Source organism: Trachypithecus francoisi, unplaced genomic scaffold (genome assembly GCF_009764315.1).
Source record: "Trachypithecus francoisi isolate TF-2019V2 unplaced genomic scaffold, Tfra_2.0 Lachesis_group5, whole genome shotgun sequence".
In the NCBI taxonomy this organism is placed as follows: Eukaryota; Metazoa; Chordata; class Mammalia; order Primates; family Cercopithecidae; genus Trachypithecus; species Trachypithecus francoisi.
Genome location: NW_022681470.1, coordinates 26,649,419 through 26,921,534, shown reverse-complemented (window position 1 = coordinate 26,921,534; position 272,116 = coordinate 26,649,419). Strand labels below are relative to the sequence as shown.

At 37.2% G+C, this 272,116-nt stretch overlaps 1 protein-coding gene and 1 pseudogene across 6 annotated transcripts; one reads left to right on the top strand and one right to left on the bottom strand.

The window, feature by feature from the left end:
* Positions 1–47,981: 47,981 nt before the first annotated feature.
* LOC117075308 lies at positions 47,982–50,338 on the bottom strand (annotated as a pseudogene). The gene is made up of 2 exons (XR_004433950.1): positions 49,100–50,338; positions 47,982–47,994 (listed from the first exon to the last, which is right to left on the bottom strand). The product of XR_004433950.1 is annotated as a 14-3-3 protein zeta/delta-like (transcript).
* Positions 50,339–81,586: 31,248 nt separating this feature from the next.
* On the top strand, positions 81,587–251,647 carry KIFAP3 (kinesin associated protein 3). Of its 5 annotated transcripts, none has more exons than XM_033195195.1 (21): positions 81,587–81,754; positions 112,575–112,706; positions 121,104–121,258; positions 128,682–128,737; positions 129,528–129,669; positions 132,455–132,554; positions 133,503–133,627; positions 136,010–136,108; positions 143,688–143,866; positions 151,582–151,744; positions 174,066–174,166; positions 181,183–181,291; positions 182,486–182,598; positions 183,008–183,173; positions 183,791–183,916; positions 194,275–194,373; positions 199,426–199,511; positions 210,986–211,175; positions 218,416–218,515; positions 247,138–247,206; positions 251,194–251,644. In XM_033195195.1, exons 1-20 carry the CDS (start codon positions 81,678–81,680, stop codon positions 247,181–247,183), a joined length of 2,364 nt encoding a protein of 787 aa, XP_033051086.1. In that variant the 5' UTR covers positions 81,587–81,677; the 3' UTR covers positions 247,184–247,206; positions 251,194–251,644. The 5 variants fall into 5 exon arrangements, with proteins under 5 accessions (XP_033051086.1, XP_033051084.1, XP_033051085.1 ...); XM_033195196.1 differs by lacking the exon at positions 81,587–81,754 and adding an exon at positions 94,594–94,852 and having other exon boundaries at positions 251,194–251,395; XM_033195193.1 differs by lacking the exon at positions 247,138–247,206 and having other exon boundaries at positions 251,194–251,647.
* The last annotated feature ends 20,469 nt before the right edge of the window (positions 251,648–272,116 follow it).

Here is a 272,116-nt window from a genome sequence, read left to right as displayed (position 1 = left end):
GCTTCTTTCATCTGTACAATTTCTCCCACAAAATTTCATAGAAATGTGTATGTGTTTCCTATTTTGAAGGATCTTCAAGAGATGCAATTATTTGAAAGCTTGTTTTGATGTTAAATATCTTTCTCTGTCAGCAAACTCTTCCATCTAGCTTGCTGTAAACAACAACTATTCATGTAAGCCTGTTTCTTCCTCTCTGCCTACTATGAATATGATTTTCCTCTTAAGTACATTTGTTTTCTGTACTGGGTATCTTTCTATTGTCCCTCCAAATGCACTCTCCACTCTTCACACATTACTATGTGTTCCCCAGGAGGTTGACCTACATCAGTGGACTCCTTTGACTTCTGGCTTCTAGTTGGCTTTAGCCAATGGATAGTGCCAGGAGGCGACTGGAGCAAAGTGAGGTCAAGGTATTTATTCCCTTGGCACCTTCTCTGTGGAAATGCCATGAGCTGACCATATCCTTTAACAAAGGTCATACATCTGACAGGGGTCTTCTCATACAAATATCCTTTACTAGTTCTGTTTATTTCTCCTTCACCTGACAGCTTGAGGCCCAGGGGGGATGATGCACCAGGTGACAAGCCCGATTCCTTGTAATTTTCCTATACTTGCCCACCTATTTGTAAATAGTCCTTTTATTAAACCAGTTCAAATTCTCAGTTTGTGAATTCCATCTGTTCCCTACAGAGACCACAACTACTGTTTTCCTCCCCTTATGTTCCTAACAGGAAAATGTATAAGATCTCAGTACACTATTGGCCCTATGCCATGTGCTCCCACAGACTCCCTGCCCATACATATACCCATGCTAATATACACAAAGGCATTACATTATGGTAGGCAGCTTCTAATGTGACCCCTGTCTTAGTTCAGACTGCTCTAACATACTACCACAGACTACGTGGCTTAAACAACAAACATTTATTTCTCACAGTTCTGGAAACTGTGAAGTCAAAGATCAAGGTGCTGGCAGATCCCATCTCTAGTGAGGGCTCTCTGTCTGGTTTGCAGATTGCCCTCTTCTCATTGTGTGCTCACATGGCAGAGAGTGAAATCAAGCTCTTGTGTCTTTCCTCATAAGGGCACTAATCCCCTTCATAAGGACTCCACCCTTATGACCTAATTATCTCCTGAAGGCCCCCATCTCCAAATCTCAGCACATTAGGGCTCAGAATTTCAACATAAAAATTGTGAGGGAACATAAACATTCAGTCCACAGCAGTCCATAAGAATACTCACCTTCCTTCTGCCTGGCATTCACCTCTTCCTGTAATCCTCTTTCTTTGAGTATAGGCTGGACTTAAGGACTCACCGCTAAAGAATAAAATATGGTGAAAGTGATGAGATGTCAATTCTAAGAAGAGGCTGTTAAAAGATTTTCTTAGGTGTCTTCTTTCTCTCGCTTGCTTGTTTGCCATGCCGGAAGACTACTGCCTGTTGTGAGTAGTCATGTGGAGAGGCCCGCATGTCAAGGATCTGAAGTCCTAGGTCAAACAACCCAGAAGACACTGAAATCCACTAACAACCGTGTGAGTGAGCTTGGAAGCAAATCCTTCCACAGTTAATGGTTTGGCTGCAACTTGATGAGAGACCCTAAATCAGTTATGTCATAGCCAGGTTACTAATCCACAGAAATGTGTTTATTATTTTAAGCAACTAAATTTGGGGATTATTACAATGCCATGAGATATAATGAAGTCATACATTGTCCATGAATTTTTTTTTTTTTTTTGAGACAGGGTCTCTCTCTGTCACCCAGACTGGAGTGCAGGGGTGTGATCATGGCTCACTGCAGCCACAGTCTCCCAAGGCTCAAGCAATCCTCCCATCTCATTCTCCAGAGTAGCTAGGACTATGGGCATGCATTAGCACATGTGGATTTTTTTCTTTTATTCTTTTTTTTTTTTTTGTAGAGACAGGGTCTTGTCATGTTGTCCAGGCTTGTCTCAAACCCCTAGCCTCAAGCAGTCTTCCCATCTCAGTCTTCCAAAGTGCTGGGATTACAGGCATGAGCCACTAAACCCAGCCAGAATTTTTTGAAGATACAGAAGTAGTCATAATCTTTTTTTAAGTCTTATTTGTGTGTCAATCTTTTACTGAGAGAGGAAGTAAGGATTCCATTTATTTGATTATGATTATTTTCCCTCATCTTCTTGTGCTTCTGTTTTGCCATTTTCTCCCTCCCCAGGTAAAGGGACAGCCATTCAATTTTAGTGGAATTGTCTCTATCCCTGGCTTCAGTAATTGCCCAGATTGCAGTTAAAGTATCCTTTCTGCCCCGTCACAGTTTGTGGTACACAGATGGGTACATCATCTATGCCTGAGCCAGTCAGCACATAATGTTACCCTGGTTCCAGTTTTCCTTTAGGAGTGGGCACATTATCTAAGTCTGTTATTGTTAATGCCAGCTTCGGTTGGGTTTTCTGTACTAGCAACATGCAGTTTTGTCTAATACAAATACCATCCTAAATCATTTTTACTCAATGAATTCTCATGAAGATAGAGTAGATGACATCAAACAGACCAAAGAAACTTCTAGTGAAATTATTTTGTGGTATTAAGAAGGAAGGGTCTTACCTGGAATTAAGCAGATATGACTGAGTTAGGAATTCATTGCCACCACTTATATATGGGGTTACCTCAACTAACTGATTTCTTAGTCTCTCTGAGCCTCACTTTCATCTTCTTTAATATAAAAATGATAATAGTATACGCCTTACTTGATTATTGTGAGGATGACATGAAATAACCCATGTAAAATACCATAGTGCCTAATACACAGTACATGTTCAGTTATTATCATCAGTTAGCTATCACCATCTTAATCCTTTGGAGTAAGCTAATGTAAGTTATAAGTCCTCAAAATATATGATGTCTATCTGATTCTTTTTGTGTTATATTCAAGCAATTCTAACACATGTCCAGATTATTTGTGCTTAATGCATTTAAGAATTGAAAAGAAATCCAAATGAAATGTGCTGTTAGAGTTCATTCATCTGTCCTTTGGAATTTTCTGTTGCTGTAGTAAAAGAAATTAAGTAAAAGAAGAAAAACATGAAGGGATTCTCTTTTGCTACTTATATTGTCAGTACGTTTAACGGGAGGTGGGTTCTTAACCCCATCTCAGTGATGTTTTGATGACCCCTCCTATGAGGAAAAGGTCAGGATGTTTGGTGCTGGGAGAGAGACTGGCAATCACTGGCTCAAGGCACTCAGCATTGCTTGTTTGGCAATTGATATTAGCAAGTTTCTCAGTTTTTACAGAACTGATTTTCTTCCACTATAAAATGAACATTAATTATTTATGTTTGAATGAAGATTATTAAGTGTTCTAAGATTCTGTATTTCATACGTATAATTCTTCAGTGGGGTGAAAGACTGATTGGTTTCTACAAAATGCCTTTGTCAAATTTTGTTTATCTCTGTGGGTCACATTGGATTTTGTGACTGTTTCTCATACTGGTTTAGCTTGAACCAGTTTCTGGCTCACTGCGTTTGTTTCCTTATGCCAATAATTTTTCTCTCACAGCTGCAATGCTCTATTTGCTACCACCTCACACCATTCTTGGCTATGTTCATACTGAGTAAATGAGGTTATGATATAGATCTCAAGTCTACCAGTCATCAATTCCCAGGCAGGAAAGAAAAACAATGAATGCAGAAGAAAGAAATATGACTTCGGCAAGGGAAGGTAGAAACTCTGAATTCATCCATTTTGGTTTTCCTTCTCACAGGGATCCCTTGGTGGGGACGGCGGGGGTAACTAGTGTTAAAAAGTAAGTTATCATGAAGAGAGAGTCAGATGTAAGGAAAACAAAGAAAGAAAAAAAGCCATGTAAAAAAATACTCATTCGGGCCGGGCGCGGTGGCTCAAGCCTGTAATCCCAGCACTTTGGGAGGCCGAGACGGGCGGATCACGAGGTCAGGAGATCGAGACCACCCTGGCGAACACTGTGAAACCCCGTCTCTACTAAAAAAAAATACAAAAAAAAAAAAAAAACTAGCCGGGCGAGGTGGCGGGCGTCTGTAGTCCCAGCTACTCGGGAGGCTGAGGCAGGAGAATGGCGTGAACCCGGGAGGCGGAGCTTGCAGTGAGCTGAGATCCGGCCACTGCACTCCAGCCCCGGCGGCAGAGCAAGACTCCGTCTCAAAAAAAAAAAAAAAAAAAAATACTCATTCAGTAGTACGATAAGCTAAATGTTTGGGAACATCCACTCAAATTAAAATGCCTATCAAATTAAAATATCATAATACTTTAAAGGGAAATTCAGCATAGAGAATGAAATGAGGATATTTTCAGACAAAGAGAGAATTTACCACTCATAGGTGCTAACTGGAAGCACAACTAAAAAAAAAATCTACTTCAGGAAGAAGGAATTAATACAGGGTGTTATTAGCACAGGAATAAGTAAAAAGATTAATAAAACAGAATACACATAGAGCCCCAAAGCAAATCTATTCATATATGGTAAGTTGACATAAGACAGAGATAGTATTGCAGTAGAGAAAGGATATTTTCAACAATGGTGCTGGTGTTGGCATAATTGGGTCCCCATCTCACGTCATGCATAAACCTAACCCAGGCAGATTGAAGACTTAAATGTGAAAAGCAAAACTCTAAAATTCTTTGAACATGTTGTGGGAAAACATCTTTATGATAACAGAGTAAAAGAAGGATAACTTTTTTAAGATGTAAAAGGCAAAAACTATAAAGAAAAAGTATAAATAATTTGACTACTTTGAAATTAGGATGGTGAATTTTTGTTTATCAAAAGAAACCATTGAACAAATGGTAAGAAATACTTGTAGCATCAATAATTAATCAGAAATTAGTATACTAAATATATGAACAGTTTCTATGAATCAATAAGAATAATACAAACAATTCTATAGAAAATTTGAGAAAAGACATTAACAGATAGTTCACAGAAAAGTAAATAAAAATACAAATGAAGCATTTTAAAAAAGGTTAACCCATTAATCACCTAGAATATACAAATTTTAATCAAAACAAGATGCAGAGTGAGATTTGCAAAAATTAAGGCCTGGTGAGGATGTGGAACGGAAGAAATCATTATAAACTGTATTTTAGTGAAAATGGACACAGACATTTTGCAAAACAATTTGACATTATCTTGTAGAGTTAATGATGTGCGTATCCTTGATCAAACAATTTCATTCTTAGGCACATACCCTAAAATAACTGTTACACATCTGCACCAGGAGATATGTTTAAGAATTTTTTTAGTAGTTTTCTTTACAATACCAAATAAAGAAAAACACTATAGCAACCCAGATGTTCAAAAACACCAAAATTGACAAATAACGTATATTTATACAGTAAGAAACCAAACACAGCAATGACTATTGGGGAATGTTCTGCTATTATGCACTGGCATCCTTGCAGGTATCCACATGTGCCACACAGGATTGAACCACAACTAATCTGAGTCTTGGCAGAATGCCTTGTGATCCTCCTGAAACACAAGATGATGAGTGGTTTGTGAAACCATCTCCCACTCACTTTCCTGTATTTCCTAAGAGACTTGCATGGCACAGTTTATTTTTCCTTTTTTTTTTTTTCTCTTTTTTTTTTTTTTTTTTTTTACTTTAAGTTCGGGGATACATGTGCAGAATGTGCAGGTTTATTACATAGGTATGCACATGCCATTGTGGTTTGCTGCACCCATCAACCCGTCACCTACATTAGGTATTTCTCCTAGCGCTATCCCATCCCTAGCCCCATACCCACTGACAGACCCCAGTATGTGATGTTCCCTTCCCTGTGTCCATGTGTTCTCATTGATTCAACTCCCACTTGTGAGTGAGAACATGCGGTGTTTGGTTTTCTGTTCCTGTGTTAGTTTGCTGAGAATGATGGTTTCCAGCTTCATCCATGTCCCTGCAAAGGACATGAACTCACCCCTTTTTATGGCTGCATAGTATTCCATGGTGTATATGCGCCACATTTTCTTTATCCAGTCTATCATTGATGGGCATTTGAGTTGGCTCCAAGTCTTTGCTATTGTGAACAGTGCTGCAATAAACATACGTGTGCATTTGTCTTGCATGGGACAGTTTCTTATCATTTCCCAGATACTGATGAGATATGAGGCTTTCTGCAAGTTATGGCATCAGGCTACAAAACCACTTAGCTCCAGTCTGGAATTGCATCTTAGTAATGGAGTATCCGGCAACTCCTATGGGCAATCATTCTGCCCCTTTTGTTTTAGTATCATAATTTTGGATGCATAAGACAGGGATGCATCTACTTGGCATCTTTGGCTACTCTTTATTTCACTCTCTATGAAAATAACAAACTGCCTGAGCCTGGAAATAACTCACTGTATCTTAACTGGCTGAATCAGACTTTAGCCTTGTCCTTACCTTGTGCTCTTGAAAATATCTGCTACTACTCTTCTCCATAAATATGAATGAATCCCAGAAACACAATGTTGTGTGAAAAGCAAATTGCAAAAATATATTTACTGTATATTTCTAGGCATATAAAGTTCAAACACATACTAAACTAAGCAGCATGATTTTAGGAGAAGAGTAAATACAATGATCAGTACAGGGAACAATCCTGAGAGATAAGGAGAGGATACATCTGGAATGGAATGCCAGGGAACTTTGATAGTATTGGCAATGTTTAAATCTTCAGCTAAGTTGTAGGTGCAAATATATTCACCTTATTAGCTTTTTGTACATTAAGATAGTTGTTTGTATGAAACAGTTATGCAAGCAAAGGCAAATGGCCAAATGTCATTTATACGAAACCTTCTAGAGCAGTGCTCATTAAATAAAATGCATAGAAACTGAGTCAGTAGCAGGCATAAAATTTCCCATTATCCATTCATCCTAGAGCAGGGCACAGCCACCTGTCAGAGCTGGATGTTCTATGCTGGGAGAGACACCCTGCCCCTTGGGTTGGGGATATCTTAAGCTGCATAATTAGGGAAGCAGCTGCTCATGTTCTGGCTTGATGAAGGACCAGGACAAAATGACTATATGACATTGCAAAACCTTGACTTCAGCTTAGTTTTTTGACTTGGGGGTAACGCCAGCTCTTCCTCTGTCATAATCTGAAAGCTGTGGTCTTAGTTAGGTAGTTGCAGCTGTGTGATGTAGTAAGCTTGCTGCAGGATTTGCCTGATCATAGTTCATAATTGGGAAGCCACAGCCTCATCCTGTGCATGCCTGAGGGCCGGAGTTCAAGCTTGTGGTTGGCTATAATTGACTGCCTTAAAAACTGGACCATAGTAGTGTACATGGAACTTTTAAAGAATTCAATTCCTTTTCTGGGGATCAGCCTTCAGAAGACACCTTAAGAAAGCTAACCTTTACATCTAGAAATAACTCACAATAACATAAAAATTAATATTCTGTAATCTGCAAACTATCATCTTGTTTTAATACCTATAAATCAGAAAGTTTTTACTCCCCTGTTTAAAACCCTTCAATGATTCCACATTGCATATCAAATATGTGACACAACAGTTTTCTCATCATTTTCTGGCCTTCCACCATCACAACCTATATACTAGGGTAACAATTATTACCCTAGTATAGAGAGCTTGTATTTGCAAAGATCTTGGAAAGGCAAAAAAGAAAGAAGAAGAAAGAAAGGAATGAAGAAGAAATAAAAGGAAAAACAAGAAAAGAAAGAGAAAGAAAGGAAGGAAGGAAGGAAAGAAGGAAAGAGAAGAAAAGAGGGAGAGAGGAAGGAAGGAAGGAAGGAGTGGAGGTTGAAGTCTTCCACTTCTCCAATTCACTTATTAAAGATTAGGCTCAGATAAAAATTGTGGCAGGAGTCATTCGAGACTGGAGGGTGAGATAAAGATTTCCAGGCAAGGCTATATTTATCTATAACTTGCATTATCCAAGCATTTTTTTCTTTCCTGAATAACACTTTTCTTTTAAGGAATTGTGGTGTGCCTGCTTTTTAACTCAGCAAATGATTGAGCCACTCTCATATATGGTAAAGTTCTGTTAGACTCAATGAAAAATAAAATGTTATTTTCTTGCTGAGACAATGACACTAACTTGCCAATTATCCCAGCATCATTTGTTGAAAAGGGTGTCCTTTCCCCATTTTATGCATTCTTTTGCTATGTCAAAGATCAGTTGGCTATAAGTATTTGGGTTTATTTCTGGGTTCTTTATTCTGTTCCCTTGGTCCATGTGCCTATTTTTATACCAGTACCGTGCTGTTTTGATGATTATGGCCTTGTGTGATGCCTTCAGATTTGTTATTTTTACTTAGTTTTGCTTTGGCTATGTGGACTCTTTTTTGGTTCTATTATATGGTTTATCCTGGAGAATAATGTTCCATGAGCTGATGAATAGAATGTATATTCTGCAGTTGTTGGGCATAGTTTAAATCCATTGTTTCTTTGTTGACTTTCTGTCTTGATGATCTGTCTAGTGCTGTCAGTGGAGTTTTCCTAGGATAAATTTTCCCCACCTGGAGTATCCCCTCTCCCATCTCTAGAGACAGAGATCACATTTTATTGGTAAAATTATACAAAAAAATGGAAAAGTAACACACATTAGTCAAAGACTATACTGCTTTTACCACCCTCAGTCATTAGGAACCATAGAAAAAGCCAACAGCATTCTTAAGACCAAACTGGCTAAACTATCTGAAAAATTGGACTTGCCATGGCCATAAGTGCTTCCCATTGCTCTTATGACTCTTACATCCTCACCTCCACATAAGGTATTCACTTTTGAAATTCTCATGGGAAGACCCATGAAGATGCCATGTGCATCTCAGCTAGTGTGGGGCTCTAACTTGACTTAACCCGGCATCTTTAGATACATCAAGGATCAATAAAAAATATATACTCAATCCTATAACCAACAATTCAAGGCTTCCCTCCCTTTATAACTTCCTGTTTGTCCCTTTATAAGTAAGCAATCTGGTTTTCTAAAAACACTACCATCAGAAAACTAATCTTGAGCCCAGAAAGAAGTGACCTTATACTGTTTTATTCATTGCTAACATTGCTATCAAATTACAGGGTGTTCAACATTGGGTTCATGTTTCACAACTAAAGAAATAAAAAAGCTATTTGGACTAGAAAAGTTTTCCAACTGGAGACCACAAACTGAGGTTCTACTGAGAGCCTCCAGAAGTGAATGTAGATTTTTGAGAGGATAAAAGAATGCCTTTTCTTTACTTGAACAAGAGGAAGGACTGACAAGACACCATCCCACTTGACCAAACTTTAATAGGCACCTCTGAATCTTCTACTCAATGATGTCCAAATTTTGGCTTCTCTCTCTGTCTCTGTAGGGTCCAGTTTCAGCAAAAATGTTATTACATTAGTATGGAGAGAATCCTTACCCTCAGTATCTGGTTGCCTTCAATATCTGACCAAATTTTGCATTCTCCACCTTCAGGATCTTATCACAGTGGCCTGTCTCCAGCAAGAATCCTATCAAGTCAGTTGAGCCAGAATCTCCTCTTACCCTTGATGCTTCCTTCAAAGTAATTTTCCATGCACTGCCTCACACCCTGCTTCTTAGCTATAAATTCCCACTTGCCCAGCTGTATTTGGAATTGAGCCGAGTTCTATACTCCAGTCTCTTTTTCCCTATTGCAATAGTCTTGAACCAAAATCTGATTTTACCACTTTAACTACTGTAGGCTCTGATTTTTCTTTGACAGTAATTTATCTCCAGGATCTTCAGGGATGAACTTCTGCCTTGGCTAAAACCTACTGACATTTTTATTAATGACCTTAAGAAGATATAGACCAAAGGTTTCTATAATTGGTAGCTAAAACAAGGCTAACAAAAGTAATATGTTGATAGTTGAATCAGGATGACCCCAACCTACTACCCAGAATGACAGATTTAGAAGGCTAAAATAATAGGCCAAACTTAGCAAAATTAAATTTATGATAAAATCATCAAAATACATTCCTGGACCGAGCGCGGTGGCTTGTGCCTACAATCCCAGCACTTTGGGAGGCTGAAGCGGGCGGATCACAAGGTCAGGAACTCGAGACCAGCCTGGCCAACATAGTGAAATCCCATCTCTACTAAAAATACAAAAATTAACTGGGCATTGTGGCAGGCACCTGTAGTCCCAGCACTCGGGTGGCTGAGTCAGGAGAATCGCTTGAACCCGGGAGGCAGAGGTTGCAGGGAGCCAAGATCGTGCCACTGCACTCCAGCCTAGGCAACAGAGAGAGACTTCATCTCAAAAAGAAAAACTAAAATAAAAATAAAATCAAAGTATATTCCCATGTGTAGGTTTTGGTAAAAAATCATTGTCAAGAATACAAATGGGTAATACTTGCTTAATAAACTTAATGTGCATTTGTGACAAAGTGGGCATTTAAGTAGATTTTCAGCTTAAAATGAAAGAGCAGTATGAAAAATAGTGCAAACAGAATTTACCAACAGGCTCACACAGACCACCGGGCCTCACTTCACCCTACACGGGTCCAACTACACAGAGAGTGTTTGCCGGTTTCTTTATCCTTTTTTTTTTTTTTTTAATTTCCAATACCTGTTATTCTGTCATTATTTATTGTATTCTAGAAAGCTGCCTGTAGAATGGAAAAAATGATTAAAAATCTGTAATACTACCCATAAAGTAGCAAGAAAGTCTTATTTTAGCTACAAAAAAAAAAGTTAGATTTTATATCTTAAATTATTTCCATGAGGCTCTTCTGTGGGAGTGGGAAAAAAAATACCTTTAATTGTGCAAGCTGCCCCAGGCATGGGAAACCAGACACGAAATGGTTGAGATGGCCAAAGGTTGTCACTGGGGACTAGGGATTAGAACCTGGTCAAAGCAGCAAATAAAAAAAATTTAAAAAGCTCTTAAAAGAACCTGACAAGGGAAGCTTAAATCTTATTTTAAAGGGTTGGGTTGTACTAGGCCTTGAAAAATTCAATCCTCTGGAGGACTATATCTCACTAAGAAAGCTCCACGTAAGTTTATCATGTATCCAACACCTAGACATTGGGCCTTGGAGACCACTAGGATAATATTTCCCCTGGATTAGCACTGAAGCTTGGAAGTGACATTTGTACGAGGCATACTTTAAACTCTAGGGCTTTTCCGATTATAAAATGATAATTCTGAGGGGAAAAAAGTGCTTACTGCAGAGGGAAGTTGCCATGATTTATGTCTTGGACAATCTTCTTTTTTCACACAGAACAACTTATCAGGCCAAGTATGTTTTGTGTTTCATTTTGTTCTTAACCACAATTGTCTTTTGATTGATATCAGGGTTGAGTATATTTGTTTTAGTGTGTTTTTATTTTTCCTGTTCAACCATGTCCAAATGAATGATTATGTAAACTTTTGTCACTAGTGACATCAGCAACTAAGTTGCACACATAGCACAGAAACATTACTAGGAAATGCCCACCTTAGGCAAGGGTAACCTCTGAAACTTCACTGATTCGTCCTTCTCTGCAGAGACCCAATGGGCCACTCAAGCTCTGGCTCTCAGCTCTGGCTCACTGATGAAAGCCAGACAATAATGTAGTGAGGCTGAAAAACTGTCCCTCATTTACTCTTGGTGCATCTATCAAGATCTCTGGATCGTTATGACATCTCCTATCATTCCAGTCATAAAGCGTGCTTCAAATGAATTAAATATCTAGTGACAGCCAAACTCATAAACTACTTGACTCCCTTGGGTCATTTTTTTCAGGCTGATTTTAATAGTACTTTGGCAGGCATGTATGTTTTGTGCAGTTGTGAACGTTGGCTGGTTTAGGGGACATAATTTAAAATAGCTCATCTCTATATTTGCATTTATACACATCTATTCAGGGTGTCTGGAGAATAAGCATGACAGACTTACATTTGAAGCCAAATGAAGCCTACTAACTTTTGTTCAACTTCATAACTATAGGCTGGATTACTAATTGACTCATGTCTTTTACAAATCCATGAAACCTGCCAGTAGCCGGACTGGGTAACAGATTGTGGCTGGATCACAGCAAATCCATCACCTCTGATAGCAAAGCAACTAAATTTACTGACTAGGCCAGCAGAATGATCATTATACAGAGAATTCATTCCTCTCAAAACTAAAATGGATCTTGAAACCAAGTGTCATAAGCCAAATATCAGAAGACAATAAATTTTTTTACACCTCTACATATGCTCTGGAATAAAGACAAGAAATCTAGTGTGAAAAAAAATTCCTGGCTTCATTTTGCTCATCCACTGTGGCCTCATCCTGCTTTTCATTTTGTCATCACTCATTTCTTATTCCCATCCTCATCTCGTGCACTTCTTTTACCTAGACCTTATAAGTTTTTATTGAGGCCTGAAAGTCATAGTCAGTTCTTGAGTTGTATGAAAGTTCTGCACACTCGGAGCAGTTTTATGAAATTTTACAAAAGTTTATATACATTTTTAGAATGTATATGGAATGTAAAAGGACACACACATTTTTAGAAATCAGTGAAAATTGCTGGTTCTTAGAGTTGTAAAAGTCTGAAACTACATTTCAAGTCATCATTAACCAATGTGACACCAGAATAATATAAGATTAATATTCTGCTTTGATGATTGAAATAAAAATTCCATATTTGAAGAACCACATAAGGCAGTTGTTAAGAACAAGAAGAAGACCAACAGAAGAGTGGGTATGTAAATCAGCTAGGACTTTATAGAATTTAATGCATAGCGTCTGAGGGAGAGAGTGTCAACCCTAAAGCTTAGTACACTAACGAGGGGAATTATGCAATTATGCTTGAATTAGATCTAATATATAATGAAAGTTGATGCCTAAACAGACTACTTTACACCTGTGAATTTATTTTAAAATAGTTTTTCTGTTATCACCCAGGATCCAGACACTGCACTAGACAACAGAGACCATATCGAGAAAAAAATCTAGTCTCATTCCCTTATCCTCATGAAGCATACAGTCTAGTGGGAGCATTAGAAATTAGCCAGGTAACACATACATGTGTAAGCATGTGTCTCTACAGTAAGTACTAAGGACGGAGGTGCATAATGCTGAGAGAGCCTATCAAAGGTGGATGGAATTTAGTTGAAGAAAACTGCCCTGAGAAATTGACCCTTGAGCTGAGATCTGAGAAATATGCAGGAATTAACTAGAAGCATAACTGAAGTGAAAAAGGCTACTCCTCCATTACATATGATAGTGTTGCTGTTTTGTAAAGAGGTAATTCATTGACTTAATGGCAGTTAATACTAAGATGAAAAGATGCTAGAGAAAGCAGTAAGAATGGACAATGCCTTTTTCTTTTCATCTTTGCTCCGCAAGAAATCAAAGGGCGTGGCTCAAGCCTCTTGCTGGACTCTATTTCCAGGCTCTCCCCCACTTGCATTCCCTCCCCTTTTAGAATGTGGCTTTGCTCCTGTAGTTAATGAAAAAAGAGAGAGAGAGAGAGAGAGAGAGAGAGAGCATTCCAAGAAGAGAGAATAGTTTATGCAAAAACTCTATGGCTCAGGCAAGAAGCAATCCACGCAGGGCTTTATAGGCCATATCAAAGAATTCTGTCTTAATCCTAAAAACATAGAAAGCCACTTGGGCTATCTTAAGCAGAGTGGAGGAGGGGTGGAGACGGGGCTGACATCACCAGGTTAACATCTTGGAAGTATTGTTCTATCTACGTTGTGGAAAACAGATGGAGGCAGTAAAATGATGAAAAGTTTGATTGTGCAGGTAACCTTTGCACTAGAAATATTACTAAAATAAAGTTTCTCTGTCATATTACATGGAAGAAGAATGTAATAATCACTTTTCAGTTTATTCATTCAAACATATATTGTGGACTGTGTTGTGCTTTTGGCACTAGGGCAATATTCATGACAAAATAGACAAAAATCTCTGCCCTTTTAGAGTTTAAATAACAGACAAGGTATAAACATAGACAATACAGTTAGTTAAAAGCTTAGTGCTATATAAAAAGAAAAAACAAATCAGGATAAGGGGAAATTGGAATGAGAAGAGAAGATGGCATGCCATTCTAAACAGGATAATCAAAATAGTCCTCTTGAGAAGGTACTTTTTTTTATTTTGGCATGACTAGTCTTTATTTAAAAAAAATTTTTTTACTATAGTTTATGTTCTCGGGTACATGTGCACAACATGCAGGTTTGTTACATATGTATATATGTGCCATGTTGGTGTGCTGCACCCATTAATTCATCATTTACATTAGATGTATCTCCTAAGGCTATCCCTCCTCCATCCCCCGACCCCATGACAGGCCCTGGTGTGTGATGTTCCCCTTCCTGTGTCCAAGTGTTCTCATTGTTCAATTCCCACCTATAAGTGAGAACGTGCGGTGTTTGGTTTTCTGTTCTTGCGATAGTTTGCTGAGAATGATGGTTTCCAGCTGCATCCGTGTCCCTACAAAGGACATGAACTCATCCCTTTTTATGGCTGCATAGTATTCCATGGTATATATGTGCCACATTTTCTTAATCTAGTCTGACATTGATGGACATTTGGGTTGGTTCCAAGTCTTTGCTATTGTGAATAGTGCCACAATAAACATACGTGTGCATGTGTCTTTATAGCAGCATGATTTATAATCCTTTGGGTATATATCCAGTAATGGGATGACTGGGTCAAATGGTATTTCTAGTTCTAGATCCTTGAGGAATCACCACACTGTCTTCCACAATGGTTGAACTAGTTTACAGTCCCACCAACAGTGTAAAAGTGTTCCTATTTCTCCACATCCTCTCCAGCACCTGTTGTTTCCTGACTTTTTAATGATTGCCATTCTAACTGGTGTGAGATGGTATCTCATTGTGGTTTTGATTTGCATTTCTCTGATGGCCAGTGATGATGAGCATTTTTTCATGTGTCTGTTGGCTACATAAATGTCTTCTTTTGAGAAGTGTCTGTTCATATCCTTTGCTCACTTTTTGATGGGGTTGTTTGTTTTTTTCTTGTAAATTTGTTTGAGTTCTTTGTAGGTTCTGGATATTAGCCCTTTGTCTGATAAGTAGATTGCAAAAATTTTCTCCCATTCTGTAGGTTGCCTGTTCACTCTCATGGTAGTTTCTTTTGCCATGCAGAAGCTCTTTAGTTTAATTAGATCCCATTTGTCAATTTTTGCTTTTGTTGCCATTGCTTTTGGTGTTTTAGACATGAAGTCCTTGCCCATGTCTATGTCCTGAATGGTATTGCCTTTTCTTCTAGGGTTTTTATGGTTTTAGGTCTAATATTTAAGTCTCTAATCCATATTGAATTAATTTTTGTATAAGGTGTAAGGAAGGGATCCAGTTTCAGCTTTCTGCATATGTCTAGCCAGTTTTCCCAGCACCATTTATTAAATAGGGGATCCTTTCCCCATTTGCTGTTTTTGTCAGGTTTGTCAAAGATCAGATGGCTGTAGATGTGTGGTATTATTTCTGAGGGCTCTGTTCTGTTACATTGGTGTATATATCTGTTTTGGTACCAGTACCATACTGTTTTGGTTACTGTAGCCTTGTAGTATAGTTTAAAGTCAGGTGGCATGATGCCTCCAGCTTTGTTCTTTTGGGTTAGGATTGTCTTGGCAATGTGGGCTCTTTTTTGGCAGAACTGAAGGAGATAGAGACACAAAAACAATCATTCAAAAAAAACACAATGAATTCAGCAGCTGGTTTTTTGAAACGTTCAACAAAACTGATAGACCACTAGCAAGATTAATAAAGAAGAAAAGAGAGAAGAATCAAATAGATGCATAAAAAAATGATAAAAGTGGTATCACCACTGATCCCACAGAAAAACAAACTACCACCAGGGAATACTGTAAACGCCTCTATGCAAATAAACTAGAAAATCTAGAAGAAATGGGTAAATTCCTGGACCCATACACTCTCCCGAGACTAAACCAGGAAGAAGGTGAATCCCTGAATAGACCAATAACAAGCTCTGAAATTGAGGCAATAATTAATAGCCAACCAACCAAAAAAAGTCCAGGACCAGAAAGATTCACAGTCAAATTCTACCAGAGGTAAAAAGAGGAGCTCCGACCATTCCTTCTGAAACTATTCCAATCAACAGAAAAAGAGGGAATCCTCCCTAACTCATTTTATGAGGCCAGCATCATCCTGATACCAAAACCTGTCAGAGATACAACAGAAAAAGAGAATTTTAGGCCAATATCCCTGATGAACATCGATGCAAAAATCCTCAATAAAATACTGGCGGCTGGTGCCAAGACGGCTGAATAGGAACAGCTCTAGCCTCCAGCTCCCAGCATGAGTGATACAGAAGACGGGTGATTTCTGCATTTCCAGCTGAGGTACCAGGTTCATCTCACTGGGGTGTGTCAGACAGTGCGTGCAGGGCAGTGGGTGCAGGATGGTGGATGCAGCCCAGTGAGTGAGAGCCGAAGCAGGGCGAGGCATCCCTCACCTGGGAAGCACAAGGGGGAAGAGAATTCCCTTTCCTAGCCAAGGGAATTCTACAACACCTGGAAAATCGGGTCACTCCCACCCTACTACTGCACTTTACCAAGGGTCTTAGCAAATACACACCAGGAGATTATATCCTATGCCTGGTTCAGAGGGTCCCACACCCACGGAGCCTCCCTTTTTGCTAGTACACCAGTCTGAGATCTAATTGCAAGGTGGCAGCGAGGCTGGGGGAGGGGTGCCTGCCATTGCTGAGGCTTGAGTAGGTAAACAAAGCTGCAGGGAAGCTCGAACTGGATGGAGCCCACTGCAGCTCAAGGAGGCCTGCCTGCCTCTGTAGACTCCACCTCTGCAGACAGGGCATAGCCAAACAAAAGGCAGCAGAAACCTCTGCAGATGTAAATGTCCCTGTCTGACAGCTTTGAAGAGAGTAGTGGTTCTCCCAGCACGGAGTTTGAGATCTGAGAACGGATACCCCCGAGTAGCCTAACTGGGAGACATCCCCCACTAGTAGCAGATCGACACCTCACACCTCACATGGCAGGGTACACCTCTGAGATGAAGCTTCCAGAGAAACAATCAGACAGCAACATTTGCTGTTCAGCAATATTCTATCTTCTGCAGCCTCTGCTGCTGATACCCAGGCAAACAGGGTCAGGAGTGGACCTCAAGCAAACTCCAACAGACCTGCAGCTGAGGGTCCTGACTGTTAGAAGGAAAACTAACTAACAGAAAGGACATCCACACCAAAACCCCATCTGTACGTCACCATCATCAAAGACCAAAGGTAGATAAAACCACAAAGATGGGGAAAAAGCAGTGCAGAAAAGCCGAAAATTCTAAAAATCAGAGCGCCTCTCCCCCTCCAAAGGAACGCAGCTCCTTGCCAGCAACAGAACAAAGCTGGACGGAGAATGATTTTGACAAGTTGAGAGAAGAAGGCTTCAGACCATCAAACTTCTCCGAGCTCAAGGAGGAACTACGAACCCAGCGCAAAGAAACTAAAAACCTTGAAAAAAGATTTGATGAATAGCTAACTAGAATAACCAATGTAGACAAGTCCTTAAATGACCTGATAGAGATGAAAACCATGACACGAGAACTACATGACAAATGCACAAGCTTCAATAACTGACTCGATCAACTGGAAGAAAGGGTATCAGTGATTGAAGATCAAATGAATGAAATGAAGCGAGAAGAGAAGTTTAGAGAAAAAAGAGTAAAAAGAAATGAATAAAGCCTGCAAGAAATATGGGACTATGTGAAAAGACTAAATCTACATCTGACTGGTGTACCTGAGAAGGTATGTTTTAAGCAAAGATTTGAAAGAAGTGAAGGTGTTCATCTTCGAGATGTCTGGGTGAGGAACCTTCTGACCGAGGAGCAGTCAGTGCCAACTGTCAAAGGTGTTGGCATATTGCACGTGTTCATGGAACAGCTGGGAGGCCAGTGTGCCTAGAGCAGAGTAAACATGGGGGAGGATCTAGAGATGATACCAGAGAAGTAACAGGGCTCACAGCATGTGAGGCCTTTAAGGCCATTGTAAGGGCATGAGAGGAACCATAATTGAGGAGGGGAGTCATTGCGAGGTTTGACATGATCTGATTTCTTTTTCAAAGAGTTCACCCTGGCCGGGCGCGGTGGCTCAAGCCTGTAATCCCAGCACTTTGGGAGGCCGAGGTGGGTGGATCACAAGGTCAGGAGATCGAGACCATCCTGGCTAACACGGTGAAATCCCGTCTCTACTAAAAATATAAAAACATTAGCCTGGCGTGGTGGCGGGCGCCTGTAGTCCCAGCTACTCAGGAGGCTGAGGCAGGAGAATGGCGTGAACCCGGGAGGCGGAGTTTTCAGTGAGCCGAGATCGCGCCACTGCACTCCAGCCTGGGCGACAGAGCAAGACTCTGCCTCAAAAAAAAAAAAAAAAAAAAAAGAGTTCACCCTGCTGCTGTGTTAAGAATGGCCGATAATAAGGCATGAGTGGCAGCAGGAAATTAGGAGGTTTCTGCAGTAATGCATGTGAGAATGACAATTCAGACCATTAGCACTTAAATGATAGCAGTGGCAGCTAGAAGACAATAGAGAAAATTTTTCAAAATTCTGAGAAAAAAATGATTTCACTACTAAAATGCTAACACTCAGCCAAACGATCAATTGTAGAGTATGAGAAAAATAATGGCATGTTTCAACATGAATGAGCAAGGCCTGAAAAATTACCTCCTGTGCACCATTTCAGAGGAAAATTCTGAAGAATATGCTACACAAAAAAGAGAGTGTAAACCAAGAGGAAGATTAATGAGAGTGTAAATTCCAAATAAGACAAAATACCTACAATTTTGTTTCAGTAAAGTACACAACAGGGTCATAGATTATTTTTCATTCATAATCCTTTTCTAGCTCAACAAACCAACCTCAGAAAAATACATCCATTTGAATTTTATTGTCAGTGCAACAAATTATTAAGACAACCAGTCTGATTTGCAAATTTTTGAAGTAACCTATTGTATTTTGTAGGTCATAGCAACAAATTCTAATGCTTAGGTGCCCAAAAGATTTCCTTGTACAAACAATGCTTCTAAGAACACTTTTAAGCAAAGAACATATTAGGTAAATATATCTTTACACAAATCTTAAGCCTGGACAGGAGAATACAACTGATACTCTTCTAAACTTTTTCAAATCACTTTTCAGAAAGTTTTATGATGCAGAAGACTATCTGCTTTATGCAACTGTAAGAAATGAGAAAATATTTTCCCTCTTCATTTTTCTCAGATTTCTTTCACCAGCTCTTAGGAAGGCCTGAAATGTTTAAGGCTGAGTATTGGAATTCCATTAGTCAGCACTGAGAAAGAAAAAAAAAAAAAATAGTAGACACTTGAATCCCAAAGCTTATACTATGAAAATTCAAGGGTGGAATGTGATTATTTTAAAATGGACTATGGCACATGTAGTATTTTGAATCTACAGGATCCAGGAAAATAGGGAATGCATCTTAAAAATATTTAAAATCCCCAGGATGTTAGTGAAAAGAAATCTCCATAATGGCAGCATGCAGCATTTCTAGAAAATCACCAATCCAGCAAAAGGATGGTGGTTTCTAAGAAGGGCCATATAGATAACCTGATATTTTGAATACAGTAGGGAGAGATTAGCAGAGTGGAGGAATGTATCTGTGATAGATAAATAGAAAATTAAGGAACCAAAAAGGAGATATTCATTGATTCTTGGAAAAACCAAAAGTTATAAAGAATAAAAAATGTTATTTTTATAACTACATGGCACAGCTATAAATAGTTCATATAACCAATATTACAAATATCAATATGAATTTAACAAAAATTGTGATATTACATCTTGAAAAAATGGGAGAAGTGATGTGGGGATAGCAGGCAGGGGTGTAAGAAACCTAAATCTTCATTATTCCTACCAAGATGTCAATAGAACCTAAAACTACATCTTGTCAACATCTGCTGACAAGAATATCAATAGAACTTAAAACCGAAAAATATCCAGAAATAGCCATAGAAACCTATTGTTTAGAAATAAGCAGGTAAATGCAGAAAAATAAAACAGGTAAAAGAGTTGCTTGTGGAGAGCAGGAATCAGAAATGGGATGGGTGGGATATGGCAGGGAACCAATGAACCTTTAATCACCATTTTCTCTACCATTAGAATCTGTCTGATCTCAGGGTGTAAGACAGTAGAAGCAAAATAAGGGCTGTACGGAGGCAACTATACACTTTGCCATTGTAACAAAAATAGGACTGGAAAGGAAATTAGTAGAGTAGTACAAGCAGGCACTTAAAGGCCCTACTTCTATTCCTTTTCCATGAAGCTTCGTGGAAATAGGCAGGTAAGGAGCAGGCAATGCTACTTTCAGGTGTAGCCAACTATTTTGGGCTCCAAGGCATTCTTAGTCTTACTGGTGACCTACGTCTTTGACTCTACACAGTCCTTGGCTGAAACCTGAATCAATAGACTTTTTCACTCTCCTTGATGTTGACCTATGGAGTTCCTGATCTCAGCTAAATAATTCACCTCAGTTGTCCTGTGTTCTGATTTTCTGTGGTCCTTTCCTTGCCTTAACAACTTGACTCTTATTTTTAATGTTCCTAACTTTGGCCTGGAAACTTGATCTGATTCTCTGCATTCTTGATTTTCTTCCAGTTTGCTGCATCTCTTACCTATATCGCAGGCCAGCCTGGTAACCTAACCTTGATCTTTGGTTGCCCCATTTGATGGAAGGTTTGGTTTAGCACTCATGATACTATTTCTGATTGATGCTGCCATATGGTCCAAACTTTTCTCCTGACGGCAGTGTTACTTTGCCAGTATTGGCAAGTTACTGCTTAAAAGTGGTAGTAGCCAAATTGTGTTTATGCAGCTAAACTATGAGACTGGACAAATTAGATCAGGCACTGGTGATAAAGCAATTAACATACGCTCTTGGCGTAAAAAAAATCACAATTGGATACCCTTAGACCCAAATAGAGCCCCTCCTCGATTCCTTACACCCCTACTCCACAGTCAATAAAGAGATTTTCAGAGAAGAAAAGGAGTCCAAAGCAAGGGTTGGAAAGGTCATATAGAGACTTCAACTTGCAGAGGAGTTTCCTGAGTTTGCCTTAGAGTTAGAAAGCATAACTCTCAGAACTCCCTCTGTGCCTGTAAACCTAACTTCATGTTGGAATTTTAGAAACAAAGAATATTCAGGCCTCCGGATAGTTTCACAGCCTCTGTATATATCAGCACCATCACAAAGTGGATGAAATCATTCTTGTCTGATCAAATTTCCAATAGATTAATATTGACATACTCATATTTTACTTTAAGGAAACTTTGGCCAGGCACAGTGGCTCATGCCTGTAATCCCAGCACTTTGGGAGGCCGAATGGGGCAGACACAAGGTCAGGAGATCGAGATCATCCTGGCTAACATGATGAAACTCCCTCTCCACTAAAAATACAAAAAAATTAGCCAGGAGTGGTGGCGGGCGCCTATAATCCCAGCTACTTGGGAGGCTGAGACAGGAGAATGGCCTGAACCTGGGAGGTTCAGTGAGCCGAGATCGCGCCACTGCACTCCAGCCTGGGCAACAGAGCGAGACTCCATCTCAAAAATAAAAAGGATCCTTTATTGGCTCCCTCTGCCCCATTTTGTTCAATAATCTTTAAATAAATGAGTTAAGAAAGATCAAGAAGAAAAGAAGTATGAAAAGAAGCATTTAATAATACACTGGATGCAGGGGAAGGAGACATGCATAATTGCCTGTTCCTCTTTAGACAACCCTTCCCCTTCCTTCTTGAGAAAACAACAAGGAAGGGACCAAAAAGAAGTAAACACAATAGTAACTACTTATTAAATATCCAGTAGGTCTTTGTACGTATTAATTCAATTCATTCATATACCAACCCAATGAGATGGATGGTATTATCTCCATTTGATGAGTGAGGAAAGTGAGATTCTGAGGGATTAAGCAATTTGTCCAAGGTCATCGGCTACTAGTTGAGAAGATGGGACACAAAACAAAGACTATGCAATGGCGGAGAACAAGGTCCTAACTTCAAAGACATGTAGCCTTCCCAGCAATACTGGAAATGGAAGGAGATGATAATTGTTTTACACTGTTAGTGGACACAAGATTTTAATTGTATCATTCACATCAAAAAAAGAAATTATCTCCCTCCCTTTATCCTTCAGCTGTGACCTCAAAATGCCTTCCAGGAAATAAAGTGAGAATTTCAATTCAATTCAACAAATATTTTCTTGAGTGCCTATTAATACCAGGCTCTGCATTAGGATTTAGGATATATAACAGTGAGTGGAGACAGGCATAATGTTTGTCTTCAAGAAAGCTGCAGACAGTTTAAAAGGAAAAGTATGATAACTTATAAACAGGAAAGGGAAGCAAAACGCCATGGAAGGCAAAAGCAAAAGCATCTTATGATCTAAAACACAGGGGAGCCCTTACCTAGGAAATAAAAGTTGAGGTAAAATTTAAATGGTAAGTATGAATTAACAAGGTAAGGGCTTAATGCTGATGTCACAAGGTAACTTAATGAGCTAATATTGAAGAGAGACAAGCTTCTCTCAAGAAACAGTACACATGACTGTTTTATCTTTGACAGGATAGCCAGAGAGAAAGCCAGCTACCCCAGTCATGGGAAAGGAGAAAAACAGCTGAAGTTTTAATAAATTTCTAAAGGCTACATGTAGAATGGCATGATAGTATCAGAATCCTGAGAGCCTTGGACACGGGGGAGTCTGCGGCATTCATCAGCTCTTTCGTGGTCCTTAAATAAGAGCTCATGAAAAAGACTGAAAGCAGGGCAAAACCACTGAGAGAGACATCTACTAAATCACAGGTATATGGGGCATGCCTAAGCCTCAGGACAGAGCAAGGAGATCAGAGAAACTCCTCTGTGCTCTAGACCCTGCAGTGACTAAGACAGCAGCTGTCTGTCACTGGGGGAGGAAGAGGATTGCTAAGAGCAATTCCGTCTGAGGTTTATGAAAGCAAGGGTTTCTTAAGTCTGAGGGCAAAGACAGGAAACACAGTGGAATTCCCCTCCCTCTTCTTTATCCCACATACATTCCATCAAGCATGAGGCAACAGCAGCCTGATACTGAGGAAAGTGAAGGAGCACTGAGAGAGGGACTACCTTACTAATTCTGGGTCCAGAGCAAGCAAACTGGGATATGTGTCTGGCACTCCAGGCCTTATGAGAAGTACAATACAGCAACAATGCACGACTGGAAATACATGAAGCCAGTCTATGGGAGCATGGACATCATTTAAGCCATCACAAAACCCAAACCCAGTTCAATCACAAACCAGTTTAATTTAATCACGTAACTAATGACTTCACAGAAGTTTTTTTTTTTTTTTTTAATTATACTTTAAGTTCTAGGGTACATGTGCATAACGTGCAGGTTTGTTACATATGTATATTTGTGCCATGTCGGTGTGCTGCACCCATCAACTCGTCAGCACCCATCAATTCATCATTTATATCATGTATAACTCCCCGATGCAATCCCTCCCCCCTCCCCCCTCCCCATGATATGCTCCAGTGTGTGATGTTCCCCTTCCCGAGTCCAAGTGATCTCATTGTTCAGTTCCCACCTATGAGTGAGAACATGCGGTGTTTGGTTTTCTCTTCTTGTGATAGTTTGCTAAGAATGATGGTTTCCAGCTGCATCCATGTCCCTACAAAGGATGCAAACTCATCCTTTTTTATGGCTGCATAGTATTCCATGGTGTATATGTGCCACATTTTCTTAATCCAGTCTGTCACAGATGGACATTTGGGTTGATTCCAAGTCTTTGCTATTGTGAATAGTGCTGCAATAAACATACGTGTGCATGTGTCTTTGTAGTAGAATAATTTATAATCCTTTGGGTATATACCAGTAGTGGGATGGCTGGGTCATATGGTACATCTAGTTCTAGATCCTTGAGGAATCACCATACTGTTTTCCATAATGGTTGAACTAGTTTACAATCCCACCAACAGTGTAAAAGTGTTCCTATTTCTCCACATCCTCTCCAGCACCTGTTGTTGCCTGACTTTTTAATGATTGCCATTCTAACTGGTGTGAGATGGTATCTCATTGTGGTTTTGATTTGCATTTCTCTGATGGCCAGTGATGAGCATTTTTTCATGTGTCTGTTGGCTGTATGAATGTCTTCTTTTGAGAAATGTCTGTTCATATCCTTTGCCCACTTTTTGATGGGGTTGTTTGTTTTTTTCTTGTATATTTGTTTGAGTTCTTTGTAGATTCTGGATATTAGCCCTTTGTCAGATGAGTAGGTTGCAAAAATGTTCTCCCATTCTGTAGGTTGCCTGTTCACTCTGATGGTAGTTTCTTTTGCTGTGCAGAAGGTCTTTAGTTTAATGAGATCCCATTTGTCAATTTTGGCTTTTGCTGCCGTTGCTTTTGGTGTTTTAGACATGAAGTCCTTGCCATGCCTATGTCCTGAATGGTACTACCTAGATTTTCTTCTAGGGTTTTTATGGTATTAGGTCTAACATTTAAGTCTCTAATCCATCTTGAATTAATCTTCGTATAAGGAGTAAGGAAAGGATCCAGTTTCAGCTTTCTACTTATGGCTAGCCAATTTTCCCTGCACCATTTATTAAATAGGGAATCCTTTCCCCATTTCTTGTTTCTCTCAGGTTTGTCAAAGATCAGATGGCTGTAGATGTGTGGTATTATTTGTGAGGACTCTGTTCTGTTCCATTGGTCTATATCTCTGTTTTGGTACCAGTACCATGCTGTTTTGGTTACTGTAACCTTGTAGTATAGTTTGAAGTCAGGTAGCGTGATGCCTCCAGCTTTGTCCTTTTGACTTAGGATTGTCTTGGCAATGCGGGCTCTTTTTTGGTTCCATATGAACTTTAAAGCAGTTTTTTCCAATTCTGTGAAGAAACTCATTGGTAGCTTGATGGGGATGGCATTTAATCTATAAATAACCTTGGGCAGTATGGCCATTTTCACAATATTGATTCTTCCTATCCATGAGCATGGTATGTTCTTCCATTTGTTAGTGTCCTCTTTTATTTTGCTGAGCAGTGGTTTGTAGTTCTCCTTGAAGAGGTCCTTTAGATCCCTTGTAAGTTGGATTCCTAGGTATTTTATTCTCTTTGAAGCAATTGTGAATGGAAGTTCATTCCTGATTTGGCTCTCTGCTTGTCTGTTACTGGTGTATAAGAATGCTTGTGATTTTTGCACATTAATTTTGTATCCTGAGACCTTGCTGAAGTTGCATATCAGCTTAAGGAGATTTTGGGCTGAGACGATGGGGTTTTCTAAATATACAATCATGTCATCTGCAAACAGGGACAATTTGACTTCTTCTTTTTCTAACTGAATACCCTTGATTTCTTTCTGTTGCCTGATTGCCCTAGCCAGAACTTCCAACACTAGGTTGAATAGGAGTGGTGAGAGAGGGCATCCCTGTCTTGTGCCAGTTTTCAAAGGGAATTTTTCCAGTTTTTGCCCATTCAGTATGATATTGGCTGTGGGTTTGTCATAAATAGCTCTTATTATTTTGAGGCACGTTCCATCAATACCGAATTTATTGAGCGTTTTTAGCATGAAGGGCTGTTGAATTTTGTCAAAAGCTTTTTCTGCATCTATTGAGATAATCATGTGGTTCTTGACTTTGGTTCTGTTTATATGCTGGATTACATTTATTGATTTGCGAATGTTGAACCAGCTTGCATCCCAGGGATGAAGCCCACTTGATCATGGTGGATAAGCTTTTGATGTGCTGCTGAATCCGGTTTGCCAGGATTTTATTGAGGATTTTTGCATCGATGTTCCTCAGGGATATTGGTCTAAAATTCTCTTTTTTTTGTTGTGTCTCTGCCAGGCTTGGTATCAGGATGATGTTGGCCTCATAAAATGAGTTAGGGAGGATTCCTCTTTTTCTATTGATTGGAATAGTTTCAGAAGGAATGGTACCAGCTACTCCTCGTACCTCTGGTAGAATTTAGCTGTGAATCCATCTGGTCCTGGACTTTTTTTGGTGGGTAGGCTATAATTGTTGCCTCAATTTCAGAGCCTGCTATTGGTCTATTCAGGGATTCAACTTCTTCCTGGTTTAGTCTTGGGAGAGTGTAAGTGTCCAGGAAATTATCCATTTCTTCTAGATTTTCTAGTTGATTTGCGTAGAGGTGTTTATAGTATTCTCTGATGGTAGTTTGTATTTCTGTGGGGTCGGTGGTGATATCCCTTTATCATTTTTTATTGCATCTATTTGATTCCTCTCTCTTTTCTTCTTTATTAGTCTTGCTAGCGGTCTGTCAATTTTGTTGATCTTTTCAAAAATCCAACTCCTGGATTCATTGATTTTTTGGAGGGTTTTTGTGTCTCCATCTCCTTCAGTTCTGCTCTGATCTTAGTTATTTCTTGCCTTCTGCTAGCTTTTGAATGTGTTTGCTCTTGCCTCTCTAGTTCTTTTAATTGTGATGTTAGAGTGTCAATTTTAGATCTTTCCTGCTTTCTCTTGTGGGCATTTAGTGCTATAAATTTCCCTTACACACTGCTTTAAATGTGTCCCAGAGATTCTGGTATGTTGTAACTTTGTTCTCATTGGTTTCAAAGAATATCTTTATTTCTGCTTTCATTTCGTTATGTACCCAGTAGTCATTCAGGAGCAGGTTGTTCAGTTTCCATGTAGTTAAGCGGTTTTGATTGAGTTTCTTGGTCCTGAGTTCTAGTTTGATTGCACTGTGGTCTGAGAGACAGTTTGTTATAATTTCTGTTCTTGTACATTTGCTGAGGAGTGTTTTACTTCCAATTATGTGGTCAATTTTGGAATAAGTGCGATGTGGTGCTGAGAAGAATGTATATTCTGTTGATTTGCGGTGGAGAGTTCTATAGATGTCTATTAGGTCCGCTTGGTGCAGAGATGAGTTCAATTCCTGGATATCCTTGTTCACTTTCTGTCTCGTTGATCTGTCTAATGTTGACAGTGGAGTGTTGAAGTCTCCCATTATTATTGTATGGGAGTCTAACTCTCTTTGTAAGTCTCTAAGGACTTGCTTTATGAATCTGGGTGCTCCTGTATTGGGTGCATATATATTTAGGATAGTTAGCTCTTTCTGTTGAATGAATCCCTTTACCATTATGTAATGGCCTTCTTTGTCTCTTTTGATCTTTGATGGTTTAAAGTCTGTTTTATCAGAGACTAGGATTGCAACCCCTGCTTTTTTTTGTTCTCCATTTGCTTGGTAGGTCTTCCTCCATCCCTTTATTTTGAGCCTATGTATGTCTCTGCATGTGAGATGGGTCTCCTGAATACAGCAGACTGATGGGTCTTGACTCTTTATCCAGTTTGCCAGTCTGTGTCTTTTAATTGGAGCATTTAGTCCATTTACATTTAAGGTTAATATTGTTATGTGTGAACTTGATCCTGCCATTATGATATTAAGTGGTTATTTTGCTCGTTATTTGATGCAGTTTCTTCCTAGCCTCGATGGTCTTTACATTTTGGCATGTTTTTGCAATGGCTGGTACCGGTTTTTCCTTTCCATGTTTAGGGCTTAGGGTTAGGGTTAGGGTTTGTGTTAGGGTTAGGGTTAGGGTTAGGCCCCACCCATCGCCCGGGGATGAGACACGCCCCCATCCCACCCCCAGCAGCCTCCGAGCCACGCCCTCCCGGCGGGTCGGGGCCGGTGGCCGGGAGATGAGTCATCACCCGTGAAGCGGGCTCCAGGCGGCCGCTAGGCCACACCCAACGCGATTTTTGCCCCCAGCGGCGGCCAGGACACGTCCCGCGGCGGGTTAGGTTTAGGGATAGGGTTAGGGTTAGTGTTAGGGTAAGGGTTAGGGTTCGGCCCCACCCATCGCCCAGGGATGAGACACACCCCCATCCCGCCCCGCGTAGCCTCCGAGCCACGCCCCCCGGAGGGTGGGGGACCCTGGTCGCCGGGAGACGAGTCATTTCCCGCGAAGCAGGCTCCCGGCTAGGCCACGCAGAGTCGATTTCCCTAACCCTAACACTACCACCCTAACCCTAACCCGCCGTGGCTCGGAGGCTGCTGGGGGCGGAATGGGGGCGTGTCTCATCCCCAGGCGATGTGTGGGGCCGAATCCTAACCCTAACCCTAACCCTAACACTAACGCTAACCCTAACCTTAAAACCCTGACCCTGAACCTAACCCTAACCCTAACCCAAACCCAAACCGTAAACCTAACCCTAACCCTAACCCTAACCCGATCAAACCCGATCACACCCGATCAAACCAAACCAGACCGGATCACACCGGATCAAACCAGACCAGATCGGATCAAACCGGACCAGGCCGGATCAAACTGGATCAAACCAGAACAGACCGGATCACACCGGATCAAACCCGATCACACCGGATCAAACCAGACCAGACCGGATCACACCGGATCAAACCAAACCAGACCGGATCAAACCAGTGCAGACCGGATCGAACCAGACCAAACCGGAACAAACCGGTTGAAACCGGATAAGACAAGATAAAACCGGATCAGACCGTATCAAACCGGAACAAACCGGTTGAAACCGGATCAGACCGGTTAAAAACGGATCACACCGGATCAAACCGGGTGAGACCGGATCAAACCGGTTGAAACCGGATCAGACCGGATCAAACTGGTTGAAACCGGATCAGAGCGGATCAAACCGGTTGAAACCGGAGCAGACTGGTTGAGACCGGATCAAAGCGGATCAGACCGGATCAAACCAGTTGAGACCGGATAAAACCGGATCAAACCAGTTGAGACCGGGTCAGACCGGTTAAAAGCAGATCAGACCGGATCAAACCGGATCCAACCGGTGGAGACCGGAACACACCGGATCAAACCGGTTAAAGGCGGATCAGGCCGGATCAAACCGGATCAGACCGGATTAAACCGGTTGAAACCGGATCATACCGGAACAAACCGGTTTAAACCGGTTGAGACCGGATCAAACTGAAACAAACCGGTTGAAACCGGATCAGACCTGATCAGACCGGTTGAGACCGGATCAGACCGGATTAAACCGGATCAGACCGGATCAGACAGGATCAAACCGTTTGAAACCGGATCAGACCTGATCTGACCGGATTAAACCGGTTGAGACCGGATCAAACTGGAACAAACCGGTTGAAACCGGATCAAACTGGAACAAACCGGTTGAAACCGGATCAGACCGGATTAGACCGGATCAGACCGGATCAGACCGGATCAAACCGTTTAAAACCGGATCAGACCTGATCAGACCGGATCACAATGGTTGAGACAGGAACCGGTTGAGACCGGATCAAACCGGTTGAAACCGGATACCTGATCATACCAGATCAGACCGGATCATACCGGATCAGACCGGTTCAAACCAGATCAGACCGGATCCCACCGGATCAGACCACATCAGACCGGTTCAAAGCGGATCAGACCGGTTCATACCGGATCAAACTGGATCAGACCGGATCAAACCGGTTGAGACCGGATCAAACCGGTTGAAACCGGATCAGACCGGATCAAACCGGATCAGACCGGATTAAACCGGTTGACACCGGATCAGACCGGAACAGACCGGTTGAAACCGTTTGAGACCGGATCAAACTGGAACAAACCTGTTGAAACCGGATCAGACCTGATCAGACCGGTTGAGACCGGATCAGACCGGATTAAACCGGATCAGACCTGATCAGACTGGATCAAACCGGTTGAGACCGGATCAAACCAGTTGAAACCGGATACCTGATCAGACCGGATCAAACCGGTTGATACCGGATCAGATCGGATCAGAGCGGTTGAGACCGGATCAGACCGGAGTAAACCGGATCAGACTGATCAGACTGGATCAAACCGGTTGACACGGATCAAACCAGTTGAAACCGGATACCTGATCAGACCGGATCAAAACGGTTGATACCGGATCAGATCGGATCAGACCGATTCAGCCCGGATCAGACGGTTCAAACCGGATCAGACAGATTCAAACCGGATCAGACCTGATCGTACCGGATCAAACCAGATCAGACCTGATCGGACCAGTTAAAACCGGAACAGACCAGATCAAACGGTTGAAATGGATCAGACCGGATCAACTGGATCAAACCGAATCAAACGATTCAAACCGGATCAAACCGGTTGAAACCGGATCAGACCGGATCAAACCGGATCAAACCATTTGAAACCGGATCAGACCGGATCAAACCGGAACAAACCGGATCAAACCGGATCAGACCGGATTGAACCGGTTGAAACCGGATCAGACCGGATTAAACCGGATCAGACCGGATCAGACCGGTCGAAAGCGGATCAGACCCGTTGAAACCGGATCAGACCGGAACAAACCGGTTGAAACCCGTTGAGACTGGATCACAACGGTTGAGGCCGGATCAAACCGGTTGAAACCGGATCAGACCGGATCAAACCAGATCAAATGGTTGAAAACGGATCAGACCGGATGAAACGGGAACAAACCGGTTGAGAACGGATCAAACCGTTTGAAACGGGATCAGACCGGATCAAATCGGATCAAACCGGTTCAGACCGGATCAAACCGGATCAGATCGGATCAGACGGGATCAAACCAATTGAGACCGCATCAGACCGGATCAGACCGGTCGAAATCGGATCAGACCCGATGAAACCAGTTGAGACAGGATCAAACCGGTTGAGACCGGATCAGACCGGATCAACCGGTTGAAACTGGATCACACCGCATCAAACCGGATCAAACCGGTAGAAACCGGTTGAGACCGGATCAAACCGGAACAAACCGGTTGAAACCGGATCAGACCTGACCAGACCAGTTGAGACCGGATCAGACCGGATTAAACCGGATCAGACCGGATCAAACCGGTTGAAACCGGATCAGACCGGACCAAACCGGTTGAAACCGGAGCAGACCGGATCAGACCGGATCAGAACGGATCAAACCGGTTGAAACCGGATGAGACCGGATCAGACCGGATCAAACCGGTTGAACCGGATCAGACCGGATCAGACCGGATCAAACCGGTTGAAACAGGATACCGGATCATACCGGATCAAACCGGTTGAAACAGGATCAGACCGGATCAAAGTGGATCAGACCGGATCAAACAGGAAGAAAACGGTTGAATCCGGATCAGACCAGATCAAACCGGATCAGACCATATCAAACCGGAACAAACCGGTTGAACCGGATCATACCGGTTGAACACGGATCAGACCGGATCATACCAGTTCAGACGGATCAGACCGGATTAAACCGGTTGAAACCGGATCAGACCGGCACAATCCCGTTGAAACCGGTTGAGACCGGATCAACCGGAACAAAACGGTTGAAACCGGATCAGACCGGACTAAACCGGATCAGACCGGATCAAACCGGTTGAAACCGGATCAGACCGGATCAGAGCGGATCAGAATGGATCAAACCCTTGAAACCTGATCAGACCTGTTCAGACCGGATCAAACCGGTTGAGACCGGATCAAACCGGTTGAAACAGGATACCTGATCAGAACGGACCAAACGGGTTAAAACCGGATCAGACCGGATCAAACCGGTTGAAACCGGATCAGACCGGATCAAACCCGATCACAGCAGATCAAACCGGAACAAAACGGTTGAAAACGGATCAGACGAGATCAAACCGGATCAGACCGGATCAAACAGGTTAAAACTGGATCAGACCGGATGAAACCGGTTGAAACCGGATCAGACCGGATCAAACCGAACAAACCGGTTGAAACCGGATCAGACCATATCAAACCGGAACAAACCGGTTGAAACCGGATCAGAACCGTTGAACCCGGATCAGACCGCTTCAGACCAGATTAAACCGGATACGACGGGATCAAACCGCTTCAGAACGGATCAGACCGGATCAAACCGGATCAGACTGGATCAAACCGGTTGAAACCGGATCAGACCGGAACAGACCGGTTGAAACCGTTTGAGACCGGATCAAACTGGAACAAACCTGTTGAAACCGGATCAGACCTGATCAGACCGGTTGAGACCGGATCAGACCGGATTAAACCGGATCAGACCTGATCAGACTGGATCAAACCGGTTGAGACCGGATCAAACCAGTTGAAACCGGATACCTGATCAGACCGGATCAAACCGGTTGATACCGGATCAGATCGGATCAGAGCGGTTGAGACCGGATCAGACCGGAGTAAACCGGATCAGACCTGATCAGACTGGATCAAACCGGTTGACACCGGATCAAACCAGTTGAAACCGGATACCTGATCAGACCGGATCAAACCGGTTGATACCGGATCAGATCGGATCAGACCGATTCAGCCCGGATCAGACGGTTCAAACCGGATCAGACAGATTCAACCGGATCAGACCTGATCGTACCGGATCAAACCAGATCAGACCTGATCGGACCAGTTAAAACCGGAACAGACCAGATCAAACCGGTTGAAACGGATCAGACCGGATCAAACTGGATCAAACCGAATCAAACCGATTCAAACCGGATCAAACCGGTTGAAACCGGATCAGACCGGATCAACCGGATCAAACCATTTGAAACCGGATCAGACCGGATCAAACCGGAACAAACCGGATCAAACCGGATCAGACCGGATTGAACCGGTTGAAACCGGATCAACCGGATCAAACCGGATCAGACCGGATCAGACCGGTCGAAAGCGGATCAGACCCGTTGAAACCGGATCAGACCGGAACAAACCGGTTGAAACCCGTTGAGACTGGATCACAACGGTTGAGGCCGGATCAAACCGGTTGAAACGGATCAGACCGGATCAAACCAGATCAAATGGTTGAAAACGGATCAGACCGGATGAAACGGGAACAAACGGTTGAGAACGGATCAAACCGTTTGAAACGGATCAGACCGGATCAAATCGGATCAAACCGGTTCAGACCGGATCAAACCGGATCAGATCGGATCAGACGGATCAAACCAATTGAGACCGCATCAGACCGGATCAGACCGGTCGAAATCGGATCAGACCCGATGAAACCAGTTGAGACAGGATCAAACCGTTGAGACCGGATCAGACCGGATCAAACGGTTGAAACTGGATCACACCGCATCAAACCGGATCAAACGGTAGAAACCGGTTGAGACCGGATCAAACCGGAACAAACCGGTTGAAACCGGATCAGACTGGATCAAACCGGTTGAAACCGGATCAGACCGAACAAACCGGTTGAAACCGTTTGAGACCGGATCAAACTGGAACAAACCTGTTGAAACCGGATCAGACCTGATCAGACCGGTTGAGACCGGATCAGACCGGATTAAACCGGATCAGACCTGATCAGACGGATCAAACCGTTTGAGACCGGATCAAACCAGTTGAAACCGGATACCTGATCAGACCGGATCAAACCGGTTGATACCGGATCAGATCGGATCAGAGCGGTTGAGACCGGATCAGACCGGAGTAAACCGGATCAGACCTGATCAGACTGGATCAAACCGGTTGACACCGGATCAAACCAGTTGAAACCGGATACCTGATCAGACCGGATCAAACCGGTTGATACCGGATCAGATCGGATCAGACCGATTCAGCCCGGATCAGACCGGTTCAAACCGGATCAGACAGATTCAAACCGGATCAGACCTGATCGTACCGGATCAAACCAGATCAGACCTGATCGGACCAGTTAAAACCGGAACAGACCAGATCAAACCGGTTGAAACTGGATCAGACCGGATCAAACTGGATCAAACCGAATCAAACCGATTCAAACCGGATCAAACCGGTTGAAACCGGATCAGACCGGATCAAACCGGATCAAACCATTTGAAACCGGATCAGACCGGATCAAACCGGAACAAACCGGATCAAACCGGATCAGACCGGATTGAACCGGTTGAAACCGGATCAGACCGGATTAAACCGGATCAGACCGGATCAGACCGGTCGAAAGCGGATCAGACCCGTTGAAACCGGATCAGACCGGAACAAACCGGTTGAAACCCGTTGAGACTGGATCACACGGTTGAGGCCGGATCAAACCGGTTGACACCGGATCAAACCAGATCAGACCTGATCGTACCGGATCAAACCAGATCAAATGGTTGAAAACGGATCAGACCGGATGAAACGGGAACAAACCGGTTGAGAACGGATCAAACCGTTTGAAACGGATCAGACCGGATCAAATCGGATCAAACCGGTTCAGACCGGATCAACCGGATCAGATCGGATCAGACGGATCAAACCAATTGAGACCGCATCAGACCGGATCAGACGGTCGAAATCGGATCAGACCCGATGAAACCAGTTGAGACAGGATCAAACCGTTGAGACCGGATCAGACCGGATCAACCGGTTGAAACTGGATCACACCGCATCAAACCGGATCAAACCGTAGAAACCGGTTGAGACCGGATCAAACCGGAACAACCGGTTGAAACCGGATCAGACCTGACCAGACCAGTTGAGACCGGATCAGACCGGATTAAACCGGATCAGACCGGATCAAACGGTTGAAACGGATCAGACCGGACCAAACCGGTTGAAACCGGAGCAGACCGGATCAGACCGGATCAGACGGATCAAACCGGTTGAAACCGGATGAGACCGGATCAGACCGGATCAAACCGGTGAAACCGGATGAGACAGGATCAGACCGGATCAAACCGGTTGAAACTGGATCAGACCGGATCAAACTGGATCAAACCGAATCAAACCGATTCAAACCGGATCAAACCGGTTGAAACCGGATCAGACCGGATCAAACCGGATCAAACCATTTGAAACCGGATCAGACCGGATCAAACCGGAACAAACCGGATCAAACCGGATCAGACCGGATTGAACCGGTTGAAACCGGATGAGACCGGATCAGACCGGATCAAACCGGTTGAAACCGGATGAGACAGGATCAGACCGGATCAAACCGGTTGAAACAGGATACCGGATCATACCGGATCAAACCGGTTGAAACAGGATCAGACCGGTCGAAATCGGATCAGACCCGATGAAACCAGTTGAGACAGGATCAAACCGGTTGAGACCGGATCAGACCGGATCAACCGGTTGAAACTGGATCACACCGCATCAAACCGGATCAAACCGGTAGAAACCGGTTGAGACCGGATCAAACCGGAACAAACCGGTTGAAACCGGATCAGACCTGACCAGACCAGTTGAGACCGGATCAGACCGGATTAAACCGGATCAGACCGGATCAAACCGGTTGAAACCGGATCAGACCGGACCAAACCGGTTGAAACCGGAGCAGACGGATCAGACCGGATCAGAACGGATCAAACCGGTTGAAACCGGATGAGACCGGATCAGACCGGATCAAACGGTTGAAACCGGATGAGACAGGATCAGACCGGATCAAACCGGTTGAAACAGGATACCGGATCATACCGGATCAAACCGGTTGAAACAGGATCAGACCGGATCAAAGTGGATCAGACCGGATCAAACAGGAAGAAACCGGTTGAATCCGGATCAGACCAGATCAAACCGGATCAGACCATATCAAACCGGAACAAACCGGTTGAAACCGGATCATACCGGTTGAACACGGATCAGACCGGATCATACCAGTTCAGACCGGATCAGACCGGATTAAACCGGTTGAAACCGGATCAGACCGGCACAATCCCGTTGAAACCGGTTGAGACCGGATCAAACCGGAACAAACCGGTTAAAACCGGATCAGACCGGACTAAACCGGATCAGACCGGATCAAACCGGTTGAAACCGGATCAGACCGGATCAGAGCGGATCAGAATGGATCAAACCCCTTGAAACCTGATCAGACCTGTTCAGACCGGATCAAACCGGTTGAGACCGGATCAAACCGGTTGAAACAGGATACCTGATCAGAACGGACCAAACGGGTTAAAACCGGATCAGACCGGATCAAACCGGTTGAAACCGGATCAGACCGGATCAAACCCGATCACAGCAGATCAAACCGGAACAAAACGGTTGAAAACGGATCAGACGAGATCAAACCGGATCAGACCGGATCAAACAGGTTAAAACTGGATCAGACCGGATGAAACCGGTTGAAACCGGATCAGACCGGATCAAACCGAACAAACCGGTTGAAACCGGATCAGACCATATCAAACCGGAACAAACCGGTTGAAACCGGATCAGAACCGTTGAACCCGGATCAGACCGCTTCAGACCAGATTAAACCGGATACGACGGGATCAAACCGCTTCAGAACGGATCAGACCGGATCAACCGGATCAGACCGGATTGACCGGTTGAAACCGGATGAGACCGGATCAGACCGGATCAAACCGTTTGAAACGGATGAGACAGGATCAGACCGGATCAAACCGGTTGAAACAGGATACCGGATCATACCGGATCAAACCGTTTGAAACAGGATCAGACCGGTCGAAATCGGATCAGACCCGATGAAACCAGTTGAGACAGGATCAAACCGGTTGAGACCGGATCAGACCGGATCAACGGTTGAAACTGGATCACACCGCATCAAACCGATCAAACCGGTTGAAACCGGTTGAGACCGGATCAAACCGGAACAAACCGGTTGAAACCGGATCAGACCTGACCAGACCAGTTGAGACCGGATCAGACCGGATTAAACCGGATCAGACCGGATCAAACCGGTTGAAACCGGATCAGACCGGACCAAACCGGTTGAAACCGGAGCAGACCGGATCAGACCGGATCAGAACGGATCAAACCGGTTGAAACCGGATGAGACCGGATCAGACCGGATCAAACCGGTTGAAACCGGATGAGACAGGATCAGACCGGATCAAACCGGTTGAAACAGGATACCGGATCATACCGGATCAAACCGGTTGAAACAGGATCAGACCGGATCAAAGTGGATCAGACCGGATCAAACAGGAAGAAACCGGTTGAATCCGGATCAGACCAGATCAAACCGGATCAGACCATATCAAACCGGAACAAACCGGTTGAAAACGGATCAGACCGGATTGAACCGGTTGAAAACGGATCAGACCGGATCATACCAGTTCAGACCGGATCAGACCGGATTAAACCGGTTGAAACCGGATCAGACCGGCACAATCCCGTTGAAACCGGTTGAGACCGGATCAAACCGGAACAAACCGGTTAAAACGGATCAGACCGGACTAAACCGGATCAGACCGGATCAAACCGGTTGAAACCGGATCAGACCGGATCAGAGCGGATCAGAATGGATCAAACCCCTTGAAACCTGATCAGACCTGTTCAGACCCGATCAGACCGGTTGAAACCGGATCAGACCGGATCAAACCGGTTTAAACTGGATCAGACCGGATCAAACAGGTTGAAACCGGATCAGACCGGATCAAACCGGTTGAAACCGGATCAGACCGGATCAAACCAGATCACAGCAGATCAAACCGGAACAAAACGGTTGAAAACGGATCAGACGAGATCAAACCGGATCAGACCGGATCAAACAGGTTAAAACTGGATCAGACCGGATGAAACCGGTTGAAACCGGATCAGACCGGATCAACCGGATCAAACGGTTGAAACCGGATCAGACCATATCAAACCGGACAAACCGGTTGAAACCGGATCAGAACCGTTGAACCCGGATCAGACCGCTTCAGACCAGATTAAACCGGATACGACGGGATCAAACCGCTTCAGAACGGATCAGACCGGATCAAACCGGATCAGACTGGATCAAACCGGTTGAAACCGGATCAGACCGGATGAAACCGGAACAAACCGGTTGAGACCGGATCAGACCGGTTGAAACCGGATCAGACCGGATCAAATCGAACCAAACCGGATCAGACCGGATCAAATCGGACCAAACCAGATCAGACCAGATCAAACCGGATCAAACCAGTTAGGACCAGATCAGACCGGTTAAAACCGGATCAAGCCGGATCAGACCGTATCAGACCGGATCAAACCAGTTGAAACCGGATCAGACCGGATCAAACCGGATCAAACCAGTTAGGACCAGATCAGACCGGATCAGACCGGATTAAGCCGGATCAAACCGGTTGAAACCGGATCAGACCGGATCAAACCATATCAGACCGGATCGGTTGAAACCCGATCAGACCGGATCAGACCGGATTAAACCGCATCAGACCGGAATAAACCGGATCAACCGGATCAAACCGGAATAAACCGGTTGAAACCGGTTGAAACCGGATCACAGCGGATCAGACCGGATCAAACCGGTTGAAACCGGATCAGACCGGATCAAACCGTATAAGACCGGATCGGATGAAACCGATCAGACCGGATTAAACCGGATTAAACCGCATCAGGTCGGATTAAACCGCCTCAGACCGGATTAAACCGGATCAAACCGGATCAGACCGGATCAAACCGGTTGAAACCGGATCACACCGGATCAAACCGGATCAGACCGGATCAAACCGTATCAGACCGGATCGGATCAGACCGGATCAAACCGGTTGAAACCGGATCACACCGGATCAAACCGGATCAGACCGGATCAAACCGGTTGAAAACGGATCACACCGGATCAAACCGGATCAAACGGGATCAAACCGTATAAGACCGGATCGGTTAAAACCCGATCAGACCGGATCAAACCGTTTGAGACCGCATCAGACCGGATTAAACCGCATCAGACCCGTATAAGACCGGACCCGATCAGACCGTATCAAACCGTTTGAGACCGCATCAGACCGGATTAAACCACATCAGACCGGATTAAACCGGATCAGACCGGATCAAACCGGAATAAACCGGTTGAAACCGGATCAGACCGGATGAAACCGTACAGACCGGATTAAACCACATCAGACTGGATTAAACCGGATCAGACCGGATCAAACCGGAATAAACCGGTTGAAACCGGATCAGACCGGATGAAACCGTACAGACCGGATCGGTTGAAACCCGATCAGACCGGATCAAACCGTTTGAGACCGCATCAGACCGGATTAAACCGCATCAGACCGGATGAAACCGGAATAAACCGGTTGAAACCGGTTGAAACCGGATCACAGCGGATCAAACCGGATCAGACCGGATCAAAACGGTTGAAACCGGATAACACCGGATCAAACCGGATCAGACCGGATCAAACCGTATAAGACCGGATCGGTTGAAAAACGATCAGACCGGATCAAACCGTTTGAGAACGCATCACACCGGATTAAACCGCATCAGACCGGATCAAACCGGATCAGACCGGATCAAACCGGATCAGACCGGATCGGATCAGACCGGATCAAATCGGTTGAAACCGGATCACACCGGATCAAACCGGATCAGACCGGATCAAACCGGATTAAACCGCATCAGATCGGATTAAACCGTATCAGACCCGTATAAGACCGGATCAGTTGAAACCCGATCAGACCGGATGAAACCGTTTGAGACCGCATCAGACCGGATTAAACCGCATCAGACCGGAATAAACCGGATCAGACCGGATCAAACCGGAAAAAACCGGTTGAAACCGGATCAGACCGGATGAAACCGGTTCAGACCGGATCAAACCGGATTAAGCCGGATCAAACCGGTTGAAACCTGATCAGATCAGACCGGATCAAACCGGATCAGACCGGTTGAAACCGGATCAGACCGGATCAGACCGGTTGAAACCGGATCGGACCGGATCAAACCGGATTAAGCCGGATCAAACCGGTTGAAACCTGATCAGACCGGGTCAAACCGGATCAGACCGGATCAGACCGGTTGAAACCGGATCGAACCGGATCAAACCGGTTCAGACCGGATCAGACCGGATCGGACCGGATCAAACCGGATCGGACCGGTTGAAACCTGATCAGAGCGGATCAAACCGGTTCAGACGGATCGGACCGGATCAAACCGGTTCAGACCGGTTGAAACCTGATCAGACCGGATGAAACCGGTTCAGACCGGATCAGACCGGATCAAACCGGTTCAGACCGGATCAAACCGGCTCAGCCCGGATCAGACCGGATCAAACCGGATCAGACCGGATCAGAACGGATCAGACCGGATCAAACCGGCTCAGCCCGGATCAGACCGGATCAAACCGGTTCAGAACGGATCAAACCGGTTCAGACCGGTTGAGACCAGATCAGACCGGTTCAAAACGGATCAGACCGGATCAAACCGGTTGAAACCGGATCAGACCGGGTCAATCCTGATCAAACCGGCTGAAACCGGGTCAGACCGGATCAGATCCGGGCCGGATCAGACCGGTTCAAACCGGATCAGACCGGATCAAACCGGATTAAACCGGTTGAAACTGGTTAAAACCGGATCAGACTGGATCTGACCAGATCAGACCGGATCAAGCCAGCCCAGAACGGATCGAATCGGATCAGAACGGAACAAACCGGATCAGACTGGATCAGATCGGATCAGACCGGATTAAACCGGATGAAACCGGTTGAAACCCGTTGAAACCGGATCAGACCGGATCAGACCGGGTCAAACCGGATCAGACCAGCTGAAACCGGGTCAGACTGGATTAAACCGGATCAGACCAGATCAAACCGGTTGAGACCGGATCAGACCATATCAAACCGGATCAGACCGGATCAAACCGGAACAAACCGGTTGAAACCTGATGAGACCGGATCAAACCGGTTGAAACCGGATCAAACCCGATCAAACCAGACCAGACCGGATCCGGATGAGACCGGATCAAACCGGTTGAAACCGGATCAGACCGGATCAAACCAGACCAGACCGGATCAAATCGGACCAGACCAGACCAGACCGGATCAAATCAGACCAGACCAGACCAGACCGGATCAAACCAGACCAAACCGGATCAAACCAGATTGGACCGGATCAAACCAGACCAGACCGGATTAAACTGGATCACACCGGCTCAAACCAGACCAGATTGGATCAAACCGGATCGGACCGGATCAAACCGGTTCAAACCGGATCAAGCCAGACCAGACCGGATCAAACCAGATCAAACCAGATCAAACTGGTTCGGACCGGATCAAAATGGATCAAACCAGACCAGACCAGATGAAACCAGAATCGGACCGGATCAAACTGGATCAGACCAGACCAGACCTGATCAAACTGGATCAAACCACACCAAACCGGATCAAACCGGATTAAGCCGGATCAAACCGGTTGAAACCTGATCAGACCGGATCAAACCGGTTCAGACCGGTTGAAACCGGATCGGACCGGATCAAACCGGATCAAAACGGTTCAGACCGGATCAGACCGGATGAAGACGGTTCAAACCGGTTGAAACCTGATCAGACCGGATCAAACCGGTTCAGACCGGTTGTAACCGGATCGGACCGGATCGGACCGGTTCATACCGGATCAGACCGGATCAAACCGGATTAAGCCGGATCTAACCGGGTGAAACCTGATCAGACCGGATCAAACCGGTTCAGACCGGTTGAAACCGGATCGGACCGGATCAAACCGGTTCAGACCGGATCAGACCGGATGAAGACGGTTCAAACCGGCTGTAACCTGATCAGACCGGATCAAACCGGTTCAGACGGGTTGAAACCGGATCGGACCGGATCAGACCGGATCAAAACGGTTCAGACCGGTTGAAACCGGATCGGACCGGATCAGACCGGATCAAAACGGTTAAGACCGGATCAGACCGGATTAAGCCGGATCAAACCGCTTGAAACCTGATCAGACCGGATCAAACCGGTTCAGACCGGTTGAAACCGGATCGGACCGGATCAAACCGGTTCACACCGGATGAGACCGGATGAAGACGGTTCAAACCGGTTGAAACCTGATCAGACCGGATCAAACCGGTTCAGACGGGTTGAAACCGGATCGGACCGGATCAGACCGGATCAGACCGGTTCAGACCGGTTGACACCGGATCGGACCAGACCGGATCAAACCGGTTCAGACGGGTTGAAATCGGATCGGACCGGATCAAACCGGTTCAGACCGGATCAGAACGGATTAAGCCGGATCAAACCGGTTGAAACCTGAGCGGACCGGTTCAGACCGGTTAAAAACCTGAGCGGACCGGTTCAGACCGGTTAAAACCGGATCGGACTGGATCAGACCGGTTAAAACCGGATCGGACCGGATCAAACCGGATCCAACCGGTTCAGACCGGATCAGACCGGATCGGACCGGATCAAACCGGATCAGACCGGGTCAGACCGGTTCAAACCGGATCAGACCGGTTGAGACCAGATCGGACCGGATCAAACCAGATCAGACCGGTTGAAAACGGTTCGGACCGGATCAAACCGCATCCGACCGGTTCAGACCGGATCGGACCGGATCAAACCGGATTAAGCCGGATCAAACCGGTTGAAACCTGATCCGACCGGATCAAACCGGATCAGACCGGTTGAAACCTGATCAGACCGGATCAAACCGGTTTAGACCGGATCAGAAACCTGATCAGACCGGATCAAACCGGTTCAGACCGGATCAGACCTGATCGGAGTTCAGACCGGTTGAAACCGTATCGGACCGGATCAAACCGCATCCAACCGGTTCAGACCGGATAAGACCGGATCAGACCGGATTAGGCCGGATCAAACCGGTTGAAACCTGATCCGACCGGATCAAACCAGTTCAGACCGGTTGAAACCGGATCAAACCGGTTCAGACCGGATCAGACCGGATGAAGACGGTTCAAACCGGCTGAAACCTGATCAGACCGGATCAAACCGGTTCAGACGGGTTGAAACCGGATCGGACCGGATCAGACCGGATCAAACCGGTTCAGACCGAAACCGGTTCAGACCGGATCAGACCGGATCGGACCGGATCAGACCGGATCAAAGCGGTTCAGACCGATTGAAACCGGATCGGACCGTATCAAACCGGATCAGACCGGATCAAACCGGTTCAGACCGGTTGAGACCAGATCAGACCGGTTCAAAACGGATCAGACCGGATCAAACCGGTTGAAACCGGATCAGACCGGGTCAATCCTGATCAAACCGGCTGAAACCGGGTCAGACCGGATCAGATCCGCGCCGGATCAGACCGGTTCAAACCGGATCAGACCGGATCAAACCGGATTAAACCGGTTGAAACTGGTTAAAACCGGATCAGACTGGATCTGACCAGATCAGACCGGATCAAGCCAGCCCAGAACGGATCGAATCGGATCAGAACGGAACAAACCGGATCAGACTGGATCAGATCGGATCAGACCGGATTAAACCGGATGAAACCGGTTGAAACCAGTTGAAACCGGATCAGACCGGATCAGACGGGTCAAACCGGATCAGACCAGCTGAAACGGGTCAGACTGGATTAAACCGGATCAGACCAGATCAAACCGGTTGAGACCGGATCAGACCATATCAAACCGGATCAGACCGGATCAAACCGGAACAAACCGGTTGAAACCTGATGAGACCGGATCAAACGGTTGAAACCGGATCAAACCCGATCAAACCAGACCAGACCGGATCCGGATGAGACCGGATCAAACCGGTTGAAACCGGATCAGACCGGATCAAACCAGACCAGACCGGATCAAATCGGACCAGACCAGACCAGACCGGATCAAATCAGACCAGACCAGACCAGACCGGATCAAACCAGACCAAACCGGATCAAACCAGATTGGACCGGATCAAACCAGACCAGACCGGATTAAACTGGATCACACCGGCTCAAACCAGACCAGATTGGATCAAACCGGATCGGACCGGATCAAACCGGTTCAAACCGGATCAAGCCAGACCAGACCGGATCAAACCGGATCAAACCAGATCAAACTGGTTCGGACCGGATCAAAATGGATCAAACCAGACCAGACCAGATGAAACCAGAATCGGACCGGATCAAACTGGATCAGACCAGACCAGACCTGATCAAACTGGATCAAACCACACCAAACCGGATCAAACCGGATAAAACCAGATCACACCGCATCAAACCAGATCAGACCGGATCAAACCAGATCAGACCGGATCAAAACCTGATCAGACCGGAACAAACCAGATCCAGCCAGATCACAACGCATCATATATTTTTCATAATATTTACATTTTTCATAATGTAATATTATTTACCTCCTTACTTACTATACTTACTCAAAGTATTCTGCATTCAATCAATAATTATGAGATTCACTCAAAAAATAAGAAAATATGACCCATCATGAAATGAAAAAAAGGAATAAATTCAGAGATGGCCTAAATGTTAGAATTATCAGACAGGGACTTTAAAATAATTATAATTTAAAAAAAATTTTTAAATATAATGAAAAAAATGGACAATCTACATGAAAAGATGGGGAATTTTAACAGAGATGAATATTGTATAAAAGTAAAATGGAAAATATAAAAATTTTAAAAAGCATGGTATTGGATAATAGGTAATATGTTCAATAAGTTTATCAGTAAATTGGACACAGCAGAGAGAAGAATCATTGAACAAACCCAGAAGGATGTACTGGTGAATTCAACCAAATATTTAAAGGAGAAATAATAGTAAGATTTTATAAATATTTCAAAAATAGAGGAAATATTTAACAGTATGAGGAATACTGTTATAATAAGTAATAAACAAATACTTAACAGCTATTTTTTATGAGGCTAGCATTCTCCTAATACTAAAGCTGGACAAAGAAAATAAAAAAGAAAACTGCAGACCAATATACTCTATGACTATAGATGCAAAAATCCTTAACAAAATGTCAGCAAATTAAATCCAGTAATACATAAAAAGCTTACCAAACCATAACTAATTGGATTTGGCACCAAAATACAAAGTTTACTTAACATTTGAAAGTTACTCAAAATAACTCACCGCATTATATAATTAAAGAAGAAAAATCTTATCATCATTTCAATACAGAAAACATATTCCATATATTTATGATAGAAATTTATAGCAAACAAATACTAGAAGGAAACTTCTGCAAAGTATTTGTAATGCATCTACAAAATATTTACAGTTAATTGTATATTTAATAGTGAATGTTTTCTAAGAAAAAACAAAAAAGTCCACTCCAATCATTTTCATTGAAATTTATACTGGAGATCCTAGCTTGTACAAAAGAGAAAAAATCATAGAAATCGGGAAAAGTAAAGACATGATTCTTTATGTAAAACCTCCCAAGGTGTCTATAAGAAAACTATTTGACTTAATATATGGTTTTAACAATGTATGCTATAAAATCAGTATACAAAAACCAATTGCATTTCTATTACATATAGTAGCAATTAGAAAAAAGTTTAAAACACCATTTACAACAGCATCAAGAAACATAAATTCTTGGGGATAAATTTAACGATTTATTAAAAGATGTTGTAATACCACTTAACTAAAAAGTATAAAACATTGCTGAAAAAAATTAAAATAGACTTAAATAAATGAAGCAATACTAAATAAAACAAAGTTATCAATCAATTCCCTCCTCCCCTACCATATTGATTCAGATTCAATACAATCTCAATCAAAATCCCAGCAAACTTTTAAATATACATTGACAAGGTGATTATAACATACATTTGAAAATCACAAAGGACCTAAAATAGCCAAAGCAATCTTCAAAACAAAGAATAATATTGGAGAACTCATACTACCTGATTTGAAAACTTTTTTTTAAGCTACAGTAATCAAAAGAGTGTGCCATTGGTGAAAGGATAGATAGAAAATAGAACAGAAGAGAAAGTCCTGAAATGGATCCACACATGTACAGTCAAGTTATTTTTACAAACACACTGAAATAATTCAACTGGGAGTGAAAAATCTCTTCAACAAATGGAGCTAGACTAACTGGATAATCATATGAGCAAAAAACCTTGGCTCCCGCATTTCCTACAATGCACAAAAATTAATGAGATTCATCATAGAACTAAATGGAAATACTAAAATCATCAAGTTTCTAGAAAAAACAGCAGAAGAAAGTATCTTTATGACCTTTTCAGGCAAAAGTTGCTTAGACTGGACAAAGAAAGCATGAATTACAAAGAGAAGAAATAATAAATTGGGATTCATCAAATTTTTAATATCTTCTGCTCATTGAAAAATGAGCAGTAATCATTGAAAAATGAGTAAGTAAATGAAAAGGCAAGCCATAAGCTGAAGAAAGTATTCATATATATCTGCAAAAGAATTACATCTAAAATATATGAAAAGACAACTCTATAACAAAATAAAAACAACAAAAAATGATTAAAAGACTTGAGCAAACACTTAACTGAAGATATACAAGTGGTATACAGCATATAAGAAAGTCTTCAACATCATTAGTGATTAGAGAAATGCAAATTACAACCACAATAAGATTGTGGTTCTTATACAAGAATGACAAAAATAAAAACAATTTACAACATCAAATGTTAGAGAAGATTAGTAGCAACCGGAATCTAATACATTACAGTTGAGAATGCAAAATGATACAATTTCTTCAGAAAACTGGTGTTTCTTAAAAGGTTAAATATGCGTCTACCATGTAACACATCAATTCAATTCATGGGTATTTAAGAAAAATGAAAGCATATGTCTTAAAAACCCTTGTTCATAGACATTCAATTCCTAATAGCCACGAAATGGATATGGTGTATTGAAAGGAATGTTATTCAGCAATAAAAAGGGACAAAGTAATGATACATGCAACAACATGGATAATTTTCACATTTTTCTGTGTGAAAGAATCCCCCATACAAAAACTATATACTGTTTGATCCTACTTATAAGAAAGTCTAGGATAGACAAAATTAATTTATGGTGGTAGAAATCAGATCAGATTATAGGGAGGTAACTGATTGGGAAGGAGCACAAAGGAACTTTCTGAGGTTTGATGAAACTGTTCTGTCTTGATGCAGGTGTGGCTTATACAACTGAAACCCTTAATCAAAACTGATTGAATGGTACACTTAAGATTGGAGCATATCTCTCTATTATACCTCAAAAAATTAAAAGGTCACCCCCAAATCTCCATACATTTGGAAACTAAATAGCTTATTTCCAAACACATTATGGGTTCACCAATAAGTCATTTTGAAAATTATAACATTTTAGGATTAAGCAACAACAGAGTCACTTTGAGACAAACCTAAAGCAATATGGCGTGCAATCCCTCATTTGTAATTCTGAATTACCAAAAGCTCTGAAAAACAATTTTTAGAAAATTTGACATGAAACCCTGACTCAATCTGATATGAGACAAACTATAGTCTTTATTATCTTGATGTATGGATTGGTGCAAAAGTTATTGCGGTTTTTTCAGTACTTTGTAATTACCTTGTAATGGCAAAAACTGCAATAACTTTTGCACCAACCCAATATACGACCAGAGTATTGGCATAGATACCATGGGAGATTTTTATAATATGGAGTTTATAAACCATATTGCCACTCTAAAATCTAAAATCAGTGAATTCTGAAACACATTTGACACCAAGGGTTTTGGATAATGGATTGCAATCCATGTAATGAATAATCTTAATTAAATATGTTGCTAAAAAATGGTCAAAAAATAATGAACGAAACATTCCACATATAACAGAGGAAAATATAAAGATAAAAACAGAAATTAATATAATCAAAAACAAAGAAACAATAGAAAGAACCTAAAAATTAACAACTGATACATTTTCCCCCCATCATCAATATTTATTGAGCATTTACAGTGTACTAGGCACAATAGAACATACAGAAAACATTGTCCCTGCTCTTGAGGAGCTTACATTCTAAAAGAAAAAATACACCTCTTTTAAAATGGCATTTTTGTTTGGTGTTTTCTGCAAAGTACTGAGGAAATATTTTGTTAAAATGAGCTTTGGATATAACTTAGCCCCATTATTATTTAGAGAAGAGAGGAAGAAGAAAGAGGAAGGATTTTAAAGGCAGACAATGACAGACCATTCAGGATAGGTAGGGCTTTAAAGGGAGATAAACACAATCTCATCAACTAAGGAGAGATTTACTGCAGTAAATAGGATGAGGGAAATGGTCTGTAGGGTGCAAGCAAAGGAAGCAGGGTGCCTCAGACATTGAGTGGAGCCAGAAAGGTCATGCGGCCTTTTCCCAAGTACATGGCCACCAAGTAAGAATGGTTGGTGACAAGACAGAAGGCTAAAAAAGGAAGGTGATCTTGTGCACCTGACAAATAGAATAAAGGATCAAAATCAAAGGCAGGCTGTAAGAGTATCAAGATATTCTTAAAAACCAGAAAGTGATTTGGAAGCACAAAACTACAGTTAATGCTGTCATGATGGGCCAAGAACAGTGTCATGATGGGCCAAGAACATTGTGGCTTCCTAAGTTAGAAAATGCCATATACCAAAATTTTAAATGGAACACATTACATTGTTTTCCAATCAATCTCTCCCTCTCCCCGAAAAAATAGGAACTCATTTTTTTCAGGGTGGAGAGGAAGAGAGGGGATAATGGGACATGGAAACAGTAGTTATATTAGTAGTATTTTTGTTGTTATGATAAATTTTGTGTTTAAACTTGGTAAAAGCCCATTAGCTGCCAAGAGGGAATAAGGAATAAATTTCAAAAAAAATGTACAATTTCCTTTAGAGAAATTTCAAAACCAAAAGACTAATTTATATGAAAAACTGTAGAGAAAGTAGTTGAAAAGTCCATTCATAAAACTTTTATTCTACTTACATGAATTTAATACTTGTGTTCTTAACAATTATGCTTGGATTGTTCATGAAAATTTCATAAGACATTAAACAAAGCTAGCTATCATCTCAAGTTATTTCCCTGTTAACTATTTTTACAGCACATGCATGTTAGGCAAGTATCAAAAAAAAATTGCAAAAGCAAAAAACCTAAAAAAAAGTTGAATACATGGGTTTTTGTTTTACTGCTATGCTTGATATACATGAAGTAATGAATACCAAGCAATTCATTTGTACTGCATCTTTACTTTTACATTTGTTCTTAGGTTGCCTAAAACACTTAAACACAAATAAAATGAGTGTAGCAAAAATAATGAAAGCTAACAGCAGGTAACTTTACAAATAATGGAATGTGAACCATTTCTGCCCTTATCCAGAGTAAAATGGGTCACAACTTTGTCTAAAGGAATACTTCTGCAGCTGTAGTCAAAGGTGTGCACTTTGAGACTGAATGTTCCACAGATACACATGGTTTAACCTGTGGTATCCATGGGGTATGTTTCTACCACAGCCTTCTAAGTGCTCCAAACCTTAAAGTACCCACAATTACTACCCCTGTGACTGGAACCAATGATCCCTTTTATTCCGCACCAGGACAAACCAATATGTAGGCAATTTTCTTTGCTTAGACATGGAAGCAGTTTTACACTGGCCCTTGTGAAGCCACAATGTACCAAAAGTACTATGCCAAACATTTATAACTTATATAAAAATTCCACAAAAATTCCACATATTGGCCACCTCAAGATGAAAACAGATAACTCCCTAAATGTTAACTGGCTCTACTCCCCTAATATAAAACATAAAAACCACATGGGAAATACAGAAATTCAAATAGAAGTAACATAAACCTGTCATAAATTGTAAACAAAAAACTATTTGTGGGACAGCATGGATGACAAATGGTCTACTGTGTAAATTTTAGAATGAGGCAGACAAAAGTTGGAAGGCTGGTTAATTTTCCCCTCCTTCTCCTGCTTCAGCTTCGTCTCCTTGGATATCCGATGTCCACAATGTCAAGTTGTCTCTCAATAATCGCATTATTAGCCTGCTGTCTTTGTATGACTCTTCACTTAATGTATCAAGATCAGCAATGGCTTCATCAAAAGCTGTCTTTGCAAGAGAGCAGGCTTTCTCTGTGGAGTTCAGAATCTCATAATAGAACACAGAGAAGTTAAGGGCCAGTCCCAGTCTGATAGGATGTGTTGGTTGCATTTCCTTTTTGCTGATTTCAAAAACTTATTGGTATGCTTGCTGTGACTGATCCACAATCCCTTTCCTGTCATCACCAGCGGCAACCTCAGCCAAGTACCATAGTAATCTCCTTTCATTTTCAAATAGAAGACTTTGCTCTCTGCTTGTGAAGCATTGGGGATCAAGAACTTTTCCAAAAGAGACAGTATATCATTGCAGACATCTCTTAGCTCCGTCTCAATTTTCTCTCTGTATTCTCGAGCCATCTGCTATTTTTTCTCAGCACTTCGGTCTTTTGTTCAATACTCGAGAGGACCCTCCAAGATGACCTACGGGCTCCTACACCATTTTTATAAGCAACTGAGAGAAGATTCCTCTCCTCATTGGACAATTCAGCTCCTGGCTCAATTACAGACTTCATGCAGGCTGCCATGTCATCACATCGCTCAGCCTCCTCAGCCAGTTTGGCCTTCTGAACCAGCCCATTTTTATCCATGACTGGATGTTCTGCTGGCTTGGGGGAAGCGGCCTTAGACCTTTTATGGCTCGGAAACGGGAGTGAGGCGTCCAGCCCCTGAGTATGGCTGAGTGATGTGGAGGCGTTCCAATTGAGAGCTCGGAATCTGCCAACAACTGATACTTTTAGAAGATTAATAAAATTAATTGTATCAAATTTCTGGAAATACTGATAAAGAAAAAAACGGAAGTTGTAAATAGTATATCAAGAATAAAAAACGGGGCAAAACCACAGAGGTAATAGAGAATCTAAAATTTGTATTTTGTGTCAATAATTTTGAAAACTTAGACAAAGGGACATATTTATTAGAAAAATAAACACAAAAAAATAAAGAAAAAACAGAAAACCTAAATATTCATTTTAACAAATCTTTTTTCTTGTCTTATTGCATAAATAAATAGATGTTTTCATAAGAGATATCCTGGTATTTTAAAAGGGAAAGCTTTTTAAATGGTACTGTTAGGATTCCCCAGAAAAACAGAATGAATAAATGTGTGTGTGTGTGTGTGTATGTGTGTGTGTGTTTGTGTGTGTGTGTGTGTAAGTTAAAGGAGGTAATTTTAGTGCATTGACTCACATGATTATGGAGGCTGGCAAGTCCAAACTCTGCAAGGTAGGCTAGACCCAATGAAGAGTCAATGCTACAGTTCAATTCTGCAGGTTGTCGGCAGAACTCCCTCTTGGTCAGGTAGGTCTTTCATTCTATTCAGGCCTTTCACTGTTTGGAAAAGGCTCACTCACGTTACAGAGATAATCTGCTTTACTCAAATCCACCAATTTAAATGTTAATCTCATCCAAAAACACTCTGACAGAAACCTCCAGAATAGTGTTGGACAAACTATCTGGGCACCATGGCGCAGCCAAATTGACACATAAAATTAAACATCACAGTTAACTTTGCAGAATTATGAGAGGAGTGACATTATATAATGTATTTTATCAAGATGATTCTGGCTATTGATTAAAAATAGACTATATGGTGAGAATTGTAGACTCAGGGACACCAGAGAAGAAACTACTGCATAATTCATATGAAAGATAATGGAGGCTTGAGCCATTTTTAGTGTCTTTAGCAGTGGCATAGTGAGAGGCCATTAGATTCCAGATATAGTTTGAAGGTAAAACTCATGGGATTTCTTAACAGAGTGAATGTGGGATATTAGAAAAAGAAGAAGAAGAAGAAAGAAAAGAAAGGAATTAAGAACAGTGCCAAGGCTCAGGGATCAAACTACTGGGAAAATTGAGCTTCCCTCAACTAACATAAAAAGCTGTTGGTAGAGCAGGTTTGGAGGAAACCTCAGGAGTTTAAGACATCAGACATACAAATGGAGATGTTAAGTGAAATAAGCCAGGCACAGAAAGACAAACGTCACATATTCTCACTTACCTGTGGGAGCTAAGAATTAAAATAATTGAACTCATGGAGATAGAGAGGAGAAGGATGGTTACCAGAGGCTGGGAAGGGTAGATGGAGTCGGGGTGGAAGGTTGCTGGGGAAGAGGGGATGGTTAATGGGTGAAAAAACAGCCAGAAAGAATAAATAAGACCGAGTATTTGCTAGCATAACAGGGTGACTATAGTACAAATTAATTTAACTGTTCAATTAAAAATAAAAGAGTATAATTGGATTGTTGTAAACCAAAGGATAAATGCTTAAGGTGATGGATACCCTATGTATCATGATATGATTGTGTTTTTTAATTATTACTCATTGCATGACTATATCAAAATATCTCATGTAACCCATATATATGGTGTATATATGTGTGTGTGTATATATACATATATATACCTACTATGTGCTCACAACAATTAAAAATTTGAAATTTTTTGAAAAACAAGAGATGTTGAGGAAGCAATTGGCTTCATAATTCTGGAGTTTAGAGGAAGCTTAGAGATATAAATTTGGGAGTTAGTAGCATACTAATGGAATTTAAATCCCCAAAACTATTTGAAATTTAAAGAACCGAATTTAGACAGAGAAAATAACCAAATAACCAAGGACCCTAATCACTCCAAAATTAAGAAGTTAAGATATCAATATTTTTCAGATTTGATAAATTTTAATAAAATTAAATTTTTATTGAAAATGCATTTTTTTTCTTTTAAGTTCAGGGGTACAAGTGCGTGTGTTTTATATGGGTGAACTCAGGTCACGGGAGTTTGTTAGACAGATGATTTCATCACTCAGATATTAAACCTAGTACCCACTGGTTATTTTTTCTGATTCTCTTCCTCCTCACACCCTCCATTCTCATTTAGGTCCCACTGTCTGTTGATGCCCTTTTTGTGTCCATGTGTTCTCAGCATTTAGTTCCCACTTATAAGTGAGAACATGCAGTATTTGGTTTTCTGTTCCTGAGTTAGTTTGTTAAGAATAGTGGCCACCAACTTCATCCATGTACTTGCAAAGAACAGGATTTCATTCTTTTTTATGGCTCCATGGTGTATGTGTGCCACATTTTCTTTATCCAGGCTATCGTTAATGGGCGTTTAGGTGATTTAGGTGGATTCCATGCTTTTGCTCTTGTGAATAGTGCTGCAATGAACATACACATACATGTGTCTTTATGGCAGAATGATTTATATTCCTTTGGGTATACACCTAGCAATGGGATTGCTGGGTTGAATGGCAGTGCTGTTTTAGCTCTTTGAGGAATCTCAACACTGCTTTCCACAATGTTTGAACTGATTTACACTCCCACCAGCAGTGTATAAGCATTTCCTTTTCTCTGCAAATTCACCAGTATTTGTTATTTTTTGACTGTTTATTAATAGCCATTCTGACTAATGTGAGATGGTATCTCATTGTGGTTTGATTTGCATTTATCTAATGATTAGTGATGTTGACCTTTTCTTCATATCCTTGTTGACCACATGTATGTCTTCTTTTGAAAAGTATCTATTTATGTCCTTTGCCATGGGGTTTTTTAATGATTTTTTTCCCTGTAAATTTGTTTATTTGTTTAAGTTATTTATAAATGTTGGATATTAGACCTTTGTTGGATACATAGTTTGCAAAAATTTTCCCCCATTCTGTAGGTTGTTTGTTTACTCTGATGATAGTTTCTTTTGCTGTACAGAAACTCTTTAAATTTTATTTGACTTGTCAATTTTTGGTTTGGTTGCAATAGCTTTTGGTGTATTCATCATGAAATCTGTGTTCATTCCTATGTCTAGACTGGTATTGCCTAGTTTGTCTTCCAGGGTTTTTATAGTTTTGGGTTTTACATGTAAGACTTTAATCGATCTTGAGTTGATTTTTGTCTATGGTGTAAGGAAGACATCCAGTTTCAATCTTCTGCATATGACTAGCCAGTTATCCCAGCACCATTTACTGAATAGGGAGTCTTTTCCTCATTGCTTGTTTTTGTCAGCTTTGTTGAAGATTAGATAGTCATAGGGGTGTGGCCTCATTTCTGGGCTCTCTATTCTGTTCCATTGGTCTATGTGCCTGTTTTTGTACCAGTACCATACTGTTTTGGTTACTATGGCCCTGCAGTGTAGTTTGAAGTCAAGTGGCATGATGTCTCTAGCTTTGCTCTTTTTGCTTGAATTGCCTTGGTTATTTGGGCTCTTTTTTGGTTCCATATGAATTTTAAAATAACTTGTTCTAGTTCTGTGAAGAATGTCATTGGTAGTTTGGTAGTAATAACACTGAATCTATAAATTGCTTTGGGCAGTATGGCCATTTTGATAATATTGATTCTTCCTATTCATGAGTATGGGATGTTTTTCCATTTGTTTATATTATCTGTGATTTCTTTGAGCAATGTTTTGTAGTTCTCATTGTACAGATCTTTCACCTCATTGGTTAGCTCTATTCCTTGGCATTTTATTATATTTGTGGCAACTGTGTATGGGATTGCCTTCCTGGTTTGACTCTTGACTTGACTGTTGTTGTTGCATAGGAATGCTAGTGATTTTTGTACATTGATTTTGTATCTGAAATCTTGCAGGTGTTGTTTATCAGCTGAAGGGGCTTTTGGCCATAGACTATAGGGTTTTCTGATATAGAAACATGTCATCTACAAACAGGGATAATTTGACTTGCTCTCTTCCTATTTGGATAACTTTATTTGTTTCTTTTGCCTGATTGCTCTGGCTAGGACTTCCAGTACTATGTTCAATAGGAGTTGTGAGAGAGGGCATCCTTGTCTTGTGCCAGTTTTCAAGGGGAATACTTCCAGCTTCTGCCCATTCAGTATGATGTTGCCTGTAGGTTTCTCATAGATCGTGCTTATTATTTTGAGGTATGTTCTTAGAAATGCATTTTTAATAAGATAGATGGCACTTAATATTTTTGATTAGTAATGTATTTCTGGATAAACAACTTACTACTATAATGAGAGAGGGTTCACCATAAATTCTATTATAATTTGTTTTATTATGTAGATACTGATAGACATTTCTTATACTATGGGAAATGGAAATTTTATGACAGTATACATATACATGTACTTATATTTATTAACGTACATACCAAAGTTCTATATCATTCATCATCAAAAATTATTTTTAGTGCTATATGAGCTAACAACTTGATTGTTTCCCTCAATTTTGTTGAAAACAGAGAAGTGAAATTTAATTTGCAAATATATTTATTATCCAAAACCAATCCTTTCCTGAATATCACATTAATATTTAAAATTATCCCTTTTTTGAAGCCATAAATATTTTTGTCTCCCAGAAAAATATATCACAATACCCTGAATAGGTAAGAAAGAGGTATGTCCTTCTTTAGAAAGGTAAGGAAAGGAAAACTGTGAAAAGGGTGGTGGGAAAGTAACACTCTCCCCTCCAAAATAGGTGCTTTGTCAGACAGATCAGTCTGAGGACCAAGTATATGTCAAAGTCAAAGATCTGGAAGTTTATTCCTTTAGTCTATTTCAGGCATAGTATCCCTGAGAAGCTCTTACACATGCCATTCAGAGTATGTGTATCTTAGTTGGAATAGTAGAATAAAATTTGGAAAGGCTTAGAAACAAGATCCAGCTCGACACAGCAATAGCAAAATCTTACATTTGCATAAGAAGTTGTAGTTTACAAACTGTGTTTATATTCACTACCTCAATTCTCTCCCTCAACAATCACGTGGGATAATTAAGGCAGAGTTACAGGACAAGAAAAAAAGTTTTTCAATGTAGAAAAATGTTGTCTTTAAAAATGTTTTAGCAACAATGTTTAAAAACTTTATTCTTTCCTTTCTTCTCCTCTGTATTCAGACTATTATTCACTAATCTGCACCCAAACAGACTTTGAAAGAAATTTGCGTAGTGACATTTCACTACTTCCGTATTGAGGTTCCATTTTGTCCTAAGTTACATACACATAAAAATTTCATCTAAAATTAATGCTAACATAATGGGAAAAATGTACGCTTAATCTATCTCCAGATTAATGCCATCATGTCTGTCTAATTTAGAACTTCCCTGTTCCAAACATCTTTCTTCACCTCTCACTATAAGTGTTACAACTATGTCTGGAAGCAAAAAAAAAAATTAACATTTATTTTAGGTTCAGGGGTACACGTGCAGGATATGCAAGTTAGCTACATAGGTAAACTTGTGTCATGTGGGTTTCTTGTACAGACTATTTCCTCACCCATGTATTAAGCCTAGTACCCATTAGTTATTTTTCCTGATCCTCTCCCTCCTCTCACCCTCTGAAATGCCCTAGTGTGGGTTGTTCCCCTCTATGTGTCCATGTGTTCTCATAATTTAGCTCCCACTTATGAGTGAGAACATGCAGTATTGGTTTTCTGTTTCTGCATTAGTTTGCTGAGGATAATGGCCTCCATCTCCATCCATGTCCCTGCAAAGGACATGATCTCATTCTTTTTTTATGGCTGCATAGTATTCCATGGTGTACATGTACCACATTTTCTTTACCCAGTATATCAACCTAAATGCACTTTTAGATATTGTAGGAAATATCTACTCAAGACCTTTGGATGACAGAGATTTTTGAGGTTGTTTCCACGCATGCTGCTCTGGTGTTTATGATAATCCTGGCACATAGCAGATGTTCAGTTATACTTGCTGAGTGAGTCTATGAATACTTCCATCAAGACCATACAAGGAATACACACAGCCCAGGGTGATATTTAAGACTGAGTCTGAAGAATTTTCAAGACCTGGATAGGCAGGGATGGGGAAAGAAGGGCATTTCAGGAGAAGGAACTACACATGCAAAGTCTCAAAGTCACAGAGGCTTGGTCCAGTGGATGTGGGAAGACATTGGACGATACAGGGAGAAGAGGGATCAGGAGCAGAGTCTAGCAGGGGATGGACCCTGCGAGGCCTTCAGTCCAGGCTGTGGTGTTTGCCCTTCATCCTCCAGCATGGAGAGGAAACATGGCCATTCAGATTGTGGAGGAACTGGACAAGCAGGCATCTGGAAGCACAGTCTGGAGGCCTGAGGGATTAGCCTGTGACAGTGTTTGCAGCCTCCACACCCACTGCTGCCCTCACCACCTTCCTCCTGTAGAAACTGACACTGAGGAAGATGAAGCAGATACAGAGAAGCAGGATCTTCACAGCTCCCTCCCTGGTGGCTACCAGAACCACATCCTTCATGGGCCCTGATTTTTTGGAGGAAATATGGGATGAGGCCAATTCAGTTGCTGCATTGTCATGGGAAATGCTGATAACAAGGTACCTGGAGGCATAAGCCACGCAGAGTTGGATGGTCCACCATGCACTCACGCCTGTTCTGGAGAAATCTATGCAGCAATTGTGGTAGGTGTCGTGGTCCTGGGGTCTGAGTGTGAGGTTGAGCACTGAGAAATGGGAGGTTGTTCCAGTTCCTTGGGAGGACAGGGCCTCCCCCATCCAGGAGAAAGAAGGGGTTAGGCATTCCTCAAAAACCCAGTTAAACACACAGATGACTGTCACTGGCTTCCCATGCTCTAGGGCCTTGGGGTTGTAGACATCAGGCTTCTGAGTCAGGGCTGTCAGTTCCAGAAAGAATGTATTCATGAAATTATATCTCACAAAGCTTCCTCTCTTCACCTGAAAGGAGTACACTGCCGTATCCTCCATCTGCACATCTCTGATCACCAAGGAGCAACTCTGGTAGTGGGGATCCCCAGTGAGCTGGAATCGGCCCTAGGTACTTATTTGCACTACTTGTTTTGAGTTGTTTGTTGCCACTAGAGCACTCATGTTTGTGTCGGTCCCTTCTTTGAACCAGTGGCCACAGGCTGGGGTAGACTCATCCAGCCCCTCAGTGGGTAGGAGAAGGAGAAGGTCACAGAGACACACAGTCCCTCCTGCACCATCTCTGACTCCTGCACTTGCAGCCAGAATCTCCCATCCAGAGCCTGAAACCCGCTCAGCAGCAAAGACAGCAGTAGCAGCAAAGGAGGCACAGCGACCTGCCTGAGACAGGCCTATTCCCTGGCTGTGCTGTGAGTGACTCAGGAAGCTAGAGGCAGAAGTGGAAGTTGAAGGTGGGAGCTGAGCCCTGGGGCCTTGCCCACTAGCCCTCCCAGCTCTCCTGGGACCCAGCCTGTGAGCTGGTCCTTCCAGAGCCCTCTCTGGCACTGGAAGCAAAAATGTATTCAATAAGAAAACTTGAGGATAAATTTCTATGCAGTAAATCTGGTTTTTCCTCAATGAATGGACCTGGCTTTCATGAAGGTTTATAGGTAATTGTATCTTGTATTTCAACGTACTCCACATTGAGATACACCAGTCAGAACTGATCATAAAAGTTGTGGACTTTGACAAAAGTATGTATAGGCACACATCAAAATATAACCTATCAAATAAATTACACTTGTGCTAGTCTTGCACTGGTTGATTTTTGTGATGTGAAAGACCATGTGTCTAGGAGCTCATTACATGCACTTCAAACCTTCAGCACCATGGTCAGCATCTACTTTGCCATAAGTTTCAGAAAAGGCTGGTCATGAATATCAGGTTTCATTGGATTTCAGAGGTGAAGGAGCCTTTAAGTCAACCAATCTACTACCCACTGAATTCCTGCATTTTTCTCTACTGTCATCCAGACTCTGCCTTAGGTGGTCAGCATCATCTTATGGTTACAGTAACAGGTATAGTTCATTTGTTTAATCCCATTTACATGAATAAAACACGGAGGCTAAAGCAGCCCTACAGCTCAGAAAGAAATGTTTATTATAGATAAATTGTTTATTCCAGATAAAATGTTTATTCCAGACATAAAATTTTATTTTAGCGTCCGGTATATATTGGTACATTTGGTTTACTGACTTTATTTACTACAACAACCCTTCATTGAGTGTAATGCAAACTTTTTCTAGGAACTGAAATGGGATGAAAATCAAACATAAGGAAGACAAAATCCTTTATCTCAAAGAATTCATACTTAAGTAGGAGATAGAGACAAGAATATAACAACTTATAATATCACAATAAAGTCTACGGTCTAAACAAATGTGCTGGGACAGCATAGAAGAAGCAATTAATTATATTCTGAGTGGCAATTACTAGGAGAGGTGACACTGAGAAATAAGTCAACATTTTTTTTTTTTTATTATACTTTAAGTTCTAGGGTACATGTGCATGACGTTTATATCATGTATAACTCCCCAATGCAATCCCTCCCTCCTCCCCCCTCCCCATGATAGGCCCCAGTGTGTGATGATCCCCTTCCCGAGTCCAAGTGATCTCATTGTTCAGTTCCCACCTATGAGTGAGAACATGCGGTGTTTGGTTTCTCTTCTTGTGATAGTTTGCTAAGAATGATGGTTTCCAGCTGCATCCATGTCCCTACAAAGGACGCAAACTCATCCTTTTTGATGGCTGCATAGTATTCCATGGTGTATATGTGCCACATTTTCTTAATCCAGTCTGTCACAGATGGACATTTGGGTTGATTCCAAGTCTTTGCTATTGTGAATAGTGCCGCAATAAACAAACGTGTGCATGTGTCTTTGTAGTAGAGTAATTTATAATCCTTTGGGTATATACCCAGTAGTGGGATGGCTGGGTCATATGGTACATCTAGTTCTAGATCCTTGAGGAATCGCCATACTGTTTTCCATAATGGTTGAACTAGTTTACAATCCCACCAACAGTGTAAAAGTGTTCCTATTTCTCCACATCCTCTCCAACACCTGTTGTTTCCTGACTTCTTAATGATTGCCATTCTAACTGGTGTGAGATGGTATCTCATTGTGGTTTTGATTTGCATTTCTCTGATGGCCAGTGATGATGAGCATTTTTTCATGTGTCTGTTGGCTGTATGGATGTCTTCTTTTGAGAAATGTCTGTTCATATCCTTTCCCCACTTTTTGATGGGGTTGTTTGCTTTTTTCTTGTATATTTGTTTGAGTTCTTGGTAGATTCTGGATATTAGCCCTTTGTCAGATGAGTAGGTTGCAAAAATTTTTTCCCATTCTGTAGGTTGCCTGTTCACTCTGATGGTAGTTTCTTTAGCTGTGCAAAAGCTCTTTAGTTTAATTAGATCCCATGTGTCAATTTTTGCTTTTGCTGCCGTTGCTTTTGGTGTTTTAGACATGAAGTCCTTGCCCATGCCTATGTCCTGAATGGTACTACCTAGATTTTCTTCTAGGGTTTTTATGGTATTAGGTCTAACATTTAAGTCTCTAATCCATCTTGAATTAATTTTCGTATAAGGGGTAAGGAAAGGATCCAGTTTCAGCTTTCTACTTATGGCTAGCCAATTTTCCCAGCACCATTTATTAAATAGGGAATCCTTTCCCCATTTCTTGTTTCTCTCAGGTTTGTCAAAGATCAGATGGCTGTAGATGTGTGGTATTATTTCTGAGGACTCTGTTCTGTTCCATTGGTCTATATCTCTGTTGTGGTACCAGTACCATGCTGTTTTGGTTACTGTAGCCTTGTAGTATAGTTTGAAGTCAGGTAGCGTGACGCCTCCAGCTTTGTCCTTTTGACTTAGGATTGTCTTGGCAATGTGGGCTCTTTTTGGTTCCATATGAACTTTAAAGCCGTTTTTTTTCCAATTCTGTGAAGAAACTCATTGGTAGCTTGATGGGGATGGCATTGAATCTATAAATCACCTTGGGCAGTATGGCCATGTTCACGATATTGATTCTTCCTATCCATGAGCATGGTATGTTCTTCCATTTGTTTGTGTCCTCTTTGATTTCACTGAGCAGTGGTTTGTAGTTCTCCTTGAAGAGGTCCTTTACATCCCTTGTAAGCTGGATTCCTAGGTATTTGATTCTCTTTGAAGCAATTGTGAATGGAAGTTGATTCCTGATTTGGCTCTCTGCTTGTCTGTTACTGGTGTATAAGAATGCTTGTGATTTTTGCACATTAATTTTGTATCCTGAGACTTTGCTGAAGTTGCTTATCAGCTTAAGCAGATTTTGGGCTGAGACAATGGGGTTTTCTAAATATACAATCATGTCATCTGCAAACAGGGACAATTTGACTTCTTCTTTTCCTAACTGGATACCCTTGATTTCTTTCTCTTGCCTGATTGCCCTAGCCAGAACTTCCAACACTATGTTGAATAGGAGTGGTGAGAGAGGGCATCCCTGTCTTGTGCCAGTTTTCAAAGGGAATTTTTCCAGTTTTTGCCCATTCAGTATGATATTAGCTGTGGGTTTGTCATAAATAGCTCTTATTATTTTGAGGTACGTTCCATCAATACCAAATTTATTGAGCGTTTTTAGCATAAAGGGCTGTTGAATTTTGTCAAAAGCCTTTTCTGCATCTATTGAGATAATCATGTGGTTCTTGTCTTTGGTTCTCTTTATATGCTGGATTACGTTTATTGATTTGCGAATGTTGAACCAGCCTTGCATCCCAGGGATGAAGCCCACTTGATCATGGTGGATAAGCTTTTTGATGTGCTGCTGAATCCGGTTTGCCAGTATTTTATTGAGGATTTTTGCATCGATGTTCATCAGGGATATTGGTCTAAAATTCTCTCTTTTTGTTGTGTCTCTGCCAGGCTTTGGTATCAGGATGATGTTGGCCTCATAAAAAGAGTTAGGGAGGATTCCCTCTTTTTCTATTGATTGAAATAGTTTCAGAAGGAATGGTACCAGCTCCACCTTGTACCTCTGGTAGAATTCAGCTGTGAATCCATCTGGTCCTGGACTTTTTTTGGTGGGTAGGCTATTAATTGTTGCCTCAATTTCAGAGCCTGCTATTGGTCTATTCAGGGATTCAACTTCTTCCTGGTTTAGTCTTGGGAGAGTGTAAGTGTCCAGGAAATTATCCATTTCTTCTAGATTTTCTAGTTGATTTGCGTAGAGGTGTTTATAGTATTCTCTGATGGTAGTTTGTATTTCTGTGGGGTCGGTGGTGATATCCCCTTTATCATTTTTTATTGCGTCTATTTGATTCCTCTCTCTTTTCTTCTTTATTAGTCTAGCTAGCGGTCTGTCAATTTTGTTGATCTTTTCAAAAAACCAACTCCTGGATTCATTGATTTTTTGGAGGGTTTTTTGTGTCTCTATCTCCTTCAGTTCTGCTCTGATCTTAGTTATTTCTTGCCTTCTGCTAGCTTTTGAATGTGTTTGCTCTTGCCTCTCTAGTTCTTTTAATTGTGATGTTAGAGTGTCAATTTTAGATCTCTCCTGCTTTCTCTTGTGGGCATTTAGTGCTATAAATTTCCCTCTACACACTGCTTTAAATGTGTCCCAGAGATTCTGGTATGTTGTATCTTTGTTCTCATTGGTTTCAAAGAACATCTTTATTTCTGCTTTCATTTCGTTATGTACCCAGTAGTCATTCAGGAGCAGGTTGTTCAGTTTCCATGTAGTTGAGCGGTTTGGATTGAGTTTCTTAGTCCTGAGTTCTAGTTTGATTGCACTGTGGTCTGAGAGACAGTTTGTTATAATTTCTGTTCTTGTACATTTGCTGAGGAGTGCTTTACTTCCAATTATGTGGTCAATTTTGGAATAAGTGCGATGTGGTGCTGAGAAGAATGTATATTCTGTTGATTTGGGGTGGAGAGTTCTATAGATGTCTATTAGGTCCGCTTGGTGCAGAGATGAGTTCAATTCCTGGATATCCTTGTTCACTTTCTGTCTCGTTGATCTGTCTAATGTTGACAGTGGAGTGTTGAAGTCTCCCATTATTATTGTATGGGAGTCTAAGTCTCTTTGTAGGTCTCTAAGGACTTGCTTTATGAATCTGGGTGCTCCTGTATTGGGTGCATATATATTTAGGAGAGTTAGCTCTTCCTGTTGAATTGATCCCTTTACCATGATGTAATGGCCTTCTTTGTCTCTTTTGATCTTTGATGGTTTAAAGTCTGTTTTATCAGAGACTAGGATTGCAACCCCTGCTTTTTTTTGTTCTCCATTTGCTTGGTAGATCTTCCTCCATCCCTTTATTTTGAGCCTATGTATGTCTCTGCATGTGAGATGGGTCTCCTGAATACAGCAGACTGATGGGTCTTGACTCTTGATCCAGTTTGCCAGTCTGTGTCTTTTAATTGGAGCATTTAGTCCATTGACATTTAAGGTTAATATTGTTATGTGTGAACTTGATCCTGTCATTATGATATTAACTGGTTATTTTGCTCGTTAGTTGATGCAGTTTCTTCCTAGCCTCGATGGTCTTTACATTTTGGCATGTTTTTGCAATGGCTGGTACCGCTTGTTCCTTTCCATGTTTAGGGCTTCCTTCAGGGTCTCTTGTAAGGCAGGCCTGGTGGTGACAAAATCTCTAAGCATTTGCTTATCTGTAAAGGATTTTATTTCTCCTTCACTGATGAAGCTTAGTTTGGCTGGATATGAAATTCTGGGTTGAAAATTCTTTTCTTTAAGAACGTTGAATATTGGCCCCCACTCTCTTCTGGCTTGTAGAGTTTCTGCCGAGAGGTCTGCTGTTATTCTGATGGGCTTCCCTTTGTGGGTAACCCGACCTTTCTCTCTGGCTGCCCTTAAGATTTTTTCCTTCATTTCAACTTTGGTGAATCTGGCAATTATGTGTCTTGGAGTTGCTCTTCTGGAGGAGTATCTTTGTGGCGTTCTCTGTATTTCCTGAATTTGAATGTTGGCCTGCCCTACTAGGTTGGGGAAGTTCTCCTGGATGATATCCTGAAGAGTGTTTTCCAACTTGGTTCCATTTTCCCCCTCACTTTCAGGCACCCCAATCAGACGTAGATTTGGTCTTTTTACATAATCCCATACTTCTTGCAGGCTTTGTTCATTTCTTTTTCTTCTTTTTTCTTTTGGTTTCTCTTCTCGCTTCATTTCATTCATTTGATCCTCAATCGCTGATACTCTTTCTTCCAGTTGATCGAGTCGGTTACTGAAGCTTGTGCATTTGTCACGTATTTCTCGTGTCATGGTTTTCATCTCTGTCATTTCGTTTATGATCTTCTCTGCATTAATTAATCTAGCTGTCAATTCTTCCACTTTTTTTTCAAGATTTTTAGTTTCTTTGCGCTGGGTACGTAATTCCTCCTTTAGCTCTGAGAGGTTTGATGGAGTGAAGCCTTCTTCTCTCATCTCGTCAAAGTCATTCTCTGACCAGCTTTGATCCGTTGCTGGCGATGGGCTGCGCTCCTTTGCAGGGGGAGATGCGCTCTTATTTTTTGAATTTCCAGCTTTTTTGCCCTGCTTCTTCCCCATCTTTGTGGTTTTATCTGTCTCTGGACTTTGATGATGGTGACGTACGGATGGGGTTTTGGTATAGGTGTCCTTCCTGTTTGATAGTTTTCCGTCTGACAGTCAGAAGGACTGTCTGTTGGTCTGTTGGAGATTGCTTGAGGTCCACTCCAGACCCTGTTTGCCTGGGTATCAGCAGCAGAGGTTGCCGAAGATAGAATATTGCTGAACAGCAAGTGTACCTGTCTGATTCTTTCTTTGGAAGTTTCCTCTCAGGGGTGACGCCACCCTGTGAGGTGTGGGGTGTCAGACTGCCCCTAGTGGGGGATGTCTCCCAGCTAGGCTACTCAGGGGTCAGGGACCCACCTGAGCAGGCAGTCTGTCCGTTTTCGGATCTCAACCTCCGCGTTAGGAGATCCGCGGCTCTCCCCAAAGCTGTCAGACAGAGTCGTTCGCGTCTGCACCGCCCCTGCTCTTTCCCCTAATGGGCTGCAGCTGTGCGCTGTCCGCAGCGGTAGAGTCTACAGAGACAGGCAGGCTTCCTTGAGCTGCTGTGAGCTCCACCCAGTTCGAGCTTCCCAGCGGCTTTGTTTACCTACTTAAGCCTCAGCAATGGCGGGCGCCCCTCCCCCAGCCTCGCTGCTGCCTTGCGGATAGATCGCCGCAGACGGCTGTGTTAGCAGTGAGGGAGGCTCCGTGGGCGTGGGACCCTCCCGGCCAGGTGTGGGATATATTCTCCTGGTGTGCCTGTTTCCTTAAAGCGCAGTATTGGGGTGGGAGTTACCCGATTTTCCAGGTGTTGTGTGTCTCAGTTCCCCTGGCTAGGAAAAGGGATCCCTTTCCCCCTTGCGCTTCCAGGTGAGGCGATGCCTCGCCCTGCTTCAGCTCACGCTGGTCAGGCTGCAGCAGCTGACCAGCACCGATTGTCCGGCACTCCCTAGCGAGATGACCCCAGTACCTCAGTTGAAAACGCAGAAATCACCGGTCTTCTGTGTCGCTCGTGCTGGGAGTTGGAGACTGGAGCTGCTCCTATTCGGCCATCTTGCTCCGCCCCCCATAAGTCAACATTTTAAAGGGAGATAAGCAACAGAGGAAAACCAGAGAGAGTAAACTATATGGACTAAGTCACAGAACAGCAAAAATACATAGTGTTTTGAATTTTCTCATATGGGATTGTCAAATAACTCACAGTGAATAGATCTTTGGAGTTTCCAAGATGCTTAATAGCAGCAGCAAAAAGTAATAGAAGGTAGTGGTGTACTTAACATGATTTAACCAGAACTGCAAAGTCCTATGCCCTTCAAAATATGTCTTTCTATGCAGGTGTTTTTGTGTCTAAAATTATAAAATTCATTCCTTTAGTATATCCCTAGTAACATCTTAGTGTTTGTGACTGAACCAGACATATTCTTAACCACAAGAGAGGACTGCTGTAAAAGCATGACAACCATGGAATAGGTACTGCAAGTTAGGAAAGGAGGTTGTAGCAAAAGAGTACAAGAGACACGCTTCATATTTCTGCCTAGTTGCAAACCCTAAATATACATCTGGCATATAAAATACATTAAGCATCAAAATCCAGTAGTCAATAAACATTTATTGGGTACACATTGTGTCAGAAATTCTCCAATAAATGAATAAAACACACATTCTTTCCTTGAAGAGCTACACTCAACTGGGAAGGATAGATGGTAAAAGGGTAATTTCAGTATGGTATGACATGTGCTTTGACAAATATTTTAAAAAGAATTCTGTGGATACTTTAACTGTCAAGAGGCTTGAGGAATGCTTCATGGAAGAGAAAATAGTAAAGCTAATTTTTTGAGTGGTGTTTAAAGGATAATAAAGAGGACAGTATATTCTAGGCAAAGAAAATAGCATAAGCAAATGCACAGTTTTAAAATAGCATCTTTTATATGGAGAACAATATGTGGGAACATATGCATAAAAATATATCTAGATACACAGTTTAAATGTGGGGCATCCTGAAACATGAAGAAATTCAGGATACTGTTTTCTTGCCAACAATAATTGCTTTGGTACAGTGATCAAGAAATTTTAGTTTGAAAATTTGTTGGGAAGCATTTCTAAATCAAACTTAATACCACCTTTATTGATTTAATTATTTCAATAAGTATTTATTAAGCTAGCTAGAAAAAATCCAGAGAAAGCAGGAATTGGAAATATCAAATTACAAAATTATTTTCGATTTCAAGAATGGCAGAATAGCAGTATCTGTATAGAAAAATGTATGCTATTCAACTAACAGGCAAAAAAACACGTAGCATCATAATGACAGGATCAAATTCACATATAACAATATTAACTTTAAATGTAAATGGACTAAATTCCCCAATTAAAAGACACAGACTGGCAAATTGGATAAAGAGTCAAAACCCATCAGCATGGTGTATTCAGGAGACCCATCTCACATGCAAAGATACACATAGGCTCAAAATAAAGGGATGGAGGAAAATGTAACAAGCAAATGGAAAACAAAAAAAGGCAGGAGTTGCAATCCTAATCTCTGATAAAACAGACTCAGATAAAACCAGCAAAGATCAAAAGAGACAAAGAAGGGCATTGCATAGTGGTAAAGGAATCAATGCAGCAAGAAAAGCTAACTCTCCTAAATATATATGCACCCAATAAAGGAGCACCCAGATTCATAAAGTTCTTAGAGACCTACAAAGAGACTTAGACTACCACACAATAATAGGAGATTTTAACACCCCACTGTCAATATTAGACAGATCAATGAGACAGAAAATTAACAAGGATATTCAGGACTTGAACTCAGCTCTGGACCAAGCAGACCTAATGGACATCTACAGAACTCTCCACACCAAATAAACAAAATATACATTTTTCTAAGTGCCACATGGCACTTATTCTAAAATTGACCACATACTTGGAAGTAAAACACTCCTCAGCAAATGTAAAAGAATGGAAATCATAACAAACAGTCTCTCAGACCACAGTGCAATCAAATTAGACCTCAGGAATAAGAAACTCACTCAAAACTGCACAACTACATGGAAACTGAACAACTTGCTCCTAAATGACTACTGGGCAAATAATGAAATTAAGGCAGAAATAAAGATGTTCTTTGAAACCAATGAGAATAAAGACACAAAGTACCAGAATCTCTGGGACACATTTAAAGCAGTTTGTAGAGGGAAATTTATAGCATTAAATGCCCACAAGAGAAAGCAGGAAAGATCTAAAATTGACACCTAACATCGAAATTAAAAGAACTAGAGAAGCAACAGCAAACAAATTCAAAATCTAGCAGAAGACAATAAATAAGATCAGAGCAGAACTGAAGGAGAGACATAAAAAAACCTTCAAAAAATCAATGAATCCAGGAGCTGGTTTTTAGAAAAGATCAACAAAATAGACCGCTAGCCAGACTAACAAAGAAGAAAAGAGAGAAAAGAATCAAATGAGAAAAGAATCAAATAGACGCAATAAAAAATGATATAGGGGATATCACCCCTGATCCCACAGAAATACAAACTACCATCAGAGAATACTGTAAACAACTCTACACACATATACTAGAAAATCTAGAAGAAATGGATACATTCCTGGACACATACACCTTTCCAAGACTAAACCAGGAAGAAGTTGAATCTCTGAATAAACCAATAACAAGTTCTGAAATTGAGACAGTATTTAATAGCCTACCAACCAAAAAAAGCCCAGGACCAGACAGATTCACAGTTGAATTCTCACAGAGATACAAAGAGGACTGGTACCATTCTTTCTGAAACTATTCCAAACAATAGAAAAAGAGAGAATCCTCCGTAACTCATTTTATGAGGCCAGCACCATCCTGATACCAAAATCTGGCAGACACAAAACAAAAAAAGAAAATTTCAGGTCAATATCCCTAATGAACATTGATGCAAAAATCCTCAATAAAATACTGGCAAACTGAATCCAGCAGAACATAAAAATGCCTATCCACCACGATCAAGTTGGCTTCATATCTGGGATGTAAGGACGGTTCAACATACACAAATCAATAAATGTAATCTATCACAAAAACAGAACCAATCACAAAAACCACATGATTAACTCAACAGATGCAGAAAAGGCCTTTGACAAAATTCAACACCCCCATGCTAAAAACTCTCAATAAACTGGGTATCGATGGAACGTATCTCAAAATAATAAGAGCTATTTATGAAAAACATACAGCCAGTATCATACTGAATGGGCAAAAACTGGATGCATTCCCTTTGAAAACTGGCACAAGACAAGGATGGCCTCTCTCACCACTCCTATTCAACATAGTGTTGGAAGTTCTGGCCAGGGCAATCAGGCAAGAGAAAGAAATAAAGGTATTTAAATATGAAGACAGGAAGTCAAATTGTCTCTGTTTGCAGATGACGTGATCATATATTGAGAAAACCCCATTGTCTCAGCCAAAAATATCCTTAAGCTGATAAGCAACTTCAGCAAAGTCTCAGGATACAAGATCAATGTGCAAAAATCACAAGCATTCCTATACACCAATAACAGACAGAGAGCCACATCATGAGTGAACTCTCATTCACAATTGCTACTAAGAGAATAAAATAGCCAGGAATCCAACTTACAAGGGATGTGAAGGACCCCTTCAATGAGAACTACAAACCACTGCACAAGGATTTAAGAGAGGGCACAAACAAATGGAAAAACATGCCACGCTCATGGATATGAAGAATCAATATAGTGAAACTGTCCATACTGCCCAAAGTAATTTATAGATTCAATGCTATCCACATCAAACTACCACTGACTTTCTTCACAGAATTGGAAAAAATACTTTAAACTTCATACGGAACCAAAAAAAAAAGAGCCCTCATAGCCAAGACAATCTTGGGCAAGAAGAACAAAGCTGGAGGGATCATGCTACCGGACTTCAAGCTATACTACAAGTCTACAGTAACCAAAACAGCATGGTACTGGTAACAAAACAGATATGTAGACCAATGGAACACAACAGAGGCCTCAGAAATAACACCACACATCTACAACCATTTGATCTTTGACAAACCTGACACAAACAAGCAATGGGGCAAAGATTCCCTATTTAATAAATGTTGTTGGGAAAACTGGCTAGTCATATGCAGAAAACTGAAACTGGAACACTTCCTTACACCTTATACAAAAATCAACTCAAGATGGATCAAAGGCTTAAACATAAGACCTAAGACCATAAAAGTCCTAGAAGAAAACCTGGGCAATACTATTCAGGACATAGGTATGGGCAAAGACTTCATGTCTAAAGCACCAATAGCAATGGCAACAAAACCCAAAATTGATAAATGAGATCTAATTAAAGTAAAGAGCTGCACAGCACAAGAAACTGTCATCAAAGTGAACAGGTAACCTACAGAATGGGAGAAAAAGTTTGCAATCTATCCATCTGACAAATGACTAATATCCAGAATCTACAAGGAACGTCAACAAATTTACAAGAAAAAAAACAAACAACGTCATCAAAAAGGGTATGGCCAAAGGGTATAAGCAGAAACTTCACAAAAGAGGACATTTATGCAGCCAACAGACATATGAAAAAATGCTTATCATCACTGGTCATTAGAGAAATACAAATCAAAACCATAATAGGATACTGTCTCAAGCCAGTTAGAATGGCCATCATTAAAAAGTCAGGAAACAACAGTTGCTGGAAAGGATGTGGAGAAATAGGAATGCTTTTGCACTGTTGGTGGGAGTGTAAATTAGTTCAACCATTGTGGAAGACAGTGTGGTGATTCCTCAAGGATCTAGAACTAGAAATATCATTTGACCCAGCAATCCCATTACTGGGTATATACCCAAAGGATTATAAATCATTCTACTGTGAAGACACATGCACACGTATGTTTATTGTGGCACTATTCACAATAGCAAAGACTTGGAACCAACCCAAATGTCCAACAATAATAGACTGGATAAAGAAAATGTGGCACATACACACCATGGAATAGTATGCAGCCATAAAAAAGGATGAGTTCATGTCCTTTGCAGGGACATGGATGAAGCTGGAAACCATCATTCTCAGCAAACTATCACAAGAACAGAAAACTAAACACCACATGCTCTTACTCATAAGTGGGAGTTGAACAATGAGAACACATAGACATAGGGAGGGGACCATCATGCACCGGGGCCTGTCAGAAGGTGGGGGGCTAGGGGAAGGATAATATTAGAAGAAATACCTAATGTAGGTGACAGGTGGATGGGTGCAGCAAACCAGCATGTCACGTGTATACCTATATAACAAAACTGCACGTTCTGCATATGTACCCCAGAACTTAATGTATAATAAAAAGAAAAAGAAAAATGTGTCATTTTAAGCTCAGCTTTATTAAAGATTGATCATTCTTTTATTAATTAAATATGTGAGAAGTGATTCTGTAAATTGCGAATCACTGTGATAAATGCACTCCATAAGTAGTTGTATCTTTATTAAAGAGCTTTCTTGGTTTAATGCAAGGCCTAAGTTTAATGGATAAATGGCATCCAAACATTGGCAGAAGAATAATCAAATAAATGGGGTCAAGTGCATTGATCTCAGTGAGAAAAGATACTTGTGAAAGGCTGAATTCAACTTAATTTAGTATGTATCTACTGAATACCAGGATAAAACATCAAAGGGCTTGAGAAATACATAGTCTATCTAGGGAGGCAGTTATAAACAACATGAGTTGTGACGAGCTACAAAAACAAAGACAAAAAAGCAATTAATTTTATTTGAGAAACTGAAAGGTTAAGAACATTTTCATAGTAATGACATTAAAAGCTGAGTTTAAAATGAGTCCATCAAGTAAACAAATTTAGGAGGAAGAAGCAAATTCACAGAAGTTTAAAGTGCATTTTATTTGGGGAATGGCAAGTAATGTGGAGTGACTAAAGGTATCCCACACAGGGTTTTGGTTGATGAGGTGATCTGACATACTGAGTTTGGACTTCATTTTGTAGGTAACAGGAATCCATTAAGAGTTCTGAAACAGGAGTGTAATAGCCAAGTTTGTGTTATAGAAAGAAATGCTTGTCAACAGCAGAAGATAGAGTTTCAGGAGAGAGAAGTGGAGGAATCATGCAGAAGGTAGTTGAAATTACTGAGGTTGGCTACAGCTCACTAACAGGCATTGTTTCTTTTTTTCCTGTGACTGCACCTATGGTTCTCGCTTTACTCCCTTTGCCCTGACATTCCCCTCAAGACCATGAGCTCAGAGTACCTAGTGCTTTCCCAGTCAAAGCAAATTTATTGTCCATTAGACTATAAAACTAATGAGAGTAGGGTCCGGGCCAATCTTATTCACCATCAAATTCCTAGTGCCTGGCATATAAAAAGTTATCAATTAATGCTTTTTGGATGAATAAATGAAATTAGAGGTGTTATGAGTGGAGCAGAAAGAAAGTGAAAACAAAGAGAAATTTGGGAGTAAGTCAAAGGAGGAGCTGCTAGTAACTGGTGGCAGCATCTAGGAAATATTATTTCAAAAGATCCGTGGTGTGAGAATCTGGAAGGACTGGATGACTAGCTTGAAGTTCTAGTGATTAGCATGGAAAGGCAATTTTAACTTGAATTGAATTTTTTTTTACCTAATGCTCACCAAAAAGGAGTTTGTTTTGTTTCGGTTTCGGTTTTATAAAATTTTTTAAATTATTTTTTAATCTTTTGTGGGTACCCAGTAGGTGTATGTATTTATGGGGAACATGAGATGTTTTGATACAGGCATGCAATGTGAAATAAGCACATCATGGAGAATGGGGGATCCGTCCCCTCAAGCATTTATCCTTGAGTTACAAACAATCCAATTACACTCAAGTTATTTTAATATATATGATTAAGTTATTATTGACTATAGTCACTCTATTGTGTTGTCAAATAGTAGGTCTTATTCATTCTATCTTTTTGTCCCCATTAACCACCCCCACACCTCCCCCACTACCCTTCCCAACCTCTGGCAAGCCATCTGAGAAAAGAATCTAAGAGACAGTCTAACAGATGTAGATGGCCAGAATATAATTTACTGTAAAAAAAAAAAAGCCAAGTGGAACAAAACTGGCCTCTAAAAAATATGTGTATTTGTAAAATGCCTCTCCATATTTCAGCTAGAATTCTGAGATTTTCATACTAGAGTGTGAAGCTAGGCTGACAGCGTGAGGAATAAGATAATTTCTCTGGAAAGATTTAAAAGATTTATTTTTAGAAAGAAAGAAAATTTGACACCAGAGGCCCTTTTGCCCTAATGTGCAATGGAAAGAATCAGCTGCAAAAGCCTTTCTAAAAGCTGAGATTCAACTCTTGAAACCTGAAAAGTTAACATCAGGGTCTCAGGTGACATAAATTTACTTCTCATCCTGCAATATCAATTTCATAAATACAAATAATAAAATTGTTTACTTAAAATTCAATGCAATAATTATTTTCGAGCAGTTAACATGATTTAGCCCTTTGGTAGAGTTTGGGAAGAAATGCGGGATAGTATTTTCCTCATTTTCAAATGTAAAAATATTGTTGTAGTCATTTGGAATGTTTATGCCCTCCAAAAATTTGTATGTTAAAGCCCTCACTCCCCAAGTGGGTGTTTTTAGAGATGGGGCCTCTAGGGAAGTGATTAAAGTTAGGTGGAGCCCTGATCCTATGAGATTAGTGTACTTACCGGAAACATCAGAGAGCTCCCTCTTGTTCTTTCTCCTCATACTCATACACCAAGAAAAAGACATGTTAGGACACAGTGAAAGGCAGCCATCTACAAATGAGGAGGAGAGCCCTCACCAGGAACAGACCTTGCCAGACCTTGATCTGGGACTTTTTACCTCCAATACTATGAGAAAATAAATCTCCATCCTTTAAGCCTATCACAGTGTGGTATTTTGTAGAGCAGCCTGAGGAGACTAATATAACTTTTAGTAATTGAATCAGGACATGTGTTCAAGTCTTCTGACTTCAAATTTCAAGCTTTCCTTATAGTGCCAAGTATTTTAAAATCTAGGGATCCAGTTATAAAAGAAAAATGTATGTGAAATGAAGAGAAAATTACAACAAATGAGAAAATATTCAATTAAATATAATCAAATTCAGAGAGAGGAGTTATTATTTAAGAAGATTTTATAGAGGACTTAAGGATTGGTAGAACTTTGAATGGATGGTAAGGAGATGGTTGGGTGGAGATAGTGGAGAAAATACACAAGAAAGGACAGAAATGAGCTTGGAAGATTGGGCAAAGGGGTCTTACATTTTATGGGGGAATTGGGATCTGAAGAATGATTAGTAAGGTTAGCCTAGTCATGGGCTTGAAATGGTATCAGAGCCTGGAGCAGCTCCAGCAGGAAAAGTGTCTCACAGTTGAACTCATCTCCACTCCTGAGGCAGCAGTGGAGACTGGGTTGGGTCTGTCAGGATGGAATATCTTCACCATAAAGTCCAGGAGCTAAGATGGTACTTAACTACCTCTAGACCAAAGGACTCCTCTGGGATTGGTGTTTTACAGGAATACACCTCACCAAAAAGGGCTGTGTAAGCATGTCTGTTAATAGAGTCTCAAAGGTGTTTAAGAATCGAAACGAAGATGGGTAAAGAGAGGCCAGAAGTCTATGATAGAGAAGAGTGCCAAAGTGTGCTAAAATATACCTAGGATTTGTTTTAATCAGGCATGAGGCCAATAGATCAGGAAATTATTCCATTGAAAAGATAGTTTATTACTTAGTTTCCAAGAGGAAGGAACATGCCATGTGACATAGGGCCACATGGGGAAGTACCCACTCAGTTGGGAGGCAGAAGGAAAGAAGGGGAAAATATGGACCAGGGCCTGTATTAGGTTTCTGTGGGAAGGAATGGGTGAGGTAGGGTAGGTACACTGAGCAAGCTTAGGATTGGACAATTTGAATAATTTCAAAGGGCTCTGGCATCTAGGGTGGTATTCAGTTGTCTGGTACCTGGTCCTTAGGTAATTTAAGGCAGGGAAGTATTGGTTTGGTGTATGAGAATTTGAGAAAGGAGGTTAGTGAGAGTCTGAGCTCTGGTTGGTTGACTTGCATATCAAAAGCATGCTCACAGGCAAGTTGCTTGCAATGTCTAGGAATCAGCAAACCCTGGGAGGGGCAGTCCCTCCCTAAGTCCCCATGACCTCCCAAGATGTCAAACCATTATAAAACATAGGAAATAAAAAATAAAAAACACAATTAATAGACAAAGCACTATCCAAAATGTATAGAATAAAAGAGTGAAATAAAGGGATAGGTAAGGAGCCAGGAAGCAATATCAACCTGATACCTGGATCTCAAAATATTTGACTTAGCCACTTAGATTCAGATATAGAGCTAGATAATGACAGATAGCTATATAGATGATAGCTAGATAGCTAAATGCTGATAGAATATAGCTAGATGATAGATAGATAGATAGACAGAGACAGATACATGCATGCATACATACATATGTACATACATAAGCTTTTCTCCTTTTTGTCTTAAGAGGGCCACAGCATTACCAGGTTGAGTTTGGAGACAGCCCTTAGGTTTTTAGGTAAAATAAAGATAGATTGAAATAACTGCACTTTAAAAATTTATGAAGTCTTTTTGGTCTAAGTATATTATACCAGGTCTGATAATTTACCAAATCATGCCCTTATGGGTTGAAACAATTACAGTTATTATATTCAGGTATCAGCTTACTTAACTTTCCATTTCTGGCCCAGTAACTTTTAATTGTGAACATATATTTAAAACAGACATGGTTTTAAATCACATTTCATTAATGGGCTGTTTTAAATGAGTTTCTTTGTGTAAGTAATGCTACTTTGTGCTTGATTTGTTCAAAAGCTATTTAAAATCCCTTGAACCTCAAATGTATGACTAGGTCTTAATGCCACTCTCATTTACGGAAATATATGTAAAGAAGCCAAAATATTTCATCTCATTCTTTCTTTTCAGTTTGCTCCCCCAAAGGGACCTAATTGTGCTTCTTTAACACAAAGTGACAGTTTTTGATACAGGTTTATTTAATTTTTAAAACATTCTTAGAACAATCAAACATGAGCGTTAATGAGAAACATATGTGCCATTCCAAATATTCTGGAAATAAATGCAAAGCAATGTTCCAATCAACATGGGGTCAGGTTTCCTGGCCTGCTCGTGCACATGCAAAATCAGAGAGTGAGAGTAGGTGTGCAACCGTTCATGACTAAGTGTGTTTGTCTGTGTGTCTCCTGAAAGGTCTGCTTCTGCTGCAGCTCTCAGCAGCCTAGAGAAGCAATCTTTTACATGTAGCAAGACACACTCCAGGATATTAACACTCTATCATTTCCAAGATCCTCTGTTCACACTAGCTCCAGAGTAAACACCGTGAAAGACGGAGCCTCAAGCTGCTAAAAAGCACACAAAGCAACAAGCAGTTCCAAACAGTTGTAACAGTTCCAAATCTCATAAAGATGGAAAATGTTTCAAGAACAACTGCCCGTTTGTTCAGAGAATGCCCACAGTGCAGGAGGGTAAATAAAACTTAGTACCTGTTAGATTTATAGGCAAATAACCATTATCTACTACGTGTAGATGAGTGAAGGATAATTTTATGCAAACCACAATAAGTAAATTCAAACAGTATAAACTAAGCCTGCACAGTTAGAGCAGGAAGTTCAAGGGGGAAAGAAATAAGGAAATGGCATTTTCTGTGTGGTATATCACCAACCTGGGCAATCCATTACAGAGTCAAAAGCTGGAACAGGATTTTATAAAGGGATTGGCTGGAAATAGAATCCCTTAGGTTTTGTGTGGCGATTTCATACCTTAAGCAAAACTCCGCTCCCCAAGATCTAATTTCTAATTAATCTTTTGTAGATTATGGAGAATTAGTAAATTGTAGTTTCTACATTACAGGGTATACAGTATAAATTATTTAGGAGCCTTCAAAGTGCATTCAACTTTTGAATGAATCAGTTTCAATCAAGTATTATCAGGAGCCAAGCTTCCTAACTAATGGAGCTTAGGATTTTGTGGACTTGTGTCTCAAAGCTGAACAGTTAACTAGTAGTTTTATAAGATTTTTCAAAAGCAGGGCATTTGACTTTGCCCAAACTTTGAAATATCTTTAAATTCTGTGGATTTTAAATTCAGAAGTGAAGTCAAGCTTTTTCAGGTTCAGATTTCATTTACTTTTTGTCAAATATTGTTTCCTGGGTGGTGTAGGTTTTTTAAAAAGAGAGAAGGCAATTAAAGGATTATATATAATGCCTATAAGTGGATTCGTTGAACTAGGGGTATCAATTTATTTCTAACATGCCATGTTTTGATGAGGCATGTGTCAAAGAATTTGACATTTGTGGATTTTATTAGAAAAGTATATGAGCTTAACAGCAAAGAAGAAAATGTTCTTAGAGCATAGGGTGTAGGTTTTAGTGAAACTAATTTTGTTTCAATAGTTCTGTTGAATTAAAAACCCCAGTGATTTCACAGTATGGGGTAGAAGTATAGCACATTTAATGAATTTGCAGAGGCTTTGAAGTCAGAAATAACTGGGTTTAAATATGGGCTCTGGAGAAAGGGAAGGAGAATTGAAAGCAAGGAAGGAAGGGAAGAAGGAGTGGGAAAAGTGAGGGAAGGAAAGAGAAAGGAAAGAGCATGCATCAATCAGTTTCTCTGCAACAGACACTAATTAAGATGCTTTACCTACAATTATTTCCTGCTGCTAGCTGTGGAATATTGGGCAAATAACTTTAATTCCCTGGGCTTCAGGTTTCTCATCTATAAAAAGATTAACTGTTGTAGTATCCTGGGAAGATGACAGTGGCAGCATAGTTTTTTGTTTCTTCCCAGATCACCACATTAAAAAGAGCAAGCAACTAGACAGCAAAACCAAAATTCCAACAAATCTGTGTAACAGGATACAATGCAAACCTCAAAATACAAATGGATAGAGACAAACTACTAACAACCACAAGACTTGTGTGTCACTGGCATCTGTGTGGGAAAAATCAGGGGGAAGTAACAAGGCATTTGATGGTCCTGAGAACAAAAGAACCAAAAACATCCAACAGATAATCCTTGGAAAGTACAACAGGTGAATCTGAGAAGAATGGCTGAAACTGAGCAGAGTTTGTTCACTCAACAAATTTTCACTGAGTGTTAATTATCTGCTAATTTGTAGCAGCTCTGCAGTTTATTCTCTAGGAGCTCTCAAACCTGATCCACCAGAGTTTCTTTCCAGGACAGGGCTCCATATTGAAGAGAAACTTCTCAGACAGAAGCATAATTTAGCAGGAAAGAAGTAATAGACAATATTTTCTTTCCTTCTTTCAAAGGAAAAAAAATACGGATAAAAGTGGCAGAGGGGAACAAAGCTAGGGAATTTCAGAAAGCAAGATGCTATATTTTTTAAGACTAAACACAAACAGCAGAAGAGGAGGGTCTGTGAAGTTAGAAAAGCTGCTGTTTTCTAAACATTCAGGAAAAGTAATTTGATAAAAAATAAACAGTTAAGTACATCAAGGTCAAATCTCATACAATCACAATGAAATCACACCAGAAGGACATAAAGAGAGAGAAAGAAAGATCAAAACTGCAAAATATTATCTCAAAAGAAGCCAAACTATATAAAATGATACACAATATGAAATGGTATTGAAAACTCAGAAATAAGCTGATACAACTCAAGAAAGAATTAGAAATTTAAAATCATTTACAAATGTAACCTATATTACAACGTGAATAAATAAATGTCAAAAAACTATTAAAAACAGAAAGTCAAAAGAAGAAAAAAATTAAATCATAAAGAAATGAAGAATTAAAAATAATTTAAGAGAAAATGACAAATATTGACAATAGGCAAAGAAAATCCAACATATCAGTAATTCTGTCTGTGATGAAAACTCAAGCAAGAAAACAGAATACTTAAAGCTATATTTCAAGAAAATTTTCCTGAAATAAGAAAAAGGATGTGAATCTATATATTGAAAGAATGCACCATGTAACTGAATCATCCATGCAGAATAACTAACATTAAAACATATTCTAGTAAAATTACTGAACTTTTTTAAGGAGTAAAAAAAAAATCTTTGGTCTTCTAGGCAAAAAAAAAAAAAAAAAAAACCATATAATTATAAGGGAAAGGAAACTAAATTGTCAAGACTTTTAAACAGCAACACTTTATGCCAGAAAAAAAAATAGAGTAGCATATTTAAGGTACTGAAGTAAAGAAAATGTGAGCTATGGATTTTATATCCAGTTAATGCGATCTTCAAATATAAAAAGCACAGACAACTATTAGCCACATGAAAGACCTCAAGAAATATTATTCCTCTGAGTACTTCCTAAGGAATAAACTAGAGAATGAGCTTCAGACAACCAAAATGACCACAGAAACATTGCATAAATACTGGTGGCCTTGACCATTAGTGGCTGCCAACACCAAAAAGAAGTAAACATCAGTTACTCTGTGTTGCCTGAGAAAATAATACACCACTTCTTATATTACCCAAATCATCATACATGAGTCTAATTGAGCTGTTGGATTCAGCTGATGATTAGCATAAAACACATATTTGCAAGAAAAATATAATAAACTCCATCATAAGCATGCAATCAGCACATCCAGAATTTGGGAATAATATGGGTCAAATAGAGTTGGTTCTTAAACAGATCTATTCTAAGGAAAACAAAGGACTAGAGGAGAAATATTTAAATTAAAAGAGACTTAACAGACATATCAAGATTTTTTAAAGGAGCAAAATTAAACTATAATTTGTAGAGCTACACACATGGGTTTTAACCTAAAGGAAAACAGAGATGTGACTGGTATCAAAGTCAGGATAGTGATTACTTTTGAAGAGATGAAAGGGGTTAACATTGGGAGGGGCACATGGAGGTGCTTCTGGGGTGGCTGACATAGTTCTATGTCTTAATCTGGTTACTAGGGTGTTTGCCTTATAAAAATTCACTAACTTTGCATCTGACTTGTGTGGTTTTCTGTATTGGTGTTTTACTTTATAATAAAAAGGTAAAAGTAAAATACAATTTTATAAAAAATAAACTAAGCACTGATAACTTGTACAAACTATCTCTGCTTTCTCATCAGTAAAATATGGATAATTTTCCCTCTTACAATTTTGTTTCTGTTAGTGCCTATCCCATACTATGCCATCAAAAAATATTTCTCCCCCTTTCCTCCATACAAGTGTATAGAGTTTGTTAATGCAATAAAGCATATTATTCTTGAGCCAGCAGAAACCAATAGAATAGAAACAAAGTAAATGTATACTACAGTATTGTAGAAGTAAATAAAAAGCCACCATCCAATCTTTCCTCTTGTTAACTACTATATCCATGAGGAATACTATTATTTAAGAGAAAAAATGCAAAAGCCCCAATTTCTGTATAATCTTCACTCTATTGGCCTGCATGCAACAACTTAAATGCAGACCTACTGCTATATTACAAAATATCAGAAAATTTCCATTTATTTGATTATTTCTCTTCTCTATAAATGTTCCTTCAAAACTTATTTAGTGAGTACTTTCTGTAGTCTGCTTTGTTTTGTTATTCTTTGCTTTGAATACATTGACCAGCAAAATGAATAGAAAGTGTTCCTTTAGTTTGTAATTGACTTCCTAGTTCAGACTTTTCTTATTTGTTCAATTTTATGGTATTATAAATGCAAATGAACTGGCAGCAAAATCACCTTGGAATCAATCCTAACCCAATATCTCAAGGTCTGAAAACAAAAAGTATTCTGGAATCTATGAGAATATTTTAATAAGGTAAAATAAAACCAACTTTGCTAAAAATGTTTATGCTGTGAATGCTTCCTTAGTTCATAAGAAATAATTTTCATCAGCATATCCACTTGGTTACGGTGGAAATTCTTTGGTAAGTTTCAGTCAAGAGACCATTTAAAGAGAAACACACATCACCATACCCTGAGGAGAACTAATGTCAATAAATGTCTTCAAATGTGAGGAGGACAAGTAGCATTTTGTTTACTTTGTTTTGTTTTTTTGATAGTATAGTAGCGTGTTTTATTCAGAGCAATGTTGACATCCTCTCAAATGTCTGACTCATTTAGAAAGAAAAATTCATACACCAATGAGAAGGATAGGCAGGAAGAGGACTGAGTTGCAAATACCAGCATTTTATTTTCTACCTCTCCCTTTTAAAACTAAAATAAAATAGGCAGTTTGAACAAGGTAATGAGGTGTGAACTAAAAATGACTTTTAAATGTTTCTAACAGACAGGGAAAGATTCTGATTTATTTCCACCATTTCTCATGATCCTTGATATCTACCTACTTCCTTTCCTGATACAGTGATGACAATATTTAAGAGACATGGGTTTGGGAGAAAATTTCCAAAGTTGCCAACAATTCTATTTCCAATATGCAGTTATTTCTATAACACATGTGCTATTGGAAGGAAGGAAGGAGGAAGGAAGGAAGGAAGGAAGGAAGGAAGGAGGAAGGAAAGGAAAAGGGAAGGAGGGAGGGAAGGAGGGAGGGAGGAGGGAGGGAGGGAGGGAGGGAACAAAAGGAACACAAAAGGTAAAATTTTTAAAGTCAAATTTTTTAAATGATGTGATTTAATTTTGGACCCATAATTAAAAAGCTGAAATTATGTCACCCATTGAAACAAAATATATTTCAACCCTGGAAGCATAGATTCATATTTTGTATCCAACTTCAAAGTTATTATTGCCAGTTGGCGGTTACCAGGAACTAATCTGGAATGAACTGGTAGCTCTGGTTCTGAGGATATGTCACAAACACTTTTGTTATGGCAATACCTCTTCTTAAAGAGGTGAAGAAGGAGCTCCTAAGATTGTGCAGGAAACCCTGGATGCTTATATAAAGCCATTGCCTGAATTTATTCCATCCTGTCAAATGACCTTTGGGGGTACTACTTTAGCTCTAAATTGTGCCTGAAATGTATAATATGCACCAAACACGTGTATTGAATGAGAGATCTGATCCCCTTCGTATCTGTAACTCAAATGAAATGTCTATCACTGTGAGTTTATGAATTGTGAGTTTATAAATTGAAAAGAGATGATATGCCATCTTCTTTATAAGAACAAAATTAATAGATAAGAACAGTTGAAAATTGAGAATAAAATAAACTTGACTAGGGATTAGCTGTGTGTGGGAAATATGGCTGAGATGTCAATTACATGTTCCCTGATTGCCTATTCTTAGATTTGTAACTCCTGTAGGATAAGATCTGTATCTTATGCTTCTTATAGCCTCAGTAATTAGGAGAGTGCCTTGTTGCTAATCGGCATTAAGTATCTAACAATTCCACAGTCATCTCCTCTCCTTGATTTCTATAGAGATACATTATGGCTCTACCACAGAATATATGACTTTAAATTTCATTTATCTGTTCACTTTGTGTGTATCCCCACTGAATTTGGGTACAATTATTCAAGTCAAAAATTGTGTCTATTCATTTTTCCATACCCAAATCTAAAGCAATACCTGCTCATAAATTTTGTTTAAATTAATAAATACAGCTGATATGGCTGGATGCACTCAGATGGTAGTCCTTCCTCACCATGCTATGTACATCTCTGCAAAGGAATACACATGAAAGCATAACAGTGGCTATGCTCTCCTGCAAGGAACTTCCACTTGAACATATATGTATAAATCCACATATACAAATTCACAAATATAGATGTGTGCGTGTGCACATACGTGTGTAAGTGACTAAATATACCTCTATTATTCATACTGAATAACACATTCATTTGACTGTATGTCTTTAAGGTTCATCAATTTGTATGACTATTTTCTCAAAGTGTTATTCAGACTATAAGAGAATCTGGTGAAAGAAAAAAAGCACAGGAATTCATTATTCATTATCCTAGCGGGCCACGCCCCACTCCTGATCCTAGGAGCAACCCAATGATGTCATAGTTATTGTCTTATGTCATACTAGTTGAAACAGTGGTTACCACCACCAGGAAGAGAATTATTTTAAAGGGTCCTTTTAACTGAAATCTCCTTTGAATTAAGATGTGCTACATGAGCTCAAACTAATTAGAAAGGTGGCAGAAAATGGCATTAATAGCCAGTGGATATGGGCTTCTTGGGCCCCACTGGCCATTTGTTGGCATCCCAAAGGCAATCACAAGGTAAGAAAGATTTTCTCTGTACTGTTGGAGCAAATCAGGATTGAAATTTATAAACAACATATTTGGAGTATTTTTAAAATGTAGTTCTTATCCCTCTGTTTTCTGTTGCTGTGTGGATAAAATATAGAGCAATGAATATTGCTGAAAGTAATACATCTCAGCATATGACTTTCTTATATTAAAATTCTTCAATGGGTCCTCATGTCTGCAGGAACTATTCAAATACCATCTTCTCGTATACCAGGTTCTCCATGATCTTGCCCCTGCTGTCTTTTCCCAACTTATTTTTCATGCTGTTCCAGGCAAGCCTAATTCTGTCTCAGGCTACATCCAGGTACCTAACTGTACCACAATATTTCATGCTTTTTTGTCCTTGTATGTACTGTGGCCTTTCCCTATAATATCCATGTTATGCTCTCTGCTAAGCCAAATTTTATTCAGCCTTTGTGAGTCCTACTCTGAGTCTCTATCCTCCAAGCTAAGTGGATTATTCCCTTTTGTGCCAACATCCTGCTCAGGTCATGCTGCTATTATGAAAGCATTAATATAGTCAATAATTGTTTATATACCTAGTGACTAGTTCATGTGCTCCTTGAAGGCAGTAACTGTATTTGATATAGCAGCAGTTGCCATTTATTTAGTACCATGTGCCATGCACTGTGATTGGAAATCCATGATTTTATGCCTTTTTAATTCCTCTTATTGGAGAGCATAGAGGTATAAACAAATAATGCCCATAAAGTAGAGTATATGCAGTAGAACAGAGAAGGCACTTTACTACATCTGAAGCTTACAAAAAGGCTTCTAGAAAAAAGACTTTTGCTTGATGAAACAAACTGTGGTATTAACAAAAGGCTTCCCAATGCAACCCAGACTGACTCCTGTATCTCTAAAGCCTTCAGAAACCATCTTTAGCATGTTGGTGTATCAATGGGATTATTTGTATTTAAATGATTCTGTCATTGGTGTTAGGCATCTTTGTACTCTTTCTCTCCTGTCAAATTATAAAATTGTGAGGCAGCAATCACTTTTCTCAGTACTTCTAAACACCCCACTGTGGTTAATATTCAAAATACAGTTAACAAATTTAAGAATAAAGTTGAAATAATAATAACATCATTGTTTTCATGTAACTTTAAAATTTATAAGATTCTAACAAAATATCAACTCTTTGTATCCTTGCAATAATCTTTGGCAATATGGGTATTTACCCCAATTTTTCTAAATGAAGTGCACACAGAGTGCTTAAGTGACTTGTCCAGAGTCATATAATTAATAAGGGATAAGTGGGTGGGTAGTCATATGATTAATAAATGGCAGGTGGTAATTAATAAATGGTAGGTAGGTAATAAATTAAGTTTGCAAACACCTGATTCAGCTAATATCAATTACTCCCCTTAATGTGATAAATACACTGGTATAAATTTGGGTATGCTATCTCATTTAACATTACAATAACTCTAGGATATAAAGACTATTACCCTTATTTTATAGATGAGAAAATTGAAACTTACAGAGTTTAACTTGCCCAAGGTCAAAAGTAAATAAGTGGTAGAACAGGCACAGTAATCAAGTTCTTACCTCAGAAGAATTCAGGTTCTTAGACACTACACCATACAAGAATGGGATTCCAAGTGCTGAATGAGATTGGTTTCTTCACTCGGCAATTTATAATCCATTTGGGAGATGAGAACAAAATAGAAATGCAAAATTAACACACACAAAATTACTAACTGATGATGGCTTCTGGGATCTCTATCTCTGGAATTCTCTAATTTCGGTAATGAATTTCTTTTATTTATCCTGCTTGGGGTTCATGTCTTTGATTAACTCAGGATGTTTTCTAGTCTTAAATATTGGCTTGTCTCTAGTCTCTCTATTCTTTTTTCCAGCAGTCATATTAAAAGCATATGGATCCTTTACATGTTATCCTTCCCATTTCTTAACCTCTTTTTTAAGAACTGGTTTTCTCTATCACACTGTGTTGTATTATTTCCTCTTATTATTTACAAATTTTCTCTTCAGCTGTGTTTATTTTATTTTATTTATTTATTTATTTATTTATTTTGAGACAGAGTCTCACTCTGTTGCCCAGGCTGGAGTGCAGTGGCATGATCTCGGCTCACTGCAACCTCTGCCTCCTGGGTTCAGGCGATTCTCGTGCCTCAGCCTCCCAAGTAGCTGGGATTCCACCATGCCTGGCTAATTTTTGTATTTTTAGTAGAGATGGGGGTTTCACTATGTTGGCTAGGCTAATTTCAAACTCCTAACCTCAAATGATCTTCCCACCTTGGCCCCCAAAGTGCTGGGATTACAGGTGTAAACCACCGTGCCCAGCCAACTGTTTAATATGCTGTTTAATCCACCCATTTGGCTTACTACTTTTTTCCTTGCTCATTGTATATTTTAAAACAATCACACTGATAAATAATTTATATACAACAAAGTGGATGTATAATTTATTTTGATACACAATTTAAAAAATTTACATGCAATAAAATGAATGCAAGTATACATCTTGATGAGTTTTAATAATTGTATTCACATGGGTAACCATTACCCTAAAGTTTCCTCCAGCCTAGCTACAGTCTATCCACCCACTATCACTAGCACAAGGCAACCAGTTATCTGTTTTCTGTCATAGTAGATCAGGGTTTGTTTTTTTTTCTATTCAAGAATTTCTTATAAATGGAATCAAACCATATGGTTCTTTTATCATAATGAGTTTTAAGATTTATTCATGTTGCATATATCAATAGTTTTGGTTTTTCTTAATGCTAAGTAGTATCTATTGTGTGAATATCCCACAATTTGTATCAATTGACATGTTAATAGACATTCGGGTTGTTTCAAGTTTTCTGTCATTATTAATAAAGCTACCATGAACATTTGCAAGCAATTGTTGTGGACCTATGTTTTCACTTTTCTTGGGTAGATACATAGGAGTGGAATTGCTGGTTGTATTATAAATATGCACTTAACTGTTGAAGAAACTATAAAACTGTCTTCCAAAAGGTTGTACCATTTTGCGTTCTCACAAGTATTAGAACTCTGGTAGCTCCACATTCTTACCACCACTTGGTATTGTCTGATAATTTAATATTAATCATTATGGTAGTAGGTATTGTGGCAGGTAAAATAATGCTCCCACCCCTCTCACCGTCCCCTCCCCCTCCCTCCACCCAAAAAAGTGCTCACATCCCATCTCTGGAAACTGTAAATATAGTATCTACATGGCAAAGGAACTTGATTGATGTGATTAAAGTTAAGGACCTACTTTAACATGCGGAGATTATCCTGAATTCTCCAGGGGGGTCCACATGCATCCCTAAAAGTTGAAAACCTTTCCTGACTGTGGTCACAGAGAGATGTGATAAGAGAAGGACCTGTGAGATGGCAATAATGAAAAGGACTTGGGCCACTGCTGCTGGCTTTGAAGATGGAGGAAAGAGGCCATCGGTGAAGGAATGTGGATGGCCTGTAACAGCTGAAAATGGCAAGGAAACTGATTCTCTTCTAGAGCATCCAGAAAAAAATAAATCCCTCTTGGTATCTTGATTTTAACTCAGTGAGATTCATTGCAGACTTCTGATCTACAGAACTGTAATATAATAAATTTGTGTTTTAAGCCACTAAGTTTGTTGCCATTTGTTGTTGCAGCAACAGAAAACTAATACAGGTGTATAATAGTGTATTTCACTGTGATTAAATATCTGTTTCCATGATGACTAATGAAGTTGAGTCACCATGTGCTATTAGCTAGCCATGCTATCTCCTTTTATGACATTTTTGTGAATCAGTTGCTCATTTTTAGCTAGGTTGTTTAGATATTTTGTTGGCTTGTGATAGTTCTCTTTATATCATGAATACAATTATTTTGTCATATAGATTTACAGCAAATACTTTCAGTCTGTGACTTACCATTTCATTTCTTAATGGTGTCTTTCAAAGGGAAGTTTTAAATTTTGGTGATAGACCTTCCTTCTCTTAAGTTTTCTAAATTGTTTTATGATTAAAGCAAAATGATAGCACTGATATAGTTCTAAATGTATGTAAAGGAAATTTTAAAGATAATTTTATTAAAAATGGAAGAGAGTAAACTGACTTAAAGGGAGATGCAGTTTCTACACTTCATTCAGTCCAGTGAAATGTAGATTTCAGTGGATGTTTGCGGTGATGGAATAATTCTAGATACTGATTGAGGTCGTGGTTATAGGAATTTACACACGTGATAAAATAGAATTATATACATACATTGTACTGATATCAGTTTTTGGGTTTCTGATTACAATACACTTATGGAAGATGTAACTACTGGGTGAAACTAGGTGAAGGTACCTAGATATCTCTGTACCGTTTTTTTTTTTTTTTTTTTTGAGACGGAGTCTCGCTCTGTCGCCCAAGCTGGAGTACAGTGGCCGGATCTCAGCTCACTGCAATCTCCACCTCCCGGGTTCACGCCATTCTCCTGCCTCAGCCTCCCGAGTAGCTGGGACTACAGGCGCCCGCCACCTCGCCCGGCTAGTTTTTTGTACTTTTTAGTAGAGACGGGGTTTCACCGTGTCTCTGTACCGTTTTTGCAACTTTCTGTGAATTTAAAAAAGTTTTAAGAAATTATCTGAAAAGTTAACTGAACTATAATTGAGTCATTCTCTTTCTATTCTTTATTTTTTATTATCTTCTATTAATCTATGTATGTGTATGTCCTTATGCCAATACACATTGAATTGACTAATAAAGTTATAGTAGGTCTTTTAATCATGTCGTCCTTCAAATTTGTTCTTCAAAATTGTGTAAATTATTAGAGGTCCTTTGCATTTTCATATAAAATAATCAGCCTGTCAATTTGTAAACAAAAATATTGCCACTGATTGGAATTATATAGAATCTATAAATTTGAGGAAAATTGATGTTCTAACAATATTGAATCATTCAATCTACAGACATGACGCACTTTTGCATTTTCCTAGGGCATCTTTAATTTCTGTTAGTGCTGTTTCATGGTTTTCAGCGCACCGGTCTTGAACAAATTTTGGTAGATTTATCCCTATGTATTTATTGCTCTCTGGTGATATTATCAATGGTATTTATAAATTTTATTTTTCAATTATTCATTGCTAGTATAAGTCAATGCAACTGATTTTTGTAATAACTTTGTATTCTATGATATTACTAATTCTTAGTTCTAGTAGCTTTTTATCTGTAAATCAAAATAGTTTTACTTTTCCTTTCCAACCTATATGGTTTTTCAAACACTACTGATAATATCACCTGAAACAATAAATACCTAGGGATAAATCTACCAAAACTGTTTAAATAAATGGAAAGACATTCCTTGTTTTTAGATCGAAAGACTTCATATTGTTTAAAAAAAAAAATCCATACTAGCCAAAGCAATTTACACATTAAATGCTATCTTTATCAAAATACATTGGCATTCTTTTTACAGAAATATTTTTCTAAAACCCTGAAGTCCATATGGAACTCCACAAAGAACTCCAAAAAGCCAAAATGATCTTGAGAAAGAAGAAGAAAAATTGGGGCATTACATTTCCTGATTTCAATATATATTACAAAGCTACGGTAATTAAAACAGTCCTATACTGGCATAAAAAAGACATGTAGACCAATGAAACATAATAGAGAACCCAGAAGTAAACCCATATAAGTATGCTTTATTAGGGTGAAGAAGTCACTTTCTATTCTTAGATTGCTAATAGTTTTTAAAAATCATGAATTCCATCATACTAATTTTCTGCTTCTGTTGAGATGACCATATGATTTTTTACCTTTACATTGTTAATATGTGTCTTTGTTCATATGTGTTGCTATAAAGGAATACCTGACATTATGTAATTTATAAAGAAAAGTTTATTTGGCTCATTGTTCTTCAGGCTGTACAAGAAGTATGGTGCTAGTATCTGCTTCTGGTGAGGGCTTCAGGCTGCTTCCATTCAAGGTAGAAGGGGAAAGGGAGCCAGCATGTGCAGTGATCACATGGTAAGATAGGAGGCAAGAGGTGGGGGCGATGCTAGGCTCTTTTTATCAACCAGCTCTCACAGGAACTAATAGAGCAATAACTCACTAATTACCACAAGGACAGTACAAAGTCATCCATGAGGGATCTGCCTGCATCCCAAACATCTCCCATTAGGCTTTGTCTCCAACATTGGAGATCAAACTGTAACATAAGGTTTGGAGGGTCAAGTATGCAAACTATATAGCAATGTGGCAAATTAATTATTGGATTTTCATGTGTTAAACCAACCTTGCATTCCTGGCATAAACCCCATTTGGTCATAGCTTTCTTTTCATGTATTGCTGGTTTGATTTGCTAGTATTTTGTTAAAGATTTTGCATATATGTTCACTAAGGATATTTGTAGCTTTTATTTTGTAATATCATTTTCTAATTTTGGTATAAGGATAATGCTGACCTTTTAAGATTAGTTGGAAGATATGCTTTCATTTTATATTTTCAGAAAGTATGTAAATTGACATTATCTTCATTACTTGCTTGGTAGAATGCATAAGTGAAGCTATTTGTGTCTGAAGTGTATTTTGTGGAAAATATTGTTACTAGGTATTCAATTTCTTTAAGAGATAAAGAGCTTTAACATTTTATCTTTGTTCGTGTCACCATCTTTTTTTTTCTTTTTTATTATACTTTAAGTTCTAGGGTACATGTGCACAACGTGCAGGTTTGTTACATATGTATACATGTGCCATGTTGGTTTGCTGCATCCATTAACTCATCATTTACATTAGGTATATCTCCTAATGCTATCTCTCCCCCTCCTCCCACCCCACAACAGGCCCCAGTGTATGATGTTCCCCTTCCTGTGTCCAAGTGTTCTCATTCTTCAATTCCCACCTATGAGTGAGAACATGCAGTGTTTGGTTTCCTGTTCTTGCGATAGTGTGCTGAGAATGATGGTTTCCAGTTGCATCCATGACCCTACAAAGGACACAAACTCATTCTTTTTTATGGCTGCATAGTATTCCATGGCGTATATGTGCCACATTTTCTTAATCCAGTCTGTCATTGATGGACATTTGGGTTGGTTCCAAGTCTTTGCTATTGTCTTGTCACCATCTCAATAAATATCATTCAAGGTATTGGCTTATTTCATTTAAGTCGTTAAATTTATTAGTATAAAGTTCATAATTTTCAAATTATCATTTTTATACCAGCAGAATCTGAATGATGTCCCTTCTTTCATTTCAGATATTAGTAATTTGTCCTATCTTTATCTACTTATCTGTTGATATCTCTGTGCTCAGTTTATCAGTCTGGCAAAAATATAAATTAAAAATGACAAAAAATTTGAAGAGAATTCAAAAATGGTATAGAAATGGCAATTAAACATGTGAAAATAGTTCATACCATTAACAATCAGGGAAATGCAATTAAAATCAAGTGAGATAGCCCTGCACACTTATTAGAATGATGAGAGTAAACAAATTAAGAAACCCCAAAATACCACGTGCTGGAAAGGATTTGGCTAAATCTGAACTCATATGTTGTTGGTAGAAATGCAGAACGGCAGTCACTTTGGAAAACAGTTTGGCGGTTTTGTACAGAGTCATTCATGTATTTACCATACAACTAAGTAAACGTATTCTTAGATAATTGAACAGGAGTAAAGAAAACTAATTAACACAAAAATCTGTATGTCAATTTTTTTAGTAGCTTTACTCATAGTTGCCAAAAGCTAGAAGCAACTCAAATGTCTTTCTACTAGCGAATGAATAAACTGTGGTACAGTCATACCATGGAATAGTACCTAACAATAAAAAAAAAAAAAAGGACTGTAAAACAACATAGATTGTCTTCAAACGCATTGCGCTAAATGAAAGAAACTAGATTCAAAAGGTTACAGCTCCTATGATTACATTTAGATGACATTCTGGAAAAGGTAAAATTTTAGGAACAGAAAACAGATCAGTATTTACCAGAGCCTAGAGTTGTGGGGATAAGACGACTCCAGAGGAATACAAGGGAATTTTGGAGGATGACAGAACTGCTCTATATTTTGATTATGCAGGTAATTATGTGACTTACGAGTCTGTCAAAACTTAGAGAATTGTAGGCCAAGAAGAATGCATTTTATTGTATATAAATTACGGTACAATTTAAATAAAGCATCATGCTGTATTTAATATTCTACAATTTTTCACTCAACATCATGCTTCCACTATTCAACAATGACATATGTAAAGTTCAAGTTCATCAACTTTCTCTGGTGCATATTATTGTATTGTGTGAATATTTCAAATGTATTCATTAATTCTCCTGCAAAAGTATTTTGTTATTGTTTTTCCATTTTTCATTTTTTACTAGTTCAATATTTCTCCAATGGTACTGGAACAATTTTATGAAGTATAGAACTAGGAGTAGAATTGCTGAGATTTACAGTATGTGCCTATTCAACTTTACAAAATAATCTGACATTTTATTTTCAAGTAGTTGTCCCGGTATATATTCACACTTGAGGTGTTCACTGAATAGTTTCCAAGGCTTCACATTTTCACTAGCACCTGGTATTGTCAGATTTATTTTTTACACCCTAGTCAATATAAAATAGTATATTTTTATGGTTTTAATTGGCATCTTCCTCATTACTATTGAGGTTGAGCATCATTTCATGTTTTATTTTGTTGTTCTCTATTAATCCTTTGTTAGTTTTCATGTCATGTAAATAGGTTATATCATTTTTGACTTGTATTTCCACTTTATGGTGTTGTGGTTGAAATTGAAAGTTAATAATTTTAAAATAGTAAATGCATTCTTTTTAGTGTTTTTTGTTTTGTTTTGTTTTGGCACATCTTGGCTCACTGCAACCTCTGCCTCCCAGATTCAAGCAACTCTCCTGCCTCAGCCTCCCGAGTAGCTGATACTACAGGTGCATGCCACCAAGCCCAGCTAATTTTTGTATTTTTAGTGGAGACAGGGTTTCACCATGTTGGCCAGGATGGTCACAATCTCTTGACCTCATGATCCGCTCACCTCAGCCTCCCAAAGTGCTGGGATTAAAGGCGTGAGCCACTGCACCTGGCCTGTTTTTAGTGTTCTTATACAAAGATCAGTTGTTTTAAAAATGTGTGCTTAACTGAAGGTTATAAAGATAATTTAGATTTGTTTCTAAATGTTTCAAAGTTGTTTTTCATATTTAAGTGTTTATTCAATTAGCTTTTTTATATGGCATGAGATAGGAATCCAATTTATTTTACATATAACCATTGTCTCACAATGATTTTCTCAGGCCTCTGAGCCAAAGCTCAGCCGTTATAACCTCTGTGACCTACACTTACACATCCAGGTGGCCTGCAGGAGTCAATAAGTCTGGAGCAGCCAAAAAACCATAAAGAAGTAAAACAGCCAGTTCCTGCCTTAACTGATTAACCAAAATTACAACATTTTACCATTGTGACCTTGTCCCTGCCCTACCTTAGCTGATCAATCAACTTTGTGACATTCTTCTTCTGGACAATAAGTCTTATGATCTCCCCACCATATACCTTGTGACCCCCTCCTCCGCTAACAATAGATAACCACCTTTTACTGTAATTTTCCATTACCTACCTAACTCCTTTAAAACAACCACTTCCCCATCTCCCTTCACTGCTTCTCTTTTCTGATTCAGCCCACTTGCACCTAAGTGAAATAAACAGCCTTGTTGCTCATACAAAGCCTGTTGGTAGACTCTCTTCACAAGGACATGCTTGACAGATTTATTGAAAATCCATTTTCCACAATGATCCAAATAGTCACCTCTGTTATATTTCAAGTTTACATACATACATGGGTCTGGATCTCTTCTTTGTCCCATCAGGATACTATTCCTCTACCAATAACATACCTTACAATTATTATTCTGTTGTGATACATCTTGATATCCTATTAAGTATGTTTACCACTTTTCAGAATTATCTTTTTATTTACTACTGGACATTGGATCTAACAGCTTGGTTAGATTCAGGTTAATTTTTGGTAAGAATACTTCATAGGTGGTCTTGTGTGCTTCCTATTATATATACTATCAGGTAGCACCATTACTAATGTGTCCAGAATTTGTTCCTTCTGGTGGGTTCTTGGTCTCGCTGACTTCAAGAATGAAGCTGCGGACCTTCGCAGTGAGTGTTACAGCTCTTAAAGATGGTGTGCCCAGAGTTTGTTCCTTCAGATGTTCAGATGTGTCCAGAGTTTCTTCCTTCCAGTGGGTTTGTGGTCCTGCTGAGTTCAGGAGTGAAGCCGTGGACCTTTGCAGCAAGTGTTACAGCTCTTTAAAGGTGGTGTGGACCCAAAGAGTGAGCAGCAGCAAGATTTATTGTGAAGAGAGAAAGAACAAAGCTTCCACAGCATGGAAGCAGACTCAAGCAGGTTGCCGCTGCTGGCTCTGGTGGCCAGGTTTTAGTTGCTTATTTGGCCCCGCCCACGTCCTGCTGATTGGTCTATTTTACAGAGCGCTGATTGGTGCATTTACAATCCTTTAGCTAGGCACAGAGTGCTGATTGGTGCGTTTACAATCCTCTAGCTAGACAGGAAAGTTCTCCAAGTCCCCACCCGACCCAGAAGTCCAGCTGGCTTCGCCTCTCACTGATGATGCTGTTTGCTTGTCTGTTTAAAATGCTTACAGCCAGATCTCCTCATTGTAAAGTAACATTTCTTTCCCTTTAGAATTATCAAGAAATACGTGGCGTAAAACTTTGCCTTACTTTAAATTATTTTAAAGTAAATTAATAGGGCTTATTTGAATCCCTTGTTTATTGGGGCTTGCAAAACAGTAACTATCATTATTTTTCTCCATTCCTACCAGGTATTTTCTGTTAAGAAGAGCTTTTCCCTGTCAAAAGGAGGTGAAATCTGGTTTATTTCCAAAAGAATTAGATTAAGTGTTTCTTTCTTTTAATTACCAGTTTTCAGAGTGAAGATCTGATGTAGTAGTTGCCTCCAATAGAAGTGGGGTTCTTTTTTCCCTGTTTTTCTATGTTGTTATCATTATGGATTTCATTTTTTTATTTATTTAATGTGTTAAATCAATCCCAGTAATTCCATTTGACACCCAAATTGCCTCAAATTCACCAGTGTCCTTTTTACATAATCTTATTAGTCTTTTTCTATGTCCTTACTGTCAAGCATAAAATGTTCCAGGCTCATCTTGTACTTTTCCTGCCATAGACAGACAGCTTATCTAGTTCAGTCCCAGTTTCAGTTATCTGTTTATTGCTCTGGTTTCCATTTCCAGCCATCTCTTTTCCTTCTGGCCTCTGGGCATTTTCTCTAGGCTTTTGTTGTTGCTGTTGTTTTTTTCAAGCTCAGATTTGCATTTTTTCAAGCTCAGGTTTGCATTTTTTCAACACCAAATATTTATTCAGTGACAACTATGGGCTGAATACAAAAGTGAACAAAATAAATTCTCTGAGCTCAAGGAGATGACTTACATTCCAAAAATCCTTGTTATATTATCTATGCATTTTAATGTATATTTTTGTCTTTCAATTTTAGGTATTGTGAAGGTTTTAAAGTAATCTAGCCTGCCATATTACCGTTAAAGTTGTCATAAATGATAATTTGTAAAATTTTACATCATTTTGCAGAATTAATATTTAGAAAAACAAACAATAGGAAGTCCAGTGAGGAAGGACTTGCAGTACTCTAGGTATAAAGTAGTTAGACTATTGGTAGAAGTAAGAATGGAGAAAAAAACTGGACTACCTGAATATCTTGAAGGAAAAAAAGACAATTTTGTAACACTTTAGTAAGAGGGCATGATACAGAGGAAGGAGTTAAAATTAGCTTCAAATTTTCTTCCCTGGCAGAATAAAGAAGACTATAACATCTACAGAAATAGTGTTGTAGCTGGTGTGAAAGGGTGGGAAGATAAAAATATATTTTGTTGGGTAAGGACTGTATTTCTATATTTAATATACCATGCAGTGCCTTAACATGGTGTTTTACACATAATGGATAATCAATAATTGCATCAACGTACTGCATTTGAAAAAAGCAGCAGAGCAACTACATGCATGTCTCAAGGCAATTGAGAAAACAGGACTAGAAGACAGTGAATAAGTGACAAGATTATAGGTGAGGAGGGGGAGTGGAGATGCTTTCTTTGCATCCCTAGAACTTGGTTTGGTGTTTGGCACACAGCCAGCCCTCAATTCACATTTATCAAATAAATGAACCTAAATCATTTGCATAGACATAATAGCTGAACTCATGGGAATAGATCTTAAACCAGAGAACATTCAGTCATAAAAGAACCCTTCTTTCCTATGCCCTGCACTGCTCACAATTGCCTGCCTCAGAAGAAGCAATTCTAAACATACCTTGAGTTAGGGATAATTGGTGGAGCTGGAATTTCAGGAACTGTTTGTTGTTGTTGTTGTTTGTTTTGGTTGGGGGGAGGTGTATTCTAGATTTAAGACATCAAAGTGACAGACTTGCCACCTTCAAGGTAGATATTAATTATATCCATTTTGTACAAGGGTCAGATTATCTCCACAAATTAGAGCTTGTAAGTGCCATCAGTGCAATCCAGGCCCCCAAATAGAAACCTCCCTTATTAGCCAGGACTGGACTGCTCTATAGCATTGGCTAACAGGTTCTCGGATTCCCCTCCGTCCTTTCAAGCTGACCTGACAGCCCTTTCTATTCCCATCCTCAAGGGGGCGGTGACTACGGAGCCACTCCTTATTCACGGACGCTCAAATGTGCACCAAAACTTCCCTGCTCCGCTCCCCGGTGCGTCAAACTCGGAGGCCAGAGCCTCAGACTGAGCCTGCGCATATAAATGGTGCAGAGCAAGCGCATGCGTCCTGACGGCCCGGCATAGGCGACTCTGGGCGGGTCTGGGCCGCTCCAGTGTTTTGGGGCCCAGGAGCTGTGGGAGGAGCTGGAGGCTTCACCGTGGTAACCAAAGCGCCGCTGCTGCCCCGCCTTGCAGGCCTCAGGACTGTCATCGCCTCTGGGTGTGAGGGTACTTTGGTCACCGTCCCCGGAAATAGCCGCGCCTGCCTCTCAGATACCCCATCCTCCCCACGCCGCTGCCGCTGCCGCCATGCAAGGGGAGGACGCCAGATACCTCAAAAGGTGACGACTCCCCAAGGCTCTGTCTTACCCTCCTTGCTAGGGCCCTGAAGATGATCTTGGGTTGGCTGTGAGATGTCACTGGGCAACGCTAGTTTAGAAGAGGGGATGGGAAGCAGGGAGAGAAGTCACTGAAAGGAGAGGGAAAAGGTGAAGCGGGGAAAAAAAGGAGAGAGTTCTGGGAGGTTTCAAGGTCCTCTGACCTGACTTGGCGGAGCCCTGACAGCATTGAAAGATGGCTTCTTCGCTGCATCACCTTATTCTAGGAGGGAGGTAGGGCAAGGTAAACCGCGTCTGTCTTTGTTTTTTTCCCCCCCTCTTCCCAGACTCTCCATTTTCCCATAATAGATAAAGCCCATGAGAGCCTGGGAATGAAATCTGATGCATCTGCCCTCGGGCCTCAGTTTGGGATTCACTGCCCTGGGATTTTGAAATGATGAAGGAGAAGGAAGTGGTGGATTCTACCTTTTGGAAGGCTGGATTGAGATGTTGATTTCCAGTCTCTTTCTGCTTTCCTCATCCATGTCATCCATTTGACTGCCATATATACAACATAATTTTTATAGGACATTTTGTAATTATCAAGAGGTTTGTTCAGAAGCTTGATGACAATAAAATAGACTATCATTTCTTTTAAATATTTATGGTATCAATTACTCAAAAAATTGTAGTCTGTTGGGATTATTTGGCTGCTGGCAAATGCTCAGATCATTCCTGATTGAAAAAAAAAAAAAAGATACCTCCCACTGGACCAAGAGTAAGCAGTGATCCAATAGAAAAAAATTTTAATTCAGTACTGATTCAGTAAATACCCTGGAAAAGTCACATGTATTCCTTTGGGCACAGTTTCCTCATCTGAAAATGGTACAGGTATTAACTTCTGAGAGATACGACGACGAAAGATGAAAATACTTTTAAAAAATAAAACATGAATGTAAGGTGGTGGTATTATTTGAAGTCATAATTCACTTGTACTGAATATTTTTATTCTGGCTTGGCTGAGCTCTCATCATCACAGAAAGATCTTCCAAGTGTTAGTAGACTCATAAAAGGGATTCAAACAATTGTATAATAAATAATCAACTATATTGTCCTTGCAAGACAGGCATGTATTGCCTGTCTTTATCATTTTATATAAATATATCTGAAAATGGCAAATAGCCAGACTTTATAAGTAAAAATTTTTAAATGAATATATAAGCTTATATCAGTGTTTATTTCCCCACTGAATTTTACTTAACGTTGGTTTTTAAAATACCTTTGTTAAAAATTTTGTGACACAAGAAAATAAATTGTCTTTTAACTTTAAATTCAAAATAGTTCTGGAACAAAGAGCTGCTGTTATACCATTAGCTGATTTTCATGTAATATATTTGTGTCAGAGGTAGTTATTCTTAACATTATGGTACTAGTATGGACACTCAGGCATACTGTGACTTATAATTCTCAACCTGTTGTTTGCTTTTAAACACATACTATCTAGAGTTCCAAAATTAAAACTGAGCCAGTCAATGAAATATTTGAAGTAAAATGAGATTAGAATCTGGAATGGTTGAAAAATACATTTCTCAATTTCATCTAATTTTTACTATAAATAAGAAAAAGTTTGAATCGTCTGCTTTCAGACTAGAAATATATAGGAGACATGTATTCATACAGATCTGATGGAAAATATTTATGATGTCTGATAGAACCTTCCATTTTAATTATTGTTTTTTGACCGTGATTACGTATATTCTTTAACAATATTTTTACTTTTATATTTTGTTTTTCACAAGACAGCAGATAGCAGTATATTTTCCGTCCCTTCCTACCTGAATAATTCCATATTCTGGTCTTACAAAAATAATTTTTTTTGGATCCCTATGTGTTTTGGTGTTTGATTCTTACATGCCCTTCCCTTTATCTGGAACTTGTCCTGTTCTTTGCCCAGCTAATTCCTCATCTTTCGTGTTTTGATATAAATACTACTTTTTCCAGAAGGCTTTCCTGAACTTCCCTTTCCCACCTCACAATCCAGGTCAGGTCTACCTGTTAGGGTCTCATAATACTTAATACCTTGTTTTTCTCTAATCTTACTACTTTATATTTCCTTCTGGTTTATAAACTTCATAAAGGTAAGGTGCTGTATGTATCTTACTTCCCATGGTGTCCCCAGCACTCAGCAAGGTGCCTGAAACATAGATTATTAAGTAAAGTCAGAGTAAGACTAGAAAGAAATGTGGGCCAAATCATATGGGGCTTATGAGCTTTAGTAAAGAGTTGAGAGTTTATTATGAGTGCATTGGGGAACTATTGAAGGATATTAAAAGTGAACAACATTTGTTCATTCATTCAATAGTTGAGATTCTATATGTAAAAGTCATTGAGCCAAGTGATAAAACATATTTGGCAAATGAAACAAGTATATTCCCTGCCTTCATGGCATTTACACTCTAGCAAGTAATACAGACTTTAAAACATACTGATATTTATTGTATTTATAAGTGCTATATGAAAAAAAGTATGTGGGCTTTTGTGTCAAGCTTTTCTCACATAGTACATCAAGGTCCATCTGTGTGGTAGCATGTATCAGTACTTCATTCCTTTATATAGCTGCATAATATTTGCTGTGGTTTGGATATAGTTTGTTTCCACCAAAGCTCATGTTAAAACTTGGTCCTCCAGTGTGGCAGTGTTGGGAACTGGAGCCTGGGAGGTGTTTCAGTTTTGGGGTTGGATCCCTCATGAATGGCTTGGTGATGTTCTTGCCGGAGTGAGTCAATTCTTGCTCTAGTGAGACTGGATTAGTTCTCTTGGGAGTGGATTAGTTCCCTCTAGAGTTGGTTGTTATAAAGCCAGGAAGACCCTCAGGTATTCTCTCTTCTCTCTTCCTCTTTGATTTTGTCCGCTGTGTTATAATGAAGCACAAAAGTCCTCACTAGAAGCCAGGGTCATGCCCTTGAACTTCCCAGCCTGCAGAACTGTAAGCTAAATAAACCCCTTTTCCTTATAAATTACCTAGTCTCAGGTAATCTGTCATAGCAACATAAAATTGACTAATTCAGTGTTCCATTTTATGGATATACCACATTTTGTTTATTTATTACTCATCTGGTGATGGACATTTGGGTTGTTTCTACCTATTGGCTATTGGGAATAAAGCTGTTGTGAACTTTACAGGTTTTTTTTGAACACCTGTTTTCTATCTTTTGGTGTATACCTAGGCCTGGAATTGCCAGACCATATGGTAATTCTATGTTTAATTCATTGAGTAACCACTAAAGTGTCTTCCCTAGTGACTGCACCCTTTTACATTCCCACCAGCAATGTGTAAGAATTCCAGTTTTTCCATATCCTCACTAACACTTGTTATTTTCTGTTCTATAATTATTACTGTCCTAGTGGATATCAAATGGTATCTTATTTTGGAATTGATTTGCCTTTCCCTAATTGCTAATGACATTGAGCTTTTCATGTGCTTCTTGGCCATTTGTCTTTCTTCTTTGGGAAAAGGAGTTCTTTATAATAGAACCTTGTCAGATACATGATTTACAGATACTTTGTCCCATTCTGTGGGTTTTCTTCACACTTTTTTGGTATGTGAAACTTTCATATGCAAACATTTTTAATTTTGGTGAAGTCTAATTTATTATTTTGTTGCTCATGACTTTTGGCATCATTGTTTAAGAAACCACTGCTAAATCCAAGGTTATGAAGGTTTGTCCTGTTTTCTTCTAAGAGTTTTACAGTTTTAGCTCTTAAATTTAATATCTTTGATCCATCTTGAGTTAGCTTTTGTCTATGGTGTATGGTAATGGTCCATCTTCATTCTTTTATATGTGACTATCTAGTTGTTCTGACATCATTTGTCAGAACAAATGTCAGAAAAGAACGATAGACTGTTGTTTTCCTCCATGAATGGTTTGGGCAATTTTTTTGAAAATTAAATGACCAAAAATGTTGGGGTTTATTCCTGCACTCTCAATTATATTTCATTTATCTGTCTGTCCGTGTGCTAGTACCTCACTGTTTTGATTACTGAAGCTTTGTAGTGAGTTTTGAAATCCAGAAGTGTGAGTCCTCCAACTTTGTTGTTCTTTTTCAAGATTGTTTCAGCTATTTAGGGTTCCTTGTATTTCTATTTGAATTTTAGGGTTGACTTTTCCATTTCTGCAAAAAAAAAAAAAAGCGATTGAGACTTTTGGAATGTAATGAACCTGTAGATCACTTTGGGGAATCTTGCCATCTTAACAATATTAAGTCCTTCAGTGCATGAACATGTGATTTCACTTAGTTCATATTAATTTCTTTCAGCAACTTTCTGTTGTTTTCAGTATACAGTTGTTCCTTGGTTACATTTATTACTGAGTATTTTATTCTTTTTGATGGCATTGGAAGTGAAATTTTCTAAATTTCCTTTTCATATTTTTCAGCTCCAATATATAGAAAAACAGTGGATTTATTTTTTTGGTGTGTTCTGATCTATTCTCTAACTTTGCTGAATTTGTTTATTAGCTCTAGCCAGTTTTTTGTGCCACTTTTAGAATTTTCAATACATAAGATTGTGTCTTCTGCAGATAGAAATAATTTTACTTCTTCTTTTTCAATCTGGATGCCTTTTTTTTTCCCCCATGCCTCATTGCTCTGGCTAGAATTTCCAGTACTATGTTGAATAGAAGTCAGGAAAGTGGATGAACATTCTTGTCTTGTTCCTGATCTTAGGGGGAAAGCTTTCATTCTTTCACCATTGAATATGACATTGGCTGTAGATTTTTCATATATGCCCTTTATTATGTTAAGGGACTTTTCTTCTATTCCTAATTTATCAAGTACTTTTATCATAAAAGGATGTTGGGTTTTGTCAGATGCTTTTTCTGCATCAATTGAGATAATCATGTACTTTTTTGCTTCATTCCATTAATGTGGTGTATTGTATTGAAATGCCCATGTGGCCATGTTATGTGGTCCTTTTGATATACTTCTGGATTCTGTTTGCTAGTATTTTGAGGATTTTCACATGTATATTCATAAAGGATATTGGTCTGTAGGTTTTCCTGTAGTATCTTTGTCTTGCTTTGGTATCGGGGTAATGGTGGCCTCATGGAATGAATTAGGAAGTGTTTCCTCTACTGTTATGTATTTTGGAAGAGTTCCAGGGTTTTTTATGTTAATTTGTCTTTAAATGCATGGTAGAATTCACCAGTGAGGCCATCTGGTACTGGACTATTCTTTGTTGAAAGGTTTATGATTACTGATTCAATCACCTTACCTCTAGTTCTGTTCCGATTTTCTATGTGTTTTGAGTCAGTTTTGGTAGTTTGTGTGTTTCTAGGAATTACTCTTTTTCATGTAGGTTATCCAATTTGTTGGTGTTCGCATTATTCTCTTGTAATTTTTTAATCATCGAAAGAGCAGCAGTGATGTCCCACTTTCATTTCTGATTTTAGTAATTTGAGTCTCTTCTTTTCTTTTTAAATCAGTCTAACAAAGTTTTCCAAAAATGTTTGTTGATCTTTTCAAAGAACTAACCTTTGTTTTCATTTTCTCTGTTATTTTTCTAGTCTCTATTTCTTTTATTGCTTTCTATTATTTCCTTCTGCTAGCTTGGGGTTTTGTTTGCTCTTCTTTTTCTAGCCCCTTAAGGTGTAAAATTAAGTTAATTCAAAATCTTTTATTATTTTTTTTAAATAGAGCGTCAGTATAGAGTGTCTTACTGTGGATATCTTTGAGTTTATCTTTGAATTTCATTGAGCTTCCTGGATGTGTAAATTTGTCCTTGGTCTAATTTGGGAAGTTTTTGACTGTTTTTTCCCAGTATTCTCTATACTCCTTTCTTCCTCTCCTTTCATACCCTCATTATGCATATGTTGGTATAATAGATGGTGTTCCATAAGTCTCTTAGGTTCTGTTTATTTTTCTTCATTCTGTTTTCTTTCTGTGCTTCAAAATGGACAGTTTCATTTGACATATCTTCAAGTTTGCGGATTATTTTCTCTCTCTGCTCAGATCTGCTGTTAAAAACCCTGTAGTGATTTTTTTATTTCAGTTATTGTACTTTTCAGCTGTAGTATTTTTATTTGAATCCTTATGATAATATATTTTTAAACTATTTATTTGTTGAGACATTGTGTTTCTGCTTTTTTTTAGTTCTTTGCACTGGTTTCTTTTTGCTCTTTGGACATATTTAAGACAGTTGATTTAAAGTCTTTGATAAGTCCAGTGTTTGTGCTGTAGCATGGACAGTTTTTGTTAATTTTTTTTATTCTGAGAATGAGCCATAGTTTCTTGTTTCTTTGCATATTTCATATTTTTTTTTGTTGAAAACTGGGTATTTTGAATATTATGATGGCCAAAGAAAGAAAAGAAAAAAATACTCTTTGTGTCTTTGTAGGTTGACTCAGTGGTTGGATATGCCTTCAACACTTAGCCAGGCAATTTACAGTTTTACCTTAGCCTTCGTTTGCTGCTTGCGCAGAGCCTAAAGACCAGCCAGAGGTAAAAGCTTGTGGTCTTACCAGGTTTTTTCTGGGTATGTATTCTGCCCTGACCATGCTCATGGATTTCTAGATTTCTCTTTATGTGCAATAGCTTTTCAAAGCATCTATTCCCCTAAAATGTCTGACTCCCTAGACTTTCCTCTTAGGCTTTCAGCATGTGTTTCGTTTGACCCCGCTATTACTATTTATCCCAGGGGTCAGCAGCTTGTATGCTTGGCTTTCACTGATTTCAGTGACTGCATAGCTACACTATCCTGATAAGAGTTGAAAATCAGTCAAAACAAAGGAAAGCCCTTTGCAGCAGACCTCAAAGGAAACCCCAGTCAGTTGCAAAACAGTCAGACAAAATTCCTTGGGCGCAAGGTCCACGTGACTCCTCTAGAACCAAGTATTAACAGTGGGAACGTGGGCTGCCATCTTTAAGACTGCCACTGTGCTTGAGAGTGGGGTGGATGTCTAGTGTAAGTGAAAAGACCATAATGATCGCCTACCCTGTTTCTGTAACCTTTCTTCTGATTAAACATTCACTTGGTTGCTATAAACCTTTGACTATCTTCCAGAGTTCTGATGAGGTTGATTGTGATAGTTTTTTTGCCAAGCTTTTCAGTGCTTCCGGGGAATGCCAGCCTCTAGAGGTCCCTACTCTGCCATTTCACTGATGTCACTTAGCCATTATCTTTTCATGTATTGCTTCTGTCCCCATTCTCTCTCACCATTTTTCTGAGACTTCAAGTACATATACTAGACCTACTCAGTATGCATTGCTGAATTATACTTTTGCTTGCATTTTACGTCTTTTTGTCTCTATGTTTTATTCTGGGTGTTTTCTTCTGACTTATATTTTATACCACAGATTATCTCCTTACCTGTGTCTAATCTGCTATTAAATGTATTTATTTATTATTATTCTTAATTTTGGTTATTGCATTTTTAATTCTAGAAATTAAAAAATATCTAGTTTTTTCTGAAGATGACTATTCTTTGAGTATCATATATAGGAATATAAATGTTTAAATAATCATTTGAGGCCTAGGATGATCTCTTTTTCCAAAGAAGATTATATTTTGTTTATGATATTAAAAACTACTAAAAATTCAGGGTCACCTTAATTAGTTCTCAGAGATTCAACTACATTAAACTGGGCTTTTTAGTCTTGTTGGTGACCGATCTGCATCTGTTTCACAGTTACTCCTAGGAGGTAATCCTCCTGTTTCCAGCTTAAAGCTTGGAGCTTTATCAGAGCCACTGTTTAGAGCACTCTAGAATCCAGTTTTTGTGTCTCTAGCCTCATGTGATTATTAAAAGATTCCCAACCTCTCAGCCCTCTCTTTTCAGTTAGCATATACCTCTAGGGAAAAGTAGCATTGAATTCAAGGTTTACCTCTCTTCATTTTCTTTTTCTCCTGGATCTTAGCACTGTAATTTTTTCTGCCTTTTTAGTTCTCTTATGGCCTCAAACAGATACACACGTATGTGTTTTTGCCCTCAGCTTTTAAGATTTTCTTAGAAGGTGCGTTGGTTTGAATTACCTTAATCCTCTAATTCTCCATTACCAAGTCTGATGTTAGTAATAGAAATATAAAACTTGTTTTGGTTTTACCAATATGAAAACCATCAGGAATTGTAAATATTTGAGTACAGATAAGAGATTATTCCTCTCTTAATTTTTTAAAAATACGTATGACTTGAAAGCAAAAATTACAAAATTTTTGTGTGGGTTTATAAGGTAAGTACACATAATGCATATGACAGCTATAACATAAAGAATTGGGGGGAAGGTGTAGGCAATAGACCTACAATTTGTGAGGTAGCATAGCATTGACTCTTAAATGCCTTGTGAAAAAAAGATAACCAAAACATTGTTCTTCCTAAAGCAACCACCAAAAACAATTTTTTTAAGTATAGCGAAAACGTCTGCACAAAATGGAATTAAAAAAATAATAATTCACAAGGCTATTAGGAAAATAATCAAAGTATAGAGGGCCCAAACAGGAAATAAAAATGAAATGATAGATCTGAATCTAAGTATGTCAGTAATTGCGTTAAATGATCCAAAACAGTAATGTCCAATAGAACTTTCTTCACTGATGGAAATGTCTTACAGCTGCATCATCAAATACATAGCTACTGGCTGTATGGCTAATGAACACTTTGAATGTGGTTAGTACAGCTAAGGAATTGCATTTTTAATTATTTTTAAAATGTAATGTATTTAAATTTAATTTTAAATAGACCCATGTAGCTAGTGACTATTGTATCGGACAGCATAGGTTTTAACATTCCAATAGAAAGGCAGGGATTACCAATATTTCCTTTAAAAAGAAAAAAGAAAAGCAAGACCCAACTATCTGTCATACCTGAAAAATATACTTTTAAGTATGAACATGGTAAGTTAATGGTAAATGGATGCAATCAAACAGTAAGCCTAAGAATGCTAGAATGACCATGTTCATGTCAGATAAAATAGACTTTAAGAAAAAGTATACTGTAAAAACTATAGAGGAGTATTTCATACTGATAAAATCTGCTACATCCAGACAGTTTTAAAGTCAAATCCTAATAAAATTTTCGGGAAGCAGATGCTTCCAATTATGTACAACTCTTCCAAAAAGTCTAGAAAGAAAGGATACTCCTCAACTAATTTATATTAAGATTTTAGAATAATCTCCATATGAAAGTCAGAAAAAGGACATTAGAAAGGAAAATTGCAGGCTCAATGAGCAAGGATGCAAATTTAATCCAACAGTGTTTTAAGACAGCATTAACAAGTTGTACTTATTCTAAGACTATGAGTATGGTTTTATGTATTTAATGAATTTGATGTAGTATATTTATGAATTAAAGAAGAACAATACATTTGATAACATTCACTACACATTCATGATTTAAGGAAAAAACTAAAGCCATAAATAAAAGGGAATTGTGATATAAACATATTAAATGAGGAAACTAGCCAGGTATGGTGGCTCATGCCTGTCATCCCAGCACTTTGGGAGGCTGAGGCTGGTGGATCACTTGAGCCCAGGAGTTCAAGACCAGCCTGGGCAATATGGTGAAACTTAATCTCAATAAAAAATGCAAAACTTAGCTGGGCATGATGGTTCATGCCTGTAGTCCCAGTTACTTGGAAGGCTGAGGTGGGAGGATTGCCTGAGCCTGGGAGGCAAGGCTGCAGTGAGCTGTGATCACACCATTGCTCTTCAGCCTGGGTGACAGAGTGAGACCCTTTATCAAAAGATAAAATAATAAATGAGGAAACTTTAGAAGCATTTCCCTTAACATTAAGGATGATCCAAGGATAGCTATGTAACTACCTCAACATTTCACCAGGAGTCCTAAACAGATAGTAAGATAAGAAATAGGAAAGGTATAAAGATAGCAAGAGAAGAAATGAAACTGATACTATTCACAAATTATATATTAATCTGTAGAGAAAACCTAAAATAATGTTCAAGCTATTGGCATTAATATCAAGATGTTAAACAACAGTTGCAGGATATAACATTTCTATACCTCACACACCCAAATTGAATTTTGATATAGTTGGTTAGATATTGTTAGCAAAAACGTTATTTACAAATACAAATAACAATATAAGGTACTTGGGAATAAACCTAATAATAGATGATGGGCATCACCTTTCTATTTATATCATTTCATTAAAAGAAAATTAAATCTTAAGTAGATTTATCATTTTCATGGATAGATGCCTTAATCTGAAAATTCATAATGTCAGTCATCCCAAGAGGGATTTTTACTGAATTTGAAACACAATTTTAAATTTTTAAGTGGATGGGCAAAGGTCCCGCAATACTGATAAAAATATGGAAGAGCCAGGTTGGGAACACTTCCCTCAGGTATTAACGTAAAAATAGCTCAGTAAACCAACTGAATAAAATGAAAAGCCTAGAAATAGACACACATGTGATGTAATCGACTATGTAACCGGTTATTCTTGCCCACTACAGGGAAAAAACCAACTCACTGTGACAGCAGTATTGCAGTAGAGTAAGAGTTTAATGATTACGTGGGTAGCCAAGCAGCAGGGTGGGAGTATTACTCATGCAAGCCTCCTACAAAACTTGGAAGTTAGGGTTTTTCAAGGACAGTTTGGAGGGCAGGGGGCTAGGAAATGGGAGACACTGATTGATTTACTTGGGGATGATATTGTAGCAAGTTTAAGCTATCTTCTTGTGCTGCGTCAGTTCCTGGATGGGGATCACAGAACCAGCTGAATTAGTTCAGTGGGCTGAGTCACAAGTCCAGGTGGAGTCAGTCGGTGGCCAGAATACAAAAGTCTGAAAAATACCTTCAAAGACTAATGTTAGGTTTTGACAATAGTGTTGTTATCTATCAAAGCAATTGGGGAAGATACAAATCTTGTGACCTTTGGAGCAGTAGATTCTTATAGAAAGGCAAACTAGGGAACAATGGCTGGTTATTATTTAACTGCACCTACTGGCTTAGCAAAATTTAGGCCACTCCCATAATTTTAATCATGTGGCCTTTCATTAGTCTTACAAAGGTGGTTTCAGGGCTAGTTTTGGGAAGGGGTTGTTATTTTTGCTTTAGAGTCCGACAGAGGCAGATAGCATGTGAGGTCAGAAGGAAGATGGAATAAGGTTAGATTTCTCTCACTGTTATAATTTTTGCAAAGGCAGTTTCATTGCCATTTTTGCAAAGGTAATATTGCCAACCAATGGTAAAAAAAAAAAAAAGATTAAATTTTTATTTCTAAGCTGTAAATCACAATGTATCAGTAGGTTGTGAATAGGATAGAGTGCTTTTCACATAATAAGAATAGGCATGATTTCCTGAATTTTTTGTTTGATTTATGTGTGTAGTAGGTACATACTGGTTCCAGATGAAGAATGTGCTTGACTATGACTTGTACCAAAAAAAAAAAAAAAAAAAGCAAAAAAGTTTAAAAGACACAGCAAAACCTGCTGATACAATTGGTTGTTTCTATGGAAAAAAGTTAAAATTTATCCCCACAAAATACAAAAGTAATATACAGATAAATCAAAGACAAAAATGTGAAAACTTTAAATATTTAGAACATGGAGGAAATTGATGACCTTGACCAGAGCTTTTTTGGTAGAGTAGGAGTAGGGTTTAGAGCCAAAGTCTAATTGGAATGGGTTCATATGTGAGTAGACTAATTAGAATAACTATCAAAACAAAAGAAGTTTTATAAGCCTTGGGTGTATTTTTTTAAAAAAATGAAAAAATGAAACACAAAAGGAGTTTTTAACAGTGAAAAGCAGTGTTAATAAGATTAATATCAAGGTGTTAAGCAACAGCGGCATTAAGCAATGTAGGGTTTGGGGGGTTGGGTTTTTTTTTTTTTTTTTTGCCTTCTAACCTGAGACATTTTCATATGTTTATTTGTGGATGGGAATGGACTACTAAATAATGACTGAAGGATGGCTTTGAGTAGGCAAGAAAGTATTATATTTGGTTAGCGTCATTATTTTTTGCCTCTTTGCCCTAGACAATTCTAGTTTTCAGCTGTTTTTCCCTCACAGCCCCCTCAACCCATCTGATTTAGCATTTGTCCCAGTTTTTTAAAATGTTATGGAGGTATCATTAGTAATTACATTAAAATAAGCTGGGATGGAGGATTTGGTAGATTTCCACTTTGTACTTCAAGCTTCTGCTAGTGTCTTGTCTAGTAGTATATGAGACATATGAGCATTGAATAGATTTCCCCATTAAGCAGCCTATTGTGCCATACCCATGCTGTAAACTGTGGAAATGCATACATATGCTCTAACAGTTGGAAGGGTCATTTGGAATTGTGGACACTTATATACTGGGTATTTTTCAAGTAGATGCAGGAAATAGATGCATAGCAATCCTGCCAGAGAGCATATAGAGAGTAGACCAAACACTTCCTACAATGGCTGTGTTATTGGCTGTATGGTATAAATCTACAACTTTTTAAAATTTTATTATTTGATACAATTTTATTTTGCAGTAAATCCTTTTGAAAGGAATAATTTTTTTAAAGTACCTATGTAATGAAAAGTTAAGGACTGCATTTTTGGTTTCTCAAGAAAATTGATAATGAATGGTTGGCAACACAAGGTTCATCAGCATTTATTATCTTTCTTAAGGATCACAATAATATCTCTAACCACAGGAAATCTAGGAACATAAGGATGTACTTCAGAAGTTAATTAAGAACACTGTCCCAAAAGGTGACAGTTTATCACATGCAGTTATAGAAGGTATATTTTATATTACTCTGTGAAGCATAACTTCTCATTGAGATTAAAATAAAATTATTTTTCTAAGTAAATTTAGCACACTGTTGGTTCTAGTTTTCTTATTCATGTACAAAAACAAAGTGAAACAGCTGTTATTGAGAAGGCTCTGTTAGTAGAAGAAATTTGCAACCAGCTAAAAGATATCAATTTAACACTGGTGTCATAGGATGCTTCAAATAGAAATTCATTAATTTCTAATAATGGCTTAAATTTTTTTCATCTAATTAATGGAATTCAGGTAGAACATTTGGAAATTAATTCTCCCAATAGTTAAATATCTGACATCATTGTGAATACTATTCAACTTGAAAGTTCAGCATTTAAGGTAAAATGATAGTTTCACCCCTACTAGATTACTACCCTTAAGGCTCTTCTGTTAAAAAAAAAAGAAAAAAAAAACTATAGCTAGCCCAAAATCTCCTTAAGCTGATAAGCAACTTCAGCAAAGTCTCAGGATACAAAATTAATGTGCAAAAATCACAAGCATTCTTATACACCAGTAACAGACAAACAGAGAGCCAAATCAGGAATGAACTTCCATTCACAATTGCTTCAAAGAGAATAAAATACCTAGGAATCCAACTTACAAGGGATGTAAAGGACCTCTTCAAGGAGAACTACAAACCACTGCTCAGTGAAATAAAAGAGGACACTAACATATGGAAGAACATACCATGCTCATGGATAGGAAGAATGAATATCGTGAAAATGGCCATACTGCCCAAGGTTATTTATAGATTCAATGCCATCCCCATCAAGCTACCAATGAGTTTCTTCACGGAATTGGAAAAAACGGCTTTAAAGTTTATATGGAACCAAAAAAGAGCCCGCATTGCCAAGACAATCCTAAGTCATAAGAACAAAGCTGGAGGCATCATGCTACCTGACTTCAAACTATACTACAAGGCTACAGTAACCAAAACAGCATGGTACTGGTACCAAAACAGAGATATAGACCAATGGAACAGAACAGAGTCCTCACAAATAATACCATACATCTACAGCCATCTGATCTTTGACAAACCTGAGAGAAACAAGAAATGGGGAAGGATTCCCTATTTAATAAATGGTGCTGGGAAAATTGGCTAGCCATAAGTAGAAAGCTGAAACTGGATCCTTTCCTTACTCCTTATATGAAAATTAATTCAAGATGGATTAGAGACTTAAATGTTAGACCTCATACCATAAAAACCCTAGAAGAAAACCTAGGTAGTACCATTCAGGACATAGGCATGGGCAAGGACTTCATGTCTAAAACACCAAAAGCAACGGCAGCAAAAGCCAGAATTGACACATGGGATTAATTAAACTAAAGAGCTTCTGCACAGCAAAAGAAACTACCATCAGAGTGAACAGGCAACCTACAGAATGGGAGAAAATTTTTGCAACCTACTCATCTGACAAAGGGCTAATATCCAGAATCTACAAAGAACTCAAACAAATTTACAAGAAAAAAACAACCCCATCAAAAAGTGGGCAAAAGATATGAACAGACATTTCTCAAAAGAAGACATTCATACAGCCAACAGACACATGAAAAAATGCTCATCATCACTGGCCATCAGAGAGATGCAAATCAAAACCACAATGAGATACCATCTCACACCAGTTAGAATGGCAATCATTAAAAAGTCAGGCAACAACAGGTGCTGGAGAGGATGTGGAGAAATAGGAACACTTTTACACTGTTGGTGGGATTGTAAACTAGTTCAACCATTATGGAAAACAGTATGGCGATTCCTCAAGGATCTAGAACTAGATGTACCATATGACCCAGCCATCCCACTACTGGGTATATACCCAAAGGATTATAAATCATGCTGCTATAAAGACACATGCACACGCATGTTTATTGCGGCACTATTCACAATAGCAAAGACTTGGAATCAACCCAAATGTCCATCTGTGACAGACTGGATTAAGAAAATGTGGCACATATACACCATGGAATACTATGCAGCCATAAAAAAGGATGAGTTTGTGTCCTTTGTAGGGACATGGATGCAGCTGGAATCCATCATTCTTAGCAAACTATCACAAGAAGAGAAAACCAAACACCGCGTGTTCTCACTCATAGGTGGGAACTGAACAATGAGATCACTTGGACTCGGGAAGGGGAACATCACACATCGGGGCCTATCATGGGGAGTGGGGAGGGGGGAGGGATTGCATTGGGAGTTATACCTGATATAAATGACGAATTGATGGGTGCTGACGAGTTGATGGGTGCAGCACACCAACATGGCACAAGTATACATAATGTAACAAACCTGCACGTTATGCACATGTACCCTAGAACTTAAAGTATAATAAAAAATATATATATTTTTCACCAGAGCTGTAAAAATTAAATTAGCTAAAAGAAGAAATAAATGCTTTTGTGTTCCAAGGAATTCCATTTATTAGGACAATAGATACCTATGAAGGAAACAGAACTCTAAAAAGAACTGTAATTGTTTCTCAGGATGATGCTTTGTGATGTGAAAGCAAAGCCTGCTGGAAAAGGGGAATCATAGTTGGTGGCTGCTCACAACTGGACAGAAAGAATGCGGAAGCTACCTAGATGTTCACAGAGACTGCTGAATGGGAGCTGGCTCCTTGCTGGGACAGGGATGGACAATGTGTTTCCCCTTCCTCTGTCATCCCTCCCAAAGTATCACCAATCTTTCCTTGGGTTCAGTTTGTTTCTGTACATTTGTGCTTCTCATATGGGCCGGTCCAATAAGCTCTCCCGGGCTCAGCAGCCTTTGTCTGTGGATTGAGTCATATCATGCCATGAAACCTGCAGGGAAAAAAAAAAAAAAACTATAGCTGTCATTCTCTCTTTCTATATTATTTAGTACAAATAGAAAAATATCTGAATGTATATGTTTACCAATAACAAGTGATTACTTGTAAGTTTTTTAATTTATTTTTTCTTTGCTCATTTCTGTTTTAGTTTTTCTATAATAAACATAAGTTGATTTTGTGATAAATTTTAATTAATTTACTCCTCTAAAACACACATACACAGCAAAAAAAAAAAGGCAAACAAAAACTAAAAAGGAGTGGTGAGGTGTTTCATTTTTTTTCCTTTTTAATTATTTGATTCCTTTAAGGAAAGGCAAGATATGAGACCACAGAGGACAAGAATTATGCAATTCCTTCAGCTGCCAATATGTGGAAGACCCATTTTAGAGTGGTAATAGGAGGCTAGTCTAAGGATCCGCATTTATATTTTATCCTTATTCTTTTCTTCCCTTAACTGGATACAGTTATAAAAAGTCCAGTACTGGGATTGCTTTTCATGTTATCAGGAAGGAAGTAACTAGTTTGCCTTACGTAATTAATATAGTTTCTTATGTAGTTAAGATAGTGATGCTACATTATATCTGTTTTTCAACTTTCCTTAGATCTTTTGATTCGTGTGACTTACATAGCTTTTGTACATTTATCCATTTATCTTACCTTTTGGAATCTGTAGTATTCTTTTAAATGTATGTTTATATCTTTATATCTCATTTCCTAATTCCTCGATTTTTGCTGGCCTGCCTAGCTTCTGTTTTCATTCTTTACTTGTCCTATATGTCTTACTATCACTTTAGTTGCTGACCTACCTAGACTCTATGCTTTAGTATACTTAATTTCCTACCCTATCACTATACTTGACTGTTAATCATTACCCTAATACTCACTGCAGATGCATCTCCTTTTCATAAGGAATTCTGGTGAACAGATCAGTTAAAAATTACTTTGAAAATATGCATAATTTATCAGAGTATTATTTCCAACGGAAAGAAATGCTTTGAGTTTCTAATTACTGGAATTAAATTTAAGGTGTTGTCATATTTTTGTTTTTTCTTATCAGGCTAAAAGACCCCACTAGTCAGCTAGCTGCTAGCTAGTACTAAGAATGAGAGATTTTACTTGTTTCTGTTGCTTAATCTCTTCCAGCACAACCAACTTTATTGCCTTCTAAAATGGCCAAGTGGCAAATAGTGATTAATTCGTCATTGGTTTACTGCAATTAAGAATTCATTTTGTGACTTCATGGGCTTGAAGAAAGAATATATACAACCTTTCCATAGAACCTACTATTGACACTATAATTTGAGATATGTGACTATACAACCTACCTAACCTGTAAATGCTTGTTTGTTATGTAATTTGGGTGTGATTCAGTGATTTTGTTTAGGTACTAATGCTGCAACTTGTACAATGATACATGACATATATTGTAATATATAATTTCTTCCTGTCTTTTGGTCCAGTTTATGGGGTAATTAATGGGCAGGTTGACCTTTTTTTTTTTTTTTTAATAGAGACAGAGTTTTGTTCTATTGCTCAGGCTGGAGTGCAATGGCACCATCAGAGGGCTCAAGTGATCCTCCCTCCTCAGCCTGTGATTATCTAGGACTACAGACACCTGCCACTATGCCCCACTAGTTTTTAAATTTTTTGTAGAAACAGAGTCTCACTGTTTTACCTGGGCTGGTCTCAAACTACTGACCTAAAGGATTTCTCCCATGCTGGTCTCCCAAGTCACTGGGATTACAGGTGTGAGCCATCATGTCTGGCCTGACTTTTTCTTTTAACATAAATTTTAAGACAGTTGTCTTTGGTTTTGAATAACTGACTTTTAGTTGAGGTCATTCTCTCCAAAGCCATCTTAATTGTTTATGTTTCATTCTCTTGCTCTTATGCATGATCCTTTGGTAAATGTATTTTTTTCCTAGGTAGAGCTATTTATAAAGATACTTTATGCATGACAAAGATATACACACACACACACACACACACACACACACACACACATACACACACTATATATATTACAGTTAGAGAAAAAGAGTTATCTCTAATCCCAAGTCAAGAGTAATCTGATTCAAATTCACATGTTAATCCAACCCATATGTTATAGACCTAAACATAGACAAAAACCATGGCCTCTTTGAGAGTTTTAATCTGGTATGTCATTTCAATTTTGTATTATAGGAAAGTTAAAGGAGGGAATATTGATGTACATCCATCAGAAAAAGCACTCATTGTTCAATATGAAGTGGAAGCCACCATTCTTGGAGAAATGGGGGACCCCATGTTGGGAGAACGAAAAGAATGTCAGAAAATGTAAGTTCTTTATTTGTGTACATTTTGAAATTAGTGAACATTATATAAACTTTATACAAGTCTGATATTATTTTGATCTGCATAGGTGATTAATTACGGCATTCTTCCAGGCATACTTCATCTTAGTGAAGGAGAGATTGTATTAAACTATAAATATGGAGTATATTAATCCTAGAAAAAGTAAGATTTTTGTAAGCTTAATAGGAACCTGTTGTAACATATATATTCTAATTTATCCCATTTAGAAAATGAATATAATAGATTATGAACTACTAACTTGTGAAATCAACCATAAAAGATGTGTTTCATGTTTCTTTTTTTTTTTTTTAATTTTACTTTAAGTCCTGGGATTCATGTGCAGAATGTGAAGGTTTGTTACATAGGTATACATGTGCCATGGTGGTTTGCTGCACCTATTAACCCGTTATTTAGGTTTTAAGCCCTACATGCATTAGGTATTTGTCCTAATGCTCTCCCTCCCGCTACCCCCCTACCTCCTGACAGGCCCTGATGGGTGATGTTCCCTTCCCTGTGTCCGTGTGTTCTCATTGTTCAATCCCCATTTATGAGTGAGAACATGTGGTGTTTGGTTTTCTGTTCCTGTGTTAGTTTGCTGAGAATGATGGCTTCTAGCTTCATCTATCTCCCTGCAAAGGACATGAACTCATTCTTCTTATGGCTATATATTATTCCGTGATGTATATGTGCCACATTTTCTTTATCCAGTCTATCACTGATGGACATTTGGGTTGGTTCCAAGTCTTTGCTATTGTAAATAGTGCTGTAATAAACCTATGTGTGAATGTGTCTTTGTAGTAGAATGATTTATAATCCTTTGGGTATATGCCCAGTAATGGGATTGCTGTGTCAAATGGTATTTCTGGTTCAAGATCCTTGAGGAATCACCACACTGTCTTCCACAATGGTTAAACCAATTCCAATTTCACCACAGCCTGAGCAGCATCTGTTGTTTCCCGACTTTTTAATAATCACCATTCTAACAGGCATGAGATGGTATCTCATTGTGGTTTTGATTTGCATTTCTCTAGTGACCAATAATGATGAGCTTTTTTTCATGTGTTTCTTGACCACATAAGTGTCTTCTTTTGAGAAGTGTCTGTTCATATCCTTTACCCACTATTTGATGGGGTTGTTTGTTTTTTCTCTTGTACATTTGTTTAAGTTCCTTGTAGATTCTGGATATTAGTCCTTTGTCAGATGGGTAGATAGAAAAATTTTCTCCCATTCTGTAGGTTTCCTGTTCACTCTGATGATAGTTTCTTTTGCTGTGCAGAAGCTCTTTAGTTTAAATAGATCCCATTTGTCAATTTTGGCTTTTGTTGCAATTGCTTTTGGTGTTTTAGTCATGAAGTCCTTGTCCTTGCCTATGTCCTGAATAGTATTGCCTAGGTTTTCTTCTAGGGTTTTTATGGCTTTGGGTTTTACATTTAAGTCTTTAATCCATCTTGAGTTAACATTTGTATAAGGTGTAAGGAAGGGGTCCAGTTTCTGTTTTCTACAAGTGGCTAGGCGGTTTTCCCAGCAGCATTTATTAAATAGGAAATCCTTTCCCCATTGCTTGTTTTTGTCAGATTTGTCGAAGGTTAGATGGTTGTAGATGTGTGGTGTTATATCTGAGTCTCTGTTCTGTTCTATTGGTCTATATCCCTGTTATGATACCAGAACCATGCTGTTTTAGTTACTGTAGCCTTGTAGTATAGTTTGAAGTCAGGTAGCATGATGCCTCCAGCTTTTTTTTTTTTTTTTGCTTAGAATTGTCTTGGCTATACAGGCTCATTTTTGGTTCTGTATGAAATTTAAAATACTGTTTCGTAATTCTGGGAAAAAAATCAATGTTAACTTGATGGGAATAGCATTGAATCTGTAAACCTTGAGCAGTATGGCCATTATTACGATATTGATTCTTCCTATCCATGAGCATAGGATATTTTTACATTTGTCTGTGTTCTCTCTTATTTCCTTGAGCAGCGGTTTGTAGTTCTCCTTGAAGAGGTCCTTCACCTCCCTTGTAAGTTGTATTCCTAGGTGTTTTATTTTCTCTGTAGCAGTTATGAATGGGAGTTCACTCATGATTTGGCTCTCTGCTTGTCTATTGTTGGTGTATAGGATTGCTTGTGATTTTTGTACTTGGATTTTGTACACTAAGAATTTGCTGAAGTTGCTTATCAGCTTAAGGAGTTTATAGGCTGACACGATGGGGTTTTCTAAATATACAATCATGTCATCTGCAAACAGATATAATTTGACTTCCTCACTTTCTATTTGAATACCCTTTACTTCTTTCTCTTGCCTGATTGCCTTGGCCAGAACTTCCAATACTGTGTTGAATAGGAGTGGTGAGAGAGGGCATCCTTGTCTTGTGATGGTTTGCAAAGGAAATCCTTCCAGCTTTTGTCCATTCAATTTGGTATTGGCTATGTGTTTGTCATAAATAGCTCTTATTATTTTGAGATATGTTCCATCAATACCTAGTTTATTGAGAGTGTTTGACATAAAAAGATGTTGAATTTTTTCAAAGGCCTTTTCTGCATCTATTGAGAAAATCATGTTGTTTTTGTCCTTGGTTCTGTTTATGTGATGGATTACTTTTATTGATTTGCATATGTTGAACCAGCCTTGCATCCCAGGGATGAAACTGACTTGGTCATGGTGGTTAAGCTTTTTGATATGCTGCTGTATTCAGCTTGCTAGTATTTTATTGATGATTTTCACATTGATGTTCATCAGGGAAATTGCCCTGAAATTTTCTTTTTTTTGTTGTTGTGTCTCTGCCAGGTTTTGGTATCAGGATGATGCTGGCCTCGTAAAATGAGTTGGGGGGGAGTCCCTCTTTTTCTCTTGCTTAGAATAGTTTCAGAATGAATGGTGCCCGCTCTGCTGTGTACCTCTGGTAGAATTCTGCTGTGAATGCATCTGTTCTTGGCCTTTTTTTTTGGGGGGGGGTTGGTAGGCTATTAATTACTTCCTCAATTTCAGAACTTGTTATTGGACTATTCAGGCATTCAACTTCTTCCTGGTTTAGTCTTGGGAGGGTGTATGTATCCAGGAATTTATTTGTTTCTTACAGATTTTCTGCTTTATTTGCTTCAAGGTGTTTGTAGTATTCTCTGATGGTAGTTTGTATTTCTGTGGGATCAGTGGTGGTATCCCCTTTATCGTATTTTATTGTGTCAATTTGATTTTTCTCTCTTCTTTATTAGTCTAGCTAGCAGTCTATTTTGTTATTTTTTTTTTAAGAAATAGCTCCTGGATTCATTGATTTTTGAAAGAGTTTTTTGTCTCTATCTCCTTCGTTTCTGCTCTGATCTTAGTTATTTCTTGTCTTCTGCTAACTTTTGACTTTGTTTGCTCTTGCTTCTCTAGTTCTTTTAATTTTGACGTTAGGGTGTCAATTTCAGATCTTTCCACCTTTCTGATGTGGGCATTTAGTGCTATAAATTTCCCTCTACACGCTCCTTAAGTTGTGTCCCAGAGATTCTGGTACGTTGTCTCTTTGTTCTCATTGATTTCAAAGAACTTCTTTACTTCTGCCTTAATTTTGTTATTTACCCAGGAGTCATTCAGGACCAGGTTGTTCAGTTTCCATGTAGTTATGCGGTTTTGAGTGAGTTTCTTAATCCTGAGTTCTAATTTGATTGCACTGTGGCCTGAGAGACTGTTTCTTATGATTTCTGTTCTTTTGCATTTGCTGAGGATTATTTTACTTCCAATTATGTGGTCGATTTTAGAATAAGTGCCATGGGGCACTTAGAAAAATGTATATTCTGTTTATTTGGGGTGGAGAGTTCTGTAGGTGTCAATTAGGTCCACTTGATCCAGAGCTGAGTTCAAGTCCTGAATATCCTTGTTAATTTTCTGTCTTGTTGATCTGTCTATTATTGACAGTGGGGTATTAATGTCTCCCACTATTATTGTGTGGGAGTCTAAGTCTCTTTGTAGGTCTCTAAGAACTTGTTTTGTGAATCTGGGTGGTCCTGTATTGGATGCATATATATTTAGGAGAGTTAGGTCTTTTTGTTGCATTGAACCCTTTACCATATGTAATGCCTTTCTTCATCTTTTTTGATCTTTGTTGGTTTAAAGTCTGTTTCATCAGAGACTAGAATTGCAATCCCTGCTTTTTTTTTTTTTTTTTTTTCCATTTGCTTGGTAAATAGTCCTCTATTCCTTTATTTTGAGCCTAAATGTGTCTTTACATGTGAAATGGGTCTCCTCAATATAGCACACCAAGGGGTCTTGACTCTATCCAATTTGCCAGTCTGTGTCTTTCAATGGAGGCATTTAGCCCTTTCACATTTAAGGTTAACATTGTTATGTGTGAATTTGATCCTGTCATCATGCCGGTAGCTGGCTATTTTGCATATTAGTTGATGTAGTTTCCTCACAGTATCATTGGTCTTTATATTTTGGTGTGTTTTTGCATTTGGCTGGTACCGGTTTTTCCTTTCTATATTTAGTGCTTCCTTCAGGAGCTCTTATAAAGCAGGCCTGGTGGTGACAGAATCCCTCAGCATTTGCTTGTCTGGAAAGATTTTTATTTCTCCTTTGCTTATGAAGCTTAGTTTGGCTGGATATGAAATTCTATTTTGAAAATTATTTTCCCTACGAATGTTGACTATTGACCCCTACTCTCTTCTGGCTTGTAGAGTTTCTGCAGAGAGATCTGCTGTTAGTCTGATGGGCTTCCCTTTGTAGGTGACCTGACCTTTCTCCTGGCTGCCCTTAACATTTTTTTCCTTTGTTTCAACCTTGGAGAATCTGATGATTATGTATCTTGGGACTGATCTTCTCAAGGAGTATCTTAGTGGTGTTCTCTGTGTTTCCTGAATTTGAATGTTGGTCTGTCTTGCTAGGCTGGGGAGGCTTTCCTGGATAGTACCCTGAACTGTATTTTCCAACTTGGTTCCATTCTCCTTGTAACTTTCAGTTACACCAATCAATCGTAGGTTTGGCCTTTTCACATAGTCCCATATTTCTTGGAGGCTTTGTTTGTTCCTTTTCATTCTTTTTTCTCTAATCTTGTCTTCGTGCCTTGTTTCAGCAAGATGATCTTCAGTCTCTGATATTCTTTCTTCTGCTTGATTGATTTGGCTATTGATACTTGTGTGTGCTTCACGAAGTTTTCATGCTGTGTTTTTCAGCTCCATCAAGTCATTTATGTTTCGTCTAAACTGGTTATTCTAGTTAGCAGTTCCTGTAACCTTTTATCAAGGTTCTTAGCTTCCTTGCATTGGGTTAGAACATGCTACTTTAGCTAAGAGGAGTTTGTTATTACCCACCTTCTGATGCCTACTTCTGTCGTTTCATCAATCTCATTCTCCATCCAGTTTTGTGCCCTTGCTGGAGAGGACTTGCAATCATTTGGAGAAGAGGTATTTTGGTTTTTGGAATTTTCAGCGTTTTTGTGCTGGTTTTTCCTCATCTTCGTGGATTTATCCTTTGATCTTTGAGGCTGATGACCCTTGGATGGGGTTTTTGTTGGGGGGTGTTTTTTGTTGATGTTGTTGTTGTTGCTTTCTGTTTGTTAGTTTGTCTTCCAACAGCCAGGTCCGTCTTCTGCAGGTCTGCTGAAGTTCGCTGGAATTTCACTCTAGATCCCGTTCGCGTGGAGGCTGCAGAACAGCAAATATTGCTGCCTGCTCCTTCCCCTGGAAGCTTGGTCTGATGCCAGCCAGAGATCTCCTATATGAGATGTCTGTCAACCCCGGTTGGGAGGTCTCTCCCAGTCAGGAGGCACAGGGGTCAGGGACCCACTTGTGGAGGTAGTCTGTCCCTTAGCAGAGCTGGTATGCTGTGCTGGGAGAATTCCCCTTGTCAGGATCAGCTGCTCTCATCAGAGCCAGCAGGCAGGAAAGATTAAGTCCGCTGAAGCTGTGCCCACAGCCATCCTTCCTACCAGGTTCTCTGTCCCAAAGAAATGTTTTATCTGTAAGCCCCTAAGGCTGCTGCATTTCCTTTAGGGAGGCCCTGCCCAGTAAGGAGGCATCTAAAGAAGCACTTTGCCACACTGTGGTGAATTCTACCCAGTCTAAACCTCCCAGTCTCCTTAGCACTGTCCAGGGAAAACTGCCTTCTACAGCCTCACTGATGGCAGGCCACCCTCCCCTCACCAAGCTTGATCATCCCAGGTCAACTCCAGACTGCTGTGCTGGCAGTGAGAATTTCAAGCCAGTGGTTCATAGCTTGCTGGGCTCCATAAGAGTAGAACTCACTGAATGAGACCACTTGACTCCTTGGCTTCAACTCCCTTTCCAGGGGAGTGAACAGTTCTGTCTTGCTGGGGTTCCAGGCACCACTGGGGTATGAAAAAAACTCCTGCAGCTAGCTCACTGCCTACCCAAACAGCCGCCTGGTTTTGGGCTTGAAATCCAGGGCCCAGGTGGTATTGGCTCACGAAGGATCTCCTGATCTGTGGACTGCAAAAACTGTGGGAAAAGCATAGCACCCAGGCCGGGTAGAACAGTCCCTCACACCTTCCCTTGGCTGAGGGAGGGATGTCCCCTGGCTCTTTGCACTTCCTGGGTGAAGTGATGTCCCCCCACCCCGCTTCTGTTCACTCTCCATGGGTTGTACCCACTGCCTAACCAGTCCCAATGTGTTGAACTGGGTACCTCAGTTGGAAATGTAGAAATCACCCACCTTTTGCGTTGGTTTCACTTGGAGCTGCACACTGGGGCTGTTTCTATTCAGCCATCTTGAACCCTCCTCATGCCTCTAGATATCTACCCAAATGAGTTGAAAACATGTTCACACAAAAAGCTGCGCTTGAATGTTTATAGCAGTTTTACTCATAATTGCAAACAATTGGAAGCAAACTAGAGGTCTTTTTAGAGTTTTTCTCTGTATTGACCTTTCTTTCTCTCTATGCCTTCTGATATGCAGCTAAGACTATATAAAAAATATAATAAAATTAAAGGACTTACAAGGTAGAAACCAAAAAAAACCCAAATAAGTTGAAGAAGAAATAAAGGGACAGAATATTGCTAGAGTTCTTCTTGTAAACATTAGAAACCACTCTAACAAATTTAAACAGAAAAAGAATTTATTAAAAGCGATTATATAGCTTGTAGAACCCCAGGATAACCAGATTTGGGGTTGAATATATAGCTGGGAATAATATCTAAGTCATTCTGCTGGAATGGTTTCAGGAGAAATCATCTGTGTATGAATAATAAGCTTACAGGACATTGCTCTGAGATCTCCACTCCTGCTCCTTCTAATTCCTTGATGTCTTCCAACAAAAAATTAGCCATCTTTAACACAAAATAATTCTACACAGTGGCTGCTTGCTTATTTTTCTCTTTTTTGAAAAGAAGCTTGCATGGCAGCATCTGCTTGACAGTCTTTTGCCACCAGGTTGACTCTTCACTTTTAATCTAATTTTATGCCTTTATACCTCTTCCTGGTACCCTGAATCCATGTAACTAGGCAATTGTTTCCAAACTCTTAATAATGGTTTCTTAATGGGTTCCCAGTGAATCTCCTGGGCTAACTTTAAAAAGAGGGAGGTGTTAGCTTATTATTGTTAATGCACTAACCTAAGTATAAAATGTATTCATTTGTTCCTCAAAATTCCTCATATAGATCTTAAAGTGGATCTCTTTTTTTTTTTTTTTTTTTTTTTTTGAGATAGAGTCTCCCCCTGTCGCCCAAGCTGGAGTACAGTGGTGCGATCTTGGCTCACTGCAACCTCTGCTTCCCAAGTACAAATAATTCTCCTGTCTCAGCCTCCCGAGTAGCTGGCATTACAGGCGCACACCACCACACCTGGCAAATTTTTTGTATCTTTAGTAGAGATGGGGTTTCACCATATTGGCCAGGCTGGTCTCAAACTCCTGACCTTGTGAGCCCCCCGTCTCAGCCTCCCAAAGTGCTGGAATTACAGGTGTGAACCACTGTGCCCAGCTGGATTTCACTTTCTTTTGCTTTTACTTTCTATATCATTACCACCAGAGCAACTGAATCTGAACATATCAATATTGTGTCTTGTCCCTAGCTGAAAAAAAGTTAGGATTTGTGGGTATGGTCAAGAAAATGATTTATTTATGATGGTATAGATTCTTACATTTGATAATGCTAAAGACTTTATATATTTTATATCAGAAATACCATTTTAAAACAGAATCTCTGAATATGCTGTCTCGCCTAGAGAGTTGGAAGAAGATTTTATGTTCCTTTTGTTATTTTGTTTGTCTAGCTCACAAAATCACTGCCTTGTATTTTTCTGAGCCTAATTATATCTAATACTTTATTTTACTAAGAGTCTATGGCCAGATTCTCTATAATAATTTATAACCTATAAATTATTTTAAAGTAGTAGTATTGCAGTTATTACTTTTATAATATGTGAGTTGAAAAATTCTGTCATACTTACAGCATTCGACTTAAGAGTCTCAATGCCAACACAGATATAACTTCCCTGGCAAGGAAGGTGGTTGAAGAATGTAAACTCATTCATCCTTCAAAACTAAATGAGGTAGAACAGCTGTTGTACTATCTACAGAACCGCCGTGATTCATTGTCAGGAAAAGGTAAGTAGGAGAATTCCTGGCTTCCTAATGCAGATCCAAAGTTGTTCATAGTTTGTCAAACAACTGTAAACAAAAGTTTATCAAACTATTGATATTTGATGTTGGGTAGGTTTTTTTCACCAGTGCTATGAATGAGTAAACAACAAAGAATAAACATTAATTGCTTTCATGGTAGGCTTTATATTAGATGCTTCCACATAAAATGGTCTAATTCTTTTTTCATGTTTTGTGTATGTACACATATACTGAAGTAAGAATAAAAAAGGAAATGTCTGTCATATTGATTCTAGGATAGTAAAAGGAGAGAATTTGGGGCAGAAAACCTATTTTTCACTGCACCAACTAGACTGATACTTTATAAGCTTCTTTTTTATATTTGTTTGTCATTTGGATGGATTGTGTAAGTGTTAAAATATATATCATATGCCTTAGACTATCTAACAGATATAACTTTCATGAATTTTTTTTCTTTGTTTCCTTTTTTTTGGCAGCAGCAGCAAGAAAAAGGTTTAATCTGGGGGGTCACCAAACTAGGAGATGAGAGAAAACCTCAAATCCATCTCCTTGAGAAGGTTGGGGCTAGAGTTTTTAAGGATTTTGCATTGGGCTGAAGTGTGGAGATTGTTGATTGATCAAAGATTGTAAGGTGAAGTAATGGGACAGGATGATGAAGCAGCTGTATTCTCATGCTGATTTCTTTCCTCTATGAGGGTCTTCCGACTGGTTGGCGTCAGCTGTTTCACTGCAACTCAGGGTCTGAAAAACATTTTAAGTGATCCTTAAGCAAAATCCTTATGATTCTTAACGTCAGAGATCCTGTCTGTAAGAACAATGGGGATGTAAATGGTCAGTATGTAATGCTATGTGACTTTAGCAGCAAGGAAATGAGCCAAAGTGCAGCCTAATTAATACTTAGTTATAACTATATTTCTGTCTGGAACAGAGTTCAAGTCAGAAAAATGGAAGAAAATTTTGAAAATGTTAGTTTGAAGACTTGTAGCCAGGAAAGAATTCAGGTTTAGTTCAAATTGTAGAAAACAATAAAAACCCAAAAATAATAGACAAGGCTAGAATCTAGTAACAGGTATACTATCATTTCTTTTGAAACAAGATTTTTATCTCTAGTATGCCATTTCTACCAAAGACAAATTATAGTAGGACCAATTTATTTCCAAAATAAGTATACTTGGCCTGTTTGCATAAAGTATGGCAAGAATATTCATTGATCATATAGGCTCTTTTAAGTTGACTTTGCAGGAACTTTTCCATAAGGAATCTTAGTTTAGACTTTTTGAAAGCCTCAAGGTTAGCTAAACCAAGGATTTATCCATGCCTGCAGACACCTGTATGAATTGGGTGAGCTCATTTCTTGTGGCGGTCCCAAAATAACTTGAGGTTTCTGGATCTGTTGAAAGTAACATTTTTTACTTATCACAGGTGAGGAACCCTAAAAAGAAACTACATAGACAAGGTAGAAGGCTAGTCTTTCTGAGGGGCTTTTATTGGCTCTATAAAGTCAACATCAATTCCTCAAAGCAATTTAGTCATATCTGAAAATATGCCAATCCAGTCAAAGCCTTGGTAAAGTAACTAGCATCTGCAATTGTGTCCTGCTACAAAAGAAAGCAGATTCTTATTGAACTTATGCAAATAACTATATTGCCATAAAATAATACTTATGAAGTTTCCACATTTGTGAGAACTCAGGTAGAAAGGCAAATTTAGCTCATAAAGATATACTTTACTTGTCATAAGCTATAAATAGCTCAAAAGAAAAAAAAAAGTTTTATTGACTCTTCTTCAGTCAGAGTAGCCGACTTCCAAACAGGATGTTGTCTGTTCACCTTGGAATTGCCTTTCATAAATCAGGCAGCTCTTTGTCAGTCAGGTAAGAGCTGTTTAATGGGCAGCGTAGAATCCTGCAGCTTCTCACAGAGTTTCAGAGTCAATCCTGGGGAAAAAGAGGCTCCCTGCTCATGAGTATCTCCTCCTTGAATTTCCCAAGTAGCATGATCATATACAAAGTATCTCCATTTTATTATGGAATTCTTCTGGGCACTGCTGTCCCCAGTTAGACTGTTTCTGACATTGCCCCAAATAGCATGGGTATTTCAGCTGTCATGATCATGTTATGTCCTTCCATCATAGGATGTCTTCAGTTAATGTCCTGTAACAAGGCAGTAAATGCCTCTTAAGTGGAAATTCTGTAGTCCAGAGTCACAGCAGTCATCATTGGGATGTGCTCACAGACTTTTGCTATAAGCCTCAGTAAGCATTCCACAAAAGGCTATCAAGTGGAGAATTTGTTCCTACCAGCACTCCAGCTTCTATTCTATATTCTGTGGGCTCAGACAATCTTATTGGTTCCCATTGTAATATGTTCAGTTAATTATAGCTTGAAGGGCAGATTTGCATGCCTTCAGTTTTACAGTACTAGGTAGAGAAAACATCCCCTAGTCAGATACAATATCCATTTTCATAAGACATTTAGGTAAAGAATACACAGTTACTTACAAAAAGCCTATATAAACATTTCAACTTTGATAATCCTATCCACCCTTAATTTTATGTTCTGGTCCTGGCAATTTCTCTTCACTCCCAGACCATTTTGCTCTCTCCTGTGAAAAGAGATTTGGGTTCCCAGCAGAGGGTTTAGCTAAGGGACCAAGGCTTTTTAGTCAATCTTTGTGTTGATTAATCACCTCAACATCACCCCAGGCAATTGTTGGTCAGTTTTCTCATTCTGATCTTTGTCTTCTGATTTTTAAAAAAATGTCTCCAATTGGGGTAAGTACAGAAAACTGATTTGGTACCCTTTAATATTGGGAGAACCAGCAATTAAGGCCTTTGTTTGAATGCCATCAATTTCCATTTTATTCATTCAATTTCTTAATAACTGTCTAAAGATTTTCATTCTGCTGGGATGAGTCCCCTGACTCTCCCCTTTTCTTTTCCTCTTAGTTTTACTCCTATCAATGTTTTCTTCATTCATCATATTTCTTAATAACTGTTTAAAACTTCCCATCTTCCTGGGATGCATCCTTTGACCCTCCCCTCTACCCTTCACCATTCCCTTGTTAACGAACCTAATATTTTCTGTTAGCATCTGTAAGACCCATGAGGAGAAGCTGACCATGACCTGGGTAATGGGCATATTCAAGGGGTGAATATCCCTGTCATCATAATGCCAGTCCCATATGGCTTGCATACAAACCACATTAGCTGCTTCATCTGGGGTACTCCACTTGGCAGTTATAGGTAGAGTTGGACAGTCCCCTTTCTTAGGATAAAGAGACCTTACAGTGGCTTTTATCCAATTCATTAGGCTAACTCTTTCCTCACTAATAATGTCCTGTTTGTCTGGTTCATGTATAATCATTTGCAATTGTTTAATTGTGAGCAGTGGGTACCATACCAACCCAAACACGTTCTTTCACTCTGCAGCATTTAAAACCAAAGACACTGCTCCCAAATTAGTTACTCTCATAAGCCATTTCAGTATAGTTTCCTCAGGGAGCTGATGATATTAATCTATAAAATAAAAAGGTGGAGGATAAGGAACCTTTGATTCCTGGGTGACCATGTGGTCATCCATGGCCTGGAACTGCAGCTGGGCTGTGCCCAATTACTAAAGGTAAAAGTTACAGTGAATATGGAGATGGATACAACTTCTGGGGAGTTAGTTCACTGGACGCATAAGGAAATGCAAACTAATATGAAAAAAGCATAATATTCAATTCCTTGCTTGTTGTCATCTATAATGGCTAAAATGACAGTAAAACGGATTGCTGGTTGGGCCTTAAGGCTAAAGAAAGCTTAGATGTCGGTCTGTGTGAGCTCAGGTCACTAGCCTTGAAGCTACCCATAAAAGCAGAAAATTATGTCAGCGCAATAGAAAATGCCTCTGTGACCTGTGTTCTCCAAGAAGGTAGCCAAATGTGGAAGAAGAGCAAAATGAAGTAATTATTGAAACCAGAGTATATAGTGTAAAGGAATTGTTCTATTTTATAGAGCTCCCACTCGGTCACAGGTCATGTTTTCAAGGACATAAAACAAAATGAGAGGAACCCTCAGTTAGTACCTTCTCTTTATGAAGAACACAGAAAGACAAAGAAAAGATTATTTCTGGAAAGGAAGGGAACAATATGAATATTAATAAACCAAAAAGTACACCAGAGTCAGTATTTCCCAAGACTAGTCATACACATCTTTTTCTCTTATTAATCAAAACCTTGCAGGAAACTGATTTTTTTACCTTTTGCTCAGCCAGATTCCACACAGAGAGATCAGGAACCTGACTGGTAAACGGTTCTTACTACCCTGTTGCCCCCTTGTTGGGTTCCTGGATTCTCTTAAACTGTGGCTTCCAAAAGAGCAGAGCTTTAATCACCCTGCTTGCTGATTATGAAAGAAAACCATTTTCTTTGTTTTCATGGGTTCATAGGTGAAACCTGCCCAGTTTTGCAAGATAGAATCCAAGGGGCTGCTTGACGTAGGAGGGATCAAGTTAGCATTTCCTGTATCGACTGAGAGAAAATTACAATATACACATAACAAAGACAAACACCAGTTACTTGGCTCAGTATCCAAGTTTTAACCTAGCAAAACAGATAAAACAGACCCCCCTTTCTACTTGTTAGGCCCACTGAACTTCTGCTAATGTTTCCTTCTGGGTTCTCCACACACAAACAGGACAAGATAAGAACAGACATGAGACCCCGATAAGTCAGAACTCTAAAACCAGGTTTCATAACTGAAACCAAATCATCCAGGAGTACTCCCCCCAAACATTGCCCTTTATTCTCCTTCCAATTGGGAATATCCCCCTTAAACAGGGCCCTTTTTACAGATTAGGAAGCGTCAACAGGACCTCTGAAGAGGCAACAAGACCTTTAAGGAGGCCAACAGATCAGGAGAAGGCAAAGGGGATGTCAATTGTGCTTGGGAATACTTACCGGAGAAGTCTTTCAGATTCAGAAACTGTTTCTCTACTCCAAGCAAGCTTATGTGAAAGTCGGCAATGCCTTGCTGGCAAGGGAGGCAGCAGAGACAGCCCCTGGCTTAAAGAAGCCAGGCAGCCACTTGGTTTCAGTTCATCTCCGGGCCTCTGAAATGTCAAGAGGTTACCGAGCCACAGGCAGATGCCCACGAGGGGTATCCCTTTATGAGTTCACCACTAAATTGTAACCACACCTGGCTAATTTTTTACATTTTTTGTAGAGATGGGAGTCTCACTATGTTGCTTAAGCTAGTCTCAAACTCCTGGGTTCAAGCGATCCTCCTGCCTCGGCTTCCCAAAGTGCTTTGATTACAGGCATGAGGCACTGTGCCCAACTGGTGCTCTTAAAATAATATATCAGTGCTGAAGTTTTGATTGGACTAAGTAGGAAAAAAAAAAAAAACTTTGTTTGGAATTTTTTCAAATTAGTCTCTCTTCATACACAGTAAATAAAATGCCTTGTACTTAATATATACTTTTATTAGCTGTGAATACAGTGTCTAACATAGATTTAGTCAACATATATTTGTTGAATGAATTAAATGGTTGTAAATTTATTTAAAAGCAAAAAGGGCCAGGTGTGGTGGCTCACGCCTGTAATCTCAGCACTTGGGGAGGCTGAGGCGAGCAGATCACGAGGTCAAGAGATCGAGACCATCCTGGCCAACATGGTAAAACCCCATCTCTAGTAAAAATGCAAAAATAATTGGGTGTAGTGGTGCATGCTTGTGACCTCAGCTACTCAGGAGGCTGAGGCAGGAGAATCTCTTGAACCCAGGAGGCAGAGGTTGCAGTGAGTCAAGACCATGCCACTGCACTCCATCCTGGCAACAGAGTGAGACTCCGTCTCAAAAAAAAAAAGCAAAAATAGACATTTTGAACGTGATTGCTTCTAATCACATACCTGACATTCAGTTAAGTACTATGTAGATAAGGAAAATATTATCAAGGAAAATTTGTATTAAATATTTTGTTAATAGAATATTCTTGTTAAGATGTCTGTAAATGATGAGAGATCACATAGTCCAATAAATCCAAGGACAAAAGCAAATCTGGTAGTCTTTTAATATCTGTGTCTACTTATTGTAGGTTGTACAGTATAGTTAAAGTTGATCTTTCCTAGTGCCAAATTAATATAATTCTGAAGGCATTTAGATAAAGTATCTTTGAACCAGTAAAAACTCTTTCACTGTGTTTTCAGGGCAAATCAGTGGTTTTACCTTGCTCCCCCCCAGAAATTAGAGGAATATGAAAAAATGTTCATGTCATCATACATGGATAAAATAATACAAATCAGTATTTTCTCTATCTGGGTAGAGTATTATTAATAATTGAAGACATAGGAAATGCTTTAGGAAGTGTATATTAAATATACGCTTTTTTTTTACACTACTGATTTTCTTTGTTAAAACTCTTTTACTTGGCAAGCAGTATTCCAAAGCCAGAAATCTTATCTTAAAAGCAATTGAAACAAGATAATAATACTTACTTGGTTATGTAATTCATTACATTCAGTGATTTTTTTTGCATAATTAAAACCACTGTCTTAGTAAATTATTTGTTTGAAGCAGAATTAAGCTGTTGAGAATATATGATCTTATATAGAATGGGTACTGTCCTCTGAAAATAATGACTAATTCTATCATATATTTATTTGCTAATTATGGAATCAAAAATTTTGATAACATTCTAACTTACTTTAATGTACATACATTACTTAGACTTATGATCCAGATCAATAAAGTATTTGATAGTTTTTTTGTTAAAAAATTAAAAAATGAAATTATGCCATTAATTAGATAATTCAATATAAATGAATGGCTCAAACTTGTGTTCAACACCTTTGGATAACTCTTTATTTGGTAATAAGTGGGGATTTAATTAATACAAGTAATAAATATTTGCCTTTTAATTTATGATCTTAATTTTACTTATTAAAAAAGAACCAGTTAACAACTATTCTGTATCTTAGGTTTTAAATTTACCAATTTTTATTTCTTTCTGCTTTGTTAATTTTCATTTTAGTTTTTATATTACTCAAGTCATACTTTTTCCTTTGCCTTATTGATTTTCCTATTCCTACCTTAAATTTGAATTAGGAAGGGAAAGAGAGGATACTTAGAACAGACTATTTTGCTTCTTGCTGGCAAGTCTGACTGTATACCTTACATACGCAAAAAGTTAACCAAGGAGGAAGTTGGTGATCAGTTATAGATTTTATTAATTTATACTCCCCTTGATATCCTCATTTGATCAAATTGATTATATATGAGCATTTTTATACATTGAAAAGAGATTATTTCATAAACTGGTTTTAATATCCCCAGTTTAGCTAGAATTAAACTCAGCTGCTAAAAATAAAAATTACCTAGAAACCCTAAAAACCTAATTCTCCTTATTTAAAAAAAAAAAATCTTTTTACAGAGAAAAAAGAAAAATCAAGCAAGCCTAAAGATCCACCTCCTTTTGAAGGAATGGAGGTAAGACTGCATGCATTCTGATCTAATAGAGGACTGAATTATAAGATATTGCCTTTTTCCATCAATAATACACACAATCACATTAAGCACATGTGGTATTTTTTAAAAATGACTGAACTCAGGTACCTGAGAAAGGTAGAAAATCATTATTTAATTGAAAAAGACAAAAAGTATTGGTTCTGCTTTTTTTTTTGCGTGATCTCGGCTCACCACAACTTCTGCCTCCCGGGTTCAAGCGATTTTCCTGCCTCAGCCTCCTGAGTAGCTGGGATTACAGGCGCGTGCCACTACACCCAGCTAATTTTTGTATTTTTAGTAGAAACAGGGCTTCACCATGTTGGTCAGGCTGGTCTCAAACTCCTGACCTTGTGATCTGCCCGCCTTGGCCTCCCAAAGTGCTGGGATTGTAGCTGTGAGCTGCCTGCCGTACCTGTGGCTAGTTGTGCTTTCTAAACAATTAATTTTGATAAATGATGGGCAAAAATGTTTACATATTCTTACTGTAATATGTTTTGAAATATTGTTTAATCTACTATAGTAGATACAAATATTTTTTATTACATTTGAGATACTTTATATTGATAAACAATTTTTAAAGTTTATATACATCTCATTTTATCATGGGGTTTTGTATTAGAGTCCTAGGTCTAAAGATCTAAAATTTCCATATCCAAAAAGATGGCTAATTTCTGTGTTGTTATATCTGTATTGATCACAAAATATTATTTCTTTGACAGTGGATCTGTTGAGCATTGTTGATGAGTACTTTCTGCCTCTTCCTTTGTTTCAGATTGATGAAGTTGCTAACATTAATGACATGGATGAATATATTGAGTTATTATATGAAGATATTCCTGACAAGGTTCGAGGTTCTGCTTTGATCCTGCAGCTTGCTCGAAATCCTGATAACTTGGAAGAACTACTATTGAATGGTGATTACCAAAAACATGTTTAATTATAGTAGAGGAATAAGTTACAATTATTTATACAAAACTTAAGACTGCATATATTTTCCAGCTCTTTATTTCTTTCTACTCAGATTTCTTAAATTGAGAGCATAGCATTTAAATATTCTCTGGAGAATTCACCAACCATTTAATGTAAACAAGGAAAATTAAGCATTAATGGTACTATACCTTTTCTTTCTTCTACTCTAGGAAACTTTTTTATTGTTTCAATTAGGATATAAGATCAAACTACAGACATTTGCATAAATATATATATCATGTTTTATTAAAGTTCCAGTATTCGTCTTTTCTCAGCACAGGGAAAGCTATTAATCTTTGCAGTTTCATTGAGATTGAATTTCACATCAAGTATTTGCTTTCCTTTCACTGGAAGTACTTGGTAGTAACAAGAAAAGGAGATAGAATGTTTTTAACACCCTTTTCTCAGTAACACCACTATAGAATCATTTTTGTTTTGTTTTGTTTTGTTGTTTTGCTTTTGTTTTTGAGACAAGGTCTCCTTCTGTTGCCCAGGCTGGAGTGCAGTGGCACGATCTCTGCTCACTGCGACCTTCGGCTCACTGCAACCTCCGCCTCCCGGGTTCATGTGATTCTGCTGCCTCAGCCTCCTGAGTAGCTGGGATTACAGGAGTGTGTCACCATGCCCAGCTACTGTGTGTGTATGTGTGTGTGTGTGTGTGTGTGTGTGTGTGTGTGTGTGTTTTTAGTAGAGACAGGGTTTCACCATATTGGTCAGGCTGATCTGAAACTCCCCACCTCAGGTGATCTACCTGCCTCCGCTTTCCAAAGTGCTGGGATTACAGGCATGAGCCACTGCACGCCCTACCTATAGAATCATTTTAAATCCATAGTTTTCTGATTATATATTTGCCAAAAACAAAATAGGAAAGATTTGTTTATTATCTGGTTTGCATTACATGAGAGAGAATGCCTTTCTGATTGTTGCCAAATACCTGGATAAAATAATTCAAATCAATAGTTTTCTCAATCAGTATTTTCAAATAAGTATTTAAAATGCCTTTTCTGCTATATGCTTGCCATTCTTTTATGAAATAGATAATTCTTGAAAACTTATTCTGTGGCTGGTACTGTTCCATATTTTCAGGGAATTGTTGTAGTGTTCCCTCTCCTTCTGTTCCACTGGTTTATTTGATTATTTACATACCGATACCACACTATTGTTATGTTGTTTTTTATTTTGACTTGAACTTTAGAATATGTGGGAAAAAATGTTCCAAATTGCTTTCTTTCCCCAAGAATTGACTTTACTGGTCTTGTACATTTGTCTTATATATTTTGAGATTACTTCATCATATTCTGTGAAAAGTCATAATGGGATTTTGATTATGATTGCATTCAATGTAGAAATTAATTTTGGATTGTCTTTTAACCTCTTGTAAACTGTATTTTCTTTTAGCTGTTTCTTGGTAAACTGTGTACAACTCCTGTAACTGTATTTTTATTGAGACGTTTCTCTATTCTGTTTTAAAGGAGAAAAATGAAATAAAATTTTGCAAATAGGTCACTAAACCTATGCCTAAATTTATGACATTATAGAACAGTTCTGTATAGGCTAGTATTTTAAGAAATACTGTTTTCTCTGGATTATAATGGTCAAATACCTTTGGGAATTGCTAGATTGAACAAAGCTATACCAGATTCTTTATTAAATAGGACTTTTGGGAGGCTTTGCATGTTAATATGCATTGCCAACCTATTTACATGACTCCAAAATAATTTTTTTCAAAGCGTGTACTATTCCAATTCTCTGCATTGTGAATGTGAATAATACTGTGAAATGCTATCATAGAATGATTTTTAATTTGCTAAAAAATTTGTCACTATGTGGGTTCATAACTAATACAATTAATTTTTGTTCATAGTCCGAATAGCCAGAAAGCTCAAATATGGAACATTTTCATTACCATAATAAATACTCATAATGCAGTCCATAAAGTACTATTGTAAATCCTGAGTATCTATTAAAAACAGTGGAATTACGATTTTTATATTTTAACATAGATATTTTATTTTGTTTTAATTATTTTAAGAATTAGTATGCTATGTACCAACCCAATTTGAAACTAGTGTCATTAATTTATAATTTTCATTTCCTGAGGAGAAAATTTCAGCAGAAATGCTTATTAACCTACCTGAAAGTTAATTTTGTGAAAGCTTTTTGTTTTATTTGCAGCTATTAGCATAAATTCAGTGTGATACTGAAATATTAAATTAATTTTTCTGTGTATAGATTTTATTTGGTTTTTAATTTGCTTTAATGGAACTAGTGTTAGTCTACTAAACTGCTTATTTTTTTCTAGACTTATTCAAGTTTTTTTCATATTATCAAATACATTAAATCAGATGTTAAAAAGAAATCAGTACTGCAGTCGTAAGAGTACAGTTCTTAATCTTACAAATTAAGATTGCAGTTCTTAATTTAAGATTATTAAATTAAAAAATGAAAGGCTTTTTAATTTTTTTATTGTTACCATAACATATGTCACTTTAAATCATATTTGATTACTTCTGTGTACAGTATATACTTGAAGTAGCGTATTATGTATCTTTAAGTAAAGTTACATTTTAGTTTTAAAAGTATCTGTCCGTATTGGAAAGAAGCATACTACTTTTTGTCCCAGTTCTATCTTAGCTTTGTTATTTATTAATAACTAGACATTTAAAACCAATCACCCTTTATACCAGAGCAAGGAGAATGATCATTTCGGTACCTCTCCTTTTTCTTTAGAAACTGCCCTTGGTGCATTAGCAAGGGTCCTGAGAGAAGACTGGAAGCAAAGTGTCGAGTTAGCTACAAACATAATTTACATCTTTTTTTGCTTTTCCAGGTAAGTATAAAAATTATTAAATCAAATGACTACTGTATCTCTATTGCTGTTGGTCTGTGTCATTGATTCAATGTGTAGATCAGTCGTTCTCTCAGTTTCTCTGTGTGTCTGCCTATGCTGTACTGCTGAATTCTTATTCCTGTTTCCCATTTTCTGTCTTGCTATCTGTTATTCTATCTTTCATTTAGTCTATACTCACTCATGCCTCAGTTTACTTGTGAGTAAAATTTGGATAGTAATAGTCGCACCCTCTTTGGATAGTTTTTCAGATTAAATGAATTAAAAATTAAAATGCTTAGAATAAAGCCTGACCCACAGTAAGTGCTCAGTAAATGTTATTGTTATATATACGCATGTATGTGCAAACACATACCTATTATGTATTCATATTTATTATTTATACACATATATCCTTAAGAAAGATGTCTATTAAGATGTTATGAAAAGTTCTAGCCAATTCCTAGAGAATTGCTGCTTCTGTTCTAAAAATGGGCTAGTATTAGAAAATAATTATTTATTGAATAAACACTTGGATGAATGAATTGTCTAGAAAACATATGTAAAACCTAATTACTAGTACTTTACTAATTGATGTCAGTTTTGCACAATAAATAAAATGTATGTGTAGTATTGATACATTATTAGTTTTGTTAGACAATAACCTAAAAATCTATTGTGAATATCTGAGTAGTTAATATGGTGGTTAGTTACAAAAAATGTCTACCTTCTAACTTCTTAAAAATAACTGTATTTTAGGTAAGGGTAGTGTGATATGTTTAAAATAATTTTATAATCTCAAGTCTTCCTAGTGTATTATTGATATACCTTTTAAAATATGTATATCAAATTTATTTTCTACATGATTTGTACCACTGATCACCAAAAACAAATTTCCTGTACCCATAAAATATATTCTTTTAAATATATATTAAAATGTCTTCTTTAAAGCTTTTCTCAGTTTCATGGACTTATTACTCACTATAAAATTGGAGCTCTGTGTATGAATATTATTGATCATGAGTTAAAAAGACACGAGCTTTGGCAAGAAGAACTTTCAAAGAAGAAGAAAGCTGATATCCTTTTAGAGTGGCATTTGAACCCTCTGTTGCCTTTTGCTATAAGTTTTGGATGGGTGGGATGGTTTTGTTCTTTTCTTTTTCCTTTTTTAAAATTGTTAATTGCATTACTTGGAAACAATGCCAGGAATGTGTTATTGAAGGTTAAGAAGTAGATTGAAACTATCAAAATGGATACAGTTTGACATTCACTTTTTGTCTCTTAACAACCTTTATTAGTTAATGAGGTAGAAGGAGCAGGTAGTAGTTGTGTCGGGTAACTTAGTAGGTGAGCCTCTAAAGGACTACATCATTACATCCACTACGATCCTTTGGTTAGTTGAAGCCTAGCTCACCACTGCTGCTTATGTACTTCTATGTGAGTACTAAGGTGACTTTGATTAGAATGGGTGTAAATTTGGTGATGAACCTAGTTAAAAGTTCTATTTTTCTAGGAAAGTGCAAAAATACTGTTGTTAATAAAAATTTGAAAGGCCTATAGAATGATAGAACCTGTGAAAGAAAACTTAGGTATCTGTTTTAACCTATCTTGCAAATATAAAAATCTTTTCTGCAACTTCCTTGGCAAATGGCATTACATAGGCTCTTCTTTAACAATGTCAGTGCTTATTTATTTCACCCATTCTGTGGTTTAGCATTCTGTTTATTATAATAGTCTTTTGCTTAGTGCACTGAAGTCCATTTCCCAATAACTTCTATCCATTGGTTCTAGTATTGCATACTAAAGCAATATGGAATAAGGATATTCTCTTCAACATCATAATTCTTCTCATATTTGAAGATATTTATCATATTTTAGCCTCTACAACTTAATGCTTCTGGATCAGAGGCCCCTGGTTTATTCATATCTGTTCAAATATGATGTGTTTTGCAGATCAACTGGGCATGCTGGTAACTTTCCTTTGAATCAAGTGTTTATTGTGTCTTTTAAAAAGTGAAAACTTTATTCCTGTTGTGCAGTATATCATACATTTTTAACTCTGCTTTGTGCAAAAGTGGACCTTACTTTTATGTTAATTTTGGCCTCCGGAAACCCTGAGGCTTCAGTTTGATCTGTGTTGTAATAGGTTAACTCAGGTTATTGTGTACAAAATCTCTCAGACTTTTATTATTGTGACATGGAATTCCAAGATGCTATAAAATCCACATCGCACACAAGCTTTGACTTTTCTTAATTAGAATCTTTTCAGGTTTATAAATTTCCTATGCATACCATAAACTTCTGGCATCTAGATTGACAGTGACTCAACTACATCGACAACCCAAGAATCCTAGAGACTTTGCATCAGTTTTGGAGTCCCAAGACTCCTGAATGCTTCAGTGATACCTAAAATTTATTTAAACTGGAGAAGTATGGAGGGAACCACTAGTGGAACTATTTAGCAGTCATGGATTTGCATTTTGTGATTGTTTGGTGACAAGAACTGATATCTTAGGACATACTGTATTTCTATATCAGACACCATTAATTTTAAGATTCACTATTGTTTAACCGCTAGGAGAGGAACATATGCTTTCAATTAAACTATGACACATCATGGATTATAAGACACATCCAGTTCTGGAGATGTTAAGATGTGAGGAAAATGTGTCGTAGACTCAATAGATTATGGTAATTGAAGGGATGTAAAAATTACATCAGAATTGTGGTCATTTCTCCTGACATGTTACTATTTTATTATGTCCTAAATTTCTTTGTATTTTGATACAAGTGGTATTCAACAAGGTCAGCTGCATTGACTCATATTCTGGGGTCATATGCTTGACTCATATGCTGAAATAACTGATTATTTTTGCAAGGTGTCCAGGGGACGATTTGGGACCAGAAGATGTGATTTTAAAAATTTGTTTACCTTTAAGTTTGGGCTAGTTCTTTCTTGGCATCTCTAGTCTGAAAAGGCTGCTACAAAAGCTTTAGATTTAATCTATATCCTTTGAATATTCTGGACCTCTGTCTGAAGTAAAATCCAGTGTTCTTAGTAACTAAATCATTCTCTGAGGCAGTAATTTTTTTGGTTCGTGGACCCACTTGATAATCTGTTGAAAGTTATAGACTTGTGCACCTACATGAAATACTCACATACAGTTTCTGGGAATTCAAGTATTTGGTGAGGTTCAAACATCTATATGATGTTAGCTGTGGGCTACATAAAAAAAAAGTTTGTTCACCCAAGGACTCCTAGGGAATCCATGAGCACTTAGATAAGAAGTGCTGTTACAGCACAATTATTATACAGAGAACATTTTAGTTAAACTTTTGGTGAGAAAAATAACTGGATAAAGTTGCATATAAAATCTAACAGTGCCGTTGTTCATAGAATTTATCAGTAGATTTTTTTTGCTTCAGTGAGTATGGATGATCCTTAACAAGTTGTTTACTTGATGAAGACCCTGAAAATCAAACCTTGAGAAAGGATTATGAAAAAACCTTTAAAAAGTACCAGGGGCTTGTGGTAAAACAGGAACAGCTATTACGAGGTATGAATTCCTAAGCAATGAGGAAGGCAACAAAGTACTTACTCTAAATACATTTGTTTTGTTCACTTTTTATCATATCTGTAAAGCTAATGTGAGAATAACTGAAAGTTCTATAAATGTTAATATGCTACAAATTCGTCTGTCTTTAGCATGGGTAATGTTTTAAATTTCACTCTACTATTTTTCCCCGTTTAGTTCCTAAATGTTTGTATACTTATTATTTATTTCCTAAGAAAGGATTTTTTAATCTACTGTGTGACCTTTTCAATAACAATATTTGTCTCTTTAACCCTCACTTACTTGTTTTATAAAGTGAATTGTTTTATTGCTTTCCTAGGAAATTGATATAAAAATTTTAAAATATTTCTCTTGTTTAATAGAAAAGAATTCCTTGTCTCTAGCTTTATTAAGAGATTTAAAACTTCAATAGTATGGTTTTTTGGTTACTGGTAAGATGTAAAATCTTATGGTTGTTAGTGATAATGACATGGGACTTTTAAGTGTGAATTTAATTCCTGGTTTCTACTTGACTGATGATTCATGTAGTTCATTGGTGTTTGACTGACTTTGTATATGGAAATACTTGTTAACTCCCAAAATATTTTCATCCTGTGAAGATTATTAGCAATTTTAACTACACTGAGTTTTTTAAATCTTTGAAGCCAAGTAATTTAGTTCAGCCTGTTGGAGAAAATGTCAGATTTTCAAAAGCTCATTTTAAAATATGCTAGAAAATAATAGGTATTTTCTATGTTAGCATGTAATCCAAAATGCATCAGATCTCAAGAAAGCAATTGTTTTCGTGCAAAAGTTTCGAAGAACTAATTTGACTTTTTTAACATGCAAAAGTTTAAGCTCTGTTTCTAACCAAATATTTTATTTATGCAGATATTGTATACTCTTAACAGCTTTATTGAGGTATAACTGATAATAAATTGTATAATTTTAGAGTATATAATTTAATAAATTTTAACATATGTAAATACCCATGAAATGGTGACCATAATCAAGATAAAGTACATATCCATCGCTCCCTAAATTTCCTCATGCATCTTTGTAATCTCTCCCTTTCCTTCTTCCTTCTCCCTTCTTCCTCAATCCCAAGTCATCATTGATCTGCTTTCTGTCACTTTAGGCTAGTTTGCATTTTCTAGAGTTTTATATAAATGAAATCATGTAGTATGTATGTGTTTTTGTCTTTTACTTAGCATAATTAAAGATTCATATTATTGCATTTATCAATAGTTTATTCCTTTTGTTATTAAATAATATTTCTTTGTATTCACCTGTTGATCATTTAGAATATTTCCAGTTTTTGGCAATTTTAATGCTGCTGTGAACATTTGTCTACAAGTCTTTGTATGGACATACACTTTCTTCTCTCTTAGTTAAATACCTAATGATAGAATGGCTGAGTCATATGATAGGCGTATGTTTAACTTTGTAAGAAACTGCCAGATGTTTTTCTATAATAGTCGTTTTTGTATTCTCACCATGAATGTATGTGGTTTTGATTTGAATTTCTGTAGTGACTGATTATGTTGAGCATCTCCTGATGTGCTTATCTGCCATCTCTGTTTGTTGAAGTGTGCCTTCATAATTTTTGCCTTATTATTAAATTGGATTGTTTTAGATATATTCTTTACATGTTTTGGATATAAGCATTTATCAGATACATGATTTGCAAAAATTTTCATTCTCCTAAAATATCTTTTTAAGAGCAGAATTTTACATTTTTATGAATTCCAACTTAGTGTTTTTTCGATCATGGTTTTGGTATTGTATCTAAGAAATCATTTCCTAACTAAAGGTTACAATTATTTTGTCATATGTTTTCTTCTAGAAGTTGCATAGTCTCAGAGTTTAGTTAAGCCTATAATACATTTCGAGTTAATTTTTGTATATGGGGTGAGGAATGGATCAAAGTTTTTCTTCTTTTTGCATATGAATAGCTAATTATGTAAGTACTACTTTTGAGAACACTATCTTTTATCTACTGAATTGATTTATATCTTTGTCAGAACCATTTGTCCATATGTGTCATGCCTATTTTTGGGTTTCTATTTTGTTCTGTCCATCACTTTTGTGTGTTTTGATGCCAATAGCACAGTGTCTTCATTACCATAGCTTATAGAAAATTTTGATATCAGATGCTTTTTAGCCCTACCAATTTTTTATTCCATTGATTTCTACTTTGATCTTTATAATTTTCTTTCTTCAGCTTACTTTGGGTTTAATGTGTTCTTATGTTTTTGTTTTTTTTTTTATTTTTTGTTTTTTTATTTTTTAGATGGAAGCTAAGGTCATTTATTCAAGACCTTTCTTCTCAAATACAGATATTTAGTGCTAAAAATTTCCCATTAAACACTTCTTTGATGGCATCCCACAGATTTTCATATGTCCTGTTTTCATTTTCATTCAGTTTAAATACTTTCCAGTTTCTCCTTTTGGTTTCTTTTTTGACCCATGGGTTATTTAGAAGGGAGATCTTTTTTTCCCAAATAATTGATGTTCAAGTCTTTATATGTGTTGATATTTACCTGTACTTTTTCTATTATTGAGAGAGTAATATTGAAATTTCTGACTATAATTGTGATTTATTTATTGCTCCTACACTTCTACCAGTTTTCACCACATGTATTTTTGAAGCTCTCTATTCTTGGGGACATAAAGATGTAGATGTAGATGTACTATTGATGAATTGTCCTTATTATCAATATGAAGTGATCTTCATCATGGCTGGTAATATTTTTGGTCTAAAATCTACCTTATGTTAATCTACTTCTTCTTGCAACTAGTGTTATCATGGGATATATTTGTCTATATATTTTTAATATATTTATGTCTATATTAAGTGTGTTTTTTTATGAACAGCATCTAGATTGGCTTTGCATGTATGTATGTGTCTTTTTCCTCCTTTTTCCTTCTTGTCCGCCTTCGTATGAATTTGAGACTTTTTAAAATTCTATTTTATTTCCATTGTTAGCTTAGCTATAAGTCTTTTGTTATTTTATTGATTGCTTTAAGGTTTATATCATACATCTTTAATCATAATTACCTACAAGTGATACGTGTTTAACTTATCATAAGTTAAGTCTGCTGTCAAGTATTTTGTGCCATTTCATGCTTAGTGTTACAATCACTTCTTCCCTCTCCCACCTCTATGCTAATACTAACATTTATTATACTTATACATGTGTTACAAACCCTATCACAAGGCCAGGTGTGGTGGCTCACACCTGTAATCCCAGCATTCTAGGAGGCCCAGGTGGGCAGATCACTTGAGGTCCAGAGTTTGAGACCAGCCTGGGCAACATAGGGAAACCCTGTCTCCACCAAAAAACAGAAATTAACTGGGTGTGGTGGCACACGCCTGTAGTCCCCAGCTACTCAGGAGGCTGAGGCAAGATAATCACTTGAACCTGAGAGGCAGAGGTTGCAGTGAGCCAAGATCGCACCATTTTACTCCAGTCAGGTGATAGAGTGAGACTCCATCTCAAAAAAAAAAGCCAAAAACAAACAAACAAAAAACCTTATAACACATTATCATTTTATATAAATAATCAATTTTATTTTAAATATATATTTACTAAGAAAATAATCTTATATATTTACTTGTAGAGTTACCATTTCCATTGATGTTATTCCTTTGCATAGATCCATATTTCTGTCTGGTGTCATTTTCTTTTTGCCTGAGCAATTTCCTGTAATGTTTCTTGTAGGACATATTTACCAGTGGTTAATTACCTTTTGTGTATCTACAAGAGTCTTATTTTAAAAATATTTTTATCTTTTTGAAATGTTTTCACTGGGTTTAGAACTCTAGGTTGACAACCTTTTTTAATACTATAAGGATGTTGCTCCATTGTTGCCTTGTTTGCGCTGTTTTTGATGAGAAGTCTGCTGTCATGCTATCTTTGTCTATATATTAATATAAGGTCTCTTTTTCTTAGACTGCTTTTAAGATTGTCTCTTCATCATTCATTTTGAGCAATTTATTATGACGGGCCTTGGTGTAATTTTCTTTCTGTTTCTTGTTTTTGGTTTAGGGAGCTTATTGAAACTCTGGGTTTATAATTTTCACTAAATTTGGAAATGTTTCTGTTACTATTTTTTCAGGTACTTCAGGTAAACATACATTAGGCCACTTGAAGTTGTTCCACAGTTCTCTGAAACCCTACATTTTTTCCATGTTTTTCTGTGTGTTTAATTTTGGATAGTTTCTGTGATTATGTCTTCAGTTTCACTAATCTTTTTTTCTTCTATTTCTAAACTGCTGTTAATTTCATCTAATTTACAGTCTCAAACATTGTAGTTTTCAGTAATAGAAGTTTGAATGTTTTTTGTGATATCTCCCATGTCTCTACTTAACTTTTAGCAGATCTGGAATACAGTTATATAACTTATAATGTTCCATTTTTATAATTAAACTCTAGGTCAATTCTTGGACAGTTGCAATTGGTTCATTTTTCTCTTCCTTGTGAGTTATATTCCCTGCTTCTTGTATGACTGATAATCTTTGATTAGAAGCAAGACAGGGTCGCGCGCAGTGGCTCATGCCTGTAATCCCAGCACTTTCGGAGGCTGAGGCAGGCAGATCACCTGAGGTCAGAAGTTCGAGACCAGCCTGACCAACATGGTGAAACACTGCCTCTACTAAAAAATACAAAATTAGCCAGGAGTGGTGGTGGATGCCTGTAATCCCAGCTACTCAGGAGGCTGAGGCAGGAGAATTGCTTGAACCTGGGAGGTGGAGGTTGCAGTGAGCTGAGATTGCGTCATTGCACTCCAGCCTGGGCAACAAGAGCAAAACTCCGTCCCAAAAAAAAAAAAAGCAAGACAGTGAAATTTACATTGCTGTAGGTGGATTTTTTATTCCTAAAAATATATTTGAGTTTTGTTTGGGAACATAGTTAAATTACTTGGAAACAGTTTTATCCTCTTGGATCTTACTCTTATAATTTGTTAGTCTGGACAGAAGCAGCATTTAGTATAACGCTGGTTATTTCCCACTACAGAGGCAAGACCCTTCTGAGGACTCTACCCACTAATGCATGAATTATGAGGTTGCCAGTATGGTTGGTAGAAGCAGGCATTATTTTCAGCTTTGTTGTTCTACTCCTCTCATTTTGTTCTGTCCCAGCCTCACTTAAATTCCTATGCTCCCATCAATACTCAACTCAGTATTTGAGGGAGGCTTCTGTTAGAACTCCAGAGTTTCTCTCTGCTCAGCTCTTTCTTCTTCAGTACTCTTTTCTGTGAACTCCTTGGCATCTCTGGATTCTTGGCTTCATCTCCTTAACTCAGGGATACTATCAGGTTCTGCCTGGATTCTCCTTCACTGTGTTGTGACCTGGAAACTCTCTCAAGGCAATATTCTAGGGCAAACATAGGACTATCTCATTTATTTCTTATCTCTCAGGGATTACTGTCCTTCATTGTCTGGTGTCCACTATTGTGAAAATCTTTGTTTTGTGTATTTCAGTCAGGTTTTTTCGTGGTGTTGTCAGGCAAAGGTTTAAAACCCCATCCTATTAATTTCCTGGGGTGCTGTAACAAATTACCATAAACCAGATGGCTTAAAACAACAGAAATTTATTCTGTCATAGCTCTGGAGGGTGGAAGGCCAAAATCAAGGTATCATCAGGCCCATGTTCTCTCTGAAGGCTCTGGAAAAGAATCTTCTCCTGTCTCTTTCTAGCTTTTGGTGGGTCCCAGCAATCCTTGGTGCTTCTTGGCTTTTAGCTACATCACTCCAGGCTCTGCCTTTGTCTTCATATAGCCTTCTTCCCAATCTATCGGTCTCTGTTATGTCATCTCCTCCTCTTCTTAAGACACCACTCATTGGATTCACAGTCTACCCTAATCCATTATTACCTCACCATAACCAGTTACATCTGTAAAGACCCTATTTCCAAATGAAGCACATCCTGAGGTTTGTGGGTGAACATAAATTTTTGGAGGACAATATTCAACCTACTATATCTATCTTGGCTGTAAAGAGAAGCCTGTTTGTTTTTTCAATGTAATTCTAAAAGCTTTTGACAGTGCCTCGTATAGAAAGTCAGCATAATGTAATAGTGTAAATGTGTGAGCTTTGGATCCGATAGGCTTGAATTTCAATTTAGCACTACCACTTTCTAGCTGTATGGTAGGGAAAGTTATTTAATTTCTTTGAATCAGGGGTTTCCCATCTGTAAAATTTTTATACTTCTTTCTTCATAAAACTGTTTTAGAATTTAAATACGCTTTATACATCAACAGGCCTGGCATACAATAGGTATTTTTGGCCTTCCACCCTCCATCTCTAATATTTGTTAAATAAATAAATTTTGGCCGGGCGCGGTGGCTCAAGCCTGTAATCCCAGCACTTTGGGAGGCCGAGACGGGCGGGTCACGAGGTCAGGAGATCGAGACCATCCTGGCTAACACGGTGAAACCCCGTCTCTACTAAAAACATACAAAAAACTAGCCGGGCGAGGTGGTGGGCGCCTATTGGGCGCCTAGCTGGGACTACTCGGGAGGCTGAGGCAGGAGAATGGCGTAAACCCGGGAGACGGAGCTTGCAGTGAGCTGAGATCCGGCCACTGCGCTCCAGCCTGGGCGACAGAGCGAGACTCCGTCTCAAAATAAATAAATAAATAAATAAATAAATAAATAAATAAATTTTATATTTATCTACTTATGTATATGCATATGCATGTATTTCTTCTTTTCATAAGCATTTAGAGGTAGCTGGCAGGAATACATGAAGTGAAACACTAAAACAGTGAGGCCACAAGAGAGCAAAAAGACTGTATTGAACATAAAAGCCTATATAATTCTTACAGAAATTGAACTCTGAAGCTCCCTGTCAATCAAGGAAAAATGGAAGACATTACCTGTTAATATCGTTTTCACTATAAAAAGAGAATGTTTCCTTTGAGAACCTAAGCATTTTTATTATATAAGTCCAAAAGAAATTTTGCTTAAAACTAGCAAACAGTGGCTTCAACTCTGTCTAGTGCAATAATTGTATTACTGAATTTCATAAGGTCTTACCGTGACTAACAGAAAATCAGTTTGCATATGAAAAGTCGATTTTAGTAGGCTCAAATTTAGCTGTAGCTATAATGTATATTTTGGATTATTGCACTTTTTAACACAGCAGACTTTAGTTGTTAAAGTTTTATAATATGTTATCTTGTTTTCTATATGTATAAAAACTATTTTCCCCTCTCTGCGTTATTTTTTCCTGACTTATCTACCTTTAGTTGCCATTTGATTTCTATTAAACTCTAAGCTCCAAGAGGACAGGAATCGTTGTTTTATTTTGGTTATTGTGTCCTTCTCAGCATTGTATGAATTATTTTTTATATATATGTTTTGTTTTAAATAACATACACACACACACACACACATATATATCCCATTCAGTAACAATAAATGGTTTTTAATTAACCAATTACTAACCAGTTAAAATTTTCAAAATAATTAACATTTTAGGGCTATCTCTGTTGCCTTGGTGAGTACAAATGATTTTCTAAATTGTTGATTCAGTTTACTAATTCTTTAACTCTCGTATATTTTATTTTTCTAGTTGCTCTTTATTTGCTTCTGAATCTTGCTGAGGATACTCGTACCGAGCTGAAAATGAGGAACAAGAACATAGTTCACATGTTGGTGAAGGCCCTTGATCGGGACAATTTTGAGCTGCTAATTCTAGTTGTATCATTCTTGAAGAAACTCAGCATTTTTATGGAGAATAAAAATGATATGGTAACTTACAAAGCTTTTTCTTGAAATATTTCATGTTTGCCATTTTCAAATTAAAATATTTTGATAAAAATTAAACACTTTATTCCCCTACTGAGATAATTCTGAATAAAGATTTTACAATAGCAATAACTCACTGATATTGCTTCATTAAGAAATGTATTCCGTATTAGTCAATATTCCAGATGATTGGTGCTTTCTGAAGAAAAATCAGTCTAATATATAGAATGGATCTGCCATATTAAACATAATATATAGAAAGTTTGTTTAAATTTAAAATTTTATTTCAGAGTCACCTGATCTTGTTATTTTACTGTAAGCTATTTTGCCTTCTGCATCTCCGACTTCAGTTTGTGGAATTAAAATTTAGCCAGATCTCTTCATTGTTACCCATACTTCCACTTTGTTACCTACAGTTCTTCTTTGTTACCTGCTGTTCTACTTGGCAGCCACAACCTGTTGATTCTGCTTTTTAAAAATCTCTTGAAACTGTAATATTTCTTCATTACTAGTGCCATTGTATTAATTCCCTCTTTATTAATTTATTAATTAATACCCTCTTTGTTCATACCTTCTTTATTTCTTGATTGAATTATACTAGGCTCTCATTTGCCATATTTTACTGTGTTGATGCAATGATCTTTGGGAAATACAAGTTGAGCATATATCATTTTCACCTGTGTATAGTATACATAGTATAGAAATATATAAAGATAAAATACAAATTCTCATCTGCTTTTTACCATGTCGTTAAACAGTCTTTGTTATGTACAATAATATAGTCAATAGATCATATATTAACCTACCTTGTTTTCGGATAACTGAGTTGTTTACAATTTTGTCTATTACAAATAATTCTTCACTGCACATACTTGTACATACATATTTGTCTATATTTCTGCTTATTTTCTTGGAGCAGGTTCCTATAAATGAAATTATTGGATCATTGACCTTAACTCCATTGAGGATAATTTTTAGAACTATATATCATTATGTGGCTGTGTATTACTGGCAAAAGTGGCTTCTCCTTTAGATAGTCTAAATATATAGTATGTCTGCCTACTCTATTTTATTTTAAAATCAAATGAACTAGGAAGTAGCTAATACTATAGTGAATGATATGGCAGGCCCTTTGAAAACCTGAGACTTAATAAGTACTTTGAATTATCAGATTTAATAAGTACTTTGAATTATAATTATTGAATATATGAAATTTTATTTTTCCTATATATGTTTAGTATCTGTCATTTTCATTATCAGTGTATATTATTTATGTTCATGATGTGCCTGACATTATTTTGGGATTGACTATTCTTAGATTAATCAAACACATTTTTTGTTTTCACTTATATCTAAGAAGAATATGATAACATGGTAGTATATAAACAGTCCTGAGTAGTTAGAGTATGGCTAAATAATTACTTCCTCTTGCTATAAATTGAAGTATATTCTTCTATTTATGTGATCAAATTAAGTTCACTTTTAGTAAGTTTTCAAAATTCAAATGGATTTGTATCAGCATGTATCTATTATATATGTATTAGAGTTAGATTTAACTAATACAGTTATGTGTTTATTCTATCGTAAAGATCTTGACTATTATTAAAAGTTATTTTCTGGGAAGATCATAGAATTAGAATATATGATATAAATTGTCTCATTAAACCTCATTTTTTATTGAGAAGGAAAAACTGAGGTTCCGAAAAGCTTGTTATTCTTCTAAGATCAAGAGAAGTATTTGATTAGCCAGATTTTTACTATAGATGATATGGATTTTACCTTTTATTGTGGAAGAAATACACTTTATTTAAGGACATCTGTAGAATCAAGATTTTTAGAATTTGACTGGACCTTAAATCCAAGGCCAGATTTAGTGAATCTAGCCTCCCAATTTCACAGATGAAGTAGGCGAGGACCAAAGACATTTATTTGCTTGAGAAAGCAGATCTGTAGATACTGAACTTCCTACTCTTCTTCTTTGCCTCCTGGGAAAAAGAGTTTAGGTCTTTTTTTCTTTTTTAAGACATTTTTAGTAAGATTAACAATAAGCAGTTTTTAAATGTTAATTTCCAGAAACACTGAGAAAGGTATAATTAAAGGCTGAAACAAACTTGCTGATAGATTGTTGGTAAACCCTCACTTTACATAGACTGTTTAATAAAAATACTAATTATAAGTTCTGTGTTATAGAAAGAGACTTGAGGAGGGCCGGGCAGGATGACTAATGCCTGTAATCCCAGCACTTTGGGAGGCCAAGGCATGTGGATCATCTGAGGTCAGGAGTTCGAGACCAGCCTGGCCAACATGGTGAAACCCCCATCTCTACTAAAAATACAAAAATTAGCTGGACCTGGTGGTACACGTCGGCCATCCCAGCTTTTTGGGAGGCTGAGGCAGGAGAATCACTTGAACCCAGGAGGCGGAGGTTGCAGTGAACTGAGATCATGCCACTGCACTCCAGCCTGGGTGACAGAGCAAGACTCTGTCTCAAAAAAAAAAAAAAGAAAGAAAGAGAGAAAGAAATAGACCTGAGGGCATTGTATATTGAGGTAGTTATTAAATTTAGCTCTCAGGATTGGGTTTTTATCAACCAAAAAGACATGACTAGAAGGCTGTGTTAAATGCTAGTCTAGTGTTTAAACATCTGATTGTCTAATGGCACATATTTCACATTCTATTCTGTGCAATAGAAATACAAATTAATAACCGGCTGGGCATGGTGGCTCACACCTGTAATCCCAGCACTTTGGGAGGCCAAGGCAGGTGGATCAGTTGAAGTCAGCAGTTCAAGACCAGCCTGGCCAATATGGTGAAACGCCATCTCTACTAAAAATGCAAAAACTAGCCAGATGCGGTGGCACACACCTGTAATACCAGCTACTCAGGAGTCTGAAGCAGGAGAATTGCTTGAACCCAGGAGGTGGAGGTTGCTGTGAGCAGAGATCATGCTGTTGCACTCCAGCCTAGGTGACAGAGTAAGACCCCATCAAAAAAAAAAAAAATTAATAACAAACTCTGCAAGTTTTTTTAATTAAGTTTTGCTATAACAACCAGTGTATGTATACACTGTTGCTTTTTCAAAAGGAAAATACCACTTGATATACTTAGTGACAATTGAAACTTGTGGCAGTTTTATTTATAAAAGGAATAAGGAGATGGTTGAGCTATTTGTGAGGTAGTATTATTTATTTAAATCAAGTGTTTATTTTACTCTTGATGTGAACTAATACCAGCCTTGCTTTTAGACAGTTTTTCAGAGGAACAATAGAGAGGATATATGTTGCCTAGTTTGCTTAATTTTCTTACTCCTCACTTTTGAGAATTCTTTCTGTATTTGGATACAAGTTGTTTATTAGTTATATGTTTTGCAAGTATTTTCACTTTTCTGTGGCTTCTTTTCATTCTCATATGAAAAGCAGAAGTTTTTAATTTTCGTGAAGTCAGCATATAAAAAAATGTAGTGGTGTATGTATGGGTGTCATATTTAAGAAATCTTTGTCTAACCCAAGTTGACAAAGATTTTTTCCTGTGTTTTCTTCAAGTTTTATAGAGGTTTTTGTCATCGTCGTTTTAGTCTATGATATATCCATTTTGAGTTAATTTTGTATATAGTGCATGATATAGACCAAGATTTATGTTTTTTAATATGGTTATCTAGTTGTTCCAGCACTCTTTGTTGAAAGGATGCTTTTATCCATTGAAATTGCCTTTCCATGGATCACGAGGTCAGGAGATCCAGACCATCCTGACTAACACGGTGAAACCCCATCTCTACTAAAAAATACAAAAAATTAGCTGGGTGTGGTGGTGGGCACCTGTAATCCCAGCTACTCGGGAGGCTGAGGCAGGAGAATGGCGTGAACCCAGGAGGCAGAGTTTGCAGTGAGCCGAGATCGCACCACTGCACTCCAGCCTGGGCGACAGAGCAAGACTCCGTCTCAAAAAAAAGAAAAATAGAAAAAAGAAAATTTGGCCATATATGTTTGCTTCTATTTCTAGACTCTGTTTTCTGTTCCATTAATCTATGTGTTTGTACTTTCATCAATACCTCTTTCTCTTGATTACTATAGCCTCATAGTAAGTATTGAAATCAGGCAGTAAGAGGCTACCAATGTTGTTATTCTTTTTCAGAGTTATTCTATTCTGTATTTTTCCATGTACATTTTAAAATCATTGGGATTGCATTGAATCTGTTGAGGGGATCAATATATTGACCATATTAGATTTTTCCAATCCATAAATATGGTATAGGTTTCTATTTATTTTGGTCTTTTTTGATTTCTTCCATCATTTATAGTTTAGCATACATATTTTGCATGTATTTTTTTAGATTTATACTTAAGTATTTTACCATTATAAATGATAGTTTTAAAAAATTACCCATTTCCTGGTTTTGGTTGATAGTATATAGAAATATAATTGATTTTGCATATTGACCTTATGTCCTGTGACTTTCTAAACTCACTTTTTAGTTGTACTGACTCAGATTTTGGAGATTTTCTAAGTGGATAATTGTGTTATCTGCAAATAGAAAGTTTTGTTTCTTCCTTTCTAATCTGTATGATTTCTATTTCTTTTTCTTGCCTTAAATTGCACTGGGTATGCCCTCTTGTTTGATGTTGAGGAGGAATTGTGTGAGCAGCTATCCTTGCCTTGTTACTGATCTTATGAGGAAAGCAATGTCTTTCACTATTAAGCATGATGTTAACAGTAGGGTTTTTTAGATACTTACTATCAGTTTAAGGAAGTTCTTCTATATCTTGCTTCCTGAGACTTTTTATCATGAATGGATGTTAAATTTTGTGAAATGCCTCCCTGTATCTATTACTGAGATAATCATATGGGTTTTTCTCTTTAGACTGTTGATATAGTGAGTTACATTGATTGGCTTTTGAAGGTTTACCAGTCTTGTATTTAGGGTATAAACATTACTTGGTTGTGATATATTGCTCATTTATATATATTGCTAAGTTTTATTGGCTAATTATTTTTTAGAATTTTTATGTTTATGAGGCATTATTCTATTGTTTTCTTTTCTCCTAATGTCTTGGTCTGGTTTTATTATTAGAATAACTGTGTCCTCATATAATGAGTTGGGAAGCATCCCTTCTTCTTTAATTTTTCTGGGAGGGTTTGTGTAGAATTGATATTATTTCTATATAAATGTTTAATAGACTTCACCAGTAAAAAGTCATAGGCCTGGGATTTTCTTTCTGTAAATTGGTTTAATAGATATAAGACTGTTTAGGTTATTTCTTCTTGGGTAGCTCAGTAGTTTGTCTTTCAGGGAATTTATTTCATTTATATGCGATCAGATGTATGGGCATAAAATTTTTGGTACTGTTTCCTTTTTATCTCTTTGTCTGAAAGGCTGAAGTGATTTGCTGAAGTGATTTTCTCTGTTTTATTTCAGATATTGATTTTTTTTTCTAGATTAGTGGTTTTTCAATTGCTTTGGTATTTTCAAAGAAGCAACTTTTATTTTGTGTTTGATTTTTGAAAGTCTTTGGCGATAGAATTATACCCTATAATGAATAGCTCCAGGGTAGGACTACAGTGTGGCTGTGGAGTGTAGATATAAGTCTGAAGGAAAAAATCAGGTGTTTATATGTCACTTCAGCAATTTTTAAAAAAATTGTGTTTATTCCTTGGCATGGAGTGAAAGGAAAAAAGTGTATCAAGGGCTCAGTTATTAATGTGATTTTTATGAGGTCAGTGAAAGATTGCAACACAGATATGAAATGGGTAGTATAAATAAATATTTTAGATCTCCAATAAAAGAAAAAGTAGAGCACAATTAATTATAAATCCTTTGATTAAAAAATCATAAATACTTTTTCAAATTTCTTTCTTTTTTGCCATTGCTTTGTAACTAAAAGACATGAGATGTTTTTACAACCAAAGTTTTCTGATTGCTACCTTAGAAAAATCTGAATGCAGGGCTTCTTTTACTAAATAAGTTCTGTCCTCTGTGACTATAAAGTAAGTTCTCTTAATGCAGTTTTATGATCTTCTAGAGCAGGGATCAGCAGACTTTTTCTTCAAAGGGTCAGATAGTCAATATTGTGGGTTTTACAGGCCATATGATCTCTCTTGCCACTACTAACTCTGCTCTAGTTGTAGCGTGAAAGCAGCCATTGACAGTCAGTAAACAAATGAGCATGGCTCTGTTCCAGTAAATATTTATTTATCAAAACTGAAATTGGAATTTCATATGATTATTGTATGTCGTGAAATATCATTCTTCATTTGATTTTCTTTTTCAGCCATTTAAAATTATTAAAAGCCAAAAGCCGTTCTTAGCTCATAGGTTGAATGAAAAGATAGCAGGCCAGATAGGCCCACTAGCCATAGTTGGCTGATCCCTGTCCTAAAGTTTCAACTATTACTTTTAGTCTAGCTTCTTTCCTGAGTTTTATATGATTTTTAAATATTCACTGAATACCATCTCAAATTAAATGTCAAAAATTAAAATATTTTTTTGCCTTCCTTATCCTAAACCTCTTTTTCCATTTGTCAGTTAACAGAAAATAATCTACCTTATTGACCGTACAGAAAAGGACTCTGATATTGCTGTTTTTAAATAGGTCTTTTACAAGTTGGTGCTTGGTTAGTGTCTAGGACTTTGGATTTTAGGAGTATTCCTAGTCTAGGAACAAATCTGACCACATCACCCCCTGGACTTAAAATCTTTCAGGACACTTTACTGCCTGTGTAATAATGTTAATCTTCTTAGTACAGCATTAAAAGCTTTTATGATTTTGTGTAGATCTGTCTTATAGCCTTCTGCCAATCTCCAACATGTACTTTATTCTATGATTATACTAAATCACTTGCAATTCCCTAACAAGCTCTTTTATTCCTAAATGCCGATCCACTGACTTTTTCCTCAACTTGTATTGCCATTGCCTTTCTGAACCAGAGAACAAATTCTTAGTCGTTTTTTTTAGCTTTGTTCCCAATTTGAAGTCTTCTGTTCTTCCAGGTGAGTTAGTAGTTCTGTCCGTGCTGTTTTCAGAGCATTTTGTTCATTTGGTTTTTATCATACTATATTTTCATTATTCATTCTATTTGTCTACTTCTTTTTTTTTTTTGAGACGGAGTCTCGCTCTGCCACCAGGCTGGAATGCAGTGGTGTGATCTCGGCTCACTGCAACCTCTGTCTCCTGGGTTCAGGTGATTCTCTTGCCTTAGCCTCCCAAGTAGCTGGGACTACAGGCGCGTACCACCATGCCCAGCTAATTTTTGTACTTTTAGTAGAGATGGGGTTTCACCATGCTGGCCAGGATGGCCTCAGTCTCTTGACCTCGTGATCCACCTGCCTTAGCCTCCCAAAGTGTTGGGATTACAGGCGTGAGCAACCATGCCCAGCCTACTCTCTTTTTATACTGAGGAATCCTTGAAGGCCAAGATTAGATCTTTGTATAGGACCTGGTACTTAGTAGATGGTGTTCAATAATGCAAAGTGTTTTCAAGGATCAAATGTAATTTGTCTTCCAGTTGATGCAATTAAATGAGGGAAGGAGGGGATGGTGTAGCATATATATTTTCTCCTCAAAAGTTTGATTTCAGCAAAGTTTACAGATTGAAATGGACTATAAGACTAACATATAATTATAAAATAGGTATACATTATGGTAAAAACAAAAAATAATTATATTATTTTTGTCCTATTTTGCAGCAGAACTTCACTGTATTTGTATTATTATTTTACTTAGGTGGAAATGGATATTGTTGAAAAACTGGTGAAAATGATACCTTGTGAGCATGAAGACCTGCTGAATATCACCCTCCGACTTTTACTAAACCTATCCTTTGACACAGGACTGAGGAATAAGATGGTACAAGTTGGACTGCTTCCCAAGCTCACTGCACTCCTAGGTATGCTTTTTAAAAATCAATGACAGTGTTGCCTGGAATTTCCAACATCACTAGAAAATTGAGCTCTGTGTTGAAAAGCCTCCTGAACAAAAAGCATTCTGTCTGTATTCTTTGATTGGAAATTAAATAATAAAAATAAGCAGAATAAGTAAAAATAAGCAGAATAAGTAAAAAATGATCTGTACCAGGATTTCCATGGTGCTATGGAATGAAATAAAATAGCTACTTTTAACCCTTTGACTTCATTTATCCATACTAAGCCAAAATGAAAGTAATGATGCAAGGAAAAATAAGGAAGCAAGGAAGCAGTAAGGAAAAAAATATTTTATCTTCAGGATTTTTCTTAAAAAAAGAAAAAAACAGCAGGTATCATTTACGTTCTTATATTCTGCTATACTTTTAAAATACTACTTAAAAATGAGCTAATTTGTGGAAACTTTTTGTTATTAAGTTAAAAGGGTTATTATTATTATTTTTTTTAATAGAGAGTCTCACCATATCACCCAGGCTGGTCTTGAACTCCTGGGCTCCAGTGATCCTCCCACCTCGGCCTCTAAAAAGGGTATTTTGTATAGCATGACTTAGAAAGTACTATATTGGAGAATTCAGTTTATAGGTTATTTTGTTTCGGCTGCCAGCAAGATGGTGAATTGAAGAGTTAACATTGTGCAGTCAACATAATGCTAACTTTCTTAGTAGGGCATTTAAATCTCTTTACAGACTATTCAGTTTCCATCTTTATGGGCTCCTGCCAATTCCCAGCATATACTTTACACTATCACCATACTGAAACACTTGCAGTTTGCTAAATAAGCTCTTTTATGCCTAAGTGCCTATCTGTTTTATCTGCTTTTTTCCTCTACCTGCAATGCCATTGCCTTTCTTTTTTTTTTTTTTTTTTTTTTTTTTTTTTTTTTTTTTTTTTTTGAGACGGAGTCTCGCTCTGTCCCCCGAGCTGGAGTGCAGTGGCCGGATCTCAGCTCACTGCAAGCTCCGCCTCCCGGGTTCACGCCATTCTCGTGCCTCAGCCTCCCAAGTAGCTGGGACTACAGGCGCCCGCCACCTCGCCCGGCTAGTTTTTTGTACTTTTTAGTAGAGACGGGGTTTCACTGTGTTAGCCAGGATGGTCTCGATCTCCTGACCTTGTGATCCGCCCGCCTCGGCCTCCCAAAGTGCTGGGATTACAGGCTTGAGCCACCGCGCCCGGCCGCCATTGCCTTTCTTAACCAGAAAGCAAATTGTTACTTATATCTTAACTCTTTGTTCCTTTGTTTCAGTACTGCAGTTTCATTCTTTTTTACAGCTTTCTCCATATATTCAAATACTGCACAACAGTGTTATTATACATTTTAGAAGTTACTCTATTAAGGAGCACTTTCAAAAATTGGTTTTGGAGAACCACAGCATTGTAGACATTTGAGGATAAATAAGGAAAACTTTAAGAGTAAAGTTGATTGATCTTGAATTTAATTCATGTGACCTTTCCTTTATTATAAATCTGACATAATTATGTGTCACGTATTAGGTCAGCTTCCCAATGTATGAAGATAAACAATTTACACCCATTGGCCTGAAGGAATTCATAGTCTATTTGGTTTGTTCAGTTTCTAGTCATGTACTTTTATTAAATAATTGCCTTGTAACATATGATAAAATGTGTGATTTAAAAGAGATTTTTAAGAAATCACTCATGCGATACCCACTTCATAATTTGTTGACAAGTAGTAAATTTTGGGATATAAGACATAATACCCAATATATAAATTAATGTTTTATCTCTTTTGGAGCTCAGTTTCCTGAGTCTGACTGTTTTATTAGAATTGTGACTGTTTACATCTAACCATGTGACCTTGGGCAAGTTATGCAAACTCTTTGTGACTCAGTTTCCTCATCTCTTAAATGAGGATAATAACTAGATTCAACTTAGAGTTTTTGAAGATCAAGTGAGGAATTGCCTGCAAAGTACCTGACACATAGTATTTTCTTAGTAAATGTTGTCTACTGTTATTTTCCTAATCAACAGCATCATTCATTATGGAGTAGACACTCTATAAATGTTGCTGACTTATGTTACTCTGAGTACAAATACTTTTCTCAAAAGTGTTACATTTTTGTTGACAAACTAGTTAATTTTTTAAAACAATTTTACTCTTGAATATGCAGTACAATTTAATTCAGTAAAATGTTGATACTCTACCATGGCAAAGCAGAGTGCTGAGCACTATAGAGAAATGTTTTTCAACTTGCAGATATATTGGAATTCAAAAGAGATGATGTTCCCATATTGACACTTTATAGATAAGGTTTCATTTGAAATGGATATTGAAAAATTTGTCATTTTCACAGGGTGATATTTATAAAAGAATAGGAATTGAGGCTGTAGAAAGTAATTAAGATAAAGCAGTAAACATTACCTAAGGTATAGATAGAGGTAGCCCAGTAGGAGGAACAAGTTGCCATTTCAACTTGAGCATAGAATATGACTAAGTGAAAGATAACATTTAGAAAAATGGATTTATGCTTTTTAGTGGTATTATGAAGTTTAAAGCATTGCTAAGCAGTTTATACTTACAACTGATGGTGGGAATCATTGTAGACTTTTGAGCTAGGTAGGTTATAGTCAGAAATCTGCTAAAGGAAAATTCATCTGATGTATTCTATTTGGTGGACTCACATTAGAGTCTGAAGATGAGATCACTAGCCTGTTGTAGTAGGCAAGACAAGAAGTAAAGAAAACCTCATTTAGAGAAGACTTAGTATGTCCAGTATGAGGCAAAAGGAAAGAGCAGAAGGGATTTGTCATAGGTGAAATGAGTATGTTATAGTTACTGTTTGGATGTGGGTAATGATAGGAAAAGAAGTCATAAAATCTGTTACTATTAGAATGCTAGTGCCAGGAACAGAAAGAGAGAAGTGTGAAGGAACAGGGATATGGGGAATTGCATGTTTTTCTTAAAGGCTTCCACTTTGAAGTGACAAATTCTTATTGCTTACATTCTGTTGTTAAAAGCAAATCACATGGCCATGCCTAACTTCAAGGGAGTGGACAAATGCCTGGAATGAGTAGAACTAGAACATTGGTGAGCAAGAAAATGATCCTGAAAGTTATTTTGGGGTTTTCAGGATTACCAGAATCTCTTAAATAGTACATCCTGACACATCATAGCAAATCCTACAGGACGTAGTCAGTCTGGCAACTGTGGTAGCCCAGAGCACATTGATTAAAGCTAGGATTGTGGACCCAGGCTATATGCCTTTGAATATTGGCTTCATCAGATACCAATTATGTAATATTGTGCAATTACCTAAACTATATGTCAGTTTTCTTGTCTCCAGTATGTAGATAATAATAGTATGTATTAATAGGGAAAAGTTAATGAGATAATGCAGCATTACAAAATTACAAATATGTGAAATTATCATCAAAATAAAAATACATAGATCCCAAAAAACTAGATATCTAGAAAGGATCTTTTTTGATAAATTCTCCAGGTTTATATTATTAAGGGTATTTAATCATTTCATACACAGGTATCTTAGGTCGTCCAGGTTTCTATAAGGGAATAGACTGGGTGACTTATAAACAACAGAAATTTATTACTCACAGTTCTGGAAGCTGTAAAGTTCAAGATCAAGGTGCCAACAGATTCAGGATCTGGGGATGGCCTGCTTACTGGTTCATAGACAGCTGTCTTGTCACCATGGCCTCACATGGCAAAAGGGGAAATGGAGCTCTTCGAGGTGTCTTTTCTAAAGGCACTGTATGGTTTGTCTGTGTCCCCACCAAATCTCACCTTGAATTGTGATAATCCCCACGGTGCAAGGGCAGGGCCAGGTGGTGATAATTGAATCATAGGGGCATTTTCTGCATACTATTCTCATGGTAGTTGATAAGTCTCACCATATCTGATGGTTTTATAAATGGGAGTTCCCCTACACAAGCTCTTCTTGTCTGCCACCATGTAAGATGCGACTTTGCTCCTCATTTGCCTTCAGTTATGATTGTGAGGCCTCCCCAGTCTTTATTTCTTTATAAATTACCCAGTCTTGGGTATGTCTGTATTAGCAGCATGCCAACAGACTATCACAGGCACCAGTCGCATACATGATGGCTCCGCTTTCATGACGTAACCACTTCTCAAAGGCCCCAGCCCCAAATATTATCACATTCAAGATTATCTTTCAACATAAGAATTTTGGGTAAACAGAGACATTCAGTTTATAGCAGAAGGTCTTTTAAAAATCAAACATCTTTGTTTTCTAAAGTATTTTCTTAAATTTACTTTAATATCTTGAATATAATTTTAAATTTTAGTGAGAAGCAGTATAGTGTAGTGGTTAAAAGCATGGGATTTGGAGCCAGAGTCCCTAGGTTCAAAGGCTATATGTGTGTAGCTATTATTGTTCTTACTGTCATTTATTCAAGTTTGCAAGTCTGAAGATAATTTATTATGCAGGGCCATAAATATTTTTACCATGCCCAAGGATTTCCCCTTGCTAAATGGCCCCAGAACGCCATGTATTTTTCATTTTTATATACAATTTTTCTGTTTTTCCCCTGGCCTTAGCTGTCACTTCACATTTCTTCTGTACCAGCAGCATTTCTATAGCAGCAATTTTTCTCTCCTATAATAATCTATTTCTATTCTCTTGCGGTCTTGGAAACTGACAACTGAACTTACTTGAATTGTATATTTTTAAAAAAATGAATTCCAAATGAGTTCCCCAAGGGTTCTCTTCCTAGTAATGTTCTTGAGTTTTATTGCATGGACCTTGTAACATTTCTTTTGACTCTGAAGAAACTGATTTTGCTGGATTGTATCTCTCTGCTATGTTCAAAGAAATTGCATTTAGTGTATAATTGATTTCCTGATATTACTAGAATGGTCATTTTTACATTTGTTAATATATAAGTTACATGTGTAGACAATTAAATCATTAACTCCTAACACAATAAGCTAAACTTCTCAATTGAGTAATTCAGTGATACATTTAACATATGTGATCTTTGGCTACAATGCTTATACAAAAGATATAGTAAGGAAACTGTGTTATAAAGGACATGAATTTGAAAGGGACAGGAAAAATTTATTTAGAGCACTGACTTTCACACATTCTTTACCTCAATCCATAGTAAAATATATTTTTCCTAAGGTGGAAAAAGTATATTATTTTAAATATATATTTTACAGTGTAGCCCAACCCTCACATGTGTATGTGATGTGTATACGTTTGTATACATGTATATTCATGTGTGTATGTCAATATATATTACATATTATTTTTGATATATATTTAAAAATTTGTTTAATATATGTAATTAAACAAAAATGTTCACAAAAGAGTATTTACCTTTTCTATGTGCAATGGACACTTCGTAGTTTATTATATTCCCTTTTTTATGCTAGTTATTAGGTACTCATTGATTTTATCTTCCTGGTTGATTTGATGAAAAGTAATGAACTAGAGGAGGTGGTTTTTCTTCAAACCTTCAGAAATATCACTGTTTCTGGTGGATTTTTTTAAGTTTTATTTTTAGTTGATTTTTTAATGTGTTAAATAGTAGACAATCTAAATTATTTTAGATTTTTTTGGTAAATAACTGGAGTGATTACATGGAATTAAAATTTAAAGAAATTCAACGGCAGAAACCTTCTGTAAATCAAATATTTAAAGTATTTGGGGTACATTTTCTCCACTGTGGAGAAAAGAATTTGAAAATATGCAGTAGACATGAATGGTCAGTTTGCTTTTTTCTTCGGAAATAAACTCAATGTTTAATATATGTTCCAGTTGATTGAATTAAAGAATTACCTATTACATATATAGAAATTACTTATTTTTTAAGAGGTGTAGAAGCACCTCTGTGGAGCTAATGCATATGGTAGAACTTAGCAGAAGTGGTTTTTATGCTGTTTCAACTAGAAATGCTATCAGCTTTTAGGTAGATTTTCTTTATTATAATTTGGGGATCCCCACAACAGAAAAATCTTTTTTATATTTAATGATAGATTATTTTCACTAGAGTACAATGAGTTGTGAATCTTTCATGCTCTAATAAATCTATGCAATATGAACAGTTAATCTGCTTCTCAGTTTCCTGAAACATTTAACTAGTACATTGCGACCCCTGCTGTTGTGAGATTGGTGTTAATGGCTGAATAACTTTACTCAAAGTTTACTTGGAAAATAAACTGAAAAAATATATATAATTAAGGTTTTGTGATTTGAATAATTAAAGGCAAAAGGGAAATTGTGTTATAGCTCAGGCCTTTTTCCATGTAAGGCTCTAAGGGAAACTGTAATTCAATAGAACCAAAAATTATTATAATATTGTTTTGTCACATAAAGCATTTCATTTAAGAATTTTAAATTTAGTTTTTTCTTTTAAAACCAGAGACACAAAAAGGGATTTGTAAAGAATATTATAAATAATTATTTTAAATTTTCTCTTATGCTGAAATTGATTTGAGTAGTTTTGATCTTTCCCTAAGAGTACAGAAAATCTAAAATTTTAATTGATTCCATGGAAAACCTTATATCTGAATATTCCTTTGTTTTCCTTCTCTTAAATATTACCAAATTTATTCATTTCTTATTTTTTTAATATGTTATTTTCCTGAGATTTCATAAGGATACTAAATTTATTTCTCCTTCGTTCAGTATCAGTTGTAAATCGTTTCAGTTCTATCATTCCTGTACTTTGACAGATAGTTTCTTATGTCTGGTAACTTAATGCTACCATCTGGGAGATCTATCATAGCCATTGGTTTCAGCAAATGTGATTATCTGCAAATTGAATTGGACCTACAAAACTTGGCTTTACTTAATTGTTAGATACAGTCTTTTTTGAGATTTTTATACCTTTTTAAAAGTGTTTAAAGATTTTTTTGGCTTACCAAGAATCAGATCTTCAAAAAAAAATTTTCCTTGTCAAAACTTATTAAGCCATTTGAACTTGATATGTCTCAAGTGCTTCCTTATGTCAGACTGGGTTGGGGGATGGCAAGAAAATTCCTTGTCATAGTGTATTCTTCAGTACCCTGGAGGATGTACTGATAGTGTTTCAAAAGTAACATGAAAAGTTAAATTTTCCTAGCTTTTTGTCTGATGGATCATGCACACATTTTGTTGCACCTTTCATTTGCTTTGGTTTAGAGATTTCATAAGCTGAGGATTGTTTGATATGCTTGAGGATGGTTTTAGCCCAAGAGCGAGCATAAATACGCAATTGAAATGTGTTCTTTGGAAGGGCCTTCATTCTTGGATAAAAGTTAAACATCACATAGTGACAGGTGGCAGTGTTTTACAGAGTGCATACATCATAATAATAATAAAAGTGGCATTTCACTGGTGAACTCTTTTGGACAATTCTGAATTTTTTAGTTCATATTTTTTTTTCTGTTGTGAGTGATATTATTGTATATTTTAAATTAATGTTCCAAATTTTTATGTCAGCTTTTAAAATGTTAACTAAATTTTATTTTATAATACCTTAAGTTCTGGGGTACATGTGCAGAATGTGCACGTTTGTTACATAGGTATACATGTGCCATGGTGGTTTGCTGCATCCATCAGCACACCATCTACATTAGGTATTTCTCTTAATGCTACTCCTCCCATTTCCCCCCACCCCCCCAACAGATCCTGGTGTGTGATGTTCCCCTCCCTGTGTCCATGTGTTCTCATTGTTCAACTCCCACTTATGAATGAGAACATGTTCCTGTGTTAGTTTGCTGAGAATGATATTTTCCAGCTTCCTCTATGTCCCTGCAAAGGACATGATCTCATCCTTTTTTATGGCTGCATAGCATTCCATGGTATATATGTGCCACATTTTCTTTATCCAGTATATCATCGATGGGCATTTGATTTGGTTCCATGTCTTTGCTATTGTGAATAGTGCTGCAGTAAACATACGTGGGCATGTGTCTTTATACTAGCATGATTTATAATCCTCTGGGTATACGCAGTAATGGGATTGCTGGGTCAAATGGTATTTCTGGTTCTAGATCCTTGAGGAATGGCCACACTGTCTTCCACAATGGTTGAACTAATTTACACTTCCACTAACAGTGTAAAAGCATTCCTATTTCTCCACATCCTCTCCAGCATCTGTTGTTTCCTGACTTTTTAATGATCATCATTCTAACTGGCATGAGATGGTATCTCATTGTGGTTTTGATTTGCATTTCTGTAATGACCAGTGATGATGAGCTTGTTTTCGTATGTTGTTGGCTGCATAAATATCTTCTTTTGAGAAATGTCTGTTCATATCTTTCTCCCACTTTTTGATGGGATTGTTTTTTTCTTGCAAATCTGTTTACGTCCCTTCTAGATTCTGGATATTAGCCCTTTGTCAGATGGATAGATTGCAAAAAGTTTCTCCCATTCTGTAGGTTGCCTGTTCACTCTGATGATAGTTTCTTTTGCTGTGCAGAAGCTCTTTAGTTTAATTAGATCCCATTTGTCAATTTGGGCTTTTGTTGCCATTGCTTTTGGTGTTTTAGTCATAAAGTCTTTGCCCATGTCTATGTCCTGAATGGTATTGCCTAGATTTTCTTCTAGGGTTTTTATGGTTTTAGGTCTTTTGTTTAAGTCTTTAATTTTATCTTTCGTTAATATTTGTATAAGGTGTAAGGAAGGGGTCCAGTTTTAGTTTTCTGCATATGGCTAGCCAGTTTTCCCAACACCATTTATTAAATAGGGAATCCTTTCTGCATTGCATGTTTTTGTCAGGTTTGTCAAATATCAGATTTCTGAGGCCTCTGTTCTGTTCCATGAGTCTATATGTCTGTTTTGGTACCAGTACCATGCTGTTTTGGTTACTGTAGCCTTGTAGTATAGTTTGAAGTCAGGTAGTGTGACGCTTCTAGCTTTGTTCTTTTTGCTTAGGATTGTCTTGACTATATGGGCTCTTTTTTTGGTTCCATATGAAATTTAATGTAGTTTTTTTCTAATTCTGTGAAGAAAATCGTTGGTAGCTTGATGGGGATAGCACTGAATCTATAAATTACTTTGGGCAGTATGACCATTTTCACAATTTTGATTCTTCTATCCATGAGCATGGAATGTTTTTCCATTTGTTTGTGCCCTCTCTTATTTCCTTGAGCAGTGGTTTGTAGTTCTCCTTGAAGAGGTCCTTCACATCCCTTGTAAGTTGTATTCCTAGGTGTTATGTTCTCTTTGTAGCAATTGTAAATTTATTTTTCACTTTCACTTCTTTTACCTTCTAGTTATTATGTTGTTTCTTTTCTTCCCATTTAAACTCTCCTCAAAAGAGTTATCTTCATTTCCTGTCTTCATTTTTCCTCTTCCCTTTCATATATATTAATATGCCCTCTCTCCCTATTCTCTGTCTCTTTCTGTTTCTTTCCCTATCTGCCCATCTCCCTCTCTCTCTCCCTCTCCCCACTTCCTTCTATTCTCTCTCCTCTTTCAGTCACCTCCCCTCATTGTTTTACACACTACTGAATCTTTTCCAATCAAGCTGTCACTCCCACTCTTCACCTCCCACACAAACAACCCATCAGACTACTCTGGTCAAGTTCCAGTGACCTGCACGTTGCCAAAGCCAGTGGTCAATTTCTATTACTCATGTTACTCAACCTATGAGCAGTATTTGTTACAGTTCCCTCCTTTAACTTTTTCCATTGGTTTTCCAGGACTCAGTACTCTTAATAGCTTTCCTCCTAAATATCCAGTCCTTCTCAGTCTCCTTTTCTGCTTCCACCTCTTCTTTCCAATTTCTAAGCATTAGAATGCCCCCAGGACTTAGTCCTTGGACTTTATCTATGCTTGTTACTTTGCTGACTTCATTCCATTTAAATAGTCTGCCTATACTGACGACTCCTAAATAGCAATAGAAATAATCTCAGCCTCCTCCCTGATTTTCTTGGTCCAGATATTACTACTTGGATGCCTCATTAGCATCTGAGATTTAACAGGTTCAAAATTAAGCTCCCGATCTCTACCCTACCCTCACCTCAATTTACTATTTTCACAGTCTTTCTCATGTCAGTAAATGGTAACTTCATCTTTCTAGTTAACTGGACCAAAACTGGAGGAATTATCCTCAACCCTTTTCTTTCCCTCCTGTGCTTTATCCAAACTCTTAGGAATCCAGTCAGCTATATCTTCAAAATATAGCTGCTACCCCATAGTACTTAATCATCATGAATATAAATTCCATATAATTATCTTGTTTATTACCTCCCGTGTTCACCCTCCAGGCCCCATCAGCATAAGCTCCATGACAATATGGAGTTCCATCAAGTCTCGGCTAATATGTAAGAAGAGGCAGATGAAGAATATTGAAGCACCATTAGCATGGCACTTCTTTACTCCTAATACCTAGAACAATGTCTAGCACCTTATATGTTCTCAATAAATATTTGGTGGCTGGTTAGAGGGATGAATGGATAAAAGGATGAAAGGAACACATGAAAGGAAAGAACATCAAAGGAACTGAGCTTGAGTCTTCCCTTTGCCCTTTATTACCTGAGTGACTTTAGGCACGTCATCAGTTGATCTTCACTAAACCTTTCGTCTTATTTAAAAAATTAGGGTATAAAATAGGTCCTATCTCACAGGTTTGTTCTGAGAATTAGATGAGATAATAAACATATTTATTTGATAACTAGAAAGTCGTGTACAAATGTTAGTCACGATAAGGAGGAAGAAAAGGAACGGAAAGACTGGAGGGGGCTAATGGTTGCCAAATGAGAGATCAGAGAGACAGAAAACAATTTGCTTCACAGTTTTGAGTATTTCTAGACCTGCTTATAGAGGGTTTGTTATAGAGGGTTTGTTTTAAACATTGAAATAGCGCCTTAATTTCACTTATATTTTATACCTTTCTCATGTATCAGTGAATTCAGGGCAGGAATCTTCTAATACGCTGATACTCAAAGTGTGGTCCATGGACCAATACTTGGTCTATTTGTTATTAGTTGTTACTGGTCTATGATGAGTAAGTCCAAAAATTGAAAGTAAGCACTCAGACACATATAGCAATTTGACTGAATAAGATTTTGTCTGCTGAATGTAATAATAAAAATTTGCATCTTCTATTTTATATATCTTTTGTTTAATTTCATTTTTATTAATAAGATAATATACATAATATAATAAATATTATAATAAAATAATAATAATATAATACAATAATTTAATAAAAATGTTAGGGGAAGAAATCAAAAACCTGGCTCACCACCACAGATAGTTTGAGAACTACTGTTCAAATAGATGAAATGACAGTCTTAATCCTAGGTTAGTAAACTGTTCTTTAAACGTATTCAGAAGTCCATATAATTTGAACCCAGTATCACAAAGTTACCCTGCCTTCGGATACCTCCTTAGCTCATTTATAAGCAGAGATGAGAATGTTTCTCATCCTTAAAAACTGAGGAATTAGTAGTGTTACCCGTAGATGTTGCTAAGTTTTTCTATACTTACAATAATTATAATAGCTATAAATTGAGTCAATGAATATTCATCTGGTGTACTTAATTTATGTTAAGCATTTTCATATATAATTTATAAACATATGCAAATTAACTTAAAAAGTTAACTAACTCCGACATATTTCTTAAAGTTACCTTTTAATCAACAGAGCCACCCTGGTCAGTGATAAATGTATGGCACTGAAAGCTACTAGTATGAAGGTTTGAACCATCATTTGAATTTTGATTCTGAGTTCTAACTGTGTAAATTTTGATTCTTCTAACTTAGTTTTAAGTCTGTGCCAGTTTGCATGGCTGGCTTATGCAGAAACTAATGTTATTGGTTATGACAGGAAAATTGGGACTCCTAAATTCAATAGCACATCAGACCTGTTTCACAATTTTATGTGAATAATTTCAAAAGGTCTAATTTTTGGTAATGTTAGACCATATTGTCTTCATTGGAAGACAAATTAGAGTTTCTAAGGTGTTCCAAATTGATATAAATGTTTCTGTATTCTGTGAATAGACCCAACATTGATTTTGAGAGTAAGAATGGCACCTGATTCATTTTTGTCTAGATTACATTTAGGTAATATGGGTTTAGGGCATTTTACAGGGCTGTAGAAAGGTTTCATCAGCATGTAAGGAGTCAGACCAGGTCAAGAGTTAAGTGATAAATGTTTGATTTCTTCCGGTTTAGACAAGTCTGATTTCCCTTATTGTTGGAGATCACCAGAGCAGATACTGTTGAACTCTAAACTTTGATCATATAAAAATTAAGGGTTATTTCCTTTGACCATTCTGTCATATGTCTTTAAAAGAAAATTGACAAAGTTAACTTCTGAACACCTTTGAAATTTTTCCACAATGTTAAATCACTTGTTTACTTTATATTAATATGACCTAATTTTTAATTTACCAACAGCATCATGAAGAATGAAAAACTAAAACTTTATTTTGTGAAGAAGGCAACATTTTGCCTTTGCTGACTTATTAAAAACTGGAAGTGGTCAGAGTAATGATTTTGAAGCAAAATGAAGTGTTTTCCATTTTTTTGAAACTAGGTTGCCTTTATGATAGTTTCTTTAAGAAACTTAAAGTAGATTTTTTAAAAAATAAATTGGTTTGGTTGGTCTGTTTATTACCAAACTATTATGGAATTTCACACATCTGTTTCCGAACACAACTCCTCATAGACTACTACACTGTTTCTCAATTTTAATAGGCCTCATTTATCCTATAAATAAACCTACATTTTCTTACCTGATCAAGTGAGCAAACAATAGGGGTCAGATGTGCAAACAGTTTAACAGAAAGCACATGTCTCGCCGTCAGGGTGAGGTAGAGTCATATCAGGATTGCTTGAAGTTATTAATGGCAGTAAAATTTATGCTTCCTCCTGTTTTCCCAATTAAATCAAGAAGCCTTTTTTCTTAAGATTCTTCTATCACCAGCTGGTTCCAATACTGTGTGTGTGTGAATATTGCCTAGGGTGTCTCCATTTCTAGATGGTAAAATTTGGCATATTACCATTCTAGATGGTAAAATAAAGCATATTAAGTCAATGATGTGGACATACAGGCTAGAAAGCAGTCATCGTTAAGGGCTTTATGTTGGTCCTTATCATTTGTACCACAAGTATGTGTATTCTTTAGGGCTTATTGCAAATAACTTGTATTCTCTGGATGTAATAAAAATTCTACAGAGGACATAATAAAATAATTGAAGACATGTTGAAAAATCAGCCGTGTGGCCAAATGTGCAGTTGTACATACTATAAAAAATGAAAATTCATCAAAAAGGTTGTATATAAGAGTACTCATTTAGTGAATATCTCTAAAAACAGAGTTTTTAGCTTACCGGTAGATCTGCAGTATTAGTTTCTCATACTTTTAAAATTAAATAATTGGACATAAAAAATTATTTATCTGTGAACCACTGTACCTCAGAAATGATTGTTGTATTTAATGTTTTCATACTGATCTTTGTAATCTATAAATTATGTTATATTTTCCCCTTAACTGTTGCTTAACAGCTGTTGGTTTTTATTTGTTCATCTCAAATCTTGACTGTAGACAAATCTATTATAAAACAGATCATCCAGTATAGTTACAGTCTTAAACAATGGTCTGTGCAAATTCAAGTTTAAACTAAGGCTATCTGTTTATACTGAGTATATATCTGCAATATATGCTCTAATAAGCATAAAATTTTATGGAAATGTATCAAAGATGTTCTGGCATAATTTCAATATGTTTTTAGCCTATGTCAGTGTAGTTAACATGTTCAGTAATTGTCGCGCTTATCTTTTAAGTGGTGGTTTTCGCCTGTGGCATTTTCACTGTATTGATAGAACTTTAGGGGCTCTAACTCCATAATAAATGTAAAGACATCTGCAAATTTTGAAGCGTGTTGTATTCATATAGACTTTCCAGGGGTAATATATCACCTTAATGCTGTTCTATCCTAATATAGGTGTGCTTATATTCCCACTTCTCTTATCTTTTCGTGGAGCCTTTGTGACATCAAAGGGAGTGTTCTACTTTGAAAGAAGACATAGAGTATAGAAGAGAATGAGAATCTGGCTAATAATGTGGCCCATAACTTGTGTTCTCACTTTGTTTTCACAGTGTTGGGCTGGGTCTACTGCAGAAACGGAAATTTGGCTTTTGAGTTCTCTTGTTCAGAACTCATTTCTGCTTGACTGAGCTGTGAATGAAAAATCCCAACTGTCTTACAAAATTAGTAATTGAATGGTGTTTTTACTAATCACTTCAGAGATGAAAAAACTGAAGACATTTTAAAATTCAAAACCCATCAGCATGTGTTTTGCCCTTTAATTGGCAGAAAATCGATTGTGAGAGCAGCCCAAAAAGCTGATTTTTTTTCTCCTTCAGCTGCTCCAGCTGAACTACAGCTGTAAATTTCTTTAAAAAGAAAAAAAGATGCAATGTTTCTTATAAACTCTTGAATGTACTTTATAAGTGCAATAATTCTCACAAAATCAGTTACTGGAGTTAATGACCAGTTTGTTAAGGCATTAACTGCCCTCAGCTGGGAATGACCAATTTGAGGGGAATGGCTGCACAAATGCTAAGATAATTCAGTAACACTTTCAAATAATGATCCAGCTAATTAACGGTGAATTCCTGTGGAAATCCTATCGAAGTACTTATGACCTTTGCATTTAATAGCCAGTGAGTTCATCATGATTCATGTTTATTACCATAAATACCAAAGGAATCATAATGACTAGGCCATTTTTTTTCTACCCTGCCCTTATTACTTGAACAGATTTGACTAATCCACCTCCAGTCATTAAGAACATAGTTCTCAAGATACTCAGTCTTTTCACTGCCCTTGCTTAAAATTCACAGAGCGTTTGGTGCTGTGCCAGCATGCCGACTATTGGCAGCCTGTTTTTACTTGGGATGCCATTAGAGAATAATTGATGTCTTTATGTCTTAAAGGAGCCTTTTTGAAATGTCTGCCATTTGTGGGATGTAGAGGAATCATAGCTGGTTAGCTAGAGTTTATGGCTTCTAGTCGTGAATTCTTATGGGAAAATCATACCCTCCAATCCTCATTTCTTGTAGGAATTCACTTAGGGTATATAAGATTTTTTTCTTGGGCTTTATTTTGTAAGAACTCAGATGTTCTTTCTTTCAGTAAATGAAGAAGACTATTAGTTTACAATAAAGGATAAGATCTTTATTTTACTTAGACCATTTAATCTCTCTAATAGCTGTTTATTGCTATGTGATCTGCAAATTAGCCTTTAAGTCATAATAATAAATGTTAGCTGCCAAAGAGCCTTTACTTTCTCTGCAGAGCTGTGTTTGAATAGATGAATTCAGGTTATTTCCAGACATCTTCCCACTCCAGGTACTCACTTTTGTTCTAAAATGCCTTGTCTTTTTTGTTGTAGGTGTCAGATATCTGCTAGATGCCATGAAGTTATAGGCCACATTTTTATTAAGTGTTGATTATTTATGTAATCATTTATGATTCAGTGAATAAGATACATATGTTTTATATGCTGTAGTCTTCCTATATTGAAATTATTTAGAAGAGAAAGAAAATACGTGATTTGTAACTGTAGAACTAGAATCATCAAGATAATATATGGGTAACAAGACCGTTTATAAAATATTTACATATTTTTCTGAATAAAAGGCCAAATGCCAGTTTATATCTTTTTCATTCCCTAACTAAATACAAAAAGGGGGGGAATTAAATTTATAGTTATTTGTAAATCAATTGTTTGAATTCTAGGGGAACCTTCACCCAGATAAAATCCAGAAGACACATTAGCAACTTGGGTTAGATAGATCCCTCAATAAAATATTATAGTCCCTTAGCTCTGTCATCACCTCCTTTCACACTCTTTCCTCAAGAAAAAAAAAAGTGTGTGTGTGTGTGTGTATACACATATATATATAGTTGGTGCAGTACTAGTTGTAGTCCTATTTCTTTTGTTCAGTTGTGTTCAGCTAAAACATGGGGAAAACACCTCTGCTCATACAGGTTTTATTTGTCTGGGATATGCTGTTTAAAGGCAAATGAAAGAGGGTAGCTAATTGTGAGATTTCTCTTCAGTGTCCTCAGACTTCTGTCTGTTCTTTCTTCTGCTTGATAGCCCATCACCTCCATGACTGTTCCCTACTTTAGGAGTGAAAGTAAGTTCTGTTAAAAGAAGGAAACGTGAAAGGATAAGAGATTTTGAAATGTGTGTGTGGAGGAGGGGATAATTTTCTTTAGTAAAGTTTGTTTTTTTTTTTCCCATTAAGGAATTTATAACTCTATGAGAGTGAGAGAATGATCATGGGTTCTTATTACATATGGGTCACTGAGTAGAGCCTCAGGTGTAAGATGATTCTCCTAAGCCTAAATTTTATGAACAGCAGAATTTTTTTTTTTTTTTTTTTTTTTTGTTGAGACGAAGTCTCACTCAGCCACCCAGGCTGGAATGGAGTAGTACGATCTTGGCTTACTGCAACCACCATCTCCCAGATTCAAGCTATTCTCACATCTCAGCTTCCCTAGTAGCTGGGATTACAGGCACCTGCCATTATGCCTGGCTAATTTTTATATTTTAGTAGAGACGGGATTTCACCATGTTGACCAGGCTGGTCTTGAACTCCTGTCCTCAGGTAATCCACATGCCTTGGCCTCCCAAAGTGCTAGGATTACAGGCGTGAGCCACTGCATCCGGCCAAACAGCAGAGCTGTATAGGAAAATGACTAGTAGAAAGGTAAGTGGCTCAGCCACAGGCTCAGAGAATACCTCTGAACCGTGTCTAGCTCATCTCAGAAATCTTGCTACCTTTCCAACTTACTTTACTTCTAACTACAGTTCAAGTCTTGAAAGTAAAAAATACAAAGCATCATACTTATTAGGAACACATGATAGTACTGTTGTATTGGTAAAACAAAAAATGTTATTGTCAACATAATAATGGTAATAAGAAATGGTATTTATCGAATTGGTTTATTGTACATCAAACTTAGTGCTAATTGCTTTACCAGGATCCTCTCATCTAATCTTCACACAGCCTTTTCAGGTAGGTACAGTTATTATCCCATTTTTACAGATGATGAAACTGAAACACAGAATTTAAATAACATTCACAAGGCTGTATAGCTAATGAGTGGAAGAGCCACAGATTGAACCCGAGCAGTCTGCCTCCAGAGCCTGAGCTGTCAACCAATGTTAGAGTATAGCTTTTATCAGTCTACCTACATTTTAAGCTTCTAGCCCCTTGTTTCTCTCATAAAATCACAGATTGATAGCAGTTATTGTCCAATTTAGTGAGAGTGAGTTTCAGAACTTAGGCTGCTGTAGGTCTAGTCCTCAAAACCACTTGGGGGATAATGCAGTTTGCCCCATGAAGAACTTCTTTCATCCATTGGAACCTGTTATATCTGGGCACAGGCCCTCTGAGAAATATCTGATTGCATTTCTCCATTTCATCTCTTATCTTCACCACTGCCAATCTTCTTACCCTTTTCCCCAAGAGTCCCAGATCTAGCAGATCCTACAGAGTCCCTCTAGGTGCATCTCCTTCCTGTACTTTGCCCTAAGGAATGATAATGATAACTTACATTTATTTGGCATTATTGTTTTCCCTCTTTCTGCTGCCTCCTGGAAGACTTGGTTAAAAGTACATGCATGAGCTTTGTAGTCAGACGTAGGTTTGAATCTCAGATTCACATCTGTGTTTCCTTTTGAAAGGGTCATAGCCTTAGTGAATGTCATTGCCTCATCTCTGAATCAAAGATAATACCGACCCCTTTAATCACTTGTAAGGTATAAATGAGAAAAACTATGTTGAACATGCGATACAAACAATACCATTTTTTGTTTAACCCTTTCTCTTTAACCTTCTCTCAAAGAATTGTGGTATAAGAAAGATTAATTGTCCATAGCCTTATGTCCCTAGAGCTTCTCTTAACTTCAGTCCTTGAGTTTTTAGCAAACTTTTGGATATGATGATCATTTTAGATGAGTATTATAGGAAATTAGAAACATATTCAGAGTTTTTTTAATAGAGGATCACAGAGAGAGAAGTAGGAAGGTGTGGGAGAACTGTAAGGAGCTTTCACCTTTGGCCATAAGTGTGAAGAGAAAAGAAAAATGAGAAAGTACATAAGAGCAGAGTTAGGACTAGCTGCCAAATGAATCATCCTACCTTTGGAAATTAGACATTTAGTTTTGCCATATAAAATTAATATAAATTGTTATATCTGAGAACTGCTTCTTATCTATATTATTTATCTGCCAGTAGAAATTATTATAACTTTAGGACTCTTCTCTGTACCTTCTATTCTAACAGATACCCTTTATCCTGAGTTGGCCTTTGGAAGCTACACACACACAGACACAAGCTATATGTATACATACATGTATATAAAATTAATTAGAGAATTTCCCTTGTTATTCTTTTATTTTAATTTTTTTAGCTTCTCCCAGTGTTCAGGAATTTCTTGTTCTTTTAATATAGTACATGTTTTTGAAGGTGAGTCTTTCCTTCCTCTCACCTTACATGAATGATGTGCCACCTCAGGACCTTGCTTTTTAGAATTTTTTCATTGACATGAACAGCAGACAGATTCTCCTAGAGTATAGAATAGTTTCCTGTTTCCTTCCTATCCTCACATTGAATTTTAATGTTTGATTATTTACTTTGTTGTTAAAGAATCTTTTATATTGGTTATCGATTTCTCTTTGTTTTTTTTACCATTTAATAAGTTGTATTACTTGGAATCCTACTTTTCAGTGAATCCATTACATAGAGAAAATATCTTGAAATATTCTGTAAAAATTAAATAGGACTAGGACTTACCCACAGCTGAATGACATAGAAAATAACTGGAATCACAGGGAAAGAAAGACTTTCCTTCAGAATGTAAGAGTTTGCTTTAAAACTGTTTGAAAATATTTTCAAATATCTCAATTTCCAGGGGAAAAAAATAACATGAGATATAGTCTGACCAAGACTAAGGGAATCCTATCTTCTTGGAGAATAAAGTTGGAATTTTTCATGTTTAATCTACATATCATGAGAACCTGTTTAAATGTTAAGTTTTGCTATGGCAAATGTGCTTTATACTAGAATAAGTATAAATTGGTGCCTTCAACAGTATAAAAATGTAGTCTGTTAAAATCTAACATTAAAATTGATAAATCTTACATGTTTACATTGCTCCAAACTCAAGGACAAAGTTGTTGGGGTTGAGAACATTTTGTCTGCACTTTTCTCTTACTTGGAGCGATTTCACAATTTTTACCTACTTCCCTCCAAATAAAATTCTAACCCCTAAACAAAGACTTTAAATGTTTTTTTCTCCCACATTACTTTATCTTAGCTTTATTTTAACCTTAGTCAATAGTCATTATCCTTAGAGCCTATCTCTGACTCTAATTCAGCTTCCCTCTTCTTTATAAATTTTGTAGTAAAGCTCTTCTTTTTTTTTTTTTTTTTTTGTTTTTTTTTTTTGTTTTTTTTTTGAGGCGGAGTCTCGCTCTGTCGCCCGGACTGGAGTGCAGTGGCCAGATCTCAGCTCACTGCAAGCTCCGCCTCCTGGGTTTCCGCCATTCTCCTGCCTCAGCCTCCCAAGTAGCTGGGACTACAGGCGCCCGCCACCTCGCCCGGCTAGTTTTTGTATTTTTAGTAGAGACGGGGTTTCACCGTGTTAGCCAGGATGGTCTCGATCTCCTGACCTCGTGATCCGCCCGTCTCGGCCTCCCAAAGTGCTGGGATTACAGGCTTGAGCCACCGCGCCCGGCCAGTAAAGCTCTTCAAACAATAGAAGAAATGCAAAATTTACCTTAAATGATTTGACTTGGGCTGTCTATTCTGTAAATTTTCTATAAATTTAATTTTTCTATAAATAATGCTATAGGGAAAAATTAAAAATAGATGAAATAAATATTATTTCATATAAATAAAATGTGTTTCCTGTATATGTTGTATTCCAAGTAGCTGAATTAGTGAATTTATAGATTTTATTTAAGGTGAAAATGCTTACTAGTGTCCGTTCATCCGAAAAACATAAATTGTTTTTATCTTATCCCAAGGAGTTGTTCTTACTGCTATTGTAAGCAATAGGAAATAGGCTTTAGCCTAACAATTTTGAAAATCTAAAAGCCTGGATTTAAAAAGCAGTATATTTTTAAAACAAGTTTAATTCTCTCATGTGTCAATGTCTATCAGTCTTTTATACCTGATAATATCTTACATAGAAAACAGTTTCACCTTGTGATATAAAAATGTTGAATACCAAAGGCATCAAATGAGGAAAAAAAAATGTTTGAGAGTAGTATTGTAACATTACCTGGTAAAGATTTGGGAATCAGAGAGACCTATGTTTAAATCCCCGCTCAACCACTTACAAGGCTATGTAGCAAATATTTATTTTTCTCTAAACTTCAGATTTCTCATCTGAAACATAGGGATGATAAGACCTATTTGACAGATTGTTTTGAGATTCAATGCCATGCAGTCTGTTTAGCATGTCTCTTGATATGTAGTAAATGTTTAATAAATTATTATTAACCAATCAACAATTATTAAATACCTTTTCTGTGCTAGGTACTATTCTTGCATCTGGGGATAATGCAGTGAATAAAGTCTTTGCTTTCCTGGAGGTTATATGTTAAATAAATATATCAGATGGTAAGGAAATTCGAAGTAAATTTAGGAGATAAAGGGTCACTATATTTTTTGCCTACTTTTTTTTTTTCTTTTTTTTTTTTGAGACAGAGTTCTTATTCTGTTGCCCAGGCTGGCTTGCAGTGGCATGATCTCGGCTCACTGCAACCTCCACCTCCTGGGTATAAGCGATTCTCCTGCCTCAGCCTCTCTAGTACCTGGGATTACAGACGCATGCCACCACATCCAGCTAATTTTTATATTTTTAGTAGAGACAGGGTTTCCATGTTGGCCAGGCTGGCCTCAAATTCTTGACCTCAAGCAATCCACTTGCCTCAGCCTCTCAAAGTGCTGGGATTACAGGCATGATCCTTACAAGACCTCCTGAAACTGAATACTTCTGTCTCAAATCTTACCTGTCTCGAATTCTGAACCCCTTTTAGAACTAGTAATTTCTATCTTTGACTAAATGAGTTTAGTTTTTCAGCTTGTATTTTTAAATGTTAAAAACAGAATCAATCAGCAGATACTTATTGAACAACTTCCATGTTCTACGCTAGGCCTTGTGAGAATACCAGTTTAGGGCCGTGTGTGGTGGCTAACACTTGTAATCTCAGCACTTAGGGAGGCCAAGGTGGGTGGATCATGAGGTCAGGAGTTCAAGACCAGCCTAGTCAATATGGTGAAACCCCATCTCTACTAAAAATACAAAAAAAATTAGCCAGGCATGGTGATGGGTGCCTGAATCCCAGCTACTCAGGAGGCTGAGGCAGGAGAATCCCTTGAACCTGGGAAGCAGAGGTTGCAGTGAGCCAAGCTCATACCACTGCACTCTAACCTGGGCAACAGAGTGAGACTCTGTCTCTTAAAAAAAAAAAAAAAGAAAAGAAAAAAGAAAATACCAGTTTATTTCCTCTAAAGAATTTCTAACTATTTGGGAATATCTTCAGGATTTCTCATAGCCCAGAATTTTCAAAAAGGATATTGTTTTTTGGATAAAATTTTTAGCTAAGCAACTTTTCTGGCTCTAGTTTTATCATTGACTTTGAGATCATAACTAGGTCCTTAAAATATGTTCTGTCTGAAAGCAGTTAGGATTAAATGATATATTAAAGTCCCATTTTGTTTTTCAAATCTTGATATGTATTCACTTTTTTTCAGTTTCATGGCATATAAAACCAGAATAATCTTACCTTAGAAGTTCTGAGACGTTCTTCATACTATATTTAGGTTATGTTATAGCCTATAGCATTTTATGGTCATATTTTTTTTTTTTGTTATAACTACTACTTTACTTCTTTCATCATTTGGATGATATTTTCAGTTTCTGGTTCATAGAAATATGCTCTTTTATTTACTATTTCTAATGCATCACCACTGTCAATGAACTGTATTAATCACATATTTTGATAAAACAGTAAAGATGGGGAGGCTAATGACCCAATGTTTTTGTATTGGACTCATGAAAATAATTAATTATTAGGGTTAATTTTCTTTTTCAAAACTATACCTTGGAAAATAGACATTCTGTCTTGGAAATTAGTGATGTTTCACATATAAATATGCTTGCTCTAAACTTTGGATTTGAAATAGCTCAAAATATTTTTCAGATTAAGTTTGTATAAGGATTTTATTCAGTAGTTTAACTTGTAGTACATTGAGTGTGCTATATAAAAAATATGTATTTATGGCATCATCACTATGATGTTTTATTCCTAGGCAATGACAACTACAAACAAATAGCAATGTGTGTTCTTTACCACATAAGCATGGATGACCGCTTTAAATCAATGTTTGCGTACACTGACTGTATACCACAGGTAAGTGGTTTAAGTGTTTTAAGAAAAACGTTTAAGAAATATATATCTTTTTACTCTTTTCTCTTGATTTGTCAAGATTTTCTCTCTTAAAAAGTTCTTAATAATACTACATATTTATTATAGAAATTTGAGGAAGTACAGAACTGTATAAAAACGAAAATAACTTTCCATTATCCCAAATGTAGAGATAACTATTTAACACTTTGGTACACTTCTCTCTACATACTTAAAAAATAATATATTGAGATTATATGGTATATATAATATTTACATATTGCTTTATTAATATATCATAATTATACTCATGTCACTGAACATTCTTCAAAAATTATTTTTAATAGTTGTATAACATTCTATTACATGGATGTACCATAATTTAAATATTGTTAAATTGTATGTTTAGGTTTTTCCAATTTATCACATAAAAATATATGTAAGCAAATGAAAATAATGTGAGATACCATATTTGTAAATGCTTCCCCACATCTCTGAATTTTTTTAAATTCCTAAAAGTAGGGTAGCGTAGCTAAGTCGAAAGATAATGAAAACTTGTGTTTTTGTTTTGGCCAAAATATCTTCTAAGAAAACATAAGTTTTTACTTCCAGCTAACACTTAATTTTTAACAACACTGGATATTATTGTTCTTCTAAATATGTGGTGGTTCGTTATTTCTTTTTGTTTGCATTTCCATGAATCTTGGTGAGGTTGAACATTTTTTCATGTGTTTGTTATCCATATTCTGTTACAGATTATTCATGTCTCTTGCCAGTCTGTCCGTCCGTCTTTCCTTCCTTCCTTCCTTTTTTTTTTTTTTTTTTTTTTGTTGAGACAGAATCTTGCTCTGTTACCCAGGCTAAAGTGCAGTGGTACAGTCATTAACTCACTGGAGTCTTAAAATACTTAGGCTCAAGCAATCCTCCTGCCTCAGCCTCATGGGTAGCTAGGACTACAGGTGTGCACCACCATGACTAGTTAATTTTTTAATTTATTTTATTTTATTTTTTGTACAGACAGGGTTTGGCTTTTTTGCCCAGGACAGTCTCGAACTCCTGACTCTAACTAATCCTCCCTGCTTGTCCTCCCAAAGTGCTGGGATTGCAAGTGTGAGCCATCAAAATGGGCCTTCCCAATTTTTTAATTGATTTGTTAATATTTTTATTATTAAATAAGATCAATGTATATAACTATTTTAATTTTATGTTACAAATATTGCTTAAGTTTGTCACGTGTCCTTTAATTTTGTTTATGTTTAATATTAATAGATTTAATTGCTTTGCATTCTCTGATGGGAAAATGTTTCATCAAAATTCTTTCATTTATATACAACTGCTCTCAAGAAAGTTTTTTTGCTGTGATTCAGTGGCTAGATATGTATCTTATGTTAGGTCTAAATAGACCTAAATAAATATCTGTCCTAAATATCTTGAAGGAGTTTATTGATTTTTTTGTAACATAGACTGTATGTTACAAGGGTAGAGATTCTGTACATAGTAACAATTTTACTCTTAGGGAATTAGCATTCATAGGATCACTGTTGTGTCATTAATCTTTATTAAACTACCTTCCACTAATTTGAATTATGATGATTGTAACACTAGTTGGGCTGATTTTTAATATTATATTATTTTTTATAAAATAGTTTTCTGAAACAAAAATTGTAGGATGTATGATATACAATAAACATACTTTTAAAAACATGTTAGAAAATATGAATAAATCATCCTTATGAAAGTAATTCCACTTCACTCCTACTACATAATTCCTTCTTCATCTATAAAGAATTATTAAATGCATGTTACTTGAAAAATAACATGTAGTAAAAAACAGACCATAACTTTTCTTTTTATTGATTCCAATTGACCTTTCATTCATTCCAAATTGGATAAAACAGTGCTAAAAATGAATTTGCTATTCGAGAATTTTAATACTTCACCTACATGTATTTAAAAAATTGATAAACTCTCTAGGGTAATTTCTTAGACTTTTATATCAGGGGATAAACTAATTATGCTTGTTTATAGGAAATAGACATCCCTGAAAGAATATATAGCATATCTTATCTAGCAAGACAGGGTGTCTTACAGAGATAATGCTTGTCAGACTATACTCAGTGCAAAGTGTAATCAAACTCTTTGTCAAACCAGTTTTCAATAAAAGAGTAGCCATGTCAAAGGGAGATTACAGGTGATTTACTACAGTCTCACTCCATATGTTCTAAAGGTTTCTGCTTTGCAGTTTCAAAGGGTGTTCCTTTTCCAATTCCATTTTGAGTCAGAACTTCATTGACCACAGGATATGAACTGGAAAGCAGCCAAAAAATAATAATATTCTTGCCGAGATTGACTGTTTTTATCCAGATTTAGGTTTTAAAGAGAATAACATTAAATAAAAGTGAAATAAATGCAATCCAAGAAGAAATAGGAAACTTATTTATACAATTTTGAATCTGGAGTTATCCTGTTCTTCTAGAATGTATAATCTCAAATATAAAATGTAAAATTTTATTTTAAATGAAAGAATCAGAAATAAGAGTCTGTCTAGGTTACTTTTTAGATATTGTTATTATTGCCATTTAAAACTTTGTATACAGAAAATTCTCCCATACCTTTTCAGGAACAATATCCATGCATATTTTCTTACCAGACAGTTTTCTAACATCAAACATGTATGCAGTGAAGTTTTCAGAACATGTGTAATCTGTATTTTGTGAACAACGTTTTCCAAATTTAGGAGGTCAATGATTTTCGATGTTTTCTTTTTCCCATTTTTTTCTTTTTGAAATTTCTGCCCTTAAGGGAATAAGGTTATGTTACCAAATTGTGTTGTAAACATCCTGAAGCTTCTCTATGAGCTGGTATTTTGAGAAAACCAAATGATACTGTACAATGTATTTGTTCCAAATATGGTATCCAGCTTATAACTTTTACTTTATAGTGCCAAATTTTTCATATTTAAGGAGAAAAGTTGACGTGGTTTTATTGCCACCCGATGCCAAGTTAATTGCAAAATAAAAGAATGATGGAAAACAAGTCAGAAATTAAATGAAATGTCCAAGTTTCCTTCAGGAATTAAAAAGGTACTCCTTTAGAGGTATTGGCTACTCAAAGTAATGTTTATAATATCAGTAAGGCTTTAAACTCACTCATGAGTTTAATCAGCCACTGATTAACTTACTTACTAAAGTCATAACCCCGGTTGGCATATCTTAGAGTTAATATAATATTCTGTTCTTTTGTAATTATGCATATTAATTTTTGCTTGGTAAAAATCCTCATGCATTGCAAATAACATGACTTTGAAGGTAGGAAAGCAGTGGCTTAGTAGTAATTCATATTCATTTCAATGATGAAAAAGAAATTGAGTATAATCATCTTCATTAATTACATATATTAAAGGAGGTTTATAAACTATAAACTATATGAAAGTAAGATATTCTTAGTAAAATCTTTCTCACCATTTTGACCCATTTATAGTCCATTTTAAATACTGCCTATCACATGTGTTTTATAGAATAAACCTATAATGAGATTAGAATTTACTTTTAGAAAATATTTAGCATCTGGAGTGGGTGATTATGTATAGAACATGTCTCATAATCTCTCCCAATATTATATTGCTTTACTTCCTTTGTACTTTATTGCCTCTAGATATCCAATGTATTCTAATTTTCTTACCCTATTGTATCACTGTTCTGTAAAATTTAGGGGCCAGGTCAAGTCTTTATACATGATCTTAACGGTCTCAGTGGGTAGATAGTTTCAGGTAAGCATACTTGAGGATAACCGGGAGTTAATGGTTGTATTCTAGTAATAGTTAAAAGTACACATTAACAGTTCATTGTTATTTAGACCTCTGAGATGCATGTTTTGTTTAAATGGGTGCAAATGCCATCCAGATGCTTATAAAAGTATTTATTGGTAATAGAATGGCCAATGAAAGTACATGGTTAGGTAGTGATGTCATGGTGTTATTTAATATTTTATCCTAGAACAGTGTGCAAGAATATTCATAGTGATCCACATGTTTTCCACCACAGTTGTCCTATATGGCCCCCTTTGATCTACATGCTTCTTTTTAGCTGAATGCTGGTAAACGTCCTTTCTGACAGCCCCCTTTGCTCTTGCCTGCCATTATCTGCTGAAGTTCAGAAACCAGAGCATCACTTCAAACAGGAGAGTTAGGGAGTAGCCAGTCAGAAGAGATTCCGGAGGCATGCAAAGTTCTGGTATAATCATTCAAAGATGTTTGGGTAGGGGATGGGGGTGGTAGAGTTATATGTGAATACAGAGAGCTGTGGGGGTTGGCCTCTGGTCACTGGTAAATAAGTGAAGTCAGGTGCCAGAGAGTCTAGACACAGTGATTTCAGTCATGGGTCTTTGGTATCTGATACTCAATATGGGACTTGTCTGATTGAACACTATTGCCTCTTCATCGCACAGACTGAAGCCCTTTTAGTGCTTTTCTGATAAATTAGTAAAAGATGACAATGGACCTAGTTAAAACAGAACAAATCTAGTTTTAATATTTTCTAGTTGTCAGCAATTACACTTACTTTTGAAGTGCCGTCATAGCAATCAAATTAAAGACATACTCTTTCATGTGGAGTTTGAACTAAGCTATTGCTCTTTCAAATTTGAAAGCTTTAATTAAAATTGAAATGTTTATTTCTCTTATTATGAAAAACTAATTCTATATCATTATGCATTCCATTTATATTTAGTCCTAATTTAGCTTGATATGCGGAATGGGAGTTGAGTAAGTTTTCGAGCCATGCATTATTTTCTAAAAATCTAGTTTCTGATTGTTTATTTCTAGGTAGAATTTAATATGGAAATTACTTTAAAGAAAATTTACCTTCTGAAATAATAACCTGTAGCCCTGTGTTTAAGGCTAATTTTCATACTACAAAGGTTGATTTGAAGTAAATAATTTTTGTTAGCAATAAATACTTTGCTTGAAACATTGCTTCAATGTAACCAATTCTCAGTTTGAAAAAAATCTATAGTAGGTTTTTAATTACAGTTTAGAAAACATAGCAATTAATTAGAGGATTGTCACCTACATTTTTGGTAATTTGTAATTTAATTTTTATTGGCAATTTTATTTGTAATTTAATTTTAATTGGGCAGATAGGTAGTGAAGTCTGTTAAATATATATCCAGTAAATTAAGATTATTTTACTTTTGCCCTTGAATTTTTTTTTATTCTGTGGCATTATTAAGTATTAATGATTCTTACCCAGAGATGCCATCAGTGGTAATATTTGTGGTTAAGTATCTGCCCTCGGGGAGAGCACATGATACATGCCAACCGTTCACCTGCTACAGTGTTTTGTAATTTTCAGCATATAGATCAGTGTATCTGCTTAGAATTATACCTAACAATTATAGTGGTATTGTGTTTTTTATTTAATTTAACCAAATTTAATTTTGGTTTTCAGCTGTTCATTGCTAACACATAAAAATATGATTGATTTTTGTATATTGACCACATATCATTTTTGAAATGCAGAAGTCATCTTGAACTAACAGTAATCAAAATAAGATTTAACAGAAAGTGGTCTAAAATAAATAAATATTTATTATTCGCTGTGTTGGATTCATGAAGGCATGTTGTTCTAAAAAGGTATTGCCCTGACATAAAACATAAGAAGTTTTTATATTATAAATTTTAGGAATAACTTCTATTTGTTGTTGACAGTTTGGGCTGAGAGAAAACTCTCTTTACATACTATACACCAAGTTAATTTGCTGATTTGACAATAATAGAAGACTAGCTTCTCTAAAACATAGCATAAAATTTGTTCATTTGTCTTTGATTATAGCAGCTATCTCTCATTATGACAAATCTAGATTACTGCTAAATGGCATAGGTAACCTACCTTTTCCTTCTTACCTTTTTGTCTGCTGTTTTTCACACCCTCCTCCTTTTTCTCTTGTCACTCAAAAAGTTCTTTTCTCATTTTATACCCATGCCCAAGTGATTGGATTTAGCCTGCAACTTCAGTTTTCAGCCATATATGCCAGTTCCTTAAATTCTACCTCCAGTCCAGACATTTCTTCTAAACTCAGGCCTGCGTTTATGACTTCCTACTGAATATCTGCATTAGACTACCACATGAGCAGCTTAAACTCAACATATCTAAAACCAAAATTACCATCTTTCGTTTAAAGTATTTTTCTACCCTAGTTTCTCCTTTTTGGTAGATGTTGGCATCACCATGTATGTCATTGCTCAGTGCATAAACTTGGAAGTCATCTTTGACTCCTCCTTTGCTTTAACTGTAACATCTAGTCAGTTACTCCTTTCCATTTTGGTTCTCTTTTCTAAATATATATCTAATCAATCCTTTTATCTCTACCTAGTTCAGACACCCATCTTCTCACTTGGACTTTTCCTCTAGCATCCTACATGGTTCCCCCTATTTTCTTGGAATTTTATTCTATTTTTTACACTGGCTAAATCTTTTTGAGACACCAATTTTATCCTGACACTTTCCTATTTAGAAGCTTTTAGTAGCTTCCCATCATCCTTAGCACGAAGGCCAAAATATTTAACATGTACTTCAAGACCCTGCATGATCTGGTTTTTACCTTCTTATCTCTTAAAACTGTTGTTTCCCTTTTACCAACAAAGCTTGCTTTCTTTCAGTTCTTCAAAGAGTACTGTTTTTTCCTGCATTGTGACCTTTGCATAAGCTATTTTCTTTGCTTGAAATGCTCTGCTTCCAAACAATGTTTAATTATTTAAGGACAGATGTTTTATCTAATTCTTCTCTTATATTCTCCACTGTACTTAGAAGTTTATACTTAATGCTGAGCATCTAAGAGTTAATTAACTGTTTATTCATCCAGTTGTTGAACAGTGAAGGCCTGCCAGTTTTATGTGTTGAACCATAACTAATATTATGTCCAGTGTACAATCTAAGATAATACATTATGATAAAAATAATTGCTTCTATGTTTGGTTTTTTGTTTTGTTTCTTGAGTAAAATGTGCCCTGTGCTTCTTGCTAGTTAATGAAGATGCTGTTTGAATGCTCAGATGAACGAATTGACTTGGAACTCATTTCTTTCTGCATTAATCTTGCTGCTAACAAAAGAAATGTACAGCTTATCTGTGAAGGTCAGTGCCTTTGAGTGTAGGTAACTTTTTTAGCATATGGTATTTGGCATATGATGGAAAATAGATAATAAGGAATTAAGAATTATAATGATTATGTAAGTCCTGTTTTCACATAATTTCTTCATAGCTATAATCCTTAAAGGTCAGATAGAATATTCTTACATCATGAATGCAGACACTTACCTTCCGGTAACATTTTACAAACCATGGTGAGTTGGCCTTCACTGAAATTTGATTTTTAAAACATTTTCTAGATAAAATGAAACTTTTTCTTTGCAAAGCAGTCTATTACAATATGAGGTAATAAAATACAAATGTATTAGGTTATTTCTATAATATCTTGGTAGAACAGCCTGTCATACATTATGATGTTTCAGCATCTGCCCAATAATTTTTGCCTTATTTGAAAAGTAGTATGTGTTTGTTATAAAAAGCAAAAATGAGCAAAAAGGAAAAGATTTGAATCTTTATTCCTACCATCCACAGATAATCATAGGTAAGATTTTAGTATAATAGTTCTGCATATTTTTAAATAAAAATGTGATTGTCTGTATATCATGATATATTCTTTTAAAATTAGTAATATGAAATAATATTCTATGTGTTTAAATGCTTTTATAAAGCATATTTGTTAATAACTGCAAAATTGTCTATTAAAGAATTTTGCCATAGTTTACTTCACTGTTATGGATATAGTTCGTTGCCACTTCTTTTCTGTTACAAACAGTGCTATAGTAATTACCCATTCTCTGAATCTTTACACATTTTCATTTTTATGTTGTTAGGATAAATTACCAGAAGTACAATTTTTCTGAGTCAAAATTACTTTTGATTTTAACATTTATAGTAGAAATTGTAGACACAGAAGAACGCATACAGTATGATTCTATTTATATGAAGTTCTGTATCAGGCAAAACTTATATATGTTTAAAAATGAGACAGGGAAGAGGAGAAGTGATTATATTTGGGGAACAGGATTGACTGGGAAGGGGCACAAGTGAACTTTCTAAAGGGAATGAAAATACTCTATATGTTGATATATGGTATAGGTTGCATCTAAATTCATCAAATCGTACCCTTAAGAGTTGTGCATTTTACTAGATATAAATAGTTGTGGCTTTTTTTGAGAACTAAACAAAAAATCATTAAACTTAAGTTAACCTTAATTTTATTGGGAGACTTTTCTGTTTCAGGAAATGGGCTGAAGATGCTCATGAAGAGGGCTCTGAAGTTTAAGGATCCATTGCTGATGAAAATGATTAGAAACATTTCTCAGCATGATGGACCAACTAAAAATCTGTTTATTGTAAGTATCATTTTGGCTTTCTATTAAAATAGACTGGGAGTTGAAATTGCTACATTTGGAAATGCAACTCTTACTGGCTTCTCGTCAAATATTAATTTATAATCCAAATTGCTCTTATGTTATCAACTTCTTTGTTAGTTTAGCACCTAGAAATCTCAACCTACGTTTCAATGTTGTTTTTGTTTTGTGACTCTTACCCCTAAGCCCTCCACCCGACTACAGTCTTCTTGCCTTAAACCAGTTCACCATAGGCTTCTTTAGCAATTTAGCTCAAGATTATTAAAACAAGAAAATCGAATTTGATATTGATTTTTTCTTTCAATGGGTTAAATTGTTAGATTCCTGTGGGTTAATTATTAGATTAAATAAAAAATAATTTAAATGTATACTAAAATTCTGTTTTCTTCAGGATTATGTTGGGGACCTTGCAGCCCAGATCTCTAATGATGAAGAAGAAGAGTTTGTGATTGAATGTTTGGGAACTCTTGCAAACTTGACCATTCCAGACTTAGACTGGGAATTGGTTCTTAAAGAATATAAGTTGGTTCCATACCTCAAGGATAAACTAAAACCAGGTTTGTGCTAAGTATTTCACTTCTGCATAATCACTAAGTTATTTCTTTCTGTTATGGATAAGGCTGCTAGAGCAGTTTTGTGTGACTATTTTATTATTATGTTAGGAAAAGCCATTTCTTCTCACAGCTCTCTTCTCCCAGAAAGGTAGTCACTGGATCTCCTCTTATATATATACTCTCTTTTTCCTAACAGTGTGTTTTCTTAGTATTAGTTTCTGTTTTCTATTCTACCTTTCTTGTGGTCTTTTGGTAATTTTTTTTATTCTGTCTCTTTAAAATTACCAAATACCATCCCTCTACATATACATACACACGCACAAAGGTCTTTGAGGCATTCAAATGAGTCTTTTATTTTCTGTGTCTATGTTGTCATTCAGTTGCACCCTCAAAGGCTTATTTCCACTTTTCTACTGCCCCCCCTCACCCCCCACTATCACAAACTGTCATCAGCAAACATGGAAATTTGGAAAAAGGACAAATTTATAGCATATCGAGGATTCATATGACTTGATTTAATAGCTTTCGGTATCCTTTCTGTGTGTTTACATTTTGATACTCTTAAATGAATTTGGATCAGGACATATCAGTGAAAACTTTCTATGGCTTGACTTCACTAGGTGCTGCAGAAGATGATCTTGTTTTAGAAGTGGTTATAATGATTGGAACTGTATCCATGGATGACTCTTGTGCTGCATTGCTAGCCAAATCTGGGATAATCCCTGCACTCATTGAATTGCTAAATGGTAAATAACATTAATGTATTTTCATGTTAATGTCTAAACAGCTTATTGATTTAAATATTTAAATATAAAATGCAGAGTCTGTAATCTGTTTTTCTCATTACATTAATTGTTTTATAGCAACTTATATAATCAAGAAAAATGAATTAAATATACTACTAACTGGGATTGGATACAGTAATATCAAAGATCTTTAGCTTTCAAAGTTAAGAATGTTGCTATAAAGCAGTTCAGGACCAATTTTACAGAAGTACTCTCCTCACCAACCTTGAACAACTAATATAGTAGTCACAACTTAATCAAGGGGAATACATTCCAAGACCCCCAGCAGATGCCTGAAACTAAAGATGCTACCAAATCATGTATATACTATTTTTTTCTAAACATACCAATGATAAAGTTTAATTTATAAATTAGGCACAGTAAGAGATTAACAACCATAACTAATAATTAAACAGAATAATTATAACAATATGCTTAGTATCACTACTCTTATACTTTGGAGCCATTATTAAATGAAATAAAGGTTACTTGAATACAAGCATGGCAATACTGTGCTAGTTGACCTGATAATTGAGATGGCTACTAAGGGACTAATAGGCAGGTGGCGTGCATGTACATCCTGGATACACTGGACAAAGGGATGATTCATGTCTTGGATGGGATGGAGTGGAAGAGTGGGAAATTACATCACACTATTCAGAATTGTGCATAGTTTAAAACTTAGGAATTATTTTTAGAATTTTTCATTTAATATTTTTGACCATGGTTGACTACAGTTAACTAAAAACTTGGAAAGAAAAACCACAGATAAGGGAGGACCACTGTATCATATCACTTCTGTTTGTTTGTTTGTTTTGTTTTATTTTTTTGAGACGTAGTTTTGCTCTTGTTGCCCAGGCTGGAATGCAATGGTGTGATCTCAGCTCAACGCAACCTCCGCCTCCCGGGTTCAAGCAATTCTCCTGCCTCAGCCTCCTGAGTAGCTGGGATTACAGGCATGCGCCACCACACCCAGCTGATTTTGTATTTTTAGTAGAGACGGGGTTTCTCTATGTTGGTCAGGCTGGTCTCGAACTCCCGACCTCAGGTGATCCGCCCACCTCGGCCTCCCAAAGTGTTGGGATTACAGGCGTGAGCAACCACGCCCGGCTATATCACTTCTTTCTGTTGAGATTCGTGTTGGTTTGAATTGGATCTCTTCTCTTGTGGAAATCTTATTTTTTAAAACTTGATTTCTAAGTTGGAAGGTTCATTTGGAAGCTGATTCTAAATGTAATATTGCCTTCTAGATCCAGAATTTATTGTCCTCTGAGTTCTCTGAACTTTCTTAGTTGATGAAAATGTTTTATCTGTGTGGTGTCCGACACATGTAGCTGTAGAACACTTGAAATGTGGCTGTCACAACTGATAACTTGAATTTTTGAATTAATTTAATTAGCTGCAGTGGTTTATGGCTATAATATTTGACAGTGTAGGCCTAGAGTTTTCCCCTTGCATTTATATTGCTCTTAAGGCGCAGGGCTCATTCTTCTCCATATTGCATACAAAATTTATCTGAATCTTATTAGGGCCAAGTTCTCTAGGATCTTACACATCATAGCTAGCCAATAGTATAGAAGTTAAACATGCTAATATGAGAGCCCTGAAGAAGATACACTCTCAGTTCGTCTTGTACTAGGCATAAGATATATGCATTTTGTATTAATTTTAATAGACTTTTAGAATATATAATAACATACATAAATTGTAAGTATAGCTCAATGTATTTTCAGTGTAAGCACACCTGTGTTATTATCACTAATGTAAGAAAATAAAACATTACCAGTACCTTAGAAGTGCCGCTTCTCCCTCCTGTCAGTCATTACCACCTCCTTCAAAGTGGTTAGTTTGAAACAAAAATAAGTTTATTTTATCACCACTAGATTAGTTTTGCTTGGTTTTGAACTTTATTATGTAAGTGGAATCTAGTTTATTTTGTTCTGCCATATATTTGTGACATTCATCTATGTTGTATACAAAAGTTTGTTCATTTTCATTGTTGTATGTAATATTTTATTATTATTATTTTTTCTTTTTTTATTTATTTATTTTTTATTATACTTTAAGTTCTAGGGTACATGTGCATAACGTGCAGGTTTGTTACATATGTATACTTGTGCCATGTTGGTGTGCTGCACCCATCAACTCGTCAGCACCCATCAATTTGTGATTTATATCAGGTATAACTCCCAATGCAATCCCTCCCCCCTCCCCACTCCCCATGATAGGCCCCGATGTGTGATGTTCCCCTTCCTGAGTCCAGGTGATGTCATTGTTCAGTTCCCACCTATGAGTGAGAACACGCGGTGTTTGGTTTTCTGTTCTTGTGATAGTTTGCTAAGAATGATGGTTTCCAGCTGCATCCATGTCCCTACAAAGGACACAAACTCATCCTTTTTTATGGCTGCATAATATTCCATGGTGTATATGTGCCACATTTTCTTAATCCAGTCTGTCACAGATGGACATGTGGGTTGATTCCAAGTCTTTGCTATTGTGAATAGTGCCGCAATAAACATACGTGTGCATGTATCTTTATAGCAGCATGATTTATAATCCTTTGGGTATATACCCAGTAGTGGGATGGCTGGGTCATATGGTACATCTAGTTCTAGATCCTTGAGGAATCACCATACTGTTTTCCATAATGGTTGAACTAGTTTACAATCCCACCAACAGTGTAAAAGTGTTCCTATTTCTCCACATCCTCTCCAGCACCTGTTGTTGCCTGACTTTTTAATGATTGCCATTCTAACTGGTGTGAGATGGTATCTCATTGTGGTTTTGATTTGCATTTCTCTGATGGCCAGTGATGATGAGCATTTTTTCATATGTCTGTTGGCTGTATGAATGTCTTCTTTTGAGAAATGTCTGTTCATATCCTTTGCCCACTTTTTGATGGGGTTGTTTGTTTTTTTCTTGTAAATTTGTTTGAGTTCTTTGTAGATTCTGGATATTAGCCCTTTGTCAGATGGGTAGATTGCAAAAATGTTCTCCCATTCTGTAGGTTGCCTGTTCACTCTGATGGTAGTTTCTTTTGCTGTGCAGAAGCTCTTTAGTTTAATTAGATCCCATGTGTCAATTTTGGCTTTTGCTGCCGTTGCTTTTGGTGTTTTAGACATGAAGTCCTTGCCCATGCCTATGTCCTGAATGGTACTACCTAGGTTTTCTTCTAGGGTTTTTATGGTATTAGGTCTAACATTTAAGTCTTTAATCCGTCTTGAATTAATTTTCGTATAAGGAGTAAGGAAAGGATCCAGTTTCAGCTTTCTACTTATGGCTAGCCAATTTTCCCAGCACCATTTATTAAATAGGGAATCCTTTCCCCATTTCTTGTTTCTCTCAGGTTTGTCAAAGATCAGATGGCTGTAGATGTGTGGTATTATTTCTGAGGACTCTGTTCTGTTCCATTGGTCTATATCTCTGTTTTGGTACCAGTACCATGCTGTTTTGGTTACTGTAGCCTTGTAGTATAGTTTGAAGTCAGGTAGTGTGATGCCTCCAGCTTTGTTCTTATGACTTAGGATTTTCTTGGCAATGAGGGTTCTTTTTTGGTTCCATATGAACTTTAAAGCCGTTTTTTCCAATTCCGTGAAGAAACTCATTGGTAGCTTGATGGGGATGGCATTGAATCTATAAATAACCTTGGGCAGTATGGCCATTTTCACGATATTCATTCTTCCTATCCATGAGCATGGTATGTTCTTCCATTTGTTAGTGTCCTCTTTTATTTCACTGAGCAGTGGTTTGTAGTTCTCCTTGAAGAGGTCCTTTACATCCCTTGTAAGTTGGATTCCTAGGTATTTTATTCTCTTTGAAGCAATTGTGAATGGAAGTTCATTCATGATTTGGCTCTCTGTTTGTCTGTTACTGGTGTATAAGAATGCTTGTGATTTTTGCACACTGATTTTGTATCCTGAGACTTTGCTGAAGTTGCTTATCAGCTTAAGGAGATTTTGGGCTGAGACAATGGGGTTTTCTAAATATACAATCATGTCATCTGCAAACAGGGACAATTTGACTTCTTCTTTTCCTAACTGGATACCCTTGATTTCTTTCTCTTGCCTGATTGTCCTAGCCAGAACTTCCAACACTATGTTGAATAGGAGTGGTGAGAGAGGACATCCCTGTCTTGTGCCAGTTTTCAAAGGGAATTTTTCCAGTTTTTGCCCATTCAGTATGATATTGGCTGTGGGTTTGTCATAAATAGCTCTTATTATTTTGAGGCACGTTCCATCAATACCGAATTTATTGAGCGTTTTTAGCATGAAGGGCTGTTGAATTTTGTCAAAAGCCTGTTCTGCATCTGTTGAGATAATCATGTGGTTCTTGTCTTTGGTTCTGTTTATATGCTGGATTACGTTTATTGATTTGCGAATGTTGAACCAGCCTTGCATCCCAGGGATGAAGCCCACTTGATCATGGTGGATAAGCTTTTTGATGTGCTGCTGAATCCGGTTTGCCAGTATTTTATTGAGGATTTTTGCATCGATGTTCATCAGGGATATTGGTCTAAAATTTTCTTTTTTTGTTGTGTCTCTACCAGGCTTTGGTATCAGGATGATGTTGGCCTCATAAAATGAGTTAGGGAGGATTCCCTCTTTTTCAAGAGGGATTGGAATAGTTTCAGAAGGAATGGTACCAGCTCCTCCTTGTACCTCTGGTAGAATTCAGCTGTGAATCCATCTGGTCCTGGACTTTTTTTCGTGGGTAGGCTATTAATTATTGCCTCAATTTCAGAGCCTACTATTGGTCTATTCAGGGATTCAACTTCTTCCTGGTTTAGTCTTGGAAGAGTGTAAGTGTCCAGGAAATTATCCATTTCTTCTAGATTTTCTAGTTTATTTGCATAGAGGTGTTTATAGTATTCTCTGATGGTAGTTTGTATTTCTGTGGGGTCCGTGGTGATATCCCCTTTTATCATTTTTTATTGCGTCTATTTGATTCTTCTCTCTTTTCTTCTTTATTAGTCTTACTAGCAGTCTGTCAATTTTGTTGATTTTTTCAAAAAACCAATTCCTGGATTCATTGATTTTTTGGAGGGTTTTTTGTGTCTCTATCTCCTTCAGTTCTGCTCTGATCTTAGTTATTTCTTGCCTTCTGCTAGCTTTGGAATGTGTTTGCTCTTGCTTCTCCAGTTCTTTTAATTGTGATGTTAGAGTGTCAATTTTAGATCTTTCCAGCTTTCTCTTGTGGGCATTTAGTGCTATAAATTTCCCTCTACACACTGCTTTAAATGTGTCCCAGAGATTCTGGTATGTTGTATCTTTGTTCTCATTGGTTTCAAAGAACATCTTTATTTCTGTCTTCATTTCGTTATGTACCCAGTAGTCATTCAGGAGCAGGTTGTTCAGTTTCCATGTAGTTGAGTGGTTTTGATTGAGTTTCTTAGTTCTGAGTTCTAGTTTGATTGCACTGTGGTCTGAGAGACAGTTTGTTATAATTTCTGTTCTTGTACATTTGCTAAGGAGTGCTTTACTTCCAATTATGTGGTCAATTTTGGAATAAGTGCGATGTGGTGCTGAGAAGAATGTATATTCTGTTGATTTGGGGTGGAGAGTTCTATAGATGTCTATTAGGTCCACTTGGTGCAGAGATGAGTTCAATTCCTGGATATCCTTGTTAACTTTCTGTCTCGTTGATCTGTCTAATGTTGACAGTGGAGTGTTGAAGTCTCCCATTATTATTGTATGGGAGTCTAAGTCTCTTTGTAAGTCTCTAAGGACTTGCTTTATGAATTTCGGTGCTCCTGTATTGGGTGCATTTATATTTAGGATAGTTAGCTCTTCCTGTTGAATTGATCCCTTTACCATTATGTAATGGCCTTCTTTGTCTCTTTTGATCTTTGATGGTTTAAAGTCTGTTTTATCAGAGACTAGGATTGCAACCCCTGGTTTTTTTGTTCTCCAATTGCTTGGTAGATCTTCCTCCATCCCTTTATTTTGAGCCTATGTATGTCTCTGCATGTGAGATGGGTCTCCTGAATACAGCAGACTGATGGGTCTTGACTCTTGATCCAGTTTGCCAGTCTGTGTCTTTTAATTGGAGCATTTAGTCCATTGACATTTAAGGTTAATATTGTTATGTGTGAACTTGATCCTGCCATTATGATATTAACTGGTTATTTTGCTCATTAGTTGATGCAGTTTCTTCCTAGCCTCGATGGTCTTTACATTTTGGCTTGTTTTTGCAATGGCTGGTACCAGTTGTTCCTTTCCATGTTTAGGGCTTCCTTCAGGGTCTCTTGTAAGGCAGGCCTGGTGGTGACAGAATCTCTAAGCATTTGCTTATCTGTAAAGGATTTTATTTCTCCTTCACTTATGAAACTTAGTTTGGCTGGATATGCAATTCTGGGTTGAAAATTCTTTTCTTTAAGAATGTTGAATATTGGCCCCCACTCTCTTCTGGCTTGTAGAGTTTCTGCCGAGAGGTCTGCTGTTAGTCTGATGGGCTTCCCTTCGTGGGTAACCCGACCTTTCTCTCTGGCTGCCCTTAAGATTTTTTCCTTCATTTCAACTTTAGTGAATCTGGCAATTATGTGTCTTGGAGTTGCTCTTCTGGAGGAGTATCTTTGTGGTGTTCTCTGTATTTCCTGAATTTGAATGTTGGCCTGCCCTACTAGATTGGGGAAGTTCTCCTGGATGATATCCTGAAGAGTGTTTTCCAACTTGGTTCCATTTTCCCCCTCACTTTCAGGCACCCCAATCAGACGTAGATTTGGTCTTTTTACATAATCCCATACTTCTTGCAGGCTTTGTTCATTTCTTTTTCTTCTTTTTTCTTTTGATTTCTCTTCTCGCTTCATTTCATTCATTTGATCCTCAATCGCTGATACTCTTTCTTCCAGTTGATCGAGTCGGTTACTGAAGCTTGTGGATTGTCACGTATTTCTCGTGTCATGGTTTTCATCTCTGTCATTTCATTTATGACCTTCTCTGCATTAATTATTCTAGCTATCAATTCTTCCACTCTTTTTTCAAGATTTTTAGTTTCTTTGCGCTGGGTATGTAATTCCTCCTTTAGCTCTGAGAAGTTTGATGGACTGAAGCCTTCTTCTCTCATCTCGTCAAAGTCATTCTCTGACCAGCTTTGATCCGTTGCTGGCGATGAGCTGCCCTCCTTTGCAGGGGGAGATGCGCTCTTATTTTTTGAATTTCCAGCTTTTCTGCCCTGCTTCTTCCCCATCTTTGTGGTTTTATCTGCTTCTGGTCTTTGATGATGGTGACGTACTGATGGGGTTTTGGTATAGATGTTCTTTCTGTTTGATATTTTTCCTTCTAATAGTCAGGACCCTCAGCTATAGGTCTGTTGGAGATTGCTTGAGGTCCACTCCAGACCCTGTTTGCCTGGGTATCAGCAGCAGAGGTTGCAGAAGATAGAATATTGCTGAACAGCGAGTATACCTGTCTGATTCTTACTTTGGGAGCTTCCTCACAGGGGTGTACTCCACCCTGTGAGGTGTGGGGTGTCAGACTGCCCCTAGTGGGGGATGTCTCCCAGTTAGGCTACTCAGGGGTCAGGGACCCACTTGAGCAGGCAGTCTGTCAGTTCTCAGATCTCAGCCTCCGTGTTGGGAGATCCACTGCTCTCTTCAAAGCTGTCAGACAGAGTCGTTCGCATCTGCACAGGCCTCTGCTGCTTCCCCTTTTGTTGTTTAGCTGTGCCCTGTCCCCAGAGGTGGAGTCTACAGAGACAGGCAGGTTTCCTTGAGCTGCTGTGAGCTCCACCCAGTTCGAGCTTCCCAGCGGCTTTGTTTACCTACTTAAGCCTCAGCAATGGCGGGCGCCCCTCCCCCAGCCCTACTGCTGCCTTGTGGTTAGATCACAGACTGTTGTGCTAGCAATGAGGGAGGCTCCGTGGCCGTGGGACCCTCCCGGCCAGGTGTGGGTATAATCTCCTGGCGTGCCCGTTTGCTTAAAGTGCAGTATTGGGGTGGGAATTACCCGATTTTCCAGGTGTTGTGTGTCTCAGTTCCCCTGGCTAGGAAAAGGGATTCCCTTCCCCCTTGTGCTTCCCAGGTGAGGCAGTGCTTCGTCCTGCTTCAGCTCTCGCTGGTCGGGCTGCAGCAGCTGACCAGCATCGATTGTCTGGCACTCCCCAGTGAGATGACCCCAGTACCTCAGTTGAAAATGCAGAAATTACCAGTCTTCTGTGTCGCTCGCGCTGGGAGTTGGAGACTGGAGCTGTTCCTATTCAGCCATCTTGCTCCACCCTGTAATATTTTATTATATAAATATACCACCATTTATCCTTTCTACTATTGATGGATAGTAGAGTTTGGTTTTTGTGAGGAGGAGGACTATTATAAATAATACTCCTATGAACATTTTGAAACCTTTCATTTGGTGCACATATGTACTCATTTCCATTAGGTTCACTGGTAGGAGTAGAATTGCTGGGTCACAGAGTTTGTATATGTTTGGCTTTAGTAAACTGTGTGAATCTGTGGTTGTGCCAGTTTTCATTCTTACCAGTAATGTAAGAGAGCTGCAATTTTTCCACATCACCTCCAATACTGGGCATTGTCAGTCCTTTCAATTGTAGCCATCATACTGGTATTTCATTGTGATTTTAATTTGTATTTCCCTAATGACTAATGAAGTTGAGCACCTGTTTATGTTTATTGATTATTTAGGGATAGCCAATAAAAAGATGTGCCTATTTAAGCCTCTTGCACATTTTTCTCTTTTGAGTTTTTTTTAAATTTAATTTGTAAGTTCCTTAATTCATTTTAATAGGTCATCTAGAGATAATGCCCCAATATTTGAAGTATACTTCTCAAAACTGTAACATATTTGTGTTTACTTTGATACCCTCTTCTCACAGTCAGATCACAAATAATTAAAAGAAAGACTAAGTAGTTGGGAGGTGAAAGTAAAGACACGTAGTTGGCAGAGTGAGAATGAAGATTTTGTGGAGAGCTGAAGAAAGTTGAAGCAAAATGACCTGCATCCTGAAATTGCTGTCCCATAGTGATTATAATCAAGAGAGCTGAGATATTTGTAAAGTGATCTGACACAGCCAGCTCAGAATGTTTTACTATGGTTTTGGTGTTCTCTGACATGAGATTATCACAGGCAGAGGCTTTATAATACTCTTTTTAAGAAATAGATGGATTTTCAAGAATAAAGCCTTTGGTATTAAGTGAGGGAATACTATATACCAAGATATTAATTAATAGTGAGAAATTTAGCCCAATTCGTTTGGGAGAGTAGTACTTTGGCAAGTTAGTGAGGGATATCATTTGGGACAAATTGAACTTTAAGGGACCCACAGTTTATTCTACGCAACTGGTTTGATACTCTGTTGACCTGAAACTCTGTTTCTTTTTCTTTCTTTCTTTCTTTCTTTTTTTTTTTTTTTTTTTTTTGAGACGGAGTCTCGCTCTGTCATCCAGGCTGGAGTGCAGTGGTGCAGTGGCCGGATCTCAGCTCACTGCAAGCTCCGCCTCCCGGGTTTACGCCATTCTCCTGCCTCAGCCTCCCGAGTAGCTGGGACTACAGGCGCCCGCCACCTCACCCAGCTAGTTTTTTGTATTTTTTTAGTAGAGACGGGGTTTCACCGTGTTAGCCAGGATGGTCTCGATCTCCTGACCTCGTGATCCACCCGTCTCGGCCTCCCAAAGTGCTGGGATTACAGGCTTGAGCCACCGCGCCCGGCCGAAACTCTGTTTCTAAAATGTCATTGAACTTTTACCAAGAGTTGATAGCAAACTATACTATTAAATCTAACTTCATAATCATTACTTAAGGTTAGATTTCTATAAGCAATTATGCTTTTCCATTACATTATTAATCAGTGGACATCAGCTGTTATATAAATTACTCTTTGTATGATATTAAAGATTTATTAATTAGCCTTTATGATTATGTAACTTTTTTACTATTATAATTAATTAGATGGAAACTAAATTACTTATTATTTCATGCAATCTGTAAAGTTTAATTTTCTGAACATTATTCAACAAAAGGAAATACCTTTTTATAATAGTTCAATTTCTACCAAAAACTTAGAGTTTAGAAGGTATGATAATTTTTAAGAATCATTTTTCTCCTGCGAAGTCAACATTATAAAGACAAAATAGAATCAGGTTTATTTTACAAATTAGAATTGTTTAAAGAATTCTTATGATGGATAAAACAAGTGGTGATAACTGTTAGCATTTTACATTAGGAACATAGAAGTTATTTTAATCCATTTCTACTTACTTGTCTCCTTATCACTTTTAGTTTTTCTCATTCTATATTTTTCCCCTCAATTATTTTAAATTTGTTATATAAACATAGTATTCTTTATATGAATTTTTTGTTTATTTACAGCTCAACAGGAAGATGATGAATTTGTATGTCAGATAATTTATGTCTTCTACCAGATGGTTTTCCACCAAGCCACAAGAGACGTCATAATCAAGGAAACACGTATCCTTTTAGTGTTTACAGTAGATAACAATATTTCACATATTCAGAAAAGATGCATCTTTGGGTTTTTTGGGGTTTTTTGTTTGTTTTTTTGGCAAATGTTGAAATAACACTGAAAACACTAAGTTTTGAGATAAATTTACAAGATAACCTATTTTCCATGGAAGCTGTTGACCCCAAATCAGTATATAGGTAGAATATGATGAGAACAATTTTATTAACTTGCCAGGTTGTGATTCCTAAGAAACTTAGCAAACATATCAGAACTTCCTTCTCTATTAACATACCTTAAGTATCAGAGGTTTCTAGGACTATCCTTGGTTCTTTTCTAATCTTACCTTATGTACTCTATGTGGGAAACCACATCTATTCCCATGAGTTCAGCTACCAACTATATGCTATTTAATCTTGATAACCCCTATCTTGAGCCCCAGGCATTTGTTGCTAACTGCCACTTGGATACCTTCCACCTACCTAAAGGGGCATAGCATGCTGTAGTCTAGAGATCTTTGTAAATCAAATAGCCCTAATTTTAATTACCTTTTGCTACTTACACAGCTGCAGGACCTTGGAAAGTTACTTAACCTCCCTAGGATACAATCATATACCTTAAAAATGCCCGTAACATTAATGTTAAAATAAAAAGACCTCATACCTTGTAGAATTGTTGTAAGTACTAATGGATTTAAATTGTCTATAATAGTTCCCAATACACAGAGGTACTTAGTACCTGGTAGTTTATCATTCTTGCATCCAAAGGGTACTCAATATTGGTAACATCATCTCCTGATAAGCAGAACAGTCCTGCCATCTGTATTCATTGTGAATAACAACATTGTCATCTACACAGCCTCTTAAGCTGAAAATTTTGGTATCTGCTAACTCTTTTACTATATATAATTAAACATTCATTTATTCACATGTTTCTCCAGCTTTGACCATCTAAACAGATACTGGCTTATGTGTTAGATATATAAGAAAGTCCTTGACCTCAGGGAGTTTATAGTTTAGTTGGAGAGATAGACAGGTATAATATACAAGAAATATAAAATTATAATCCAGTGTGATTGGCCAGGCACAGTGGCTCATGCCTGTAATCCCAGCACTTTGGGAACCTGAGGTGGGAGCATCACTTGAGCTCAGGTATTTGCGACCAGTCTGGGCAACATAGTGAGACCTCATCTCTACTAAAAATAAAAAGATAAAACATGAGCTGGACACGGTGATGCATGCCTGTAGTCCCAGCTACTCGGGACACTGAAGCAGGAATTATCACTTGAGCCTAAGAGGTCAAGGCAGCAGTAAACTATGATTTTGCCACTGCATTCCAGCCTGGGTGGCAGAGGGAGACCCTATCTCAAAAAAAAATGAAAAATTCTGGAACCACATAGAGTTTCTAAGAGTCAAGTCTGATAAATAACAAGTCTAATTTGAGAAATGCTAATATGGGCTATCAAAATGCAAATACTGTTCTGCCTTAACAGCTAAGAGTACAGAAAGTAATAATTTTTTTTTTTTTTTTGGATGGAGTCTCGCTCTGTCACCCAGGTTAGAGTGCAGTGGCACAATCTCGGCTCACTGCCAGCTCCACCTCCGGGGTTCACGCCATTCTCCTGCCTCAGCCTCCCAAGTAGCTGGGACTACAGGGGCCCGCCACCACGCCCGGCTAATTTTTTGTATTTTTAGTAGAGATGAGATTTCACTGTGTTAGCCAGGATGGTCTTGATCTCTTGACCTCGTGATCTGCCCACCTTGGCCTCCCAAAGTGCTAGGATTACAGGCATGAATAAATATTTTTAATGTGGTTTATAAACTGACTTTCCCAGAAAGATAAATTCCAAATACACTTTTGAACAGTGTTAAAATAATTGGAGTAAATTCATTTTTCCCCAGCTGTATTCCATGGAACATATTCCTTAAGTATTAACAGCTGCTTAATGAAAAAAAAGATTCTCTGATAGTTTTGGGAAACACTGAGTTAAAGTTAACAAGTTTTCTTGCTACAGGGTCTTCTTGGAACCTTTAATATGCTTTTTTGGGTTGAGAGTCTCTGAAGGTGTATTTTATGTGTAGAATTACTTAAAATTTACATAACTATAGAAGCCACTACAGAAAATAGTAAAATGAAAATGTAGTTTTTCTAGGTAACTTCTTTGAGAGACAACCCTATTTACAGGTCATCTTGTAGGGTTTTTTGTGAGGACTAAAAAGTGAAATATTTAAAGTACCTACCAAGTACCTGCACACAGTGAATAAGTGTTACTGCCTCTGTTTTGGGAAGTCTGTTTAAAATGTACACTTAGTACCTTATTATCAAAGCCCACAGAATTAAGAGAATTCCTATTTGAACTTTCTTTTCAGTATAACTTTCTTTGCATTTGACCCCACGTTTAATTTCTGTTTTATGTCACTGAATCTGGAGTCAATACTTTTTGAATAGTTGTCCTGAAGATTATAACATGTTGATAATGGTGCAACAGGGAGATAAAGATCTGCTGAGTTAAAATTTTTATAAAAACTCTGTGTCTTAAAATTGGATAAAGATCACTGAAGTGCTTTTCCAAAATACAAAACACAGAAATGTTTTCTAAGCCAGGCATGGTAGGGCATGCTTATAGTCTCAGCTACCTGGGAGGCTGAGGTAGGAAGATCACTTGAGCCCAGGAATTTGAGGCTCCAGTGAGCTATGATCACACTATTGCACTCCAGCCTGGATGACAGAATGAGGCTCTGTCTCTAAAAAAAAAGCTGAAAAATAATAAATTTTAAAAATGTTTTGGAGTTCAAAAAACACAATTTTTGTTGATGTCAATGGCATTTAAATCTGTCATGTTACCATGTATTACATATTAAAAATTATTGAAATATTTTATTTCACCATAACCTTGAGCATTTTATTGTGATTCTCCCTGTGAATCCAATATGAATATTTAAAATAAAAAAATCTATTAGGCAAGATTTTATTCCTTTTCTTTTTGTTAGAAAGTTTGATCAGAAAGTTTCTTAGAAAGTTGTTAGAAAGTTGATCAATATTAAACTTGTTAGAAAGTTTGATCAATATTAGTTGATATAATACTAATCAATATTCAATAATTCAATATTAGTTGAACAGAATACTTGACATATGAGATAGCTAGTGTAGACTTATTTTAGATAAATATATGATTTATATTCAGATGTTTAAAATAGTAAACTGACTCACACCATGACTCAATCACATAAGAACTGAGAACAAATGCTGATTATATTTTTATATAATCTCAACAATTGCAGTATGGGAAATAAAATACAGTTGGCCTTTCTTATTTGGGGGTTCCTCATCTACTGATTTAACCATGCATAGATTAAATTTATTCAAAAAGCTTTCTAATAGAGAATAGAAATGCAACAATAAAAAACAGAAAATATGGTATATCAACTATTTGCGTAGCATTTGTATTTTATTAAGTATTTTAAGTAATCTAGGAAGGATTTAAAGTATACGGGAGGATGAGCATAGGCCATATACAGATACTACACCAGTTTATATAAGAGACTTAAGCATCTGTGGATTTTGGCATCATTGGGGGATCCTAGAACCAGTCTCCCATGGCTGCTGAGGGAAGATTATAATCCACATTTGTCTAGATTATTTTAGATTCCCCTTGAGAATTTTTAAGATTTTTCTAATAATTTTTATTCTCACAAAACCGTGTGAAGTATGTAGATGATTATTTATTCATTAAATAAAAATTTATTGAGCACTTGTTATGATCTAAAACCTGGGGTACTATAGTGAATATGATAGGCAGAGTCTCTGCCCTAATGGAATTTATATTCCAGTTGAGAAAAGAGGCAGTCAATACATATTTTTTACATATTTTCTTAAAAATGAGTTTCAGAATGCACAAATACATTATTCTATATATTTTTTCTACATTTTTAAATATACCTTTTGTATCCCTAAAAAAAAAAAAATAGTAAGAACCACTATGCAATATAGCCATGTAGCAAAACTGTACTTGGGTCCCCTAAATCTATTTTTAAAAAGCAACAGTTTAAGTAGTAAGTAACACTAATGAGTTAAGTCATCACTTTGCCACTAGCTAGTCATAATACTGTGTGATAAAATTTTGGGGGTGTAATCAGTGATACAAAGAATGGTATGTACTTGTGTACGTGTGCTAGAGTTTCTTAGTAGAAATTTGTGGACTCTGTTTTCAAATTGTTTTAACTAAGACCAATTGATAGTATTGATGCGAGATCACAACGTTTTTCTTCACTTCCTCTTTTAGATTCATCAAGATTTCTTTATTAATTTGAGTTTGCTTCATTCTGTCCCTTCTCTCTTACTTATTTGTAATTACACATTCTATTTTTTTTTTCTTTTGGGATGCAAACCTAAATTTCATCATGCATTGTCACCAAGTTCTAAAGGAGTATAACTTTCTATTTGACAGTCTATTATCTCCACTTCTATTTTCCATGTTATTTGCTATCCAATATAATAATTTTGCTTTTGTGTATGTATGTGTATATATATGTGTGTGTGTGTGTGTGTATATATATATACTGTTTTTTAAAATATATTTATCTCTTTGGAAATATTAGGTTGCAGCTTTCTTTTATGTGAAAATGTTTTATCATGCCTTCTCTTTTTGACCATGAATCTCTCTTGTTAGTTTTGTATGAAATTAGTTTTCCTGAATTTTTAGGAGAGCAGGATAGATCAAGAAGCATTTATAGCTACGCAACTATAGAGCTTCCTCTGTATTTATGGTCGTGATCCTCATGTATTCAGAAATGTGGTCTTGTACTTTCTGAGATTTACTGACTGTTTTCCTTACCCATTTTTATCTAGATTTTTCTCTTTTTTATGTCCCTACTATCCCTGTTTTTTTAAACAAATGAAATATTAAGTGTTTCTGGTCATCTTGTATTAATGATTTTATTTTAAAATTTGAGTTAAATTTCCATTTAGCATTTAGCTTTAGAAAAATATGAGATTTTTCTAGTATTATTGACTAGCCACAATATCAAATGTAGTTTGTATCTTTAACCATTTTTATTTAGAGGCTCCAGCATATCTCATAGACCTGATGCATGATAAGAATAATGAAATCCGAAAGGTCTGTGATAATACATTAGATATTATAGCGGTAAGTAATTATTTTTTCTACACAAAGTATAATTGACTTCATCTTGGGGGAAAAAGACATTGTAAACCTATTTTAAACAATGCAGTCAGTGTAAACCCAAATTTGTATTTTGGTAAGATTCAGGATATACAATGATAACAAATTTACTTTTTAAACATTAGTAAGTTCTTTAGCTTTCAACTTTTAAGTCATCAGCCCCTTACTTAAAGAGATTTTATAGGTATTCAGAGTTCTTATCTACATATCATCACAGAGTTACTTGTTTTTCAGATAAATTATTGTATAGGAGTGGAGAGTTGGAAGACAGTTTCTGTCAAAACATAATCAATTTTGTGGTTTGGCCCTTAAATTTTTTAAATAAATCTTGTATCAGCTATTTTTTCCAGTTAATTGATAGTTTTATTTTATACATACAGTTCTTTAAGTTGCTTTGAAATGATGGGAAATACAAAAATCTTAATATTATTCATAGTTTTGGAGGTTTTTAAAGGATACATGACTAGAGGGATATGATCAAAGAGATGGTCTAAGTGTTGAGTTAGAAACTTGTGAACCACACAGACTTATTGCCAGCAATTTGGCTGCCTACCACAGTCTTCTGCCTGGATTTGGGCCTTGCACCAGGAATGTACAAGATACTTGATTATTTTAAGTATGTTTTTATATATGGTATATACTGTTACACACAACCAGGTTGCTTTCTTTTTCGAACTGGATTTGGCTCACTTTTAGAAAGCTTATTGAATGTAGCCTACTCAGTAGTTTTAAAAGTTTAACTTTAGCTTTTTAAACAGATCAGAATAACATTTTTTAAAAATCAATTAATAACTTAGTTGGAAATCCACTAAATTGGGTTTTCTGCTAGTGATATAATCATGAAACTAGACAATCACCATTAGGAACTTTATTGTCACTTTCTCACATTTTATTTCAGAAATTCATCTTAGTTTGTTATCATCTGTTTTTTGGATTTCACTAAGTATCTCATTACTGGTGTAGAACTAAATGGATACGTTGACATTTTAGCTTTGATTTCTAAGTCAGAATAGAGAAACTGTACATATTAAATCCACATTCTACGAAGATATTTCACACATAGGTCACTGATCACAGGGCTTATGAATATAGAATATTTAATATGCCTAGAGAATAATTTCATGGCTCATGTACTATTTTCTAATAGATCACAATGCCATTGTTGTATATAAAGTATATAGTATAAGAACAGGAAACTTCTTATAGTTCCATATGTGATTATCTTACTTGAAGCAACAAAGAAAGGAGACAGTTGTCATTCTGTTATGCATTATATTTAGCATTCTTTTTATCTACCTTCTGTCTAGGAAAGGTAGCTAGAAGATAACAATGTTTAGATTAGCATATTAAGTGTATGTGGTTTAGAATATAAGTTGATAGTTCCAATACAAATGTATTTATTATAAAATAATTTTATTTCAAATAATTTCTAAACTCTGGGCTTAAATCTCTCATCTTAAACTGGAGTCACCCCCCACCCTGTGTCTCTTTTCTCTTCTAGATACTGTCTTAGCTCTCCTTCTTTCTAGAACCAAAGTTTCCAAACAGTTGTCTATATTTTACTTCCTTCATTTCTGCACTTTAAACCTATGAAAATTCTGGCTTTTGCCTCCATCACTGCATTGAAATGGTGCTCACTAAAAAGACCATCAAGGGAGAATGTGAAGTTTTTGTTCAGTTAGCATTAGTAATGGCTAAATAACAAACTTTTTAAATTATTAGAAACCTGCTTAGGAGAGGAGTGGATGATCCCTTGAAATTCTTTTTACCTCTAGATAATGATGTCCTAGTATTCTCAGACTGACTGTATTCTATAATAATAAAAAATCCAAAAAATATATAGACAGAATGGGAATATTCTTAGCTTAAAACAATTTACCTTTAAAAAAAACAAACTTATTTGCCACTGAAGACAAACAGTGCAGAATAATACTAAGAAAAATTAGATGCCTTGCAAGCCTTGGGGAAATATACTTTCTGGAGTAAAGTACTTGTCCCCCAAATTATGCAAATATTATACTAGTGAAGATTTGTTTAATGTAGTTGGGCCCAAGCCCTCAACTGATTAATTGAAACATGTGCGGTGGCAGTACCCTGGGTACCAAGGAGGATTACATCACTTGTTTACATGATACAGTCTCTGTGGCCTCATCAGCACATTGTCACCTGTGTGACTATGTTACTTGTAGTTTGGGGAGGCAGGGAATGGTGTAGGTGCAAAGAGGAGCAGGGAGGCAAGAAGAGAGAAGCCTATAGCTAGTTGGTCTCCCAAGGGAATTATAAGTCAGTTGACCATGGCCTCTTTCTCTTGCATGAAGGCAATCATGGGAATCATGAATGGAAGAACATCACCTACCCCTCCAATCTAGAGAACTTCTAAAAACTCATGTAGATTTGTATCCTTCAGTACATCCTCAGCTTTGTATGAAGTATTTGAGAACTTCAAAAATGCTCCCCTGATATGTCTGGTTTGTCAGACATTTAACACGTTTATTAAGCACCTATTATGTGCCAAACACTAAGAAAGACCCTGAGAATACAAAACTCAACAGTACAAAGTTCCTTGAATATGAAAATACAATCTAGACTCCAGAGAACACCTGAGATACTATTCTGTAAACACATGAACTGGCGTTCCAGAAGCAGTACTACTACATGGCCTATTACTAGATTATTTGTAGTAACGGCACACTGTATCTACAGGGTGTTTACAGGAAAAGGGATATAACCAGGTTATCTGGTGAAAGACTGATTTCTGTCATCTTTCTAGCCAGTGTATGATTTAGTAGTGACATAGGTTTGTGTCACTGAGATTTTGAAGGGTACCTCTTCCTCTTTTAATAACTCTTAATTACAATCATGGGCAGATTGTGTTTATTTTAATAATCTGGAATTAATAGCAAACTCTAATATTCTAAACTTGGAAAAGTAGGTGCTACCTTCATTCCCAACAGACAAAATTGTACTTAATAAGGCTGGTTTATTAAAATGAAAGAAACCAATGTAGCTTTAAATGTAGCGTCTACATCGCCCGTTGTTATGATCTCTGCAGAGATAACACAGGCAGAGTTATCTTTGTGTCAGAGAGAAAAGGTGGACTTATTAATAATCTTGCCAGTAAGGGAGAGCACTTTAAAAAGTATCTTAAACATCTTGAAAAGAAGTTACAGAGAAGGTTTTATAGGGTTAGGGTTAGTGTTAAAACTCAAACTTTCAAGAGCAGGGCATGGGTAAATGCTGGTCACTTTTAATTGGCATGCAAGTTGGATGTGGGAGTAGTGATTTTCAAGTGAATTGTTGGCAGAAATTTCTAAAATCTTCTCTTCCCAGACCAAGCAGAACTGGTTCTTGCTTGTTTTGCAGTCTTGGTAAATTTTTTTATTTCCCAGTGTGAGTTTGATTTTTTTCCCATATAGTCTAATTGGGTTTAATGAGATAAATTTAGTTAACCCTCTTTTATAGTTCATTTTTATATTGCATAAACCAAAAGGCAGACATTTAGGATATTTTTCCAACCTGTTAGAATTTAAGCATATATACACATAATTTTATACATAAATGTGTGTGTTTCCTACCTGTTATGCATGTTACTTTGTTTTTTTTTTAATTGGCAACAGTTGGACTTAAAAGAACCCACACATAGTGTGAAAAAAAAATTATGATTTCTTACTTAAATACATTTTATTTATTTCTTTTACTTTGTGGTCAAGACTAAAAGTCAACACTTGGGGCAGTCTTATTGAGAAATAGATAGTATGTGCATAAAAATCAACAACTTTATTATGTATGTTAAATTATGTGTATGTCTATCGATATTATTGGGATAAATATTTTTTAAGATATAAAAAGTGTCTCGTTAGCAGCTACCACCGTAACTTTAATGAGCAACTAAATTACTCCAGACTTGCTTTAATTTTGTATGAAAAATTACACTAAATAAACCATATTACAGTCTCAATTAGGGGGCTGCCACATTAAAGGAAAAAGGAAAATCTGTTTTCCATCAGTTATGTTAGAACACAAAGCAGATCTATGTAGCTCTGTGTTATCCTATATTGTGTTAATCAGATACAAGGTGTGACGGAAGCCAGTGACAAAGAGTTTTCATGATAGTGAACAGGCTCTGATAATAGGCTAGTTAAGGCTTCATAATGTTTTGGTGGTTAACTAATAAACAAAATGATGTAGGACTTCAAAAAGGATGGCACATTCCATGTAAAATCAAACCATCAGTCTTTCACAACACTTTAGAATTTATGGATACTAAGTGCTTAAAATCATAATGTCGGGAGCTGAGAAGAGAAGGAAATAAAAAACAAAGCATGTTTTTCTTTAAATACAAGTCTCAAAGCCAGGACACTAGCCAGGGTATACTCCTTGTGAAAAGAAGTATTTCAAAAATGAAGAAAAAACTCTAATCCTAGAGTATTTCCACAAAGGCTTTGGATAGGTTTTGATGACATACCTTAGCTGTGATTCAGCTGTGACATCCCTGAGTTCTCATAATTATTTTCTGATATGGGGCTGGAGGTAAAGGGGAGTGAATAATAAGAAGGGACTAGAGATTGGTGGATGTGGTTGAGAGAATTGATTTTAATGATGTATGTTGATTAAAATTTTTTGACACTGGGTTTTCATTTAAGAATTGCTTGTTAACTTTTTAAAAGAAACTCCTATCCTACCAGTATTTTTCAGTTATTGGGGATAGTTATTTCAACAGCTTTATGAATTCATGGTATAAATCATCATTTTTTATTTATAGAATGTTAGAGCTTAAGTAAGTCTTAGATTTGTTTCATTTTACAAATGAAGAATCTGAGACCAAGAGAGATTAGAATACCTTTAAAAGGTTGCGTAATTCAGTTAATAGCAGAGCTAGAACCAGAGCCCAGGTCTCCTGACTCCTAATCTAGTGTTCTTTATATTATACAATACCATATTATTAATAGCTATAAATGCAGATGCTGAAATACAAAGAAACTCACTTTGCCATGGCTACTAAACTGTAGTCATTGAGGCTTCCCAGAGCACATAGAGAAGATAGAGATTCCCAAATGATGGTCCATAGGAATATGATACAGCAAATTGTCACTGAAATGGAAAAGGGAAAAATATTAAAAAGGAAAGGTTAGTCCACGAGGGGGATATAATGTTGCTAACATGTTTTTACTTTGAGATGTCTTTACTTTGAGATTCTTTCTCACATTTTTTAGTCTGCAAATGACCCTTCTTTAATAAAATAGGAATAGTAGGTGGCAGTTGATTTACTTTTAATATTTGTCCCCAAAATGTGCTTTTGAACCCTTCCTGAAGTCCAAAACCATTGTCTTAGCCTATTAATTTACTGTACTTGGTAAATAGAATCTCAACAGCCATAAGCTAAAATATTTCATTTTCAAGAAATCTGGTAAACCTTTCCAGAAACATAAACATAAGTCAGCATTATACAGCAAAACAATGCAATTTCATTTGATTCTAAGTAACATTTACTACTAAGGAAAAAGAGAAGTAAAAATGTTTTAATGAATATTGTGTTCCTTATGGCGTATTTCATTCTAAGATGCTTTATTTGGTAAACAGTTGAAAACCTGAGGCAACATTATCACAAAGTAGAGCAAACTTTTATGGCACAAGTCCAATATCTTAATAATGTTTCATACTTAGCCTGTAAATGTTTTAAACACATATTTTAAAATATTTTCCAAAGTTATCCATTAATATTGGAGTTGAGAAAGTCATTGAAAACTGGGCCGGGCGCGGTGGCTCAAGCCTGTAATCCCAGCACTTTGGGAGGCCGAGACGGGCGGATCACGAGGTCAGGAGATCGAGACCATCCTGGCTAACACGGTGAAACCCTGTCTCTACTAAAAAATACAAAAAAATTAGCCGGGCGAGGTGGTGGGCGCCTGTAGTCCCAGCTACTCGGGAGGCTGAGGCAGGAGAATGGCGTGAACCCGGGAGGCGGAGCTTGCAGTGAGCTGAGATCCGGCCACAGCACTCCAGCCTGGGCGGCAGAGCGAGACTCCGTCTCAAAAAAAAAAGAAAAAAAAAAAAAGAAAACTGGTGGGATATAGTAGTTATTGTGGTTCTATCTTGCTGAAGTTTTTATAGGTATTTTTCTTGTAATTTTCCATTTTCAACAATGAAAATATTACTTTTATAATCATGAAACTCCAAATATTATTTCAGAGTTATGTTATGACTGTTTAAGACTTTAAATGGAGAAACTTTTAAGGCTTTCATACTGTTAAGCCGAGGGTTTTTTTTGTTTTTTGTTTTTTTTGCCATTTTCCATCTATGATCTGTAACAAAGAACCATACATACATATTTAATTTCAAGGCCACCTCTTATGAAAACTCTGCTTGCCAATGTAGTAGATTCATCATAGTAGGATTCTGGAATCACTGTTAGATCTTTTGCAGGATATAATTTTCAATATCCTAAATACACAGTTTGGTATAGAGTAGCGTGCTGTGTCATATTTCCTGAGAGAAGAGTTGTTTTGCTTCTTTTTTAGAGCTGAGAAAATAACCATGGTATTTTTACTGTGATCCTGTAAACAATAATGCATGTTAATTAGTATGTTAGTCATAGAAATTAAACCTATTATTTTATAGTACAAAATGCTTAAAAGTTAGAATACAATTATTTTAAGTAAGAGAATGATAGTACAATCTATATCATTGCTACGATACTTTTTAGGCTTATAATGTCAAGAGATGCACTGGTTGTATGCAGTAATTCAATCAAAAACTGATAAAAGAGAGGTGAAAATTTTAAACGAATGTGTAAGGGCGGTCATTACATTTGGTGCTAGGTTCTGTACTAACTCACTGTCTTAGAAGATCAGTTTTACCAAGAAAGTATCAAAAGTTAGCCATGGATGCTTATGGATATTTTTGGTTTGTGTGTTTGGACTTTTGTCAGATAGATTTGATAATCTCTTTTTAAACTGAGCCTTGTATGTATAAGTTTTTTAATAAGAATAATGATGTGAGCTCGTAGGGTGATCAGAAGGCCAAAGTTAGAAGGGCAATTGTTTATGAAGAAACTTCTTTGTTACACATTTTTACATTTATTAGATATATTTTTGTTATTGTTAGGATATTCTTAAAAGAGGGTGTGAAATGATAACTTGGAGTAAGCAGGATTTTTGTTTTTGCAAAGCATTACTTCCTAGGCTAAATACATTTTATGGAAATGTAGTTTAAGGATATTGTTATTTTAAATATTACCTACCTCTGTAACATTTCACAGGTATTAGTAGGAGTCAAGTTTTACTCTTAGTGGAGTAGCAGACCCCATATTTTATATGCTTTGGGCACTTGACTGAATTTTAACTCCTGTTCTTACACCAGGAATGAATATGCTTGAAATTTAAATTGCAATGAAATCATCAGATCATATTATTTTTCTTTCTTTTTCTTTGAATAAATACCTCTTCGTTCAGATAATTCAATTAGATTTAAATTTTTCTACCAAAATGAAAAATTAGTTTTATGCCTCTTCCCAAGTGAAACAAGCTATTATTCTTTAAAAAAAAAAATTCAAATTAGTTCTGTATTTAATGTGGACTTACTAGGATTTCTAGTATTTTATAAAGCATATTCTGAGAGTTTTGGTAACCTGTAACCAACTTTTTTTTTTTTTTTTAAAGCCAATTAGCATGAACAATTTCTTGTCCACATTATCATTTTGCTTTTTAATATATTAAATGTCTTACCCCAATGGATAAATTTATCCTTCCTTTCTACTGTATGGTTATGTGACCACTCTTTGTAATTATCTGGCCATTTCTAATATGACAATATCTTTCTGCAGTTAACTTTAATTGAGCACATACACAGACACACATGGCAACAAAAAGTGTACTCTTGTGAAGTTATATGAATCTTAAAGAGGTTCCCAGTTATATTTAGCATTTAGGCTAAATAACTTTTAGCCTATGTTATGATCATATGCCTATATTACACAATGAGGCATCGCTTGGTATTTTATTTAAGTTTGGAAGCCCAAAGTGAACCACAAAACTGCTTGTAACAACATCTCTGTGCATATTATTTTTCAATTCCCTCTTTCCCCAAAACCCTCCCAAGTATGGCCAGCTCAGTAAGAGCGTGACTGAGAATACGATGGGATAATATACTTACCAGACCAGAAGGTACTTCTTCCCATATCACTGCTTGGTCAAAGACTTCTTCCCATATCACTGTTTACTTACAAAATCTTAGAGCTGAAAGTTGTCCCTGGGGGTTATTTGTTATATTCTCATTCAATGAAGAATCCATTTTGCAGGAACCCTGAAAATATTCATTTATCCTCTGTTTAACTGCCTCTTCCACGTTGCTAGCCTGAGGCTTACAGTGCTGTAGTAGCCACAGCCAGCTGTGTTCCCTGGATCAAGTTACTTCAGTGTTCTGGGCCTCATTTTCTCATTTGTAAGATGTTGATAATTATAGTACTTATTTCAGAGAGCCGTTACCTGAATTAATTAAGGTAATGGCTAACATTTATTAAGTGTTCTCAATATAAGTTATCTAAATACTTTATATGTATTATCTCCTTTTGGCAGAATAATTTGTGTGTGATCAGTGATTGGGTGGTTGTATAAATTACTATCACATTCAGTCACTGTGACCACATCAGTAATACTAAGGAGATATGGCATTTGGATTTATTATTTATATCTGAAGAGTCAATTTCAAATATAGTTTAGTATGACAGATGTAACTGAGGTAAAGATCTTCAGATGTTTAATTATTAAAACTATCAGTTGAATAAAAAATGTCTTTTTTTACATAATGTTTATGATAGCTCTTCATTTTATGCAACTTAATTTTAAATAATAATATTAGGAAATAGATTGACGGCTAATAGAAATGTTAATAGATAACTATTAGAAAAGAAGTCCCGGTGGCTCACGCCTGTAATCCCAGCACTTTGGGAGGCCGAGGCAGGCAGATCACCTGAGGTCAGGAGTTCAAGACCAGCCCGGCCAACATGGTGGAACCCCATCTCTACCAAAAATACAAAAATTAGCTGGGTGGTGGTGGCAGGCACCTATAATCCCAGCTATTCTGGAGGCTGAGGCACAAGAATCACTTTAACCCTGGAGGCAGAGGTTTCAGTGAGCTGAGATCGTGTCACTGCACTCCAGCATGGGTAACAGCAAGACTCCATCTCAACAAAAAAAAAAAAAAGGAAAAAGAAAAGAAGTCCCATTATTGTGTATATACCCAAAGGAATATACATTGTTCTACCATAAAGAGACATGCACGTGCATGTTCATTGCAGCACTGTTTACAATAACAAAGACATGTAATCAACCTAAATGCCCGTCAACAGTAGACTGGCTAAAGAAAATGTTGTACATATATACCATGGACTCAGCCAAAAAAAAGAACGAGATCATGTCCTTTGCAGCAACATGGATGGAACTGGAGGCCATTATCCTAAGTAAACTAACACAGGAACAGAAAACCAAATACCACATGTTCTCACTTATAAATGCGTGCTAAACATTGAGTACACATGAACACAAAGAAGGGAACAACAGACATCAGGACCTACTTAAGGGTGAAGGGTGGGAGGAGAGTGCAGACTGAAAAACTACCTATTTGGGTACTATGCTTATTACCTGGGTGACAGTCTGTACACCAAACCCCCATGATACACAGTTTACCTGTATAACACATCCGCACATGTATCCCTGAACCTAAAATAAAAATTAAAAAGAAAATTAATCATTTGGTAGCAAAATTGTCACTAGCAGTACTATAGTCAAAAAATATCCTCTACCTTCCCCAACTTCAGTTGAAGGGAGCGTCTGTGTATTTTTTAAATGTACAGTATAGAACATACAATCTGACAACTGATACTGCTGGGATTTGCTGATAATGTGAAACTTAAAATTGAACAAGTTAAAATTTTAACAAGAAAATTACAATTATAATTACATTTATTATAAAGTTACAGATTTTATTTTTATATCCCAGAAATGTGTTCTGTGATAGTGATTTTGATTTGAGTCTCAGCTTGAGTTGAAATTGCTTAGCATTTAACTAAAATATGTATTTGGTCTACCTCTTAGATTTTGTGATCACCTTAATAGTGCTATTACCCTACATCCCTCTAACTCCTTTTTAGACCACTGTAACCAAATGTGTTTAAAGATATGACAGAGGAATTTAAAACCAAGAACTCTAACGATGACATGAAATATCTGAAGCCCTTTATTTTGTATCCATGCTATCATTTCTGCTGTCCATAAAGCAATACACTAATCAGTAGTAGCTGCCCCCTATGGGACAAGTAGAAGATGGAGAAGTTCTGCTGTAGCTTACAGTTATTTGCCTATTTGTCCTTCAAAATCATTCACCAAGAACTTTCTCTCTGACAGGTGTTACAGATACACCTGTCAGTGAATAACCTAATCTTGCTCCATAGGAGTTTATGATCAAAACAAAAAGCATTTAAAGAACTAATTACAACTAAATAAGATCATTAATTTGTGGTTGGAACAAAAATTAAATTCAATTCTGATATTTGTTTTCTGTAGTAAACCATTTTAGCAGCTAAAATAATACTTAATAGTGCTTTCCCCCTAGTGTTATCTAGACTAAAAGATACAGCAAAATATGCCATTTTATGCTAACTACCTGTCATTAGTGCCACAAATGTAGTTGACTCTTGAACAACACAGGTGTTAGGGGACCAATCCCCCTACACAGTTGAAAATCCATGTATAACTTTTAACTCCCCCAAAACATAAACTAATAGTCTACTGTTAACTGGAAGCCTTATTAATAGCATAAACAGTTGATTAAAACATATTTTGTATATGTATTATATACTGTATTCTCACAATAAAGTAAGCTAGAGAAAGGAATATTTTAAAGAAAACCATAAGGAAGAGAAAATATATTTACTATTCACCAAGTGGAAGTGAATCATCATAAAGGTCTTCATCCTTGTTGTCTTCACATTGAGTAGGCTGAGGAGGAGAAAGAAGAGGAGAGCTTGGTTTTGCTGTCTCAAGGATGGCAGAGGTGGAACAAAAATCCATGTATAAGTGGACCTGTGCAATTCAAATCCATTTTGTTCCAAGGTCAAATGTAATTACAGTCACAAGAACTCTTTGGAAACTGAAGTCTTACTGCTTGCTTAAATTCTGGCAATATTTATGTAATAAGAATTTATGAAATTTGAACTTTTCTAGTGTTTGCCATTGCCATTAGTAATCGATAATACAAACACAAACTTCTTTATGTATGTAATTGCTTTTCGTTGGCTATTATATAAAATAATTCTGAACTGGTATTTTTAATGCTTCCTCTGACCCAATGAAGGCCCCCCAGAATTCTCAAGAGATAAAAATATTGCTGTCTGAGTGCCAAGTGAGTTAGCTTATATAATAACAGTTAACTGTTTTCAACAGGAATATGATGAAGAATGGGCTAAGAAAATTCAGAGTGAAAAGTTTCGCTGGCATAACTCCCAGTGGCTGGAGATGGTAGAGAGTCGTCAGATGGACGAGAGTGAGCAGTACTTGTATGGTGATGATCGAATTGAGCCATACATTCATGAAGGAGATATTCTCGAAAGACCTGACCTTTTCTACAACTCAGGTGATAACCAAAGGGAAAATAAACAGTTTATATGCTATGAATAGAGATTTTAGTCTGCCAGCCTTGCACATTCCCAAATTTAATAAGCACTTCTTTTACTTTATGAATGGTCTTCTGCTAATGATTTTAGATGTAACATCTATATATAAAAAGCAAACCTATTAACTTACCATTTTTTTCCAAGTTAGTCTTTAATGGAATCTCCATAACAGGCTGTAGCCAGGAAAATTAATTGTTCTTAGAAGTTTATTACTTGCTAGAATGTGTAACTTAAATGGACAACTTCAAGATTTCTGACTTCTGTTCAAAAATGTAATATTCATTTTTCTTCTGCATTTATTAAATGCATAATTTATTCATCTTTTGTTTTCCAAGGTATTTAATCTTAACAGTTTAATTTTGCCATGGTTTTGCTTTAGTTTCAAACTACCAAGCTCTATATGGTAACTTTGGGGAAGATTTAGATACTTTAGAGCAATTGTTTATTCTTTCTAAACTATGCTAATGTTTTCAAGGTAAAATTTAATATTTATGTAAATCTTACACGTATTATAACCTTTTTGATTCTGCATTACTACCTTTTTCCAAAGATGAGTTTGACACAAAGATTGCATATTCTAGCTTTCACTATTTTGTACTGTTGCCAACATTAATATTACTTCATTGAAGTCATTTAGTTGAGAAGGAAAAGATTTCTATAATAATTAAGATCTCTAGCAAGTTCAAGATAAAAATCATTAAAGTGATTATATCTGAATTAGTGACTCACTTTTTTTACCATGTATTTCTACTATGCATTTAGTGTTCTCAATATATGTTCTCTAAATATTTTGTGTATTATCTCATTTTATCTGAACAATTTGATCAATGATTGGATGATTATGTAAATTACTATTACATCTGATCACTGTACTCACATTAATAATACCACTCACATTTTCATTCATGTGTTTTCTTAATTGTGTATTGTGCAGATTTTCCATAGGTATTATGTATTATTTTGTATTTGGTATAGATATTTAAATCATGGAAAACTTATGCTTTACTCTGAAAATCAAATAGATTTCTTCCTAACTGAACTTTACAGTAGTTATGAAATGTTGCTTTGTGTTTCAAACCAGATGGAGTAGATCATTAATTTCAACCAAACAGAATTTCTTAGTTCAGTAATGGCAAACAGCTGTTCCTTACATATTCAGTATTCATGAAGTAAGATGATGTAAAATATATATGATATGAACTTTTTTGTTAATAGAAATCAGAATATTCTTGGAATCAAGTTTCTTGCTTTGAAGGTTGATAGCTACCTTTCATAATGAATCAATTACCAGTTTCCAAAACCAGATAAAGCTATTAACCACCTCAGTATTCATCATTGTTGTTTTAATACAATTAAAATTTCAGAACAGATTTCTAAAAAGTTATACTACATTTCCAAAATTAAATTAACCTCTTAAAGTGAAAATCCTAAATATTTTTCTGATACTTTAAAATGTATAAGTTATGCTTTTGTGAGAAAACAGTTATGTATATTTTCATATACCAAAACTTAGAAACATTTAGTTTTTTTTAATCTGTAGCCTGATGATATGATAGACATTTGACAGTAGAAATTACATGCTGTGAGTCTAAAACTAAATTTCTTATAGCAAGCAATTTTTTTTAGTTCAGTAATTATTTTACATACATCATTTTCCATGGATAGTCCAGGGGCTAAATGAATCTCTGTAGCATTTCTTGATGTGTCTCATGGAAATCTAGATAGTATCAGCCTCCTTTCCTTTATTGTGTGTGATTGTATCATCAAAAAACATCAGATAAATGTATACTACTGCAGATTTGTTTGAATGCTTGAGCCATGTTTTTAAGCCTCTGGGTCTTCCTGAAAATTTAGGCTGTTTCTGATAAGAACAGCTTTAGCGGCTTTTCAGTCACAGAGGTTAAACTGAGTGGCTCGTAATTCCCTGGGTCTCATCTTTTGCTTTAAAATGAAATGGCATCTGCTATTTTCTAGTCATCAGCATCACTCTCTGTATTTTTAGACTATTTAATAGTCAAAAGTATATGATTCTCCCATGTTTTAAAAAAAAAATCTTAGTATTATCATGTGAAATACAAAACTAGCATCTCCTTTAGTTACAGTATTTTTTCCTTAGTCTAAAATTATTGTGATTGTAGTCACTAATTAATGTCCTTTGCTATCATGAAAATGAAGCTGTTTGCTTTAGTACTTTTACCCATAGAGGAAATATTTTGTCATTTATAAAGCCGTATTGCTACTGTATATATCTAAATGACTTTTTATTTTTTAATTGTTCTTCATTAATTGTAGTGAATCTTACTCTTAGTATGCAAATATATTACTGGACTATGAAGCTGAAAAGGGTTTGTTCTATCTCAGGAATATTGTAAAAACCATAGTTTTCATTTACCTATGTATTTCTGTGATGTGTCTTGTAAAGTATAGTCAAATAAATTATTAATAAGATTTATCATTTTACTTATTTCTTTTTCTCATATTCTACACTATTGACATCTATTTTCTCCCATACAGTCACAATTTCACCTTAGTTCATATGATATGAATTTTATATTATTGTACCCAATATTATGTATTATTATATTTTATATAATAAAAATATAATTTTGATATATATTATTATATGTCCAATATTATATATATTACTGTGCCCAATATTATATTTTCATTTGACTTTAAGAAATAAAAAGAGGTCGGGCATGGTGGCTCACAACTCTAATGCCAGCACTTTGGGAGGCCAAGGCAGGAGGGTTGCTTGAGGCCAGGAGTTCAAGACTAGCCTGGTCAATGTAGTGAGACTTCGTCTCTACCAAAAAAAGGAAAAGAAAAAGAAATTACCCAGGCATAGTGGCATGTGCCTATAGTCCCACCTACTCAGAAGGCTGAGGTGAGGGGATTACTTGAGTCTTAAGAACTCTGGATTGTAATGAGCTATGCCAGTCATGTGTCCCCACTAAGTTCAGCATCAGTATGGTGACCTCCTGGGAGTTGGAGACTACCAGATTGCCTAAGGAAGGGTGATCTGGCCCAGATCCAAAAAGGATTAAGTCAAAACCCCCAGGCTGACCTGAGATCATGCCTGTAAACAGCCACTGCACTCCAACCTGGGCCAATTATTAATAGCAAGCCCCTGTCTCTTTAAGAAAAAAGTTGGCCAGGCACGGTGGCTCATGCTTGTAATCCCAGCACTTTGGGTGGCCAAGGCAAGTGGATCACTTGAGGTCAGGAGTTCGAGACCAGCCTAGCCAACATGGTGAAACCCCGGCTCTACTGAAAATACAAAAATTAGCCCGATGTGGTAGCCAGGCGTGGTAGCACACGCCTGTAATCCCAGCTACTCGGGAGGCTGAGACAGGAGAATCGCTTAAACCCAGGAGGCAGAGGTTGCAGTGCAGCAACACAACAGCCTGGAAACAAAGTGAGACTCCATCTCCAAAAGAAAAAGAAAAAGAATTAAAAAAAAAAAAAGAACTGTATTTCAGTAAGAATATATGATATACAAGATAATATATAAGAAGATATTGGCCGGGCGCGGTGGCTCACGCCTGTAATCCCAGCACTTTGGGAGGCCGAGGCGGGCGGATCACAAGGTCAGGAGATCGAGACCACGGTGAAACCCCGTCTCTACTAAAAATACAAAAAAAAGTTAGCCGGGCGCCGTGGCGGGCGCCTGTAGTCCCAGCTACTCGGGAGGCTGAGGCAGGAGAATGGCGGGAACCCGGGAGGCGGAGCTTGCAGTGAGCCGAGATAGCGCCACCGCACTCCAGCCTGGTAGACAGAGCGAGACTCCCTCTCAAAAAAAAAAAAAAAAAAAAAAGAAGATATTGAGTTTTTGTATTTTTTTTAATTCACAATGTTTATAAGCCAGTTTTTTAAAACTGGCTTTCAGAAATCAGAAGGTTGATAAATTACCTGTATTGACAACAAATTTGCTTTGGTTTCATCACTGTTCTAGTATATGCTCTGTTTTGTTCATAACTGTCTTTATCATCTTACTTGGGGCATCTCAGAAAGGTGTACTTTATAACTGTGGTCTAAAAGGTTTTATATAATTGAGTAATGTAAATGTGTATAATACTCTATAGCTTAGAGGGTTATGGTGTATATCATCTGTTTTCCTGTTTGTTCTCTGGTCATTTAAATGTTACATGAAATACTTTAGTTCCTTGTTAGTATCTTTGAAACAACAAGTTTAGAGTAGGAATTTAAGACGCTCCTAGATTTATTTGGAGAATAAATAAGAAGCTGTGATTCTTTTTTAATATTTCCCTAAAGGAATTAATTTTGGTGGAACAATGTTAAGAAAAAATAGATATTTTCAAAGAAGTTGAGGTGCTTGAGATGAGAGGCTTTAATGGAATTTTTATACCTCATTCTAGTAAAGAAAGATTACTCATATGTCAGAGCTGCCTAACTTTTGTCAAGCCTTAAAGGGCACTGTAGAAGCTGCAGCTTACTGAATCAACCACAGTGTCCTAGGAAAATTAAAAATGAAGTTGGGCACTATAGCTCACACCTATACTCCCAGCACTTTGGGAGGCTGAGGCAAAAGGGATCTCTTGAGGCCAGAAGTTCAAGACCAGCCAGGGCAATACCCGGTCTCTAAAACAATTTTTAAAAATTAACCGGATGTGTGAGGCTGCAGTGAGCTGTGATTGTACCACTGCACTCCAACCTGTGCAACAGAGCAAGACCCTGTCTGTGTCAAAAAAAAAAAAAAAAAAAAAATTCAGAAGTATAAATTTACTCTTTTTACTCACATAAGAGTAGACTTATTATATTATTGGACTAGTTGTATTCTGAGTTTATAAAATTTCTGGCTGAATCTTTAAAGTACAAAATTTTTAATTTGATCTCTATTTGATGATTGCCCATTTTCTAGTGCCCTGTATTCTGTTTATCCTTTTGCTACTCATTGTTCCCTTTGAAGACAATAGGCATTCTGAATCAAAAATAAGATGTTGAGAATTTGGTCAGATTTTTACTTAATTTCTGCCTAACCTGGATCACTTCACTATGTCATACTTTATAAGTATATAGCTTTTTACATAATTCATGTAACTTTTCATTTGTCTTTATTTATATCTGAAATATTTCTTAGTGTTAAATTCTTTTATTTTAATTGGCATGCCAAATATCTCTGTGTGTATTTTCCACGTGTGGCATATAATTTATTTTGGCATTTTACTTAGCTTTGTTCCTCTAAAATTGGCAGGTTTCTTAAACTCTGATTCTCAATTCTTTGGTTTTAATTTAACAGAGGAACTTGTTGATTTTTATGTTCTTAACCTTGTTAGTTTTAGCCACTTTCACAAAATCCTAGACATTTTTAAAAAGTTTACCATATAAAATCACAAATTTTTATATGTGTTTTTTTTACATTGCTTTACTGCCAGTCTGTGGTGTCTTGTCATTTTCCATGATTTCATTTTTTTATAACTTTTCAGTGTTTAGCTGGTCTTTTTGATTTATAGAAACTTTAACTTCTAGTGCACATAAAAACTGGATTAAATATTACTGACACTTTCAGTAGAAACTCAAGCAATCTCGTATTTTAAAGTTAGTAAATAGGACAAATACCAAAGGCATCCATTAACAATTTGACAAATAATAATATGTCATTAATATATGATGTGTAACAAATGGATATATGTATCAAATGAGTAGTATGGGAGTCTTATGGAAATACAAATTACCCCACTTAATTCGTTTGCCAACTCTGTTACTTAGTTTTACCATTCACTCAATTTTTAAGACCCTTACTCCTCAAACAGATTTCGTCATTTAACTCTTACCTGTCTTTCCAGACTCAAATCTGTTACACTTCTGCCTCCTTCCCTCCCAAGTAGAATTTTCTGACCCCTCTATAGCTTTTACTGCCTCCACACTCATTTAGTACTTATATCCATTCCTTCTGTGTATCATTTATTATAAACTACATTTTTAATTGCATCTTAAGTGTTTGTCTTCTATTTCACTTAAACTAAAATTCTTAAAAACAGAGATGTTATGTATTGTAAAATTATATATTTCCCACAGGACCTAGCACAGTATTATGCATGTGCTAAGTATAAAATTTGGTGATTGAATAATTCGCCTATACTGTGTGCCAAATGTATAAACAATGTGGTGGGTATGACCTAGCTAACATTTATCTGCAGGCCACTCAACAGCCCAGCATACTTTCAGAAAAGGAAACTTTGAAAGGCCTCAAAGCTATCCAAATAGTTATTACAAAAGCAATATACTAACGTATTTGTTCTATGCATTGAACAACTCTGCAGCCATCACTTAAATCTTTTTTTCCTCAGATTCTTTTTATTCTTAACTTATTCATAATTCTATCAAAAATAGGTTATCTAGATTCTTAGATTGGAACAAATGAGAAAGTAGCATAACTATAATCAGGAAAATGTCTTAACAAATACTTAAATTTAGGGAAAGAAGCACTTTATAAGCAAAGAAAAATAACTCAAAAAGCATACTAGTATAGAGCTATTTAGTATGGGTAATCAAGTATGTCTCATAACCCTAGGGACTGTACAATATTTAGTATTTATAATGAATATTGAAAAATCAAGAAATATTTATGTGTAGTATATCCTTTTAAGAATATAAGGAGTGTAAACTATATGAAGATTTCTAATGTAAGTTTGTGCATGTATTTTAATGTTTGGCACTTAAACTGTCAAGTATTGCTTATTTAGAAATTCACTTATTTGGTATATCTGATTCCCTAATCACGCTATACTAATAAAGCTGTGAAATACAATAAAGTATTACCTTTCACCAATACCAAACTATTTAATACCTCCTTGCCTATATTTGTTTTGTTTCCTTAACCTGAACCATCCTTACTGTCTGTCCCCACCTTGCTTCCCTTCCTTATCTTTTTCTGTCTTTCTTCTTCATAGAAGACCATAAGCCTGCTTGAAGGCAGAGACTAATTCCTCTCTGTACTCGTATAGTACCAAATACATCGTAGATGCTCAATGAATGTTCAGTTATTGTGCTGCATTATTGTGAACCAGTACTTAAAGTACATATGGTCGTCTGTTCACACTCCCGGAGAGAACAACATGTCATGCTAACATTTTTCTTTATAGATTAAATATACAAGTTATTTTCATATTGTATTGCTTGATAGACTGGTTTTTCCTTCACATGTGTTTTACTGGCTACCATTTTTTTTCTTTCTAGATGGATTAATTGCCTCTGAAGGAGCCATAAGTCCCGATTTCTTCAATGATTACCACCTTCAAAATGGAGATGTTGTTGGGCAGCATTCATTTCCTGGCAGGTAAAGTTTTCCAAGAAAAATCTAATGTGTGGGATCTGTTGCGTTTGGAAAGCTAAAATTCTCTTCGCTCTCCATTTCTCTTCTTTTTCATTAAGAGGGGAAAAACACCCTCAATCTTTTCAAGGACTTGTTTGTTTGATTTTAAAGTAACTTATGAAGTCACATTTTCTGTATTTAAAAAACGGAGATCACAAGGCCGGATGCTGTGGCTTACGCCTGTAATCCCAGCACTTTGGGAGACCAAGATGGGCGGATCACGAGGTCAGGAAATCGAGAGCATCCTGGCCAACACTGTGAAACCCCGTCTCTACTAAAAGTACAAAAAATTAGCCGGGCATGGTGGCGGGCGCCTGTAGTCCCAGCTGCTCGGGGAGGCTGAGGCAGGAGAATGGCGTGAACCTGGGAGGCGGAGCTTGCAGTGAGCTGAGATCGCACCACTGCACTCCAGCCTGGGCGACAGAAGGAGACTCCGTCTCAAAAAGAAAAGGGAGATCACAGATCTAAAAGAAAACATGCTCTTCAAGTTGGAAAATATAGATTGTCTGTTGACACAAACAATACTTTTTCCTAATTAACGAATGCAGATTGTTTCTGAGTGTTTTCCAAAGCCATTAAAATATAAAATGAGAACACAAGACATGTATTTTAACAATTACCAAAGACATAGCTGTTTTTAAAAAGTTGGTGCTTTTATTAAATTGAAAACTTTTCCTCCCTAGATGGCATTTGCATAAAATATTTAAGAGGAAAAAAAAGTCAGGCCAGTATTGTTTTGCAATTATAATAAAGTTCCCCACAGCATATATCCAGCTTTATTACATAATGATATAATAGATTTTAAAAATCTCGCCAGAAAGTATAAATAATATTTTCCTCTTCATATCATTCCTAGAGTTGTAATATTTTAATTAAGGCTGACAGTTGACATTTCACATTAAGCTAGTCCAGTGAACAGATAGTGTTATTTTCCCTTAAGTCTATTAATTTTTTCATTAAATTATTAATTTATTTTTTCTTCTAAAATTCTACTTTTCATTAGGATAAGTTTATTCTGTATGTAAGATATGTTCATGTATTTTTTTAAATGAACAATACAGTTGCGACCAATGTGCGATAACTCTTAATGATCACTTGTAATGCTATTTTAATCTAATACTAATTATAATTTCAACCATTATCGATTATCCATTGTATATAATCTGTTTTACAAATATTCATCTTTTTTATTTTAACTTGCACAGCAACATTTTAAAACGAGTATTGTTATATCTGTTTTACTGATGAAGAAATCACAGCTCTAAAAATTCAAGGTTAACTGACAAATTCACACAAGTAGGATGATAGAGCAAAAATTTGAACTCAGGTATATATGTCACCAAAGTTTATGTTCTTTCCAGTATAACATGCTGTCTCATTTGGAGGAAACAAAACATACTGTAGTGATTTTTAAGCTCTTTTGATCACAACCCACATTAAAAGAAATACCTTTCATATTTGAACTTAATGCATACATACATATTTGTTTACATACATGTATCTACCTATATATATGTAAATGTTTTACATATATGTATCTACCTATATATATGTGTAAAACAAAACTTGCTTAAAGTGGTACTCTACCTGTAATACACAATGATATTTTATTATATTCCATTTCCCGTTTTAAATGCAAATTGCAACCCACTAAATTGATTTTACAACTTGCTGATGGTCATGACCCAAAGTTTAAAAGCATGGTGGAAAATCATAGCAGTATTACATGAAATATAATAACCTTATGTGTAGTTCAGTGTTCTGTAGTGTAAATAGTAGCCCTTTAAAAATTGTTTCATCTGTGTACTAGACTGTCATAGTAAGAAACACCTTGCCTTAGGAAATAAAAGCTAAACATGGTTAAATACTAGAAAGCATATGGCTTTTGATTACTTCTGATGCTTCTGGCTTTATTAGCTATAATTATTTAAATAGAGGCTCTGTTTAATCATTATAAATACTGTATCAGGTGACAATTTACTGTACAAATGTTTTCTGAAACAATTGGGAAAGGAGAAATGATTTAGATATGTGATCTTAATATTTATATTGAAACATTTTGCTTATAGCGTTTATAAGATTATTCTGCCATTTATGTTTTACTTTTAGCAAAACATTATTTTTGTATCTCCTGCAGATACTGTGAATCTACAAAAAACCAACTGCTATAAATCATGCATTACTTGAGAAAGACTTGCTTTTATTTTTTTATTTAATTATGTGACTTTTTAAAAACTAAACATTTTCACTAAAATATAGAAAACAATCCTTTTTTGCTCAATTCAGCAAAATCTCTAATTTCCAGTATTTGAAAATGCTTACTTTCTAAAATAATAAAAGTTTTGAGAGAGAGAAATGTATTCTACAAGTTATGTACTGGGTCCAAAGATTTCAGGATTTTATTCCTCCATTCTGTTAATAAGATTTTTTAAAATGACTTTGGGAAAATCCTTTTACCTTTGTACCTTTACTTTCTTTTTAAAAGTAAAAATACTTAAATAGCTTCTTTTACTTTACAAAAGACACAGCCCAGTAATGTTGACTTAAAAGATTAGTTAATAAAACTTACTATAGACTATTTTTCAAATCAAAAGAATGATACAATTTTTATAATTATTTTCATTTGAGAATTGTTTGCCCTTTAGAAAGAACTTTCCCTGAGAAAGTTAAGACTTTCATCTCTTGTCTTTTGTAATTGTTAAGGCCTTAAATCACATTTAACTATATCACTTTTTTCATATTTAGAAGAAATAATTCACAATGAATTTTCTCAAATTTTGTGGTAGGTAACAGAACAAACGAGAAGGGACCCTAAACTGTATCAGCAGAGCCACAGACAGATTACACAATATAGCCAAAGATTCATAGTTTTCTTTTTCTTACTCTGTTTTACTGACTCACTTTGGAATCATTTGCTTTTTTGCTTTTATTCAATCATTTATGGTTGGTTAAGATTCTCCTTTTAATAGGACCTCTAAGCTCTTTTGTAACAGTAACTTCTGAAAGTGTGGCATTTTTTCAATTCAAAGATTTAAATATTTTAAATCTTTACATAATTATTCACATATTTCAATATGATAATTTTGCTGCATAATGTGAAATTTTAAACTGTGACTACATTTCAGCTCCTGATATCCTATAGGTGAATTTAAATCTCATTAAATAATAGTCATTCAAAAATATTTTTGAAATTTTTCATTTTAACCGATTTTAAGCAAAATAGGAATCTTTTTCAAGAAATGTAAGTTAATTAAAGAGAAGTTGTTGAACTCCTATTCTTCATTTCTACTGTAAAGATGAAAATAAGCAGACTTAATGGACAACATGAAGAATTTGTGTTACCTGTGATAGAATAATAGCTTAATTGATCTTTACATATTGAAAAAGCTGATTCTCTTAAGTATCTTAAAAAGAGGAAATGTTATCTATTTGGAGTTGTTGGGTGTTTTTCCTTTAAATCAGGGAAATGATCCAGATGATTTATAAATTCTTTCCCTGTTTCTTCTTCATATGTCTTTGATAAATAAGCACTGTCAAGTTATCTGGAGAAAGAATAATACTTGATTAATGTATAAAAGGTGAACTTTTATCATTACCATTGTTTGTAATGATTTGAGTATAACAATATGTGGGATAAAACATGAAACAATATGACAGTGCCAAGTGGCATACTCTTCAGCCAGTTCTCTTGGCTTTTCATTCTCTGTTTTCTTAATATTTCAGTTTGAGTGGATTCATGTAATAAATAATACATTGCTAATTTGTATGACCCAAGGGTTTTTTTAATTGTTTAAAGAAAAATTATTTCTTCATAAAATGACAAGGTTCAGTAATAGGATGAATGTATTAAAATCTGAGAAACTAAGCCAGATTTAGAGAAGAATTTAAATAGTTCAAATTGGTGTTTTTCTTAAAATCCACATCGGGGGTCCTTCTTAATCTGAATATCTGCATATTTGTAAGATAGCAAGGCAGTTTAATAGGCAACAGTGAAAACAGTTAAACTTATCTATCTCATTCTATAAGAAGACTGGATGTTTGATAAAATAGATATTGGCAATTGGTCTGTGAATCCTGGGTTTTAGACATGTGTCACTATCAGTTTGAACCTCTTGGCACCAGGATTTCCCAACATTTAGAGCTAATGCAAAATGCATTAGGGCTCTAAGGCATTAGCTATGGAGTTGCCAATCCCAGAGCATCAAATGTAAATCTTCCCCTCCCAAAATCTGAACTGGTGTTAGAAAGTAAAGTGGAACTTGCTTTTGAAGCTAATTAAAAATAATAGGAGCAAGACTAGGTTTTTTTCCAGTTATGTATACCATGTATCTGCACCATACTTTTGGACCATTTTTTAATTATAACTTACTTTTCAAGACTAACAAGAACCGCATGTTAAGGGTATTTTTAAACTGCTTCCAGCTTTTACAAATCAGTTTTTGTTGCAGTAAAAATGGTTCATTTTTCTTTTATAGGAATCCAATTTTCATAAACTGGAAAAAAAATTGCAGACTGCTTAAGTTTCCTTGGGGCTTTGAAAAATATTTTTCAGAGAGCCTGGAGTTCTTCTTTGTGGTTGGCACAGTGATGTCATTTACTGACCATTTCAATGGTGTCAAAGACAAACTAGATGTGTGCATTATCTGAGCCATCTGACTCTTACACTTTCATTTTCTATGTGTGTGTTATAGCCTGCCTCTTTTTCTTTTCTTAGGGTACTGTAGTATTAACTTTTTTATGCATTATATGTATTTTATATTACATATACATATGCCTTCTATTTTGGTCTCTTTTTTTTCAAATATTAAATCACAGTTGAATATTAGTTGTTTAAAAAATCATACTGAGGAGAACTAACAAATTGTTTCTTTAAAATGTAAGAAATAATCTTTTACCCAAATGTTTAAATGTATGATTTTTTAATTCTAGAATTCTACATATAAAAAAATTAGACTTATTTGTTTAGCTGTAAGGCTGCCTTAATTATACTCAGCTATTTAGTTTACTGTTTTTTCCCTTGAGAAAGCAACCTCAAAATTATATATTCTCTGTTTAAAAGGCATTGTACAGTGTTTACAAAACTACATATTCCTAGAACTATATGAGTTTGTTTCAAAGCAGTTATTCAAAAGAGAAACTAAGTTGTCTATTTTACAGCCCTTAATTTGGCCAAGCAAAAAATTCTTTTATATTGAGAGGAAAGTAAATATGCCTGCAAAATTCCTTCTTTGATAAGTCCTTTATCAATTTTTAATTAATAACCCAAACTCATTTGTTCTAATAACTTAAGTTCTAATGATCTTCCTTACTGTGGCCATAGCATAGCAATTAGATGGAAGGATCAAAAAAGTGAAAAGAACCTCTCAGAAGCACATTCTTTGATAGATATTGACACCAACCATTTGTTCAGCATTGTAAGAACTAACCTAATTGCTAAAAACCTATAAAATCTTTTTAAAGTAATCACTGACTAAAATACTGCTTCATTTAATGTGTTATTACTTTTTTTAACCAAAGATGATTATAGTTTTTCTATTATTTATGAATTTCTTATTACTTTTTCTCAGCAGAAAACATGCTTCCTGAAGCCTTTCAAAAAAACTGACTTAGCGATTTTTCTAGACATGGTGGTTACAAAATAAAGCAGACAGATAACATTTTCACCTATCAATTGCCAAATAATTTCTAATGCTAATACCCACACATCAGAGCAAAACGGTACTCCTAAACACCTCTTGCAGGATTTAAGTTAATAAAACCTTTATGAAAGGCAAGATGATAAAGAACAAGAACCTTAAATTGTTTACTTCCTTTTATTCTATAACTTTCTTTCTAAGAATTTTTCCTTATGAAATAATCAGAGATAAAGACTGATAAATAATTAATTGTGTGTCAAAGAAAATTGATAATTGAGGGTAGTGAAATAAACATTTTTACAACATTATTTTTGTGCCATGAGATTTTTGTCTACATATTAGATTATATTATTACACTGGTACTCTAAGTAAACTTTATATGTGAATGTCAACATAAGTCAAAATAGATACATTTAGCAATAAATATTCACCTTTCATAAACTTCTTGACTTTTTAAAGGATTTACCACAGTGAACTTTTAATTTTCCTCTTCCTTATTAAAAATGTATTTTATAAAAATTTTATTCACATATGATGTTTTGATAGCATAAAATTGGATACATCACTGCCAGATCTGTAATTCTAGTAACTGATAATAGACAGTATGGTTAAGAATATTTGCTCAATCTATTTATATTGATTTTCATGTATTAAAACATGATAACAGATTTGTTTACTTATTCTTAATATGTAAACATTTTAAGATGAGTCTATTATGAAACATAGTATTAAAAAAAGTCATTAAAGGCAAGGCACTGTCATACGTTTTATTTACACTTTGTTCTTGACATGCACATTTGTGTAGGTCCCTAATTGTTCTTAACTGGATTTAGGTTGGGATATTTGCAAGAGTTGCTTCTCAATGTAAATAGAATTTTAAGTCATTATTTAAACATACTCAGTAGAACCTCTTTATAGCAACAGTAAGGCTGAATAATAATACAGTGTCCTGTTTACTTTTAGAAGTTGCTCTGATTTGGGCATGGTATATGATTTGATCTAAAAATACTCAGATCTGTGCAAATTTTTGTAATAATTGTATTCTGTTTTCCAAATGACATTATTTTCAATATATGTAAGCATCTATTTCAAGCCAAGTAATAAATGACATAGGTAGGTAAAACCAATAGAAATAATTTTATTTCCACCTTCTTCAGTATTAATGAAGCAGAAGTGTACAGTAAAATTTTTGAGTAAAACCATAAGAAATAGTATTATATGACAAGCAAAATTATTCCTAAGATAATGAAGTGGTCATTTTACTCTTAAACTTGTGGGATGGTAAAAACAGGAGAACAAGAGTGCAATAGTTATGTCACAGCATAGTTCTAATTAATGAGAAAAAAAGCAAATAAAAAATTTTTATACTACAAGAGTCTTGATCTTACATAATCTTTACATGAAATCCCTTTTTTCTTTCTGTATACTTTCATAGCAGCTGTCCCAATTACTTTTTTAGTTAAGAAGGTGGAGTACCTTAGGGGCCTTCTAAAAGATTCAACTAATAAAATGTTTAAGCCTTTTTACTCTAAGTATATGAAGACTAATAACTTACATTTATCTTGCATTTAAATCTTCATGTATCTTATTTGATCATCAAAAAGTGTGTGAGGTTATAGGGCAAAGAGTAATATTGTCCCTATTTTCACAATGTGAAAATTAAAGTTCAGAGATTTTTAAGAAATAGCCTAAAACCAGGTAGCTAATAGTGAAGTCTTTAAGCTTGGTAAGAGTCAACACTCTTACTATTACATCATTATTGCCTCCAGATGACAAGGAGATATATTAGTCTTATCAGTGAACTGTACTTTAGAAAGTTTAAAATAAATGTTATTAAAATTCAGAGTAAGATATGTAGGTTTTGTTGTGCAACACGACATACTGTTTACTTAGTTTGATTTAATACATTTGACATGGTTTACTGCAAATCGGTGATTCAGATTTGCTTGGAAGTGAGCTGCTAAGGGTTTATTAACACTTTAAGTAATTAGTTCACTACCTTTAAATTATCTTAAATAGTTCACTAAATTCTCTACAGATTAAATCCAGTTGTATAAAAAATGGGAATGAAATAAGTGGGATATTCTCAGTCTAGAAGGGTAAATGCCTCTTAAAAAATCATTTATTCAGCTAATTAAGCAGTTTAAATTTTTGCATACATGATGGTATTCTTTTAAAAATGCTCCTAAATGAATCCTCATGGGCTTGTTGTATATTAGTCTGATTTCTCTTATTTGTTTAGACTTCTTAGAGAGACAGCTTCTTTCTAGTATTGAAAAGGCAAGGAAATTCAGTTCTGCTACTTGGACACTAATGATTTGCATTTCCCAAGGAGAATTGAATTAGGTTTTATTAGTAAATTGGGCCTATAACCTTTAAGGGCAGATGTTATTAGATTATCACACATCGGCATTAGTAAATTGTAAGTGTAACTGAAATATAGACATATGGCCACAAATCAAGGCTTAGAATCCTGGAAACTTGGGAAGATGTTTTATCCTAGAGAAATTATAATCCTGAGTTGAAAAAATATTTCAAATGATTAGCTTTCTTTTGAAAATTTAGAAACAAGAGAAGTTGGTGACAGAACTACCCTCTTCAAGTTAGTGTTCAATTTAATTCTGCTAATCTGAGCAAAAATTGTGAAGGCATGGACGTTAGCTATATAGAAGGCCCAAAGGTGCTCCCAAATAAAACCAAATTTATTGTGACTTTATTAGTGATGGTGGCAGTGGCCCATCTGGAGCAGCTGCTGCAGGGATGCCAGCTGCAGTTGGGGAGGCACAGCTGACATTGCGAGCTACACAGAGCTGTGAGGCTGGGAAGAGGCAGGAGTCCTGCCCCCTGCCAAGTTGGCAGGCCAGGAGCCCCGCACTCCTGGGTGCAGCTGCAGCCACCCAGCCACAGCTTGAGACCAGGTCATCCCAGTGCTCCTGGGGGCCCGGAGAAGGCCCCCTGCCCCTGCAGTTTCGGAAGTGCCTGCTTCCACTCCCTGGCCTCTCCCTGCTGCCGGCACCTACTCCAACTTTGCAGGAAAGTTGAAGCCAAGCCCAAATACTGTCATGATCTGGCTGGGTGTGCCTGCACTTGGAGCAGCCCTGACACACTAGCACCCCTCCGCCCCCTGCCCTGCCCCAGCCCCCTCTGAAGCTTTGGGCACCTACGAGCTCAGGGAGGGAGGCCAGGGGATGCTGAAGGTGGCTCAGTATGGGCTGCCTGGGCGCAGTGGATGGCATGTTGATGGCAGCAGGCAGGCTCCTGGACAAAAAGGGGTGAGTCCCCAGTGAAACCCCACCTTCTAGCCAGGGATGGCCTGAACCTGGGGACCAGGCTGCCGGTTCCAGGTGGAGTCTTCCACCCAAAGTGAGAACTTGTACTTTTTCTGGCCCTGTCCATGGCCAGCCATGGACAAATCAGCATGCACTTCCTCCCTTCTGAGCCTATAAAAACCCCAGGCTCAGCCAGACTCGTACAGATGTGGGGATTACCTGCTTGCTATAAGGAGCTACCCACTGCAGATCTCCTCTCTGCTGAGAGCTGGACACTCATCAGGCCGCCTGCAGAAAGGAGCTACGACTTTGGGTTTCCTGAGAGCTGTTCTGTCACTCAATGGAGCTCGTCTTCCCCTTTGCTTATCCTCCAGTTGTCCACTTACCTCATTCTTCCTGGATGTGAAACAAGAACTTGGGACCTGAATGGCAGGACTCAAAGAGCTGTAACAAATGGGGCTGAAACACATCGCCCCCACTCGCCATGTTGTGGGAAACGAGAAGGAGAGAAGAGCTGTGGCTCTTCCAAGAGCCCAGACCTAGTTGCTCCTGAGCCAGGGCTGTGACACCCTCTGTGGGGCTCTGTGGTTCACAGTTTCTCCAGGCTTCTGGGCACCTCTGTGTTCCCCTCATCCAGACGCAGTTGCTCAGAGCAGAAGCTACCTACATTACATCTGGTCCATCTGCAGCCTTGCATGGAGCCAGCACCTGTACCAGTGCCTGGAGCTGCCCACCCTGCCATAGCAGCCAGTCAGCCAGCATGCCTGATGTGTGTGGTGACCAGGCCCTGCATTCGCTTACCCACACACCCCTCGCCACTCCACACCTGGCTAACCCGTGGCTGGTGTGGGATGTAGGTTTGTAGCGCAAGCTAAGCACAGCCCACCTGGCGGAGTGGACAGAACGAGCTCAGGGAGAAGGTGCCGCCCAGCCACAATGGTTTCTGGGTGGCGAAGCAACACCCCAAGGATCCTGTGACACTAGGACTTTCACTTAGTAGAAGAAATTCAGCATAATTGAGTCTACAGATTTAAAAAAACGTAACCCGAATATGACTGGAACCTTTAAAAATGTTAACACGTCAATTATGGTGTAGCTTTCTACAAGAAAAGATGACACGGAAGCTAATCCAGTTGTGTCTGGCAAGTTAATTATATCATCACCATTGAAGAGTGATTATCTAGTGTTAAAGGTCATATACTTTTCACATGTATTAATTGCATTGTTGTTGGCTTTACAGGTAGAAATTAGTTGTAAATTTAAATGGAAAGGAAGAAAGTCTTTAAGCAAAGATGACTGCTCTTATGACATATTTGACCTAGGAAATGCTCTTATTTAAAAAAAAATGATTTTTAAGGGAATATAATGCAAATTACCATCATAAAGTCTTGCTCCTTCATATTATAATGAGAATAACAAAATTGTGTATAATTGGTTAATAAGCATCACTACCCCCTCCAAAAACATAAGGGAGAGAAATACAGCATGTCATCTTTTATTTCCTTTAAATATGAATGTAATGATATTGAGCTTACTCCTTAACTCAAGGATATTTTCTAATTTAAGGTAGATTTAATCTAGCCTATTTGTGTCTTCATTGATTTAACAATGTAATTTAACTATTTATGAACAGTTGTTAGATTTCTTATATTAGAAATATTAAACTAGATATTTTTTCTAAGGTATTTGTTTTTTAAGAAACAGCTAAAACCTAGGGCCTACACGTTTTCAAATGTAATTTTAAATGTAATATTAATTCCCATAATCTCCTTATTGCCCATAGTCCTTACAGATGTGCTGTTACAAATAGCTTACTCCTCAGATATGAGCCATATGGGCTCTGTAAACTGATTTGCACTTATTCTGAATAGGAATTGTACAGATTGTAGATGAATTATTAAGTAAATTTATATTACCAAATAAATCTAAGAATAAAGTATTAAGCTGTATTAAATGAGAAAGGAATGTGCAAATGAAGACCTACCTGCGTTAATAAGTTTAGTGGTTACCTTCTTGGTTTCAACCAAAAGAAATTAGTTTTTTGTTGTTGTATTTTTTAAAGGGGTGGGGGGCGTCTTTAAAACCGCTTACAGACGTATCTAAGACAAAAACAAGGAAATATAATGTAAAAACTCAGCCAGTCCAAACCACTTGAACTGCTGTGACAGCTCATAAAACTGAGAGTAGTTTTTAACTGGGCTCTGTTTTACATTGCCAAAGTGAATTTTCCTTGCAGGAAGTAGCCAGAGGGTTTATTTAGTTTCCAGTCCATGGCTTTGATCTTTCTGTACTGTCACATCTCGGGTTACATAGCCCTTTTTCACTGCAGTAAATCTGCAGCAGTTAATGAGAATAAAATTTCCTCTTTCTTACTGATCACATGCTGTTGAATGCCAAACCACAGCCAACTGCGTATTTGCAGAATTTCAGCTACAATGTATGAAAACAGTGCAATCAGTTTAATCTTGTTATCTTTGCAATTCATTTTATTGGGCTTTCTTCCTTTTCAAGTGACCTACTTTATCCAGTCAAGTGGTTGCAGGCCAAACTTGGAAGAAAGATTTAAAATGTGAATAAACTAAGAGGAGAAGGTGTGCAGGAGGTGGGGCGGGGAGGGCAAGTGGAAGTTCGTCTGCACTACCGTGAAGATTCCAAGACTCCATAAATTGAGTCTATTTTAATCCTTTTAAAAGACCAAGGCTTTTTTGCTTTTTTCTCAAATAAAATAAAATGGTTGGTTATTTCGTTATTTTGTATGTTTAGTTTCAACATAAGTTTGTACTTACTGGGTTTATTTAATGAGTCATAACATTATTTTTTCAGTTTTCGTTATAGAGAAGACACCACAGTACTTAAGGAAATTTAAGGGAATTTCAAGGATTTCAAAAAATTGAAGTTCCACTTTATAAGAGCTCTTCTTAGAGTAAAAATAACATCGTTGTTAACATACACTAAACCATCTTATCAAATGGGTCCTTACATACATAAAGGAAATATTATGAATATGTTGAATAAATCAATTGGAATTTCAAAATCACATTTAAGCAAGCTGAATTTTATACATTAATATGTGCATTCTCATAGTAAAGTACATAAAGATTCATATTTATTTTCTTTTTTGTTACAATGAAACCTTTCAATTGAGGCATTAATAATGTGATTCAGTTAATACAGGTTAAAGATAATTTTTATTTACACCTCTTATCTTTTCTACTGCTTTGTTTTTGTGGTTGGCAACTGGAAGTTAGCAACTTCTTTGTCAAGAAATTCACCCTCAGGGGGCCATCTTGAGTGACAGTCATTGAATAAATACATTTTATTATATCTTTATATTAGGTCAAATTTACATATAGAAATATGAAATTTTATAAAATAAATTTAAAAAGGAAATCAGCTTATATTTTCCCAGAAGACTGAAGTCGCAGTTACTGTTTTAGCCATTTAATTTCACAGAAAAAATTATTCCCATCCTCATAAAAATAAAAATGTTGAGATAGATCAAAAAATACGTAATACTCATGTATTGATTTAGATGACTATTGTAAAAGCAGTAACTAAAAGTGTATTGAGAACTCAGAAGACTGTTTTTGAATTGGGGACAGTAAAGTCAGATCTCCTGATAAAAAGAGGATCCACTTATGGAGAAGTGCCTGTTGTTAGTTACCCCAATACAAGAGGAGGGTAAGAGGAGTGGTTTGAACATTTTAAAGGAAAGAGAGTGCAGCACTCACAGGGCCTTTTCAAAAGGTATTAGGTACAATGCTGGAATGTTGAACTTTCAAAATGTAGCTTATATTCTTAGAATTGTTTTCAAATAGACCTATGTCTACTTAAATTGTAACATAATAGTTTGCATGTGAAAAAAAGATGAAGGTGAAAACAGAATTTTAGACTTTATCTGAGGGCCTGTTCTACGGTTTGCTTCTTTGTTTCTTTGCAACTTTAAATCTGCCCAAAATTCTAACCTTGAAAGTCCACAGAAAGTTTCTGCATGAAGATTGTTTTCTTCAGTTTTTGTTGTTCTTTAAAATACACACACACACACACACACACACACACACAAATCTTAAACAAGTGCAACTGCTCAAAAGAATTTGTTTTGGGGACATGAACAACCCAGTAAAGTTTTAAATGAAACTGCTAGAAAGGAGTAGAAACAATGCAGACTTCAGTGACATACACAATCTTTATTCTAATTGTGTTATTTTAAATGGTATTCTCTAAATCAGGGGTCCCCAACTCCCGGGCCAGTACCTGTACATGGCCTGTTGGGAACTGGGCCACACAGCAGGAGGTGAGCAGCAGGCCAGCAAACCTTACTGCCTAAGCTCCACCTCCTGACACATCAGCAGCGGCCTTAGATTCTCATAGGAGCACAAACCCTGTTGTGAACTCTGCATGCGAAGGATCTAGGTTGCATGCTCCTTATGAGGATCTAACTAATGCTTGATGATCTGAGGTGGAACAGTTTCATCCTAAAATTGTCTGTCCTCCCCCATCTATGGAAAAATTCTTCCACACAACCAGTACCTGGTGCCAAAAAGGTTGTGGGCTGCTACTCTAAATGGTTTCAGATCTATGTACAATATGAGATAGATGGACCAATAATGATGATGGCAATTATTGAAATTAGTGAGTGCCAGGCAGTATATGAATTGCTATTTATTACATCCCTTATCTAATTTACTCTTCACAACAGCTGAAGAAGGGAGACACTATTATTAAGAAAACTGAAGCGTGTAGGTTTAAGCAACTTGCCCAAGGTTATCTTGCCACCACTCAATCAGTAAACTATTCTTACGTTTGCCTATCTTTCTTCTGTTACAATGAAGGAAGTTTTTTCAAAATCCAGTCAACCCATTTTTATTCTAGACCCCATTCTTGTCTTTTCAAGGACTTCTTTTTGTCGTCACTCTTTTCCCCTCTACTGGATCATTCCTGTCAGCATACACAATCAGATATACATAAATCATAAATCAGCATAAACATAAATCAGAATCTACAAAGTTAAACTCTTTGGCCCCACATCATACTCCAACTACTGCCTGTTTCTCAATTCCCTTTATCCATAACTTCTCAAAAGACTTGCATGTGCTCTTCAACTTACCCAGTCTTGTCAGAATCACCAGTAGTCATCATATTGCCAAATCTAATGGCCATTCTCATCTTTACGTCTCAGCTGGTTTTGACACAATTGACCAGGCCCCTGCTTTTTGAAACTCCCTTCTTTCAGCTCTCAAGATAGATACTCCATTTTTCTGATTTTCCTCCCGAGCCCTTTGTCATTCCTTCCCAGTGTTCTTTGCTGGCTATTCCTTCTGTTTTCCATATTTAAATGCTGGTTACTTCAGGGCTATATCCCTGTTCTCTATCCGTACTCTATTTGGGGGGACCCTCTTTTCTAACTGCACCCACCACACCTAGGATTACATCCAGATCCATGGCTTTAAGTATCATTTGTAAACTTATATTTTTAGCTTAGACTTGTCCTTTCAGCGCCATCCTTATTCCTTATGCTATCCAACTAAATGTTTAGTAAAATTATCTAACTTAGCTTTTGATTTCTCACATATAAACAGGTTCCTCCCATAATCTTCTCATCTCAGTGTGTGTCACCACTATCCACCCAGTAGTTCAAGCTTTAAACTTTGGAATCTTCCTTATTATCTCCCTTTTCTTCATCAGTAGCCTCTCTCTCCACTGCAAACCATCTGCATATCCTATTGTTTTCATTTCATTTCTAGAATAGGTCTGAAATTTGGCTATTTATTTCCATTTTCACTGTTAGTACCCTATTCCATGCCACCATCATCTGCCACCTGAACCATTCAATAGCCTAATTTTCCTGCTTCTACACTTCCCTTCTGCTTCATTTTGTCCACAGTAGCCATCATGATCTTTTTCAAGTATGTCATACCACATCTCTCACCTGCCTTCAGTGGCTCCCCATACTCCTGTAATAAAATACAAATTGCTTACCATGTTCTATAAAGTCCTGCATTATTCGACACTTATCTACATCTCCAGCCTCATCAGATGTTCCAGTTATAATTGCTTGTTAATTCTACCCACTCTGGACTCCCTTCTCTTCCGCAGACATTCACCAAGTTCTTTCTCACTTCATCACCTTTGCACTTAACTTGAATAGTCTTTTGACTTTTTAAATAACTGGCTTCTTCTTACTTTTCAAGTCTCAGTTCAAATATTACTTCTTCAGAGTCTTTTCCTAAGAGAATTGTCAAAGAATCTGCTTCTCCCTCATCTAACCTAGTAGTTTAATTTTTGTTCACTTGTTTATTCTCCCTCCTACCACAAGAATATAGTCTCTAGATGGGCAAGAACTTTGACTGTCTTTTTCCAATTTGTATCTACTGGCACACACTAGGTTCTTAACAGACGTTTGCTTAATAAAAGTTATAAAGGTCAGAGCCAGTATTCAGACATAGATGTCTTACTCCATTTCCCATGCTGTTTTATTTGCAGTGTGAACTTTTTTATAATTTCTTAATTTTAATTTTTACTATTTCAGTATCCTTTCAAATGTACAATGCATATCATCTATTAAATATATAATCAACTAGATGTGTATTATATATCCTGCTTACAGTATCATATGCTTTGTATTATACAATTATTGATAGGAGCCTATGCTATATGGAAAATTTTTTTAATAACCTAGGTAAGATAAAAACAGACTTTAAATAGGTATATTTTACACAAATGAAGATGCTTGGCTTCATAATTAAGATCCAGTTATGTGCTTCTTAGTGTATTTATATCATACTACTACAAGTCTAATTAAATATACCGAGAAGTACCCATCTATACTGAATATAAGCACAATCTCTATCAGAAAAATTTTCTTTTCTTTTCAAAAATAACTCTTATAATGTCCCAATATTACAAGTGTGTAAAATCCTATTTCTAGTCCATTTACTTTAGCCTAAAGAAACATTATAGGTTCACCATAATGGAGGAAGAAATAATATGATTAGTGTTCAATTTCTCATTAATAATAGCAATAACCAACTGACTAGAATTGCAAAATAATTATTTTCTTGGAGTTATATTTTTCATGGAGAAAGATCAGTAGAATACATGCTTGGAAGTCACATAATTTCAGTTATAGTCAATTTCATTGCTGATTTGCTGCAAATTTTTTTTTTCAGTTTTGTTGTACCTGGAGAAATGGCTCCATGTTTAAACATCAAGGAGTATTTGTTTTAAGAATTTTTATGGCTGTATCTTTAGAGGATAGTGTAATTTTAGAGGATGGTTATGACTTTAGAGGATATTAAAGTTATATCTTTAGAGGATCCTAAAGTTGTATCTTTAGACTTGTATCTTAAAGTTGTATCTTTAGTTGGTTGTATTTTTAGAGGATAATCAGAATATTTTTAAACTCTGTATTAGTTTTCATAGTGCAATAGCTTAAGTTCTGTAGCAACAAATACTACTCCATACTTAAAATGAATAGAGTTTCCTTGTTTGTGTTTCTTTCCTATTACCAGGTTATAACTAATGATCTGTTAGTAGTCAATAAATCATAAAAATAGCATATATGCTGTTGGGATTTTTTTGTTGTTATTGCTGTTATTTCCAAAAGATACTTATAATTTTACTTAAAGTTTCTGTGATGACAGGTGAAATTAACTTTATAAAGCACAAAATATAGGATAAAATATAGAATCACTTAATGTTTGCTTTTAACACTTAAAATTTCCTTTATTCATAACCTTTTAGTTGACAAGCACTTGGATGAGGTCTTGGGATATAGAGGTCAGTAAGAAATAATCTCTTTCTCTTTAAGAGGCTTATATAGTTCAGGGTTAAAAGTATAATTTTTTGAGATGAGTTAAAGCATTCTATTTATTATTCTTTCAGCTTTCTGTTTTGAAAATATTTAAGGGTAATAGTATTAGGCTTATAAAAGTAATACTATGTTGTCAGTATCTGGACATCAATGGTCTTTCATCTGTTTCTGCCCACTTGTATGTTATTCCAGTATCTTGAGATATATATATATACACATTCCTCTGAAAATTAAGGAGCACTCAGATGTTTAAGATGTTTCTTCTACTGTAAATAGAATAAATAATATTTGTCTATTGGAAATATTTCCAGTAGAATAAACATCTTAAACATTTCTGAATTCTTAATTTTTAGAGGAAACAGAATTAATGATAATTTAGAAAAGAATGCCACTTTATCTTAAATAGTACTCTCCCTCCTTATATTTTATGAAGAGCATGATATTTGGAGTGTGTCATTCATTAACTTACTTCTGGTACAAAAACACAGACCTTTAGTATCTTCTTATACACACACACAAAAAATCTAGAGAATGTGAATTTTCTTAGAAAAAAAGTAAATAGGTCCAGATTTTATAGCATTCTAAGCTAAGCAGTACAATATTTGTCAAAGAACCACATTATTTTTGAAATATAACTTTTTAAATTATATATGCTGTTTCATAAAACATCGTACTTTGATGGTCTGATAATTCACTGATGTTTAATTACTTCTTTACAACAATAAGTAGTTTGGAAGGATTAGTCGAAACAACAGCTTTTGGTGTCTTTGTAATAGAGATATTCCCTCTTTAGAAACACATCAGAGTCCTAAACAATGTAATTTGAATAATTACAGGTTTGGGGAGAACCATTTTATCAAGGAGCTTGATATAAATATTGATTTTCTATGACTCCCATCTCATGGGTGAAAGTTTTATTGAGTTAAAACTGACTTTTCATTTTACATAGATAGATACTCCCAAAGGAACAAGAGACAAACATTTTAGTCTTTGAAATTCTTTTAACATTGACATCATAGCTATTGATGAATTTTTAACACTTTTCATTGGAAGAGTTTTAAATTATAAAGGATTTGTTAAAATGCATCAGGTTTTCTAATTTTTAAAAAGTGGTCATTTGAAAATGGAGGTGATGTCTGGAGTTAAAGGATTAATTATGAACTATAATCTTATAGAATTTACCTGTAGGAATTTTAGGCTAACATGCAGTCTTCCAGTATTAGCCCAAATTACTTGGTGATCTAACGCTCAGTTCCTCCATGAATTAGATAGAACTCTCAGACCTGCTCCAAAGAGACAAGTGTGGGACTCTGTAATATAATTTATTTTCAAATGCTACTTTGTTTTGTGTTTAAACATAATTATTAGTAATTTTCTAATCATTTTTCTAATATTATAGTTAATTATGGGTATATGTAAAATCTGTGTGTATTTATTTTGATTCTTAAGTAAAAGCTACATATTTCATGGTCTCATTTTAGAGTAGAAAGGCACAATTAACAAAAGCTGTCTTGCACCCTTTGAATAAGCTAAAGATTTTAAATAGTCTTTTGAATACACTTAAACAGGAACATAATCAGTGATTTCCTGAATATATTCTCTTTTTATGAACATAAGTCAACATTATATTTTAAGAAATATAATGTATTTTATATATTTTAAGCCTGTTTTCCTTGTTTAGCTTTAGAAGAAACTATATCTAAAGTTGATACACCCCGATTTTTCAGGATTTTCCAGCCAAAAGCAAAGCACCTTCCTACTGGCCTGTCAGAAATTAAAAGGCACAGTGATCTTAAAAAGGAATCCAGCCGGGCGCGGTGGCTCAAGCCTGTAATCCCAGCACTTTGGGAGGCCGAGACGGGCGGATCACAAGGTCAGGAGATCAAGACCATCGTGGCTAACACGGTGAAACCCCGTCTCTACCAAAAAATACAAAAAACTAGCCGGGCGAGGTGGCGGGCGCCTGTAGTCCCAGCTACTTGGGAGACTGAGGCAGGAGAATGGCGTAAACCCGGGAGGCGGAGCTTGCAGTGAGCTGAGATTGTGCCACTGCACTCCAGCCTGGGCGACAGAGCGAGACTCCGTCTCAAAAAAAAAAAAAAAAAAAAAGGAATCCAAATTTGTGTAGACAGTATCAAGTGGCTAATTTAGAGCCCCTCAAGTGTGAAAGGATGGGAGGAGGCTTCTATGAACATAGTTAGGCAAGTACATTTTTAAAATGCAACTGTAGCTTAAAATTTACATCTTTTCAAATTTATACAAGAAACCCTATAAAGCTATATTGATAAAGGTGCCCAACTTCATGCTGAGATATTTTTGAGGTGATAAATATGCAAGAGCTCTTAAAAGTCAAAAAATATTTTTTAAAAACATTGTAAAATGCATTAAAAAGTGTTTTTAAAAAAAATTTTAAGAGTTCTTAAAAATCTCAAAAAAAGTATTTTTAAAAAGCATTCAAATATTTTTTAAAGTATTTTTTAAAATGTTTTCAAAGCCTTCATAAATATTAGGCTATTATAATTTACCTCATTATTTTTATACACTATGGGGAAAAAGAAACTATTACAATTTTATACAGTTGCATGTTACATGATGCCCCAACAAAGTCTGGGGAAGGGAGATACTGTTTGCCATCAGCAAGTAGATACCATAGTTATTTTAAATTGAATCAATTTGTCTCTTTTCCTGCATACTTGAAATAACTAATATAGATATACCTATATGCTCATTCAGAATACTGTCTAAAGCCTAGATAATCTCAAAAATGTATGGTGCATTCCATCTCCCTAAAGAATTCTCATAGTTGCCCGGCTTTGCTTATAAGTGCCAGATTGTTAGGTTGGCACAAGTCCAAAGACAACACACATCGCAGAATGAAAATACTCCACCCTAAACGTTTTCATGACCTGTGTGCACTTTTCTAAGAGAAGCCAACACTGGCAGTAAACCTGAGTATAGGAATGTGTACAATGTGGGAAGTGATGATTTACATGAGATAACCAGAAACCTTACCCTTGATTAACTACTTTCAAAATAAACTCACTGAGTATAAAATAAGATGAAAAAGCATGTAACTAGAATCTTTCAGTAAGTTTCATCCCTAAAGGTGTTATTTTCATCAATCATGACATAGAATCTAAAGGGTTTTGATTGAACAATCTTACTTATGCAAACAGTCCAGTCTTACTACGGTAAAAGGAAAGAACAATTGGCCATGGCATTATTTTAGTGCAACAACAATTAGTATGCCTATGTGGAGGCATAAATCTCTATGAATTATGTAGGAGCCCTATAAAGGCAAACAGAAAGCATGTGTATGAAGCTTGCCAAGTATGATAGAGTATCCCTTAACTGTCTAGATCATTAGGCAGAAGCCACAATTTCCTAAGCATTTCTAGGGAAGTATTCATCATTTTCATGTCATAACAATAATACCACCAAATATATACTATATGCGGGTACTTTTCTTGGAAATACAATAATTTCAAGGCATAGAAGTGTTAAAAGATATAGCCATTATTCTTGTTTTACAAAGAAAGAAGCATGTCAAAGTTAGTTATGGATATAGGCTGAAACAAGTTATCAGTGGAGACACAAATCCCATTCAGATATTCTAGCTTTGAAGTTATTGCACCCTACTAACTTTAAGAAAATTTAGGAGTTATTGATAAGTTCATAGTTTGTACTTAAGTTCGTTTGGCTGAATTTCATAAGCTTAATTGCTAGTCCTTAAATTAAGAGGGGAAATGTTCATTTACATGAGTAACAAAGAAGAAAAAAGATAGTGTTTCCTTAGGCTGACTTAAGAATAATTTTAACTTAAAATATGACTCTTACAAGTCAGATAAACAATTGTCATATATTTCTACATTCCAGTCTACACTGAATTTGTTTATATCAATGCAAAGTGTGACCAAAGGATGCTTAGCCCTATTCTTTGAAGATGATATAGAAACACTGTGCTTCATCATCAGAAGACATGTAATCTTACAATCTATAGTCTTATACCTGAGCAGAAAATGAATTTACCTTTTTTAAAAAAGATACCTATAATGTAACAGTTAAATATAGTCTTAAGGATCAAGAAAGCTTATAATGGTAGAGATTTACTTTAATACCTGTTCTTCTAATGCATTTCTGTTATATTATGCAGTATTCTGAGATCCTAAATGTTCTAGAGGACATTAAATAACTGTGATATATTTTTCCGACCTGTGTTTATTACTGAAATTACTGAGTTAATGGCTGCAAAACATCAAATAATACTGTCCAATATAAATCTTTTGAAATACCCTTGTAAAGCAAGGAAATGCCTTTGTGTGTGTGTGTATTTGCAATTGTAAGTTTAGAATCAAATTTTTTAAATTATGCTTAGCTATTTAAAAAGATGCACTTTTAATGTGTTTAAATATAGTTCCTATTATCTATATGTTTGCCCTCAATTTTGGAAAAATGTTAAGTTTGATTTAGCTCTCCAGAAACGTCTTTATCAGTCATTGCTCAATTTTTATTATCCAAATGTAATTTGACTATTATTTTAGCCTAAAAAATATTGACACAAATGAATAAGTAGATTATGAAATAGATTTTATATTAAGCATCTTACATTTGATAAGATTTTCAGGATTTTTTTCAGACAAACATTTGTCTGCTTCCTTGAAGTGAAAAGTTTCTAAACTATTCCAAAATGTTCCCAAACTGAATGATTTGTTTAAGGGTTTTAGAGACACAAGTTTTAACAAAAAACTTAACGTTAATTTAAAAAAAAAAAAAAGAAAGAAAGACTGGTGTTATGTCAGTAGTGTTTTTTGTTCATATAAGAGAGACTCTTATTATGTCCATGGAGGTAGCATGCATGTTAGATGACTGTTTTAACTTTGATTTTTGTTCATATGTCAGACTTGCCTGTTTTATAAAGAAAGATGGGGAGTTGATATAGCCCATTTTGTGTAGCACTTGTGATAATTTTATATTCCATTTTTTAATTTGTTCATTTCAATAGTGCATTATCACTTTAAGATTCTGGTTGGTGCTTAAATTACAGTAACTAAAGGTTATTTTTCATATTTTAACCAGTTTAACCAGAGTTTTTAATACTAGTATTAACTTTTGAATTATGTTTGAGGTCTTAGACTTTACAGCATGTTTAGTTTCTTTTCATTTCTTATTAGTATTTTTCAGTACTTAATAGTCTCTTGCCCCCACCTCCAGCAAGAACTTTCCTCTCTGTTCAACATCAGAAACATTTTCCTTTTGGCATGTGCTTTCTAGTTCCCCAAACACTATAAGCAAATTGGAAAGTTCAGCTGTCATTCTTGGAAGGTTACAGATCACACTAGCAGCCTGAGTAATCCAAGAGGTTTTAAGTATCATAGCATTTAGTTTAAAGTGAAATTTGCTCTGACAGGGCTGGCAGACCAATAGGAAAAAGAAATATTTGTGCTTGGAGAAGTGCATATGTAGAGACCAAAAGTATAACTGATGGCTGGAAGTGATTTCAGTCTAAAAAAACAAATCATTAAGAGAGTGCATAGGGGTAAAATACACAGTTCATATTTTAAAGAGTCTCAAAATGAACCAGCAACTAAGGTTAGCATTACATAGTAATTAGTTGTGGTGTTCAGGCTTTAACTCACTCAGTACCAGACAGTGTAGTTAAACTATCACTGAAAAAACATTGCTACTTACATGATATTCTCTAGTTTAAGCCTATAGCAGTAATTTTTTTTACCTTAGAAAACCAGGGTATTATGACAGATTATATAAATGTTGAACCAGTAACAGACAAACAATTATTTAAAGGAGGTGCTAATGACTCGGTTTATTGACCTAGGGGTTATTTAAGCCACTCAGCAAGTTCCCTTAACATTTGGTGGTATGAAATGAAGCATTGCTTGATAGTATAGAACTGCCAGTTTTAAGAAGTCCTTGTACTTAATGGAAGAAATGTAAGTTAAAGATGACTAGATGGCATACCTTCATTAAAATATTGCCAGAAAAAGTCTGAGACCATTATAGGTTTGAGTAAATATTCACTTCAACTTGGTAATCACATCTGACAACTTCCATTAGGTACCTATTAGAGCATTTTTTCTGTTAATAACTACAAATAAGGAAAAATGAAATATCTTTTAATGGCTCCAGTTATTTCTTGCAAGTCATTGTTTCCTTCAAGAAAGTCTATTGTGAGCCAGAGGAATCTAAAATTTGTATTTTCCTTGAATGTGCAGATAAATAATAATAAAATGGGTCAGACATGGTGGCTCACGCCTGTAATCCCAACATTTTGGGAGGCTGAGGCAGGCGGATCACCTGAGTTCCGGAGTTTGAGACTAGCCTGGCCAACATGGCAAAACCCCGTCTCTACTAAAAATACAAAAATTATCCAGGCATTGTGGCGCGGGCCTGTAATCCCAGCTACTTGGGAGGCTAAGGCAGGAGAATCACTTGAATCCAGGAGGTGGAGGTTGTGATGAGCCAGGATTGCACCATTGCACTCCAGCCTGGGCAAGAAGAGTGAAACTCCACGTCAAAAAAAAAATAGTGATAATAAAATGAAAAGGACTTCCAGCAAGATGGTAGACTGACCTAATTTGGCAGGGACCATTGCTATGCAGATAATATGTAAATGGTGGACCAAAATGTAACAGAAACTTACATGACCAAGTTCATAAGAAAGATAGGGAATACCCAATGACAAAAAAAACACCCACAGGAATATTGAACCAGGTATGGGTTATTTGGTAAAGGAAGATGGAACTGAATTCTCTACATAAAGCCTGGAATTTCAAAGGTCTACCTTTTTCTCATCAGTTGAAAAGAGGACTAAATGATGTTAATTCACCAGCCCAGAGAAGTGGCCAAAACTTGTCTGTGCTCAAAGACCCTCAGTAGGGGAAGATAGTCACTCATGTGAAAGAGAAGTCACAAGCTTGTTTCATGCACATGAGTGGGTTCAGAATTTACACCATATACTTATTTCAGGGAACCTTAGTCAAGAAATTGCCATTTAGATTGTTTCAGGACAGTGGAACTGCCAGGGCCCTGATACATTATAAACAAATACAGAACCTCTCTGTAGAAATAATTCCACAGCTCAAGAGCCAATAGACAGGAAAAAAATGAAGTTGAAAGCACAATAAAATATTACAAAGTACACAAAGAAAGGAACCATGTGCAGCAGTGCATACCTGTAGTCCTAGCTACTCTGGAGGCTGAGGTGGAGGATGACTTGAGGCCAAGAGTTGGAGGCTGCAGTGCACCATGATTGTGCCTGTGAATAGCCACAACACTCAAGCCTGGGCAATATAATGAGACTTCATCTCAATGAAAACATAAAAAGGACTATCGTGAAAGAGAATCATCAGATTGTAATGGAAATACCATTTTATCAATGTTCAATATGCTGAGGAGTTTAAATTTGATAAGCCTTGTTTTAAAGCTTAGTAAAGTACATGACAGTACAAGACAAGCGCTCTAACAGCAAGTGTTAGGATGCCTGAGAATTACAGTTAATAGAAGAATCTCAATGAGACTATATAAAATGCAATAAATAAGTAAATTAATAAAAAGGAATGGAAAAATTAATGCAATGATATAGTATCAAAAAGTAGCAAGTATAACATCTCCACATTAAAATATAGTCACTAAAATAGTACTCTGGAGGCAGGTTAATCAACAGATTAAGATGTATAAGAAGAGAAGTATAACTTGAATGAAATTAGAGGACAATCAATGAAATGAAATATCTTTACCATTTAGAATAAATCAGTGACTATTTTACACATGTTCCCTTCATCATTAGTACAAATTCGTTTTGATCTGAAGTATCTCAGTGTAGTAACTAAATTGAAAGGAGTTTTCCCCAAGGTGTTTTCACCCTTAGAACTGACAGATGTCCTTCAAAAAATGTTTTTAATAAACTCCAGATGAGTATTTTAAATACAGCCTCCCACTACTCATATAATTTGCCCTTGATTTTTGAAAAAAAACACTAGTTTGAATTCATTAAGAGTAAGATTCTTTAAGATGCTTTAGCCACTTAGTTTTATTATAATAAAAGAAAAAGTTATGATTATGCATATAAAAGATTAAGAATAAAACTAAATGGAAAATGACAACTAAACTTGATATATGCCGGTGAAACTCATTAGAAGACTGTTTAACCATGCTCTTGGATTTTATTTTCTCAACAATACAAAAGTTCAGGTCCAAAGAAATGAGTAATACCTTTGAGCAACTTAAAATATTTTTTATATTTATTACATATAGATTTATAGAAACATGATGCCATTAATATCAGGTCAATGAAAAAGTTTAGAAGCTATGTTATAGTAATAGTACTTTAACATGCATGCATATTACTTTTTTCAGTGTTCAAGACAATTAGCATCTTTTCTTATAACCTATTTTCTTAGGCACCCAACATTCACAAAACTTTTTTTGCATGTAACTGATAGGTATTTCCATTTAGCTGTAAATTATTTCATAACCATAAAACTGGACATTAATTATCTGCGAAAGCAATGGATGCCACATTCTATGAATGTTAAATGTGCTGAGAAGTTTAAATTTAATAATCCTTGCTTTGAAACTTTGTGAAAGTACCTGATACTCAGTGGTAAGACAAGCTCTCCATCTAGTGGTTGGTCTATAAATGACAAACATTTAGATCTCGATGTAGCAATACATCATTTTACTAGTGTTAGGTATTGTTTTATACTCATTGTTTCATTCAATCTGCACATCTCTTCTTCTTGTAAGAATTTAAGGAGAAAATATTCTCTTTTTCCAGAATAGTTCAGCCCTGTAGAAGATAGGGGCAAGCTTCTACAGTCTGAGTTCATCTACATGGAATACCACAGCATCTCAGTCATTTGATGAAGCATATTCCCATACTAAGGGGGCAAAATTTGCTCCATTCCATTTAACTATAACCTCTAAAATTTCCAGACAGTTTTGAAATTCTTCTTAAGTCTCAGTCCCCAACATGTAAAGGTATAACTTTAAATTTTTTTTTTTTTTTTTTTTTTTTGAGACAGGGTCTCACTCACTCTGTTTCCCAGACTGGAGTGCAGTGGCAGTGATGGCTCACTGCAGCCTCCAACCTCCTGGGCTCAAGCAATCCTCCTGCTTCAACCCCATAAGTAGCTGGAACCATGGGTGTGCACCACCATGCCTGGATAGTTTTCTGTATTTTTGTAGAAATGAGGTTTTCCCATGTCTTGAACTCCTGGGGCTCAGGCAGTCTGCCTCCCTCAGCCTCCCAAAGTGCTGGGATTTTAGGCATGAGCAACAGCACCTGGCCTAATAAAACTATTTTAAACGAGAAAAGATGGTCCGGGCACAGTGACTCACTCCTGTAATCCCAGCACTTTGGGAGGCCGAAACGGGTGGATCACAAGGTCAGGAGTTCAAGACCAGCCTGGCCAAGATGCTGAAACCCAGTCTCTACTAAAAATAGAAAAATTAACCAGGTGTGGTGGCACACACCTTAATCCCAGCTACTTGGGAGGCTGAGGCAGGAGAATCACTTGAACCCGGGTGGCAGAGGTTGCAGTGAGCCAAGATCACACCACTGCACTCCAGCCTGGGCAACAGAGCAAGATTCCATCTCAAAAAACAAAAAAAACAAAAAAAAAAAAAAACAGAGAAAAGATAATTGTTGTGAATTGTAGCATGTTTGATCATTGTTATTTCTGCCAGTACCCTTCTGTAGGTTCTCATTACTTCACATTTGGACAGCTGTAATAGTTTCTTCAGTGTTTATGATTTTGCATCTCAACCCCCTTTCCTACTACAATTATCTTTCTAAAACATAGAATTTGGTCATTCTCTTTCTTAGGAACCGTTGACGACTCTCCAGAAGCCACCAGTTCTTAGCTTTATGAAAAGCTTCAATATCTAGTCCTAACTGCCCTTTCTAGCCTCATCTCCTGCCACTTGCTGATATCATAAATCTAAAACTTTAACCATAACAAACCATTTGCTCTTCATCGGCCACTCCTCTCTGTTGCTCAGGCTGCTCCACCATCAGGAATTCTGTCTCTCTTCGCCTATGAAATCTTACTTGTCCTTTAAGACTCATTCATTCATGAATTCATGTATTTTTTTGAATACATGTCAGATACAATACTAGAGCCTAGGGATATAGCAATGGCCAAGACAGTCCTTGCCCTCCATGGTGTTTGTTTTCTAATGGGAAAGAAATACAATAACAAAATATGTCAGGAAGTAACATGTGCATTAAATCAAAGTATTTTGTATGAAGACTTTCTAGCTGCCAAGATTCTTCTGTAGCAATTTGTACATGTCTCTAAGATACTCTTATGTTAAATATTTGGCCCCCCTCTTTTCTTCTGTAGCAATTTATACATATGCTACAGTAGTATGACATCAGGTTATTATCAGAATATTTCTTCCATGTTAGGTGCCTCCAATCGTTATAGTCAAGGACTATGTCTTATTATTGCCTTCCCAGCATGTGTTTTTTCCTTGGCTTCAAAAACTATGCTTACCACATTGTAGGAACTCAATAAATGTTTCTACTATTGGGATAGGTGAATGGATGGGCAAATGGTATATAGAGTCACTATTACAATAGACCTAAATTTCCCATGACAAATCATACTTAAGCTGAAATTACCCTGATGATCAATTAACAATCTATTTAGAAAGGTAAACGTACTAAATACTGGTTTTGATTCTATAATCAATATATTGGAGAAATTCATAAAAAGAATGAAGTATTCTAAGAAATTATGAAGAAGTAATTTAATATGATTTTATAATATCCTGGAAAGTTTCTTCCTATAACAGTTCATGTTCAATTCTTTCACTTGACAGTTTCAAAAGAATTCCAGCCTTCAGTATTACCTGATGGATCACAAAGATTGGTTTGTTAAGAAAAATCACTGTTGCCTATTTATAAATATGTAGTCATAAATGATTTTGTCTTGGGAAGAATAGAATCCCTAAAGACAGACTCAGACTAAAAAGATGAAATTCAGCATGGTAGTTATAAGTAAATTTTGAATGTGTGTGTGTGTGTACACACACAACTGTACATATATATAAAAAACTTAATGTTACATATAACTCAATATTATATAACTACATACAACTCAATGTTATATATATACATATACACATATATACACAATTGTAAGCAGTCAATATTAGGCAACTATGTGATAATATCTTCTTAAAAATTTTGTTTAAGATTAATACAGTTTTAGCCTACAATAGTATAAAGTCAGATATAGGCTCTTTTATTCTGTACTGGTTTCAGACCACATCATAAGTATCATGTTAATTTTAGCTTCTTCATTTGAAGACAAACACTAGAAAATGGAAGTGGTTTTAGAGAGCAAGTGAGATGGTAAAGATTGAAGACCATGTAATGAGGCTTGAGTAAACCAGGGCTGTGAAGCAGTCATATCAAAGAGGAATTGGACTCCTTGTGTGGTTTCAGAGGGTAATTCTAAGACTAATTGAACTGGATTTTAGAGCTGTGTAATAAAGAACTTTCCAACAGTTTTACATATCCATAAATGGAATGAACTGCCTTGACCAAGTAGTGAGCACTTCTTCCTGGAGATGTTCAGACAAGAGCTGGATAGACCCTGTCAAGGATGTTGTGAATAAAAGTGTAGCCAAGATTATTTCCTAAAATGTTCCGAAGTCAGACTTCCATGAGCCTATGAAAAAATAATTTGGCCTGCATTTATTCTTTTTTGTAGCCATTTACTAATAAATTCATTACTTGCTCTACATTGATATTGCTGACCTAGGAATTTAAAAGAAGAAAAAGACTTGTGTTGCTTTTATCTCATTTTAATAAAATAATGATACTTTTCACTTATGCAGCACTTTTCATCCAAGGATTTCAAAGTGCTTTACAAATACGCACTAATTAAGCCTCACAAACAGCCAGAGGTAGGTGATTTTCTTCTCTTTCTACAGGAATGTCAACTCTGGCCCAGAAATTTAGTAAGAGCCTGTGAGTGCCTGGAATTCTTTACTGGCTGCCATTCCCTTGTTATGTGCTGCATGTGAAGCATCACTTGTCATTTCCAGATTTTTTTTTTCCTGCTCTAAATCATCTCAAGTTTAGAATTCTAATGATTGCTATTACAAATGTGTTTGAAGTCTTGTAAATATTAGTGAAAACTCAGTCTTCTGCTTGCTGAATGCTAATTAGATTTCTGAATTTGTTTATTTAAAAAAACACACTCTAGATGTGGTTTTCTATTTGTTGTTGAGTTTTAAATATAATTTTTGTCTTTTAAAGAACTTGTCATTTTTCTTCCTAGGTACCCAGAAATAATTGCTCTTGGGAAATAAAACTTAATGGCAGATTGACTTTTTGGCCTTATCATTCCTAGTTATCTTTTCACAATAAACAATAACTGTTTTCTTTGGATCAGAATTATGTATTTTCAGGAAGAGACACTGTATTTTGGTGATTCAAAGGTCCAAAATATGTTATCTGAACATTAAGGATAAGGGTGAAATGACACTAAATAACCAATCCTGTAAAGAAAAAGTACTATAATAGTGGCATATACTAATCTAGAGGGATACACCACTTTTTATGTGGGTTAGGAGTAGCAAGAAGAAACTATGTACATACAGAGACATGCACCCTACAAGATTGGATTAAATTCCATTATACTTATAAATAGCCACATATTCAAACTGGTATCTGAAGCAAAATGGTCACACAAGGCAAGAGCAGATGTGGCATATCACAGCTTACTTTTCCTTGCTTCTCAGGGCCCCTAGTGAGGGCATACAAATTCCTGTGATACACACTATTGAAGTCAAGTTTTTCCAGATCAGGAAAGCACAATTTTTGCTGCAACATTACCTTTTTATATTCATAGTTTCTATCTCCTTCAAGAATTTACATGAAGAATCTATCTGCTTGTGTTTAAAGGAAAACTCTCCTGGTTTTGAACTAAACTCAGCATTAGCAAGGCTATATCCTTTTCCCAAGGGAAAAAGTAAAGTGTCTACATATTCCAAAAGAATATCTCCAGGTTTTAGCATCCTGGAAAGCCTAATTTCCCCCACTATATTACAAAGAATCAAATGAGAGGGATTAAAGAAACAAACTATTTGTTTCACAGTGAATTTAATTAAAAATGTATTAATTCTGTAGATATAGTTGATTTTTCGTAATACAAAAGGACCTAGGACCTATGTCAACGTATTCTCTAAACTGATCATAAATGTTTTAAATTTTTTTTCTTTAAACAGCAAGTTCATCTGTGATACATAATGAAGAATTCCAGAAAAGATCATTTTAGAGTTTGGTTTCAAATTTTATTCCTTTTTCCCCAAATGATATTTGTATATAGAAAGTCGAAAAATTAAATGATGTCCTCTACACTGTAATACCCACAGGTGTCTCTGGGTGAACTGTTGACTGCATAACCTAAAGACCATACTGTTCAAGACCAGAGATTTATAGGTTCAGAAACTCAGACTTATCAGTGCTTAAGGGTCATTCTTTCACTGACTTGGGACTTCTAATTCTTATCAACAATGTGCATGACATATTTTAAAAAGAAAAAAATCCATTTGTTAATGTACAATGGAAGTTATAGCCATCAGGTAGATTAGGTAATATCTAAGTTTATTATTTACACTATTGGCAAATTACATGAGAAAACAATGATCAATAGTTTGCCTATTAGTCATAGAAATAAAAAAAAGGGGGAGAATTTTACAACTTGAATGTAGAATGGCCTCAGACTCTGAGAATGTTAAATTCCCTTCCTGACTGAGGACCAAACTGCAAAAAAGGCCAGATATTCCTTATGGTGTTATAGCTTTCCAGATCACCACACAATTGCTTAGGTGGCTACAACCAGCATTGTAGCTGAGAAGCTCCTTGTTTTGTGCCAACGACTGGCAAACTGCCTTCTGAGGACCATCTTTTAGATAGAATTACAGTGATATTGCTAACAAGTCGTCTGTGAGATACTCTGTTTTGAAGGTGACTTTTCATGTTTCCTCACTGTCCCACATATGCCTCTTGTTTTCAAATTACTGAAATAGATCTTGCCATAGCCCCCAGATTGAGAAACGAACATAAGATTAACTTGAGTTTAACCTAAGTTTACTGCTATTTGGCCTCAGAGGAGTTGCTAAAAACAATAAGGACTGGTTAAAGACAGGTAATAAGCAGAAAGATGAAGAAGGAACAAGTTGAAATCCAAGCTATGTAATCAACAGTTATATAATGGAGAGTTCTTTAGATAGATAATTACTTGTTAGCCTTAGTGCTTGCAAAGTTTTCAATAACTTTTACTCTAATTTTAAGCTGATACCAGTGTCTCTTAGTTCACTGACTCCACTAATTTCTGAAACATCTGTTAAGCTACCTCTTGATTCCCTCATCACAAAATTTAGTCTCTCTTCCCATGAGACCAAAGTAAGAAAAGGTGCTTATATTTTTACCATTTCAAAATAAAATGTAGACTTAAAAATTTCAACCAACTTTGGGAAACTATAGATAAAGTTTTGATGTAGGAGGAGCCCAAAACAATAAATTGTGTCCAGGATTGCTCAGTACAAATGCTAACCTGAAACTTGTATTTCAGAACTTCCATTCTCCTAAAGGGTAGAATCACTGGACCAGTATGTGTTATATGTATTTTGGCTCTTTACATTTACTCTTTAGTTCCATCTTAATACACACCAGCATGCGTGCACATGCACACATGCACATACACACATTTATTTAAAACCTTAACATTTTAATAGTTACTTCTAAAGTGTGTCAACTTAATCTCACTCGGAATGTGACAGAGAGTTAGTGCCTATGTGAATATATTTTTTCATCAGATTCATCTTTTGCTATTGAGGGAAAATTATCTTTCCATCTCCTCATGTAGTGCAAACTTAAATCATTTAAATATGTTTTATTTTTCCAAAACTTACATTTCTGCATTACAAATGGTTTCCATTGATTGGAAGTCAAGCTCACTAGCATTCACTGCATGAGCTGTGCATGAGCATGTTAAGGCCACCATATTTCTGCCTGGCAAAATTAATACTTTGTCATTTTCCTAAGTGTTGGATAATTCCCTGACCTTTAAAAAGGACTTTGGAGAACAGATTTTCCTCTAAATAATGTATTAATAGATCAACAAGTAATTTTTTTAATAATCATGAAGTTTAACATACTTGAAGCTATCTTTACAACTCTGAAGGTTATCTTTGGGTTTCTGTTATTTCCATAGAATAAGTTGAACCAGAATTTGTAATTGCCTTGCTGTCACTCAAAAGAAATAGATACTTTTTGTAATTGTTTGCATTGAGGAATCAGAGGAAGGATTTGCAGATCAAATCTGACTAATTTTCACATTTTGTCAAATTCCTTATCTTGTTCTTTTAATCATAGGCTTATGGTATGATTTGGCCCTGCATGAGAGTTCACTGATATAACTCAAACACATGTTTTTACTAAAAGTGGAATTTGTCCCATATCGTCATATGAAAAGACATTATAAACAGCAAAACTCACTTTACTACAGTTTTATTTTTATCATTCCCTAGCAATATATTACTGATCATTGCTAGCATGTAAAATCTTTTCATATTTTTGCTTAAGAGCCATATATAAGTAATTCATTAAATAAAACTTTTCTAACTTGATTCTTCCACTTTGTTTAGCATAGTACCTACTGACAGAGGTTTCTCATACTTTTAAGACACATTGTTAGAAGTATTTTATTATATACACTTTTAATGGCTCTATTAACCTTAAGAAAAAAAAGTTAGTGATATCCACATAAATCACTATCCCTGCTAGGACAAGAATGTTGATGGTGTAAAAATCTAGGCCTCTTAATCTGCATTGTGGATGTGTGATGAAAAACATAGCTTATCATTCCTTTTTCTCTTTTTTAGCCTTGGAATGGATGGCTTTGGCCAACCAGTTGGCATTCTTGGACGCCCTGCCACAGCATATGGATTCCGCCCTGATGAACCTTACTACTATGGCTATGGATCTTGATAAAGTATCTGTTTCCATGCGTTACCTCAGCTTAGAAGAAATCTGTGTGGGTTGGGTTAATTTTGGATCTTTGCCTAATAATGCATGTTGATGTTATTGTGGGTCTGTGTTTGTTTTTATTTTTATATGTTAGCTGCAGATTAACCCCAGCCCCTTCTGTCTTCTGATAAGTACAGTCGATACTGACATTGTTCACTCATCAAACCACATCTTGATGCTGAGTAACATTTCCCATGAGCCTCAAAACTGAATGCTGAAAAGCTACTAGACTGGAAAAGAAACACTGCATTATGTACGTTAAGTGACTAATTTAATTTCAATTAAAAAGTGTAAAGTGAAAATGAATAAGTGAAAGTCACGTGTTTATATTTCACACATTTCATTATGAATTACATGTTAACATAGGGTGCACATGAGTTTTATTTTTTGTCCTTTTTTTCTGCTTGTAAACTCTTGAGTAATTCATATAATATATGCTACCTTTAAAATTTATAAAAAGAACATCACCATTTCATATTCCATGCCATGTGCCTGAAAGTTTCCTTCCCAAAGTTTATTAACTATGAGTTTTCAATTAATAATGGAACATATGCCATAAGTTATTTATGGCTATAGTCTCTTCAGAGGTTTTAATTCACGTCTTCCTAGTTGTAATATAGAAATCCTAGGACAACGAGTATACAAGACAAGCAGTGATACAAGATTAGCATTTGGCTTTTAACTTTTATTCTTCATAAATTTAGTATTCAAACCATGGGAAAGCTAATTAAAAGTCTCATTATGGAAAACTAAGGAACAGAATATTTCACTCACTTTGGTACCCAGTTCCCAATTATTCACTTGTTTTTATAACATAGATTTAGATAGCAAGAAATGGATGGACATTATATAATAATGGGTTTTGAAAGTAGTTCAGTGTTTTCATATTGAGAAAAATGTTCAATTCTACTTGAAAAACTAAGCAAACAAATAACCGTGATAATAACTATAATCAGAGATAGTTCCATGATCACCTGCTATGGAAGGAAATATGAAGCTTCAAAGGGAATACATAGATCAAAGATAAGACTTCTATTCTTGAATTTAAAATCTCGTTGATCTAACTACACTATTTATTTGGCTTAAATTACATTTTAAGCAGAGGATCACATTTGGAAAAAGGCCTTTGAAATAACTCAGTCTGCCTACTTATTTAAGAAACCAATCACATAAAGAATTTAAATGTAATCAACAGATATTTTCCTGACTGCTATGTGTAAGGAAGTATATGGGGCACCTTAGGGGATGTAAATCTGAGGTGTGTTTATGCCTTTGATCTTTCTGAAAACATACATTTATTTGTCTTAGTTTCTATTTTAACCATAAAATATTAAAGCTGGAAAAGGCCTTAGAAGCAACCCTGTCCAACTCTTTTTGCAGTCAAAAAAACTGTGGCCAGGAGAGGTTAAGTGACTTAGTCAACGACATAGCCTGTCTCTTTGCTTCCTATTCAGCAATCTCAATACTAAATACCTTGTGTTATTATTTGTCATGTGTACAAAGTATAAATACACATAGGTGACCTTAACAGGAAAATGATGCAAACATCCTATGGCTGTCACTTCCCTCACGTTGCTATAAACTGCTTAGGAAGAACACCCCCGAAACTGATCACATTCCCGGGGCTATGCTCACTGAGTTTACATGCACACGCTCACTCTCCCTCATTTTTTTTCATTAGTTTAGGACTTAACAAATTTAGAAATTGTAATCTTTCCACTCAGGCATGAACTGGTTTACCATTGCATTATTTATGAAGGAATGTTTTTCTAAAGAGATTAATAAGGAAGACTATCTAAAAAAAGATTTGTTTTAAAACAGGGTCTTGCTCTGTCACCCAGGCTGGAGTGCAGTGGCACAGTCACCATTCACTGCCGCCTCAGCCTCCCAGGCTCAAGTGATCCTCCCACCTCAGCCTCCCAAGTAGCTGAGACTACCGGCATGTGCCACTGCACTGGGCTAATTTTTTGTTTACTTTTTGTAGAGATGAGGTCTCACTATGTTGCCCAGGCTGGTCTCGAACTCCTAAGCTCAAGTAATCCACCTGCCTCAGCCTCCAAAGTGCTGGGATTACAGGCATCAGCCACCATGCCCAGCCTAATATTTTTACATACTTCAGAAAACAAAAGGTTTTGGCCTTGGGCACTTTTAGAAATACATTTTAGGCTGGGCGCGGTGGCTCAAGCCTGTAATCCCAGCACTTTGGGAGGCCGAGACGGGCAGATCACGAGGTCAGGAGATCGAGACCATCCTGGCTAACACTGTGAAACCCCGTCTCTACTAAAAACTACAAAAAACTAGCCGGGCGAGGTGGCAGGCGCCTGTAGTCCCAGCTACTCGGGAGGCTGAGGCAGGAGAATGGCGTGAACCCGGGAGGCGGAGCTTGCAGTGAGCTGAGATCCGGCCACTGCACTCCAGCCCGGGCGACAGAGCGAGACTCCGTCTCAAAAAAAAAAAAAGAAAGAAAGAAATACATTTTATGTTGTAAGACAAATATCCTGTCCTCACCAGATTTTGACTACAAATTTAGGTCAGATTTATTTTAATAACTAAATTGTCATGGCTTCAAGCCCTGATTTATAGCTGAAAATTATTTCTTCTCCAGAGTTCTTTGCTCTTTCTGAGAGTTCATTAAGGTGCTTACTCACATAGGCCCAGGAACAGGTTTCTCATATTATGGTTCCTCCTCTTCCCCCTACACGACTTTTTCTGTGTTCATGATCCTCATGAGATCACAGCTGCCCTGCACATGGGAGAACCACTGCTCCCTCCACTTAGGACCTGGGAAGATGACACTGCTCTCCCCTTTCTTATTCCCTTCCATGTGTGTGACACACCTGTTGCTTAATTGTGCACAGCACAACAGAAACTAAAGCTATATGTTTCATCATGACTTTATAGAGATATAAGTAATAAGAGAAGAGAGATACCACGCAAAATAACTTGCTATTATTACAAGAGCCAACAGTCTCAAGGCTCTCACCTGGCCTGCATGGCAGGGCTACCTTGCTCTGTGCCACCAGAAATACTCAGGAATCTTTAGAATTCTAAGATGAGGCCAAACTGTCAGAAGGTCCCACAGAAAAGAGTGTTTTTTTCTTCAAACCAACTGAAGACCTACTTTCAGAATCCGTTTCTTCTTCCAAGATTAATTGTTATTAGCTACCTGATCTTCAGGATTTTACAGATCCTGTATATTTTAAGTCACAAAACAACAAGAGAGAAATAGAAACTATCTGCCTACTTATTCCCCAAGTGGTACCTGGAGGTTTGTTTTTCTTTTTTCTTTTTTTTTCCAGCCCCCTTTCTTTTGAGACAGAGTCTCTCTGTTGCCATGGCTGGAGTGCAGTGGCACTATCTCGGCTCACTGCAACCTCCACCTTACCTCCTGGGTCCAAGCGATTCTCATGCCTCAGCCTCCCGAGTAGCTGGGATTACAGGCACCTGCTACAATGCCTGACTAATTTTTGTATTTTTAGTAAAGATGGGGTTTCACCATGTTGGCCAGGCTGGTCTCAAACACCTGACCTCAAGTGATCCACCCACCTCGGCCTCCCAAAGTGCTGGGATAACAGGTGTGAGCCACCGCACCCAGCCTGTTTTTCTTTTTTAACCTAGTCAGTTGACCTAGTTATTGGTGAGTCTTCCCAAATTCTATCATTGAGGATACATTGAGGTTTTTAGTGAGGTGAATTACTGTGTTCTTCTATGTCTTTGTTGCTAGTTTAGTGGAAAATTTGAAAATACTGTTTTCTCCTAAAATATCTAAAATCCCACATAGACATGTGTAGTAGTTAGGTTTCTCCAGAGAGACAGAACCAACAGGAGGGAGGGAAAGAGGAAGGAAGGGAGGGAGAGAGAGAAATTAGGAGAGAGAGAGAGGATTTATTAGGGCAATTGGCTTACATGATTGTAGAGCTTAGAAGTCCCATGACAGGTCGTCTACAAGCAGGAGAACCAGGGATGCCAGTAGTGTGGCTGTCCAGGTCGGAAAGCCTCAGAACCAGGGAAGCCAATGGTGTAACTTATTAGTCCAAGGCTGGAAGTCTGAGGACCTGGGACTGCTGGTGCAAGTCCTAGAGTCTGAAGGTCAAAGAACCTGGAGTTCTGATGTCCAAGGGCAAAAGAAGGATGTCCCAGCTCCAGGAGAGTGAGAACAAATTTGCCCTTCCTCTGTCTTTTTCTTCTATCTGGACCTTAAGCCAATTGGATGGTGCTCAGCCACATCAAGGATGGGTCTTCCCTGTGCAGTCCACCAACTCACATGCCAATCTCCTCCAGAAACACCCTCACAAACAACCAGAAATAATGATTTTCCAGCTGTCTAAGTATTTCTTAACTTTTCTTAATCCTAAAATTAATTATCACAACTATCTAGGTAGGTAATTTAAAAGCTACAAAATTGAAATGATAATGCACTAGGCTTTGTGATAAGTTCTTGGAGTACAGCAGCACTACCCTCCTGTCTGAAGCAGGCATTAAAGAAGGGAATACTGGGGAAAAATCAGTGATATGGAATAAAAATTTAAGAAGCTCTCTGACAAGGCAGAGGAAAAGAACATATACTAAATGATAAATAAGAATATAGGAAGCAAAAATCAGCACACCAACATTTGTCTAGTAAGTTTTCCAATTAAAATTTTTAAAACTCCTTTTTGAAAAGTACAAGAAGAAGACAAGAAAACCTTCCTGAGCTAAAAAAATAAAAAAATAAAGATGCTTTTTTCCTACAATATAGTCATCCTTTTTTGAAAATGGAGACTGGCATCTATCTTGACATACGCTGGGAAAGGTCTTATGAAGAATGAGTTAAAACTTCCATAAGAATCTTGGAAAGAAAAACAAAATATCTTCAAAGAAACAGACCACCCTCAGAACTTTGACATTAAGTGGCAGAAAACAGTGACATGTGATCCATAGAGTTGTTTCTTTTTACTGAGGAGATAGATTTAGAACTCAAAAATACTACACCTGACCAATTTTCTTTATTTTTTCAAAAAATTTTATTTTGTGAGGGAGATGGAGATTCTTAAAGATCTCAGAAAATATACCTCCCATTTAATTTTCATAAGAAAATGGTGGCTGGGTGAGGTGGCTAACACTTGTAATTCCGGCACTTAGGGAGGCCAAGGCAGGAAGATTACTTGAAGCCAGGAGTTCCAGACCAGCCTGGGCAACAAAGCTAAACCCTATCTCTACAAAAAGTTAAAAAAATTAACTGGGTGTGGTGACTCACACCTGCCGTTCCAACTTCCCAGGAGGTTGAGGTGGGAGGATCACTTGAGCTCAGATGTAGGCTGCAGTGAGCTATGATCATACCACTGCACCCAGCATTGGCGACAGAGACCCAGAATGAGGAGGGGGAGGGGGAGGAAAAAAATAAATTGGTGCTATGACTTTTTTAAGTAATGCAAAACTAGCTCGAGAATTAGCAGGTCACAAAAGGACAGGTGTGAGCACTAAAAGCAGTTAAATATTTGCAAGTATAGGTAATTATTACAAAACAACATGCAAATATACTCCTGAAAAAATACATAAGGCAAAATAATTCGAGGATGATGACACGGTTTTGAAACTCAAGAATTGGATTGAGGGATAATGCTTTAGAGGCTTGGAGAAGAAAGTAAGGAAATTGATTGGGGATCATTGAAGAGGAAAGAGGAAGCCAGAGCCCTAACTGAGCTCTGAGGCCCCCGCTCACACTCCCCTCCCCCCGCCCCCCCCCCACACACGCACACTATACCTACCCTGAAGGCATTACCAATGTCAAGTACATAAAGCCTTGGGTGTAGAAATCTATGCAAGAGACAGGAGACGGGGGCCTTGGATTCATGCAAAGTGAGCAGTTGGAAGCACAAAGCAGGGACCTCTAAGAAAATACGTCATTAAAAAAAAAAAAAATTATTGCCCATACAGGCTGGGCTTTGGGTGAGAAAGGAGAAGTATCACCTGAGAATTCAAACACATCTTTGAACATCTTCGGAGGTTCAGATTTACTATATTTGTATGGTGTTGTAACCTCAGGAGCACCTGGCAGAAACTAACACAAATCCTCCCTAGAGAAATGAACCTTCAGTTTTCACAGGATTCTCACAAATTAAGATCAACTGGACATGACCTTACAGGAAAAAAAAAGATTACAAAACCCACGAGGAAACAAGGCCCCGTGAGAGCAGAAACAACACAGCAAAATGGGGCACCCTCCTTCATCAGACACTGGAATTTTCATGAAGAGAATATAAAACAAATATGTTTACAATATTTAAAGAAAGAGGGGATAAAAACATAAGAATTAAAGGACAAATGGGTAAGGTCAGACATAAACAAAATTAAAAATTCTAGATATAAAATAGATAAATAATTTCAATGGAAGAGTTAGATGGGATACAGATGAAGAGGAAATAAAGCTAGATTTTTAAAAGTTCGCCAGAGTGCAGCACAGAGATAATTAGAAATGTAAGGAATTAAAAGACATGGAGAGCCCGGGGGTGAGGTCGCCGGCGCTGGGCCCCTTTCCCTGCACATCTGGGCCTCACGGGCGCCGGGAGAGAAGCATGGGAGCCTCGGGGGTCCCGGACCAGCGCGGAGGAGAAAGCTGAAGGAACAGACCTGTGGGCATGGCCCCTGGGGGATGCGAGACTCGGCCTCCTTCTGCATCTCAGAATTGGAAACCACACTCACCTGCCAGCTGAGAATTTACTTTGCCAGGTAAAGGGTAAAAAGGAAAAGGCCGGGGCAAGTTTCCCAGGTGGAAGCAAAAGAAACCAAGAGTGGCCCATTCTCAGCCCAGCTGCGGGGCTAAGCTCTACTACGCTGCCTATGACGCCTCCGATTGCCCACACCTTCAAGGCTTCCTCCCGCCAGGTGCTCCCGAGGCAAAGAAAGGGAAAAGCGAGACTTTGGAGGTAGCCCTTCACAACACATCTATCTCTGTTACAGAGAACAGAAGTCGGGGAAGAGCAATCAGGAGAATACAACTATTGCAAGCAAAAGAGACTTTACTGAAGACAACTTGAAATGCAAGCTAAGTGTGCTTTTCTGTGGTAATTATTGATAAGGAAATGCATTTTACTTCCTCAACTGAGTCCAGGAATGGTTAGTTACTATGGTTTTTCAGAAGCTAAAGGGGTAAAAAGTCTGAGTAATTCCTACACAGTGTGTTGGAATTGGTAATACTTTAAAAATGATTATAATCATAATTCTGAGGCATCATTAAACCTTGCTCTCAGAAGACAAAAAGGGGGTGGGGGAGAGATAAATCAAATATAGAGTTCTGGAAGAAGAAAATAGAAAGGGTGAGGCAATACTTAAAGAGAAAATAGAGAATTTCCCGACTTAACAAAAGACATACATATCTTTAGAATGAGGAAGGAAACATTTCCAAGACAGGACACACACCCGCTGGATGCATCAGGGTGAAACCGTTCTGTATCGATGAGAAATAAGTATTCACAGAGAAGGAATACATACAAAGATACTGTAATTAGTCTTACATCAGATCTCAGCAACTGTTAGCATATAGTAGAAAACTGTCTTCAGTGAACTGATAGGAAATAACTGCCAACTTACAGTTGTATATTCAGCCAAACTCATTCAAGTACAAAAAGAGATAAAGTACGTGCATTCATATGAGAAATATACAAATATTAAGGCAAGCATTATTAGAGGACTTTATTATATTTCGCTATGTAATAAGCCATTCCAAAACATAGTGACTTAAAATAACAACCATTTATTTAGTTCCCAACTGGGAAGGTTGGCAATTTGGCCTGGACCCAACGTGGTGGTTCCCTGGTTTCAGAGATCAGTCATCACTTTGCATTAAAAACTCACTGAAGCAGCAGCCACCATCTTCCAGTGGTCAGTCTAGCAAACCTCGCAATTTGCTCAAACAACAGGGCACTTGATGAAGTGGAATAACAGAAAGTCAACAGGGCTCCAGACCTGGTATGCTGTACCCCTAGTGTGAATTGCTGGTCCTGATTAATGCTTATAACTTGGGAGGGAGATTGAGTGAGTGGGACCTGTGCAATGCTCCAAATCAAATACAGGTATGAAATACACATGTGTTTGTTTCCTAGGGTTGCTAAGCACCAAAACCAGATGGTATAAAACATATGAGTCAGGCATGGTAATGTATTCTCTCACATTTCTGGAGCCTAGAAGTGTGAAATCAAGGTATGAGCAGAGCTCTGCTCCCTCTGAGACCTGTAAGGGACAGACCTTCCTTGCTTCTTCTTGGCTTCTGGTGTTTGCTGGCAATCTCAGGTCTTCCTTGTCTTATACATGCAGCGCTCCAGTAATATAGCTGTCTTTTCCCTGTGTGTCTTCACATCTTCTTCCCTCTGCATATCTGTCTCTGTGTCTGAATTTCCCTTTCTTAAAAAGATGCAGTCGTTGGATTATGGCCTACCCTACTAGCCTCATTTTAACTTGATTACCTCTGTAAATATCCTATTTCCAAATAAAGTCACTTACTGAGGTGCTGAAGTACTGGGGGTTAAGACTTCAATATATATTTTTGCGAAGGGATACAATTCAAACTATAATGCTGTGCACACGCTGAGTGTAGAAATGAGTTTACTTGTGCATTCATGTAAATTTACACTGTGTTGGCATGGTGCAGTGGCTCATGCCTGTAATCCCAGCACTTTGGGAGGCCGAAGCGGGTGGATCGCCTGAGGTCAGGAGTTCAAGACCAGCCTGGTCAACACGGTGAAATCCCATCTCTACTAAAAATACCAAAAAAAATTAGCCAGGTGTGGTGCTGGGCGCCTGTAATCCCAGCTACTTGAGAGGCTGAGGCAGAAGTTGCAGTGAGGTAAGATCATGCCACTGCACTCCGTCCTGGGTGACAAGAGTGAAATTCCATCTCAAAAAACAAAAAACAAAAAAATTTACACTGTGTTCTACTGGTGTCTTACAATTCCCACTGGCCCAAATACTCAAAATAAGCGATAAAAAGAACATTTTAAAAGCAACCAGAGGTTGAAATTTTATAAAGATACATTATATACAGAAGGAAATGACAAGGATGTTAGCAAATTTCTTATTTTGCTATCGAGAAGATAGTAGAACAATATCTTTAAAGTACTGAAAAAAAAAAAACCTGTCCATCTAGAATTCTATACACAGTGTGATGGTTAATTTAATGTCACAAAGTTTTATATGGCTACAGTAAGGGATGCTCAGGTATCTGGCAAAGCATTATTTACGGGTGTCTCTGTGAGGGTGTTTCTGGAAGAGATTAGCATTTGAATCAGTAGACTGAGTACAGATCTGCCAGCCAGGTGTGGTGGCTCCTGCCTGTAATCCCAGTGTTTTGGGAGGCTGAGGCAGGAGGATCACTTAATGCCCAGAGTTCAAGACCAGCCTGGTTAACATAGCAAAACCCCCATCTCTACAAAACATAAAAAATTACCTGGGTATGGTGGTGTGCCCATGTAGCCCTAGCTACTCAAGAAGCAAGGCAGGAGGATCACGTGAGCCCAGGAGTGCAGGGCTGCAATGAGCTATGATTGCACCATTGCACTCCAGCCTGTGTAACAGAGACAACTGTCTCCAGAAAAAAAGAAAAAAAAGGCCAGGCGTGGTGGCTCACACCTGTAATCCCAGCGCTTTGGGAGGCCGAGGTGGGAGGATCACAAAGTCAAGAGATTAAGACTATCCTGGCCAACATGCTGAAACCCCATCTCTACAAAAAATACAAAAATTAGCTGGGAATGGTGACGCATGTGTCTAGTCTCAGCTACTCAGGAGGCTGAGGCAGGAGAATCGCTTGAACCTAGGTGGCAGAGGTTGCAGTGAGCCAAGATCGTGCCACTGCACTCCAGCCTGGCAACAGAGCGAGACTCCATCTCTTAAAAAAAAAAAAAGTGCCCTTACCAGGGTGGGTGGGTATTATTTAATATATTGAGGGCCTGAATAGAGGGAAAAGGTGGAGAAAGCTTTCTTTTTGAGGTAGGGTGTCTGTCTTCTACCTTCAGACATCAGAGCTCCTTGTTCTCAGGCCATTGGACTGTGGGATTCATACCAGCAGCTCTCCTCGTACTGAGTTACACCATTGACTCCCTGATTCTTAGGCTTTTGGACTCAGAATAAATGACACCACCAGCTTTCCTGGTTCTCCAGCTTACAGATGGCATATTTTGGGACTTCTCAGTCTCCGTAATCTTGTAAGCCAGTTCTCATAATAAACCTGCTCCTATCTAGCTATACCTGTCCATATAGACGATCCCTGACTTACGATGGATCCCTTTATGATTTTTTGATTTTGTGATGGTGGGAAAACAATATGCATTCAGGATGTTCCTCAACTTTCGATGAGGAGCGCCTGTATATCCTCCTAGTTCTGTTTCTGTAGAAAACCCTAAAACACCCAGTGAAAATATCTTCCAAAAATAAAAGTGAAAAAAATGATATTTTCAGAGATACAAAAGCAGAAAGAATTCTTCACCAGCAGACCCACACAATATAAATGTTAAAGAAAGTCTTTCAGGCAGAAAAAAAATGATACCAGATAAACTATGGATCTACACCAAAAAATGAAGAGCATTGAAAATGGTAACTACATGGGCAAATATTCCCTGGCTTCCTAGTCTCACAGCCAGAAGCCCCTACCACTAATCATTTCTTGAGGTGAGAGGGGGTGGGGGTGGGGCAGGGGCGGAAGAGAAGAATTTCTACTTAAGTATTATCAGGACATCCATCTGTGTGACTAATTTTAGCTCTCCAGAAGAAAACTGCATTCTCATGGAAGTTTAGCAAATATTATTTTCAGGAAAACTAATTTATTCTCAAGAAGTGCAAATAATCACATAAGACCACAGAGTTCTGTCCCAGCTCGTGTTGGGGGTAATCATCTTTCTCATGCATTAGTAGAAGTAAAATGATGCTTGCTCAAACCCCAACAACTTGTTTGACCAGTCGAGCAGTTCTCAAACATTACCTTACATGAGAATCAACGGGTGGGCTTCCTGGGCCAGACTTGAATGGTTTGCGGTTCAGCACGTCTGAGATGGGGCTCAAAAATTTGCTTTTTTCTTTTTTTTTTTTTTTTTTTTTTTTTTTGGAGAGGGAGTTTCTCTCTTGTTGCCCAAGCTGGAGTGCAGTGGTATGATCTCAGCTCACGGCAACCTCCGCCTCCTGGGTTCAAACGATTCTTCTGCCTCAGTCTCCTGAGCAGCTGGGATTACAGGCACGTGCCACTAAGCCCGGCTAATTTTTGTGTTTTTTAGTAGAGATGGGGTTTCACCATGTTGGCCAGGCTGGTCTTGAACTCCTGACCTCAGATGATCCGCCCACCTCGGCCTCCCAAAGTGCTGGGATTACAGGCATGAGCCACTTGCATTTCTAACAAGTTCCCAGGGGCTGCTGCTGGCTCTGGTCCAAGGACCACACTTTGGGAACCACTGCACTAGTTCACAGTGGGGCCCTGCACTAGTATGCATTTTGTGGAATCATCTGGGGAGCTTTAAATATATATATATCCAACTCAAACAATTAAATCATCTTTGGGGATGGAACACACACATCACGTGGTTTAAATTTTCTGCCAGGTCCCGGACGGGCTGCCCCGCCATGCGCCTGGACCGGGTCCGGTGCAGGGAGCCCCTAGTCCTGGGAAATGGGGTGCAGCTGGAAAGGCAGCCACCCCCACACCCTTCACACAAGGCACGTTCGTGGGGAACCTGGCGCTAAACCCCTCAGAGACGACCTGCTTCTGGATCGGGTTTGGGGTTTCCTACGTAGCAGAGCAACTCTCTCGCTGAAATGTATTGAAAGTCAGCCCTGGACACACACACAAATTTTTTTAATTATTAAAAAAATATTCTGCCAGGTGATTTTAATGTGCAACCAGGGTTGAGAATTGCTAGTTTATAGGAAATTAACTGGTAGGTATATCCTCATTATCTGAAGCCAGTAAATACACAGGAATTCCCACATGAAGCTTCTTTAAATGGCTGTGTGCTTGTTTATTCACCTTAGTTATAGGTTCCTGTCCAGCTTATGTGGGAGAGCAAGGATGTCGGGAGCACGAAATTCTTGTGCCAGTAGATACTACATCTATATTATTTGTTCCAGCAGATGTGGCAGATGCTGATGTTGTAATGTAACTACAATTACTGTTTGTAGTTCAGGCAACAAGACACAGGGGTTCCGCTTCCACATCAAATATATTGGTTGAACTAAAAGCAGCTACAGCAAAAGCTGCCATCCTGAGTACCTACAAGCACACAATACTAGTACATACAAAACCAGCTGCCCTAGTGGTCGTCACTAATGGCTGTTGAGTTGCACAACTAGTCATAAACATTGTCATCATCCCTAATACGATTGAAAGTATAGTGTAACACTGTAGCCAAAATTATCACCAAAGGGTAAATATAACTTTAGTCCATTATATCTTAAGTATTTTTTTCTTAGCTTGTTCATCTTCACCAGATGTGAGTCATCTGGTCTCTTAGTTACCTATTACCTATTTCTGTTTCTGCCTTCACCACTACTTCCTTTTTTAATTTTTTTATTGCTTATTTATTTATTATTATTATTTTGAGATGAAGTCTCCCTCTGTTGCCCAGGCTGGAGTGCAGTGGCGTGATCTTGGCTCACTGCAACCTCCGCCTCCTGGGTTCAAACGATTCTTCTGCCTCAGTCTCCTGAGCAGCTGGGATTACAGGCACGTGCCACTAAGCCCGGCTAATTTTTGTGTTTTTTAGTAGAGATGGGGTTTCACCATGTTGGCCAGGCTGGTCTCGAACTCCTGACCTCAGATGATCCGCCCACCTCGGCCTCCCAAAGTGCTGGGATGACAGGCGTGAGCCACTTGCATTTCTAACAAGTTCCCAGGGGCTGCTGCTGGCTCTGGTCCAAGGACCACACTTTGGGAACCACTGCACTAGTTCACAGTGGGGCCCTGCACTAGTATGCATTTTGTGGAATCATCTGGGGAGCTTTAAATATATATATATATCCAACTCAAACCAATTAAATCATCTTTGGGGATGGAACACACACATCACGTGGTTTAAATTTTCTGCCAGGTCCCGGACGGGCTGCCCCGCCATGCGCCTGGACCGGGTCCGGTGCAGGAGCCCCTAGTCCTGGGAAATGGGGTGCAGCTGGAAAGGCAGCCACCCCCACACCCTTCACACAAGGCACGTTCGTGGGGAACCTGGCGCTAAACCCCTCAGAGACGACCTGCTTCTGGATCGGGTTTGGGGTTTCCTACGTAGCAGAGCAACTCTCTCGCTGAAATGTATTGAAAGTCAGCCCTGGACACACACACAAATTTTTTTAATTATTAAAAAAATATTCTGCCAGGTGATTTTAATGTGCAACCAGGGTTGAGAATTGCTAGTTTATAGGAAATTAACTGGTAGGTATATCCTCATTATCTGAAGCCAGTAAATACACAGGAATTCCCACATGAAGCTTCTTTAAATGGCTGTGTGCTTGTTTATTCACCTTAGTTATAGGTTCCTGTCCAGCTTATGTGGGAGAGCAAGGATGTCGGGAGCACGAAATTCTTGTGCCAGTAGATACTACATCTATATTATTTGTTCCAGCAGATGTGGCAGATGCTGATGTTGTAATGTAACTACAATTACTGTTTGTAGTTCAGGCAACAAGACACAGGGGTTCCGCTTCCACATCAAATATATTGGTTGAACTAAAAGCAGCTACAGCAAAAGCTGCCATCCTGAGTACCTACAAGCACACAATACTAGTACATACAAAACCAGCTGCCCTAGTGGTCGTCACGAATGGCTGTTGAGTTGCACAACTAGTCATAAACATTGTCATCATCCCTAATACGATTGAAAGTATAGTGTAACACTGTAGCCAAAATTATCACCAAAGGGTAAATATAACTTTAGTCCATTATATCTTAAGTATTTTTTTCTTAGCTTGTTCATCTTCACCAGATGTGAGTCATCTGGTCTCTTAGTTACCTATTACCTATTTCTGTTTCTGCCTTCACCACTACTTCCTTTTTTAATTTTTTTATTGCTTATTTATTTATTATTATTATTTTGAGATGAAGTCTCCCTCTGTTGCCCAGGCTGGAGTGCAGTGGCGTGATCTTGGCTCACTGCAACCTCCGCCTCCTGGGTTCAAGCGATTCTCCTGCCTCAACCTCCCAAAGTAGCTGGGACCACAGGTGCGTGCCACCACACCCAGCTGTACTACTTCCATTTCTTTAATGCAAGTCTCTCTCTTTGAGTAATCAGGCCTCTAGTCCCACAAAATAAGTGTTTGACACTAATAGAAGGTATTTACTCTAGCCTAAATAGCTATCCTCCCCTATCCGACAAGCTCTTTTCCTCATTGGAGAGACAACTCCTAGCAATGCTTATTCTTTGAGTTGGGAACATATCCATTGAATCCCATCAGCCAGAGGAAGAAGAAGAAAAACTGAATGCAATCAGTGACCTCACAAGCCTTTCTGAAAAGTAATTTTCCTCTTCTGCATCTGGTTGTGTATCATTACTTGATGCAGTATGGAACTGCCTCAGATTCTCTCCAAGGGGTTGTAGTACCCTCTTTATATTCTTCATTTAATTCCCTAATCTATTGGATACAGTGATGGAAATAACCCCTATTGTCCCAGTTTTCCTTTTTACAGACTTGTGGTTCAAGTTAGAGCATCTATTTCATTATTATATTTATAAACCTCTCCCTCATCAAGTTGGTATCTGCATATATCAGCAGGGCTTTCGGTAGTTACTTTTCCCAAGCTGGTTTTACACTAATTATCTAGGCCTTTTGTTTCCATATACATGACTATCACCTGGATTCTTGTACTGTCTGCATTGAAACTACCTGGAGCTAAATATATTGTGCCAATTAGCTTGGTCTTTCTTCTCTGAAGGCATGTGGGTGGGAAAGAGGGCCGAGCATTTAACTTTATTTCAGGTTATGGTGGCATTGCTATCCATGACGCACTCATAGTCTGTTTCCACTATAAATCCTACCAGGATATTTTCCTCTTATCACAGGCTCCCTTTTGATCTCAGTTGACACGGCCATCCTTCAGAATAGTGGAGGCCCAGTGTCTACCATGCTGCCTTCTTGTGAGTGTAATATTTTGGTCCCTTCTTTAAAGTACCATTGTTATTTTAATTCGCTCAAGATCTGGGCCATCACTCTAGACTGTTTGCAGTTTAATCTGTTCCAAAATATAGTTAGAAGCTTTGTTGCTATGAGGTAGGCACCAGACCCATAAGGCCTTCCAACTCAGGTAGCTCCAACTAGATAGAAAGTGGTTGTTTTTCTAAGGGTATAAATTTGTTTGTATCCCCTGATACAGGGATACAGTGGGTAGCTCCACTGTATTGGATTGATGTAAAGGATTGATGAATCCCTTACATCAAAATCCCACTGGCGGCTCCTGAAGCTTTCCTGACCCAATAGGGATCATCCACAGATCAAAGATCCAGAATCCAGTGAGTAATGCCCCTAAAGAAAATTCTGAGACTAATGGGGGCACCTCTTTTTAATTGAGCTTGTATCAGTCAGAGTTTGATCAGAAAAACAGAACCACTATGAGTGATATAGCATATGGAATTTATTATAGGATTAGCTCTTACACAATTACAGCACCACTGTATAATATGAAACTATTCAAAGGAAGTAAAAATGAGCTCTAAGGAACATTCCCTGGTCCTAGAGTAAAGGGAACTGGCACATGTTCCTGGCACCATTTCAGATTTGCTATGAACCCAGGATGGCTACGCATTTCTTTTTCTACGCGAGTATCCTTTGTGCTTATTGTGTCCATGTCACTGTTGTATGTTGGGTGAGGGTGGAGAGTTTGAGAGGGCAGGTACGTCCTTTCAGTCCACAGGTTCTAGATCAAGAAGAGCCAGACTACAGGAGAACCTGAAGACCACTCCCAAAGAGCTTCATCCATGCCTGGATGTGATTTTTGATAATGAGATCCTGCACTTTAAACCAGAGCCTAATGCTGTAAGGATAGGAGGTTTTTGGCAGACGAGGTAAGCATATTTTGCATGTGGATGGGATGTAAATAATTGTGGCAGAAGGAGATATGTAACTTAAAAGGGTGACCATGGTATTCTCCAGCTCCTCCCATCAAAAGATGGACTCTATTTCCTCACTTTTTGAAACTGGGCTTCCCTTGTATCTCACTTCTACCAATAGAATGAGACAGAAATGATGAGTGAGTTCTTACAGGTTCAGCTTTTTTTCCTTCTTCTCTACAATTAACTGCCGTTTCAAGTCTGCTGTGTAATCAGCACTGCACTAGTACATGAATATGAAACTGAACCCCTTAGATTATATCTATTACAGCTTGCACCAGGTGGGACATGGAGCTGTCCACTAAGGCTTAAACTCCAGGAGGGTGAGTCAAGGAAACATTACCTTTTGGTTAGCTTAACTTTCAGAGGTTTGTTTTTGTTTTTGTTTTTTACCAGAAGCAAAAATACTTTTTATTCTTTAAAAAATGTTTGTTATTTTTATTTATTTTTATTATACTTTAAGTTCTAGGGTACATGTGCACAATGTGCAGGTTTGTTACATATGTATACATGTGCCATGTTGGTGTGCCGCACCCATTAACTCGTCATTTACATCTGGTATTTCTCCTAATGCTATTCCTCCCCCCTCCCCCTCCCCACAATAGGCCCCAGTGTGTGATGTTCCCCACCCTGTGTCCAAGTGTTCTCATTGTTCAATTCCCACCTATGAGTGAGAACACACGGTGTTTGGTTTTCTCTCCTTGCGATAGTTTGCTGAGAATGATGGTTTCCAGCTTCATCCATGTTCCTACAAAGGACGTGAACTCATCTTTTTTATGGCTGCATAGTATTCCATGGTGTATATGTGCCACATTTTCTTAATCCAGTCTATCATTGATGGACATTTGAGTTGGTTCCAAGTGTTTGCTATTGTGAATAGGGCCTCAATAAACATACGTGTGCATGTGTCTTTATAGCAGCATGATTTATAATCCTTTGGGTATATACCCAGTAATGGGATTGCTGGAACAAATGGTATTTCTAGTTCTAGATCCTTGAGGAATTGCCACACTGTCTTCCACAATAGTTGAACTAGTTTACAGTCCCACCAACAGTGTAAAAGTGTTCCTATTTCTCCACATCCTCTCCAGCATCTGTGGTTTCCTGACTTTTTAATGATCGCCATTCTAAGAGCTTCTTTATTTCCAGTCCTGGGCTGAAGGAATCTTGTTGTTGTTTTCCAGCTTTATTGAGACATAATGGACAGATTAAAAATTGTATGTTTTCAAGGTGTACACCATGATGACTTGATATATGGATACATTGTGAAATGATTATCATAGCCAGGCACGGTGGCTCACAACTGTAATCCTAGCACTTTGGGAGGCCGAGGTGGGGGGATCACTTGAGCCCAGGAGTTTGAGACTAGCCTGGGCAGCAAAGAGAGATTTCGTCTCTACTAAAATTCAAGAAAAAACTGGCTGGGCACAGTGGTGCATGCCTGTATTCCCAGCTAGTTGGGGGTGGGGAGAACATGAGGGGTGCTGAGGGGGGAGGGCGCTTGAATCTGGGAGGTTGAGGCTGCTACGAGTCCTGATTTCACCACAGCACTGCAGTCTGGGTGACACAGTGAAGCCTTGTCTTTAAAAAAAAAAAGATTATCATCACCACAATTAGTTACTATTTGTGTGTATGTAGGGTGGGGAAGGGGGAAGCCACTTAAAATCCACTATCTCCAAATGTCAAGTATACAATGCAGTATTAGTAAGTGTAATTAGTGTGTTGTATGTTAGATCCCCAGAACTTAGTCATCTTAAACTGAAAGTCTACACCCTTTGTCCAGCATCTCCCCGTTTCCCCCACCCCACAGCTTCTGGCAACCGCTTGCTACTCTCTGCAAAGGAATCAGTTTTAATTTGGTGATTTTGAAAAGGAGAACCACACAAGTTTGGAGGGTGCATACAAACTCCAGAAATGGAGTGAAATAGTTGAGAAAGGGATGCTGAGCCTGTGTTAGTCCATTTCCCACACTGCTAGAAAGAACTACCTGGGTAATTTATGAAGAAAAGAGGTTTAATTGACTCACAGTTCCACAGGCTGTATAGCAAGCATGACTGGGGTATCCTCAGGAAACTTAAAGTCATGGCGGAAGGGGGAAGGGGAAGCAAGCACCTTCTTCACATGATGGAGCAGGAAAGAAAGAGTGCAGGGGTAGGTGCTATACACGGGCTTTTAAACAACCAGATCTTGTGAGAACTCAGTATCACCAGGAGAACACAGGAGAAATCCGCCCCTATGATCCAGTCACCACCCACCACGTCCCTCCCCCAACACTGGTAATTAGAATTTGACATGAGATTTGGGTGGGGACACAGAGCCAAACCATATCAGAGCCTATCAATCATTTCTCATTGAAATTACCAAGTCTAGCTACTTGTTTTCATTTTTTAACATTTGTAATGTCTTTATGAGTATCCCCAATTTTTAGTTTTTCTCAAACCTGACAGAAACAACGGAATATAACAGAATATGACATAGAATATATTATAAGCCACCTGCTGTTGATAGAGTTCCATTTTGTTTCAACTGTTAATGACTTGATGAATGTGATATTCATCTCCCTTCACATGCACCTGTGTACATGCTCGTACACGTAGTTACATGGTTTGGCTCTGTGTCCCCACACAAATCTCATGTTGAAGTGTGACCCTCAGTGTTGGAGGTGGGGCCTAGTGGGAGGTGACTGGATCATGGAGGTGGTTTGCAATGATTTAGCGCCATCCCCCTAGTGCTGTCTTGTGATAGAGCTCTCACGAAATCTGGCTGTTTAAAAGTCTGTAGGATCTCCCCCTTCACTCATTTCCTCCTGCTTCTGACATGTAAGATGTGCTTGCTTCCTGCTCGACTTCTGCCATGATTTTAAGTCACCTGAGGCCTCCCCAGAAGCAGAAGCCTAAGCCTGTACAACCCACAGAACCATCAGCCAACTAAACCTTTGTTTACAAATTACCTAGTCTCAGGTATGTTTTTATAGCGGAGCAAGAATGCACTAATACACATAGCATGGTCTTTTTTTTAATTGAGAAATAATACAAATACCATAAAAGTGCCTTTCTAAAATTTACATTTAAGATGTACTTTAAAACTAAAAATATAAGGTGGTGGATTTTAGTATATTCTCAAGGTTGCACAGCGATCACTATTATCCAATTTCAGAATACTTTCATCACTCCAAAAGGAAACCTCCTACCCATTAGCAGTCATGCCCTATTCCTCCTTACCGCCAGCCCCTGGCAACCACATATCTGCTTTCTCTCTGTGTGGATTTACTTAACCTGGACTTTTCATGTAAATGGACTCAAACAATGTATGGCTTTTTTGTGCCTGGATTCTTTCACGTAAAATAATGTTTTCACACCAGCCATGTTGTCGCACATATGAAAACTTTATCCCTTCCAATGGCCAAATAATATTCCATTGTTTGGAATACATTTTGTTCAGCCATTCATTGGTCCAGGAACTTTTAAGGCGGCAATAAAAGTACTCAAAATGAAGACACAGCAAAGCTCCAAATGCACACATCTACCCAGCAGACAAGTGACTTCGCTGTGTGTTTACTGTCACAGGGAGCAGAAAGAGTGCCCTGAATTGAGGTCTGCTCTGAGACCTAACCAAATGCAAACCTGGCCCAGCCTTCATCTGGAGAGTGAATTTTGTGGTACCAATTTCTGTTTTAGTTTTTCTAAGACAACATTGTTAGTGTAATCACATTTTCATGTAATTCCTAATTACCCTTCTTGGTCTGAATTCCTATTATTAAAATGCCCTGTTGACACGCTTGGTTTAAGGCTACCCTGATTTCAGCACATCACTACCAGATTCCTGCTTTCCTATTGCTTGCAGAAGATAAAAAAGACAAATAAGCCCTTCCTCTTCCTCCCCATCTCTATATCAAAAATGGTGAGAAGGTAGCAGTGGCGCTATTCCTTGTGTTTTGGGAACACAGGTGTCTTCGTCACTTGGTTGTATACACCACAGTGGCTTTTACTGCTGATAATGTCACTGGATCAATAAATTCATTCCTAAAGAACTCCATTTATACTCCATACAGTGAGAGCAAAGTTAGGGGAAAAAAGTAAATGAAAGAATTCAAAAGATTGGTGAAAAAATAATTGCTGTGAGGAAAGAGGAAAATAATAAGAAACTAGTATCAAAATGGAGGGCAAAAGTTTTCAGAGGAGGTCTAAAATCATTGGGATTTGTTTTCAATACACTTCTTGATGGTGGGACAGACATTGCACCGAATCCCTTTGTCCCACAAGCAGTAAGTTCCCCGATCTAGCTGCTGCTTCCTTGATGTAGAACTGAGACTGGGGTGGGTGTCTGTTTGCAGTGAGGAGGCGAGAGACTCAGGAGAGATGGCAGCCTTCACAAAGACTTGGAATGGCATAGTGAGCAACAGGGAATTATTATTATTTTTTTAAGGAAACAGAGTAAATCATTTTTATATTGTCCTGAGCTAAAGCACAGGGTTGGAGAGGACTGAGAAACTAGCTAAAGATCACAAGTTACTGTTTCTTGGCATACATTTGTAAAGTTAACTCAACTGCCATCTATACCTTATCAGGAAATGTGACCATGTCGTATCCCCTCCTGTTTCCTATCAATGCTTTGGAGCTACTATCACAAGACCCTCAAGATGGTTATCATATGAGGAATGACAGGCTATCGGCACTGTTTTATAGATGTAAGACTCAAAATCTTTCAATTTAAGTGCAGGAGACTAGAATAT

Coding starts and splice junctions, on each gene's coding strand:
- KIFAP3 (XM_033195193.1), top strand. CDS start 81,678: ATGGCATTAATAGCCAGTGGATATGGGCTTCTTGGGCCCCACTGGCCA. Junction 181,292..182,485: donor TGTACAGCTTATCTGTGAAG/GTCAGTGCCTTT, acceptor TTTCTGTTTCAG/GAAATGGGCTGAAGATGCTC. Junction 199,512..210,985: donor ATACATTAGATATTATAGCG/GTAAGTAATTAT, acceptor TGTTTTCAACAG/GAATATGATGAAGAATGGGC.